General features: G+C 41.2%; 5 protein-coding genes, 1 long non-coding RNA gene and 1 pseudogene across 13 annotated transcripts; 4 read left to right on the plus strand and 3 right to left on the minus strand.

The window, feature by feature from the left end:
* Positions 1-7,503: 7,503 nt before the first annotated feature.
* Positions 7,504-150,341, minus strand: WDR27 (WD repeat domain 27). Its single transcript, XM_061624421.1, has 25 exons — positions 150,026-150,341; positions 141,944-142,142; positions 141,329-141,470; positions 140,354-140,478; positions 140,001-140,114; positions 138,791-138,842; positions 136,757-136,827; positions 135,763-135,874; positions 132,710-132,842; positions 124,644-124,747; positions 123,892-123,959; positions 123,034-123,167; positions 121,259-121,323; positions 116,179-116,257; positions 105,979-106,053; positions 105,407-105,513; positions 102,452-102,541; positions 95,281-95,402; positions 91,299-91,432; positions 86,194-86,291; positions 85,536-85,657; positions 62,723-62,820; positions 57,492-57,594; positions 36,351-36,449; positions 7,504-8,081 (listed from the first exon to the last, which is right to left on the minus strand). The coding sequence occupies exons 1-25, from the start codon at positions 150,136-150,138 to the stop codon at positions 7,944-7,946; spliced, it is 2,697 nt and encodes an 898-aa protein (XP_061480405.1). The 5' UTR covers positions 150,139-150,341; the 3' UTR covers positions 7,504-7,943.
* LOC133384444 (uncharacterized) lies at positions 18,094-28,475 on the plus strand. Its single transcript, XR_009762562.1, has 5 exons — positions 18,094-18,179; positions 18,834-18,968; positions 25,089-25,180; positions 26,226-26,313; positions 27,848-28,475. It is a non-coding gene; the product is annotated as an uncharacterized LOC133384444 (long non-coding RNA).
* Positions 150,342-156,675: 6,334 nt separating the features above from the next.
* On the plus strand, positions 156,676-157,400 carry LOC133384190 (putative deoxyribonuclease TATDN3; annotated as a pseudogene).
* Positions 157,253-170,805, plus strand: C4H6orf120 (chromosome 4 C6orf120 homolog). Of its 3 annotated transcripts, none has more exons than XM_061624431.1 (2): positions 157,253-157,340; positions 169,359-170,805. In XM_061624431.1, the coding sequence occupies exon 2, from the start codon at positions 169,364-169,366 to the stop codon at positions 169,919-169,921; it is 558 nt and encodes a 185-aa protein (XP_061480415.1). In that variant the 5' UTR covers positions 157,253-157,340; positions 169,359-169,363; the 3' UTR covers positions 169,922-170,805. The 3 variants fall into 3 exon arrangements, with proteins under 3 accessions (XP_061480415.1, XP_061480413.1, XP_061480414.1); XM_061624429.1 differs by lacking the exon at positions 157,253-157,340 and adding an exon at positions 160,424-160,768; XM_061624430.1 differs by lacking the exon at positions 157,253-157,340 and adding an exon at positions 160,424-160,610.
* On the minus strand, positions 170,776-190,232 carry PHF10 (PHD finger protein 10). Of its 2 annotated transcripts, none has more exons than XM_061624426.1 (12): positions 189,939-190,232; positions 187,823-187,929; positions 187,140-187,270; positions 185,868-185,951; positions 185,154-185,287; positions 184,884-185,033; positions 183,271-183,380; positions 179,731-179,881; positions 179,152-179,304; positions 172,869-172,977; positions 172,445-172,633; positions 170,776-170,992 (listed from the first exon to the last, which is right to left on the minus strand). In XM_061624426.1, exons 1-12 carry the CDS (start codon positions 190,005-190,007, stop codon positions 170,907-170,909), a joined length of 1,473 nt encoding a protein of 490 aa, XP_061480410.1. In that variant the 5' UTR covers positions 190,008-190,232; the 3' UTR covers positions 170,776-170,906. The 2 variants fall into 2 exon arrangements, with proteins under 2 accessions (XP_061480410.1, XP_061480411.1); XM_061624427.1 differs by having other exon boundaries at positions 185,868-185,945; positions 189,939-190,231.
* On the plus strand, positions 190,161-228,378 carry ERMARD (ER membrane associated RNA degradation). Of its 4 annotated transcripts, XM_061624423.1 has the most exons (19): positions 190,161-190,597; positions 191,295-191,362; positions 202,030-202,198; positions 202,524-202,663; positions 209,085-209,186; positions 212,118-212,207; positions 212,884-212,981; positions 213,234-213,370; positions 214,518-214,632; positions 215,576-215,678; positions 216,596-216,625; positions 217,378-217,446; positions 219,234-219,404; positions 220,886-220,969; positions 222,272-222,351; positions 223,611-223,739; positions 224,565-224,774; positions 225,567-225,680; positions 227,888-228,378. In XM_061624423.1, exons 3-19 carry the CDS (start codon positions 202,030-202,032, stop codon positions 228,045-228,047), a joined length of 2,001 nt encoding a protein of 666 aa, XP_061480407.1. In that variant the 5' UTR covers positions 190,161-190,597; positions 191,295-191,362; the 3' UTR covers positions 228,048-228,378. The 4 variants fall into 4 exon arrangements, with proteins under 4 accessions (XP_061480407.1, XP_061480406.1, XP_061480409.1 ...); XM_061624422.1 differs by lacking the exons at positions 190,161-190,597; positions 191,295-191,362 and adding an exon at positions 201,022-201,337; XM_061624425.1 differs by lacking the exons at positions 190,161-190,597; positions 191,295-191,362 and adding an exon at positions 201,022-201,337 and having other exon boundaries at positions 202,030-202,147.
* Positions 190,971-201,394, minus strand: DYNLT2 (dynein light chain Tctex-type 2). 2 transcript variants are annotated; one of them, XM_061624433.1, is made up of 4 exons: positions 201,083-201,394; positions 199,293-199,505; positions 197,172-197,330; positions 190,971-191,181 (listed from the first exon to the last, which is right to left on the minus strand). In XM_061624433.1, exons 1-4 carry the CDS (start codon positions 201,176-201,178, stop codon positions 191,071-191,073), a joined length of 579 nt encoding a protein of 192 aa, XP_061480417.1. In that variant the 5' UTR covers positions 201,179-201,394; the 3' UTR covers positions 190,971-191,070. The 2 variants fall into 2 exon arrangements, with proteins under 2 accessions (XP_061480417.1, XP_061480416.1); XM_061624432.1 differs by lacking the exon at positions 201,083-201,394 and adding an exon at positions 200,719-201,031.
* Positions 228,379-288,358: the final 59,980 nt, after the last annotated feature.

The following is a 288,358-nucleotide window of genomic DNA, read 5'->3' on the forward strand; positions in this document are numbered from 1 at the left end:
TGCACAATCTTCCCCACGTGGGACAAGGAGTTTTTCCAGACACCTTGGCTCTCCTTATGGCTTTTGTCAATCTGTGCAATGTGTGGAGGTGGAGACTGTCTGGGATGAGCCAACTGTTCATGCAATCGCTATGGGGTGGATTAAGACTTTGTTTCCTCTGGAATAACATGGGAGGTGGCACTTGGGCTGTAGGGCGAATGGGAAATCAGCAAAAATCACCTCTCCTTCTCTTGCCACTGATGGAAGCATCCTGAGTGGAACTCTGCTCGGGATACTACCACCTGCGGAAGCAAACTCTAGATCCAACCCTATATCAGCAAGTATGGTCTGTACTCCACAATTGCAAGGGAAAGGGACAACAGTCGTGCATTTTGTGGAATGCCCATTCACACCAGATTGCCTCCATGTGATTAGTAAGCATAAGTAAGGTTCATATTGTCCACAGGGGAGTTCCAAAGCCAAAAATTCACCTTTAGGTGAATGAAAACTTCCCTTCTCGGTGGAATTCAAAGGCGATTTGTGAGCATTTTGAAAGAAAAACTGAATAAGCCTAGTGTAGCAGATTAATGATATCACTGGTAACTGTTCTTTCAACAAAGATAGACTTATGAAATGCAACAAATTATCTGAAGCATAGAACCAGATGTTTGCCTTTGGTTTACATACACAGAGTCAGATTCATTAAATAGGGTGATTCAGAATGAGTCACTGTTACATAGCACCTCAGAGCTTCTGCTACTTGTTTTACATTATCAGTAGTATGATTTTATAATTCTCTTGAGAAAAACCAGCCATGTCTACCCTGTATCTGTACGGCTCTGCTGAGCTACTATAGAGTCCATTGATTTTTCCCAGACAAGGCTACCACTTGACAAAAGAGTTTCCAGTTGCAAGATCAACATTGGTACAGCTTACTGATACAAATCCTACAGCAGTGGTTCCCAAACATTTCCCCCCCACAGACCATTTGAAATTGCTGAAGGTCATGTGGACCCCTTAATTATTTTTCTGCCTGCTGCAGCAATTATAATGTGCTGTGTTAGATGCTGGGTGATTTTAAATTGCATTTTATTGCTTCTTTTATGTGTTACATATTGTATTTTATTGTATGACAATTTGAATTCCATGGAATCAGGATTAAACTCCTTAATTCTAGCTTCCCATGAACTTCACTTCTTGTCCTCTCCACTCCTTTCAAGTGCTTCCTCCCCGCTTCACCTCTGATCCATCCCACCAGATTCGAAGAATGATGGAGCAGCCACTGCTCCCCTGGTTCACAGCTGCTAATTTCACTGTTTTTCAGACATGCCACAGACCACCTGAACAAAGCTAGTGGACCACTGATGGTCCAAAAACTACAGTTTGGGAACCCCTGTCCTAGAGTGAATACCCTATGAAAAGCCCTGGATTGTAAATCATTCTTTTGGATGTAATAAAATGGAGTAACCAAATATTTCTTTGCTCATTATAGAATGGTTCAAACACTGGTACGTAGCACAGATGTGCAAAAACTATCTTTACTTTGGCAAAACGTGCTTTTCCATGTTCTCAGATATTCACAGAAACTTCGGAAGTAAATTTGATATCCTTGCTTTTTGGAACCGTAAGCATAAACTGAATGCCCATTAGAATTGTGCATTCTCAAAACACATGTGCCATCTAGCTACTCCATTATTATCAATGGGATCTTTAGTTTTGTTTCATATTCAGACTCTCACACCTTCCCCCGTTGTTGTTGTTATCTGTCTTCAAGTCAATTATGACTTACGGCAACCCTATGAATCAGTGATCTCCAAGAGCATCTGTCGTGAACCACCCTGTTCAGATCTTGTAAATTCAGGTCTCTGGCTTCCTTTATGGAATCAATCCATCTCTTGTTTGGCCTTCCTCTTTTTCTACTCCCTTCTGTTTTTCCCAGCATTATTGTCTTTTCTAGTGAATCATGTCTTCTCATGATGTGTCCAAAGTAGTTTAGCTTCTAGTGACAGTTCTGGTTTAATTTGTTCTAACACCCAATTATTTGTCTTTTTTGCAGTCCATGGTATGTGCAACTCTCCTCCAACAGCACATCTCAAATGAGTTTAGCATCAAACCACTATTTTCACTTTCTTACAAGCTTCTAAAGAATGTGTGCATTCAGTTACTCATATTCCACCATCATTGGAAAATAAACCATATAGAATTAAACATGCTCTAAAAATTGCTTGCACCAATGGAACAAGAACAACAACAATTATTATTATTATTATTATTATTATTATTATTTACTTGTCCTTCACCCTGAGGTCCCAGGTTGGGTCACAACTGAAAATACAACCTTAAAAATAAATGTAAAACAACTTACAATATCTGGGTAAGAATGGATCCTATTAGATTACTGCAGCATCCCTAGTTTGCATGTAATGTGTTTGTGTGTGTGCATGCATGCACACATACAGAGTGAATAGACTGCTCTTGATAAGTGGGGTCTGAAGTGTGGCTGAAGTTTTTTGCAAGGAATGCAGAAACCATGCATTCATTCCCACTAAAACTGAATACTTTTAAAAGTTCTATTTATTTCAGAAGGATAGTGAAGCACATCCTTAATGATGTCCCAGTGAAATAAAGTGGATTGAAAGGGCTTACCTTTGGGTGGGTTGGGCTTCTTACTGGTATTTACATTCTTATCAGAACTGGGTCTTTCTTTTAGCATGATCTAAATTGGTTTGGGAAACAGTTTTGGGAATGGTAACCAGTGAATTGATTTCAACAGGTCTACTCTGAGTATGACTTTGTCAGATACAACTCAATGAGTGGTATCTAACTTGTTCTATCAGTGCAGGGATTTCCATCTGTGCAATGGAAATTTATTTCCTCTCCTCTCCCTGTTCACGCTTTGTGCCCTCCCCAAATTCGTTCCAGAGAGTTGGGGGTAAATTAAACCTTCATCCTGACTTCTGGGGTACATTCTGACCCCAGCTACACTTTTCATTGTGTAATTTACACAGAAGTAGACCTACAGGATGTACTACTAAGACACTGTCACAAATTTTAACCTGTACAATGTCCCCAAATCTCAGCCTGTTACCACTTACCATTTTGAGTCTGGAAAGAAAAAGCTACTGGGGTCCAAAAGTACCCCAGCAAAAAGTCCTGGGGGCCCATTTCTGCCTTTTATTGTGTAATTTATACATGAGTAGACCTACAGGGTTGTCCTTCTAGGACACTGTCACAAACTGTCACCCATACAACATCCCCAAATTTCAGCCAGTTACCCCTTACTGGTTTCCTTCTGGAAATAAAAATACCCAACTTTACTCAATGTTTACGGAGAAGGAGTCAATGTTTACTCCTCAAAAAAATTCTGAATAATTGCTTTTTTTGCTCAAGGTGTTTTGGTAGTGTCAACCACACTTGTGGTGACCCTCCCAAAAAGGGGGTCTCTGGGGTACAAAATGACCCCATCCTTCAATTGGAAATCTCAGTGGGGTCCAAATATACCCCCAAGTCAGCCAAATGTGATATTTTCTTTTTTACCATCAGGATTAAGGTTTAAGAAAAGATTTAGGGTACATATCGGAGGAGGAGGGAAGGGAGTTCCACTGCAGAAGCGGAAATCCTTGTGCTGATGGAATGAGTTAGTTGGTTTCTACCCAATGTATATAGCTTTATAAAGACCATCCGCAAAATGGTTTCAAAATTAGATTAAAGAATTCCTGTAAAAGACGAGTGTACCACAGTGACATTTTTTGCAACCTGCTGTGAAAGAGTACAAACCACATTTTTTCTAACTGGTTCTTAAAAGGAGAAAGCCAGAAATCCAATTTGATTTGTCTTCTCAATTTCATTTTGGATGACAACGAGAAATGGCACGCATAAAATTCAATCTTGAAATTTGGTTGGTATCATATCCACTGGTTTCTGAACTATGGTAAAAGTTTGCTAGCATGTTCCAATACAGGAAAAATGCTCAGAACCACAGTTTTCTTCAAACTGAAAATCAATAGGCAAGAAAATAAATGCCTAGAATATCAGTTTATTATGGAGGATAAGGTTATACCCAAGAAGTTACAAAGGTTTATTTGTTAAAGGTCTGGCTGTGGAGATAAAAGTCCCAGCCAAGTATAAAAATGTAAATAGTTAGATGTTAGCTTTCTTAAATCTTACATGATGTTCCCAGACAAATTGTACTAGGGCGGCTAGAGCTACAAATAATGGGATATAACCCAACAAAATGTTACACATCTACCTACTTTGCAGCACTTGTGAAGATGTACTGCAAGGTAATGAATGTTATAATGCTCTGCTAGGGCAGTAGCAGAAAGAATTCAGTGCCCACATACTAAATGTATTTCCAGCAGTAGACCATAAAGCAAATCCCAGTGGGTTTACAGAAGGCAGACATAATCTGGAAGACTGTATTTAAAACAGAAATATGCTGTAGCTTTCCCAGTTACCAAATTTCTCCTTTCTTTCAGGGAACTTTATTTTCAAAGTAGCAGAGCCAAGGATGTCAAGGCTGACAATCAGGTAGGAACAATTGCAGTTTGCCATCCAAGGTGGCTGTGGTGAGCTGTAATTCAAAATAGAAAGCATACCATCAGCATAGAATTCTTTGTATTGAATAACAGCTGACAAAAGACATAATTACCTTGTTCAATCTCATTTTATAAAGGTAAATGGTACCTCAAATTTACCCTTAATATATTACGTCAGCTTGAATATTCTATTATTTTTTCAGAGTTTATTTCAGTTGGTTCCTTTGGTGTAAACTTCAAGTATTACTATGAAGATAAAGAACCATAGCGGACCATAGAAAACAGGGTGAAATCCAATGCTGCCATTCTGCTTTCAGAACAGCTTTTGATCCAGCAGAGGTGAACAGTAATGTAAGAGAATGGGAGGCAATTTTCTCCAGCAGACTTCTACACCTTCCACACTGTTCTGAAGGGTCCCCCAACTACAGAGATGAAGGAGAGATCAGTGAAAATGGGGTCCTTTTAATTCAGCTTTCCATTTTTCCTGAGATGAAAGTACAGCTCTGCTTCCAAGTGCTTCACAGTGGTGTGCTGCAAGTCTGAATGTTGCCACCCCCTAACAAACTCCTTGTATTTACTGTACAAAACCAGAATGTCAGGGGAAAGTGTTCCAGCCTAATATTCTCTATCACTATTCTAGTTTTGCCTATGTGTGCCATTTGTTATGGGGCAGCACTCAAAAATGCAACACACACACAACTACATCTGAAGTGGTTAGGTCCATCAGCAAATCATGTTAACTGTGTAGTTTAGCAAAAAGATTAGTGATCCAATTCTTAAACTGCACAGACATCAGATTCACAACTTATGCACAGTTACAGTAAAGCAAATAATAAAAATCGGGCTCTAAAAAAACATGAATCCAGCAGTTGGCAACTTATTTATGTATTTATTTATAGTATTTCTATGCCCCTTTTAAGGATAAAAACTCTCAATTGAAAAAGACTAAAGAAATGACTGAAACAAAAACCACATCAATCATCTTAATGTTATTTTAAGTCACTTTAATGCATGTACTAGATGGAACAATAGCTACTTTTTTTAAAAAAGTCACACCACAAACCTCTCCCCCCCCAATTAGGCTAGAACAATAGTGGGTTATAGGACTGGTGACTGAAGACACTCAATGGCTGGCATTTCAGACAACTGCAGCATTAATCTATGCAGCAAAACACTTCACTTGCAGGGGGGGAAATTCCCATAGTTTGCATCTGCCTTTCAAACAAAGCTATTTTCCAGCTATGCATTCCATTGTCAATGTATATGACAAGCCAATGGCTGAGAATTTAGTCCTAGCCTGTGATGTATGTTAAAAGAATGAGAACAGTTTCAAAATGCCTAGTAAAGCTACATTATGGCACACCCACATGAAAACATAACACTTTTGTATCCAATTTTACACATAATCATCAACCACAAAAATACTATTCAATATGTGTATGTGATATGAACCTCTGGTATGTAAAGTTCATAAACCATGGCTAAAATGCAAGATAATTTATGAAGCTTTTCTGTTAGCAAAGGTGTCACAGAGGAGAGGAGGAATCTCCTTTCACAAATGGGATCAGTTCTGACTATAGTTCCATTTAAGAGAATTAATTATGTTACAATATGGCTCCATATGAACACCATGTTATTTTTGCTCCTGATACCACAGTGTGGTGTAATGGTTAGGGTGCTGGACTATGACATAGGAGACCAGGGCCCATGAAGTTCGGCCAGTGATTGCCTCTCACCCTAACTTACTTCACAGGGTTGTTGAGGATCAAATGGGGGTGGGAGAACCATGTATGCCTCCTTGAGCCCTGTGTTATTCTGAACAATTAATAAATGGGTTTTCCTGGTGGGCAATGAGAGAGCAGTGTGTAGCAAGGCAAAAAGACGGTGGCAGAGGCAAGGTGGTGCTGTGGAAGAGTGTGAGCAGCGTTGCCAGGACTCCAGCACTATGACTCATGAGATTCATAGGCAGGATCTGAAAATGTCACATGGCAACTCTTGAAAGACAGCAAAGTGGTGTTAAAAGGGCAGTGGGAAAGTTTATGCCTTTAAGCTGTTTGTGAACGTTTGCAATGGAGACTCAATGAATGTTTTGCAGGGCTGGCTATAGAGATGTCTGTTTCATTACTCATGTTGCAGTGCAGTTAAGACTCCCACAGCGACTAATGAGGAATGGCGTTATTCCCATGGCATTTAGCTCTCTCTCTCTCTCTCTCAACTGACCTAACCTTATGCTGTATGTGCAGACTCTTTTTTTTGGGGGGGGGGTAGTTGCCATAGATGTAATAAGCTGAGAACTTTCAACATGGAAATAACAGAAATTCAGTTTAAAAGCCTGAACAATTTTTTAATGTGAACAATTATAATACAACAACAGCATAATGAACCAAATTCCCATGCATTTGCAGGGATCACAGAAGTTACTGAGTAGCCAGTTCTGAACCCCTGGTATTTTGTTATTGCACACTTGGCAGCTACCATCATACTTAGGTTAGGTTAAAAAGTAAAGGTGTCACCGCACTTCTAGTGCGAGTCGTTTCTGACTCTTAGGGTGATGTCTTGCGATGTTTACTAGGCAGACCATATATATGGGATGGGATTGCCAGTTCCTTCCCCGGCCTTTCTTTACCCTCCAGCATATGCCGGGTACTCATTTTACCGACCACGGATGGATGGAAGGCTGAATGGACCTCGACCCCTTTTACCGGAGATTCGACTTCCTCCTTCCGTTGGAATTGAACTCCGGCCATGAGCAGAGCTTCGGCTACGTTACCGCCGCTTACCACTCTGCGCCACGGAGGGTCCTTGTTATCTGGTTAGGTTAGGGATGAGAAAATGAGTTCAAGTATATTTTGAATGAACTTACATTTCAAATCAAAGATTTTGGTAAAAAAAGAAAAAAGGGACAAAACTTATTTACACTTATTTATTTACAAAACTTATTTAATACTCTGTGACTATTTTTCACAATTAGAGACAGTAGCAACAAGTATGTGTGTGTAGTATATTAGCAAGTACAATAATCAAAAAGTATTTTTCTTTGTCTCATAAGGATAATGAAAAGCAAAATGTAAGGCACAATGGGAATATTGACCATGGGCCGAACAGCAAGTTGGAGGAATGGTGGTAAATGGTTGGTTGTGATGCAACCAGCTTGTGCTGATGTGGCTCTTCTCATTCCCACCATCAGGTCAGTTTAGGCAGCCAAGCTGTGGCTAGCCTCAGGATTATGTGGGATTCCACATGCCACTCTATTATGCAATATTAGTAAAGGCTAATGCTATTGGTCAGAGCAGTTGTGCAAGCCCTTGGCCAGGAAATGGAAGCTCATTTCTTGCATAAGCTTGGCCAGGAATTGCAAATCTGTGACACACTGTTCCTTCTACAAATTAGCACAGGTCCAGAAGCTGTTGGGACTACTCTAACCAGTCATATCAGCTGTTGCACGGCGATTGGGTTCAGTGTTATTTCTGATCTTAGCTGTATACAGTCACTGGGTGCATAGTAATGAAGAGGGGCTTGTGGATCACACTTGGAAACACCTGATTTTATTGCAGCATCCAATACCTACAAAGAAAAAAGAGTCCTTCTCACACATTTGTATTTTAGGCTAGTGAACAATAGTGAAATTGTTATGAAGTCCCATTATTGGAATGATACATCCTAAACGACAAAATGGGCAGTATTATTTTACAAAAATTTCATCTTTGCAGAGGGCACAATAGTAATGTTTTGAATTTTACTTCAAGAAAAAGTTATTTCTCATATTTCTAGACATTGTTTTACTTTTGAAGGCCTGCATTTCACCCACCAGTGGAAATAGTGGATCACTTAATCACTAGATTGGCCATTATAACTCTACATGATTTTCATTATGGTACAGTGCCCTCTGCTGAAAATCCAGACAGATTAGAGCTGTAAATGAAATGCATACAAACACAGTTGGAAAAATGAGGAAGTGGCAGGGCGGTGTATACAAATTTCTATCTTATTTTATTTATTTATTATTTGATTTATATCCCGCCCTTCCTCCCAGCAGAAGCACAGGGCGGCAGACAGAAGCACTAAAAACACATTAAAACATCATAAAAACAGACTTTAAAATACATTAAAACAAAACATCTAAATTCTTTTTTAAAAGCTTTAAAGACATCTTTTTTAAAAAAAGGTTAAAAACATATTTTTTAAAAAAGGTTTAAAAACATATAAAAAAGCATTTCCAACACAGATGCAGACTGGAATAGGTCTCAATGTAAAAAGCTTGATGAAAGAGGAAGGTCTTCAACAGGCGTCGAAAAGATAACAGAGATGGCGCCTGTCTAACGTTTCAGGGAATTCCAAAGGGTAGGTGCTGCCACACTAAAGGTCCGTTTCTTATGTTGTGCAGAATGGACCTCCTGATAAGACGGTATCTCCAGGAGGCCCTCACCTGCAGAGCTCAGTGATCGACTGGGTATACAAGGGATAAGACGGTCTTCAAGCTGTATAGGGCTTTGTACACCAAAACTAGAACCCTGAACTTGGCCCAGTAGCAAATGGGCAGCCAGTGCAATTCTTTCAGCAGCGGAGTAACATGTTGGTGATACCCTGCCACAGTGAACAGTCTCACCACAGCATTTTGCACCAGCTGTAGCTTCCGGACCAACCTCACGGGCAGCCCCACATAGAGTGCATTATAGTAATCCAACCTGGAGGTTACCAGTGCGTGGACAACAGTCATTGGGCTATCCCGGTCCAGAAATGGCCACAGCTGTCTTACCAGGCACAGCTGGTAAAAGGCACTCCTAGCCACTGAGGTCACCTGGGCCTCTAGTGACAAAGATGGATCTAGGAGCACCCACAGACTACCGACCTGCTCTGTCAGAGGGAGTACGACCCCATCCAAAGCAGGCAAATGACCAATTATCTGAACTCAGGAAGTGCCAACCCAGAGTGCCTCTGTCTTGCTAGGATTCAGACTCAGTTTATTGGTCCTCATCCAGCCCACTACCGAGTCCAGGGCTTGCACAGCCTCTCCCGATTCAGATGTTACAGAGAAATAGATCTGGGTATCGTCAGTGTACTACTGACACCTCACCCTAAATCTCTTGATGTCCGCTCCCAAGGGCTTCATATAGATGTTAAACAGCATGGGGGACAAGATGGTACCCTGCGGCATCCCACAGCACAACTGCCAGGGGGCCAAAAGACAGTCATCCAATGCTATTCTCTGAGAGCGACAGTGCCTCCAATACCCATTACACTGGACACCTCACTGGGGACTACAGTAGATGTGGATGGGGCATCAAGACTGCTACGGAGGCAAGCAACCTCACCCTCAAAGTGCCTTGCAAACAATTCACAGTGGGCCTGGGTTTAGAAGGGTCTAAAACTCAATTTCCTGGAGTTGATGTCAACAGACCTTGACAATATGGAAAAGCTCCACTGGATGGCTTCGCTGCCCTCACCACCACACAGTAGGCATGGTTATGATGTTTTACTTGTGCCCGATCAGCCTCAAGCACATCTTTTGCCACTTGCGCTCTAGCCATTGTCCAGCCTGTTTCATTGCCCTTAGCTCACTGGTGTACCAAGGTGCAAACCAGGCTCCACAATACTGGAGAGGGCGCTCGGGGGAAACCGTGTCAAGAGCCTGATGCACCTCACTGTTCCACAGTGTGACAAGAGCTTCAACAGAGTCACTTGCTCTATCTACTGGGAACTCCCCCAGGGCATTCAGAAATCCAGTGGATTCCATTAGTCTCTGTGGGTGGACCATCTTAATCTGTCCCCTAAAGGGAAGGATCAGGCCATATGTCTAAAGTTCACTAGGAAGTGGTCTGACCGTGACAATGGGGTGACATCCACCCCCCCATCTCCAGACCACCCCTTCTTCCAAAACCAAGTCAAGGGTGTGCCCTGCACTATGTGTCAGGCTGGTGACAACTTGAGACAGCCCCATGGTCATCATGGAGACCATGAAGTCTCAAGCCAGAACACTAGAGGCAGCCTTAGCATGGAGACTGAAATCATCCAGGACTATCGTTCTGGGCTCCTCCAACACCACAGCCGAGATGGCCTCTGACAGCTCAGTCATAGAAGCTGCCGGGCAGCAGGGTGGATGGTACACCAGCAGCGACCTTAGTTTACTCTCCCCATGGCCTGACTCCAGATGCAGGTCCTCACAGTCAGCTCCAAGACAGAATGGTTTCCTGGTGACAGAGATGGAAGTTCTGTAGGCCATAGCAACTCCTCCTCCCCATCCCTGCAGCTTGTGTTGGTGTTGCACTGAGTATACAGGTGGGCAAAGCTGGGTCAGATCAACTCTTCCCAGCTCACCCACCCAGGTCTCGGTAATGCACACCAAATCAGCACCTTCATCCATGATCAAATCATGGATGAGTGTGGTCTTATTTTGTACCAATCTGGCATTAAACAACAACAACACACACAGACCAGTGGACACAGCAGATGAGCAGTGAGGAACCCATCCATAAGAGTGGGAGCAAGGAACAAAGTGTATACAGCCTTGCCCTCGTCACCCCCCATGGCTATACTTCCCTCTACCCATGATCACTGAAATTGGGGTGGCATCACCCATGTCTCTCCTTACTAAGACGTCTCCTAAACACCTGAAAGGGACCCAACAAGAGCCCACCAACAAAATCTATCTGAGCCAATTATCCCAGTAGGCTTCTGCAAGAATTGGGAACAGTCAGACCCACTCAATATTTTTAACACATCTACTCCCCCTTTGTCTCACACCCAGGGAGGGCCAGCCTTCTGCCAGTTACAGACTGTCACTCTGAAGGCATCTGGCAACTTTCTCTTATCATTCAGTTCACTGCACAGGCTCTCACCCTGCACAGGAACTACACACGAGCCATATGCCCTCCCCACTACCAATCTCCAGATTGGTTAGTCACTCTTCTCTCTCTCTCCCCACCCTCCAACTATTGAACAATATTTTTGTTCACTTTTATGTCTCTGCCCAAACAAGAAACCAGAGAGATGAGCGGGGAGTTGGGGGGGGACATATTCCTTTTTGAGGCAGGTGACACACACACACACACACACACATTATTGCTTCTTGTCTCACAATGCTCACCCCTGCTTATGTTGAGAACCTGCTTCTGACCCACTATTCTGTGAATTCTCAGACTAGTTTTATGTCACCTTTTGGGAGTTATTGCATTTTGCCATTGCTGTCCATGTCATGTGAACCAGCAATGCAGCGCAGGATTGCTATTTTGGTGGAAGTGATTTCAGTACTGCACCCAATTTGGCACCCATTTCCCTCCCTTCCTCCCCTGCCCCATCTTAGACCTTACAGTGGATCTGTGGGAAGGAAATGCTATGCTCCATTTTATTCCTATCAACCAAGTGATACTCATTTTTTTGGTGGGGGAAGGGGAACACTACTTTTCAATGTGCACCCGTGCCATGACAAATACAAGTTTTCAATAAATAATTCTGCTATCTGTGTTGTTTCCTTGAATGGATGTGGGGTGCAGGTTGAATTGCTGGCCCTGCTGGGGATAACATAGGAAAGGGGGAACTAGGCGCAAATAAGACAGTAAAGAAGCTGCAAGAGGGGACAGCTGGCAGTGTAACACCAGTGGGAGGATCAGCCATGGCATGGGATGTGTGGCACAGTGCTTGTGAAGGAGACACTGAAAATCTCCAGTAGCTGGCTGAATCTGCCTTTACCCCGACTGACTGACAGACTGACTGACTGACTGACTGACTGACTGACTGACTGACTGACTGACTGACTGACACACACACACACACACACACACACACACACACACACACACACACACACACACACACACCTTCTGATTCTCTAATGGCCATTTCATTTCCATTATGGAAATTATGTTCAGTGAGTAGTTCATGCTGTATACCTTGGCTGTAGTTAAGGATCCCCCTTATGGACCATTGAGCCAGATGCAGGCAAGGTGTTGCTCACTCAAGGACAAACAGTTGGCATTGTGTAAAGCAAATGAGCCCTGCTGGCTAATATTATACAGCTGATACTCAAGCACAGCAAAAAAAAAACAAGCCCCTATGAATGTATGTTTGAAGCTTGGTAGAAGAGAGACACCAGTGGGGAGTGGGCAACCCCCACTGGCTGTGTAAGTGTGTGTATGTGAACTTGGGTTTTTAAAAGAAGACATTTTAAATGTCTGATAGAAGCTCCCGCTTTTTATTGCACTTCCCAATAGCATGTAGCATGGACTGATATATAAAGAAGGGTCTTATAGCACAGCATTCTGTACAACAGGCCTAGGAGCAGCACATAACAGTTGTGAAAAATGGAAGTACATGGGGATGCAATATGAATCTGGCCTTGGTTTCAATGTTAACTTATTAACTGGTCTTTTAGAATTTTTGTTAGTTTCATTTCCTTCAGATTTTGATATTTCTCAAGGTTCCTGCTTCATACATTGTTTCCTTTGGTTCATTTATATATTCTTTTTGTTTACAGTATCACTTTTATGACTGCTAGTGATATTCAGTTGTATTGAAGGATGGAGCTGGTATAAAATGCAGCAGCATGACTGTTCACTGGGGCAGGACATCGCCAACATGTTACCCCCCTGCTGAAAGAATCGCACTGGCTGCCCATTAGCTACCAGGCTAAGTTCAAGGTGTTGGTTTTCGTGTATAAAGCCCTATATAGCTTAGGACCAAGATACCTGAAAGATCACCTTATCCCTTATATACCCAGTCGATCACTGCACTGTGCAGGTGAGGGTCTCTTGCAGATACCATCTCATCAGCTGGTCTGTTCTGAAAAACATAGGAAACAAACCTTTAGTGTGGTGGCACCTACTCTTTGGAATTCCCTCCTCATCAATATTAGACAGGCACAATCTCTGTTATCTTTTTGATGCCTACTGAAGACCTTCCTCTTTCAACAAGCCTTTTAAGTAGAAACTTTATCCTAGTCTGCATCTGTGTTGGAATTATTTTTACGATATTTTAAAATATTTTTTAATTGTAATGTTGTTTTAAAAATGTTTTTTTAAACATGTCTTGTTTTTAAGATGTTTTATAGACTTTTTAGTGTTTTGTTGTTTGTTCGCCATCATGGGCTCCTTCTGGGAAGAAGTGTAGAATATAAACATAACAAAATAAATTTAAAAAATCCAATAATGTAACCAAATTTTATTTTTATCCATTCATAGGGGTGGTGATGGTATTAGAAAATGAAGTTTGGGTATAAAGATTGTGTGTGTTTAAATATTAACATTATGATGTGACGGGGGTGTTTTTGCTTTAACTTTTTTAAAGCCATCTTTATACCACCACCATATGGTGCAGCTTCTCCACCATTCTAGGAAGTAGGGGTAGAAAGAACTGTCAATTTTGGTTCTCTCAGTTTCTCATTTTTCCAATCATAAATTTAGTTCTCTACACTTCTGCAGCAATTTGCGATTTTTTTTTAAAAAAAACTTCACCTATATTCTCCAGTATTTTAGTGCAAGTTTCTCCTAATAAACACATTTTTGTAGGCAGCTTTGACTAATTTACACATTTTTGCAAGCCATTTATCATCATATAATGCATTTTTGCATGTTATTTTCACTCATATATTAATTTTTATGTACACTTTCCCCTAATGGATGCATTTTTGTAAACATTGTTTCGTTGGTGAACTGCATCACAAAAATTTGAACAAGTGCAAATTGCAAAGGATGGCTGTGTTTTGGTTTCAGAAAGCACAAATTTTGGCCTGAAATGTGAACTGAATTGAAATTCTTGGCCATCCCTACATTAAAGGTAAAGGGACTTCCTTTTAACTTAAAAAAAGGTGCACTCCACAGGCAACATAACCCCAAGATTATGCATAATATGTAGAGAACGTGCAACATCCTGTTTAGATATGCACATTTCCTGAAGTCTGTTAAGAGATTATGCATATTGCCTGGAGAGTGCATAAAATGCAATCAAGATATTAACATTCCCCAAGACCTCTAAATATGATGCATATTGCCTGGGGAATGTACAAAACCCTATCAAGATAGCCACATTCCCCAAGGCCTGTTGGAAAATTTTGGGAAATGTGCACAATTTTCTCTTTGAGGGCAGAATATGTATACATTCTTCATGAGGCATGGAGAATGTACACAATGGCTGGTTGTTATGTACTTCTGTTACTCAACTCATTTTACTCCGGACATACAAATGTATCAGTAAACTGAGAGGAACACTTCATGCATCTGACAAAGTGGGTCAGCCATAATAAATCTGTCAGTTTTGATGGTGCCTCAGCATTTCTTGGTCATTTTTGCTACAGCAGTTGTTTAATACAGATATTCATCCGGAATAAGCAATGACAGATTCCAATCAAAGAAACTTTCCCACCCCCTTCTTACCACTGCAGCCATCAGTGATGCCCATGAAAGGTATCTGGCTCCCCTCCTGGCTTTGGGGCCCTCCTGAAAAATGTGATACAGCCTGTGGAAAGAGGATAATGCCCACCCCTCAACCATCCAGTGTTGAGTGGTTCCCCCGTCCCCAGCAGCCTCCCTATCCCAAATTGTTCAGGAGGTCCCTCAACCCTCCAGAAAGTTGTTTTGGGGGACATAGATGACTGCGTAGGGGGCAGCAGGAAACTGTCTTTGAACTTTCCACCATGCCTACTCATAAGTAAATCCTATTGAATTCAGTGGGCTTACTCGCAGATAAATGGGTGTAGGATTGCAGCCTAAGCCATTAGCTATTATAGTATTGCTACCATCATCATCATCAACCTTTATCTCAGCTAACATAAATTAGGCTCCAGAGGTAATAAATGCCATCGTCACAACTGGCTATCTCCTGTTACGATCAGTGAGCTTCTTGTATCGTGCATACAGTCATATTATTGTTACCTAATATATATTTTAAGGTATGTAAATTACATCAGGTATTTTACCCACTCTAATTTTTATCACTAGAGAAATTTGTCGTCCTCTGTACTACACAATAATTGTGGTTCTCTTATTCTATGACTTTATGTAGCCCGCACAGTTTAAAAATATGTAATAGAAACAATGAAAATGTGTAATTTCTACTAAGCTTGCCTTAAACAAGTATAACGGTTTGCCACTCACATTTGTAATAGCCATTTGTAAGTCTATAACATATATTTAAAATTCAAATGGCTGAAAAGTATGGATTCAAATTGTTATTTAAAAAAAAAAGAGTTTACAAGAACTCTGCCCTATACTCTTTTGGTAAGGCAGCATTGGTTTCTCATGCTGTCAGTATGATATCATTCTCATCATAATATTGTCTCCTAAGTAATGAGAAAAACGGGGAAAATTATTTCTAAGAAGAAGGGAGGGAGGCTGCAGAGATGATATATGATTTCAGACTTGCACAGATTCTGTCCTTTAATATCCTGTGCCTGGATGCCAGATAAAGCTGAATCCTATTTAAATGGTGAACTCCTTGCGATCCAACTTTTGTGTCATTCTAAAATTGCTATGACTTAATTGCTTAAACAGTAAGGACTATTATTATTATATGTAATTCCGTAAGTGTGGTTATATTACTTAAGACTACTACACAAATCACATTCTGAGGCAATTTTCATTTAGGAAGAATGTAACATATTAAAGTACTCCTAAATCTTTTTTATTTTGTTTTTGGAATTACAGGGACAAAGCAGCACATGAACTCTTTTGCTCAAATAATACTCTACATTACTTGCTGCCCAATAAGTTAAATGTGTATTTGTTTTTCATTAATAAAGATGGCAGTGCAGCTTTAACAGCTAGCTTGCATGAGCATTGTGCAATGCAATCCCATACATATCTACTCAGAAGTAAGCTCTATTGAAATAAATATGGCTTACTTCCAGGAATATGCGTATAGGAGTGCAGCCTTAAATGCATGTCAACACTATTTCTATTTTAACAGAACTCCATTATATGCACACACAGACACTGATGGATAAGTGCAGAGAAATCATCGGTATGTAACTGAATTTTTATGAAGTAAATGGGGGGGAAGTGATATATACATTTTATTTATTAATTTATTAAATTTGTTAGTTCTTTTCTTCACTAAAGTGAACCCAAAGCAACGTACAATCAATAAATGTTAAAATAAAAAGTTTAAACACACATAAGTATAAAAGGTGGTGGAACACCCCACTTCCTAAAAGAGGCTACAACATCAAGAGCCCTCCAAAGGCCCTTCAAAATTAGGAGCCAAATGCCTGGGAGAAATGTTTTTGCCTGGTGCCTAAAAATCGGTAATAATGGTGTCAGGTATGCCTCCCTGGGGAGAACATTTCATAAGTGGGGGGCCACCACTGAGAAGGCCCACTCTCATGTCACCACCCTCCATACCTCTCTTAGAGGGGGCACACAAAGAAGGGCCTCAGATCCCAAACACAGGGTCCAGGTTGGTTCATATGGGGAGGCAGTCCTTGAAGTATTGGAGTCCTGAGCTATATAAGGCTTTATAGGTCAAAACCAGCACTTTGAATTGAGCCCGGAAACTAATTGGTAGCCATTGTAATTGTGCCAGAATTGGTGTTATGTGCTCAGACCATCTTACCCCATTGAGCAATCTGACTGCTGAATTCTGCACCAGCTTTAGTTTCCGAACTATCTTTAAATACAGCCGCATGTGCAATGCATTGCAGTAATCCAGTTTAAAGGTTACCAGGGCATAGACAACAGAGATCAGGCTATCCCTGTCCACACAGGGTCTTACCTGTGCCCCCAGATGAAGCTGATGGAAGGCACTCCTTGCTACCAAGGCCCCTTGAGCCTCAAGTGACAGTAATGGAGTCAGGAGTACCCCCAAACTATGCACCTGTTCCTTCATAGTGAGTGTAACCTCACCAAGAGCAAGCCACATCCTCTCCATCTGGTCTAGAGAACCACCCACTAACAGTGCCTCAGTCTTATTTGGCTTTAGCTTTGGTTTATTGGCTCTCATTCAGTCCATTACAGTGGCAAGACACTGGTCTAACACATCCACTGCCACACCTGGAGATGTAAAGGGGACATTTGTGTGTTGTCGGTGTATTAGTGACAACATACTCCAAACATCCAGGTAAGTAATAGGATAATTTATATGGAATTAGGAGAAGTCATATTGAATTAGCTTCTCACTTATTCCAAAATCTTATATCTGACACTAGAACTAGCATGCAAACAGGGAGGCAGTGGAAAGAATAGCGTTGGATGTTGTGGCAGCACTCCACTCAGCACTCAGATTTTGTGGATGTGTCTGTTGACAAGAATAGCAAGGTTGGCCCAAGTAAAATGGCCCAGCCTAAAGGGATTTTGGGGAATATTTTGCATAGGTTCCTGGGATGCTCTTAGCTGAGAAAAACCAGGGTGTCTCGCATAGTCCAGCTGCAGCTTGTTAGCCGAAAGAGGAGGCAGCTGAATTTTATCTATAGTGCCTGGTACCAAGGTCAGGAGGCCTGAGTAGCCATAAATTAGTAGGCCTGGCCTTACAGTGAACTTTTGGACTATTCCATCATCAAGAGGTGTCATGATTGGCCAATTGGCCCTCTCACTGTTGCTGGGCAAATTCCCATAAAAGAGGGGCTAGTTATGTCCCATTCCATTCTGACTTACCTATGTGATGACTAGTGGTATATTGAGCCAAAGGAGGACCAGCTCTTATACTTTTCCCAGTTGTGAATATTCTAGCTTAGGCTAGGTAAGCTTTGTTATTTTTGGTTTGTGTTGAACTTTCTTATTGTATTTTGTACATGTGTTGACTATGCCTAGCTCTGATTCAGAGTATTGGGCTTAACAGAATTTGTATGGTGCTCTTTTATATGCACTTTTATCATATTTAATAAACTACCTCATATTACTTGGTGTGTGTTACTTGGGGCTGTGGCTCTGAAACCAGTACCTTGACTACAAAGTTACTGACTACTGGATTGGGTTTTGCTGGAGGCTCCAGAGCAGTGAGTGTAAAGCTTGCTCTTAGGAATCTCTGCCAGTCTAATTGGTGCTCTGAGTTCCCCTTAACTCAGAGTAAGGAACCAAGTTAAGGGGTGATGGCACTCTACCTACCTTACAGTGTTGGTGTTGGAATTAACTCAGCCCTGGTGAGGAGAGGCACAGGGTGTGCCTGGCCTGGGACAACTGCCCTGGAGTTGGTTCCCAGGCAGGTCATCTTAGACATCTGTAACATCATTTGGCATGGAATGAAAAACCTTACAGATATCTCCATAATCACTTATGTAAAAGGGAGAGTTCGTACTATAAAGTCCCAATTTCCAATGTGTCCAAAGGGCAAGTCTTAACCTCTTGGATGACATATTTTCCTGACTGAAAAACAGTATCAATTTCTGACCATCAGGGCCAAGGAATCCCTCAGCTTTCCAGACCAGAAGTGGACAAACAGAAGATCCTCACTACCTGGAACTTAATTGCAACTGTATCCAAGAAACTTCAAACAACTCTGTGGATGCATAAAGGAGAAATGAGAGACCAGGTAATTTCTATGAAGCCCTATAGACTTGTCTGCCATATATGTCTAAGGAAAGGGTGCAGTCCAGGCCAAAATAATATGTTGAGTAAGTTGACTGACCACTAGATATGTTTTGAAGAATGGGAACAACAACTTACTGTAGAAAATATTCCCCTTTTCTCCCTACCATTACTAACAAGGCAGCACCAACATCTGGGATATAGAGCAACACCCTGTTGCACAGGCTTTGCAGAATACAAGCTGTTATTTAAGGAGCTATTCCCAATCCAGGGGAAAAAATTTGACATGCTTGAAGCCTGAAAATAGATGGAACACTGAGAGTTCCTCCACCCTCACCTCCTCCCTGCTGGCTTGAGACTAGCAGGGGATATAAGGTGGTATAACCATCTTCATTTCACCATCACCACTACCATGACCACCACACACACCCTTGGGATTGGAGTCTTAATTTTTTAACCAACTAAGAACCCTAGAAAACACTGATGCTGTGACTGCCCTTATATTGGTGGCCTGGTAGAAGATAAATTAGTAGAGATCATGCCTTCCATAAAGAAAGCTTGAAAACTGATGGTCAGATGTTTTTACCATATAGCATCTCACATATTGGGAAACCAGTATGGAATTGAATCTTCAATTAGTTTTCCATACCAGAACTGGAAAACAGCCATGCTGCTACCTGTATTGTAATCTCAATTGACTAAACTTTCAAGCTTATTTTCAATATTTGACAGCATTCCCATGACCGCTCCCATTCCAAAACTTTGAGACAGCTCCATTTGAAAGAGTTATTCTTACTGAATAGAAACATTTTTATCAGACATCAGACCACTTCTCTGAACACTTTTGGAAATGCTAGTGATATTTAGTGGTTGCCTTTTAGCATCATCTGTTAAAGACACTTCTTCAAAATATGAAGGACAGTTTGGATTTTGAAACTGCTACTTTGTGAAACTATATATTGAGAAGTGCATATAGAGACAGAGTGAGACTGGTACAGCAAACCACAATAATCTGCACTAACATGAAAAAAATATGTTTTATGCTTTTTCTCAGTACTTACATAAGCACAAGAAATGCCATCAGTGTAGCAAAGCATAACTCTGCTAAACAGCAGAATGATGAGATGATGGCTAGACCAAAAGACCTGGGCCTCTGGCTCCTGAAGCTTGATTTGACCTGAATTCTCAAACAAACATGCTAATTTATGTCCTTATCTGCATATCTGTAAAATGGAGAGTTGGAAGGGGCCTATTAGGCCACTGAGTCCAACCCCCTGCTCAATGCAGGAATCCAACTTAAAGCATACCTGACAGGTGGCTATCCATCCACCTCTTGAATGCCTCCAGTGCTGGAGAGTCCACTACCTTCCTAGGTATAGCCTCCCTTGAAAGGATGGGGAAATAGGCATCAAATGAACTTACTGTATGTGTGCACACTGTTTGAAATACTGTAAATGTGCTGAGCCAGTATATAGACTGAAATTATAACTGCTTCCCTTTCAAGGAAGTCAGCTCAACTATTTTGGTTATGGTAACATGGAAAGAAAATATTAAAGATAGCCTTTCTGTCTAAGAATGAGTGATAGTAATTGTTATTATATGGTAAACTATATTTCTTTCAGCAAGAAAATTTTCACAAATATTGTAGTTTGGGTAAATTGCAAATGTATTTTGAATTATTAATCATTGAAAAGGAAGACTATATATCATCTATATTCCTTTGTTTCATTTGACAGTGCTCTAAGACTCACATACAATTAAAACCTTATATTGCACTTGACAGCTTGAACATGAGTAATGTTAAAATAGCACCACTAAATTGTTAAGCAAAATATGTTCCTGTAAGCCACAAAGAATGACTTCATATGTTAGTCAAGGAAGACACAGAGCCTGTTATAAGTACTAGCATTTCTTCTGTCTTACAAAAATAAATGAATACTGTCAAAGAAAGCAGTGTCATCTTCAGCAGTCAAGCAACAAAAAAGGAATTTTGCTGCACTGCTAAAGTAATCAAATTGATTCAGTCCCAAGCTAAGCAAATAACTTAGAATGCACGATCTCTTTAGTATAGCTTAGTGCATGCGGTTTCAGACCTTGATGTCTGAAAAAACTTACAGCGAGCGCCAGATGGGGACAAACATATACAGTTTTACAAGGCTAAAATATGTGGATATCCAATTACAATTAAGGTGTGATCCTACAGTTACTTGGAGGGCATCCCAGCGGCCATAGGATAGTGTGGATCTCCTCCTCAGCCTGTGAAGGGGGAGATTAATCACTGGAGGCCTCCTTGTTGTGGCCACGGAAACTTCTGTTGCCATCCCCCTTCCGCTCTTGGAAAAGCAAGGAAGGAAAAGGGGATATGCTCGGGGATCGAGGGAGATCTTAAATCTGCAGGACCCAAAGTCCCCTCATTATGCCCCCAGAACAGCAAGGAACCTACACCAGCCATGGTGATAGGAGTAGTGAATTTCCCTCCCATAGGAACCAATGGCAGGAAAACTGGGGGGGGGGGGAACAAGGCCACCGTAAATATCTAGGTCAAATATTTTATTCTGGCAGGCTTGGATATGGTGGTGCATGTGCCTTGAACTCTCCCCTTCCCATTACCCATTATTTGCTGTTCCAGAAAGAGATTTGTGTGGTGATTTGCCAGTGTTGTGGTCAACAAGGCTGCACCATGTTTAGAGGTATGAAGGGATGGGGGGAAATGGAAAAATATAAGGAGTTTTTTGCAATGGAAATTTCTTGGAACAATAAAAAAGAAAACCCATAAAAATGAGTGAAATGCTTTATAAAGACAAAAAGTATTATTCACTCAAAATGCATATTTCTATGTAAGAAAAATGGGTAAAATTGAAATATATGCAGCACATTCTTAGTGACCTTTATTCTACTGCTTTAACAACATAAAATGCACCATTGAGGACTTAGCATATAAAATTGTACAACTTGGCGTAACTATGACATTTACAGAGCAACCCTATGCATGTTTACTCAGAAGTAAGATTTACTCAGTTCAGTGGTGCTGATAAAAAGGAATCTGCATATATTTCAAATTTCCCCAAACTTTGTTTCCTCTGGAGGGCGGGATGTGTTTTCCTCCTACTGCTTCCATTTCCAAAAATGCCATAAACAAGAAAGTCCCCAGAAAACAACTGATTTGGTGGAGGTGGAGAGAGAAGTATGCTAGTAACTGCTTTTGCCATTTCAAGATAAGAAGCTCAATCCAGACAAGACAGAGATGATGAAAGGTGATGCAACTTCTTCAGGAGATGGTGGTTCCACCGTTCTGGATGCAGAATCACTAAACTGTTTTGGGGGGGTTGTTTTTTTTTTACTGGATTTGTTACACTACATGAAAAAATGTGAATGTACTGCCTTCAAGTCGATTCTGACTTATGGCGACCCTATGAATAGGGTTTTCATGGTAAGTGGTATTCAGAGGGGGTTTACCATTGCCCCCCTCTGAGGCTGAGAGGCAGGGACTGGCCCAAGGTCACCCAGTGAGCTTCGTGGCTGTGTGGGGAATCAAACCCTGGTCTCCCAGGTTGTAGTCCAGCACATAAACCACTACACCACACTGGCTGTCTACTGGATGAAATGGGTAAGAAATAAATTGAATGAACAATTAACTACGCGACATAGGTTTTTGCAGTTCATATTCCTAATGAGTGAATTGACATAGATGTTAGCGTTGTTCATTCACTTTATTTCTTACCCATTTCATCCAGTAAGAACTCAACTGGATGAGGGAGGAGATCCCGGAAGACTTTAGGGATGCCATAATAATCACTCTTTTCAAGAAGGGTGATAGAACAGATTGTGGGAACTACAGAGGCATCTCTCTTCTAGCTACCACAGGTAAAATCCTTGCAAGGATCCTTGCAAATCGCCTCCTACCTATCTCAGAAGACATCCTTCCTGAATCCCAAAATGGTTTCCGCCCTTCCAGGGGGACAGTGCACATGATCTTCACTGCATGACAGCTTCAAGAAAAATGCAGGGAGCAAAACTGACCTCTGTATATGGCATTTATTGATCTGACTAAGGCCTTTGATACTGTAAATCGAACTGCTCTCTGGACCATCCTTCTGAAAATTGGATGCCCTGATAAATTTGTGAATATTTTGAGACTCCTCCATGACAACATGACAGTGACAATTTTGGATAACAATGGCTCTCAAAGTAATCCATTCAAAGTGGGATCAGGCGTCAAACAGGGATGCATCATTGCTCCGACCTTATTTGCCATTTTCATTGCCATGATTCTACACCTTGTTGAGGGGAAACTTCCCACTGGCATGAAAATCACATATTGAACAGATGGAAAGCTTTTTAATCTCAGTAGGCTGAAAGCAAAAAGTAAGGTAATTACAACCTTTGTTGTACAACTTCAATATGCTGATGATAATGTAGTCTCCGCACATTCAGAGGAAGATCTTCAAACTATCCTAAATGTCTTTGCAGAAGCATATGAAAAGCTTGGCCTCTCGCTTAACATAAAAAAACCCCAAAGTGCTTTATCAGCAGGTGCAAACCAATCCCTCTGTAGCACCATCAATCCAGCTTAATGGTGCAATGCTGGAGAATGTCGATCACTTTTCTTATCTTGGCAGCCATCTCTCTGTAAAAGCTGACATCGACACTGAAATTCAGCATCGTCTGAGCTCTGTGAGTGCCGCATTCTTCCAAATGAAGAGTAGAGTGTTCGAGGATCGGGATATTTGCAGGGAGACCAAAATGCTTATTTACAAAGCCATTGTACTACCGACCTTACTGTATGCCTGTGAAACATGGACCATCTATAAACGCCACTCCCAACTTCTTGAAAGATTCCACCAATGCTGCCTCTGGAAAATTCTGCAAATTATTTGGGAAGATAGGCGGACTAATGTTAGAGTTGAAACAGTGATCCTCCAACATCAACTTTGCTTGACCGGCCATGTTGTTCGAATGCCTGATCACCGTCTTCCAAAGCTGCTACTTTACTCCCAACTTAAGGATGGTAAACGGAATATCGGTGGACAGCAAAAGAGGTTTAAAGATGTTCTTAAAGCTAATCTAAACAAATATAACATGAGCATCGAGAACTGGGAAGCTTTGGCCCATGGGCGTCCCAATTGGAGGTTGGCCATTATCAAAGGTGCTATGGACTTTGAAGAAGCACGAGTACAGGGCGAAAGGGACAAACGAGCTAAGTGGAAGGCATGTCAAGCAAATCCTCATTGTGACCATCTTCCATCTGGAAACCTATGTCCTCACTGTGGGAGGCTGTGTGGATCCAGAATCCAGGCCTCCACAGTCACTTATGGACCCACTGTTAAAAGACCTTACCCTGGACGACAATCTTACTCGGCCACGAGTGATTGCCATGAATGAATGAATGTTGCTCAAGGATATAAATCCTTAGATGTTTATGTCTACCTCATTGTGCCCACATCATAAAACATCATGTTATTACTGAGCCATCAACCTTCCCTACAGAAAAATATTTTGTAAATCATGGCAGAGTCAGCAGCCAAACCATCATCATATACAGCCCACAAAAATACTGAAGTTATGAAGACTATGCTTAATACTACTGACCTATAATTATTCCAAACTGACTTTCGAACAATAGATGCCTTGGAAGGCATAGTTTATCAGAACTGTATGCACTACCCTTAGCCTCTATCAACCGCAGTTGTGTGAAAAAGTTTGTTAGTACAGCTTAAGGCTGTGAAAGGGCTCTTAAAACGTTCATCCAACTAAATTCTAGATCCTTTTCTTGGGTGACAAGCTTGCTAGGGGACAAAGACTGAACTTATTAGAACTGTTAGCATCTCTGTGTGGGCTCAGTTCCCTGAATGATGAGGTCACTACTGAAGAAATCCTCCTCAGATCAATCTGATCCAATTAATTATGGACTAGTGTCAGGATTTTGTTACTAGGATAACATATTGAAGCAGGTAGTATCTGGCCAACTCTGGGGATTCTTGGATGAAGCTGATTATTGAGATTCATTTCAGTGGGGTTTTAGGACTAATCTGGGGAATGAAACTCCCTTGGTTATACTAACAAACAACATTGGCCAACAGATAATCTGAAGAAAGTGTCACTTTTGATATGTCTGTATCTCTAGGTGCCTCCAACACTCCAACACCAACTACCATGCTGTCCTTTCTGGATCACCTGTCAGGATTAGGTGGTATTTGCACCACTCCTACTTGTCAGGTAATTTGGGAAGGTGAAATGGAACACTCCTACACTTCCTCAAGGGATCTAATTGTGCATGCTGTGATGTTCTAATTTGTCTCTCATATTGTTTAACATTTTTATTATGTTTATTTATTAATTGCATTTCTAGATAGCCCTTCCTCCTCTAGGAACCCAGGATGGTTAACAAAATAGTCAGAACAAAAATGCATAACAATTACAAAACAGCTATTAAAAAATATTCTGAGAGTACTTCTGGACCCAGCATAGCTTCTTGATATTCAGGTGGAAGCCATAGTGAAGTATGCCTTTTTTGCCTATGTCTGGACATCAGCTGTGCCATTTCCTGAAAGATAAGCTTCCATGATTTCCATGCCCTGGTAATCTCTAGATTAGATTACTGTGATGCCTTCTGTGTGGTACTGCCTTTGAAGTCTGTCCAGAAACTGCAGCTGGTCCAGAATGAAGTAGGCAGATTGATATCTACTGCTAGCCATAAGACCATATTGCATTGGTCTTCAAGAGGTTGCACTAGTTACTAATTAGCTTGGGGTTGGGGAACTGAAGGAACACTTTCTACCATATGATCCTGCCCCAACTCTGCAGATATAAGCTGAAGCTCTCTACCATGTCCCCTTGCTATCTGAAGATATGCAGGTGGTGACTGGAGAGACGGCCTTTTTTATTGTAGTGCCCCATCTGTGGAATGACCACCCCCAGAAAAGCTTGCCTGGCACCAGCTTTGATGTAATTTCACCACTAGGTAAAGATCTTAATTGCCAGAGTATTTCAGCATGTAATACAAGATGCCCTGACTTAATTATAGCTTTATCTGTTCTGCTAAATGTTATGGTTTTATTTTAGCTGCTGCTTCTGCTTGTGATGTTTTATATATTTACTCTTATATTATTTTATTGTATTATTCATTGAAAGGCAGCAAAGATATCTTCAAAATAAAACAATTAACTAGTTCCCAGGAACAGTTCAAAGTTCTGATCTTGACCTTTAAACCTGATTCTCTGAAGGAATGCCTTCCCTCATATATTCCTTTCATTAAATTTAGGTTATCTGAGGAGGCTCTACAGAAAGAGGATGCCTTGACATGTGAAACTACAGGAATACCCCACATTAACGTATGCAATGGGTCCAGAGTGAGTACGTAAACCGAAAATGTACTTAAAGTGAAGCACTACCTTTTTTCACTTATTGATGCATGTACTGCACTGCAATCATCATATACGGAGATAACTGATGTAAATAACTGATGTAAATAACTGACAGCAGCGAAAACAGTATGTACTGTATGCAAATTTGTAGTTGGAAACTGATTGGGCGGTGGCGTCATGCCGTTAAGTGTCCATTCTTGCAAAGCGAGCGTACGTAAACGGGGAATGGTGCTACTGTAAATATGTCCGTACTCGCGAGTGTCCGTAAAGTGAAGGTCCATATAGTGGGGTATTCCTGTACAATGGGCAGGAACCAGGATGAGGACCTTCTTGGTGATGAAGCCTTATCTCCCTAGTTCCTTCCTAGGGAGCTTTGTTTTGCCAGATGACTGGACCTTTTGAAAGTATGGAAAAGGACTTTTGGCTTCGGAGGGCCTTTACCCTCATAACTCAAGCTGGCCTGAAGCTGAACATCTGGTCTAACAGAGCTGATGATTGCATTGATTCTCTTCTATATATTGGTGCTATTTTGTTTTAATTCTGCATTGTTTTTAGATTAGTGCATTTTTGTAATCCTGCAAGTTGATTTGAGACCATTGCAAGGAACCAGGATTAAAATCTAATACATAAATAATCAAAATATGTTTATAGGATCCAATCAGTGTTAGTGACAGAATATTTTGAAGACTATTGTGTTAATAACAAAAGGATGCCAAACAAGGCTACTGAAGTTTACATGAGTCTTGGTAAATTAATGAGGAAATACCAAGCATGCCTGCCAGACCAGCAGTTTTCTCAAACACAGAGAGTATCATATTCTGCAGTATAAACAAAAGATTTTGATGCTGACATTTATTCACAGGCATTGGGCCAGATCTTCATATATAACATGGATTTAGAACTAAAGATTTCTGAGAGTTTACAATTAATTAGAAGGAGAAAAACCAATTAAGATTGCAATCCTATATACACATACCTGGAAATAAATTCCATGTAACACAGTGGTTAAATGTCTACATAGAAGTAAATAGATATGCATAGGAGTGTGCTGAAAATTGACAGAATTGTTTGCAATACACTAGTTAATGTAAGTTAGGGATGGGAGGAACACAATAAAGAGGAAATAGCCCAACCCATACACTTTATGGGTTTTTAGTGCACGAACAATCCATGAAAAGTGAACTTATTTCGCTATTCTCACTGCTGTGATTGGCATAAAGAGAACAGCATGTATGACTCTAACAACCATTATAGTGATTTCTATAACTGTGTACCTTAAAATAGCAACAGAGAACTCTGGCACGTAACAGACAGAAATCCTGATCTAGATGAATGGACATCACCAATGCATATACTGTACACAGCTTCCCTCCCTGCAAAGGCTGCCCCATTGATTTTAAAGGAGAGAGCATGACCTGCTCCCTTTACTGAAGACAATGCAGCAGTCTGAACATGCAGGAACTACAAGTTTGTTTCAGAGATTCAGGGCATGCAAGCTCAGAACTGTTATTTCTTGCAGGAATTGTGGGAGCTATATTCTTTCTTGGGCAGTGAAGATGGGTCCAACAGAAAGTAAAGGCTTTGAGCATGCTCAGAATGCCACATCAAAATTGGCAACTTGCTTGCCTTTATGTCCAGGACTTGAGAATTCTGCAATGCTGAACACCCTCCAATTCCGCAAGTGTGAATTTCATCTCTTCCCTATCCCGCTCTCTTTTTGCAAAGAAGAAATGGAAGTGATGGGATGTCTACAAACCTTTTTGAGGACATGGCTCTGGACTGGCCCAAAATTAGTTGGAATGTTTTTAGTAGGGTTTTTTTTGCATAATTAGAGTCTCCACTGCATCGCTACTTCAAGAATCATAACAATGTTTCCCATGCCATACTATGACACAATGACCTTTTACAAGAATAAATCCACTATGTTGACTCAAAGGAAAAATGAAGGATTGTAAAGCTGTACAATTTTTGTACAAGTAGGACCTTGACATTTTTGATAAAATGTATTGATTTTGTGATAGGAAAGCATAACTATAATATGATTCCCACCAGTATATTCATGGGTCAGTATCCACTGAGACAGGCTATCTCTAAAATTACTTCAGAATTCCACCTCTTAGTCCAACTCTCAAATGCTTTCTAATAAATGTCAGTGGTATTTTAATGAATGAATTCTTACTTCAGGGTGCTCCTGATGGACCCTTGGTTCCCTGGGGAGTTGGAAGGTACAGCTTTCCCCCAAGCTTCCTCTCCTCTGTTTATTTATTTATTATTACCTTTATATCCTGCCCTTCCTCCCAAAGAGAGCCCAGGGCAGCAAACAAGTGATAAAACATGTGAAAGGTATGAATAGGATCCTTAATGCAAGTGAGCTGAAAGTTTTTCTTAAAAGCATTTTTATAACTATGTCAGCTTATTTATATATCCCACCCTTCCTCCCAGAAGGAGCCCAGGGCGGCAAACAAAGAACAAAACATTTATGAGGACTGAGTGAGTTAAAAAAAAAATTAAATTAAAAGAATTGAAAGCTAAAAGCCTTTCTGGGAATAAACGACACTGAACAAGTGGGAGTTATTTCCAAATAAACATCCACAGGGTTGCACGGCACTTTCTTTTTCTCTCATTTGCTATTATGTTAAAGCTGGCATATACTGTAAAGTTAAAACATCTGGCAGAAAAGAAAACACAACATTTCAATAAGGTTATGAGCCCATTCTCTCCAATCAAAGTACAATCTAACTTGAGAGAAAAACAGCCAACCCAATTGTTTTTGGAAAGATTTAGCAGGGTTTGGCACCAATGCTTTGAATGATTTCATTTTTATAAGACTTGCACAGAAAACTGCTTCCTGATGTTTGTTTTCAAGGTAGGATTATTGCATGCAAAAATTATATGTGTGTTGCCTCACAAGCTGCACATATATAATATATTCCAGAAATGGGAACTTGCTATAAACCCCTCTATTTTCCTATCTACTACATTGTAATTTTGACCAGTTGTTACACCTTAAATTAAGTTCACAGCACATGATGACTGGAGATACCAGTAAAGTTCTTCCAAGTCAAGCTAAGCTATAGATCAATTTCTAGTTCTCCCCCTCCCACACTATCCTTCACCATCCACAAAAGCCCTCCGTGTAGGCTCTCCAAATAACTTTCCTCTTTCTCTTTACCTACCTGTTAAGAGGCTATTGTGGAAGAGGAGATAAGAGATTTTTTCCTTCCCTCTCCATTAATGTGATGCTCTGGGTAGCAACACAAATTCCAGGGGAACATGGGGAGGTAATTCTCCTGAGAGCTATTGCAAATTACTGTAGACCTCAAGGTAACTACATCTCCTATAGTCCCCAAGGCTCTGTGCCATGGTGCACTGCCACCTCGAGGTACACATCCATAGAGGTAGAAGAGATAATGGAAAATGGGTGGGGGCTGGTAAGGAGGGTTTCCAGTAAGGGACATTTTTGAATCTTCAGACTGCCATGGAAAAATTATAAGGGGGAATTGCATGAGCTCCAGTGAGGTAAATCTTGATCATACAATGCCATAAATGCCTTTTTAAAGAAGGAAAAATAGCACTGAAGAATAATGAAGCAGAATACAATCTCTGCAGTCTTCTTCATTTGCATAATATAAACACAGTAATTGATTTTAGTGTGTGTTCAGAAACTGTTTGCTAATAAGAGTGAAAAGGAACAAACTGGACATCCTACAGTATGAAAATGTATCAAGATATACTCAGTACCAATATGGTTGCAAGACTCCAAATGGTACAATGCTACTGATGCCATATTGCCCTTGGTTTTGCCACAATTAAAATAAGTCTGGTCAAGAAAGGTTGCAATCTCCCTGCAAAGGGAAAGATTTTGTGGCAACAAAGATAATGTCATTATTAGTAAGCAGTCATTTCTGAAAGAAAAAAGCAGGTATTTCTGAAAGAAGCTGTATTCAATTTCTACCCCATTTACTTTTCTGATCAGATTTCCTTTAATAAATAAGATGATTCAAATTATTCCATGACAGATGCTGTCTAGTAAAAATATAAATGTTTATTATACTTTAGTTATTGCTTCTGAAGTCTTGGCATGCTTAAAGCCTCTAAGACAAAAATGCCAAGTGGATAAAACCTAAATAAGAATACTGAAGGTAACAAAAATCATTCTTGTGCATCTGCCATCAAATCTCTCCTGTTGTTTTAACACAACAAACTGAAACATCTTGATATATAGTAAGGGTGTACACCAACCACAACATCCAGGTCTGACATTGATTGGCACTTTACAAAACAGTCCAATATAGCTGCTTGATTCAGCTGAGGATCAATTGGAATCCCAATTTAGGAAATCTGAAGCTTCATGTCTTCCCATTCACTATTAAGGAGAAGATAAAAAATGGCTATACCTTCCTCCCACTTTTTAATAGAATTAGGTGGAACTTGCAGGAATAATAGCCCCTTCTAAGTGATAAAGACTGCCACATTCCAGATAAATAGGCTGGGCATATCTATACTAAGTTTTTGTTTGTTTGGGGGGAGGTTGAATTTGATGAAGTTTGCAGGTATGGTAGCCCCTTCTGAGGGGATGAACACTGCCATATTTTGGAAGGATAGCTGCAATGGGTTTCCTGCATGGGCAGTCTTTACAGTTTTGGTGAAGTTCAAAGGATTCACTTATTCTCCTCTACTCTCTTGTGGGCAATTTGTATGAAAATAGCATATGACAGAGAGAGGTTCCTAGGTAAGAAACCTGCCAAACCTCAGAAGGACAGATACAGGGGGTCTTATGCTAGATTATTTGAAAAGGGAGTCATTCACTTCCCCCCCCGTAGTTTTTTGGGCAACAATTTTTGTATGAAAATGGCATACGTTGTAGAGGAGCCCCCAGAAAAGTAATTTGTAAACTTTCTAAAAGAAAGATGCAGGGGAAAGGAATTATGATTTTTTTAGAAAAAGGCTTGTGTTCAGGCTTGTGTTCTGCTCAACTGGCAGCAAATAGAAATTAACTGTAAAACTGATTAGATAGGAGTGGATGTATGGGCATGTGGTAGAGGCAGAAAGACTTTAATGCCCAGCATTTCCCAAGCAATCATTACTAGAAGAACTAGGAAAGAGAACCTGCAGACAAATATAAAGCAATACATTATTTCAACATCCCTCCCCCAAAGCACTGTCAATGGAGAGGTCTGGTAAAATCATTCCATCTGATTAAAATCTAGACCTGTCAATCACATAACTACACTTCCCACTCTCCCACCCCAGGGGATTTCCTTATATGGCAAGCTTAGGGAGAAATTTTAAAATATTAACTGCAGTTTTTGTAAAAAATGTCTGAATCTCCAGATTGCCCTGGATTGCTTTGGAGATCTCTGATTTGGTTTGTGGCAATTTGGAGGGATCCTTCTTCAGGATGGACAGACCCTGAATCTTTCAATTTAGCTCAGGATTCGGAATTTGTCTAAATCCAGTGCACACTCCTAGTATATCTCATACAATTTGGGTTAATCTTTATGCTCTAAAATGTGCCTTGGCTACTTCTGTTATATCAGGAGGATATTTCAAATAATTTCATTTTTGCCACCTCCTTTCTAGTTGTTTGTCATAAACTGCTATGCATCTTTTCACTTCTATCCCCTCTCCTTGCCACATGCACAGCAGTCCTCCATTTTCACTTGCTGCACCAACTTTTTGAAACCCATTTAATCATAAAGGTGCATTTATTTATTTATTTATTATTTGATTTATATCACACCCTTTTCTCCCAGCAGGAGCCCATTTGCGATTCCATATCCCCAAATCCACCAAATTTAAGCCTGCTGTGAAGAGACCACGTGCAGACCTCTGTCTTTAAAAGTTTTCTGCTTCACAACTGATGCATTATTGCAAGCATATTATACTTTTGAGAATCGGGATACTTGTCTGTTAATAAAGAAACCTGCAATCTTTCACATAATGGAAAATACACAGCAGGCACAGGAGGGATAACTTAAGAGTAATTTAATGCCAAGTGAAACCCAAAACTTGGTAAATGATCAAAAGAAAAAAAATAGTTTACTTGTGGAAAATTATGTGCTACTGATGATTAAGTGAACAGGTGGCAGTGAACCAGAGAAGAACAATGTTTTCATATACATCCTTCTTCTAAACTGAGTTCTCCAGATGTTGTCGCTAGGGAAAACAAACTTTCCTAGTAGCCAGTAAAAATTCAATAACTCATATTTTTAGACCCATCCAAAACTACTTACAGCCGATTCTAAATAAATTGTGATGATTTCAGTCCTAAAACTTCTGCTGTCTAGGAGACTTGTATTGTATGCAAATTTCCCTGTTGGCCAGTGGGCAGGTACCTCCAAGTAGCACTGGTCAGCAAAATTCCATATAAAAATTCCTCTGTCTATAGTGTAACTCTAACTGAAAGGGGGATTTCCAAAATCACACTAGCCAAACCTCCCCCACCTAAATGACAATGTAATTCAAATATCCTTTCTCTTGTGACAAATAATATTGTTATTTATTTATTTAAATTCTGCTTAACACCAAAATAGGCTTCCAAGCAGTTCACCAGCTTAAAAACCAATTCTGTAAGTTCATAAAATATATCTCCTCCTCCTCCTATATTATTAACAACAACAACAACATCTCAACGTTCCTCCAAGGAGCTCAAGTTGGCATACAAACATGATTCTTTCCCTCCTGATTTTATCCTCACAACAACCCTGTGAGGTAGGTTAGGCTGAGAGACAGTGACAGGCTCAAGGTCACCCAGTGCATGGCTGAGTAGGGATTTGAACCCTGAGTCTCCCAGGTCTCAGTCTGACACTCTAAACTCTACACCACACTGGCTCTTATGCTGCTTATCTGAATGTTTGCTAATCTGTCAGGATATATTTGATTAAAGCAATTTTATCTGAACTATGGTCACATTTCTTCTGAAATATCAGTTATATTAAATACTGAAAATTTTGAATTTCCAAATGACTTACAAGTCATCTGAAGTGGCTTGCTGGGTGGAGTGGAACTGCTGCAATAGCTTCCGGGCTGATAGGTCACTGTTTGTTATCCAGAGGGAGAGGGATGAGGTGGCAGGGAGGCTGGCATGGTGCAAATGTAGTGGCAGGAGTGCCAGATTGACTCCGTTTGTTCATCTGCACCATGCCAAACCCCCTGTTGCCTTGCCCCCCACCTCAGTAAGTAACAGCAACCCACCTGCCAGGAAGCTCGGGTAGCAGCACTGCCATACCTGGTGAGCCACTTCTGCAGGTCACTAAAAAATTGTGCTGAGCGCAGCTTCAAACATGATTGAAATGTGGGAGGGAGAGGACGAACAACTCCTATCTCTATTTTGTCATCACATTCAAAATAGAACTTAACAGGTAAAAGATGTGAAAGATCTATATTTGGACATGACAGGGAAGCGTGAAGCATGAAGACAAGAAGCTCAAGTCAGATGAGGACAGTTTGGAAGTTGTTTTAAATGTTGCATGTGGTTGCCTGTTTGATTACGGGAGTCAACTTTTCAAGGATTTTACAGCTATATTAAATCAGGTGATTTGGGTCCCAATTTGTTTCAGGGCATAATTTTTAAACAGTTGGTTTTAGCCTTGAAAGACCTAAACAACCTGAACCCACAGAAAAGCTTTCTTCGCATTCACTGAGAACTACAGAGGAGGCTCTGCTCTTCTTCCTTTTCTGGCATAAGGATGATGGAATAGAGTTTCTCAGCAGTAGTTTCTTCACTCAGAACTCCCTCCTTAAAGAAGCCTGCCTGGCCAACACCCTCCCCACTTTCAAGAAACAAGCAAAGATGTTTCTGTACCAGCAAGCATTTGGGAGGTTGAGGAGCAATTATTGTTTTGACCAGAGCTTGGAAAAGTTACTTTTTTAAAACTACAACTCCCATCAGCCCCAGACAAGCATGGCCACTGGATTGGGCTGATGGGAGTTGTAGTTCAAAAAAGTAACTTTTCCAAGCTCTGGTTTTGACCAAATCACTATCTTGTAAAGATCCATTCAGTATTGAACACTTCTAAATGTGTGGTCGCCTGTAAAAATAGTTCCCTAGTTTTGCTGGACGCCTGAAGCAAAGATAGCTATGATGTGAGCGAAAAGCAGTCCTGTCCAAATATGGCACAAGCCAAAAATGTCTTACCTTAGCATACAGCATACAGTATAATAAATATGGAATATCTATCTGATATACAAAGGCAGAAATAGGGAGTCATGGCTAATTTGAATATTTCCCTGTATTCAAATACACTGTATGCACAATTTGAAACTGTGAAGGTATAAAAAGTTGTGATGGCACCAAAGTTCAAAATTGCCAGACTCAGTATACAAATTTTCCCAGTTCATACTGTTTAAGTATATTTCTGATGGAATGTCATCTCCCTTAGAGGTTCTTCCATATCTCAAAGTGAGATTCTGCACCACATGTAAAATATTATTTTAGCTAATGTCTACTTTTTGGGCAATCCTGGACACTAATCACATTCTCCAATAACACTTAATATTGTTGCCCCAGTTTTGAATTTAGCTGTGGAGAGTTCACCCTTTATTAGAAGACCTAGTTAAATACAAAGATCCAAAAGAATGTATTCAAAGATATGGGCAATTTTTATCTGCTTGAACCATCTTGATAAGTCAGTGTGATTAATAACTTCTAAACAGATTCCCTTATAACTTCAAACCCTGGTTTCAAATTCTAGTAACAAGGACAAAGTTGGTTCATGTTATTCATGGTTAGAGAAGATGCATATGTATGTTACACCAGGGGTTGGGAATCTCTTCCAGCCTGAGGGCCAGCCAAATTCAAATGTGGCCAACCTTCCAGGGGCTGCATTCCAATGACGGGTGGGGCCAAATGTGGAAGTGAGTGAAGCAAAATTGGGTGGGAAAAGACAAAGCAAAATAAATAAATAAATAAAGTCCCTCCCATTAAAATAAATTGAATAAATAAAAATAAATAAAATTCCCTCCAATGGAATAATAATAATAATAATAATAATAATAATAATAATAATAATAATAATAAACTGACTAAAACAGAACCAATATTTCACCCTAATAAGTAGTCTCCTGTAGTTGTCATTGGTGTGCTTGCTTACATGCATGGGTTTGTCCCTCTACTGAACTTCCACTGGACTAATATAGGAATCCACAAGATATTCAATTTCACTCAAGTTGCTGGTACTTTCCCCTTAAATGTCCCAAATTTTACACAGTCACATAAATAAAATTCTTTAAAGGAGGGAGGAAAGATTTGTAGTGTGTGTATGCATAAAACACACTTAAATTCCAAACATTTTACAAAAAAGATAGGAAGACACACACTGGCACAGTTTCTGTCTATCTAAAAACAGAATGGGGAAGGGGGGAACCAAACCCAATTGGGACATTGTTTTTAATGGAGTTGTTCAATGCCACTGAAAATTACAGTGCATGATTTTGGATATTCCAAAGCATTGGGACACTTTAATTCTAAAAATCTCAAGAAGTATATAATAAAATTATCTTTGAAATATGCCACCACAGTTTTGAATAACCTCTGACAATTCAACTTTTTCAACCCTGATCAAATAATTTAAATTTTGTTTAAGAACATTTATTTATTTACGAAAGAGATTTCTATATCACCCTTAACCAAAAATGGTCGCAGGCCGTTTACAACAAAATAAGGCAATCTAAAATATATAGTAAGCAAGAACATTAAAAATAATTCTCATAAAAAACATAAATGACATAATTAGCAACATTATAAAATGACTTAACCTGTCAGCCTCTAAACGCCAGGCAAAAAAGGTGAGTTTTACCTGATGTCTACATGTATATAAAGTTGGGTCAAGATGTATTTCAGTGGGAAAATCATTCCACAAACATAAATAGCTAAGGCAATTATAGTTGACATTGAATTATACTATATTAATAACAGGAATTGAGAAGGAATAGGGAAAAGCAATGGGGGAAAATCAGTATCTGATATTGCAAGCAATTAGAAATCAAAGCTTATACATGAGAAATGAAGAGAAAAATACCTGAGGAGATGAAGGATTAAAAGCAACATTGATTACAGATTCTGTGTGTCCTGTCAATTTATGGGAATAAGTGCTTGAATGTATCTCATATATGTAAGCCTGAAAGACATTAAACAAATGTATAGTTAAAACTGTCAAAGCACCTGATGGAATTTGCAATTTGAAAAAAAAAAATAATCTGGGCTAGGTATTTAGATATTTTAGCTAAAATGCGTATTTCTAAAAAACATATCACTTAAGTCACTTAAACAAATCTTTAAGTTAGGTCAGAATGAAAAGATTTACAGACTCTTTTTCATCATCTTGTAGTTATCATATATTTACAATATATAACTAACTATAATGTTAGTAATATGTCAAGTAACTCCAGAAATATTCAACTGCTTTTTCATATATGATTTTTACAGCTAAATGATTTTCACTGAGATATTCTGGGGGATCACTATTAGCAGTTCCCCATGGACCAGAAGCACTACTCACGTCAAACAAGAATCTAACCATTACACAACACTGGTGTACACAATATATACACTATAAAACACAGTTAATAACAGAACGCTAAACTGAAAGCAACAGCAGACACAATCCATAACAGGAAATAATTAGAATTAGGGCTAAGGATGGTTTCCAGGGTGTATACAGGCAGAATGACAAGAAGTTAGAATTATGCAGAGAGCACTGAGGTAGGAAGATAAACTGAGAAGGCAGAAAGGCCTGCTGATTAATCATGCCTTCAGTGTAGTGGGCCCTCCCAGTAGAAATCAGGAAGGGCATACATTTTTAAATAAAATAAACAAACAAATATTACATATTTTAAATCATTCAAATAATCCACTCTATCTGTGAAATTTGTGAGAAAGCCATATTTATTCCCAAAACTGATAAATTAGATCAACAATCTAATGGTATTTTTTCCAGTTGCACATACATGAAATACACACACACACCAAAAATTGGCGGGCAGATGGCAGCAGCACACTATAATATCCTTTAAAGTCTCAACACTTCTGATTCAGATAATTATGAGACAATGGTGTGATTACGGTACTTTGTGGAAAGAAAGAGATTGCCGATTTTCACGAATGACAGAGGCTGCTTTCAGACATGGGGCTAATTGCGTTAGTTTAACAGATTAAAATGATAGCACTTGTCCCAATTTCTAAAATTCCTTGCACAGTGCAGTACCTGCTGCATTAAGGAACAGTAAATACACGAATAGAACCTGTAAATATATGTATAGTGCAATCCTATGCATGTTTACTCAGAAGCAAATCCCAATGTATTCAATGGGGCTTACTCAAACAGGAAAATGTGCACAGAACTGCAACATCAAGTGATAAGGAATTTCATTCACCCAACCCAAAATTCAGAATCATGTCACTGTAAGCTGTTTTGCAACTGCTTTATACTTGTCTTTATGGTTATCGGATTTTAAAAGGGATTTATTTCTTGTTGTGAGCTGCCTTGGTTTCCAGTTGGCAACCTTACCACACAGAGATGTTGGAAAGACTCCACACACACACACACACACACACACACACACACACACACACACACACACACACACACACACACACACACACACACACACACACACACACACACACACACACACACACACACACACACACACACACACACACACACGATGTAAAATACACCCCCCCTATGTAATAGTTTATTGTTAAAACTAGTTGGTCATTGCAGAACATTTTTTTAAAAATCGGTATTAGTTTCCTACCAAATAAAAGCAGTGACACCTAAGTAAGCCCTCCCTAATTACTTTAATAAATAGAATTGTAGGGGGAGAGATTTACCACACAACACAAGCCTTTGCTATGTTTACTCAAAAGTTCCACTGATTTACAGCACAATCCTAACCATGTCTTTTCAAAAGTAAATCTTATTGAATTCAATGGTGTTTACTCCCAGTATGTGCGATTAGCATTGCAGCTTTACCGTCACAAAAGTGAGTATAGGATTAAAGCTTCCTATTGGGAAGGTTTTCAAAACAGTCTATGAATTAGTCAAATAATTTGCCCTCTTCAAACAAAATTTAAACTTGTTTGACTCCTCATAATTAGAAAAGCATAACACATTGTAATGGCATTTAGATCTTCTGCACACATGAGAGAAAGAAACTTTAACTTACTCAGTTTATGAGAACTTCAGACAAGTAGGAAAAAACAACCATTTTCTGGCTTTGAAATGGGTTCTAGCTATTGCCTGGAGGTCAACAAATCCCTTGTAAATCACAACACTGAGTTCACATTAGCTACAAACCTGAAAGGGCGGCGTTACAGCAGACAGCTACAAGCTCATTTAACAGAAGTTACGGGGAGGAGCTGACGTTTTGGTGTATATCTCTTGAACCAGACCGCCTAGAAACTTAATTTTTTAAAAAAATGAAAGCTGGGAGTCCAGAGATTGAGGCAACTCACCCAGAGAGGACCCCAAAAATCCAGAGTCTCCAGGTGAAAATTGGAGACCTGGCAACCCTAGGTATGCTGAAGACATACCTCTTTACCTGGACTTTGACACCCGAGATATACATATATTTAGGACCACACTCCCCCTCTGGGATGCACAACTTAACATGGTGAGGAGGTTTGAGAGTGTCAAAGAAGCTGAGAGCAATGCCATCAGGAGTCTAGACCAAGAGGCTAGACTCCTAGCAGGGGCACCCAAGACAGAATGGTCAAAGCTGAGACACCAGACTAAGATGCATCCAAACTCAGAGAAAGGCAATAATAAACCACCTCTGAATACCTCTTATCATGAAAACCATATGAATAGACTGTCCAAAATGCAGCACGAGATAGTGCTGGAAAATGAGACCCCCAGGTCAGAAGGCACTCAATGAGCTATTGGGGAAGAACAACAGACAAGTACGAGTAGCGCTGTGACTAATGATGCAGCTGGGTCAAAGCCAAACGGAAGTCCAGAGGCTGATGTGCACAGATGCAAAAGGAGAGTCCGGAGTTGAACAATGTACACAATAGGAACATGAAATGTGAGAGGAATGAACCAGGGAAAGTTAGAAATTGTCAAACAAGAAATGGAACATATCAAAAATACAATACTTGGCATGAATGAATTAAAATGGATGAGAATGCGACATTTTCAATCGGGCAACCACAAAATATTTTATGCAGGAAATGAGAAATTAAGAAGAAACAGGGTTGCTTTAATAGTGAGACATGATGTAGCAAAAGCAATTAGGAGTTATAATGCAAGGTCTGAGTGAGTGATATCAATGAGATTTAATGGGAAACCTATTAACATAACCATCATCCAAGTTTAGGCTACAACGGCAAATGCAGAAGAACAGGAACTGGAATATTTTATGCAGAAGTACAGGTAGAAATTGATCATACAACAAAACAAGATATTCTGATAATCATGGGGGGCTGGAATGCAAATGCAGAGAACAGAGAAGAACTAGGGATTGTGGGGAAATGGGGCTTAGGAGATAGAAATGAAGCAGGTTTTTGTTATGTGCCTTCAAGTCAATTATGACTTATGGCAGCCCAATGAATCAGTGACCTCCAACAGCATCTGTCGTGAACCACCCTGTTCAGATCTTGTAAGTTCAGGTCTGTGGCTTCCTTGATGGAATCAATCCATCTCTTGTTTGACCTTCCTCTTTTTCTACTCCTTTCTGTTTTCCCCAGCATTATTGTCTTTTCTAGTGAATCGTGTCTTCTCATGATGTGTCCAAAGTAGGATAACCTCAGTTTCGTCATTTTAGCTTCTAGTGATAGTTCTGGTTTAATTTATTCTAACACCCAATTTGTCTTTTTTGCAGTCCATGGTATCTGCAAAGCTCTCCTCCAACACCATATTTCAAATGAGTTGATTTTTCTCTTATCTGCTTTTTTCACTGTCCAGCTTTCACATCCATACATGGAGATCAGGAACACCATGAGAAAAATCAACTCATTTGAAATGTGGTGTCGGAAGAGAGCTTTGCGCATACCATGGACTGCGAGAAAGACATATAATTGGGTGTTAGAACAAATTAAACCAGAACTATCACTAGAAGCTAAAATGATGAAACTGAGGTTATCTTATTATTATAGGTAGAAACTATAATCTTGAATTTCATTTGCAGGTAAATTGGTAGTCAGTGCAGTTGACTGAAGCACTGGTCTTTATATTTTCTCTGCCACTAAAGTAGCCTTCCAAAAGCTTTGTTTTGGGCTCGTCAGTGTAAAATGCATTACACATATAATTTCTTGATGCTAAAAAGATGGTGCTATGTTATTTTCAGACAGAACAGGTTACAAACGTCTCACATTCTTTAACATTGCTGTCATGTGCACCATATTAGAGCAGGAAATGTATTACTATTTATCTAGTGTATGTGCACTCCGTGTTTTTATCTATCAGAATGAAGAAGGCATTTTATCATCTTGTGCCAGTGCTGAGAAGTGCGAAGCCTGTTCAAAGGCCTTGTGAGGTGCAGTGCTTGGAGGTGCAATGCCTGCATGGTATTGTGCAGGCCACCCCCTGCCTTAGCTGCCTCCAACAGATGCCCACCAGTAAGGATATGGAATCCCCTTCCTTGTGGTCACCACGCAGTGGGGGCAGGCATTTACTGCTTTTTGACCCACCTCTAAATTCATTTTATTAAGACTTCAGTTACATTCAAACAACAGGTCTAGGTTTATTACATTTATGTATCACTTTCCACTAAAACGTCCCACAGTGATTTACAACCAAGTAAAAAATACAATAAAATTGGATGTTGTTCCATAATAATTAATAACTAATAAGAAATTTTGACATACTACATTTTCTGGAAAATACTAAAGAAATAGCAGCTACTCTTAAAATCCATCAGGAGTGTGAATTTAATGGTAGAATTCACACATTTCCTGCAAACTTCAAGTTATAAAGGGAGGAAAGGAGCCATGAAGGAAATGGACAAACAGTGAAAATTCATATATGCATAAAAGTTTGGTTTACACAAAGCAAATTCTCTTTTTCATATTTAACCCTAAACCTAATAATAAAAATTATATTTCCTTTTCATCTTTGCCCCAGTCCAGCTAAATGTAAAAATAGTTTACCTCTACTATTCACATCCACACGACCTTCCTGAGTTCATAACGTCACACCTTCCTTTTATTGGAAAGGTATGTAGCTTCCAGCCCATTTTCAAAGCAATAGGACACAGGTTGCCAATCCATTGTTTGCGGGTGCCATGGCACCCACAAGGCCTTCAATGGTGCCCCCTGCAGGTAGCCCAGAATCTGGACTTCTGCCCCAAGACTTTGCCTTTGGATCACATTTTACTCAGGACTGTTGTCTTGTGCTTGACTTTGCTTTTGGGCTCCCCTTGTTGCTGCTTTGTCCTATTATATTTTGGACCCGAGTCTGAATCCTGTTGTGTGGTCTTGCTCCAGCCAAGCTTAGGGACTGAGGCCTAACACAGCCAGAGGCAGCCTCTTACCCCAGCTGCTTTCCCCACCCTCTGTTTTTATACTTGAAATCACACATACATCCATGATTTACAGTAGTTTGTCAGATATCAATCTTGGGAGACATATGCCGTTCAATGTCAAGGTTTGAAAAGGAATCTCTAAGGTCCTAAATAACTGCTGTCTTGCCCTGCCTTTTAGAGCACTTTTACTGCTTTTACCTTTTTTTCCTAGTTCTTGTAATCTCCAGTTTGCTCTTCCTAGCAACCAGGATGCAACATTCCTGTGCTGGGTTCATGTGAGATCAGATAGTGCCTAGAAATTATTTTCTGCAAATACTACTACACAATAAGTGTGGGTGAATGTTAAAGAATCCCCCTCCCCACAAAAGGTAAATGTGAAAACTTTGAGAAGCTTAATCATGTCTTCTGCTGTGCAAGAACTAAAGACCACAGACATATTAACGATTCACTATATAGTTAACTTACAGTACAATGGTGTAATTGTCTGCTCAGAAGTAAATGTCCTTCTATTTAATGAGGCTTACTTCCAGGTAAGTGTGTATAGGATGGTAGCCTAGGCTTTGGATTAGGGCTGGCATTGGGGGGGGGAAGGGTCTTTGTGTATTTAACTGCTGTATAGCAAGCAGAAATTCAACAGTTCAAGCCTTTCCTAGTATGGAAATACAACTATGAGAAAAGTGTCACCATGACTACTATCTAATTTTGTGTTATTCCACACATCCCATGGCAGCCATTTTTTGTTATGCCATGCCCCCAGGAAGCCATTTTGTGACTGATGCTCCCAGCACTCTCTCAAAATTTGAACTTCGCCCTCTGGTCCAAAAAGATTGCCAACCCCACTATTATCAATATTTATTATCAATATTTCCAATGGTTTACAACTGATGTTCTGCATGCCACAATTTCCATTAACTGAATAATGTTTGCAAGAGAGCATTTTTGAAGAGTTCTGGCAATGGGCATAGTTTTTCCTTGAGACAAAATGCTTAATAGCCGCAAGAAACTTCAGTGTCTTAACTCATCAATATGTAGGAAAGCCAGATCAGGAAGAATTATTGGCAACCTGCAAAGAAATTTCTCTAAAAGGAATTGTGCATTTGATTCCTACATGGTTAAACAACTTAATGGTTACTGCAGAAGTCAATGTACTACAGGAAAAGACCATAACTTTTCATCTCATCCAGTGAGATGGGTCAAAGTGATGAGGGAAGCAAGAAATAGTAATTTTATTTAAAGGTTTTATATCCCATCTTTCTGTTTTGAAACTGACAAGAATAACAGAACAATTTTACCTGCTCAAGTTGGTAAAATAAGTACAAATAACAAGATAGCAGCATCAGCACTCAAGCATTTAAAAAGGCCCAGGTAAATAAAAAGGCATTCGTCCATTGTCTAAAAGCTATTAACTTTGGCAGCAAGTCAGCCTCCATAAGCAAGATACCACTTCTGAAAAGGCTCTTTCCCCAATTGCTATAGTATGGAAGCAACTGTAATTTCATGGCAGAATTAGTGAAAAGAGTGTGTGGTTGGTTTTATTTGATCAGAAACTACCTTTAGATTCATAATTTCCATGGTGTAACTCTACAGTGTGTGGCATATAGTTTTGATGATGTCATCAGGATGGACGCCATCAAAATTCACAAAATCATGAATATCTCTGTAAATAGTGGACAGATTTTAATTTAAAACATCTGTAACTTTAATCCTTACAACTTTAACTCAGAAGTCAATAATTTTTATAGATACTTGTGTATTTATAAGATCAACCCTATCTCTATACTAGTTTTTGGTTTTATACAGGTAATAAAAACAGAACAAAAAAAATCCTATTGGAATTTATTGTTTTTGTGTAGTTAAATTGCGTATGTAATACCTCATAGGTAAGTATTTTAATAGGTAATGTTTAATAGATGACAGTTTTATATTGATAGTAATAGGTAATAAAACTGCAGTGTTATCAGCTGTATAAAGTCATTCAATATTGTTTATTGGAACTGTTAATTGTTAATGTAACACAACGTAACTGTTCACACATTGCATATCCTAAAAGACTTTAGTCAACGTGGTCACCATCATCATCACTATCTTCATTATCAGAATCTGAGAGGTCCGGTCCAATGTGAGAATCATTATCACACAGGTCATCATTTCCTCCACATTCACACATGTCTGTACACGGTAGGTTACTGGGTAAGCATTTACAGGGTGGACTGCATTAACTGCAGAATTGAATCTGGTGTGTGCTGCATGTCACAGAGAATGGGAGATATCTGTCCATCCTCCATGCTACATCCATGTTCAACAGGAGATGTAAGTGTTGGACTTTCTTGGTCATCTTGGTTTCAAATCGTAGCTTGGTAGTTAACCCTCTTCACTGCAGGTATAAAAGCACCTCATGCAGGTGGTAATTTTTCCCAATTTGTCTATTTCCTAGAAAACATGGACCAAAGTAACTCCACAAGAGTGGCTATCCCAGTTCTTGGCTGATAGATCTGACAAATGAATGCTTCCAATTTATCAAATACTGTCTGGGATTGTGTCTTGTGTTCCTAGTGTTTAAAGCAAGAAGGGTGTCTTTGGTCACTGTAGTGAATGCTTTCCAGTATGAAATCTTACCTTTCCTTGACAAAGTACCTGTGCAATCAGAATCAGACAAGATGTGAAACGCAGGCAATGCAGAAGCCTTCAAAGGGCCTAGTGATTGAAATATATTTGCAAGTGTTATAACATTTTTGAAGGAGGAACAAAGTAAGAGGAGGAAGTCTTGGATAACTTCATATAGCAAGAACCAAAATATCAGTTCCTGTGCAACTATACAAGCTTTTTAGATTCTCTTTCCGTGCCACTGATGGCATGTAAAATTATCTTGGTATCTGCTACTTCCTGGGTACTACTAAGAAACCCCAAAGAACAATGTGAGGCAGACATGTCTGTTCACCATACAGCTATGAAGCCCTTTCCAGTCATTTTTGCATGCTGAAGCATCTTTTGAGCTAGGTACGCAGTTAACTCATCTTTGGTGCTAATGTGCAAAAGTAACTTCTTCATAGTAACATTTGCTTGTTCGTCCTGTGCATGATTTTGTTCTGGGTAGGTGATATCCCCTGGAATCTCTTTTGTTATGTCATACTCTTAATAGAATTGTTTTTATATCTGTCAAACACCAGGTGTATTTCACCATGCTCCCAGTACTTGCTCTGAATTTTTTTACTGAATACATCAGCCAGATCTTTACATGTTTCAGTATATTTTTATTTCTCTATAGCTTGTAGCTCTGCTATATCATCAATAACTGCAACAGAAAAAATGCTTTCAGATGTGATGTTAACTGTTTTAGTGTTTTGCTGGTTGTGCTAGTACTTTGTGTTGGTGGTAGAAGTGACATCAAAATTTCAATTAATTTGATTTTTTGCTGACATTGATGCATAGTCCCATCGATATTCAACAGTGATCGCAATACAGCGGAGAATTCATAGTGTCCTGATGTTTCACGTAAATCAACTTGGTGCTGTGATCTAGCTACAATCATTAGTTGGGAAATAGTGATCTGTCTGCACTTAACTCTTTAACAACACCTGCCACATTCATTTTTATTTTCTTCTTGGCAGCTGAACACAAATGTAGTTTGTTCTTCTTGATCAGATCCCATAGATTCATGGTACTAGTTTCTGAAATGAGTTTCTGTGTTTTGAAATCTTCATAGAATCTGGTATCAAGAACACGCAATCACCTAACATCCTTTGTAATTTTTTCACTGAAAACCACCTTGGCTGCAATGTTAATGTGTTCAGGTCTGTCATATGAAAATCGATTTCCAATCTGTTTCAGCTGGATACACTATTTATTGCCATATCTTATTTAGTGACTGCTTCTTTTGACTTCTGATTATGCTTGTGCAATATTGCTGGCCCTAATGGTATCCCTGCCATGCCTGACATCTCTTCTGACTTTTGGTCAAGTATTGGTACTGTTAAAAAATAACAGGCCAGGCCCTGAGGATGCTGTGTAATACCTACCAAGCCTTCTGCAGCTTTCAAAGCTCTATTCTAATGTTCAAGTGCTTCAACTCCAAGAGCACAGAATGGAACCACAGTTTTCCTAATAACCCAGTTACCTTTTTCAAACTCCTTCCATATTTCAGGGTCAGACTCTTTCAAAGCACATGCATCAGCAAGGTAGTATGCCATCATCCCAGAGTAATTGTGTAGATCTAATGCAAAGAAATGCACAATGATTGCTTCTAGAGATGAAATATGTACATACCAGTCACCACTCCTAGTAGACCTAATTATTTGCAACAAACACTCCACCGTTGTCATGTATTCTTGCATCATTTTAAATGTTGGGTTTGATTGTCCTTGGATCTCATCAAATTCCCTTATTTGTCCAGAGAGACTGCATTCCTCTATACTGGTTAACAGATCTTCAACATCACTGCATTTGGTAAAGCCAACCTTCTCACAAATTTATTTGCATGGATGCTTCTTAAATAATATTTCTAGGTAGCAGTCATATACTGCAACAAGTGTATGTGTGTGAGCTTCTACAGCACGTTGAATGTGTTTCCTCATGATAACGTGATGCACAGTATTCTCACTGTACCAAACATCTCACAATTCAGGAAATCTAGATCCATCAATGTAAGTGCCAATTGCATGAACACCTTGCATATGTACACTTCACCTGGCTGCAAAACAAATCAATCAGACAGTGCTGAGACATTATTAGTTGTTGTACAAGCTTATAAAGAACAACATTTAATGTAACAACTCTTTTGATTTTGGTCCACAAATGTGTTCAGTTCAATTTTCCAGTTGTTACAAGAATGTCAAGTGAATTGAATAATCTGCCAGGGTAATGGGTATGATTTGCAGAACACATGAATGTGTTATTTGCTTAGGAACTCCTTGCAATGCTACATTGAAAGCTGTCCAGGTCGGAATGTTTGGTTGAGTACTTTGTTGCTCAGCTTCATCAAGAGCTTCTGTAATCGTTGCATCTTCATCTTCCCTGTCTGTACATTGTTGACTCTCAATATGCAAAATACTAGATTTTTGCTATACTTTCCTTTTTGCATAGACACCAAGACAAGTCTTGTATTTTGAAATATTTTCAAATCCTTTGCTTTCCAATTGACAACAGTTTCTTTAAAAACCGTACTCTTTGGCTTTGGGATTTTTGGACCATGGAAAGGAATGAATTCTGTCATGTTGTAGGGTAGTTCTTGTAATGAACAGCTTATGCATGCCTGCTTTAGAGAGTGCAATGGGTTGTAATTCATCTTCCTCATGACATTCTTGATACCAAGTCATAACAGTTGCATGGAGAGTTCCCTTACCATCTGTTGTTGTTGCTGTGTGCCTTCAAGTCAACTACGACTTATGGCGACCCTATGAATCAATGACCTCCAAGAGCATCTGTCGTGAACCACCCTGTTCAGATCTTGTAAGTTCAGGTAATTATCTGCAGCACAATAGACAAATCTCCCCTTCACAAGCTTTGGTAGGATGTATATTCCTCCATTTTGTTCCATGTGACACAAAATCTCATTAGCTAAAGCTGTCTCAAACCAAAGAACTTTACTATAGTCAGTTGACGATCCTAAACCATGTATAAGCTGCACCAAGAATTTGCTATGAGTTTTTGAGTTTATTGTTATGCCGACAGCAGCCTGAAGTAGACGGTAACATGTATGCCTTACTGGAGTTGTAGTGCAATATGAGGCTTTCCGTCAGGCACTGATACGTAAGACTTTGTGACTATACAGCTGTCCTCTGGTCCAAACGTTTGATCTCACTCTGCATGATATCAAACTTACTTCTCTCACTTATACATCACTTGAAGGAGGATATCTGTTCCTGCAGTACTGCCTGTCTTACTTGGTCCTCAGATATAGAATCTGTACATTTCCACTTCTCTGTCAGTATGGTTTTCTGCAGTATTTTAGAAGCTTTATATTTGAGTTTAAGTTGGCAGCTGCTTCTGCATTTGAAAGTACTGCATCTTTAACTGATTTCAAATGAATACACTGTGATTGGTTTTTGGAAACAAGATCGCTAAATTCTATGTCAATTACAAAAAGTTCATTTTCTGTTAGTGTTTTCAGGTTTTCTGGACATCATGTTTTCCTCTTTAACTCATTTTGAGTAACATATTTCCCTGTAATGTCTTTCAACTTCTTCCATTGAAAGAATCTTACCTTCTAAAAGGGCCTCTACTAGATTGTCAATAAACTCCACCTGACTTTCACATTCTGCCAAATTAGGGGTGTTTGAGCAGGGTTCTGCACACTTCCCAAGACATTTGTTATATTTCTCATGTAACATACTGAATGATAGGATATATCATATGCATGAGCATCTTTCAGATCAATGCACCCACTCAACTTCAGTTTCCATTGGCTATTCTCACTTAATTGAACCACCTCATAGATCTTCTGACCCACATCCATTGTTGAAACAATTTGTAATGGATGCCTTCAAGCTTCTATCACAAAAGAAGCAGGCATTCTTTTGTGCTTGTGCACCTTTTGACCTCATGCAGAAAATCTAGTTCCTGCTTACTGTGCTTTCACCAGCTGAACATTCTGCCACTTTTTTATTATATCAAGCCTGTAATCTTTCCAGATTACATGTGTGCATGCACTGCTTGTAATAGGACAGATGCCACTTGGCTTTGTATAGTATAGTTCTTCTGGTGTTGTATTAACACAAAATTCTGTCAACAGTTTGTAATTTCCATCTTCACATTTATGTCAAGTTTTACAGCATCCAGTAGTTTCTGTGTAGATTTTAAGTTTTCAACCAAAGCCTCCTTTTGTTGTTCTTGACATAACAAACACAATTCAAAGTCTATACCAGTCATGTGTTTGTCTTTGAATGATGAAGGGTGACCAATCTACATAACTATCCATAGTTCAATTATATTTGTTTACCTGAGACAAACAGACAAAATTACAGCACAATCAATATGACACTACAGTATAGGCTTACAAACCAAGAATTGTGTATATAATAACAAAGGTACAGTGAAAATTATTAATTTTTGGTTTACACATTATTTTGTAGCTTTGTGAATTATCTTAAAACTGAGACCTTAAAAATTAAAATCCATCTGCTATTTATGGAGATATTAATGATTTTGTGAATTTTGATGGCAGCATCTTGATGACATCATCAATATTCTGTGCCATATATCAGATACATCTTAGAAATTATTGTTACTCTGTAGCTCTCTGATTTATCTTTAATTGATACATAATAAATTAAAATCTGTCCGCTATTTACAGAGATATTCATGATTTTATGAATTGTGATGCTGGCCATCTTGATGAATGAATGAATGAATATTTATTTTTACCCCGCCCTTTTTCCAAAACTGGAACTCAGGGCGGCTTACAAATAAAAACTACACATAGGTAAAAAACATACAAAAATATACAATTAAAATAGAATTAAACGATTTGTGACATTAAAACCATGAAACTGTTGACCATTGAACCGCACTGTCACTGAGTCTGTTTTCCATCAAGTCTGAAAAACTGTAACTAGGGGGGAGTTATGTCTTTGCCCAGTCTGGGAACAGACTGCCAAGGCCGTTGCTATGGTAACCATCGTGATAGACTGGGAAAAGTTCTAGCAGCTATCTGTGTTAAGCTGTGTCTTCTGTGTATTGCCTCTGAACTGAGAGGTTCTCTTCTGTGTTTACCTTTGGAGAGAGATGTACCAGAAGGGGGGTGACTGAAGAAACTCTACATGTATTTACTCTTAAGCCTTTGGCCATAATATCTTAATAAAGACTCTTAACATGATCTAATGCTCTGAAGAAGTTTCTTGCTCAACTTAACTCCAACGTAATGTATGCTGTTTCACGCAACAACGCACACACGTCAACAGAAACATATACTTAAGATACTAAGACAATTTAAAACATTAAGAATAGGACGACAGATCAATACAACAGACCTTATGAGGCCCTATCTTAAACATCTTCTAGTCCAAAAGCCTGTCGGAATAAAAAAGTCTTTGCCTGCCAACGGAAGGATAGCAAGGAAGGGGCCATTCGTGCTTCCCTAGGAAGAGAGTTCCAGAACCTGGGGGCAGCCACCGAGAAGGCCCTATCTCGCGTCCCCACCAGTCGCGCTTGCGAAGGTGTTGGAACTGAGAGAAGGGCCTCTCCTGAGGATCTCAATGCCTGGGCAGGCTCATATGGGGAGATACGTCTGACAAATAGCCTGGACCTAGGCCGTATAGAGCTTTATAGGTCAAAACCAGCACTTTGAATTGTGACCGGAAACAAACTGGCAGCCAGTGGAGCTGTCATAACAAGGGGGTTGTATGGTCCCTGTAACCAGCCCCAGTTAGCACTCTGGCTGCAGCTCTTTGTACCAGTTTAAGTTTCTGAACAGTCTTCAAAGGCAGCCCCACGTAGAGCGCGTTACAGTAATCTAAACAGGATGTAACTAAGGCATGCATCACTGTAGTCAAATCAGGCATCTCCAGGAATGGGCGCAGCTGGCGCACCAGTCTTAGCTGGGCAATGCACTCCTGGCCACTGCAGAGACCTGGGCCTCCAAGTTCAAAGCTGAGTCCAGGAGCACACCCAAACTGCGAACCTGTGTCTTCAGGGGGAGTGTAACCCCATCCAGCACAGGCTGAATCCCTATTCCCTGATTTGCCTTTCAACTAACCAGGAGCACCTCTGTCTTCTCTGGATTTAATTTCAGTTTGTTCACCCTCATCCAGTCCATCACTGATGCCAGGCCCCGGTTCAGGACCAGGACAGCTTCCTTGGCTTTAGGTGGAAAGGAGAAATAGAGTTGGGTGTCATCCGCATACTGATGACACCGAACCCCAAACCCCTGGACAACCTCTCCCAGCGGTTTCATGTAGATGTTAAATAACATGGGGGACAAAACTGAGCCCTGAGGGACCCCATATGTCAACGGCCAAGGAGTGGAACAGGAATCCTCCAGCACCATCTTCTGGGTTCGTCCCTCCAGGAAGGAGCCGAGCCACCGCAACACAGTGCCCCCAAGTCCCATCCCGGCAAGGCGGCCCAGAAGGATACCATGGTCGATGGTATCGAAAGCCGCTGAGAGGTCCAGTAGAACTAACAGGGACACACTCCCCCTGTCCAGCTCTCTGCGAAGGTCATCCACCAAGGCGACCAAAGCTGTCTCTGTCCCGTAACCAGGCCTGAAACCAGACTGAAATGGATCCAGATAATCCGTTTCATCCAAGAATCTCTGGAGCTGGGCAGCCACCACACGCTCTATTACCTTACCCAGAAATGGAATGTTGGAGACTGGCCGATAATTACCCATTATAGAGGGATCCAGGGAGGGTTTTTTCAACAAAGGCTGTACAACTGCCTCTTTTAGGCACATTGGAATTCTGCCTTGTTGTAAAGAGGCATTTACCAGTCCCCCTCTGGCACTCTTAATGAGCCAGGAAGGGCAAGGGTCTAGCAAACATGTGGTGGCTCTCGCCTCTCCAAGGATCTTGTCCACATCCTCGGGCTGTACAAACTGAAAAGAATCCATTATTATTGGACAAGCAGGAGCCAAAGTTACATCCCTTGAGACTGTATCAATTTTAGCGTCCAAGTCAGAGCGAATCTGAGCAACTTTATCTGCAAAGTGCCGTGCAAATTCTTGACAGCGGGCTGTTGAGTGGTCTATATTACCCTCTTGGAGGCCTGAATGTAAAAGACCCCTGACCACTCGAAACAGCTCCGCTGGACGGCTCCTGGCAGACACAATGGTGGCAGAAAAGAAAAGTTTCTTCTTTGCCCGTACTGCCACGGAGTAGGCCTTCAAATAGGCTCTAGCCCATGTTTGGTCAGACTCATTCCGAGTCTTCCGCCAACGTTGCTCTAGTCCCCATCTTATTCGTTTCATCGCCGCCAGCTCCCTGGTAAACCAAGGAGCTGGTTTGGCTCCACTCCGTGAGAGGGGATGCTCCAGGGCGATCGTGTCCACTGCCCTGGCCATTTCCCCATTCCAGAGGTCAACCAGGGCTTCGACAGAATCACCTGCCAAGGTGACAGGAAAATCCCCAAGAGCCATCAGGAAACCATCTGGATCCATCAGTCTCCTGGGGCGGACCATCCTAATCGGTCCCCCACCCCTGCAGAGGTTCTGAGTCCCAGTGAGTCTAAACCCAACCAGGTAGTGATCTGTCCATGACAACGGTACTACAGAGAGTTCCTTCACACCAAGGTCACCATCATCCCAATCCACACAGAAAACAAGGTCCAAAGTGTGGCCAGCGGCATGAGTGGGGCCAGATAATACTTGGGACAGACCCATGGTTGTCATGGAGGCCATGAAGTCCTTAGCCACTCCCGACAGAGCGGTCTCGGCATGGATGTTGAAGTCACCCAATACCACAAGCCGTGGGGACTCCAACACCAACCCCGAGACCACACCGGCTAGCTCAGGAAGGGACACTGTTGAGCAGCAGGGTGGGCAGTACACCAACAGAATCTCTATTCTGTCCCGGCCACCCAACTTCAAATATACACATTCAAACCCTGAAGACTGTGGGAGAGGGCACCTGGTCAGGGAGATGGTATCACGATAGATCACTGCAACTCCACCTCCCCATCCCCCAGGTCTCGCCTGCTGTTGCATGGAGAAACCTGGTGGGCAAAGCTGGGAGATATTAACCCCCCCAGCTTCATCCAACCAGGTCTCCGTGATACAAGCCAGGTCGGCGTGCTCATCCAGGATCAAATCCTGAATGGCCGTTGTTTTACCATTCACTGACCTGGCATTCACAAGCAGCATTTTCAACCAAGGGGAACTGTCACCACAGCTGTCCAGACTATTTGAATGGGGAGACAGTTTGGGGGCAACCAACACCCTATTACGCTTCCATCTCCCCCGATGACATAACTGTCTCCCCACTCCATATCTCCCTCTGTCCTCCAAAACATGAATGGCAGCCCCCTGGTTCCCCTCCCCTCCCCACTTATATTGAAAACACATCCTTCCTTAACAGCAGGCAAGACTATACTCTTAAAACCAGCACCCTACAACTGACAGGCAAGTATCAAACAAATTAAAAAAAACCCTCAAAATAAAATGGCTGGATAGCAAGTAAGCAAACCAGCTAATTCAGGTCACGATCCTAATCCTGCAAAAAGCAGGAAAACCCGATGGAAAAGCCAAGTCCAGGCAGCAGCAACAGAGCACCCCAACCTCTTCTTCTTCCTCCTGCAGCCTCCAACAAAGCGTCTATAGTCCTCCTTTTCTACTGATATTGATCCATACCTTGCAGGGATCGTGAGGCACTGGGGGGGGTAATCGTGGTGTCATCAAAACTATGCACCACACACCATAGAGTTACATCGTGGAAATTATGTACCTACAGGTAGTTTCTGATCAAACAAAACCAACTGCGCATTCTTTTCAGTAATTCTGCCGTTGGGCGTGATTTTTCTACATGTGCTGTTGGACTACCATCTGCTTGATCTCTGATTACTTGGAAAAGTACCTCAGATGATCTTAGCAGCCAGGCAGGTTTGTTTAAAAGAAAGCAGTTCTTATTTAAAGAGCAGGATGTAACCTGATCTCTTTGTTAATGTAAATCTAACCAAAGTAGACCTGACTATACCCATTCCAAGAAGCCGCTGAACACCACAGAAGTAGGAGCACTTCCTCTCCAGACAGCTGAGTAGATTACAGTCTGGGGCTTTCTCACATTGCTTCAGTGAACATAATTCCAGATGTGAAGATAGGGAGCACAGAAGCAAGAGAAAAATTCCTTATAATAACTACTATCTATGCTGATTAACCATGTTCATGTGATCACAAGCTTAAAGTTCCTGAAACTATTCAAAGCAACAGAGGAAAAATTAAAACAGAGAGAACATTAGTAGCTGCTAAGTTAATTTGTTGGAATCAGCACCACAGTGTTCTTAAAAAAATCATGTGAATAGCCTGAGCCAACCAGATGCTGTGCCAAGCTATTCTTAGTGAATAGATCTCCAACTTTTTTTTTATAAGGAGAGAACAGGAGGCTAAGCACCTGAAACGTTTGTTTACGATAACATAGCACAGTGAACTGTTTCTGTATCAAGGGGAAATATGGTTTCCATTTTGTTTTTAAGCAATGCTGCCAACATATTTTTTTCCCTATCAAACACTTGTGGAAGGCAGTTTATAATTAATAGCTCTACTTTTATTGTCTCTCTTGGCTTCTTATTCATTACATGTTTCTTTAAAAGAAGAGGTGAAAGCACTACACTTTATAAATGCAACTGCATATGCCATAAATATTAATTATCATTGCAAATTTATTGGAAAGAGCAAACTTGTACAGCAGATTTGTTTCTAGATTCCACTATTTAGAGTCAAGAATAACATCACTGACAGCCAGCAGAGATAGTGGGGAGATGGGAGGGAGACCTTCTTTGCACAGCATCACATACGCTTTTTGCAGCATCGTAGTAAAATCCATGCTGGGTGTACAGGAGGATGTTTCTATTTAAACTGGGTTAGCAAACAGTGATTACAAGATGCAAAACTCAGGATGGCGGTCATGCTACAACCTAAAGGAGATAGAAGGAAATTAGCAGCAAGCCCCACCTTGAGGAGCATCCTCTTTCATATTATTGTTTCACAAATATATGGAGGAAACTGCACAGAACATTCCTCCTCGTTCGAATTCATGTTTACATATACATATATTAACAGATTTTAGCCAGGCGCTTTCCTCATAGGGGTACCCCAACCGCTTCAGAATACATGTTGTTTTTCTTCAGGACAGTCTAATTATTATGAGGGATAAAAAGGTATAAAAAGTTACAACTGCATCTGCTCTTGGAATGTGCTGAATTTTATTTATTTATTAGCTCTATAATCTTGAATGTATGTAAGAAAAAGATTTTGAAACACGTTTTAAACTTTGTCTCCCACTCCCTTTACTGAAACCTGAAATGCCCCTATGTTTCCAAAAGATTCCAACTTCAATTTCCCTCATTCCCCAGTCTTCGTCTTCTTACCTACTCGCCAGATGCATACCTGGATTTACAAGCCATAGTTGTAGATTCACACAAACAAACACAAAACCCATGAAATCATGAAGAAACCCATGAAATCTTGAAGTAACTGATGAAATATGTAAGGTTCCTGTATTCCAAGATCCAAATGAACACAGAGTTATTAATTCAGTCCAGACAACAAGAACAAAAAGAAGACAATTAAGAGGTCAAATTCCTGAAAGTTCAAAATGGTATAACAAGCAGCTGAATAGAAAGTTAGTCCTGTAATCTGTTTGAACATAGCTGACTTTTGATTATTGTCTCAGAACTTCAGTCAAACAACAAATTCTTCACAGGCTGTTCTTACTTCATATTGCACATATCATTGTTCAGACAAGCCTAAAAAATAAAGACTGCACAGTTGATGATCATTGTATCGATATACCAAGACCTAGTATTCTTCTGCCTAATCCCAGATGCCTAGTATTCATTACATCTCATGACAAATAAGGAAAGGAAAGTACTGCACGTGCACGGCCTCTATGCCTGGATGTCCGATATACTGATGAACTCGCAGATGGAGAGGAGTGTGCGAGCACGGTTTTTTGTCTGCATTAAGGGGATGTTGATTTACTGAGGGGAGGGAACAAAGAAACTGATGTGAACTATCTACAAAGGACACATGAACCATATGTACAGATGACACTGATCTAGCAATAGCTTCATCTGTCTGCTCAGTGTGCAGGTATGGAAAGTTGCAAGGCAATGTCTACAAAAATGTTTTTGGAAACTCCAAAACCATTGTGCTTCAAATGCTTAGCATATGTACATAGCCTGCATCTCCATCGTCTATTAGTTCAAAACACATATAATGCAAAACAACTGTTTAACATAGCAAACAGAAGAAGAAAAAAGTGTAAGGGTAACATTTTGAAAATGCTTTCTCAGCTATGGGCAACCTCAAATATTTATACTATTGATTTATGCAATAGCCAGTTTTCTTGCCATATTGTCTTCAAGGATCTAAGAAGATGCCCCATCAAGTATATTAGTATAAAATATTCACCCCTTTAATTGCTAACAACATTTTCCAATAACACAAGCAACCCAATACTAACAATTTTATAAATCATAGTATAAACCATGTTTATTTTATGAAATAATCATCTAAACATTTAAATAACTGAGACAATTTGTCTTTTTTTGAAGACGGAACACAAAGAAATGCTACAAGTGGGATACAGAGGTAAGCAGAAGTTATGACTGGGTGTGTAGAGACAGCAGCTATTGTTCTCTAAAAGTGCACACATCACATTGTGGTCAGAAATATTTGTTTTTTCTGGGCTGAGCTCAGGGAAAATTAATTCTCTGGGCTGCAAGGAGAAGCTAGAGATGCATAGCAATGATTGCAACTGTGATAAAACTGCTGGGGGAGGAGAATCTGCACAAAGTCATTTTTACCTTTATCTGTGCACACTCCTAATGATGAGAATATGAATGGATTCTCATAAACCACAAAGCTTTCCCTTACTTAAAGTGAATAGGTGAAAGATGAGCAACTATGGCAGACTCAGATATTTTCATACATGTGAAGAAACTTCAAATATTGAAAACAAAAGGATGTAGATACTTTCTGAATAGATCATCCCAGAAGAAATAACCCAGAAGTAAGCCATGCATGCATTATTTTATAAGCAACATCACCGATGGTCTGGTAGTTCTTACGATTGGGCAACATGCCATCAAAATACCAATGAGCTACCCTCTTTGGGCAACATGCCATCAGTCAGGTGGAACAAAAAATGTCAGAAGAAACTGGGGCTAGAACCAGCCACTGGGAACTGCTGAGAACAGGTTCCTTCTGGTTTGCCACAAATGCTGTCTGGAGGGCAGTCAGATTCCAGTCTTTGGAGTATAGCTCTCTAAGTGTACAGTATGCTAGTATATACATTTCCAGGTATATGCTCTTCCAAACTTCTCCAGTCTCACTGTCAACTTGCCTTTCCAGACTTGCAAGGTCTGGCATAACATTTCCCTTCAGTCCCATTATACTTCGATGTGTATCTCATGTATCTTGTACTCCTAGCTGCCCACATCTCAGCAATGACACAACCTTTTTTAAGGTAATGTTACAAATTACCTTGTACTAATATCACAATCCTAAATTGCAGCTGAAGACTGGATAATAATAACTGCTATTATCAGAGTATGGAAAGTAAAGGAAAATTTGGTCAAATACACCAGCACCAATGCATATTCTTTTAAAGGTGAAGGGGGTTCCCTCATCAGCAGACAAAGAAGATTCAAATCCAATTTGTGGTATGATAACTGTCGTGGTGTGATAGCTGCCAAAAATGACCACCCCACCTCAGTAACGAATCTCAGGTTTGGTGGTGTCACCCTAATCACACTGTTATGTCTCATGTCAATATCAGCGGCTGGCTGGGGCAGAGAAGTGCTGGTGTGGGAAATAATAACATGATCAGGGCAACCTTACACAATATTCCTTAAGGATACCAAGGCAATGTGGAGCCAGAGTATAGAGGAATCATTTTGGATTTTGCTGATTTGGCAACTGACACACCACTCGCATAACATAAGAGTTAGGCCACAGATTTCCCTTTATTGCCAGAAATATGCAGGCCACAACACTTTCTGTGCTTATAGTAGCATATTTCGCCAAATAGGTTGTTAATACATACACATTTATCTTCAGATCCACAGGCAATGAATTGTCCACAAGGAGAAACAGCAATTCCGCAAGGGTGACAGTGGCTACTATGGCCTTCGTAACGCCGCTCACACCTTCAGAAAAGGTTTAAATAAATAAATACTACAGATACTACATAAAAAAGTACTACTTCTTTTTTTAAACAATTAATAAATCACTTCTAGGTATAATCATTTCAAGAAGGCTCACATCTTCTGTGCTGCCCTGGGCTTCTTTGGGAGGACAGGTACAGTAGAAATTCAATAAATAATAATAATCCCATCTTTTCCCACCCCAATATGCAACCTCCTTGATCTACTACAGCATACATATATTTGATTTCCAGGGGTTGACAACATAGACAATACATGTCAGCTGTACCTTACAGTGAAGAGAACAGGTTAAATGGATGTTAAATATATCAAAGCTACACTGGCTACTTTGAGACAGGTAGTTTCTGGTGCTAATGATCATTGCTGTAAGCTACAAGCAGAATTGCAATTGACTATTGGTGATACTGCACTTTTTCTGTATGTTCATCTCACTACATTGCATCCGTATCAGTGGGCATGTAGCTGCTGGGTGGAAAAGGAGAAGGGACGGACCAATTTACTGGGCAACCATTTGAAGCTCAGCACACATTCATTATTTTATCATCCCATTTATTTTTTCAAATCAGTATTTTAATTAGTCCTAAAACACTTTTCTGGCTATATATTGTATATTTTAATATTCACAAAATATCACTTAAATTAAAGCGTTATAGCACTATTACACCATAATCCTATTTTGAAAACAAATCCAGAAGCCACCATTAATAATATTGGTTGGATCTTATATTCTTTCTACCTGGTCTTGATTTCATTTATAGTCTGCAAAGTAATACAACACACCTGTCTCTTTCACAGCTGGATCTTTTTGACCTTGCTTTGTAATAGTATTTCCACTATCTTTTCTCCTAGCTCCATGGCGGGGGAGAGGTAGAGCTAAGCCAACCCAAGATCCACTAGATCCCAGCATGTCTCACTGCTGTTGGGCAATGACATGGGTTCTGATTCTGACCTAACATACAATCTGGAAAAAATAAACAGTGATGGTTCATGCTAACCAATGTTAAGTGTTATTCTCAGTTGACAGACATACACACATTTTTTAGTATGAAACATCACTCATTTTTTCTAGATTGGACCTTCTTGATGGCCTCCACTGGCAGGAATATGTTTAGTGGACTATGGAAGGCTGGCTCAGGTGGCAGAACTGAACAGAGGGACACCTCTGCTCAGTCCACCCCCACCCCACCCGGCGTAAAGGGTGTGTGGATTGCTATGCCATTTGAGGTATTTGCAGTCTGTCTTTCACCCAAGAGTCCCAGTTAATGTCTGGTAACTGTATAGCAAACCAATTGCCAATTTCTTTCTACATTCTCCACTGTATGCTTTGTAGCAAATAATTTACAAAATATGTAGGATATTTTAATTCTCTAAAAATGTACTGAGGCCATAGTCTTATTTACATGGTTTTCCTCTTGTAAAATTATACTTCTGGAAAACCTTTGGGTGTAGTTTTCATTAATTACAGAATATTAACAGCACACTCCACAAGGTCTTTTCCTCTGTTATTACTGCTATTCCTACACAGGAATCTAAGAAATGAGTATTAACATTATCTACTGCTGTATCTATTTAAAACAATACATGCGTGATAAATATGAATCACTAAGGAGTTCAAAGTTCTTTATGCTATTAAATCTAATAAGATTAGTAGAGTATAGCAGTCATAGTTGTTAATTATTATGGATTACAGTCACCTCGGTTTACAAGAGGATAATTTCTGTTTTTGATCTTTGATATGAAACTCAGTTACTGTCACTACTAGTCATGATGGCTGCATGCCACTTCCAGGATTAGAGGCAGCATGCCTCTGAAAACCAGTTGCTGGGGAACAACAGCAGGAAGGAGCTATAGCTTTCATGTCGTGTGTTCAGGCTTTCCAGGGGCATCTGGCCACTGTGGAAAATAGGATGCTGGGCCAGACAGGCCTTTGGTCTCAACCAGCAGGATTCTTTTTATATGCTTAACATTAAACATTTATTCTTATTCCTCTCCTTACATAAGGGCTTCTAATCTTATAGGCAGCAAGCAAGTACTCTTCCACTGGTGAAAGGTTTTGAGACAGCTCAACTGGTTTGCTCCCTGAACCTTTCATTCAAAAGTTCATGACTTCTAGAATTAGAATTCAGTTTCCAAGGTCTCCAGTAACTCCCTAACCATTCAGCTAAAACTGACGTCACCTGTGATATCAGGCCCATTAAGTCATTGGCAGCTGTGGACGTGACCCACCAACTAATGTGAACCTACTATGACTTCGCATCACATCAGCCAATGGTACTGAAAGAAGCAGAAAGGAAACAGAAATAGAGAACAAAAAAAGCAGGAGGGAGGAAGGAGGACTATCACAAGAAAGGATTGATAACATTAATGACGCATCATACTGCAGGGCCCTTAGGTACACTACAACTAAACTGCTTACCCAGATTTTACTTTTAACTATTTTACCATTCATTTGCTTTCCTTAAATTAATGTTTGAAAAGGAGGCAGCAGATAAGTGACCAGTGAAAAAATTTAAATTTTTTCATTGTTCATACATTGTAGTTAGACCAGATGATTGCAAAAACATTATATCCTTATGTTTTTGCAATCAATTGGTCTCTAACTACAATGTACTAACAATTGAGTCCAACCCACAAAGTATCTCATTTTATTACTTTTGGACATTTGGTAGTGGTAATAAACCTTTACAGTTTGGCAAGTTCTTACAAACTCACTAAAAAAAAGGATTAAATTATAAACCAATAACCAAAAAAATGAAGTAAAGCTGGCCCCTACATTCTTCCAAAGCATTTTTTTCAAAACACTTCACTTGGACAATCTCTACAATTCAATAATTTACAGCAGTCTCCCCATATATGCTCTTTCCTGTTCTGCTGCTCCAGTTTGTAATCCTGGGTATGAAATGCTTTTCAAGTCAGATAAAATGAAATAGGTTTTCAAAGCTAAACGGGTGTGCTTCATTACCTAATTCCAATTTTAAAATCCCATTGCTTTAAAATAGGATTCACCTCCATATACGCTTTTCAAAAAAAATCTTGTGACTTACAGCCATGTCTCTGGTTGAATGTGCCTGAATGTAAAACATGTCTGCATTTCTAGGTTCAAACAACAAAGACTTGTATATCTTAAAGATGGGTAGTGCAATCCTAACTAGGAAGATACACCAGGAGGCAGATTTATTTAATTAATTAATTTATGAACCACCCTTTGCCCAAGTCACAGGGTGGTTTACACCAGGCAAATAGATTTTTTAAAAACAAAATCCATAAAAGCCATAATAACAACATATCTCCTATATAAATTTAGCTGCATTCAGACTGGGGGCAGGGTTATGCGGGGGCAGTGTAAATCTTCATTTTCTGCCCTTCCATTGAATCCCATAGGGTGAATTTTAGTTACAACTGAATTTTTGATAGTATAAATTACACTGAAGTCTGTGGGGAGGACCAATATATGAAGGGAATTAGGACGTAGTGTAACATTCTCTGCCATGACCGCCCATTTCCCACCCTTGAGAACCCTGTTTTTGCCCTTTATACCGGCCTAAGTTTCGCCATCTCCACTTATGCCAGCAAGGCTATCCCTCAGTCAGCGTAAGTGGATCTGTCAGGATAAGTTATTTACAACAGCTTAAGGCCAGTTTTTGCCAGGGGTGCAGGGTAGGAAGATACACCATGTCACCCTCCATGGCAACAGTTGTCACGGGGAATAGAATATTTGAGGGGGCAAGGAAAGGATTAATGACAGAAAAGGGTAATGGAGAGAAAAAGGAGCTGGAGCTGCTGGGAAATAAGGACATCTAAGAAGAAAATCTAGGAAGGATATAGGGAGAGATGATAGGAACGATGCGGGACAGAACAGTTGTAAGGAGCAAGCCATCCGGCAGCCTACATCACACATGTCCAGGAAGCTACGTCTTCATCTAGTTTTATCCATGCAACAGGAAGGGCTCTCCAGAAGCAAAGGGACTGAGCAGCAGGAGAAGAGAACCCAGGATTTGGTTTCTTCTGTGAGATCTTAATGTTTGTGAGGGGTTTCTTCAGTAATAGGAACTTATGAAGCTGAATTATACTGAGTCAAGCCATTGGTCCATCTAGCTCAGTATTGTCTGCATTGAGGAGCTCTCCAGGGTTTCAGAGAGGAGCCTCTTCCAGCCTTACCTGGAGATGCCAGGGATTGAACCTGGGACCTTCTGCATGCAAAGCAGATGCTCTGCTACTGAGCTACAGCCCTTCCTCAAATAAAATAATTGGGGATAATAATTCTCAAATAATAAAATACTTTTTAATTTTTTTAAAAAAGAGCCTGAAGTGCTTGCTTGGATTCAGCATACACCTCCCAGATTTCCTGAGCCTTAGTCACACACCACATTCTAACCCTTCCCAGATGGTGAGGAGCAATTAGAATTCAGCTTAGATTTTTAAGATCTGCCTGTATATCTGCCTTCTGGCATAATTGCCTAGTTGGGATTGCTCTGCCCAGCAGCCTTCCTCAACCTGATGCCCTCCAGATGTTTTGGCCTCCAACTCCCATCAGTTCTAACCAGCATGGTCAATGGTCAGGAAAGATGTGAGTTGTAGTCCAAAACATCTGAAGGATGTTCTATTCTGGTCTAGAATAAAAGTAGAATCTGTAGTATATAGAAAAAGACGTATTTTGTACAGTAAGGCCCCGCTTTACAGTGCTTCACTTTACAGCGCTTTGCTAATGCAGCGGTCTCAGTTAGATGCAATTAGACTAAAGCCCCACTCATACGGTGCTTGTTCCACTTTTATGGCGGTTTTCGGGCATCGCGCGCCATTCTATTCAATCAGTTCCGCTTTTCAGCGGGGGTCTGGAACGTAACCCACCATATGAGTGGGGCCCTACTGTAGTGTGCAAAATCATCAGTATACATTTAGACATGTGCACAAATGGAAGTGTTGAAAGGAATTTGTATAAACATGATGAGAAAAGAGCTATATAAATTTAATGTGATAGAGAGAGAAAAGGGCTTTGCTATTAACAAAAACAAAAGAGATTATCCGAGTTTCCTTGAGTCTAGTAACACTCCAGCTACTTTTGTCACAGTTGGCATTTACACACAGGCTCATACAAATAAACTATTGTTACCTGAGTGTTCTCAAATCCCAGAGCTTGATGCCATCACCAATGGCTGTTGTTAAGAAAAGATTGTAAGCTTCATATTGCTGACTGCTAAAAGCAGATCCCTGCAAAACATTAGTTTAAAATTGCTGAATCCCATACGATAAGAGATTGTCTCCATTTATTAAATTGCACTGAAAATTATGTATGGATCTTGGCAAAGGCTGAAGAATTTCAATTGTTTGCAACAGCTTTCACATACTGTAACAACTGTTTCACATACTGTAACAACAGGCTTATCAATTTCTCTAATTTGCCTGTTGAACTTTGAGAAGGCTAGTCACTTGAACGTCCAAATTATAGGTATTATGTCAGGAGCAAAAACGAATACCTTCACTGACATCAACAGGAGCTAAAACCTAGAAGCTTACTTAACACAGACAATGCTAAAATAATGTGTAGCTAGGAAAATCATTAGGAAGAACTAAGGGGTTATTGTCAATATACCAAGTATGGAAACTACTGGCAGTGAGAGATGAGATGTCTTCCAATATCCAGCACTGACAGAAGGATATTTTCCTTCATGCTAAAAGTCATATAAATATTAGAAGATATGAGATCTAGCATTATCAGTGCTATATTTCCTTACAAAATAGTAATTGTGAGTCCCTGCCATGAAGAATTTACAGCCGCTTCATATTCTACGAATGCTTATTGACAGTGCAATTATAAGTGTGCATACAACTACAGTTGTAGAAACCATAAGATATTGCTTTGACCTGAACTGATTCTCAGAGAGCTTCTTCTCCCGTATGAACAACTTAGGGCTTTAACATGAGCTGGAGGAATTCTGCTCCAGGTACCATCTATTTAAGTTTGGTTTCCATTAGGACCTTTTCAGATGAGACTCGGGATCTGGGAAATACTCTATGAGAGGTTCATTCATATCCCTTTCTGGTCTTTTTTAAAAAAAATTATACTACCAGGCCTTCAGGAATTAGCTGAAATCTACTGGAAGTAGGCAAGCATATGTAACAGTCAGAGAACATCAGACACAAACTGATAAAAATTGACATATACAAGATAATGAGATAACATAATGACAAAACAAGTACACAGAGCAGTCAAAGGAGAGTTTTTCCCCTCTGCTTCCTAAATTGTATTGAAAAGAAACAAACAAAAAAGCTGCCTGTTCCAGTAACATATGAAAAGTCACAATTCAAACAGTAAAACAACCGAATTTCAGTAGTCCTTCTGGATGGAGCTCTGAATAAAGAAGAATCAGCTTCTCTGGACTCCTTATACAAACTGCAGTATAAAAGAATATGAACCACAAATTCTCTCCCTCTAGTTCCACAATGACAAAAGTTTATTAAGTGGAATCTTCTTAACCTGGCCAATCAGCAGAGTAGAACCACTGGAAGTATTTTTTTTGATGGTTGTTGTAGCTGGGTTTAAACTGTTTATATTGTTTTACTTTTTAAAAAACAGCTAAATTAGTTTACTATCATTTGAACTGAATTCAAATTTTTATTTTTATTTTTTGCTAAAAGGCAGCATATAAATACCTGAAATAAACTAAATAAAAATATACACAAACATAAAAATGGTAGAAAAAGAGTTGAATATTAAAACAATTCAAAGCACTTGAAACAGCAAGTGATGAGTTAATTCCTCTAATATAAATGGGCATAATTTTTACTGCCTTGAATCAAAATTTTACTCACTCTTATCAAGCCTGATTTGCCTTGCAGTGCAATCCTGTATCTCTCTACTCAGAAGTAAGTTCCATTGAGTTCAGTGGAGCTTACTTCGAGGTAAGAAGATGTAGAATTGCAACTTTAAATGCCAGGAATCTTCTAGCTTTCACAACTGCTGGTATATAAATGGGAAATGTTCTCTTTTATAGTCAACAGCTATTCAACACCAACATTAAAAGTACCTGCAAAACAGATTATGATAACTCTAAAACCATAATAAACACTTGAAATTTATTTATTTTCATTTATATATCATAATTTTCTGTCAACTAGTGGTACTCACAAAGTGTACAGAATAGCTAAAACTGTATAAATCACAATAAAACAATTTTAAAACCAACAATTAAATATAAAACCCAATCAACCAAGCAGTAAGATAGCCACAAAAGATATCTGTAAAAATCCAAGCAGCAGGGGGAAAAAAACTAGCACCAATCATCATCAACCAGCACAGAATGTATTTTTATAATGCCAGGTCTTAACTAGGTGCCAAAATGCCAGTAGATAGGTGGCTAAGCAAGCTTCTATAGACATAGTTCCACATCACAGGTATATCCTGGAAAAGTCAATGCCAGGAAATCTTTTCTTAGTGAATGGCCAGGGTTAAGATAATTTTCACCATGTGTACTTTTCTGCATTTCATTTCCTCCTGACCTCACTGCTTACAGTTCCACTACCCACCCCCTCCATATGTATATATCTAACTGCAATGTGAGATAACACTTCATGTATCTGATGAAGTGGACTGTAATTCATGAAAGCTTGTGCCATAATTTGTTAATCTTAAAATGCCACAAGACTTTGCTGTTTTATCATAGAGAAGGTACTTTTTTGTTTTATCAGAACTTGTCATAATTTGAACTTACCACACATATTTTGCATTTTATTTTATATGCTTATTAATTAAATATTTAATGAATAAATAAAAGTCACTTAAAAACATGCATGAAAGGTAGCAGGCAAGGCAAGTTGAAGTACCATTTGCCAGTTCCGAGGGCATCATCAACTTTCCTTGCATGCCACATGCCCAGTTACTCTGTTATGCTGTTTTTAATGAACTCAGTCAAAATAAAATTGTAATTTGTCCAAAGGGGTGTTGCTAAATGTTATTGGCCCCAAACTGGACACAGATTTACTAGGCTCCGGCCTCTCCATAAACATTTTCAGTATTGAAAATCATCAGAGGGACTTGCTTTCAGGATCCTCTTCATAAAGGAGAGATGGGTAAACGTGGGTATCTTTTCACTTAGAGAGGTATGCTTTGGTAGTGTACATTCCAGATGGTGATCCCTGTAGTGATAGAAGCTGTTCTCATTCACCATTGTTGCCCTATTAACCAAATGTCTGCAATGTCTAATCAGCACAATGGGTAGTATTCAATGCAGTCCTAGTGGACCCATGGAAGTGAATAGACATGACTAACTTAGGTTCATTAATTTCAGTGGGTCTACTCTGAGTAAGACTTAAGTTAAATACAACCCAATGGTAGCAGGAAATAGCCAAGTGTCAAGTATCTTCAACTGTTTTGAAATTGATGTATTTCTTTGAAAATGGAAGGCCCTTTACTGAATAATGTTCAGTTTCAGCAACAGATTAAGTTATCCCTGCATGAATAATATCCTGCAGTTTTATCATATATCAAGGGAAGAATGGATAAGATAGTATAGCTGTGCATTATTACTACAAGATGGCAAGCTCGTGTCTCAGTTCTTTGGCAAGTATTATATATTATCTGACAGTTCTCTTGCTAAGCAGACAAAACTATTGCTGAATTCCATATTCCAGTCATATGAATTTTGGTGCATAAGATAATGCTTTGCATGAAGGTCACAACTAGGATAATAAAAGTGTTTGTTATTTCTCTGCAAATCATTTCATGCTCAATATGGTTAAGAGCCAAATGCCTTAAATGCATAAACCAACTTTCTAATTAGCACCCCCAATAAATACATGTTCTTTATGCTCTAAGCCACAATCTAACACAGAGTGAATCATGCTTAGGCCCATGGATTTCAACAGGCTGAAGAGCGTGCTTCACTCTGTGTTGGATAGTGATCTTTGTGCCTAAGAACAAAATAATTGTTGATTTTATATGTAATGGTACCATAAAATGGGGGCATCATGTTACATTAAAAATGAACAATTTATTAAAAACAGCTGCTTTAATATTTTTATTATACAGCCACGAGAATGGCTGTATACTATAGCCAGTGTGGATTTTTCACATTCCGCAATGTTAAATTGAAAATATCCCCCATGCCATTCTGATGCTTCCCATAAGCTCAATTCAAAACAAAACCTTACAAAACTTATAGTCCTGAACTCAGAAACGCTTACTTAACAACCCTCTCAATTTTCATGGCAATACACAAAACAGTCAGAGAAAATCAAGAGTTCAAAGTCTAAAAAGAGGGGGGGGAACAGAACCCTTTTGGACTTTTTTCTCAGAGTTCTCATTATCCGCTGAAATTCATTAAAAATCAGCCATGTTCACAGAGTACCTGGAATCCTATTACTGATCTTGCCCCATACTTTGACCTTCATCTTCTGCAGTTTAAAAGTTTAAAAATGCATGGCTGAGTTTTAATTAATTTAATAAATGCTGCATTGAACTGAATGATAATGTCAGGCATGCTCAGTAAGAACCAACTGTCAGTGTTCTAAAAGCAGACTCACAGCTGCTTCACTTGGCTAATCAGGGGGCCACACCTACACCAGTCCTTTATTCCACTGGAGACAGTCAGGGCTTCCCCCAAAGAATCCTGGGAAGTGAAGTTTGTGAAGGGTGCTGAGAGGAGATTCCTATTCCCCTGACAGAGCTCCAGTAGCCAGACTGGTTCAACAGTCAGCCACTCTGATTGAAGCTCTGTGAGGGGAACAGGGCTTCTCCTAGCAACTCTCAGCACCCTTCACTAACTACACTTCCCAGGATTCTTTGAGAGAATCCATGACTGTCCAAAGTGAAATAAAGGCCTGGTGTGGATGTGGCCAGGGACAGCTTTGGTTTAAATTTGGTTGGGAGGCTACATGTGCCTACTGTAGAATAAAAAGGTGGGGGGAAATGCTGAAAAGCAATTATACTGTTCATTTGGAAAGAAAAGGGGGTTCCCTTCTGCCCAGTGCCCACCCATCCAATCTCCTCCCCTCCCCCTCTTCCTATCCTCCCAGCCCCTCCCCCAGGTCAGTGTTGGACTACGACCTGGGAGACCAGGGGTTGAATCCACACAGCCTTGAAGCTCACTGGGTGACCTTGGGCTATTCACTGCCTCTCACCCTCATAGGAAAGTAATGGTAAAACCCCTCTGAATACTGCTTACCTTGAAAACCCTATTCATAGGGTCGACATAATTTGGGATCAACTTGAAGGCAGTCCATTTCCATTTTAAAACATGATTGCACAGAAATAAATCCCATTGAATTCAAAATGTATGCAAATGACCAAACCCACCCTCCCTTCTCCCTTTCTATTCTTTGGGCTGATTGCAGGTGTTGCCACCACTCACCATATGCTCAGAGGCACATGTTACCAAATTCTTGCAAGCTACACAGCAAGTGGATTGGACTGTGAAAGACCAACCCAAATTGTGTTTGCTTTTTGACAAATTTGTAGGGCAGTCCAATATCTCAGAGAGGAGGTCAGGTCTCCTGCTCCCCTGGTGCATTCACTATAGCTGCACAATTTCCCTGCTTTTTAAAGTTTGATAGAAATATCTGTGGGCTATAGGTACGTTCTTAACCCGCAAGGTTTTTTGTCTATTAGTGAATATAAAAGAGGTTGTCTGATATATGCTAGTACGATGTCAACGCCAGCATCTCTCATCTCATCAACATGTATTTGTTATAGACTGTGATCCAGAGAAATATAACTTTTGCATTCAGTGAGATTCCATTTTTTAAAATTCTTCTAACAGCAGCTTTCCAGAGGTTCTCCATCTGAAGGGACTTGCTGGAGTGTGGTCATAGTGTTTTACCATTAAGCATTCTACTTAAAAGTGTTAACGTATGTTACAAAATAGCAAAGGTTGATTTAGGATTGTAATCTTCAGTTTTCCATAAAAACACGCTCAAATTTCTCTCCCCATGTGAATGTGTGTCCACAACTTCAAAATGTGCTCTACTTAAATGACTTGAGGTCGCTTGCTGACAGAGCAAAAAGAAAAGCCAGAAAAAGTCAAAGCATCAATGTATTACAAATAATACTGCAGGAGTTTTGTAAAGTTAAGTGTTATACCAGCCTAGGCTCTCAGAAAGCCACAAAAACCTATGCTAAACTCATTTTAAGGAACTGTTTCGAAACCACAAAAGAAAAGGCATTTAGAACTGAGGATGATTTGCTGTATGCAGCCTAACCAATGAGTTTAAGCATAGCAGGAAGACAAAACTGGGCATGAGGAACAACTACAATAACCAACATGTCTGTAATCCCAAACTTCTGGAATTAGAAAAGTCTGTGAATTTTGTGTCTTCTGCCCAGGACTGAAGTGGAGAAGCAGTCCTCATCTGTTCACAAGTAATTACTGCTATGACTATAAATTACTTCAGGTCCAAGGTTAACTTGGGGCCTGTTGACACAGGAAGCCAATATAAAAAGTTACTATACTCATCACAGTAAATTTACCAAGATAGCTTTGTGTTTGTGAATTATTTGTGGCCTGTGTGTGTTGTTGTTTAACGCCAGATCGGTACACAATAAGACCACTCTCATCCATGATTTGATTGTGGATGAAGGTGCCGATTTGGTGTGCATTACCGAGACTTGGGTGAGTGTGCTTGGAGGAGTTGATCTGACCCAACTTCGCCCACCTGGATACTTGGTGCAACACCAGCACAGGCTGCAAGGACAGGAGTTGCTGTGGTCTACAGAACTTCCACCTCTGTCACCAGGAAACCACTCTGTCTTGGAGCTGGCTGTGAGGGCCTGCGCCTGATGTCTAGCCAAGGAGACAGTAAACTAGGGTTGCTGCTGGTGTTATCCGCCCTCCTGCCTGGCAGCTTCTCTGACCGAACTGGCAGAGACCTTCTCGGCTGTGGTGTTGGAGGAGCCCAGAACGATAGTGCTGAATGATTTCAATGTCCATGCTGAGGCTGCCCCTAGTATTCTAGCTCGGGACTTCATGGCCTCCAGGACAACCATGGGGCTGTTTCAAGTTGTTATTGGCCCGACACATAGTACAGGGCACACCCTTGACTTGGTTTTTGCTCCAGATGGAGGAAGGGGTGGTCTGGAGATAGGGGGAGAGGATGTCACCCCATTGTCATGGTCAGATAACTTCCTGGTGAATTTTAGACTCATGGCTCTGATCCTTCCCTGCAGGGGTGGTGGACAGATTACGATGGTCCACCCTCGGAGACTAATGGAATCCACAGGATTCCTGAATGCCCTGTGGGAGTTCCCAGTAGATAGAGCAGGTGACCCTGTTGAAGCCCTTGTCACACTGTGGAATAGCAAAGTGCGTTGGGCTCTTGACACAGTTGCCCCAAGCATCCTCTTTGGCATTGTAGAGCCTGGCTTGTACCTTGGTACACCAGTGAGCTAAGGGCAATGAAACAGGCTGGACGATGGCTAGAGCGCAAGTGGCGAAAGACGTGCTGTGAGGCTGATTGGGCACGAGTAAAACATCATAACCGTGCCTACTGTGTGGTGGAGAGGGCGCCGAAAAAGGCCCACTTCTCTGCTTCCATTGCATGCTCAAGTAGCAGTCCAGTGGAGCTTTTCTGTATTGTCAGGGATCTGTTGACATCAACTCCAGGAAATGGAGTTTTACACCCTTCGGAGGCCCACTGTGAATTGTTTGCAAGGCACTTTGAGGGTAAAGTTGCTCGCCTCCGTAGCAGTCTTGATGCCCCATCCGCATCTACTGTAGTCCCCAATGAGGTGTCCAGTGCAACGTCTGCTGCAACTTCTTGGGAATGGTTTGAGTTGATGCGGCCTGATAACGTGGACAAGGTGCTTGCGATGATGCGGCCAGCAACGTGTCCTCTCGACCCTTGCCCTTCTTGGCTTATTAAAGCTTGCCAAGGGGGTCTGACAGAATGGATCCAGGGTGCGGTCAATGCATCATTGCGGGAGGGAGTGGTTCCAGGCACCTTGAAAGAGGCAGTGATCCAACCACTCCTGTAGAAGCCCACCCTGGACCCATTGGTTTGTTACAACTACCAACCGGTTGCAAATACCCCCTTTTTAGGGAAGATGATTGAGAGGGTTGTGGTGCAGCAATTGCAAGTACTCTTTGATGAAACAGATTATCTTGACCCATTCCAGTCTGGGTTCAGGCCTGGTTATGGGACTGAATGGGCCTTGGTTGCCCTGATGGATGACCTTTATCAGGAGAAGGACAGGAGGAATGCGACCCTGTTATTCTTACTTGATCTCTCAGCAGCTTTTGATACCATTGGCCATGGTATCCTTCTGGGCCGACTTGGTGAGATGGGTATTGGAGACACTGTTTTACAGTGGTTCCAATCCTATCTCCAGGGTCGCTCTCAGAGAATAGCATTGCGTGATTGTCTTTCGGCCCACTGACAGTTGTGCTGTGGGGTGCCGCGGGGTACCATCTTGCCCCCCATTCTGTTTAACATCTATATGAAGCCCTTGGGAGCAGTCATCAGGAGCTTTGGGGCAAGGTGTCAGCAGTATGCTGATGATACCCAGCTCTATTTCTCCGTAACATCTAAATCAGGAGAGGCCGTGCAAGTCCTGGACCGCTGCCTGGACTCGGTGGTGGGCTGGATGAGGGCCAATAAACTGAGTCCGAATCCCAGCAAGACGGAGGCGCTGTAGGTTGGTGGTTCCCGAGGTCGGATAATTGGTCAGTTGCCTGGTTTGGATGTGGTTGTACTCCCTCTGAAAGAGCAGGTCCGTAGTCTGGAGGTGCTCCTGGATCCATCTTTGTCGCTAGAGGCCCAGATGACCTCCATGGCTAGGAGTGCCTTTTACCAGCTTTACCTGGTAACACAGCTGTAGCTGTTTCTGGACTGGGATAGTCTGACCACTGTTGTCCATGCACTGGTAACCTCCAGGCTGGATTACTGTAATGTGCTCTATGTGGGGCTGCCCTTGAGGTTGGTCCAGAAGCTGCAGCTGGTGCAAAACGCAGCAGCAAGACTCCTCAGTGGGGCAGGGTATCGCCAACATGTCACCCCGCTGCTGAAAGAATTGCACTGGCTGCCCATTTGCTCCTGGGCCAAGTTCAAGGTTCTAGTTTTGGTGTACAAAGCCCTATGGAGCTCGGGACCAGGATACCTGAAAGACCGTCTTACCCCTTGTATACCCAGTTGATCACTGCACTCTGCAGGTGAGGGCCTCCTGCAGATACCATCTTATCAGGAGGTCCATTCTGCACAACATAGGAAACGGACCTTTAGTGTGCCAGTACCTACCCTGTGGAATTCCCTCAAATATTAGGCAGGCGCCATCTCTGCTATCTTTTTGGCGCCTATTGAAGACTTTCCTCTTTCAACAAGCCTTTTAAGTTGAGACCTATCCCAGTCTGCTTCTGTGTTAGAATTGCTTGTTAACATGTTTTTAGTAGTGTTCTTAACCCTTTTTTAATATGTTTTTAAAGCTGCCTAGTAAGCATCGCAAGATGTCACCCTAAGAGTTGGAAATGACTCGCACTACAAGTGCAGGGACACCTTTACCTTTAAAGTGTTTTTAGCGCTTCTGTTTGCCTCTGGGCTCCTGCTGGGAGGAAGGGCAGGATATAAATCAAATAATAAATAAATAATGAAATTAACCAGGCAGTCTTCTTTTGGTTTCTTTAAGCTTTATTATATAGCCACGGGACTGGCTGCATCCCACCGTGTTAAACAGAAAATACCCACGCCATATAATTCTGCTGCTTCCCATAAACTCATTTCAAAACCAAATCTTACTGTCAGTGTTCTAAACACCAGACGAACAACTGTTTGGCTTGGCTAATCAGGGCAGCTTTGGTTTACATTTAGGTGGGAGACTATGTGTGCCTGCTGTAGAATAAAAAAGTAGGGGAAACCCTGAAATATAATAATATTGTTAACAGTGTTTTCCTTTTGAAAAGGAAAGGGGCTTTCCCTCTGCCCAGTGTTCATCCACCCAATCCCCTCCCCTCCCACTGCAACGGCATCTCAGGACCGCATCGTTAAAGATGGAGAATTACATTTTTTCTATGTTTGCTGGTGTTCTTACTCTATTTATTTTCTGTGTTACTACTGTTTCTACAGAGAATCTGACGTAGATTATTATATTTCACTCATTATTCATCCTAGAAATCTGTGTGAAATGTATTTTTATTATTTTTTTACTGGTCAGTGTCACATGATGGTAGCCTTATGCAGAGTTTTGCTATACTTCATATATTCACAGAAACAGAAGTAAAAAAATAATTTACCATAGGAAACTTCACTAAAATGGCAAATATATTTAAAGTGAATATCTGAACTACATCAACTGTCTTGAAAACGTTGCTTCCTCCCTGCTAAAGCAAGATCAGCACAGCCCAGGACATGATTGCAGGTGTTTACACCACTCACCCTATGCTCAGAGGCACATTACTAAGATCTTCCAAGCTACACAGGAAGTGGACTGTGGAAGACCAACCCAAATTGTGTTTGCATTTTTACAGGTTAGTAGGGTAGTACAATATCTGAGAGGAGGTCAGGTCTCCTGCTCCCCTGGTGCATTCACTATAGCTGCCCAATTTCCCTGCTTTTTAAAGATTGATAGAAATATCTGTTGGCTACAGGTACATTCTTAAACTGCAAGGGTTTTTTTGGTTAATAGTGAATAAATACTTAAATCAGTATATCACACTTCACCAGTTCACCAGACTGGTGTATAGGTAATACATACCCATCTCTTTCCTATCAAGTTTTTTCCCCATAAGAGGATTTCTCTGGCTCAGTCTTCCTCAACCTGGCGCTCTCCAGATGTTTTAGCATGCAGCTACCATCATCACTGACCATTGGCCATTCTGTCTAGTGTTGATGAGAGCTGTAGTTCAAAACATCTGGAAAGCACCAGGTTGGGGGAGGCTGCTCAAGATTGTAATATACAAGGCAGCCATGCAGATATTCACTATACTCTCCACTGACTGAGAAAAATTGGTCCTCCAGTTTGAGACCTTTTCTTGTCTCAGGTTGTCTGTCCAAAACAACGTAACAGTAGTGCTGCTTCATAATGTTAAAGGGTATGAAATACTGGGGTGAAATATCCAAAACTTTCATTTTTATTTAGCTGTATTTCTAGTCTCTCCCAAAGATTGAGGAAGGCAATCACACTAAAATAAAAATGCAATAAAACCAATAAATAAAATACCCACTAAACACAAAGCAGTGAAAATAGGCAAGGTGAGACTTCGGGGTCTGTCCAAACGAAAAAGGTTTCAATAGCTATGGAGTATCCACTGACAATGTGCCTTTGCCATACAGATCTCTGGAGAATAGTATAAGCAAGAGATATACTCAACTTTTAAATATTTAAATTAAAGAAGCTGCAAGATTCATGCGCTTTAAGCCATTATTTGTGAAAATTATCACAGTCAACGATGACTAAAGCTCAACATGAAAATAATGTAGAATAGATGTTGGAGTAGTGATGTAATGCATGCCTCTGAACACCAACTTCTGGGGAACATGACAGAGTGCTATTATGCTCATGTCTCCTATTACCCTGACAGAGCTCCAGTGGCCAGAGTGGTTTAACAGCCAGCCACTCTGACTGAAGCGCTGTGAGGGGAACAGGGCGTCTCCTAGCAACTCTCAGCACCCTTCACTAACTATACTTTCCAGGTTTCTTTGAGAGAATCCATGACTGTCCAAAGTGAAATAAAGGCCTGGTGTGGATGTGGCCAGGGACAGCTTTGGTTTAAATTTGGTTGGGAGGCTACATGTGCCTACTGTAGAATAAAAAGGTGGGGGAAATGCTGAAAAGCAATGATACTGTCCACAGTGTTTTCCTTTAGAAGGGAAAGGGGCTTTCCCTCTGCCCATTGCCAGCCCACCCAATCTCCTCCCCTCCCACTCCCCTCCCTGCCCCAGGTCAGTTTCACCTATCCTAAGCATGATTGCACAGGAGTAAATCCCACTGTACTCAAAAAGCATGCAAATGATCAGACCTGCCTTCCCATCCTCCTCCTTCCTATTCCCTCCCTCTTGCCCCTTCCCTCCCCCTTCCTTTGCCCCTCTCTCCCCATCCCCTCCTCCCCTTCCCTTCCCCTTCCTTTGCCCCTCCCTCCCCATCCCCTCCTCCTCGGTCAGTTTTACCTATGCTAATCATGACTGCATGGGAGTAAATCCCTTTGAGCTCAGTAAACATGCAAATGATCGGACCTGCCTTTCCCCTCCTTCCCCTCTCCCCCCCCTTCCTCCTCCCTTCTTCCTCCCCTCCCTTCTTCCTCCCCTCCCTTCTTCCTCCTCTCCTGCCCACTTCAGCTCTCCCTCCCTCCCTCTTCTACTCTTCCCTACCCCCTGCAGGCAGGGGATCTCATGGTCCCCAGCACCTCAGTACACAGTGTGTAATGTTTGGAAATTTTGCAACTACCAATTCTCCCTCCCTTCCATGCGTCATCTTGCTGAGAAGCTTCTATGTTCACAGCATGAAAGGGGACACATAGTGTCATGCCTCTCTTGGATCAGTCCTCAGAGGAGGATGAGGAGCAAGGGATTGGCACAGCAGCCCCACATGAGGGAACAAGTAGACCCACTCCAGAAACAGCTCCAGACCTCCCACCACTTCAAGATATTCAGGATACAGCTGGGCCCCCTCAGTCAGACTCAGGGAGTGAACAGGAGGCCCCTCCACTCCCTTCAGAGCAAAGATGCCTGCGAGTATTGTGGAATAATGCCACTGACTATTCTGCAGAATAGTCTCGAATGGACATGAGGAGTGTCTCAGTTTGCACAAGATAAAGGTGAAATATATTCTAGCAAGTCAAGTTTATTGTTACGATCATAGACCCATACAGCAAATTGCACTGGATACTACAATACATTGTACATAGGTAAAATATAAAATGGATAAAATTCAAGGAAGCTTAATTATAAAACATAAAAGAATAGAACAAAAATTGGAGAACTCTCAGAAGATGTCAGACTAGGTTTAAACGTTTATATTGAACAGCATAGATAAATTTGGCAACCCTCTCCGTTTGAGAACTGTTAGAACCGTTCAGGAGGCGGGGTATCATGCATTCATAAGGTAGATTAGGGCAATTCGTTACAAATGGGGTGATGTATTTAAATCATTCCTGTTGATATATTGGGCAGTCAAAAAGGAGATGGGAAAGTGTTTCCAGTGCCCTCGTTTTGCATAGACAGAAACGTTCATAAGGAATACCCTGATATCTGCCTTCCATTATTGCTGAGGCCAAGCAGTTAAATCTAGCTTTTGTGAAAGCAAATCGAAATTTGGGGATTGTTAAATAGTCGAAATATGTAGCATAGTTGAACAGGTCTAGAGACAGTTTATGATATAGGGGCGAACAAGATTTAGAAGCTGCTGCGATTGAGATTTGTCGGTCTAAGTCTTTGAGTCTGGTTCTAATGGAATAACTAGCCGTCCTAAGGTCTAGTAAGGCTAGATGTTCTAGGGAAAAACCTAAACGGGGAAGTTTGGCATGGAAAGATTTCAGCCATTGGGAATAATAAGAATCTTTCCAGAGGAGTGTTAAGTACCCCGGAGGGCAGTTGTAAGAGAGTTTTAACCAATAGTTAAATGCATATGTCCAGGCTTGGCATTCAATTGATGATACGCATACTTCCAATCTGAGGGCAGCGTTCAGGACACATCTTGGCAACCCTAGAATTTGTCTGAGAAAAATTGAAAGAACCGCCTCTATAGAGGGTTTATAGGCCGAGACCCACAGGGGAGCACCATATAATAATTGAGGTGTAATTTTGGATTTGAAAACTTGTAAAACTGCAGGGATATATTGCCCACCTTTGGTATAGAAGTATCGTAAGATACTCATTGACGTAGTACGGGCAGTCCTCACCGCCGCCCGAATGTGTGGAACCCAAGAAAGGGTAGAGTGAAACAGGATACCTAGATATTTATATGAGGAAACTTGAGCTATTGATTGCCCATTGATTGTCCACTCAGAAAGTTTGTGGCGCTTTGAAAAGGCTACAATTTTGGTTTTGTTAAAGTTGATATTTAAGTGATTTACCTGGCAGTAAGACATGAAAGCTCTCATCAGGCGTTTTAGGCCTACTTTAGAATATGATAGGAGGGCTGCATCGTCTGCGTAAAGCAGAACGGGACATCTGTGATTATTGATTTTGGGTGAATGGAAATCTGGGGAGAGACAGCTAGAATTGAGATCATTCAGGAATAGGTTGAAGAGTAGGGGGGCCAACACACAGCCCTGCCTAACCCCTTGTGTTGTAAGAATGGGGTTGGTCAAGTCCCCCTCGCCACCACATCGGACTTGGAGGGGGGTATTCTGGTGTAGATTATAAATGAGGAGTAGCAGTCTTTTCTCTATTGTGGTATTAGCCAATTTTGTCCATAGTAAATCTCTGGAGATGGAATCAAAGGCGGCTTTCAGATCTACAAAGGCTGTGTATAGTCCGCTACCCACCTGATTCCTATATTTTTCAGCTAAATGATATAACAGAATACAGTGATCTATGACAGAGCGACCACGCCTAAATCCTGATTGTTCCCATCCTAAAATGTTCTCGTCCTCGATCCAGGTGGAGAGTTTATTTTTCAAATAACTGGCGTATAATTTCCCTGTTACTGAAAGGAGACTGATTGGACGGTAGTTATTAGGATCATCTCTAGGGCCTTTTTTATAAATAGGAATGATTATGGCTTCCCGCCAAGCTTGGGGGATTAAGCCTGAGTTGTTAATGAGAGTGAACAAATTAGCCAATATTGGGGCCCACCAGTCGTGATGGTTCTTCAGTAACTCAGGGGGTATATGATCACTGCCTGGAGCCTTTGCAACTTTTAGTTGGAAGATTAGATCTATTATTTCTTCCTGGGATACAGGAGGCCACAATGGTATATTGGAGAAATGAAAAGGAAAAGGGTTATGTGAAGAAGAGTGACAGGTATCTTGTTGGATGGCAGTATAATATTGCTCCCATATGTAAGCTGGAATATTACAAGGGGAAAAGTTTGTAGGCCTCATTGAACCAGAAATAATAGACCAATTTTTTTTTGAGTTTTTGGACTTGGAGGCCAACACTAGAGAGTCCCAGCCTTCTTGTAGTGCTTGTCTTTTTTTGTTGGCTATTACCAACTTGTATTTCTTCTTAGCTATGTAATAATCCGGGGGTAGGATGTTGGTATTAGATTGTCGGTAATGTATGTATACCTGTTTTAGTTCCCTCTTGGCTATTCTGCAAACTTTGTCAAACCAGTTGGGAAGACCTGCTCTCGGTTTAGTCCTGTTATTATTTAAGTTAGGAGCTAGTAACGGATTTAAGATCTCTATCAATGAATCGTATATGCTTAGGGCAATAGTATTATTAGAGATATTTCCTAAGTGCTCCTGTATGAGTTTAGCAGAAGGTAAGTCAAAGAAAGCAGAGATCTTGGAAGCTATTTGTGGGGACCAGTTCGATCTTTTGTATGAGTGTTGGACTGGATTAGTTAACAAGTGGTGTTTCATAGATAGTCTAGTTTTCTCATTTATCTGGATTGAGAGATTTAGCGGGAGGTGATCACTATCTTGTCTCAGACCCAATGAGAAATTAAGTATGTCCTTCAATAGATGATGGGAGACTATTACATAATCGATGACGCTACCTCCTCTGTTGGAAATAAAGGTATATTCGGCACATGGATCCCAAGGTTTTAATCCATTAAGGATGGTAAGGTTCCGGGTTCCGGTTAGACGTGTTAAGCATATACCTGGATAGTTCACCCTTAGATCTTTAGAAGCCCTGTCAAATTGATAAGCAAATTGTTCAGTGTCCTCACCTCCCCACAAGTTCGAGGCCATGAGAGTTTCGTTGTTGGGGCCAATTCTAGCGTTAAAATCCCCCATTATAATTAAAGAGGCTTTAGGGTATTTGGCCTCCAGCTGGGTTATATAGGACTCTAGTTCCTCCCATTTTTTGTCCGTGTCTACCCTGGTGGTTGATGGAGAAATATAAACATTAACAGCAGTTCAGAATTTTGCAGAGTTAACAAAAGAGACACCGCAACATCCTTACATGGTCTAATGTTTTCCTTATGTGCAGTCAGGGAGGTCGATATGGCAAATATGGCAAATATATATGATATTAAATATGGCAAATATGGCAAATAAAAATGGCAAATGCAATTCAATATAAACAAGTGTAAAAATATGCATATTGGAGCAAACAATCTTAATTTCACATATACGCTCATGGGGTCTGAACTGGCGGTGACCGACCAGGAGAGAGACCTCGGGGTTGTAGTGGACAGCACGATGAAAATGTCGACCCAGTGTGCGGCAGCTGTGAAAAAGGCAAATTCCATGCTAGCAATAATTAGGAAAGGTATTGAAAATAAAACAGCCAATATCATAATGCCGCTGTATAAATCTATGGTGCGGCCGCATTTGGAATACTGTGTACAGTTTTGGTCGCCTCATCTCAAAAAGGATATTATAGAGTTGGAAAAGGTTCAGAAGAGGGCAACCAGAATGATCAAGGGGATGGAGCGACTCCCTTACGAGGAAAGGTTGCAGCATTTGGGGCTTTTTAGTTTAGAGAAAAGGCGGGTCAGAGGAGACATGATAGAAGTGTATAAAATTATGCATGGCATTGAGAAAGTGGATAGAGAAAAGTTCTTCTCCCTCTCTCATAATACTAGAACTCGTGGACATTCAAAGAAGCTGAATGTTGGAAGATTCAGGACAGACAAAAGGAAGTACTTCTTTACTCAGCGCATAGTTAAACTATGGAATTTGCTCCCACAAGATGCAGTAATGGCCACCAGCTTGGATGGCTTTAAAAGAAGATTAGACAAATTCATGGAGGACAGGGCTATCAATGGCTACTAGCCATGATGGCTGTGCTCTGCCACCCTAGTCAGAGGCAGCATGCTTCTGAAAACCAGTTGCCGGAAGCCTCAGGAGGGGAGAGTGTTCTTGCACTCGGGTCCTGCTTGCGGGCTTCCCCCAGGCAACTGGTTGGCCACTGTGAGAACAGGATGCTGGACTAGATGGGCCACTGGCCTGATCCAGCAGGCTCTTCTTATGTTCTTATGATATTAAAATTGCCAATCCACCTTTGGCTCTTCCTTTACTATTCCCCTTGGCTGATTCAGCTGGAAGTTCTACAGTATAATAGCCGTCCATAAGTAGATTATGGGTGTACCAAGTCTCCTGAAGAAAAATTATATCGTATTGATGTAAATAAACAGACAGTTCAGAATTATTATGTTTGTTGTTCCACCCTGCTATATTCCATGATATAAACTGCAAAGGGAGCTGTGGCGATGCAGATTTTTGAATGGAACCTGGTTTGGGTGGAATAGGGGCAATTGTAGGGCCATAAGGTGAAGTTGTTTTGAGGGAAAAGTGTCACTGTAATTCCTCTATACGATTTAGGGAGCCAGTGTGGTCTAGAAATATTGCTCCAGTTGAATTAACTGAGGAGGGGATCGGTTTCTTCATTTTAGATAGTTTGCCCTGATTCTGTTCCATTACTCTTAAAGTAGGATTAGTCTGAAATTCCAAAGGGCTCTCGTTAACTTTCATGTCCTTCAGGCGAAGGATTAAGTTGTGTAATTTGTCGATTATCAGCGTGCGCTCTGTAGATGGAAGTTGGGAGTATAAATCCTTGAGTTGCTGCTCCTCCGGATCCAGTTCATTCATTAGGGCTGATATGGATTGAAGCCGGGTGGCAGAAGCAGATATATTTGTTCTCGATTGTGGGCTGAGCTGTAAGGGGAACATTGAATTGTCGTGAGAGATAATAGTCGACGTTGTCGGACAGTGATCATTATAAGGTTGAATATTATAGGTAACTAACGGTGCGGGATACGCAAAATTTATATAGTATCTTTGTAATGTTAATCCAAAGTTCCTGAAGTCCTCTCGTCTAAAATAGATCTCTTTGGCGATTATTGATGAATGAAAAGTGACAATCAAGCGGGAGTAGTTTGTGTCTGAAGATGCATTAGCCAGAGATTTGATGTAGTTTGTACCATGTGATGGGTGCAGCAATCGAGCAAAACATTTGTCACAAAAAGGGATACTTGGAAATGGAGGGCAGCAGACCAGATGCCTCTGATTGAATGACATTACTAATTTGTCCGTCTGTAGAACAGGATTCCAGGGGTTACATCGAGTGTTGATAGAGAAAGTCCTTAAATCCGTTTGCGTCGCTAATGATGAGGTATTGATTTGATTCTCCCTATTTTGTAGGTCTGAGTTGGCACCTTTGCCCCCATGTTTTGGATTGTCTCCGTTCTTTTGTGGTCTGGTGGAACAGATAGGATTGGCCTGGATTTGTTTCCTGTGGTTCAGGTTAGGCATCTGGGGATCCAGAAGTTTGAATAGTGGTTTAAAATTCATTTTGTTGGTAGTGGAAGTTTTACTACCTTTAATATTCTTTGTTTTCTTAGGGTTTATCTTTTGTTTTGATTTACCAACTTTTAAAAATTTCTTTGTTGATTTGTTGCTGGTTATCTTTGCTTCGCATGCGTCTCTTATTTCCGATTCCTGTTGCATCCTGGAGGATAATGGCGTTGGCTGGGGTCTCTGTTCTTCAGGCTCCTGAGAAAGCTGAGCGCCAAATGATTTCACCAGGGTGGTGAGTAAACTGTTTGTTTCTGCAAGGAAACCTTTCACCAAACTAAGTTCTTCAAACAATGCAGCTGGCCATCTGGAATTGGTAGTTTTAGGTGCCGGAATGTTAAGAGGAATTTGAGAGTGTGCTGACAGAGACAGCTCTGAGGCAGATAATTGACTCTGAGAGTCGTGGGCAGAGTCTATAGTTATCATTTCAGAGATTAAACTCTCAAGGTCTGTGTTTGACGTACAATTAAAACCAGCATCTAGAAGCTCCTCTGCCAAGGATTTTGCAGCGACGTTGGCAACGTATGCTTTAACTGAAAAAGGATGTTCTAAGGTCCATTCGTACTGCTGAGGGGGGAGAGGATTAGTTGCTGGATCATTAGAAGAAATTAGTGAGGTAGGCAATGAGTCCTGAGCATGTGGAAAATAGTTCGTAATTTTTGTTTGTTTTATGCTCCTTGAAATATTTCCCTCCATTACCTCCCTCCCTGCTTGTAGGTCACTATTGGCCAAATGCCAGCAGGGTTAACGTATATTGAGAGCCAACGAGACTCCCTGTTTCTGTGGGCTGTTAAAAATTAATAAAGGGTTGGTGGATATAGTCGGTTTCCTCTAATTAAACGTTGTTTTGGCTAAGTGCTGTTTAGGTGTTGCCTTGAATAATGCTTACGTCTGTCATCAGAGAGTAATGGTGTAGTCACTCTTTCAGTTGAAGCCTCCTTAGCAGCTTGACGAGATAAGGTAAACTCCCACAAATGAAAGTATGGCTGCTGTAGAGACTTCGGGTCGAGTTTATATGAGTAATAAATTCTCCCCGACAAGAAAAGTTGTAAATCCTTTAGCCGAAGCTTAAGCAAACAAAGAGTGTGTCTTTCCAGAAGAGAATCACACCGGAAGTCCTATATTCTAGCAAATTTCTAGGTGTGATGTTTTAATTGACCATGCCCACCTTTCCTTAAGTGGAGTGGTTTAAGCATAGGAGGCTGAAAACATGCATCTTGGACAGGCCAAGTTTACTTTTTCAAACAGCTAGAGTCATTGCTTAAGTAGCAAAATAATCAGTCTTATTTTACATCAAACTGCAGTTTCAGATCCAACTGTTAATGTACCCAAAATAGAAATAGAACATTATGTCCAGTTTGAAACACAGAAGGCTGTCTTTGCCATCATATGACATTGACCAATAAAAAGGCTTTGAAATTATTAAAAATAAATTTGGCACAGATTTCTAAGATGAATGAGAGAAATACAATCTTCTAGGTTAGATTCTCTGTCGAAATAGTAGTAACACAGGAAAGAACACCAACAAACATACAAAAATGTAATTCTCCAACTTTGGAGATGGCAGGTGTTGCTGAGAATACGCTCAGAGAATATCCTGAGAATCTGCTCATGTTGCTTAGAATATGCTCAGAGGCACATGTTACCAAATTCTTCCAAGCTACACAGGAAGACCAACCCAAATTGTGTTTGCATTTTTACCAATTTGTAGGGCAGTACAGTATCTCAGAGAGGAAGTCAAGTCTCCTGCTCCCCTGGTGCATTCACTATAGCTGCTGAATTCCCCTGCTTTTCAAAGATTGATAGAAATATTTGTTGGCTAAAGGTACGTTCTTAAACAGCAAGGGGTTTTTTGGCCTATTAGTGAATTTTTCTCACCCCTCAGTACATAGTATGCAACGTTTGGAAATTTTACAGCTACAAGTTCTCTCTCTCCCTTCCATGTGTCATCTTGCTGAGAGGCTTCTAGGTTCATAGCAAGAAAGGAGACACATAGTATCATGCTTTTCTCGGATTAGTCCTCAGAGGAGGATAAGGAGCAAGGGATTCAAGATATTCAGGATACAGCTGGGGCCCCTCAGTCAGACTCAGGGAGTGAACAGGAGGCCCCTCCACTCCCTGCAGAGTGAAGACACCTGCGAGTAGCAGAGCAACACAGGCAGTCTGGGCCATTTAAGGCTACAAGCTCCTGGGAGTCGGAGGGCTGATTGCTAGCACCTGAACCTAGGAGCTTAAAAGGCTGTGAGTGGCTTGGAGCTCTTACTGGAAACAACATCAACCTTTCATGACTCCTTATAGCCAGCCCAGTTTGTGATCAGTGTCTTCAACCCTGCCATTTGTCATTGGATTCCTGGTTCCTTGACTCTGGGCTTCCTCAGGACTCGTTTGTTGTTCACTCTCTCAGTATTCACACTGACTGTAGCTGCGGGCCTCTTTGCCTCAAGCCTGACAGATTTATGGCCTGGCTGCTAGCCGTTATCTGTTAATTACCGTACTGCAGTCATAAACTATTCTCCTTAGTCAGCAGAGACCAACACATATTCACAGAACTCCAAATGTTGGGGAAGCTTGTGTTTCCTTAGCTCCAGAAAAAGTATAACCACTGAAACAACCACATGAGGGAAAGTTAAGAAGGACAACCAGTTCAAATCCATGAGGACAGATACTTGCTAGTAACATTTCACCACAGGTAAACCAGGATGTGGTTCTACAATATGTCCTTGCCAAGCCATATTTTATCAGCCATGTCAAACTGTTCTAAACCTGCATACTCACTTGTATATCACTAATGTGGAAGAAGCTGAAGGCAAGGGGAGGGGTTGGCAGAAAGCTGCTGTTTGGACACATTTTCCTCCGTGTGACAGATTATGTACTTTTTAATGGAGTTTGTTTTGTTAAAATCCTCTCTGTAACAAACATCTAGGAGAATGATCTAGTTTTATGTCATTAAAATAAAAATAAAATAAAATCTAGATTTTAGAACAATTAGCTTTCAAAACTGCATTTAAAATTTTGATTTATGGATTAACAAGAAATAATGAAAACCACAAGAACTGTTTTGTATTACTAGAACTTGGAAGGTGTAATTTATTTAGACTAAATTTGGGGACAATTTCCCCTTCTGACTACTACATGCCAAGCTTTAGCCAAGAATGAATTTTTATAGTAGTAGTATAAATACAAGAAAAAATCAGGATTAAAATGGAATTGCTGACAGATCACTTTTTATAATAGCAGTGTTGTTTTAGATCTAATGATGCCAATCCAACCTTAGAAAAATCTTTTAACCAAGATTGTGATCTAAACTTCTTGGAAGCTTAGTACTTGGAAATAGGCTTAATTGAAATTTACTTTCAAGTAACTATGCTAAAGACCAGGATGCAAGTTAAGGTTTACGAGAGAAGGTAATATGTAACATCTCAAAAGCATGAAGATGGTGGTGTCTTTTTAAAATTGATTTCTTATTGCAAATTTATTAAAGAAAAAAAACCAGAAAAAGGAAAAAACACAAAGAAAAAAGAAAATCAATACTCATCAGCTCACATTGACAGTAGTGAAGATGGTGGTTGGAATCCAAAGAAGTATGTGTGTGCCAGATGCACATACACAGCAGAACATTTTTTTGATCCCACCGCAACACAATAGCCCCACAGTGGCACTCAGGGGCCATTCAAAAGTGGCATACTCAAACAAACCTAACTAGGGCTGCAGAGTGGTGGAGTGGAGTAAAGCAGAGCAGCAGATACACTGCCACATCCCAAGCTTCCCCATCCCAAGCCAGGGCTAAAGATGGAGGGCATTTTTCCCACTATAGCTGGCATAACTGAGAGGCTTTGGATCCAGAGGATCTAAAGCTGCTGTTGTCCTGCCTCCAAACACCTTGTTTCTGGGCCTTCCACTTCCTGCCACTGGCCATCAGCATTGGAGTGAGGGGTTGGGACTGCACTATGCTGAGAAATAAAAGAAAAAAACACCAATGTGCACACGCAATCATGTGAGCATGCATAAACGGGATATCTGGATCACAACCAATATGTACTCAAAAAACGCTTAATTCATAATGTCCCAGAACAAACAGTAAAAACATATATGTAAAATATGCCACAACATTGTTCTCATGCCTCTGGCTTTTGAGTATCTCGGAGTGCAAAATACTTGACAAAGCAGATGTCAAATCATCCAATACAATAACACTGAATCCCTCAGCAAATCAAATTGGATCTCAAATGTCCACAACTATGCTATATGCCTGGCTACCCATATTAAAATATAATATGCAAGGTAGCATCATTTCTCCAACTCACAAAACATTTCCTATGCTGAACCATGGTGCTGCTTCTCTTTTATCATATCATAGTACAGAATAAGTCAGCTGAACTACTCTAGCGACAGACCAGTGACTGATGTGAGTCAGGAAGCAGAGCTTGATGCTTACCTAAATATTTGTCCATTTTAGTTTATCAGGCATGTAAACTTCAAATCTTTCCAAGGAAGACCCATTGTTGATGTGAGTCTTGTTCTTAAGTGTGTCTTTTATGCCCATTGTCATTTGGAGTAAAACATTTAATTAAAATTAATAGAAGATCTTATGCCTACCTTATTTTGGCAAATCTGGTGAACTGCTCGAGAATGAACATCCGTGATCACTGCTGCACTACAGCCCACATTGAGGTCAAATACTTCTAGTGCTCGGTTACTACCAGCTGCCAGTACAATATCTGTTATCTCTGTAAGTTAAAGTTATCTCTGTGTATCACAAGAACAGCAGCAAGCATATTCAAAATTCTTTATAGGTACAGCATGTCTCCTTTAATTTGTAAGGGAAAATAAACTGAACTAGAGGCACCATACCCCTCCCTCACCACTTTGCCATACCATGGTGGCCAGCAATTCTGCCTGGCTTCATTGGCCACTGATGTTCAATACAATGGTAGAAATAGCACTAATAACCACATTGTATTACCATAATGAATGTTCCCAGATTTTCTAATGATTTTACAGCATGCCAATAAGCAGCAGCATAGTAAAGCTGGTGGTATTACTTTTTATTATAATAAAAATAAAACTCTTATAATAGTAAAGAATTATAGTTAGCTAATATCACGGTCCTATGCATGCTTACTTGTGAGTAATTTGCATTGAACTCAATGAAACTTACTTCTTAGTAAACATGTAAAGAGACTAATGCAAATTGTCTTAGATCAAATACGTCCTTTTAAATGCTGAACAGAGGTAATGATTGGCAAAAGGATACAAGAATAGAATTCATTTACTGCTGAAAGGCTGGTAATTTCCACTGTAGATGCCATGGGGAATTTCTGTACTGATTTGCAAATGCTTTTATTTTTGTATCTGCAGAAACAGTATAAATGACACCATATAATAAAAAACAAAGCAATAATGAAAAAGTATTAGCAAGTGTCTCGTAACGTTTTTATTCTTACAAGTTCTTGAAAACAAAGTAAAAGCTATCTATGTAAATATATTTTATATAAATACATTGTTCTAACATTAAGATCTAGCGGTTATCCCAAAGCACTACATCCATTCAATTTTCTTTTGTATTTCTGTTGTTGGGAAAAGGACAAAGAACTGCTTCAGCTCTGTGTCCAATAAGTAAAATCCATAAAAACTATGATCAGAATATATTCATCAAAATTTAAAGGACTTTTCTAAATATGCTTTAACTTATCAGAAAAACATTCCTATCATATCCTTGCAGATCTGTGTTTTCTCACATTCATGCTCGTCCTCAACATGCTGCTTTCAATCTACATAGATTGAAGATCCTGCTGTCCATATAGGTGAGTGTGATTGATGTGTGTTTGATAACCCTCCCCTTGGATTATGCATTTGAAAACCCTCCACTTGCAATCTTGGTATATGCCCACCCACAATGTAATTAAGCAGGTGTGGATACACCCCCCACCTCCATTGCTGGGAGTGCCTACATCTGTTTTCAAATGGACACACTGCAGGGCAATGCAGGATCAATCTGCAATGAGCTTCTATTTTCAGAATGAAACCAGTCAGTCAAGAAGCACTTTTCAGGGGCAAAAAATACACAGCCTGTCTAGATTGTGTGGACTAGGCAGAAAAAAAATATCTTAGGCTGCATACAGTTGACATTTTATTCTAGAACAGGGGTTCCCAAACTGTGGTTCTCATACCTCCAATGATCCACCAGCTTCCTGCTGGTGGTCTGTGGCATGTCTGTGAAGAAGGGAGGAGCAAAGGTTTCTCCATCATTCTACAGCTCTGCACTGTATGTTGTTGCAAAGTGGAACTCTTCTCCCAGCCTCCCTCTTTGGTAGCTGGTGAAGCAATCCACATTCCCTTAGTCTGTCTCTCTCTGTCTCTCTCTGGTCTTTCTAAATCTGCTTTATTTTGAAGGCGTAGAAGATTACTGGTTGTGAAATGTCCTCGCAAGGAGGCAGAAGTAGTAGCACCATCTTCTACCCAGCCCTCCAGCCCTAGCAGTAGCCGCAGAAGGCGGGTGGGCTTGTTCTCTCCATTGCTCCCTCCTCACGACTGACATCCACTCTGGTTGCCCTTCCTGCCCTTTCTCTCTTCCAGTTTGTGTGTGTGCATGCCAAAGGTCTTCCAGTCATGGAGTCAGTCAGAAAAGTGAGGGTTGGACAAGCAATGCTTTTTGTTTCCTACCACAACTGCTGTCATTCCCCTCTTACACTGTCCATACTTCCTTTTCTCCTCCTCCATTTTGTAGTCTCCTTTAATGTACCATGGTACCCCCCACTCACCTTTGAAGTGGAAATCTCCTTTCCTCCTTAACAACCTGAATGTTCTCAGTAGGAATGGTGGTGTTTGCACTGAGAGACACCAGATAAGGAGGGGTAAAATCGAGAAATTTCAGGGCTGTAAACCATGATGCTTACTTTCAAGTAAGCACCATAGAACACAACTTCCTTTTGAGTAAAGGTGCATGGGATCAAGTGTCTACGGCTGCAGTCCTATGCATATCTACCATTGATCTCAGTGGGGCTTACTTCTGAGTAAATAGGCATGGGAACGGCTATATGATGACATTTGGGGAGAAAAAGGACAAAACCATGATTATGTTTAGGAAAGAAAGAATGAAGGGGAAATGACAGGTTTTAAGGGATTTTTGTAGATAACTGAGATCAGATCTGTGGAGTACACTGTTTGGCATTTGGTACTGACTGAAATTGAGAACTAATCTGAAACTAAGCAGAGACGATGAAATCAGTTGATCTGTCAAATATGTGACAGAAAAATGGGGTCCTACTAGTTGCTAAGAGCATGATGCAGCCCAAATAAACATTTTAAACTCCCATTGATTTCAATGGGAGATTAAATAAAGCATCTGATTAAATTGCAGCATCTGAAATCAATGGGGCTTAAATCTGCTTAACTTTAGTTGGTTTATGCTCTAAATGATTAGCATATGAGTGTGTGTATACACACACATACATATAATATAAATACATGGAATATATATATACACACACACACTAAATATTAGACAGGCACCATTTCTGCTACCTTATGAAGACCTCCTTCTTTCAGCAAGCCTTTTAAGTTGAGACCTTATTCTAGTTTGTGTCTGTTTTGCAATTGCTTTTTAAGATGTTTTATTTCAAAAATGTTTTTAAGATGTTTTGTTTTTGAGATGTTTTAAGATGTCCTTTGCTGTCCTGGGCTCCTTCTGGGAGAAAGGGCAGGATAGAACAATAATAATAATAATGTTTGTATCTAACATATTAGATTATAATCAATAATTTCTCACGTCCAACTAGTAACAGGTCTATTTCCTGATGAAAGGTCTTTCATTACTATAATCATTACTGTTTAATCAAACAATTTGATGTGAATAATCATCTGCTTGTAACTAACTGATCAATTAGTTAGCACCACTGGAGCAAATTAACATAGTACCTGACCCTCAGTATAAGCACCTTTTTTAAAAAAAATAATGTTTTTATTGGTTTTGGGTAGAACAGAATGCAAAACAAGAATAACTTATACAACAATGAGAAAAAATAGTGCAGTTGACAATAGGAGTTATTGTACCTATAATGCTCTAGGGAGGTAAGCAGATATTAAATGATTATTGTCCTGAACTGTTTTCCAGATAATTATCCCAAAGTGGACCGCCAAATCTGACCATGCGAGGTTGGAGGTTTGCATGCCCCATCACTTTGACTAACAAAAACAATAAAGCTATACCATTGTTCATAGAACTTGTCTGCATCTGTTCCTTGTCTCATTGCTTTTGAACTATGTTCCATAAGTGCTAATTTCCATATTTCCTGATACCATTTATGAATCATATGTGGGTCAAGTGTTTTCCAGGAAGCAGCTATCACCAGTCGTGCTGCTATAAGAAGAAAGTTTGTCAAGGTTTTGTGTATGATTTTATTGTTGGCTTCATCAGCTATAAGTAGCAGAGCCAGAGATGTGTCTAAATGAAGGGATTGATTGGTAATCTTGTTGATTTCATTAAATACTTCCTCCCAAAAGGGAACAATAAGCACGCAATATGATAAAACGTACCTCGCTCCCCACACCCTCTCCAACACAAGGGGGAGAGCTTGTTATTGATTCTATGTAGGTGTGGGGAGTGAGGTACCATCTGAAAATCAGCTTCAGTGCATTTTCACGGATCCTAGAAGAAACAGATTTGAAAGGGGTTCTAGTCCTTTTTTGAGATATTGAAGGAAATATGAGATAACTTTTGTTTATTAAATTGTAAAAGGTAACTTTTATTGATGAAAGGCAAGGCCATCTTTAATATTTTTGTTTTCATTCCCTGTTATATTAACATACAAACATCAAAAGCAAATTAGCCTCAAAAAACAAACTAGTATTCCCTGAACTCTCAAGCCACACAGATAAAAATTTGTTTTCATTATTAAAGTTGCTCCACATCAAATCATCAACTAAAGCAGGGGTGGGGCACCTCAGGCTGAGGAGCCAAACAGCCCTCCAAGCATCCAGGCCATGCCCCCTCCCCAGCTACAACCTCTTTCTGCAAGTCACACCTCTCACCAGCCTTCTTCCACAGCCTAGCTCCTTTTTTTTGCATGGCTGGAATGTGTCCATGCCTAAATGGAAGATAGAGATGTGAAGAAGCTAGCCTGATGAACAAAGGTAATATTTATATTCATTGCTCCACCCACTTTTTGCCTCTGGCCTCACTCATCACTGGCATGTAGCCCAGAAAGTTGCCCAGAAGAGAATGTAGACCTTGGGCAGAAAAAGGTTCCCTGCCCCTGAATTAAAGCTTTAGTTGATTAATCTACCAGTTAAACTGATTAAGGTTACAATCTTATGCACACTTATCTGGGAGTATGCCCTATTGAACACAGTAGGGTTTACTTCTGAGTAAACATGCACAGGATTTCACTGCACAGCTTGCAGCCCTAGAAATAACATAATACTTTAACAAAGGAAACTGAGAAGGCAATAATGATTTCAAAGTAGTGTGGGTCAGTTTTAGAATTAAATCTGAAATACAACAAGATCAAACACAACAGAATTACATCTGACCACAGGCAATTTTCATACTGGTAACATTCCTGATTTTTATTTTCTGTGCAAGATAAAAGAATCTGTAACCAGGGCAGCAAAATCTGATGCATGTTTATAGGGCCGGTGCTAAAGGGTGTCCAGGTCAGGCCCTGGCCAAGGGCCCCTTCAATAGGGTGGGAGAGGAGTAGCACTTCCCTTCTGCGATCCATGGCAGGACAGCTACTGCAGATCGCAGGGAGGAAGCTTGCAAGCCACATGCACATTTGCTAGCTCCACCCACCTGTCTGTCCTGTCTTTTGTGTCTGCGTGCGCAGGGCTGCCATTAACCAAGATGGTGGCCAAGGTTTCCCCAAGGTGCTGATGCCCCTGCTCCCATCTTGGTTGATGGCAGGGATACATGCACATAGCATGCATGTGTGCCATCAACCAAGATGGCAGCGGAGGCTTCAGCCCCTTAGGGAAACCTCAGCCACCACCATCTTGGTTAATGGCAGCCCAGTGCGCACAGCTGCAAAAGACAGGACAGACAGGTAGGTGGTGCACACATATGCGCATGTGTATGTGTGCGTGTATGTGTGCGTGTATGTGTGCGTGTATGTGTGCGTGTATGTGTGCGTGTATGTGTGCGTGTATGTGTGCGTGCACATGCGGGGCAAGCTGGTGCCCAAAGGTGCCAGCGTGTCCGGCGCCGGCCCTGCAACTTTATTCAGATGCAAGCCCAACTCTATTCCATGGAACTTTCCCTCAAGTAACTATGCAAAGAATTGCAGTCTTATTATTTTCTCATTAGTTATTCTGTTTAGGTGCCTTACAGGATATTTGTAAAAATTATAAGATTTTACCTACCGTTTTATCTCATCCTTGCTGGTGTCAAGGTAGTAGCTTAACAAGTGAAACTCTGCTCCACAAGACAACAATATAAATGTATCTATATAATAAAACTGTGCTGATCGAATGGATTTATGAAACATTTCCTTTCCCTAAAAGTAAAAATATATAATTAACATTATTGTATACCTTTCAGCCAGAAAACATAGATGGTTAGTTGAAAAGAAGATTTCTCTTAATTACAAATCTTGATTCATCTTATGTTGTCCTTCATTGCTGTATAATTACTATTAAAATTAGTCACAGCCAACTATGCCACTCCAAAAATCCAGTCACTAAGAATCTACACCCTGACTTCAGTCCTCTTTTCCACAATAACTGCCCTCACTAAAAGTACAATCTCCTGATTGCCAAATCTAAATTTTTTTACTGTCATCATCCTCTTCATCCATTCCCCCACCTTTGACAGAAATGTTCATCTTTTTCTCCTTGACATTCTCTGCCCTAAATAACTCTGCCCTAGAGCAGCCAGTCATGGAACTGACCAGAGGGGCGGCAACCCTGGATTTAATTTAAAATGGGGCTCAGGACCTAGTGCGCAATGCAAATGCTTTTGAACCAATTGGGAACAGCTATCAAATGCAATATACATGCAAACGGCCAATTGCCAAGAAAATCCAATATGGTCACATTTGACTTCAACAACAACAACAACAACAACAATTTTTATTGCACTCAACCAACCATTAAAGAATATACAATGCACTTCAAAAGAGGAAACTTAGCAAAAATGAGGGGCTTGGCATAAAGGACATTTTAAAGGCAAAGTCAAGAGTCAAGTACCTCCAAAATGTTGGGGAGTTGTCTGAAACCGGAGTGCACCCCACAGATCAGAAAAGGTACCACCAGGGCCAAGAGGATGCCACAGTGGTTAATGACCAGAGTGGAAGAAGATATTAGAGGCAAGAACGCCTCCTTTAGAAAATGGAAGCATTGTCTAAACGAGACTAAAAAGAAACACAAATTTTGGCAAAAGAAATGCAAGCAGACAATAAGATGCTACAAAACACTGTTAAAAACAAAGAAAAATATTTAAATATATTAGCAGCAGAAGACCATCTAGGGAGGCAGTTGTAGCTTTGGATGACTAGTGAGTCAAAGATGTGCTAAAGGAACATAAGGAAATTGCAGAGGAGCTGGACAAATTCTTTGCATCTGTCTTCACAGTGGAAGATATAGGGCACTGAAGTAAATAGTTGTGATAAGAGATGAAGTTCTAGGCCTTATTGACAAAATGAAAACTGACAAATAATTGGGTCCAGACTGCATCCACTAGAGAATACTTTAAAAAAGCTCCAATGTGAAATTGCTGATCTTCTAACAAAAATATGTGACTTTTCTCTAAGATCACTATGACAACAGGAGGCTAGTCTAAATGAGCCACTGGCCTGATCTAGCATGTTATTCTTATGTTCTCATATTAATTTTAGCTTTGTAGGCTTGCTTCCACACACATCTCTCTATCCTCCATTCAGGCAAGCAAAAGGTATTATGGGAGTTCAAGGACACATTTCAGCAAAGCAAAAACACTCAAGACATGCGAAGCAGGCTTGGTGAGAGGCATAGCCTGAGGTGAGAGGATGTGGAAAGAGTCCTGAGGGTCAGAAAGAGAGGTCTGAAGAGCAACATTTGACCTTCAGGCCTGAGGCTCCACACCTCTGCTCTATACCTTACGTATTTTTGACTCTTTTCTCAACAGGTTGTCTTTCATGTCAAACTATTTGTTCAGTGCTTCCACTGGGGGAAGCTCCTCTGCCGTCCTCTCTGTTAAGGTTCCTTCAGACTTTGTGAGTCCCCTGCTATTTTCCCTCTAAATATCTGGTCAGCAATTAGTTTTCTTGGAGGGCCACTTGGAAAATGGCAAAAGGAGTGGAGGGCCACCTCCCTCTCTATGTGGCTACCTGGCAACTTCTCTTGCCACAGACACTATCTTTCCACAACCCTCTTTTACTACTAATTAAGTAACCTGAGGTCCAAGCAGCACTCTTTCAAGCAGCTGAATTTGGCCCAGGTTCCACTGGTTGTTGATCCTTACTTTACATACACCCTGACAGACTTCATCAAATCCCAAATCTTTGAGTATTAACTATATGCTGATAATATCACCTATACTTTTGAAGCCTCTCAAACCTCTTCCTTTCCCTTAGTCCAGCACCAACAACTTAAGAATTCTGCAATATTTAATGTGTCACATTCTACCTTTATGAGTACTCATTCAAATGAGTTCAAATTATTTTGAAATACAAATAAAAAGCTTAGAAAGCAAATTAGATTCAAATTCCTATAGTTGCTCAAATGTAAGTTTTTTGCCCAATATGGTTTTTAAAGAAACAAAACTGAAGAAAGATTGCTAGGTTAATTTTGGAATACATGACCAAGCAAATGAGAGTCTTTACTATTTGTAAGCTCAGTGATTTCAATATTAATATATTATTAGAAGATGCTTGTTCTGATCTTATTTCTAAGAGTACAAATACAGAATAAATACATGAATGAAAACAGAGAACAAAAAAAGTGTGATCCTCACAGTTGATAACTAGCAATAGATAAGCTCCACCCGCCAGAGTTCAACACTAATTAATTATTTTAAACTTGGTCCCATTTTATACTAAGGCTCTGTCATACTCCCAATGATATCATCAGGAACATAAGGAGGCCTTGGTGAAGATTTGGCATGGTGGAAAGGAGACCTCCTTGCATTATACCAAGGCCTGAAACCTCCTCCACTGTCATCAGGAAGTGTAGACAACACTGGCTTGGATTCATTCCAAAAATGCCCAGTATACATAGAAAGGAACTTCCACTTGGACAAGAGGGATCCCAGATTCAACTTTCCTACTACAGTTCCTTGCACCATACCCCTTGCTATTCCAGAAGGTCCCAACCTTCAGGAGTAGTTTGTGGAGAGGGGCACAAATGGGAATGGGGAGAATTCCATCAGCAGAATTCAACTGATGGGAGTTAGCATCTAAGCCATCGGAAACCTTTACATCCCAACTTGATCACTGAGATCATCTGCAGGAGCATTGTTGGTGAGGCTCATTTGACAACAAGAAGAAACTGAGCCTTTAGGGTCATTGGCCCAGTCCTATGAAATGCTCTGCCAAAAGAGATTCAGCAGGCACCTTCTGTTCTGACTTTTAAGTGCTGCCTGCTGAAAACGTTTCTATTTCAACAGGCTTACGCAGGCAACTGAGAAGATATCTTTCTGCAGTAGTTAGTTAACGATTTCTGGTCTAAATTTTTATATGATTTTATCTTGTATTTATAAATGTTGTAAACTGCTTTGATTTTTTAATGAATAGCGGTATATAAGTATTTTTATAAATACATAATCTACATTTCCCATGCTTCCTGGCATCAATGGACAGAATGTCCGCTGCAAACTGGAAGCATGAGAAAAGTAGTTAGAAATACTTTCCCACTTCTGAATGAATAAAAAAGCATTGAGAGCTATACTTTCCATGTTTTCCTGCCGCAACATACAAACATCAAGGCTTTACACTTGAGACCTCCACTGCTCTAGCCAAAATAAGTTTAGGAAAAGAAGACTACCAATGCGGAGGGGCAACAGGAGTATAAGTAATGGTTTTGAATCCCTAGTAAGACTTTCAGTAATCATGGTCCCTGATGGAACTGGAACATGTATGGCAGTTTAGCAACCAGTCTGAGGTGTTGAAGAACTTCAGGAGGGTGGCACTCAGCTCATAAATTGTTCATGCTTTACAAGACATACCCATTTATATATGAACTTGATAATTTCAGAGGCATACCTACTGATAAGTAAAACTGCTGAACTATATTTGAAAATGTTTCACAACTACTAAAATGCTAACAGGAAATATATGCCAAATAGATACAACCAGTTATGATTTTGGGGTGCAGGTGGCATAGGGAACAGTACCCCAAATCTATCTAACTCGCACTAACAATTTATTACCAGACATAAAGCAGGTTCTGCAGTGCTGACTGACCAGATCCTTAATGTTCTATCTTCAGAAGATGAAACAAGCCAGTTGTTGTCATGGCTCCAACCAACTGAGTTAAGAGCACCATCATGCCCTAACAAAAATAAAGGAAGAATATTTTTGGAAAAGAGGTTTGTCACATATTCCCTATAAATCACAATTCATCTTAGTCCAGAAAGATCACTGTTCACTTAAGACAACTTCTATATATAATAATGTATGCATGTATGTAGAGACATAGAAAGGCTTTAAAAACAGATTAAAATTGCTAAATTTCATTGATTTATTTCTTACACACACACAGAGCAAAAGAATGCATTTGCTATTCATTAATAGATATCTATTCTTCTTCTTGCTGAGATGGTCTCAGGGATGACTGAAATCAGTGTGGAGACTATCCCTTAGTTGTCAAAATTCCCAACCTGAATGACTATACTGCTTCAGAACGACCATTTACAGAAACTGTTCACCACAGCAGGAAAGGCAAAGAAGGGTTTCATCAGCCTTACCAATAAATTCCTTTTCTTTTTGCAATTTCACCCATCCAACTTTAATTCCTCCTTACAGGCATTGGTATCCTCCGACCATATACAGGCTGCATGTTTTTTTCCTATAAGCTAAATATTGTAGTGAGATCAGTTGACTTGCTCATTCTTCATTTTACTAACTGTCCTGTCCTAATGCTATCTTCCCTGCAGCAGTTTATTTGGGCCATTGCTCTTTTCCCTGAATACTGAGGGGGTTCTACTGAAATTGTGCTTGTCCAAAAGAGGGGCAAAATCAGAGAATGACCCCAACAGCAACAAAACAAAATGAACTTGCATTTAACCGGATAATTATATAACATTTCCCATTATCTAGGGAAATCAATTTCCAGTGCTGGAATTCAAGCTGTAAACTATGCAATGGCACAACGCTTATTCCCGAATCGGGCATGAAAACTGAATTTTAAAAGCTAGTATCTGGGTGTTTTTTTCTATTTATGCAATTACAATTTGAGCTGACGAAAAGTATTACTGAACATAAACAAGTATTTCTTCATTTGCCATTTATGAAAAATTCTCAAGGAAATTAACACATCCCAGACTTTCCCAGGATTGTCAGTCAGCCCAACCTGACACCTGAAAAACCAAGAGAATGGAACTTCCCATCCTCATTTAGAGCATCTCTAGAGCCTATCATCTGGAGAAATGGACAAGAACAGTCTGGTCTGGCCTCCCTGGAGAAGTGTCAACAGATACTCTGACTATATTTATTTATGTAAAACATTTAGGTCTTGCTTTCACCAGCAAGATCCTTATGGCATCTTATAATCCCAAACAAAATAATATGAATAAATAAAATGCACATAAATGAAAAACACGTAGCAAGTAACAGAATCACCAGCCACAAGATAAGAGTCACAGGTTTGTCTGACAGACATGACTATCTTGTTTCTGTATAGCTTGTATATTTATAGAATGGCAGGAGATAGCACTGTAGAAGAAAAAGCAGGAATAGGGTAACTCATATTGAAGTCTTTGTTACAATCTGAAATGAAACTGGAATTACTTGTGAAATCACCAGCCATGTCTGAAAATTAGGAGATTAGGCTCTTCTCAGTGACAACTGTCTGAAATGCTTTAGTAACCTTTTTATCATACTGTTTTTCATTGCTAAACTAGTATTCTATGCATTTTTTTTCTTATATGTCTGATTTTCATCTTCTCTATTTTCTCTCAATAAACCTTTCCTTTGTTAAATATTACTCATTTTGCCTTTGGTTTTTAACAACTCCTGGTCTAGAATCAAAGAACCCTCTATATATTATACAGCAACGAGAGTGGCTGTATACTATACCAGCGGGGATTTTTCACATTCCGCAATGTTAAATTGAAAATACCCTCATGCCATTCTGATGCTTCCCATAAGCTCATTTCAAAACAAAACCTTACAAAACTTATAGTCCTGAACTCAGAAACGCTTGCTTAACAACCCTCTCAATTTTCATGGTGATACACAAAACAGTCAGAGAGAACAGACAATTCAAAGTGTAAAAAGAGAAAAAACCTCCAGAACTCTTTGAACTTTTTTCTCTGAGAATTCTCATAATCTGTTCAAATTCATTGGAAATCAGCTATGTTCACAGAGTACCTGTAATCCTAATACTGACCTTGCCCCATACTCTGACCTTCATCTTCTGCAGTTTAAAAGTAAAAAAAATGCCTGGCTGATTTTTAATTAATTTAAGAAATTTTGGCTGGAAGCCAATGATAAGGCGGGGCATGCTCAGTAAGAACCAACTGTCAGCGTTCTAAAAGCCTCACAGCTGCTGGGCTTGGCTAATCAAGGGGCCATACCCACACCAGACTTTGCTTTCACTTAAGACAGTCATGGCTTCCCTCAGAGAATCCTGGGAAGTGTAGTTTGTGAAGGGTGTTGAGAGGAGACTCGTGTTCCACTGAGAGAGCTTCAGTGGCCAGACTGGTTTAACAGTCAGCCACTCTGATTGAAGTCTGTGAGGGAAACTGGGTGTCTCCTAGCAACTCTCAGCACCCTTCACTAACTACACTTCCCAGGATTCTTTGAGAGAAGCCATGACTGTCCAAAGTGAAATAAAGGCCTGGTGTAGATGTGACCAGGGACAGCTTTGGTTTAAATTTGTGTGGGAGGATACATGTGCCTGCTTTAGAATAAAAAGGTGGGGGAAAGGCTGAAAAGCAATGATACTGTTCACAATGTATTGCTTTTCAGGGTTTCCCCCATCTTTTTATTCTAAAGCTGGCACATGTAGCCTCCCACCCAAATTTAAACCAAAGGTGCCCCTGGCCACATCCACACCAGGCCTTTATTTCACTTTGGACAGTCATGGCTTCTCTCAAAGAATCCTGGGAAGTGTAATTAGTGAAGGGTGCTGAGAGTTGTTAGAAGATGCCCTGTTCCCTTCACAGACTTCAGTCAGAGCGGCTGACCACTCTGGCCACCGGAGCTCTCTCAGGGGAATAGGAGTCTCCTCTCAGCACTCTTCACAAATGACACTTCCCAGGATTCTCTGAGGGAAGCCATGACTGTCTCACGTGAAATCAAAGTCTGGTGTGGGTGTGGCCTCCTGATTAGGCAAGCCCAGCAGCTATGAGTCTGGCTTTTAGAACACTAACAGTTTGTACTTACTGAGCATGCCCGACATTATCATTCAGTTCAATGCAAAATTTATTGAATTACTTAAAAATCGGGCAGGCATTTTTTTTACTTTTAAATTGCAGAAGATGAAGGTCAGAGTATGGCATAAGGTCAGTAACAGGATTACAGGTGCTCTGTGAACATGGTTGGTTTTTAATGAATTTCAACAGATTATGAGAACTCAAAAAAAAAGTCCAAAAGGGGTCTGGGTCTTTTCTCTCTCTTTAGACTTTGAACTCTCAACTCTTTCTGACTGTTTTGTTTATCGTCATGAAAATTGAGAGGGTTGTTAAGCAAGCATTTCTGAGTTCAGGACTATATGTTTTGTGAGGTATTGTTTTGGAATGAGCTTATGGGAAGCATCAGAATGGCATGGGGGTATTTTCAATCCAACATTGCAGAATGTGAAAAATCTATTCTGGCTACAGTACACAGCCACTCTCGTTGCTGTATAATTAAAAAACCAAAACATGTAAAGAAAGAGAATCACATGCAAATTTGAGTTGTAACTGAACTGAAGGTTTAGTGTGGCTACTTAATTTTTCAATACTATAAATTGCAAACAAATTCACAATGAAAAAAGATCATATCTAACATCTCATTTTCATAACTCAGTGCATATTATTTTCCAAGGTGAAAATTGTTAATGTTAAGCTTTTTAAAACTCCTAGGCTGCCCCCTAGTGAACATCAGTAAAAGTTAGCAATATATTTTATTTGTAAATTGATTCTGTTTTAGTCACCACAATCTCCATTACTAAAGAACAAAGGATTTAAGTTTTACAAGTGTAATGTAGGTCCAGATAATTATCAGGGAAGAATGCAAAAAGACAATACCTCTAGTTAAAAAGAGAGAAAGACCTCAATGGATGACTGAAGCAACTCTTACATTGGTTAAAGAGAGAAGGAAGGCAAAACCAAAAGGAGACAGAAACACGGTCAGTCTCTTAAATGCAACAACACAGTGACTAGTATGTAGGGACAAAGAGAACTATTACAATAGTTATTGTAAAGAAATAGGAGAGGACAACGAAAAGGGTAGAACAAGAGCCCTATTCCAAAAGATTAGAGAAATTAAAGGGAAATTTAAACCACGAGTAGGGATGTTGAATAATCAACAGGGGAACACATTGACTGACCGAGATAAAATAAAAGGAAGATGGAAGCAATGCACAGAAAAACTATATAAAAGAGAGGCAAGGATGACAGATTCATTCACAGAGAAACCGTATAATGAAGAACCAGAAATTTTAGAATGTGAGGTGGAAGCTGTTCTTAAATACTTGGAAGAAACAAATCACCAAGAACAGATGGCATACTAATAGAATCGCTACAAGCTACTGAGACTGAATCTGTCCAAATTTTGACAAAAATTTGTCAACAAATATGGAAAACTAAATGGTCCACAGACTGGAAGAGTTCAATATACATTCCAATTCAAGTACTGGCGAGGGCAACTAAGAGAGAACTAGAAAAGGTCCTCAAATGCAAAGATGTATCACTGAACAGTAAAGTCAGGATCTCAGACCATGGTATTCCCAATCTCTATGTATGGATGTGAAAGCTGGACAGTGAAAAAAGCAGATAAGGGAAAAATCAACATTTGAAATGTAGTGTTGGAGGAGAGTTTTGCACATACCATGGACTGCGAAAAAGACAAATAATTGGGTGTTAGAACAAATTAAACCAGAACTATCACTAGAAGCTAAAATGATGAAACTGAGGTTATCATACTTTGGACACATAATGAGAAGACATGATTCACTAGAAAAGACAATAATGCTGGGGAAAACAGAAGGGAATAGAAAAAGAGGAAGGCCAAACAAGAGATGGGTTGATTTCATAAAGGAAGCCACAGACCTGAACTTACAAGATCTGAACAGGGTGGTTCATGACAAATGCTATTGGAGTTTGCTGATTCATAGGTTTGCTCTGCTCCCTCCATGTTGGTTTTCCAGAGACTTCTGAAAACCATCTTGTTCCGGAGAGCCTTTGGGAAGGACTGAAGATAGAGTCTGACACTGATTTTATGCCTTCTACATTAAATTTTACCTTTGTAATCCCTTTAGTACCGATCCTTGTGTGTGTGTGTGTGTGTTGTATTTTATGTATTTTAATTGTATTTTAATTTATTTAATGTTTTTGTGATTTTATTATGTACATGTTTGATTTTATTTATGTAAGCCACCCTGAGTGCCCTATTATAGGGTAGAAGGGCGGGAGGGAAATATTTTAAATCAATCAATCAATAAAATAAGTCATAACCGACTTGAAGGCATATAACACCAGAAAAAGAGGAACACCAAACGAGATGGATTGATTCGATAAAGGAGGCCACAGACCTGAGCTTACAAGATCTGAACAGGGTGGTCCATGACAAATGCTATTGGAGGTTGCTGATTCATAGGGTCGCCGTAAGTCGTAACTGACTTGAAGGCATATAACAACAACAACTGTAGCTCGAAGATGAAATTCTTCCCTCATTTCTGTGCGTTTTCAAGGGAGGATTTTGAAAACTGGGGGCAATCCTACTACCAGCAGTGTGAGATCATCTTCATGGGAGTATCAGCCAACAGCTGGGCATTATTGCCATTATTGCCACCCTGGGCTCCTAATGGGAGGAGGGGCGGGATATAAATATAATAAACAACAACAACCCAAAAGCCCTGGATGTAATATCATTCCAGGGTATTATTGGTTAAAATGGTGGCCCCCGCTGCCAGCCATTTTTGGAGGTGCAACCACAATTGCCTCCCAGTATACTTTGGACATTGCATTGTTCCAGAGCATTTGGAGGGGGGGGGAATAGCAGTTGCTGGCTGGCTGGGAGGCACTGCGAGGAGCTTTGCTGCCACCACTAGTAAAGAAACAATGAAGCCTCTTCCTCAAGGAAAATTCTGCTGCCACAGCCTTGTAAACCCTCTCTAAACATTTCTTGAATTTACTCTCCCACCAAACTCAACCCTGAAGCCAAAAGGTAGAAAATTCAAACTTTCAGTTCGGCCTTAGTAATTTAAGCAAAAATAATGAATCTGTTGACACACCCATACAATGCACAAAGGTAGGCAGATTAGTGTAAATTAAACAGAGCATGGTGGGCCTCAAGGTTCTAAAAAGCAAATAAAAGCAATAAATAATAGCAGTAATATGCCATCATTACACTTTATTTTAGCCAAAAGGCCAAGAAGCACTAATAAAATACTACCATTAATAACTGGTAGTATAGCTAAAAACTACATTTGCTTTCAAGCGGAAGCTCACAGGCAGAATTAATTCTCAAAACCGAATTTGGGGCATGAGCCATCCCTTCTCATCACACTATTTTGTGCACAGGAGAAGATCTCCTTAAGCTTCCCCGTCGTTCCTTACTAGGACTCATATAATGCTAAGTGCATTTCAATGCATCCAGCCATTATCTAGAATTAGAGGCCCATGCATGATCTTCCAGAGATCCAGCCATCTGACTATAACACAGGATATTTATGCCCTATGGAGAACACATCCCACATGGACAGAAACATTGGATCATGCTCTTTATTTTATTTTTTTTTAAAGTCACAATATTCTGTTTGACTGCTCAATCTATGTTGTGTAGTTATACTTGCTTATCAACATGTGGTATTAATAAAAAAAAAGTTGGATGGGGTATTGAAGCTAAAATAAGAACATAAGAAGAGCCCCTGCTGGATCAGGCCAACGGCTCATCTAGTCCAGCATCCTGCTTTCACAGTGGCCAACCAGTTGCCCATGGGAAGCCCACAAGCAGGACCTGAGTGCAAAGAGCACTCTCCTCTCCGGAAGCATACTCCCTCTGCCTATGGAGGAACAGCACAGCCATCATGCTATTAGAAATTTAAAGGAGATCTAAAAATAATAATTCTGAGGGAGTCAATAACTTAAAATGAAGTGTCTCGCACTAAAAGAACCATTATCCAAAGGAAGTAGAGAGAAAAGGCAAGAATGAAAAAGACTAGAATTCATTTACCTGAATAAACAGTTGGTGTTCCCATAAGATTTGAATTGAATGCCAATAAAGTTTTGTCAGCTAAGCCACAAGCCAACAACTCTCCATCACCTACAAGAATAAGAGTATACGAACTTAATCCAATAATTTTAAATCATATCTGCACCAAAACATTTAAAAAACTGTAGTTATATATACAGCGCATTTAAGCAACATATATAAAATGCGGTAATACTGATTTAAGAAAGAATGAAAGAAACACCTATTAGCTCTTTTCACATGGAACGTTTCTGTATTGGATATTGGTGAAGACTCAACATCTGAAAATATATGTATTACTAAATACAAAAGATGAAAATCCTATTAATAGGGAGAAATGTCCTGCAAAATTCTTTGCAGCTCTATGCAGATGCAATCTTCATTTAGTACGTTCTTAGTTAGACATTAACTCAGGCAAGATGTTTTGTTTTGCCTCCGTAAGACTGTTTTCCCTGCCAAAATCCACTTATTAAGCAATGAGGTGGCATCCAACTGTGTCAGCCAGCTTGTTGAATGGACTTCAGCTCGCACAATGAGACTTACTCTCCTTTCCCCTGAAGCCCCAAAAATATGCTCCAGAGGGCTGCGAGACCCTCAACAGATGATATTGGGTGGCAGGGGGGCTGCAGGGGGGGAAGAGATAACAGGGAAGTCAGCTTGTGCGACACTCATATCTCTCAGAATATACGTTTCAAAATGCAAAGGAAGTTGGGTCTGAAACCGTAAGTGATTTTCGCTGAACCTGTGTTAATTTATTTATTATTTATTTAGTTGCGTTTCTAAACCGCCCTATAGCTAGCAGCTCCCAGGGCGGTGTACAACATGATAAAACCACAATATTTAAAATACAGCAAGTGTGTATTGCGCAAACAATATAAAACATTATATAAACAAAGTAAAAGAAAACTAGAAATAAAATAAGTAAGATTAAAAGCATAAAATACATTAAAATGCCTGGGTGAAGAGGTGGGTTTTTACCTGGCGCCGGAAAGTTGACAGGGAAGGCGCCAGGTGTATCTCATCTGGGAGGGCATTCCATAATTCGGGGGCCACCACCGAAAAGGCCCTAGATCTTGTTACTGTTCTCTGGGCCTCTGTATGGGTTGGGACCCGGAGAAGGGCCTTAGACGTCGAGCGGAGTGAACGGGTAGGAACATAGCGAGAGAGGCGTTCCATCAGATATTGTGGTCCAGTGCCGTTAAGGGCTTTATAGGTAAGGACCAACACTTTGAATCTGGCCCGGAAACATATTGGAAGCCAGTGCAGTTGGGCCAGAATAGGTGTTATGTGGTCGAATTTCTTCGTCCCAGTAAGAACTCTGGCCGCAGCATTCTGCACTAGCTGAAGTTTCCGAATCGTTTTCAAATCTGTAGTTTGTTATTATATCATCTATATTCTAACAGTAAGCTCAGCTATAGAACAATCCAGATTAAAGCAATTAGCGATCTGTGTTCTAACATAAAGACACTATTTGATGGAACAGACCTACCTAAGAAGTGAAGGGGCTGGTTATAACGGGCAGGAGGAAGTGAATGACCTGTAGGCTTGATACTTTTTCTAACATTAACTGTCCTGTGGGAAGGATTCCAGAACAAATATAGAGGCATGCAAGGACCACGTCAAAGCCTGCTCTAATTGGACTTTCCCAAATGTCCCTGCCACGCACACACAGGGCCATCTATCACCAGCTTCCTATGGGAAGGAGCTTGATGACGTTTTATGTTAAAATCATTTATTATGACTTTTTTAAATGGAATTTTGTGTTTCTTGTGAGCCACTTTGGAAGGAATTGTATCCTGAAAGGCAGGATATAAAGAATAGTAATAAAATTGCCCCCCTGGGCTCCTGCTGGGAGGAAGGGCAGGATATAAAACAAATAATAAATAAATAAAAGAAAGAAATAAAAGAAAAGAAAGCAAGCAGAAGAATCAATCAGGGGAGTTCTGGAGCAGACAGAAACAGCCCCCCTGGTAGGGTAAAGCCACAATGTTAGTTTCCCAGCAGGTATGTTACTGCTACTTTCTAGGAGGAAGAAGGGGTAGGGAGATTGGTGTGGTGTAGAAATTTCAATGGAAGTACCAGATTGTCCCTGCCAGTGTCCCCACCACCACATCTATCTCCCACCCCCTCACCCCTCTCCCTCCTGGTAAGCAGTAGTGACACACCTGCTAGGAAGCTAGCACTGAAGCTCTGTCCCATCAGGTGAACCACTTTTGGGAACAATGGAAGTTTGAACAGACAATACCTGTTCTCTCTGAGAGCCATCTTTATGGATCATCTTGAAGATGGCTCACAAAGGAACCTGCCTAGAGTAGTGGAGAAGGAGAAAGAATAGGAAGGGAAGGACACTGTGTGTCTCTATTTGCAGTCTGTTCCACTTGTTACTTATAACATAGGCTCAATTTTATGAATGACATTGGATGTTTAAGGAAAATTTACCATGTGGCATTCCATACAGTTGACGTTCCAGTTAAACTGGGCCATCTGTACTTGTACAGCATTAACACATAATTATGGCATCAATCTACACCACATAACTGGATGCATGCATAATTGTTGTGATACACATTAAACAATTTGCCAGCCGCATGGAACACCACACAGCTAAAATTGTTTTTTAAAAAAGCACACCTGACATTATATTGAAAGTGGACTTCACAAGAAGTGTGAAAGTGCTCAATTAGATCAATACAATCAAGTCTTTGTTCACTTGGGCAGCATTCCTTTACCCATTTACCAGGAACTAAATCCCTCTGAAGTCAATGGATTTACTTCTGAGTAGGCATATATAGAATTGCGCAACCAATGCTCCAAATCGAGGCAAGCTTGCTGCCTGAATGAATCTCAGTCACCCTATGTGCATAAAAATAATTTTTAACATTTGAATGCTGTAGGGCATCTAACTCATAATGCATGAACAAGTAGATTTTTCTATACCTGAATACTGAATACAGCATACAGAAGTTGGCTTATCAGCTACGATAATCTGTCTCTCAGATTTGGTTGGATTAGAGTTTGCAAGAGGATATTCTTCTTTATTTCGTCTTCAACAATAAAGAAATAGGGGAAATTTTTAAAAGACAGAAGTACAAATTGTGGTGAGTACTAAAAATTACAACAATGAAAGAAATTTAAAATATTTCCCTATATTCAAATGCGACAGACAGTGTGGCGTAGTGGTTAAGGTGTTGGACTACGACCTGGGAGACCAGGGTTTGAATCCCCACATAGCCATGAAGCTCATTGGGTGACCTTGGGCCAGTCACTGCCTCTCAGCCTCATGAAAACCTATTCACAGGGTCGCCGTAAGTCGGAATCAACTTGAAGGCAGTACATTTATATTTTTTATATTCAAATGCACATGTAATATAAGTTATATACTGTTGAAGTAAGAGTAAAAGGCGTCTTTTTTGTAGCGTTTTCTTTTAATTCAGTGTAATTACAGGATAATGCTACTGTTACTTAGCTGTCATAATGCCTTCGTTTAGACATATCACTGTATTACTTACCTTTTGGAACTTCTCTTGCACTTCACTGCCGAACTGTTTTCCTTTGCATTGGTCTTTGGACAAAACATGTTCATGCTACAGGGGAAAATAGAATAGCTCTCAGGGTCAAATTAGACCTGACATGCAATGACTTAATGCACAGATTTTTAAATATACAAATTACATCAGCTGGGGTACTCAGAATTAAACATAACCACAAAAGGCATGGCACAGAAACTCAATATATTCCTCCATTGTTGTGATCCTGAGGAAAATCCCTCCTCTGAATGATATCTGGATTGAGAGGAAGTCCCTCAATTTGTGCCACTAGGAGTTCTCCCCTCCTCAAAGCAGCATCAAAGAAGGGATTTTTCTCAGGACCACAGCACAGGAGGAAAGGGTTAAATTTCTTCTCCATGCCTACTCAGAGCCTGTTAATTATCAAGTCTTCTAGCTGGTGCAAATGTGCCTTTTTTAAACCCTGCAGATTAGATACAAAGATGCATTTAACATCACCATTTAGTTTGGTGTTTAGACATGACCACATTGCCTGATTTAATATCTTGACTGCTATTCTTGTCCTAGCAACTACAGACAAGTTAAAATAATGTAAATGTCTTAACAAGAGAGTCGACCACTATGTGTCTGGTCACTTCATTTTTTATGGATTATATCATGACTGTTACATTTTTTTGTTTTACTGCTACAACACTATGCTGCAATCAAAAGATCTCTTCCTCCAAAGGAAGCTTCTTATTTTAAACTGAGGAAGGGAACTGCATGCAACCCACTGAGTACAAGCAACCTTGAGTGTCTGTCTGAAAGGCAGGGTATTTAAATAAGTAATTTGAAGTTACTGTCCCAGTATATAAAAATCTAAATTACACAGAGAAGCAGGCTATCTGTATATATATGGCCATGCTACGATTCTGAAGGGATGCAGAAAGAGTGCAGAATGTAATAATAGGCATAAAATCTCAACTTTTTTTAAAAAAAAAGTTCCTACCCATTATGTCTGCAAAGGTATGCTTACTCACCTGAAGGGTGTTTCTCAGGGGCACAAGGACTCCACCAAGTAGGTAATGTGTTTCTCCTACTGCAAGGCAATAAGTTCATTTTTCCTGCCTCAAGCAATAGCAGGAACACATCACCCACCCAATGCAGAAAGTGTATCGGCAATGCCTACTGAAATCTCAGGAATTAAAGAGATAGATGAATTAAGATCTCCAGTAGTTGAGGGTAGGGCTTCAGTGAACTACATGTTTCCTGGCCCCATCACTGACAAAAGCAAAATATATTATGCAAAAAAGTAAAAACTGCAGACCAAAGGATGCAGATTTTGTTCAATTTGCATAATGTTAGATTATTGGCTCCCTGGTTTACTCCGGAGCTAAGAGTGATGAAGCAAGAAAGGAGACGGCTTGAGTGCAAATGGAGGCGAACTCCCGACGGCTGTAATCATGCACTTGTGAAGCTCTCTACCAAACTCTATGTGAAGGCAGTGAGAGCAGCAAAGAAGCAATACTTTGCTGTCTCTATTCAGTCATCCCTTAACCGCCCAGCGGAACTTTATAAAGTTGTCCGGGGACTTTTACACTCTGGTCCCCAGGACGCAATAACACCATCAATTGCCCGCTGTAATGAGTTTGCGCGACACTTTCGTGATAAGATCATGAACATCCGCCGGGACCTTGACTCCATTATTGTAGCAGTTGATCCTAATGAGGTATCCAGAGCACAGTCTTGTCCTGTTTTATTGGATGAGTTTCAGTTGGTACAGCTCGAGGATGTGGACAAGGTGCTTGGACAGGTGCGGGCGACCACTTCTGCTCTGGATCCTTGCCCCTCATGGCTAATAAAAGCTAGCAGGAATGGAACAGCCGGCTGGGCCAAGGAGGTGATTAATGCCTCTTTACGAGAGGGAGTGGTCCCACTCTGCCTGAAACAGGCGGTGGTGAGACCGCTCCTAAAAAAATCCTCCTTGGACCCTGATAATTTGGACAACTATAGGCCAGTAGCAAATGTCCCATTCCTGGGCAAGGTTCTAGAGCGTGTGGTCGCTCGCCAACTCCAGGCTCTCTTGGATGAAACTGATTATCTAGACCCATTTCAATCGGGCTTTCGGCCGGGGTTTGGTACAGAAACGGCCTTGGTCGCCCTGTATGATGACCTCTGTCGGGAGAAAGACAGAGGGAGTGTAACTCTGTTGGTTCTCCTTGATCTCTCAGCGGCGTTTGATACCATCGACCATGGTATCCTTCTGGAGCGACTTACGGATTTAGGAGTGGGAGGCACTGCTTGGCGGTGGCTCTGCTCCTATCTCGGGAATTGTCTCCAGAAGGTGATGCTGGGGGAACATTACTCGAGTCCCTGGGTACTCCAATATGGGGTCCCGCAGGGTTCAGTTCTGTCCCCCATGCTTTTTAATATCTATATGAAGCCGCTGGGTGAGGTCATCAGGAGTTTTGGAGTGCGTTTCCAGCAATATGCAGCTCTACTACTCCTTTTCATCTTCCTCAGGTGAGGCTGTTGATGTACTAGACCGCTGCCTGGCCGCGATAATGGGCTGGATGAGAGCTAATAAACTGAAACTCAATCCTAACAAGACTGAGATGCTGTTGGTGGGAGGACCCTCTGCCCAGATGGTTGATGTTCGACCTGTCCTAGATGGGGTTACACTCCCCCTAAAGGAACAGGTACGTAGTTTGGGGGTCTTATTAGATCCGCTCCTGTCACTTGAGGCTCAGGTAGCCTCGGTGGCACGGAATGCATTCTACCAGCTCCGGCTGGTAGCCCAACTACGACCCTATTTGAGCAAGGAGCATCTTGCCTCAGTTATCCATGCTATGGTAACCTCTAGATTGGACTACTGTAATGCACTCTACGTGGGGCTACCTATGAAGACGGTTCGGAAACTTCAGCTAGTGCAAAATGCTGCGGCCAGAGTTCTCACTGGGACAAAGAAATTTGACCATATAACACCTGTCCTGGCGCAGCTGCACTGGCTACCGATATGTTTCCGGGCCAGATTCAAAGTGTTGGTTCTTACCTATAAAGCCCTAAACGGCATCGGACCGCAATACCTGATGGAGCGCCTCTCTCGCTATGTACCTACCCGTTCACTACGCTCGACGTCGAAGGCCCTTCTCCGGGTTCCAACCCATAAAGAGGCCCGGAGATCAACAACTAGATCTAGGGCCTTCTCGGTGGTGGCCCCCGAACTATGGAATGCCCTCCTAGACGAGATACGCCTGGCGCCTTCTCTGTTATCTTTTCGGCGCCAGGTAAAAACTTACCTTTTCGCCCAGGCTTTTTAAATTTTGTAAATTTTTAAATATTTTAATTTAACATTTTAAACTTAATATGATCTTAATTTAAATCTCAATGGCAATTTTATTAATGTTTTATAATTGTACTATATATTTTTTTTTTCCACACTTGCTCATATTTTAATTGTGATTTTATTTGTTGTACACCGCCCTGAGAGCTTTCTGCTATAGGGCGGTCTAGAAATGTAATTAAATAAATAAAATAAATAAATTTAGATTTATGAATATTTTATTTTATGTAAACCTCAGAATTTTTTTAATTGTGGCATATAAATCTTGTTAAATAAAATAAATAAAAATAATGTAGCACCATATACAGAGAGACCTGTATATAGCTACTTAAAATTTTGTCAGACAACAATTTATTACTAATTTTTAAAATCTTTTTATTTATGTTTTTATGATAACAAGAAAAACAAAAAACCAGAACATACAGTTAAGTAGGTTGCATATGAAGCACAATACAGATATCAAGTTGTATACCATCCCTTTTCACAATCATGGATTACCAGCAAATAAATATGCATTACTCAAATATCCTCTCCAAAGAGAGGCATCCACAGAGGGGGGTGAGGGATCCCTTTATTTCCATTCATATAAATGAAGAAATGAAACCATATAGTATTAAATCGATCATGCCTCTCAATACCCTATGATGCGGCATAAGGTGTTCAGCTAAAGCCAAGTCCCATACTATAGGCTGCCAATAACCCTTAGAAGAGTCAGCAGGAGATTTCCATCTTTTAGCGACTATCATCCTAGCTGCTGTCAGCAGAAAAGATACGAGTTCTTTTGCACCAGAGAGCAATTCAAATCGCCCTACAACATGAGAAGAGCTGTCCCAGGGTCTGGATATAGAGACTGACCAACAATAGAAATTTCAGCAAAAGCCCATGCACATAAGTGCAATAGTGTTCCACGCTTCCCACATCCATGCCAGGACTGAGAAGATGGAGACTTATTAATTCTAGTCTACTGCCAACGATGAAGAATTTTAAGAGTGTACTCCTGTACTCGAGCAGAGATGGTTTTTAAGAAGGGCTTAGTCCAAACCCCATCCCACCAAGCCTCATCAATTTGGGTGCCCAGATCAGTCTCCCATAGTTCTTGTAAACTGTGTGCATCTTTCATCGAAGCATCTACCAGCATTTTAGACAGTTCGGAAGCCACACCCTACTGCTGCTTAGTCAGGTGAGTACTCAAAGCCTCAAATGCTGTAAGCTATCTCTGACCATCACCACTGCACAGCTGACAAGAAGCAAATGTATAGAAATTAAAACCAATTAACTCTGATTCCCTGAAGCTGTTCCTGTAATACAGGTACCATGACTGGATGATCCTATACAAAAATATCTTTAATACAAAAAACACTCCTCTGGTCCCATATCTTGAATTGTTGATATTTGTCTGGATAGCAGAAAGCCAAGTGATCTAAAATGGGGGTAAGAGGAGAGGCCCCCAGAGCCAGTGATTTACTCCAACCCTTCCACACTAGGAAGGTTGCCTTAAGGAATGGGAAGAGGTCCAAGAGCAACCCAAGAGAGTTGCAAAAAAGGCAGAGCTGATATAGTTGGATGGATGGAACCAAATCAATCTGGACCCAAGGGATCTCAATAGAGCCATTAATTATACTAAGCAATTGTTCAAGTTGGAAGGCTCTGTAGTATAAGTGCAGATTTGGCAAACCTAGCCCTCTCTTTATTTTAGGCACATTATGCCTCAGCCAACTCCACTTTCCATTATGAATGAAATTGTTGAGTAGGTGCTACCATTTATCAAAGTGTTTCCTAGGGATGCAAACTGGGAGAGTCTGGAAGAGATATAGGAATCTTGGGAGAATAGACATCTTCATTGATGCAATCCTACCAAACCAGGTTAAATGAAGGTGTCTCCAACTTCTTAATTTCTCCAACGTGGTTTTGTATATTGTCCCAAAATCCCTATATCATAATTGTTTCAGATCCCTAGGAAGGATAACTCCGGGATGTCTAAACCCACCAAAACAGGGAGAGAAACCAGAGATCTGGAATAGTAAATCCTGTTCCTGGCAGGACATATTTTAACAGCATGACTATAGATTTTGTGTAGTTGACACCTAGCCCTGTCACCTGATGAAATCACACCAGGATTTCCTTCAGGTGCTAAGAGGAACTGTTTGCATTCATAACCATCAATAGCATGTGATCTGTGAACAAGTTAACGTTATGCTCTGTTCCCCAAATCTTGATGCCCTGTATTGCCATGCATTCTCTTACTTGCTTAGCCAAGACTTCTGCCACCAAGATAAAAGGGAGAGCAGGCAGTCTTGTTTTGTGTCCCAGGCAAGTACTACATCAGGAGAATCCACACAATTAACAGCAATTTTTGCTGATGATTCAGAATACAGCTGACCTATTAAATGCAGACACCTTCTTCTGGAGCCCATATTTTCCAAGGTTCCTTGAGAAACCTCCACTCTTTACAGTCAAAGACTTTAAAGGTGTCAAGGGAAATTAGAGCAGGTGGCCCACTTTGACAGACTTCATGCAAAACATTTAAAACTCTTCTGATGGAGTCAGTTTTATATTGCATAGTCCCATTGCTGTCCATCAGGCATTTAACTAAGTTCCTTGATTGCCTTCTACAAAGAATGTGCCAGAAGTTGAAATGCCTTGTTGCCGAACTTGTAGTACTTGCTCTGCAGACGAGCCAGTGCTGCGCTGATTCACTTCATCTCTAACATCTGTAGCTCTGCCCTTTTGCTGTTAGAGCCTTGTAAATCCTAGCAGAACCTGAAGCATAGTAAAAAGAAGTCAAACAGGCTATCTCCTCCAGAAGAACTTTAGAAGCTGTGTCTCTTTCCTTTTTGCATCTGCTTGCTTCACTGATGTAATGCCCCCTGATTACTGGTTTCATTGCATCCCATAACAATTGAATGCTAATTGCAAGTTAATCATTTTCTTTATAGTAACAGTCCATTATTTGTTTCAAGTCGATCTTAGTTACCCCATCTGTGAGCAAACTTGTGTGAAACTTCCAATTATAAAATCTTTGGGATAAATCAGCAGACAATCGATCCAATGTTATCATGCCTATTTCAGCATTCAGCACTTGTGACCATAATTCTTTGTTTATGAAGAAGTAATCTATTCCAGACATAGAATTGTATTTAGCAGATTGGAATGTATATTTTCTTGAAGTTGGGGATCTCTCTCACCAGACATCCAGCAAATCATAGCCACATAAGAGGTCCAATATCTTTTGATTTTCTGCATTCACAACATACCAGGAGCTAGACCAGCCTTCTTAAGGCACATGTTAATATCAACTCCTAGTATTACAGCGCCTTGTTTAAATTGCTGTAGGGCAGCCAAGGTTGAACTTAAGAAGCCATATTGACCTGTATTCTGAGCATATATATAAGCTAAGGTAAGTTATTGAGAGCCTAGAGACCCTTTAGCAAAAAGAAATCTTCCATTCCTGTCTGCAAGGATCTCATCAACTGCAAAGGAACATTTTTTACAAAGTCTATGGCTACTCCTCTGGACTTCAGTGTGCCTGGAGCACAATATTCCTCCCCGAGCCAGAAACTTTTCAGGATATGGAATTTAGTATTCTTCTGCTGATGAGTTTCTTGCAGAAAAAGAATATCTGTGTGCGCCCTTTTCAGGACTGCCTTATTTATTTATTTATTAAATTTATTAGTCGCCCATCTGGCTGGTTGTTCAGCCACTCTGGACAACACACAACATAAAAACATACAGTTCACATTAGAGCCTTAAAATTCCAACAATAACACTAAAATTAACCCACCCCAAAGGCCTGCCTGAAGAGCCAGGTTTTCAGTGTCCGGCGGAAACTCATCATGGAGGGGACATGGCGGAGACCATTTGGGAGGGAATTCCATAGAGTGGGTGCCACAATTGAAAAGGCCCTCTCCCTAGTTCTCACCAATCTAGCTGTTTTAACTGGTGGGACGGAGAGAAGGCCTTTTGAGGCTGATCTTGTTGGGCGGCAACATTGATGATGCTGGAGGCGCTCTTTCAGATAGACTGGGCCAAAACCATGCAGGGTTTTAAAGGTCAAAACCAACACCTTGAATTGGGCTCGGAAAGCAACTGGTAACCAGTGCAACTCCTTCAGCACTGGAGTAATGTGGTCTCGCCGGCAGCTACCACTAATCAGGTGAGCCGCCGCATGCTCTGTACCAGTTGCAGCTTCCGGACCATTTTCAAGGATAACCCCACGTAGAGCACATTACAGTAGTCTAGGCAAGAGGAGACCAGGGCATGTACCACAGATGGGAGCAAATGGTTGGGAAGGTAGGGGCGCAGCCTCCGTATCAGATGGAGTTGATACAATGCTGCCCGGCTCACAGCCGAGACCTGAGCCTCCATGGACAGCTGGGAGTCAAGAATGACCCCCAGGCTGCAGACGTGGTCTTTCAGGGGCTGTTGTACCCCATTAAGCACCAAGTTAACATCCCCCAACCTTCTCTTGTCTTCCACGAACAGTATCTCGGTTTTGTCAGGGTTCAGCTTCAGTTTATTCCTTCCCATCCAGCCACTCACCGACTCCAGGCACTTGGACAGGGTTTCCAGAGCCAACCCCGGTGAAAACTTGAACTGCGTGTCATCCACATAGAGCTGCGTGTCATCCACATACTGATTACATTGCAGCCCACATCTCCTGATGATAGCTCCCAGCGGCTATATATAGATGTTAAACAGCATTGGGGAGAGGATGGAACCCTGTGGTACCCCACAAGTGACAGGCCATGGGTCCGAGACCTCATCCCTCAGTGCCACCCTCTGGTACCTATCAGAGAGGAAGGAACGGAACCACTGCATTACAGTGCCCCCTATGCCCATCCTCTCCCGGTGGTCCAGGAGGATACTGTGGTCAACGGTATCAAAAGCCGCTGAGAGATCCAGGAGGACGAGGAATGTGCATTCGCCCCTATCCAATGCCCTCCGCATATCATCCACCACTGCCTCCACATGAGCTCTTTTGAGTACTGAGCCAAGCCCCCTTACAGTTAGGGAAACTATCTCTAAAGCCTGGGTTGCAATGGTCACATATGTCACTTAAACACATAACACAACTGAGTGCCAAGATACTGACTATGGTTAATACAAATGGACTGTAAAGCATGCCAAACCTTGCAGCCTAACTGTAACTCAAACATAACAAATGTAAACACAAACCAACCTGAGAAAAAGCCCACTGCCCATTTGTAGGGCTTTAGACAATAAAGCAGATCTGCCTCAGATTAATCAGGAAATTGGGAGGCAGCAAGAGTAAATGCTACATCTCCAGGGCCTCTTCATTTCCCCCCCCCCTCAGAATCAATTCCATGATCATATTGCTCAATAGACTAGAAGCATGTCATGCTAATCAGACTGAGTAATAAGGAACTGAAGGCCCCCTAGAGTTCATGATGGCATGAAGAACTTTTCTTTTGTCTTTCTTTGATCTTTGAATGCCCTATGGCGGGTTGGATCCCTGCCTGTGAAGGCTCTCTTCTGCACCCTCTCTTTCGCCAGGAACAGGCAACTCACAAAAGGTTTTCAGCTTGTTGTTTGTCACTTACGATGAGAAATTTGCCCTTATGTTGAACTACTAATTTAAATGGGAAGCCCCATCGATAAGGGACTCCAGCTACCTTTAACAACGCCGTGAAGGGACGGAAAGCCTGGCACAATGGAGGGTTTCAGGGCTAATGTCCTGAAATACTTCTAGCAGATTCTCCATATTTTTCAGCTTCCTCTGATTGTGCAGTGCATGAAAAGCAGAGTTCTTCATCTTGTAATGTTCAAACTGGAGGACAAAATCACAAGGCTGATCGGTATTCCATGATCCTGGGCCTGCTACTCAGTGAGCTCATTCTATATCATTTAAGGTAAGTGTAAATCTCAGATCCAGCCCAGATTCAAGCCAATCTACAAGAAACTGTGAGGGATCCTCCCCTTCCTCCTTTTCAGGGATCCCTCTAAGATGAATGTTCTTCCTGTGATCTCTATCCAATTGTTCCTCCATTTAAGCTCCAAGTCCTCTGTCACCATTTTCAGCAACTGTAGTTCTGATTGATTTTCTAAGCTCAAGTTCAAGGCCTCATTAGCCATTTTAGAAAACCCTGCTAGCTTGTCTGTTAAAGCCTCCAATTTGGTTTCTAGTGGCAGTAAAGCAGGGAACCAGTCCTTAGTTAGAGCTCTCCTTATTTTTTCAATGTAATCATTAGGATCCCTTGCATCCTCTGGAGGATCTCCTGCTTTTGCACCTTTCTGATTTTTTGAGCCACTGCACCATAATGGCTCCCTCAGTTTCATCTGACAGTTCAGATATGCCTTTGTCAATTTCACTGTGAAGGTCTAAAGGCACAATCTTTGTTTTGTGACCTCAGAACACCCATTACATTACCTTGCAGATAATCCAGATTTTAGCAGTTCGTTGTGCAATTTAAGGACACTCTTCACCTTGATTTTCCCAAGGTCTCAAAAGACTTGAATTCAACCTGCCATTCTGCTTGCTAGCAAGCCACACTCCCTATTACTAATTACTTTGACAAACAATTATGTGCAAGTTTCCTGAACAGGCATTTCTTTTAACCTTAGGTTGTAATAGTTTCAATCTAATTTTTTTATTATTCTTTAGCCGAGGGTGGGAGCCCTTTGGCCCTCCAGATGTTGCTGAACTACAGTTCCTATCTTCCCTTGCCATTGGCCATGCTTGCTGGGGCTGAAGGGAGTTATAGTTCAGAAACATCTCGAGGGCCAAAGGTAGCTCATTTTACACTACATTTTCCATATGTCAAATAGGCTGCAATAGTCATGCAGTTTCCCTTTCTAATTTTTTTTAAAACAATCAATATTACAATACTCAAAATTATTATACTGACATAATATGTACTCACCGTGGTGCTGACGTGTAACCTGAGGACTTAATTTTATTATGGAAGACCAATGGTTGGTCTTTTATTGGGCTTTTTATACCTGAATGTAATAATAAATAGTTTAAATGAAAAATGAACATTATAACCAAGTAATAGTAAATGAACGTATTTAAACAAACACATTGCTACAAATACAAATACACTGTAAGTTAATGTGAGCTGGTTTCTGCTTCTTGAGATGTTGCACTTCTGCTATGTAATCCTACCTTTTAAAAGCATGACCTGTTTTTGATATACTGTTTCAAAAATATATTTCCATAGATTATTAGGAACAGCCACAAGTGTGCGATACAAAACTGCAGTCCCTGCTTGTGCAGTTTCCCACTGTTTCAATCAAGGAGGATTTCCCATACACATTCTTTTTCCTACGCTGGAGAGAGTATTAATATTATCTGATTTCTTATACACCACCTTTCCTCTCATGAGAGCTTAGGATGACTAGCAATAAAAATATGCAATTAAAACAAAATTAAAACCACAATACAAAGCATCATATAGTGTATCGTTTAACTTTAGCATTAAATTCTACATATGATGCCACTCCCCTTATGTTCTAGAGCAGCCTTTCCCAACCAATGTGCCTCCAAGATGTTGTTGGACCACAACTCCCATCAGCCTCAACCAGCATTGCCAATGGTCAGGGATTGTGGACCAACAACATCTGGAGGCACATTGGTTGGGAAAGGCTGTTCTAGAGGCTAGCAGGAACAAAAAAGTCTTAAGGTGTTGCCTGAACAAAAATATTGTGGGGGACAGCCTAATCTCAACAGGGGGAGTTTGAGAGCTGGGGTAATGCCACTGACTAGGAAAACCCTTGTACTCAGTGGCGTTCCATATGCATATGACTCTATGTTCAGAAATGACTGGATATGGCAGAAAGCTTTGATCCTACATCAGCTTACTTGGGAATATCATCTGCTAATACATTTATTATACAGCCACGAGAGTGGCTGTGTACTATAGCCAGTGTGGGTTTTTCACATTCCGCAATGTTAAATTGAAAATACCCCCCATGCTTCCCATAAGCTCATTTCAAAACAAAACCTTACAAAACTTATAGTTCTGAACTCAGAAACGCTTAACAACTTGCTCAATTTTCATGGCGATACCCAAAACAGTTGGAGAGAATAGAGAATTCAAAGTCTAAAAGCTGCAGGGATGAGACTGTGCTGGGACCATCAAGGGGCAAGCATTTCCACCTGTCTTGCCCCACCCCTCTGCCTAGGCCTTATCAGGAGGAGCTGCAGGCTAAGTCGTGCTGCTGCAGGGATGAGACTGTGCTGGGACCATCAAGGGGCAAGCATTTCCACCTGTCTTGCCCCACCCCTCTGCCTGGGCCTTATCAGGAGGAGCTGCAGGCTGAGTCGTGCTGCTGCGGGGGTGGGACTGTGCTGGGACCGTCGGGGGGCGGGCATTTCCACCTGTCTTGCCCCACCCCTCTGCCTGGGCCTTGTCAGGGGGAGCTGCGGGCTGGGTCGTGCTGCTGCGGGGGTGGGGCTGTGCTGGGACCATCGGGGGGGCAAGCATTTCCACCTGTCTTGCCCCACCCCTCTGCCTGGGCCTTATCAGGAGGAGCTGCAGGCTGAGTCGTGCTGCTGCAGGGATGGGACTGTGCTGGGACCATCAAGGGGCAAGCATTTCCACCTGCCTTGCCCCCCACCCCTGCTCTTAGTGACATTTTTCTGGGGACTGTCCTTTACCAGGAAGATGAATGCTTTTGGTTTGCTGTTCCTGTTTTTTTTAGCTTTTACGTTATTGTTAGTTTTTATTGTTAGTCTCTTAATGTTTTGATGTTTACATGTTCTGCTTTGTACGTCGCTTAGAGTGGCTGACAATTCAGCCAGATAAGCGACTAATAAGTCGAATAAATAAATAAATAAAAAGAGAAAAAAACCCAGAGACCTTCTGGACCTTTTTCTCTGAGAGTTCTCATTATCTGTTGAAATTCATTAAAAATCAGCCATATTCACAGAGTACCTGTAATCCTGACCTTGCCCCATACTCTGACCTTCATCTTCTGCAGTTTAAAAGTTTAAAAAATGCCTGGCTGATTTTTAATTAATTTAAGAAATTTTGGCTGGCAGCTTATGATAACACGGGGCATGCTCAGTAAGAACCAACTGTCAGAGTTCTAAAAGCCAGACTCACAGCTGCTGGGCTTGCCTAATCAGTAGGCCACACCCACACCAGACTCCGATTTCACTTGAGACAGTCACGGCTTCCCGAAGAGAATCCTGGGAAGTGTCGTTTGTGAAGGGTGCTGAGAGGAGACTCCTGTTCCCCTGAGAGAGCTCCAGCGGCCAGACTGGTTTAACAGTCAGCCACTCTGATTGAAGGTCTCTGAGGGGAACAGGGCATCTCCTAGCAACTCTGAGCACCCTGCACTAACTACACTTCCCAAGTATCTTTGAGAGAAGCCATGACTGTCCAAAGTGAAATAAAGCCCTGGTGTGGGTGTGGCCAGGGAAAGTTTTGGTTTAAATTTGGGTGGGAGGCTACATGTGCCTGCTGCAGAATAAAAAGGTGGGGAAAAGCCTGAAAAAGAATGATACTGTTCACAATGTTTTCCTTTTGGAACGGAAAGGAGCTTCCCTTCCACCCGTGCTCACTCACCCAATCTCCTCCCCTTCCCCTCCCTCCCCCTTTCCTGGGTCAGTGTTGAACTATGACCTAGGAGACCAGGGTTCGAATCCCCACACAGCCACGAAACTGACTGGGTGACCTTGGGCCAGTCACTGCCTCTCAGCCTCAGAGGAAGGCAATGGTGAAACCACCTCTGAATACCGTTTACCATGAAAACCCTATTCAAAGGGTCGCCATAGGTGAGGATCGACTTGAAGGCAGTCCATTTCCATTTTCAAACATGATTGCATAGAAATAAATCCCATTGAACTCAAAAAGTATGCAAATCATCAAACCCTCCCTTTTTTTCTCCTCCCTCCTATCCCCTCCCTCTTGCCCCTTCCCTCCCCCTTCCTTTGCCCCTCCCTCCCCATCCCCTTCCAATCCCCTCCTTCCCCTTCCCCTTCCCCCTCCTCTTCCTCCTCCCCATGGTCAGTTTTACCTATCCTAAGCATGATTGTACGGGAGTAAATCTCACTAAATTCAATAAACATGCAAATTAGCAAACCCTTCTCCACCCATCCGCCTCCTGCCTGCTCCCCTCCCAGTCCTCCCCTCTGTCTTTCCTCCCCTCCCTCCTCCTCCCCTCCCCTCCCCATCCTCTGTGGTCAGTTTCACCTATCCTAAGCATGATTGCAGGGGAGTAAATCCCACTGAACTCAATAAGCATGCAAATGATCAATCCATTCTCAGCAAACTTGCACAGGATCCCATTTCTTACCTCCCGGATTAAAAAGCAGGGAAATTCACTAATAGGCAAAAAACCTTGCGGGTTAAGAATCTACCTATAGCCCACAGCTATTTCTATCAAACTTTAAAAAGCAGGGAAATTGGGCAGCTATAGTGAATGCACCAGGGGAGCAGGAGACCTGACCTCCTCTCTGAGATATTGGACTGCCCTACAAATTGGTCAAAATGCAAACAGAATTTGGGTTGGTCTTTCACAGTCCAATCCACTTCCTGTGTAGATTGGAAGAATTTAGTAACATGTGCCTCTGAGCATATGGTGAGTGATGGCAACACCTGCAACCAGCCCAAATAATAGAAAGAAGACGTGCTGTGCTGATCTTGTTTTAGCAGGGAGGAAGCAACATTATTAAGATAGTTGATATAGTTCAGATGGGTACTTTGAATATGTCTGATTTCCTTTGCAATTTTAGTGAAGTTTCTGATAGGAAATCATTTCCTTTTTTCTATTTCTGTGAATATGTGAAGTACAGCAACACTTTGCAAAATGTACACTAAAAAAACTCCAAACGTAATTATGGAATAATGGCACTGACTTCTGCAGAATAGTCTCCAGTGGACCTCAGGAGTGTCTCAATTGGCACAAAATAAAACAATGGGAGGTGAAATATATTCTAGCAAAATGCTAGGTGTGCTCTATGTTTTTAATTGACTGCGCCCTCCTTGCCTTAAATGAAGTGGTTTAAACATAGCAGGCTGAAAACTGCATCTTGTCTTTTCCAACAGCTAGAGTCATTGCTGAAGTAGCAACATATTGGAATCAGTCTGATTTTACATCAAACTGCAGTTTCAGATTCAACTGTTAATGCACCCAAAATAGAAACAGAACATAACCTCCAATTTGAAACACAAAAAAATGCTGTCTTCACCATCATATGACACTGACCAATAAAAAGGCTTTGAAATTAATAAAAATAAATTTGACACAGATTTCTAGCATGAGTAATGAGGGAAATAAAATTTTCTAGTTTAGATTCTCTGTAGAAATGTTAGTAACACAGGAAAGAAGCAAAGAACACCAACAGTTTTTTTATGTTCACCGCCCATTTTTATGTTCACCGCCCAGAGAGCTATCGCTAGTCGGGCGGTATATCAATCTAATTAATTAATTAATTAATTAATTAAACCGCATGGGTTTTTTTGCCTATTAGTGAATTTATTTAGTGTTGTATCCAACATAGCACTAAGTCAGGACTCCATCAGCGCAAGGATTACTGTTTGCACAACGAGACTCCTCCCTCCCCCTGCGCATTCCCTAAATCTGTTCCAGGGTTTCCTCCAACCCTACGGAGCCAATTTAAGAAAGCCGCATATGGGGGGAGAATAGGGGGGAAATTTCAGTGCTCTAGTAGTAATCCTTGTGCTGATGGAGCACATTAGTAGAATACCGCCCTTATAAATTAATATTTAACCCAATATTTCAGTACAAAGACCTTAAGACAGTAACCTAAATCAGCAATAAAAATAACATAGAAAGAATAACACAGCCAAGCAAAAGACAAATAAAAACAAAACAGATGACTAGATACAGACTCAAAGATCTAGTCATATGGTTCTTGTCTTCCTGGGCAGCACTGGGCCTTAATATATTCCTTTGGGATGCCTCTTCACACCAAACAGAACAGTTGTGTATAAAATACATGCCAAACTGCTTTAAAATTTCCAGACTTACTTTTTTTATTTACAAGTTTGGTTTTTGCCTTCAGGCACAAGGGAGACGCTGGCAGAAGAGAGCATCTAAATCAACAAATCAATAGAAATTAGTAAAAAAAAATCAATGTAATCCCTAAATCATTAACAGAAGAGCAGAACTAGTGACTTCAAGAGCACTTTCTCAAGATAAATGGAGGAGGCACGATGGGCTATGTTAGATCTCTGGGATCATATTCACCTATATTACACCACTTTCCATTACTTGTATATTGCAAAATGTACAAACGTTCAATAGTATAAGGTTGTACTTAACGAAGTCCTGCTCACAGTAGACTCATTGGAAATAAACTTCAGTCATGTCTATTAATGTCAATGGATCTACTCTGAGTAGCATGACTAGCAGTGAATGCCACCCATTATTATTTTTTAAAAACTACACTTTACATCATTTACATTTGCCACGTTTGAGAACCAGCCTAAGTGAGCTATGAACCAGAAAGCCCCTAATTCAAATATTTTCTTTGCCAATAATTCACAAAGGGGCCTTACGGAAGCCACTCTCACCCAGCTTCCTTCTGCAACTAAGTTACAGAGCTGCTATTGAGACATTGTTAAGGAAGTGCACGGAACACTAAAAAATGCTATATAAATGCCACATACGGTTGTTATTCATCAAATTCTGAGAAACTATTCTCACATTAATATACTAAAGGGGTTCTCCGTATTGCATTTTTAAATACAATAATACCTCAGTTAAAGTAGATACATTACTTCTACTTACGTTTTTCTTTAACAAAAACATTGGTACCAGAGGTAGGTATAACATGGAAAGAATAGGGATAGGTTCCTACACCCATTCATAGATGGTAGGGGAGGCTTCAATAGGGGCTTTAAAGGGTGACTCCCCAGCACCCACCCCCTCCCCCAGCCTTGGGAGAAAGCAGATCTCTTTAAGGCAAAGCAAACACACAGGCTTGTCAGTTTCACCCTAGCAAAGCAAAGGCACAGGCTTATCAGTTTATACATAGCAAAGCAAAGACACAGGCTGCTCAGTTTCACCTTAAAGCAAAGGCACAGGCTTGAAAGTTTACCCATAGCAAAGCTGGTCAGTTTCATCTTTAAAAATGCCTTTGTTAAAAGGAGCTAGTTCCTGAAGGATTGGTTAACTGAGGTATTACTATACCGAATACAATATTGTTGCATACATAAAATTCTTATACAGAAAAAAACAAGGGAGGTATATAACTATGCATCCCTCACCCCAAAAAGGGAAAAACTGGGTGAATAAACCTAAAGTCTGGCTTCAGGGTGAACACCCACATCACAGCTGGGAAATAATGACAACACAATTTGCTATAAATGCAAAAATCGTAGTGATATGCGAGAAGTAACAGTGTAGGTGTTTACAATAATCTTCACTTAATTTTTGGCAGAATACTAGAATGCTGTAATTTACTCCATGAAAGTGTTAACATTGACAACTTTTTTTGAAACTCAGTTGGCATGAAAATGCTGGTTTATGTCTACACCAAACACTCTACCCATCCACAGTGGTCCACCAACTGTCTTTCAGGCACTGCTAGCAGCACTGGTTTTGATTTGCAAAGCCACTACCAGCATACCTAAGAGATCAGCTCCTTCTCATATCCTCTCACAAGCTTGAAGATCAACCAATACTGCCTTAAATTATTTCAGTCGGATTTTAAATCTATATTTTAACCTGTTACTGAAGTTAGCTCTGTGATGGAACTAGTAGAAACTCAAATAAAACCAAATAAACTAATGATTCATTACCTGGCAACAACCGAAAGGCCTTTCTCCCTTCCACTTAAACGGAGCTCACTCTGCTGGGACCTCCACAGGGCAGCAACATTAACCTCCAGTAAGGCAATTATATTCTCAAACATTGAAGTTAGCAAACAGAAAACCTGCAGAGATATGCCCATGAACTATTTCTGCTTTCATAGCAAAATAATGCCATCACAGTAAACAATCATCTGTGGCTTGTATCCTAACTTCTGTGAGTAGAGTTCTGTTCATGGAATGGGACTTTCTGAGCCCCCCGAACCCCTTTAAATTCTATTTTTCAGGCTTGGGAGTCCCTTTGGGACAAGGTGGGATGTAGCATGCAGGACTGCAGGAGGATGGGGAAATTGGTGAAAACCAGAGCCTTCATGCAGGACACCTTCAGATGTAAGGCATTAGAAGTAGAAATTCAAGAGTTCTTTCAGTGTCATGCATGTGTGTCTTAAGCCCTGCTTTCATTTATCTTAGACCTTGGACTGCAACACTGGGAAACATTTCTGCCTTAGGCCTGGGATAACTTTAGCTAAAGAGTTAACAAAACTGAACTATAGATATAACTGGTATAAACCAACTCTTTATTTTATTACAATATGGGGGGGTCATCATTCTGTGGAAATTTTTATCACTACCACTACATTGCCCATCACCACCCACTACATTTTCCAAAAATTACTGAGAAGAAACATCATAGCTTATCTAAAAATGTACCATATATGTGAGTTATTAATTTACTTTTCAAATGAAAAATTCCTTCAAGTTTAGTTTCATGCAATAACAAATTGTGTTATGAACCTACAAAAATAAGTGTTTAAATATATTTTAAAATACTGTCAATACTGTACTCACCTTACCATTGACTGCCTTCCTCATTAAAGCACATGATCCAGCAAATTGAATGCTGAGTGCACTGAAATCTTTACACAAAAAACCCAATGTTGTAAAACATTTTCCATTTTTTCAAATAGCAAAGCAGCACATTAGATTAAATACTGGGGACTGTATTCAACTAACTCATCCTGTCAGCACCAGCGCTATTGCTAGTGCAATGGGGCTTTCCCCTAAACAAATTTAGGGGGATGCAAAGGTGAGGGGGGAGTCCCATTGTACTAGTGCTAATCCTTTTGCGGATGGAACAATTACTTAGCACTACTTTAGATACAACCCCATCTGCATGGGAAATCAATGCAATTTCACTGATTTCAGCAAAAGTATTGCCAATTTTTAAAAATTAAAAGAAATGCGTAAATATCCAATGCATCAAGTCAAACTTGCTAACAGACACTTGTGCCATTCTAAAGAGCCAACAGAAACAAGAACAATAAAGTCATGCATGAACAAAGTGAATTTATCTTCAGAAGCCCTGGGTTTTATCCAGTGCTACTCATGCAGATTTCCATTTACACAATGGAACTTCTCCATCCTCTCCCCTGCAGCAGCACCCCCCCCCCCCCCGCACCCTCCGGAGCAGTTTTTTGGGTTGTGCAGGGAGATAAGAGAAATTCCATTACACAAGTCATAATTTGCTTGCATAGTGCTGCATACAACCCCCTAATTTTCCATATATAAATCACACCAAACTGTAACAACAATTATCATACCTCTATAATGTAAAACAGCTTCCAACTCAAAATTTGCCATGTTAATTACAAACAAACCAGTAGAGCTTCCTATCCACAAGCATCGGGCATTCACAGCAGGTAAACTAAGTGAAAATAAAAACAGAAAAGAGGTAACTATTTCAAAATAGATAAATAAATGAGGGTTCCCTTCATTATAGATACAATGAGGTACTTCTAAGTTTCGATATAGGGAACTCTAACAATGTGAAGTGGAAGTTGTACACATGCACACATGCAATTTTCCTTACATTTAGGAACATAGTCTTCAAGATTTCAGATAGAGGTGTCTCCCAGTCCTACCCAGAGATGCTGGGGATTGAAGCTGGGACCTTCTGCATACAGAGCAGATGCTGTATTACTCCTGAACTATGGCCCTCATTTTAAACTACTTTGTGTTGAAAGAGAAAGGTTCAGTGTCAAGAGTGATGAGAGAAGAAGCTTAGGAAAGAAACAGAGTGATTGTATGAGGCTCACCAGTTGCCTAGTTATATATTAAAACTGTGATATGAAGCTAAAAATTCAAGGTTAGGAATATGCTGTTTGGTTTGATTTTGTAATTTGCTTACTACAAATGCAAGTATTTGATGCTACACATGATGCTACACTCCCCCTGAAGGAGCAGGTTCGTAGTCTGGGAGTTCTTTTAGATCCTTCATTGTCACTTGAGGCCCAGGTAGCCTCGGTGGCACGAAGTGCGTTCTACCAACTTCGGTTGGTAGCTCAGCTACGTCCCTATCTGGGCAGCAACGACCTCGCTTCAGTTATCCACGCTCTGGTAACCTCAAGACTGGACTACTGCAATGCGCTCTACGTGGGGCTACCTTTGAAGACGGTTCGGAAATGTACCATTGGTCTCACCTGAAAGGTGATTTTCATAGGAGTGGGCCATCACTGTGGGAAATAGTTCCACCTATCGTGCGAAGGCAAGAATGTTTTTGAAGTCAAGACTAGGGACGTCATGCCCCTCCCACTCTCCAGTTCATTCGTAGCGAGTCTAAAAAGAGATATCTAAAAATACAAGAACAAGGCCAACAGGCCCGCCAGGAAAATAACATAATAGTTACATGCATAACAACATGACTCTAACATAACTACATAACATAACAGACTAAAAGTCTTGACTTCACTCTTACATTTAAATATAATAGCGTAACAATAACATGTAACCCATTGATAAAATCTCTAGTCATCCTCCAACTGGGAGGGTCGTGATGGCCCACTCCTATGAAAATCACCTTTCAGGTGAGACCAATGGTACATTTTCCATAGGAGGTGGGCCATCACTGTGGGATGTACCAAAGCAACCCATATAGGGAGGGACCACCCACATGTTAATCCTCATTAAGAACCTGTTGCAACACTCGTCTGCCAAAAGATGCGTCAGCAGAGGCATAGCGATCAATTTTATAATGCCTTATAAACGAGTGAGGGGTAGACCAGACTGCAGCCCTACAAATATCGGCAACAGGAGCATTAGTGGCAAAAGCAGCCGAAGTGGCCGCTGACCTGGTAGAATGAGCCGTTATACTAGCTGGAACTGACAGCTTCAGAGACTCATATGCTAAAGTAATACATGCCCTTAACCAACGGGATAAAGTAGGATTGGAAACTTTATGCCCCATAGACCTTGGATGAAAGGATACAAACAGAGACTCCGTTCGTCGAATCTCTTGGGTCCTAGACAGGTAGGTCTTGAGAGCCCTCCGGACATCCAACGAATGCCAAGCCTTTTCAAGAGGATGGGTAGGATTCGGGCAAAAGGAAGGCAAAACAATGTCCTGGTTGCAATGAAAAACTGAATCGACCTTGGGACGAAAGGAAGGGTCAGTCTTCAGCACAACAGAGTCCTTATGGAAGACGCAGAGGTGTCGGGCAGAAGACAGTGCACCCAACTCCGAAACGCGTCTGGCAGATGTGATTGCGATCAGAAACAGGACCTTGAAGGACAGTATACGTAGGGGCACAGTCCTGATGGGTTCAAATGGAGGGCGTTGCAAAGCCTGCAGAACTTTAGGCAAACTCCATGAGGGGAACCGATGGACAACAGCCGGAGAGCGCAGGGCGACTCCCCTCAAAAAACGTTTGATGAACGGATGTGAGGAAATATGATCTCCAGGAGAGGACACTGAGAGAATGGATGACAGAGTAGACGCATGTCGACGTAGAGTGTTGGGTCGAAGTCCCATCATAAAGCCACTATGGAGAAATTGGAGCACCTGGTGCACATTGGCCTGGGATGGATCGTGGTGGTGGGACTGACACCACTTGGAGAAAGCCACCCAGGTATGTTGATAAATGCGAGTGGTAGATGGTCTTCTCGAGGCCAAAATAATATCAATCACAGCGTCAGACAGTCCAGCTGACCTCAAATGTCTCAGTTCAAAAGCCACGCTGTTAGATTGAGCCAAGTAGGGTCCTGGCGCAGTACTGGACCCTGGGATAGGAGGTCTGGCGTTACTGGAAGTGTCCAAGGATCTGACATTGCCAGAAGATCTGAAAACCACGGTCGGCGTGGCCAAAATGGTGCTATCAGAACCAGCTGTGCCCTTTCGGTTCGCGCCTTCCTCAAGGTTTTGGCTAACAATGGTATGGGAGGAAAGGCGTACAATAGACCGTCTGGCCACGGTGTTGTCAGAGCATCCACTGCTTCTGCTGTTGAGTCCAGGTATCGGGCAAAGTACCTGGGAAGCTGGCAATTGCGACTGGAAGCAAACAGGTCGACTGAGAGTGTGCCGAACCGACACTGGAGACGATGGAAAATGGCTGGATGAAGTTTCCATTCTCCCGGAAAGACCTGTTGTCTGCTGAGCCAGTCTGCTGTCACATTCCAAATCCCTCTGAGGTGTTCTGCTTTCAGGGATTGTAGATGTTGTTCTGCCCAGACAAAGATGAGGGAGGCTAAGTCCTGCAGAGGACGAGACCTGGTGCCCCCTTGTCTGTTCAAATGTGATTTTACACATGTGTTGTCTGTTCGAATGAGCACATGATGCAAAGGGAACAGAGACTGAAAATGACATAGAGCCAAGTGGACAGCCTTTAGTTCCAGCCAGTTGATGCTTTGAGATTGCTCTGCGTTGGGCCAAACCCCCTGAACGTACTGGGAGTTGCAGTGGGCTCCCCAACCTGTGAGGCTGGCGTCTGTGGTCACGACGGTTCTGCTGGGTTCTCTGAACGACGTGCCCTTGGAGAGGTGTTGAACCTTGGTCCACCAGCGGAAGGAGAGGCGCAGAGCGGGGCTCAAACGAACTTTGCGATGGTTGGAGCTGGCAATGTCTTTTCGAAAAGGCAACAGAGTCCACTGAAGGGGCCGAGTGTGGGCTCGAGCCCAGGGCACAATGTGGATTGTGGAGATAAACATCCCGAGCGCTCTGGCGAGAAGCATGACGTCTGCGGATGTTTGTTGCATCAGGGACCTTGCGATGCTTGTGATGGCAGTGATGCGATCTGGAGCCAGGAAGACCATTGCCTGCAGGGTGTCCAACATTGCCCCAAGATGTAGTAGGCGTTGGGTTGGTTGGAGATGGCTTTTGTCGAAGTTGACAAGCCAGCCGTAGGTCTGCAAAACATTGAGGGTGATCATTAAATGATGAGCCAGCTCTTCAGACTTGGACCGTATTAGCAGATCATCCAAATATGGGTAGATATGAACCCCTTGGGTCCGAAGGTAAGCCACTAGGATGAGTAGCACCTTGGAAAATACTCTTGGAGCAGAGGAGAGGCCAAATGGCATCGCTCTATATTGAAAATGTTGGTGGCCAAAGGCAAACCGAAGAAACTTTCTGTGGGCTATGCAAATGGGCACATGGAGATACGCTTCCTTAAGGTCGATAGAAGCCAGGAAGTCTCCTTCATGCAGACTCTCGGTAATGGAATGGAGAGATTCCATTTTGAACCTGCGGTATGTTACAAAACGGTTGACAAACTTGAGGTCCAATACCGCCCTCCAAGATAAATCTCGTTTTGGCACAGCAAAAAGGAGGGAGTACACCCCTTCCGATCTCTCAGTTGTGGGGACTGGCTCTATCGCCGCTATGTCCAAGAGGTGATGTATAGCTGTCTGCATGATGTTGTGCCTGGCTGGTGCCCTTGGGCAAGGAGACGGATGGAATCTGTCTGATGGGGTTGCCCAGAACTCTATGGTATAGCCATAAGTGAAAAGGTCCCTGATCCAGGAGACCGTAGTAAGGCACAGCCATCGATCTCCAAAATTAAGTAATCTGCCACCTATGGGGAGGGCGTTAATACTACTTGTGTAGGTGAGGACCTCCCCTATATGAGGACGATGAGTTGCCCCTGCGCCCTTGGTACTGACCTCTGCCCTGGAAGCGTCGGTTCCAGGAGCCCCTGAATGCGTTGGAGTCATAGGGTCTGAAGTCGCGGCCTCGTCCTCCTGGCCGCGTTCCTCGAAAGGGCTGGTTAGAACGAAAGGAGGGAAATCGCCTGAAAGGCCTGTGGTCGATGTTCTTGACTGTGGCTAGAACCGGTTTGTGGGCGTCTTTTGGATCAACCAGAACTGCCTTTAGAGCTTCCTCACCGAAGAGTAGAGATCCGGAGTAAGGAGCCTTGGACAGGTTCAGTCTGGCCGCTGAATCAGCTTGCCAGTGGCGAAGCCAGAGGGTGCGACGAGCGACTATTTGAGTCGTCATGGCTCGTGCCCCTAATTGGGTGGCATCCAAAGTGGCATCGGCCACAAAAGCTGCTGTCTTACGTAATTTCAATAGTGCTCTTTTGAAGGCGACAGGATCAGGGTTAGCATCCTCTAGAAGGTCATCCATCCACATCATAGATGCTCTGGAGAAGATGGAGGCTGAAGCGGAGGCACGCATGGCTAGGGCAGTGGCCTCGTGATTCTTGCGGAGGGCGAAGTCTATTCGACGCTCAGTAGTATCTTTTAGGTGGGATTCCCCTTCCCTGGGCAAGAGAGATCGTGAAACGAGGCGAGCGATTGGTTCATCTATGCCAGGGACATGTAACTTGGTGGCGAAGTCTGGGGCTAGGGCGTAAAGTCTGTCAGCCAGGTTCTTGAAGCGTCGAGCTTTGAGTGGGTGGGCCCATTCTTCGGAGGCTAATTTGGCAATTGGGTCCGGCACCGGGATGTAGTGTTCAGTAGGTGCAGGGGATTTGAGGACCTTGGCCCCTTTGATAGCTGGGGCGGACGAAGTTGAAGGCGCAGTCTGGAGACCAAGGGTATGAAGTACCCTACGTGCTAGCGGTTGATAATCTGAGGTATTGAACAAGCGATACGATGTATCCTCCTCATGATCTGAATAGTCGCTCCAGTCGTCTCCTTCAACATGGTCAGTGAAAGTTGACTCCTCCGCATACGAGGCTTCATCCGTACATCTGCCTCTGGCTACATCAAAGGGATCTGGTGAGCAGGAAGGATGAGCAGCATGGAACGCACGTTGGTCCATGTTGAGTGGGGGTATGGCAGGAACTTGTGGTAGTGACTGCATTCGTGTGAAAAAAGCCAGCATGGCTTGGAGTTGGGAGAGGAAATCAGGAGACAGCTGCAGACCAGATGTGGGAGATGTATGTGCCTGGTGAACTATTGGAACAGATGTCTGAGGCAGTAAGCCAGAGGTAGGTTCGTTAGGCGAACAGTGAGGGGGAAAGCCAACAAACTCTTCCTCGTCAGAGGCAGTAGCAGGAGAATGGAAAATATCACTTATGTGTGTCTGTGCTGTGGTGGTGGTTGGCACAGAGACATAACGAGGGCGCTTTGGTTTACTATGGCTGGAAAGATGTTTTGTCTTAGCCAGTGCTTTGGCATGTCTGGTCTTAGACATGTTAGGATGTTGTGGCTTGGCTGATTGTGGCATGTCTGGCTGATCTGGCACCATGTGTGTTGATGGTGACATGCCTGGCTGTTCTGCCATCTTATATAAACCTGGGTGCAGTACACTGCCACGGAGGGGGGAGGATGTAAAGACCCGAACTGGCACAGCGTACTACCACGGAGGGGGTAGGATACACTGGCAGATGGCGAAATGCACTGCCACAGAGGGGGCAGAATGCACTGAGGTATCAGCATTAATATAATATAGGCTGTTTTAGAGTTGGCACACTCAGATTAGTGCTGTAGGCTGGGTTTTTGGCTTGTTCACGGCCCCAGAGGGGGCAGGATATATAATGTAAATCAGATTTGATACAAGTCAGCCACTGATATTAAAGCTCCAGCCTTGATAATGTAATCCAGCCACTAGGATTAAAGCTGCAGCCTTGATAATGTAATCCAGCCACTAGGATTAAAGCTCCAGCCTTGATAATACAATCCAGCCCACTAGGATTGGAGCTCCAGCCTTGATAATATAATTCAGCCACTATGATTACAGCCACAGTAATGTGTGTAAATCAGCCGTGTGTAAATTTGTCAGCAGCACATATACACAAACGTACGGATAGATAGCCTGCAGGGGAGGTATCCGATAATAAGGGGAACAAAAAACGCGGGAAATTCAAAATCAAAAAGAAAAAATGGCGCCCGGAAAAAAAGAGCGGGAAAAAATGGCAGAGAGGGAAGAAGCAATGGCGGCCGTCGGAGGCGAACTGGGGGAAGGGCTGCCCAGCACGGTCTCGCCGAAAACCGCAGTAGCAGCTCTAGAAAATCCCCGGAGAAAACCGGTGGGGGAAAAACGGCAGCCGCCGCAGAGAGAGCCGCCGTCGCGGTCTGTAAAGCCCTTCGCAGTGGGATTTAAGCCACGTAGCGAGGGCGATCTGAGGCAGAGGGTTAACAGCGGGAGCCGCAGCTGCAAGCTCCCGCTGAGATCGGATAAGCCGCAGCCGCGGCAACCGATCGGGGGGGGAGGGAGGTCAAAAGCGATCAGAAGCGATCAAAAAGGGAGAACCGCAGCCGCGGTCACTGAGGGAGCCCCCAGGCTAAGGATACAACAGAGCGGGGGGGGGGGGCTAAAAACTGCCAAAACGAAGAGAGCCGCAGCCGCGGTCTCAGAGGGAGCCCCCAGTCAAGGAAATAAAATAGATTGAATAGCTCTGAGGGAAGGGTGAGAAAGCCGCAGCCGCGGTCTCTGAGGGAACCCTCAGAGGCTAAACACAAAACAGAAAAAAAAGGCTTTAAAGACAAGTACACAAACAAATACGAGACTTAGCTAAATGCTATGTGAAATTCCAATCTTGTTCATACGAAGGCAAGAATGAACTGGAGAGTGGGAGGGGCATGACGTCCCTAGTCTTGACTTCAAAAACATTCTTGCCTTCGCACGATAGGTGGAACTATTTCCCACAGTGATGGCCCACCTCCTATGGAAAACTGCAGCTCGTGCAAAACGCTGCGGCCCGATTGTTGACTAGGACCAAACGATCCGAACATATAACACCTGTTCTGGCCTGTTTGCACTGGCTGCCTATATGTTTCCGGGCCAGATTCAAAGTGTTGGTCTTGACCTATAAAGCCTTACACGGCGCGGGTCCGCAATACCTGATGGAACGCCTCTCCCGATATGAACCTACCCGTACACTGCATGCAACATCGAAAGCCCTCCTCCGGGTCCCGACTCATAGAGAGGCTCGGAGGATGACGACAAGATCTAGGGCCTTCTCAGTGGTGGCCCCTGAACTATGGAACAGTCTCCCTGAGGAGGTGCGCCTGGCGCCAACATTGCTTTCTTTTCGGCGCCGGGTTAAAACGTACCTCTTTTCCCAGGCATTTTAATATATTTTAGTATATTTATAACACTCTGGTATACTAAATTAATTGTGTAATATGTTTTTAGCTTTGAGAATTGTTATTATGTGTGTGGTAATTATGTGATTTTATCTTATTGTATTTTTATATTTATGTTGTTCACCGCCCAGAGAGCCGTTGGCTGTGGGCGGTATAGAAACTGAATAAATAAATAATAATAATAATAATAATAATGATTAAAGTAACATGAACGTCCTCTACAAAATAATGTCTTCAGGTTATCACCTAGTATAGAGTATTACGTACATGAAACACCTCCATATGTTTTGTTTAACTTTGTATTTTTCTCTTCTACATAACACAAAATATCAAACAGACAATACAAATTTATTGCACTTACCTGTGTCCTTCATCACCTACATTTATAGATTTGTCACAGTGTTCAATTCTGAGAACTGGAAAGGTAGTTTCAACTGTTTCTCCTTCTCTTAAGTCATTTGAAGTATACATCTTAGATGCATTCTGAATCTCATCTGGGAAAAACAGGCAGTGGCTATCATAACAGAAACAGGCTGATTAATACATTCAGTGGAAAGTTAAATGAGTTCATAATCAGATTTAATTCCGGAGAGATTTACATGGAGCGACTCCTCTATAAGGAAAGGTTGCAGCATTTGAGGCTTTTTAGTTTAGTGAAAAGGTAAGAGATTACATAATAAAAGTTTATAAAATTATGCATGACATGGGGAGAGTGGATAGAGAGAAGTTTTTCTCTCTCTCATCACTAGAACTTATGGACATCCAATGAAGCTGAATTCTGGAAGATTCAAAACAGATAAAAGAAAGTACTTCTTCACACAGTGCATAGTTAAGCTATGGAACTTGCTCCTAGAGGAGGCAGTGATGGCTTTAAAAGAGGTTTAGACAAATTCATGGAGGATAAAGTTATCAAACGTTACTAGCCACAATGGCTATTCTCTGCCTCCACAGTCAGAGGTACTATGCTTCTGAATACCAGCTGTTGGAAACTAGGGGGGGGGCGGAGAAGAGAGCCCTTGGGCTCAGGTCCTTCTTCCGGGCTTCCCATAGGCATCTGGTGAGAATAGGATGCTGGACTAGATGGCCAGTGGCTTGATCCAGCAGGTATCTTATGTTCTTATGCATGAGAAATTATGCAGTGATTTTTTGTTCTACTGCTTCACAGTGAGATACATCCATGTTTTCTGATTGTAGTCCTGCAACAGCCCAATGTTTAGCTCTGAACCTAGAGTAGTGGGGATGGTGCCAACTCAGCTGCCCACTCCTCTGTCCCTATCCCACCATGCTCTTTCCACTGAACTTATGCACTTATGCTATATAACTAGTCTGGCATAGCTGTCTAGCATAAGAAACCTATGCTAGCAAAACAGATTCTAGTTAGCTGTGCCGTAATGATCATCAATAGGTCTTCTGTGCAGTGCTATCCCACTTACACAGCACACAGTAAGAGATGGGATCATGTGGCTAGTGGAATGAAACACTTTCGGAACTGACAAAGAAAGTTCACATGTCACATTATAAGTAATAGCAAACTTACTTGCCTGATCTTTGACTTTTTTGCATAACAAAATACATTATTTATACCAAGAGTGTGAACTGCAGATGCACTACTGATTTACAGCTGCAGGGCTGACTGGTTGTGACAGCAAGCCTCCCTTGCCAAAGCACAATCAGGAGTGTACTTTAAGGCTTCCAGTTGTACAAGGCAGTCACATCTTCACCTGCCCCTCACTTGACATCACATATGACGTCAGGTATGGGGCAGATGACAATGATTTGGGGGAAATGCACTTATGGGCCAAACTGGGATGCATGCCAGGACTAATTAGGCCTGTTGACCAAAGGTTCGCCTCGGCTTTGCTCTGGTAACTTCACAGCTGGATTATTGCAAAGTTTGATATATATGGGATAGCCTTTGAAGATGGTTCAGACACTGCAGCTGGTGCAGAACGCAGCAGCTAGACTACTAGCATGTTATACCAATTCTGGTCCATCTGAACTTGCAATGTCCAGACCCAATTCAAAGTGCTGGTTTTAACCTAAAAAGCAAGGGTAACCAACATGGTGTCCTCCAGGTGTTACTGGACTCAACATCCCCCTCAGTCCCAGACAGCACTGCCAACAGACAGGGATAATGTGAGCTGTAGTCCAGCAACATCTGGAACACAACACATTGACGATCCTTACTAAAAAGGCTTACATGGTTCAGGATACCAATACTTCACAGAATGTCTTCTCCCATATGATCCTTCCCAGACCCTGAATAATAAGTTAAATAAATAACATACATACATAATTCTGCTTTTCTACATTAACAGCTTACAAGCTTTGTTTTATTTATTTATTTAAAATATTTCTATCCCGCCCTTCTACCCTATAATAGGGTACTCAGGGCGGCTTACAAAAAGAAAATCCAACACATACATAATAAAATTGTAAACAGTAAAATCACAAAAACATCAAAATAAATTAAAATACATAAAATACAATGAAAATACATAAAATACAATACACACACACACACACACATATAGGGAGTGGTACTAAAGGGGTTTTAAAAAAACAGTTTAAATCTGTAATAGTAAAAGCAGTTATAAGGCAAGGCATACTTAGACACCTTACTTTAAGAATGCTAAAATAACACAGTTTTCAGCTTTATCCTAAAAATGGACCACGAAGAAACATGGTGACCTCCTTTGATAGGTATACCACCAGCTGGGTACCACAATTGAAAAGGTCCTCTCTCTTATATTCACCAACCAACCTTTAGATGTGGAGGGATAAAGAAAAAACAATTCCTGAACTACACTGGTCCCAGGCCTTTTAGAACTTTAAATGTTTAAAGCAGCAACTTAAACTTAGTATGCAAACAAATTAGTGAGTGAAACTGAGTGAAGATTGCCATAATATATTTTCTAAAGACCCTGGACAAAACTCTAGTGGCCACATTCTAGATCAATGGAAGTTTTCAGACTGTCTTCAAGGATAGCCCTACATAAAGTAACTAGAGCAGAAGTGACTGTGCCCAGGTCAGATTTGTCTAGCAAAGGGTGTAGCTTGCGTACCAGATGTAGTTAATAGGAGAGGCAGCAGATTAGATAATATTATGCTGATCCTCAATTGACTTCACTAGTTGCTAATGTGTTTCTGATATCAGTTCAAACTTCTGGTTTTAATATTTAAAACCTTAAATGGTGTGATGCCAGGATATCTCACCTCTTTCCATATCAGCCTGTCTGAGAACTCACTAAGGCCTTCTTGATATCTGTGTGCATGTAATATCAATTCCCATGACATTTAGATGTAAAGTTAATCCATACTGACCAACAGGTCTCTAGTACATTTTTTTAACCATATCATCACTGAACTGGTTATATTTTAAAAGGATCTGGAAGTTTTCTGGAAATATATTACCCAATTGTTCAGATTTCCTCATTTTGTTGTAAAACTTCTCTCTTTCTTTCTTTAAATTGATGTGTACCACACAGCGATACTGATGCCCACTACTCAAGCTGAAGATCCAAAGCTAAAAGAGACAAAAAAAAAAAAACACTGAGAGGATAACCAGCTTTTCCACACTTCTCTTTTAATAAGTAAATGTTTCTGGTAATATCCTCTGAGTTCAGTGGTGTGACCAGATACCAAATCCTATTAATACAATAAAGCTCATTTCAAACATAATTTTTCACATTTTCCAACATGCTCAGGAAATGGTGCTTTGGCAACCAACTTTTTCAGGCTATCAGCTCAAACTGACTTTGATTAGTGCTAGATTTACTACAATATGAGAAAGGGAAGCATAGCTGTCTATTTTGATTTGCTAATATAGTATAAAGTAAAACTGCATTTCATTTACACTTCACAATGTGGCAGTTTTTCAATCTATACACAAACATGTTATAAAGTATGTGACTATAAATTAGAAATGTGTTCATTAGTTACTGCAAACCAACAATCGTGAGGCAATAGCATGTACATTGTCCCAAGTTCAGTCCTCTGCATCTCCAGTTAGATATACTCTCAGGCAATAGTAGTGAGATCTTATAGTTAGTCATCGTTGACTTGAACTGGGCTGTATGGCTCTTATAAAACATACATAATTACTACTGCAGTTCTTAGAAATATAGGAAGCTGCCTTATACTAACAGATATTTGGTCCATCTCTATGTACTGACTACATAAAGTCTGACATGCAGTGGCTCTCCACAGTGAGACAAGGATCTTTCACAGCTCTTCCATGAGATGCCAGGGATTGAAGCTGAGACCTTTTGCAAGCAAAGCATGTGCTTTACCACTGAGCTACGTCCTTCCCCCGATTCTGCTCACTAGTAAATCTAAAGGCATAATTTGGCTATATAATTTTATAACATTCAAATACAAATAGTCAAATTCCTTGCACACTTCCTACCTGTCCATCTGCACATCCAGTGATAATCTGTTTATTTTCTTCATCAATGAAGAGACTTAGAAGAGGAAATGCTGTGCAAAATAATTCCACTGTATTATTATTAATATATTACACTGAAAAGTATAGCACCAGTTAAGTTGCCTGCAGGAAAAAAGGTGGAGCAGTATCGGCTTTGCTCATTAAAAGTGTTGTATGAACATTTTTTTAAAATGCTAAGAATAAAATATACAGATGTAATCCTACTGACCACAGTTGGGTAAGGCTAGCACAAATTAATGTTGAATCAATGAGTAGTCTGAAAATTAGCCATTCATAGCTGCAGAGATAATTCTTTCAATAACTGGTGAATGTGAAGAATGTAACAGCATAAACATGTACAATCTGAAATAATTTCTTTGAGCAATGGCACTGCTCTTAAGTGAAGCGTATTGTCTGTTTTATTGCTGACAGAAGGCAGAGAGGATGAAAATTAAACTTAATACAGGAGGTGCTAACGACATATAATGCATGTAACGGCCTTTTTTTAAAAAAAAGAAAAACAGCTTCCCAAGGCCAGAGAAGGGAATTTTAAGCAGAAAGGAGCAGGGAGAAAGCTGCTTAACGCTTTCTCAGCCCACATACTTTCAAGACTCCAAACTGCCCTCCATATGGCATCTCCCACACACTCACACAAAATTCATGTTTTGGAAGGGCAAATACAACTTTTAACCCCATGGGGAAGTCATTTGACAGAAGGCCAATGTGCAGCAGAGAGGCTGCAGGAAGCAAAAGAGTCAAGCAGCTCCTCCATGCCTCTTCGTTTCAAATTTTCCTTCCTGAAGCTGCTGAAAGGAAGGAAGGAAGGAAGGAAGGAAGGAAGGAAGGAAGGAAGGAAGGAAGGAAGGAAGGAAGGAAGGAAGGAAGGAAGGAAGGAAGGAAGGAAGGAAGGAAGGAAGGAAGGAAGGAAGGAAGGAAGGAAGGAAGGGTTAGGGCTCTCACATAATGTGTAGCCAGCCTGTGGGAACAGCTTCTAAGTGACAATGCTGAGAAACGAATAAGGAAACTAACATGGAGAAAAAGAGGCAGGCAAGGAACAAATTATGGGGAGGAAAAAGAAGCAAGGAACTAATGGGTCTAAACAGAAAATCCCCTGTATCAAATCAATACAATGTTAAAACACAGTGACCAATAATAATTAATATTCCAATTCCTCATCCTGATATAATATTTTATGGATATAGAAGCTCCACTGCACACATAGCTGTAACAACTGTCCCATTCATTTCTACTTAGGTAGCAAATTTAATTGAGTATTCTCCTTTGCGATCTGCTGCCTCCACTGAAATGAACAGGATAGCACTTTGGAATGGAGAAACTCCGTATATACATTCAAATGCAGTGCCTTGCAAAAGTATTCGCCCCCCGACTAATGCTCTCATATTACTGAATTACAAATTGTACATTGTAATTTGATTCTGCATGATTTTTTGAAACACTGAAACTCAAAATCCCTCTGACACTGTGTGCAAAGCTGGTACATACCTACCCCAAAAGACTTAAAGCTGTTATTGCAGCACAAGGTGGCTCTACCAAATATTAATGTGGGGGGGTTTAGTACTTATGCAAGCAACATGTTTCAGTTTTTTATGTTTCTTATAAACATTTCCCAACATAAAACCAATGTCACTTTACAATGATTGATTGTGAGTTTCAGTGTTTCAAAATAAAATATCATACACAACGAAATTACAATGTACCATTTGTAATTCAGTAATATGAGAGCATTGGTCAGGGGTCTGATTACCTTTGCAAGGCATTGTATATGCAAGGACTCTGGGTCACAGCAACTATATACTATTACTGCAGTCACTGGGAACAATATGAGAGTAATGATATGGAACTGAATTTATATTCCACTCCATGGTTCTAACAATTTGTGGATTTTGTTATTTCCCTCCAAACAATAATATTGGTATGAATGAAAATGTTTCTCTCTTTTTTCAAGTATTACTTTACATATAAAAAGAGGTTGGCTGGCAATGTTTAAAAGCATACCTGTTATTACTGCTGATTGATATATTAACAGTCCAGTAGAATAGTCCCACACCTTTTGAAAAAATGGTAATATATAAATGTCAGTTTAGATAACAATGAAAACAACCAATGGGATACTCATTTATACTGCATAGTGCAAAGATTTCAGATAGCATATTCACTGTTGTTCTAAGGAACTCAGTGTATAAAAATCTGGGTGGGTTTTGCTTTTCACAGAAAATTACTGGCACCCAGATCTTAAAACACACATTCTTCCAAACTACGTATACTATGCGATATCCAACAGTGTACATCCACCAGCAGAACATATGCTGTTTGAGCAACAGTTTTCCCCCTCTACCTTGCTGCTTCCTAGGTGATCCCAAAATGAGCTCTGGAGCATTGGGTAACTCCCTGGGCAGATTTGAATGTTAGATGGGGGAAGGAGAGGAAGTGGAAGCCTCATTATGCAAGTGGACATCTGCTCATGTAATCCTGGATATTGCCCATTGAATTTAATATAGCTTACTTTGAAGTAAGCACGCTTATGATAGTTGCATGCATCAGAAACCCTTTATTTGAATAGCAATCAAACAAGATCCCAAGGGAAAAATATTATTGCCCTAACATCAGCATATACAATGATAAAATAAGCAATGATGAGAAATGTTGGCTTTTTAAAACAATAAAGGGTAAAATCTAGACCCACAAAAGCCAATTTGATTTTTCTGTTGATTTCACAGGATAGGAACAGAACCCCACAGACCAAGCAATACAAAAAAATGAATTATGACGAAACACTGTTGTTCAAATTTAGTATCTGATCATCAAAAACAGATATAAACATATAGCTTATCCTGTCTTCAATTTTATACCACTACTAATAATACTGCTGCCCTGGACTCCTACTGGGAGGAAGGGTGGAATACAATTTTAATATATAACAAAATATTTTAATATTATTTATTTATTACATTTATACCCCACCTTTCTTTTCATGATAGAAACCCAAGGCAGCTTACATATGGTTCCCAGACAATCTCCCATCCAGGCACTGACCAGACCTAACCCTGCTTAGTTTCAGCAGGATGCTAGCCTCATGTGCCTTCAGACCATAGCCTAATATACCATAGCCATATAACGATAGCCTAATAGACCATAGCCATATAGTAAAACAAAGGCTATTATCACCAAAAGAACTATATATTAAAAAAAGAGGGAATTTCCTTGCCTTAAAACTTCTGTCTTCAGAAACTGATATAAGTATATTTTTCTCCCAAGTACAGAACTCAGCTGCAGTCACTGGAGCCAGGTGACCCTCCAATTCAACAAGTATGGCTTCATACTGAAATTAATCCAGGAGGAAAAACAGATAAAATTTCAACATAAAAATGGTACTGCTTGATCCTTATAAAATGGATGAAATGCAAACAATGTGCTTGGCCATCACTTATGAAAAATACACCAGCCTGATGCACAAGAGTACAATTTCCTTTCACATTATTTCAACTTCTTTTATAGCACAGCTACAAGTATATGAATATCACACAATTATATTGTATGTTTCACCTTATATGCGCTCACCTTTGCATTTAGCATGTATATCCGATGGCCAGCACATACTGCTACTGCCTCATCATCTGGACTAAATCGAACATAAAGCACCATTCCCAAAAGTGTTCCTATAACAGTGCCTTGTGGAATTAACCCTGCAGTATTTGAAACATGACACTAAATTATGAAGACTATTTCATAAAACAAAACTTCAATTTACATACTGATGTCTAAAGTAACTTGGGCTGCAATTCTAACAATGCCTTCTTAGAAGAAAGCCCCATTTAATTCATTGGGGCTTACTTCCAGGTAAGGGGAATTAGGATTAGTTTTACAGTACAAACCTATGCATGTCTACTCACAGGTAAGCCCCACTTACCCCCAATAGGCACAAAATTGAAGCTGAAAACATCCAAAACCCTATACCATTGTTCATTTTTTCCTTCTATAATACAGAATACAAAGCTGATGGAAATTAGAAGTTTAAAACTCAGTAAGACACATCTTTACATGAAAATGAAGGGCCATTTTTATTATGGTGTGTCAATCTCTTGCTCTTTTCAATCATTATACCTGCATTCAGACATCACATTCTCTGATCCCCAGGACTGTAAAAAGACCATGTGCATGCTCTGTGTACTCTGCTTAATAGAACACTTCCTAGTTTGTCATGGGGCCAAAACTGAGAAACAGTGGTTGAAAGATCTTCCCAAACCAGGATTGAAAACCATAGTTTGTTAGAGGGATCATCAAAACACAATTCCTGGTTCAAATATCATGGAAAACTCTGAACTGAAAACAAGGAAGTGGCTTAATTAAACACTTAATTGAGCTGAATTAAAGGAAAGAGGAAAGGAGGGGCAGCACAAACATGCATAGCTTATTTCCTATGGAGAACATGACATCTGAATGCAGCATATGCTATCTTTGCAGTGAACTACACAAACTGAGCAATTTTTGTTCAAATCATATAACATGATATTGAATATATCACAAAGCGTTCACCTTGTAGCACCTTCTTCATGCATTCATCCAGATTCCACACTATTACATAGTCACGTGAAGCAGAGCAAATGAGGAGTGGATTGACTTTGCTCCCAAATGCCAGTGCAGTAATTGAATGATGATGACCTATTAAGTGTAATGGCTAACAAAAGGTATTTTTGGTAATTTGAAATGCATATAAACTACACAGCTAGTCAATCAGTTTCTTCCAAAATATTCATGTTAATTACACAAGCTATCTTTGATCTCAGAGTGATTTACAGAATGTAAATGCAAACATTTTAGACATACTATAAAAATATAAACAAACAACTACAATAAACTGAGTTTAAAACCCAACTAAGCAAATATATGTCCAGTTTAAAGGCTTAGGTTTTTGTCAGTTAAAACTACTCATTGCTGATGGCCAACATGGCTGCTAATTTTACTAGGGTCATAGGCTACCTTGTTTTTTTACCCGATAGTAATGACCACCCCTTCTGGCCCAAAGACTACATAGACTCCTAAGCACTGTTTTTATTAATTTCAAAAGATTTGGACATGAGCACTGCACAGTGGATTGCATTCCTCTGATTTTGAACAAACTGAACCCCCATAAAGAAATAAGTTTTTAACCTGGTTGTCAGGATCATCGGTAGTATTCAAGATACAAAGTTCATTCCCATTCAAAGGAAAAGCACAGTAATGCATGCTACAAGCAAGCTGAACATGTGATTCTGGCACTTTGGATCTAAAAACTTGTTTTTCAAGAACTATGCTACTACTGCATCCTTCTTCGGTAAAACAGAGGTCCACAGGGCTTTCCATTGAACAGCTGAAATAGATAAAATTAGCATATAATTAGAAATATAATTAAAAATGTATAATTCATTAGATATGTATATTTATAACATTTGAAAATATGTATGATGTTTGACAGAAAATATTTATGATATCTACACTATTTATAAAAACTTAAGATATGTATAGCATTGTAAAAACAGGAAGAGAGCCTACAAACTAGGTATTAGAAGTGCGATTTAACTTAAAATATTTTGGATGTGTTTTTAAATGTGTCATGTGTTTAAAGTTGTTGTTTATATAAATTGGCTCCACGAGCTAGAGGGAGCCCCAGCTGACGAAGCATCAAGGCCCCAGCTGACAAAGCATCAAGGCAAGTTAAGCAGCAGAGCGAAAAGAGGGTAAGTAGCTCCCATTTATTCCATTATTTAATTGAAGTAAAACAGCTCAGAGCAATAAGTAATAAGGGCAGCCCAAGGTCACCCTGAGCTAGGAGCCAAATCCTGAAAGAACCTATATCTTAGGAGACAGATCCTAGGAGAAGGAAGCCTATAGAAAGCTCATTTTCAACACCACCCTAGCAGGAAAGCTTCAGGCGACACTGTAAACAAGGCTAAATTCCAGTCGGAGAGAAGGGGGAAAAGGAAACTCCACCGACACATACAGGGAGAGAGTCAGCTCAGTCCTTGCTAAAAAGGGCAGCTTCAGCCTTCCTGAAACACAACCACAAACTCTGTTTCCCTAGGTTAAAGAAAGGTCAGGCTGTTCTAGGTGGGAAAACAACAAACACAAAAGACTTGCCTGGAAGGCGCAGCCCCTTGATTAGATTAAAAGCAGCCAAAAGCTTAAACAGCCCTGCCCCTCGCTCAGGAAGGAAGGAAGCCTGCCTTCCTGCCTTCAAAGGAAGGAAGCCTGAGAGAATACTAGAGTTAAGCCCCAGCTGATAGCCATCAGCCTCAAGTAACACATCATTGGCTGGCAGCAGTAGCTGGGAGGAACCAGCCACACATATAAAGTCAGAGCGCCCTAGCGAGGGAGCCTGCTACACGAGCTAGAGGGAGCCCCAGCTAATGAAGCATCAAGGCGAGTTAAGCAGCAGAGCGAGTTCGGCAGCAGGGCGAGGAGGCCAGGGCCCCCCACTCTGCCCATCTGTTCCCTGACCTCAACTAAACTGCAGTCTCCAACCCATTGACATAATAAACCTTAAACAAAACTATGCAGGTAAGAAGCCAGCAGGGGTGTGGGGGCTTTCCAGTGTTTTGCACCACCTGCAGCATGTACGACTATCTGCCTGTTGGACAGAAGTCGTGGGTGTGTTCTCGGTGCAATGAGCTCCTGGCTCTGCGGGAACGACTTCATTTCCTTGAGGCCAAGGTGGCGGACCTGGAAAAGCTGAGAGAGGCAGAGAGGTGTGTGGAGGAGGCCTTCAGGGACGTTATAGCTGTGTCCCACTCCAACGATGATAGCTCTCCTGCTATCATGGAGAACGATGGTCTCGGGGAAGGAGAGCATCCAGCTGAGGAAGAGGGAAACGATCCCTTAGAAGGGTCACATTCCTTGGGGGATGAGCAGCTATCCTCTCGTGCCGAGGATATATCTCCAGGGGGCGGAGGGATCCTTGTAGTGGGTGATTCGATCATTAGGAACATAGACAGTGGGGTGTGTGATGGGCGTGTAGACCGCAAGGTGTTTTGCCTGCCTGGTGCGAAGGTTGCGGATATCGCCATCGTTTAGATAGTTTGGTAGACAGTGCTGGGAAGGAGTCAGTGGTCGTGGTGCACGTTGGCACCAATGACATGGGGAAATGCATCCGTGAGGTCCTGGAAGCAAAATTTAGGTTGCTAGGTAGGATGCTGAAAGCCAGGACCTCCAAGGTGGCTTTCTCTGAAATGCTACTGGTTCCACGTGCAGGACCAGCCAGACAGGCCCAGCTTCGCAGTCTCAATGCGTGGATGAGACGATGGTGTCGGGTGGAAGGGTTCGGATTTGTTAGGCACTGGGGAACATTTTGGGACAAGCCGGGCCTGTACAAAAGGGACGGGCTCCACTTGAACCAGAATGGAACCAGACTGCTGGCACTTAAAATTAAAAAGGTAGCAGAGCAGCTTTTAAACTGACTGAGGGGGGAAACCCGACAGGAGCTGAGAAAGGTCCGGTTCGGAATAAACCTCCCCCCTGGGATAAAAGCCAAAGAAATGATGAAATTTTAAAAGGGGTAGGCCTAGAAGTAGGCATTGTGAGAGCAGGGGCACAGGATATAAATTCAGAAGAGCAAAATTACCACAGGCCTAACCACAAGTGCCAAAGACACTTGAAGAGAGACACTGCTTACCTGCTCCTGCTCCTTCCACCCTTTCCACTCCTTTGTTCTCCGGATGTCCAGGAGAGAGGAGACATCCCTTTGTCTCTGCTCTCTCCAAGCATGAGGCTAACTCCCGCACCTGGGCGTTACGCCTCCAACTTAGCTAGTTAATTAGAACTAGGTATGCCTTTCTATCTACTATGTATTTCTATAAATAAAGTACGCTAATGCTAGGAGCCTCCGAACCAAGATGGGAGAACTGGAGTGCTTGGTCTTAGAGGAGAGCATTGATACAGTGAGCATAACGGAGACCTGGTGGAATGGAGAAAACCAGTGGGATACGGTTATCCCTGGATATAAACTATATCGGAAGGACAGGGAAGGACATATTGGTGGCGGAGTCGCTCTATACGTGAAAGAAGGCATTGAATCCAGCAAGCTCGAAACCCCAAAAGAGGCAGACTCCTCCACAGAATCGTTGTGGGTGGTGATACCGTGCCCCAGGAGGGACTTAATACTGGGAACGATCTATCGTCCCCCTGATCAAAATGCTCAGGGAGACCTTGAGATGAGATATGAAATTGAGGAAGCATCCAAACTAGGAAATGTGGTAGTAATGGGTGACTTCAACTACCCGGACATAGACTGGCCGCATATGTGTTCCAGTCATGACAAAGAAGCAAAGTTTCTAGATATTCTAAATGACTATTCCCTAGACCAGTTGGTCATGGAACCGACCAGAGGGACGGCAACCCTGGACTTAATCCTCAGTGGGGACCGGGACCTGATGCGAGATGTAAGTGTTGTTGAACCGATTGGGAGCAGTGACCACAGTGCTATTAAATTAAACATACATGTAAATGGCCAATTGCCAAGAAAATCCAACACGGTCACATTTGACTTCAAAAGACGAAACTTCACAAAAATGAGGGGATTGGTAAAAAGAAAGCTGAAAAACAAAGTCCAGAGGGTCACATCACTTGAAAATGCTTGGAAGTTGTTTAAAAACACTATATTAGAAGCTCAACTGGAGTGCATACCGCAGATCAGAAAAGGTACCGCCAGGGCCAAGAAGATGCCAGCATGGTTAACGAGCAAAGTCAAGGAAGCTCTTAGAGGCAAAAAGTCTTCCTTCAGAAAATGGAAGTCTTGTCCGAATGAAGAAAATAAAAAAGAACACAAACTCTGGCAAAAGAAATGCAAGAAGACAATAAGGGATGCTAAAAAAGAATTTGAGGAGCACATTGCTAAGAACATAAAAACCAACAACAAAAAATTCTATAAATACATTCAAAGCAGGAGACCATCTAGGGAGACAATTGGACCCTTGGATGATAAGGGAGTCAAAGGTGTACTAAAGAACGATAAGGGATTGCAGAGAAGCTAAATGAATTCTTTGCATCTGTCTTCACAGTGGAAGATATAGGGCAGATCCCTGAACCTGAACTAACATTTACAGGAAGGGATTCTGAGGAACTGAGACAAATAGTGGTAACGAGAGAGGAAGTTCTAAGCTTAATGGACAATATAAAAACTGACAAATCACCGGGCCCGGATGGCATCCACCCGAGAGTTCTCAAAGAACTCAAAGGTGAAATTGCTGATCTGCTAACTAAAATATGTAACTTGTCCCTTGGGTCCTCCTCCGTGCCTGAGGACTGGAAAGTGGCAAATGTAACGCCAATCTTCAAAAAGGGATCCAGAGGGGATCCTGGAAATTACAGGCCAGTTAGCTTAACTTCTGTCCCTGGAAAACTGGTAGAAAGTATTATTAAAGCTAGATTAACTAAGCACATAGAAGAACAAGCCTTGCTGAAGCAGAGCCAGCATGGCTTCTGCAAGGGAAAGTCCTGTCTCAGTAACCTATTAGAATTCTTTGAGAGTGTCAACAAGCATATAGATAGAGGTGATCCAGTGGACATAGTGTACTTAGACTTTCAAAAAGCGTTTGACAAGGTACCTCACCAAAGGCTTCTGAGGAAGCTTAGCAGTCATGGGTCCTCTTGTGGATAAGGAATTGGTTAAGAAGCAGAAAGCAGAGAGTAGGAATAAACGGACAGTTCTCCCAATGGAGGGCTGTAGAAAGTGGAGTCCCTCAAGGATCGGTATTGGGACCTGTACTTTTCAACTTGTTCATTAATGACCTAGAATTAGGAGTGAGCAGTGAAGTGGCCAAGTTTGCTGACGACACTAAATTGTTCAGGGTTGTTAAAAAAGGGATTGCGAAGAGCTCCAACAAGACCTCTCCAAACTGAGTGAATGGGCGGAAAAATGGCAAATGCAATTCAATATAAACAAGTGTAAAATTATGCATATTGGAGCAAAAAATCTTAATTTCACATATACGCTCATGGGGTCTGAAGTGGCGGTGACCGACCAGGAGAGAGACCTCGGGGTTGTAGTGGACAGCACAATGAAAATGTCGACCCAGTGTGCGGCAGCTGTGAAAAAGGCAAATTCCATGCTAGCAATAATTAGGAAAGGTATTGAAAATAAAACAGCCGATATCATAATGCCGTTGTACAAATCTATGGTGTGGCCGCATTTGGAATACTGTGTACAGTTCTGGTCGCCTCATCTCAAAAAGGATATTCTAGAGTTGGAAAAGGTTCAGAAGAGGGCAACCAGAATGATCAAGGGGATGGAGCGACTCCCTTACGAGGAAAGGTTGCAGCATTTGGGGCTTTTTAGTTTAGAGAAAAGGCGGGTCAGAGGAGACATGATAGAAGTGTATAAAATTATGCATGGCATTGAGAAAGTGGATAGAGAAAAGTTCTTCTCCCTCTCTCATAATACTAGAACTCGTGGACATTCAAAGAAGCTGAATGTTGGAAGATTCAGGACAGACAAAAGTACTTCTTTACTCAGCGCATTGTTAAACTATGGAATTTGCTCCCACAAGATGCAGTAATGGCCACCAGCTTGGATGGCTTTAAAAGAAGATTAGACAAATTCATGGACGACAGGGCTATCAATGGCTACTAGCCATGATGGCTGTGCTGTGCCACCCTAGTCAGAGGCAGCATGCTTCTGAAAACCAGTTGCCGGAAGCCTCAGGAGGGGAGAGTGTTCTTGCACTCGGGTCCTGCTTGCGGGCTTCCCCCAGGCACCTGGTTGGCCACTGTGAGAACAGGATGCTGGACTAGATGGGCCACTGGCCTGATCCAGCAGGCTCTTCTTATGTTCTTATGTTCTTAAATAAGCACAATAAAATATTTACTACTACTACAACAAAAATGCATCATTCATTAGGATTAATTTTGGAGCTATTCTGCCTCCCTATGAATCACTCTGCATATTTTGTGCTTCACTTGCCCTGAAGTGTCTTTCATTCCCATTTCACCCTTCCAAGATTTTAAAAAGTACTTTACTAATCTGTTATTTGGGATCAAATAGACCCTATTTAGTCAAATTTTTATAGGAACTTTAATGAAAAAATACGGAATATTAAGAAAAAATTATAGTACAGGATATAACTAAACCAGGCACATATCTAGAGTCTGTAAGGACCTTGTTTTAATTCTTATGGGTTCAAACAGACTCCTGATACCTTACTCATGCAATTTTTCATTTAGCTCAAACATTTCCTAGATATATTAACAAAAAGTACTGCATTATTCACATTTCCATCTTATCTGCTGCATCAATACACAGTAGCAATTATTGTTAGATGAGAGTCTTCACCACATAGGGTTATTTAAAAACATTTGTGCTTAATTTTCCCAAGTTTAGTGAGTAGCTGACCACCAATGTCCTTTAAACCCTCAAATTAAAAGAAAGAAAGAAAGAAAGAAAGAAAGAAAGAAAGAAAGAAAGAAAGAAAGAAAGAAAGAAAGAAAGAAAGAAAGAGCATTGTTGAAGCATCACAAAATCACTGACCACTATAGTAAAGCTAATAAATATATAAAACAAGGGCAGAGCCCCACAGAACACATTGGCTTGAATTTGGGCAGAGCAATCCAAACCTATCATCTGCAGTGCTAGAGGTTTGCAAGAGATGGAGGGAACCCTTCACCCTGTCCTGCCAGCAAAAGAGCTCCATTATCAGCAAGGGAAGTCCAGCAGAGAGGAGTGCCCCAATGCAACCACCCAATTCAAGCCAGTCTGCAAAGAAAAAATGTTCTTTTGCCTATGTGATTTGATTTCAAACCATGTTTCCTTTATACTTCCTTTACCCACACAGTTTGAAATCAAACCACACGGGCAAAGGAAACAGGGTTTGTAGATGCTAACGATCAGATACCATTTACAGTGTAAATCTTTACACCAAACACATGCTCCAGTTCCAGCAAGGACTGAGATATATCAAAAGACAATCAAACTTTATCCATTTTTCAGAGCAGCATTCAGGACTGCCACATCACCACGGCTTACTCCTTGTTTTGTTTTTCCTTTAAGAAAATATATCAATTACACAGAGCTGGATGAACATAAAAAGCTGGTATTTCAGTTGTGTATTCTGTTCTTGCCATTTTTTTATTCTGAAACCAAACACGGGCAAGCTGAGCTTTGTGGCCAAAGATGTGTAACTGTGAAAAGAGAACTGCTGATGATTAAACTTCTAATAAGCAAAGAGGATTACACAGCTTCAATCCCCCTGTAGATCTGTTCAAAACAGCATAGCAAAAGCTGACAACAAAGGATTTCTATCAGTCTTGCCAAACATGCAACAATTCTCGTATGTACTAAAATTCAGAACTTTGTTGTGCCTTTTTAAAATTTTATCTACAGGGCCAGTGTCTTACAAGAGTTCAAGCTTGCTCACTACAATATTAAATTATTTTGGTACCAGTTGTGTTTTGAAGGACACAACAACAGTAGCCCCTTCCATGAGTACTGGGTGAGTCTCAAGCAGAACAGCCTGTGGGAAAGGGAGCAGGATTTTCTGCTGAAGTGTTGGTAAGGCAGCAGTGGGTTGCCATGCGACAAGGAATTTTAGCACTTATTGCAGAAGCAGAAATGTGGGAGAGGGCCTTCTTTCATCTGTCTATGTCAGGAGTAGCCAGCACGGTGCCTTTCAGATAACATTGGGCTACAACTCCAGTTAGGCCCAGCTGGCATGGCCAGTGATCAGGGATGATGAGAGTTGGAGGACACCACATTAGCTAATGCCACATTAGCTAATCCAGGTCTAGGTCAGCATTTTTCAACCCTGGCTTCCGTAAGCATCTCCTCTCGTCCAGAGGTCCTCCACCACAACCCCACCACACCACAACCCCAAAAATACCTTTGAATTTTGTAATAGTGAAATAAACTACTTATTATAGTTTTCACTTTGCTTTTGTTTTACTTTACATGGGGGTGGGGGGCAGCAAACGGAGGTTGGTATTCCACAATGTATTAGGACATTACAAGGGTTCTGGTCTAATCGCTGAATTGTGGGCTGCTTCCCTCTATCAACACTGGTGGTCAAGAAGAGCTGAAAAGCCTGGAGCAAAGAACGAAGGGGGGGGCGCCTGCAACCTTTTAAAGCATGTTGTTGTTATTGTTATTATTAAATAAATAAATATATATCCCGCCCATGCTCCCCGTAGTTGACCAGGGCAGCAAACAAAAACACTAAAAACACTTTAAAACATCATAAAAACAGACATTAAAATATATTAAAACAAAACACCTTTTTTTTAAAAAAAGCTTTAAAAACATCTTTAAAAGCCATTCCAACACAGACACAGGGATTGCCGAGGTGGCTCACCCCGCCGCCCGTGTTGAGGGCTGAAGGGGACATCGCAGAGGACGTGGCAGAGCAGCGGTCCTCTTCCAGACCCTTTTCTTGAGGTGAAGCTACTCATGGTATGCTGTGAGGAAAACAGGAGAGGCGGCTCCTTAGGAGAGCCTTGGATATAAATTGTGCATTCCGAGGCTCTGGCACGAAGATTCCACATAAGCAATCGGGCAGTGCTGGATTCAACTAGAAGACTACCGAGGGGCGTGACCTTCCATACTTACGTCAGGTAACGTTCAACAGGAGGAGCACGAAACGCTTCTTGCGGCTGAAGCAGGGGGCGGGACTTGCCCCTTCCTGCCACAGGGGAACAGGCGCTCAACGGAGAAGCGGCGAAACAGCCCAAGATTCAAGTCAGCTCTCCCCTCCCGGTACAGTGGAAGAGTTCGTCTGTCTGTCCTTACTGTTCGTGGCTGCTGTAGGCTGGTGACAGCCGTCTGCCCGGAGGAAGGAGGTGGTTCTAATCCTTCCCCGGTGAACGGTCGAATACTAGGACCATCCTGTTTCCTAGGTAGCAACGACACTTACGGCAAGGCCGCGAGGCCAATTCCAGCCATCTCCTTCGCTTTGTTCTATTCTGAAGGTGTGAAATTAACTGGCCGGCTCCTGCGGAAGCGGGTATTAGGTTGCCAAACTCACACACCCGCCCGCTTGTAGCAGTGTTCCTATGGCTTGAGCATCTCCATATCGGAAATTTAAGAGATCAACTTTTGACATTCATTTTCTTTACGGGGTAGAGCCGTGCCTGCTGATTTTCTGCCTGATGTGGCCGCTGAAGAGTACATTTGAACGAGTTCAGTTTGACTATTTTATTTGAATGGGTCTGTGACGGTATATTAATAATAAACATAAACATTCTAAACATTCGGTTTGACTGTATAGAAAGGGCGCAGCTGATTTGTATACCATATCTTCCACAATACACCAACTCTCATTCTGGGGATTTTGCAGAAAGGTAAGGGCGACTGCAGTCATGTTGCCGTGAGCCACTGTGGGAAACAATTTTGGAATGAAAAGCAGGATAAAAATAAGTTTCAATTAAAACAGAAAATTATTCTTAATTGATTCTTCCTCAGGGAAGTTTAGAACAGTTCTAAAATTTGGGGGCAAGCTGCACCAAGTGTGCATACAGTGGCACAGGTAATGGGAATAGCGATCATACGTCTTGACAGAAGCAGGAGAGTTTGGAAATGGCATAGGGGCAGCCCTATTCTTTTGCCCACCTCTTTCCTGAGCTGCAGGACAGGCAGCAGTAGTGCTACTCTACCATGGGCAAAGCACCCCCTGGGCTCCTTCTGGGAGGACGGGTGGGATATAAATTAAATAAATAAATGGAGGAATTGCACATATCATATAGAACACAGTACAGTGGCAATATCTCATACTTGAACCTTGAGTTTTATCACACAGGCAACAACTGCCTTTTTTCAAAGGATTCCGCAGAAGAATAATTTCTCAAAGGATTCCTAAATGAATCATTTCACAAGTTGCACAAAATAGCAGGTCATAATCCTTCAAATGCATAAAGTCATCAACTTTTATTCTAAAAATATGTTGGAGTTTTAATATTTAATTTTTACCATTTACGTTATAGCTCATATGTCATTACATTTGACCAATGTTATCTGGAAGGCACCATGCTGGTCAAATGTCTCTCCAAAAATGTTTCTTTTGTTCTCCACTAACAGCTAGCTTGCTCTCTTCTTGCTGGAGAGGATGAACAAGGATGAGTAATCTCCAGTCATCTCCCAGCCTTCTTGGCCCACTTTCTTGTTATTTTCCTATCAAAGGGCGTCCCTAGTTAATTTGCCACTGACTATTAAGGGGTGTATGCAATCATTCTGGCCCCATTAACTCCATTATTACAATTATTACAGATATTTATATCCTGCCTTTCAGGATAAAAATCCTTCCGAGCTGGATTACAAGCATCATCAACATGATGATGATGATAAAGTTCATCAGGATCTGTCTCACAGAGCAGTTGATGATATAAGGCCTTGTTAGGGAGTTCAGCTGGAGCAGGTCCCAATGTCTTTTTCACCTGCCCCCTCTCTCTTGAAAATCCTGGCTTCATATTTTTAACATTTCTGAAGCAGTGCAGGGATAAATTGAAGATTTCAGCAAATATGGGAAACATTGTTCTGTTGTCTGTGGAAAGGGCATTCAGTTTTTTGTACATTTTGTGCATTTTACTATATGTACGTCGCCTAGAGTGGCCATCGGCCAGATAGGCGACACATAAATTAAATTTTATTTATTTATTTATTTATTTACATCTTCATGTCTGATCCTCAGAATAAAGGACATTCCAATGAGTACTCTCATGTTGAAACATCCAATCCTGTAACACCATGTCAGGCATTGTGGTTCTTAGTGTCTTTCATTTCTGCCCTCTACTTCTCATAGTACAGCTGCTTTCCTAAATGGCTTCACAGATTCACACAAAGGTTGTAGCATAATCCTAGGGAAAGGATTTGCAGTAAGGCTGTGATGTTGCTGGACCAGATGAATGTAACATAAATTTATCCATAGTTTTGCTGTATTCAGAAAGTGTACAGTATGCTTGAACAGCTGATCACCTAGCACTGTGGTGGGGAACCTCTGGCTCGTGGGCCTAATTAGGCCCACCAGGCCTTGAAGGTTGGCCTGCCATGTTGTTTGGGGCAAACCATGCCCACCTTTCAAACTTCAAGCCACCATTAAAAAAAAGAAGAATTGGGAATGCACTCAGATTGTTCCTTTGCATCCCCAGCTTGATTTCAAGCCGCACCCACAAAGGAAGATTTTTTTCATTTGCATCCCAGGTTTGAATTCAAGCTGCATCAAAGGAAAAAAGTTCTAATGTCATGCCCACCTGTCAAAGTGATTCATGGAAGGTGAGGAAGTTCAGGATCCAGCCCATTGTCCAACTTCAATTCCCCACCGCTTCTCTAGTACTATATTTAGGAGAAGCGCCATAATTCAGTGGTAGGATAACTACTTTGCCTGCAGGAGGTCCCATATTAAATCCCTGGCCATCTCAATGTAGGGGCGGGCAAGACTCCTGTCTGAACCCCTGGAGGGCTACTGCCAGTCAGTGTAGAGAATACTGAGCTTGGTGGACCAATGATCAGAAGTAAGGCAGTTTCCTATGTGCCTATTTCTCCACGACAAAAGAAATCGCATATGTTGATTTTGCATTGTGTGTCTGAGAATAAAAGGCATGTGAGACCAAGTGATGGACCTGAACTGAAAAAAGGAAATATACTGCTTGTGAATTGCTAAAAAGATAGTGACTTGAATATTATATGATCTACTTTTTTAAAAAAAAAACTAGGCTCCTGTGGTCTACTGATCTTTAAAATTTGCAAAGGAAGAGTGTTTGATTAATCTGTGTTAAGTGATCTTAAGTATGCACCTTTGCTTAAGAACATAAGAAATTCTTTGCAGAATGTTATGGAAAACAGGCCACCAGAAAAAAAACTCCATGGCACAAGGAGAAATCCTTGTCCTAATGAAATGCTCACCTTACCACTACTCTGAGTACAAACCATAGTCTCCTCCTGTAATACCAACATTGCATGAGAATTTACTGCATTTATTTATTTATTTATTGCACTTGTATACGGCCCCATAGCCGAAGCTCTCTGGGCGGTTTACAGCAATCAAAAACATTAAAACAAATACACAATTTAAAACATATCTTAAAAACAATTTAAAACACAATTTTAAAATTCAAAACAATATAAAAACAATTTAAAAACATGCTAAAATGCCTGGGAGAAGAGGAAAGTCTTGACCTGGCGCCGAGAAGATAACAGTGTTGGCGCCAGGCGCACCTCGTTAGAGACATCATTCCATAATTTGGGGGCCACCACTGAGAAGGCCGTCTCCCTTGTGGCCACCCTCCGAGCTTCCCTTGGAGTAGGCACCCAGAGGAGGGCCTTTGATCTTGAACGTAGTGTACGGGTGGGTTCGTATCGGGAGAGGCGTTCCATCAGGTATCGTGGTCCCAAGCCGTGTAAGGCTTTATAGGTCAAAACCAGCACCTTGAATCGAGCTCGGAAACATACAGGCAGCCAATGCAAGCATTAATTGCATTAATTGCATTGTTGCATTAGCTCATGTCACTCACAGGTCATTGTTTTAAATCTTAAAATGACAACTTACATATTATGCTGTTATTTGGGCAATGCATGTGTTAAGAAAACAAACATGAAAAAGAAGAAACAAAATACACTAGCAAAGTGATCTAATATATTCCCTAAGATGACTGTAAATAAATCCCTGCAGATTGTTTAAATATTCCTGCTTCTCTTATCTTGCTATAATTTGAAAAAAAAACCTGCAACAATTTTAAATGTACTTTTAAGATATGAATAATAATATTTAGATGATGTTTCTCAATACTTAGAAGATCATTTGTATATTTTGACAACAAATATATTTGCAGGAGCTGAGGGATTCATGCTCTCATTCAGAAATTGTTTCCATATCCATCAAAGTGAACATTTGTTACTCCATGCAGATGGATAAGTCATACAAAGAACTGGTGGGGAGAGGAAACAGCTGTAGAAGCAGCTGTGGCTGCCTTGTTTCTCACTTGAGATCAGCTAGGCGCCTGATCTCCAGGTTGCAGCCTTGCAGTGCTAGACTCACTGGGATGAGGGCATGATATAAATCAAGTCCCATTGAAATCTGTAGTTCTGTTCTGTGCAGTGACCCTGATCTAGAGAGCCACAGGAGGCAGCAGAAAGCTGTGTGCTAAGTTTTGAGTGAATGGATAAACAGTGCCAATTAATTCTATAGTACACAGCTTTCTACTGCCGCCTATGGCTGCCTATATGTAGGCTGCCACGTAGAGAAGTAGACCTTTCTGTAATAACTCACAACGTGTTTATAGGATTGATGGAGGTGGGGTGCCCCCACTCCAAATAAGCAAATGATTTTTATGTACTGGGTGTAGCAGATCATACATGTGAAACCTGTTTATGCACGCAGGACAACTATGTTTAGGACTGGAGTATGTGTTCTATATATTTCAGTTGACTTGCATCCCTTTAGTAATTGGGTACAGGACTGCATTTGAAGACATTGAATCTAATATGAAACAGCTAGAATGTTGTGTTTTTCATGTCTCAATTAATCTTCCAAATTTAGCTATAAAAACTGCAATAACAAAGGACAAATCTTTTCTAACAGAAACCACATATGCCAAGGCAAAAATATCCAAGCCTAATATTGTGGCTATTTATATACCATGAAATTGGAACAACGTGTGCCTTATAGACTTCCAGGAATACCTACTTATATTAAATTTATGGAAAGAACCCATTCTAAATTAGTTCACATCTAGCAATACGTACATATTTGCAATTGCCTGCATTTGCATCCACTATAATGGGGGGAAACTTGGGCACTGCAACTGCCAGCATATATAAGGAAATTGATATACTGTTTCTTCACTGGACTGGCCATGTTATTTGAATGCCTGATCACCGTCTTCCAAAGCAGCTACTTTACTCCCAACTTAAGGATGGAAAATGGAGTATCGGTGGACAGCAAAAGAGGTTTAAAGATGTTCTTAAAGCAAATTAAAAAAAATGTAACATGAACATCGAGAACTGGGAAGTCTTGGCCCATGAACGTCCCAAATGGAGGTCGGCTATTATCAATTTTAGAATGTAAGGTAAAACCTGCCATTAAAATACTTGGAAGAAACAAATCACCAGGAACAGATGGCATACCAATAGAGTTGCTACAAGCTACTGAGACTGAATCTGTCCAAATTTTGACAAAAATGTGTCAAGAAATATGGAAAACTAAACAATGGCACACAGACTGGAAGCGTTCAATATATATCCCAATCCCAAAGAAAGGGGATCCCAGAGAATGCAGGAATTTGAACGATTGCCTTAATAACCCATGCAAGTAAGGTAATGCTCAAGCTTCTACAACAAAGGCTCTTACTATATATGGAGCAAGAAATGCCAGACGTCCGAGCTGGATTTAGAAAGGGAAGAGGCACCAGAGATCATATCGCAAACATGCATTGGATAATGGAACAGACCAAGGGCTTTCAGAAGGAAATCACCCTGTGATTTATAGATTACAGCAAAGCCTTTGACTGTGTACATCATGAAAAACTATGGAATGCTTTAAAAGAAATGGGGGTGCCACAGCATCTGATAGTCCTGATGTGCAACCTATACTCTGCACAAGAGGCTACTGTAAGGACAGAATATGGAGAAACCGATTGGTTCCCAATAGGAAAGGGTGTGAGACAGGGGTATATTTTATCACCCTGTTCGTTTAATCTGTTCGTAGAACATATCATACGGAAAGAGGAATTGGACCAAGATGAAGGAGGTGTGAAAATTGGAGGGAGAAATATCAATAATTTAAGATATGCAGACGATACCATACTACTAGCAGAAACCAGTAATGATTTGAAACGAATGATGATGAAAGTTAAAGAGGAAAGCACAAAAGCAGGACTACAGCTGAACATCAAGAAGACTAAAGAACTGCTTTTCGGCGGCAGTTCCACGTTTGAGGATGGGGATGGTAGATTGTCACTGTCATCTCACGGCGCCCGAGTTCCAAAGGGACATTGAAGGTGTGTTGAAAGATGCAAAAAATCTAATGTTTTGGCTCTGGTGGTAGTTGCTGAACACTCAGGAGATTTTGAAAAAATTATTCAACTTTCAGAAAGGTACCCAGGATTTGTCTTTTCATGTCTGGGAATCCATCCAGTTCAAAGCATTCCAATGGGACATGAGCGCAGCATTGCTTGAAAGGATCTGGATGAAGCATTGCCACTCATAGAACTCTATAAGGACCATTTGTTGGCAATTGGAGAAGTTGGTCTGGATTTCACTCCCAGATTTGCCAGCAATGAGGAGCAGAAAGAAGGGCAAAGACAAGTCTTGATCAAACAGATTCAGCTGGCCAAACAACTTGATTTGCCTGTAAATGTTCACTCCCGCTCAGCTGGAAGGCCAACCATTAACCTCTTAAAGGAACAAGGTGCTGAAAGGGTGCTGTTCCATGCATTTGATGGCAAACCATCAGTGGGAATGGAAGGGGTTAATGCTGGGTATTTTTTCTCCATCCCTCCATCTGTTGTAAGGAGTGAACAGAAGCAGAAACTTGTGAAACAGCTGCCTCTAGAAAACATTTGCTTAGAAACTGACTCTCCTGCGCTAGGTCCTGAGAAACAGGTAAGAGACTGTGATACTTATCAAGATCAGCAATGTATACATGTATATACAAGTATTTAAAGTAACACTTGCTCAATAATTTGCTTTTAATAATGTTATTTTTTATTTCATTTTGAGAATTGTTATTTAATTTTGAGAATTGTATCATTTTATTGATGTATTATGTTCTATTGATGTATTGTTATGTTTGTGTTTTTTGTAAGCCGCCTTGAGGGTCTTTTGGCCATAAGGCAGAGTATAAATTTAATAAATAAATAAATAAAGTAATGACAACAGAAGATTTATGTAACTTTAAAGTTGACAATGAGGACATTGAACTTGTCAAGGATCATCAATACCTTGGCACAGTCATTAACCAAAATGGAGACAATAGTCAAGAAATCAGAAGAAGGTAAGACTGGGGAAGGCAGCTATGAGAGAACTAGAAAAGGTCCTCAAATGCAAAGATGTATCACTGAACACCAAAGTCAGGATCTCAGACCATGGTATTCCCAATCTCTATGTATGGATGTGAAAGTTGGACAGTGAAAAAAGCGGATAAGAGAAAAATAAACTCATTTGAAGTGTGGTGTTGGAGGAGAGCTTTGTGCATACCATGGACTGCAAAAAAGACAAATAATTGGGTGTCAGAACAAATTAAACCAGAACTGTCACTAGAAGCTAAAATGATGAAACTGAGGTTATCATACTTTGGACACATCATGAGAAGACATGATTCACTAGAAAAGACAATAATGCTGGGGAAAACAGCAGGGAGTAGAAAAAGAGGAAGGCCAAACAAGAGATGGATCGATTCCATAAAGAAAGCCACAGACCTGAACTTACAAAATCTGAACAGAGCAGTTACGACAGATGCTCTTGGAGGTCACTGATTCATAGGGTCGCCATAAGTCGTAATCGACTTGAAGGCACATAACAACAACAACAACAAAGACTTGCTCAAGAGGAAATGTGTTACTATAGGAACAACTGGCTGCATCCTGGGGCCAGGAGGTAGTCTGTGTGCCAGTGAGTCTAATATAGAGCTGGGAAGCTGGAAAACAGAGAGAGCCTTAACTGCTCTATGTGCTCAATCTCAAGCCATGGTATCCCCAGAAACTTAATGGGGAAGCAAGATCTGTTAGAGTGTTAATGCTGTGAGCCCCTTCCATCTTATGCTCAGGTTGTATGTATAAATAAAACAATATATCACAAAGACACCATAGTCTCCAGTCCCCTTCATTCCAAAGAAACTGAACCCTGGGTAAGCACAGAAACCACTGGGAGTCTCTCACAACTTAGAGATTGGGGTATGTGCAACAATAGCCCCAGAATCTTGGTATTCATCAACAGATCACTCCCCCTTTCTACTGCTCTCAAATACCAGACATCCTCACTTGGACGTCACAAACACTATAGTGCAGGGTTTCCCCCAAGTGAGCTTCAGTCATTTAGGTGGTCTGCAGCCTGTCTGTAAAAATACAATTAAAAATCATATAGCATCTAGCACAGTGCATTACAATTGCTGAAACAGACAAAAAAAATTATGTGGCCTGCCAAGACTCTGCGATTTTCAAGTGGACCCTGGAGAAAAAGTTTGGGATGTGTTCCTCTTGTGTTTTAGATGCTCTTATATAGACAGCAGATATATAGAAGGCAGATTGCACCATACTGTCTAGCATAGTGGTTCCCAAACTCTCCCTGGACCTCATGAAAATTGCTGAGGGTCTTGGAGGACCACTTAATGATCTTTCTGCCTGTTGTAGTAATTGTAATGCTCTGTACTTGACGCTGTGTGGTTTTTAATTGTATTTTATTGCTTTTATTTCTTACGTTGTATTTTGTTGTGTTACAATCTGAATTTCATAGAATAAAATAGTGTCAAATAAAAGCATCAATAAAAATAAAATTAAAATCAATATGAATACTGTATTGCTGACATGCTGCAGATCACATGAATGAAGCTTGTAGTAGAACACAGTTTGGGAACACCTGCTCTAGCAGAATTTATCTCTAGATGTAAGCCTTACTGAGAGCTTATCCACATGGAAGCATTTCTTCATAGCAAATACCATTGTAATAGCTTTTACCATTGTAATAGATTTGCAAGATCCACACTTCATGCCCAATGGTAGCTTAAATCTGTTGTTTTCCATTCACAGAGGTAGGTGTTCCTCTGGGAAGGATTAGTGTTGCTGTTTCCGTGTGGCCTCGCCCTCTAATTTTACATTTTTACTCCCTCCAGTTTCTCAGTTACTGGGCATGTGCAAATATTTTTGACCTGCGCAGTATTTCTACTCCCTCCTGCCCCCACCGCTTCCTGAAGTTTGGTGGTTGAAAAGAAGTGGAGTTATCTGCCTCCCTTTCTCTGCTGCCCCTTGCTTTTTCTGAGTTATTTTCCCGCTGGAAAAACAAATATACTGATATTTTAAAGAAAATATCAATATTTTGAGAAAATATCAATACTTTCTTGAAATATCAATACCAATATCACAGTGCAAATAAAAATATGCCCATCATTGGGGCATACGAAATCCAGCGCTCATTTGGAACAAAGAGAGCAGCCAGCTAACCGCAGACAGTGCCAAGCATATTACAAACAGGTTAAATCTCTCTAAAACGGGTTACATAAAACAACCCAGAAATAAAATAGCAAAGCAAAAACCTATTCGCTAGTACCATGCAGGTCTCCAAGACAAAATAGTTGTTACCAATGCTGGAGATAAATCATACTAGAAAATCAGTTCAACTCGGTATTTTTAAAAAATGCCTTTTTAGTCTGCGTTTAAAGGTTTATTTGTGGTAACAGGTGTTCTTTTAAATGGATGTCTAAGCCTATTTTAGCTGAAACACCGGATTAAATAAATTTTCTCAAGCTTGTGAATGTAGTTGCAGAATAACGAGCACTTATGTGTTCCAAAATGTTTAAATAAAATGTTATGTATTTTTAAAAGTTCCGCGCAGCCATTGGCTGAGTCCACACTTCGGACAGAGCGCAGGTTCTGTTTCTTTGGTGTCCCGTTGCCATGGAGACACAAAAAGAAAGCAACTTCGCTTGACTAGTCCGCCATACCTGCCACCCATCAATTGCCCCGCCTCTTTTTTCCCCACCTCGGCCTTGGCGGAACAAATCTATCAACAGAAAAGACCAGGAATTTCTAGCTCGAATCTCGCGATGCTACAGATTACTCTCGCTGTCGCGGGCTTGAAGAACTGCGTTTGGCTCTCCCTCTGTCAGAGGTTCTGGCGGCCTCTTCGATGGTGACTGGAGCGGAGTAGTTTGGCGCTAGGGTGAGCGCGGGCTTCGAGGGGGCGGCGGTCAGTGGCAGGACGTTTCAGGGGCCTTGCACGGTGCAGGGAAACTGGGAGTGGGGTGCTCCGTTTCTCAGCTGGCACTCCACAGGACCGCATGCGAGTTCAGAGGCAGCCGCTCCAGAGAGCTCTATGGGGTAAATATTTTTCCTTTCTCTCGTACCCCTCCCCCTGCCTTTGTGGCAGTGCTTAAAAGGCTGGGGAAGACATATCCCCCCCTCCCGGCTCTTAGCTGCAAAACAACAATGGGAGAAGCAGATTGCAAATGAAGGACTCAAAGCCTTCCCCGTAAAAGTGTGTTCCATATTCTCTCCGCCTCTTTAGGTATTCTACCCACAATTCCTTCTCCCTCCGTCCTTCTCTCTCTCTCTCTCTCTCTCTCTCTCTCACACACACACACACACACACTCACACTCACTCACTCACTCACACACACGCACCCCTCCTCCACCACCGCCCCTTTCCCCAAATTCCGTCTTTAAAAGTTCAAACAGATTTGTGTTAAAAGAGTTCCACAGGTGGGTCTAAATATCAATGAAAATTTCTCTGTCTGGACTAGATGCAACTCCCTCAAGTAAAAGAGGTTGCTGGTAGGTTGGTTCTGTCCAGACACATAACTACACTGTCTGGAAAGATCTGCCCTGGCTGTCAAGCTGGTACTAAATCCAATTTAAGGTGCTAACACTGCCCTATAAAGTCCAGTAGTGGCAGGTGGATTGGGGCAGAGCTACCCTACTGACACCGTCACTGATGCTTATTTGACAGGGCAGGGTATGATCGAGGTGCAGGATTGGTCCCACTGATGCAGCCCCTCCCTCACCTCCTTCCAGATAAGCAGCAGCCAGCTCCTACCCACCGCATGTCGCTACTGAAAAGCCTTAACAACTTGAGGTCTAAATATCTGAAGGAGCACCCCCTTCCACATCAGTCTGGCCAGGTGTAAAAAAAGTGTGGGCCCCAGGTTATGGAATGGCCTCACCATCAAGGTGTGTCTTGTATCATCATTATGTTTTTTGATGATTGGGGAAGATGCACCTATTTATCCAAGCCTTTGGCTGAGTGGATGTCTTCCCTCCTGCGAGGTTGCTGTTCTGTGCTGTTGTTTTGATAACTTTGTTATTGGTTAGTTTTGTAGTTTTATTGTATGTTTTTAAGATAATTTCTACTTGTGTTAATTGTGGTTTTTTATTTATAATTTTTATGCAATATCAAGCAACACTTCTATGGAACAAAAAAAGAGACACTCAAATAGACCATGCATACACACACATACACACACAGACATAAGCAGTATAGTAGAGAAAGGGGGAAATCAGGGGTTATTGCTCTAGTCTCCATAATCAGCAGATCACCTTAGATAGTGAAGCTCAGGCATGTTGCTCAATTCCACTTCATGAAAATAAATCTGTGCATGCAGACCAAATGTCAGAACTTCTTGCCCTGCTGCTGCCTGTGAAAAGATGCCTGCTTGTACACTGCCACTGTTAACAGATCCTTTGTCCACTGCATAATAGAGGGTGAAAGATCCTCTTTCCAATATTGCACAGTTTGCAACTGTTGCAACTTTGCCACCTCTGGCACCTGCAGGATCTAGTTTCATTGCCCCTCAGTGAGGTCCCATAGTACCAGAATGTAGTTCAGCATTACATTAATATCTGCAAATGTCAAATATTTCTCTAGAACTAGATTAATGTGTGTGAAGGCCTCTAAACCAGAATGAGGTTAACACTAGGCAGGAATATGTACTAAAGATGCTAGAAATGTTTGTTGTGATATTTTTGTAAACTGCCCTGAGACCATCTGGTGAAGGACAGATATACGTACAACAAATCAATAAATTTTGGCCTGTGCCATCTTTCCCAATTTCTGTGCTTTTCTAACAGTGAGTGTTTTGTTTTTGCTAGTCAGAATTTAATGTGGTTCAGCCTTTATGTGCTACCAGCCTATCCACAACATAGATGCAGATCTGATTCTTGTGTTGTATTCTTTGAACTCAGGGTAAATTGTTGCTCTAAGTTACTGCAGAGGCTGGAGCATCTTTGTGGCCTGTTCCCATGAAAACATGGTAGTTTTCCTGCACAAACCTGTGCATGTTAATTCAGAAGTAAGGCTGCAGTCCACCCCCCCTCCCATGTGGGGGATGGAGGTGGCAGCCAGCCCCAAACAATAACTCCTCTGGAGCAGAGCATTGGATCCTGAGCCAGGCCCGCCACCATCACATGATAGTATCAGGTCTGGTCACACACACACACACCGGTCTTCCAAGAGTGGCAGAGCTGTGCATGCAATGGCAGTCTGCTGCAGCCCACTCGGCTGGCTGGCTGGAGTTAAGATTGTTCTGCAAGTCTCACTGGGTTGTATCCAGTGCTCCGCAAGTGGAGTTCCCCTCCTACACTGGGAGTTCCCTGTGTCTTCAATGGTCCCCCAGTCTTCTGGAGCAGATGTTGAGGCTGTGGTGGTGGAGCTGGAGAGGAGGGGGAAGTTCCATTGTGCAAGTGGAAGTCTACTGCACAAGCACAATGGCAGTATTAGATATTCACTAATAGGCAAAAAACCTTGCGGTTTAAGAATGTACCTGTAGCCCACAGATATTTCTATCCAATTTTAAAAAGCAGGGACATTGGGCAGGGGAGCAGGAGACCTGACCTCCTCTCTGAGATATTGGACTGCCCTACAAATTGGTCAGAATGCAAACACAATTTGGGTTGGGCTTTCACAGTCCAATCCACTTCCTGTGTAGCTTGCAAGAATTTGCTAACGTGTCTCTGAGCCTATGGTGAGTGGTGGCAACACCTGCCATCTCCAAAGATAGAGAATTATATTTGTGTATGTTTGTTGTTCTTCTTACTTTGCTTCATTCATGTGTTACTGTTTCTACAGAGAATCTAAACTAGAAAATTTTATTTCCCTCATTATTCATCCTAGAAATCTGTGTCAAATTTATTTTATTAATTTCAAAGCCTTTTTATTGGTCAATGTCATATGATGGTGAAGACAGCCTTTTGTGTTTCAAATTGGAGGTTATGTTTTATTTCTATTTTGGGTGCATTAACAGTTGAATCTGAAACTGCAGTTTGATGTAAAATCAGACTAATTACAATATGTTGCTACTTCAGCAATGACTCTTAGCTGTGGGAAAAAAGAGGTGGCATGTTTTCAGCCTGCTATGTTTAAACCACTTCATTTAAGGCAAGGTGGGCACGGTCAATTAAAAACATAGAGCACACCTAGCATTTTGCTAGAATATATTTCATCTCCCACTGTTTTATCTTGTGCAAATTGAGACACTCCTGAGGTCCACCGGAGACTATTCTGCAGAAGTCAGTGCCATTATTCCACAATTATGTTTGGAGTTTTTTTAGTGCAAATTTTGCTCTACGTCACATATTCACAGAAATAGAAACAAAAGAAAATGATTTCTTATAGGAAACTTCACTAAAATTGCAAAGGAAATCAGACATATTCAAAGTGACCATCTGAACTATATCAACTGTCTTAATAATGTTGCTTCCTCCCTGCTAAAACATGATCAGCACAGTACATGTCTTCTTTCCATTCTTTGGGCTGATTGCAGGTGTTGCCACCACTCACCATATGCTCAGAGGCACATGTTACCAAATTCTTGCAAGCTACATAGGAAGTGGACTTGTGGACATTCAAAGAAGCAGAATGTTGGAAGATTCAGGACAGACAAAAGGATGTACTTCTTTACTCAGCGCATAGTTAAACTATGGCATTTGCTCTACCAAGACACAGTAATGGCCACCAGCTTGGATGGCTTTAAAAGAAGATTAGACAAATTCATGGAGGACAGGGCTATCAGTGGCTACTAGCCATGATGGCTGTGCTCTGCCACCCTAGTCAGAGGCAGTATGTTTCTGAAAACCAGTTGCCGGAAGCCTCAGGAGGGGAGAGTGTTCTTGCACTCAGGACCCGCTTGCGGGCTTCCCCCAGGCACCTGGTTGGCCACTGTGAGAACAGGATGCTGGACTAGATGGGCCACTGGCCTGATCCAGCAGGCTCTTCTTATGTTCTTAAGTGGATTGGACTGCGAAAGACCAACCCAAATTGTGTTTGCGTTCTGACAAATTTGTAGGGCAGTCCAATATCTCAGAGAGGAGGTCAGGTCTCCTGCTTCCCTGGTGCATTCACTATAGCTGCCCAATTTCCCTGCTTTTTAGAGTTGGATAGAAATATCTGTGGGCTACAGGTACATTCTTAAACCGCAAGGTTTTTTGCCTATTAGTGAATTTCCCTGTTTTAATCCAGGAGGTAAGAAACGGGATCCTGTGCAAGTTTGCTGAGAATGGATTGATCATTTGCATGCTTATTGAGTTCAGTGGGATTTACTCCCCTGCAATCATGCTTAGGATAGGTGAAACTGACCACAGGGGATGAGGGGAGGAAACACAGAGGGGAGGACTGGGATGGGAGCAGGCAGGACGGGGAGGGGAGAAGGACAGGTTTGATCATTTGCATGTTTATTGAATTCAGTGTGATTTACTCCTGTACAATCATGCTTAGGATAGGTAAAACTGACTGGGGGGGGAGTGAGGGAGAGCTGGAGTGGGCAGGGGAGGAGGAAGAAGGAAGAGGGGAGGGGAAGGAGGGGAAAAAGCAGGTCTGATCATTTGCAGGCTTATTGAGTTTAATAGGATTTACTCCTATGCAATCATGGTTAGGATAGGAAAAACTGACCGAGGGGGGAGGACAGGTTTGATCATTTGCAGTCTTATAGAGTTCAATGGTATTTACTTCCGTGCAATCATGCTTAAGATAGGTAAAACTGACCATGGGGAAGGGGAAGGAGGGGATTGGAAGGGGTTGGGGAGGGAGGGGCAAAGGAATGGGGAGGGAAGAGGCAAGAAGGAGGGAGGAGAAGGGTGGGTGGGTTTGATTGTTTGCATAATTTTTGAGTTCAGTGGGATTTATTTCTGTGCAGTCATGTTTGAAAATGGAAATGGACTGCCTTCACGTCAATCCTGACTTATGTTGACCCTATGAAAAGGGTTTTCATGGTAAACGGTATTCAGAGATGGTTTTAGCATTGCCTTCCTCTGAGCTGAGAGGCAGTGACTGGCCCAAGGTCGCCCAGTGAGCTTCATGGCTGTGGAAGGATTTGACCCCTGGTTTCCCAGGTTGTAGTCCATCACTGATCTGGGGGAGGGGCAGGGAGGGGGAGGAGATTGGGTGGGTGGGTACTGGGCAGAAGGGAAGCCCCTTTCCTTTATTTATTTATTATTTGATTTATATACCTCCCTTCCTCCCAGCAGTAGCCCAGGGCGGCAAACAGAAACGATGAAAACACTTTAAAACATCATAAAAAGACCTTAAAATACATTAAAACAAAACAATGTTAAAAACATTTTTTAAAAAGCTTTAAAAACATTTTAAAAAAAGGTTAAAAACATTATTAAAGAAAACATATTAAAAGCAATTCTAACACAGACGCAGACTGGGATTGGTCTCAATTTAAAAGGCTTGTTAAAAGAGGAAAAGTCTTCAAAAGGCGCCAAAAAGATAGCAGAGTGCAAAAGGAAAACATTGTGAACGGTATCATTGCTTTTCAGCGTTTCCCCCACCTTTTTATTCTACAGCAGGAACATGTAGCCTCCCACCCAGATTTAAACCAAAGCTGTCCCTGGCCACATCCACACCAGGCCTTTATTTTACTTTGGACAGTCATGGCTTCTCTCAAAGAATCCTGGGAAGTGTGGTTAGTGAAGGGTGCTGAGAGTTGCTAAGAACATAAGAACATAAGAAGAGCCTGCTGGATCAGGCCAGTGGCCCATCTAGTCCAGCATCCTGTTCTCACAGTGGCCAACCAGGTGCCTGGGGGAAGCCCGCAAGCAGGACCCGAGTGCAAGAACACTCTCCCCTCCTGAGGCTTCCGGCAACTGGTTTTCAGAAGCATGCTGCCTCTGACTAGGGTGGCACAGCACAGCCATCATGGCTAGTAGCCATTGATAGCCCTGTCCTCCATGAATTTCTCTAATCTTCTTTTAAAGCCATCCAAGCTGGTGGCCATTACTGCATCTTGTGGGAGCAAATTCCATAGTTTAACTATGCGCTGAGTAAAGAAGTACTTCCTTTTGTCTGTCCTGAATCTTCCAACATTCAGCTTCTTTGAATGTCCACGAGTTCTAGTATTATGAGAGAGGGAGAAGAACTTTTCTCTATCCACTTTCTCAATGCTATGCATAATTTTATACACTTCTATCATGTCTCCTCTGACCCGCCTTTTCTCTAAACTAAAAAGCCCCAAATGCTGCAACCTTTCCTCGTAAGGGAGTCGCTCCATCCCCTTGATCATTCTGGTTGCCCTCTTCTGAACCTTTTCCAACTCTAGAATATCCTTTTTGAGATGAGGCGACCAGAACTGTACACAGTATTCCAAATGCGGCCGCACCATAGATTTATACAACGGCATTATGATATCAGCTGTTTTATTTTCAATACCTTTCCTAATTATTGCTAGCATGGAATTTGCCTTTTTCACAGCTGCCGCACACTGGGTCGACATTTTCATCGTGCTGTCCACTACAACCCCGAGGTCTCTCTCCTGGTCGGTCACCGCCACTTCAGACCCCATGAGCGTATATGTGAAATTCAGATTTTTTGCTCCAATATGCATAATTTTACACTTGTTTATGTTGAATTGCATTTGCCATTTTTCCGCCCATTCACTCAGTTTGGAGAGGTCTTTTTGGAGCTCTTTGCAATCCCTTTTTGTTTTAACAACCCTGAACAATTTAGTGTCGTCAGCAAACTTGGCCACTTCACTGCTCACTCCTAATTCTAGGTCATTAATGAACAAATTGAAAAGTACAGGTCCCAATACCGATCCTTGAGGGACTCCACTTTCTACAGCCCTCCATTGGGAGAACTGTCCGTTTATTCCTACTCTCTGCTTTCTGCTTCTTAACCAATTCCTTATCCACAAGAGGACCTCTCCTCTTATTCCATGACTGCTAAGCTTCCTCAGAAGCCTTTGGTGAGGTACCTTGTCAAACGCTTTTTGAAAGTCTAAGTACACTATGTCCACTGGATCACCTCTATCTATATGCTTGTTGACACTCTCAAAGAATTCTAATAGGTTACTGAGACAGGACTTTCCCTTGCAGAAGCCATGCTGGCTCTGCTTCAGCAAGGCTTGTTCTTCTATGTGCTTAGTTAATCTAGCTTTAATAATACTTTCTAGGAGACGCCTTGTTCCCCTCACAGACCTTCAATCAGAGTGGCTGACTGTTAAACCAGTCTGGCCACTGGAGCTCTCTCAGTGAAACGGGAGTCACCTCTCAGCACCCTTCACAAACTACATTTCCCAGGATTCTCTGAGGGAAGCCATGACTGTCTCAAGTGAAATCAAAGTCTGGTGTGGGTGTGGCCCCGATTAGCCAAGCCCAGCAGCTGTGAGGCTTTTAGAACACTGACAGTTGGTTCTTACTGAGCATGACCATGTTATAGGCTTCTAGCCAAACTTTCTTAAATTAATTAAAAATCTGGCAGGCATTTTTTAAACTTTTAAACTGCAGAAGATGAAGGTCAGAGTATGGGGCAAGGTCAGTATTAGGATTACAGGTACTCTGTGAACATGGCTGATTTTTAATGAATTTCAACAGATTATGAGAACTCTTGAGAAAAAAGTCCAAAAGGGCTCAGAGGTTTTTTCTCTCTTTAGACTTTGAACTCTCGATTCTCTCTGTCTGTTTTGTGTATCGCCATGAAAATTGAGCGGGTTGTTAAGTGTTTCTGAGTTCATGACTATAAGTTTTGTAAGGTTTTGTTTTGAAATGAGCTTATGGGAAGCATCAGAATGGCATGAGGGTATTTTCAATTTAACATTGCGGAATGTGAAAAAGCTGCATTGGTTATAGTATACAGCCACTCTTGTGGCTGTATAATAATCCACTGTGTTCACTGCCAGGTAAATATGCACAGGAGTGCAAGTCTGAGGAAATGGTGTATGGACAAGGGTTATGGACATGCCCCTTCTATGATGAGCTTCCACCGGGCCTTGAAGACCTGGCTCTTCAGGCAGGCTTTTGGGGTGGGTTAGGTTTTTACTGTTATGGTTTTACATTTTAACATTTTAATGTATTGTTTTTTATCTTGTACGTCGCCCAAAGTGGCTGGACAACCAGCCAGATGGGCGACTAATAAATTTAATAAATAAAAATAAATAAATAAGGCTTCATATATGTGGAAGTATATGTTCATGGGGGGAAATGCAATTTGGTAATTTAAAAAAAGTTATCTATGTAGGATCTGTTTCTTTTCACATTACACAAAGAAGTAGGTCCATATGTTGCTATTGGAAATAATTCCTAACTGATTGTGTATTGCAACTTTTTGTAGGAGTGCACTTACATTTTGTATGCACGTCCTTAATGCTAAAGTGTTGCTGTTTTCATTTTTTACAAAAGCTGTAATTAACAAAAGCTCACAGACCACAATTTAGGATCAAACTATAGGATACATATCTCCTGCATTGTGTAGTTTGGTTCTTCATGCCATTTGGATTGGCTTGTTAACTTTGCTGAATATCTCCTATATGTTTCCATATTGGTGTAGCTTTGCAAACTGTTGTGAGTGTAGTAACAATTGCTAAGAGTGCAACTTAGTGTAGCTACTTAAATGAGAGCAACTTTCTATAAATTTTCAAAGCCCCTCTTGGAGAAATAGATTGTTATTTGACAGCACAATATTTTTCTGTATCTAACACAGGTGTTATGGCAGCTTACTGCAAGAGGGTCCTACTACTACTACTTGCTTTTCAAGGACTCCTAAGAGCAAGTGCTTATGAGGAAGAAGCTGTACCTGACGAATGGATTCTGCTTCGTATGTTTCATGGTCACATTGGTGGTGGAAACTACAGCTACCTAAGGCTAACTCATGAAGGGAAGATAGTGCTTCAGATGCAGAGTTTAAAAGGTGATGCAGACTTGTATGTTTCTGATGCGACCCTTCACCCCAGTTTTGACGATTATGAACTGCAGTCTGTAACTTGCGGCCAAGATGTGGTTTATGTGCCAGCACAATTCCGCCGCCCAGTGGGAATAGGGATTTATGGCCATCCTTATCACCTGGAAAGTAAATTTGAAATGAAAATATACCATGACCCAACAGTTGTACAATCTCCATTTGGTGGCGGCTCCTACAATCCAGAGGATATGGATTTGAACCAGAAGCAGTTCCCTGCAACAGAAGATGAGTCTCAGGATGAAGAATCAGTCTTCTGGACTATTCTAATTGGAATACTAAAATTAATACTTGAAATTCTCTTTTAGATTTAAAGCTTAGATGTCTTCAAGTGTGAACAATGTAGACAATTGAATGAATGCTATTCTGTGAACATTAGTACTAACTGGTACTTTCTTTGCCAGGGAGGGGGAAATAAAGCCATAACTAATTTTGTATTATAAACTTTTCCAAGAGGTACACTGTAAAGGGCACAGTATTTGTACAGTTTTCCCTTAACTGATCAGGGTCAAATATAAGTGATTATTACAGCTCACTGTGATTTTGAAAAAAAAACTGTTTTTTATACAAAATTTAAAAATAGTAGAAAGACAAATTTCCATGCAGTGTTTCAACACATTTCAATTATAAATACCATGAAACTCTTCCATATAAAAGAGCAAGTACCATTTTTAAATACCAGCAGCATTTGGAATATGAAAGCCATTTAAATAAGGCTGCTTTCATACAATGTCCTAAAATGGAAACTATGGGTTGTACTCCTTTTCTTGCAGTTAGAATGGAGCAGCTTTGTATATCTTGGCCTGACCAAAGTAAGCTCTACATCTTTTGCTGTAAACGTTAATTGCGTCATAAGAGATTTGTACCACTTGAGAGAATTGTTTCTTGGAAAGTGTTGGGAGTTGCTGTTAAGTAAAGAAGTACTGTCAGAAAATAGTAATTGCCAACCACTGATCCAATCCTTTTCTTTGAGCAGGACAGAGAGCACAAGTGATTGCTATGCAATAAATATGTATGTGATGCAGTGACTGCTGTGTAGCAGCACTGTATCTATGAGACAAATGATACATTTACAGAATTGACACAATCACATTTCTTCTGCGTGGGATTGTCAAGCAAAGCTACTGGAATAGAATATATCCAATAATCTTCCCCATCCTACTAAAATTAAAAACTTTATTTGGTGAAAAAATGTTTTTAGTGGTATTTTTCCTTATACAGAGTGGTGGGTAAAATAGCACCAAGTTTAGCACTTGCTTTGTGCATGTTTATGTAAGAGTGTACATATTGATTTTAGCCTTCTTTGCTGTTCTTCCCTCTTCGCCCTCTACCTCTGGGTATTGGAGGTTGTCTTTCACAGCAGTCACAAATCCAGCGGCCTACAAAATCAGAGGTGTCAGTTAACAGAAGATCAAACATCTACTAGTGTAAAAAGGCTGCTGCAAGTGCTTTTGGAGTGCCGAGTAGAAAGGACACAAATGTAAATAACATTTCAATTCTATGACCACTTTCGTGGGACTAAGTCCCACTGAATAATGTGGGACTTGCTTTTTAAGCGAGCCTATTTTGGATTGGGCTGTTTTTCAATTTATGCATCTTAAATGTCAGGAACATTATTTGAGGGGTTTTCCTCCTTCGTCACAGGAGCGTGAACATATACACAAAATGATGGGAAGAAATCTCCCTTCTCAATTCTTCATATAATATACTGAAAGCTATTCAAGGGGAGCTATAGCACTCTGCCATGTAGTATGTACTATGCCTCTTCAGTTTATTACTAAAGAGAAATGGTAGTACTTCACTTCATTCCCCAAAGGACCCAATATTCACACTCTAGCCCTGAGAATGATTCCCATTGAGACTGAAGCAGTATGCTACTGTTCATTGCCTTAGGTAAGCCTGAGAGTAAGGGCAGCTGTACATTGCCTGATTGCATGTTTTCAGGACCCACCATATTCCTGTGGCTGTAATTTGTTTCTACTGTTTTTAATATTGAATTTTAAACTGTTGTAACCCACCCTTGGACCTGCTGGTGAAAGGCAGGTTATTATATTTTTATTTATTACATTTATACCCCGCCTTTCTTTCATCATAGAACCCAAGGCAGCATATATGTGGTTCCCAGATGTTCTGTCTAGGCACTGACTAGACCAAGACCTGCTTATCTTGAGCAAGGTGGTGGCCTCCTCTGCCTTCAGACCGTAGCCTGGGGGCAGGGTATTATTATTACTATTATTTTATACTTCTAGGTATATGTATGCAGGGACTCATTCAATGTATTGCAGAAAAAATAGTAAATAAGGCCCATTGGGATTGGGTTCACTGTACTGCCCTTTTCTAATGAAAAAACTGTCGTGTAATTACATGCCCGAATGAGTGTAGCAGTAACTGTTTAATGAAGAGCCACCTACATTTTTTACCAGCTTCAAATGACTTGTTTTGTTCACTAGATTTTTCTTACCTTCAAAAAGCTTACAATGGTTCACATGGGTTTTAAATAGTCACACTGCTACAAACTGTTTGCAAGATCTTATTTTTCCTCTAACTTGCACAGCGAATCCTATCAAGATTTGGTATGAAAATAATCTTATTTCTTCCAGTGATTTTATAATCATACTGCTAAATCCTAAATTCTAAACACCTTTTATGAACAAGAATTAAGAGAGTAAATGAAGTGTGTAAGAAAACAGCTGCACCCAAGATTTCACTAAAATAGATAAAAGTGACACACAAAATTTTCAGGTGTGAACTTCTTTGTGGAAGGAGTGAAGCAAGATTATGCTTCATTAATCTTGGTTCAATCTCTGAACAAGAGTAGCATATATAATTACCTGAAGGAATAGCACCAAGCCCCACACAAAACGTATGATAGCCACGGTCACAAACATCACAGAACATCATTTCTTCCTCATGATGAGGTTGCCCACATATAATGCATGTTTTACACTCCATACATTGCCAAGGGTAGGTCTTAATTATTGCAACAAGCTCTGCAGACATATCCAGACAGGATGGGTGGCCTAGATCAAAACCAGTATCATTACTAGAATGGTCAAAAGAAGCATAATTAGAATAATTAAAATGTTGTATTTACAGAACATTGCGTTCATTTCAGCATGTCAGATATGCTACAGTGGCTTTTTAAAAAACTGCAAAAGCATTAGTTTGATTCTGCATTTCAGGATGTAGCTTTTTCCCTATTGGGTCATCACTTTAAAAATTTAGAGATATATTTAAAGCAATTATATTACTTACCACTGTTTTCACACTGGGAGCAGTGTATAAGTGCTTCAGCCTTCCCTTTCTTGTTGGACTCCTTACCCTTCAGACAAATTCCACATATAGCATTTGGAATGGCCTTTGGCTGGAAGGGTAGAAGAGGGCTATAAATTCATTCCAGAAGAACTGATAACAGGTTTTTGTTTTTTGTTTTAAAAAAAGTACTTCCATATTTCAACTTTTATAAACTAATGAACCTTTTGGGCGATGTGGATCAAAGGGAATGATTAAAAATTGACAAACGTTGATTAAACTGGGAACAGAAATGAACAGACTACTTAAAGTATATGCAAAACAAAGTACATGTATAATTTACAAAACATATTCCAGCCAAAGAAAACATTTGTAATTAAACTCACTATCATTTAAAAATCACAATCAAATTGCACAATGAATCTGAATTTGATTCAGATTTCATGGAAAATGTAGACTCTTTCTAATACTCTTATACTTTGTCTATAGCCTGCACATCATGCATAAAAATTAGTGATAGTTATACGTATCTTCAAATATAACTCATTTAAATTATAAACGTACAAAAAAGATGCTAAGTAACATATGCATTTTGCATATATTTATTTCTACAGAGAAATTTGGCAGAATGTTCTGAACTGAATTAAGTAGCAGTTTATAGAGTTGTGTGTTGCATTACACTATAGCCTTGCAAAGATTCACTGGCAGCAATGTTATTAAAACCAGTGAGATTATTCACAATGTAGAATATTCCATGATGGTATAAAGGTGCTGTCTTATATCAGCTCAAACAAATGACCCATCCAGCCTAGTATTGTCAGTCCTGAAAGGCAGATCTTGAATCTCTGCCAAGCCATGGGTAGAAATGTTTCCCAGCACTGCTGAGTATTTGCTGATTGAAGCTTACTAGTTTATTTCAGATACTTCAGGTGAAACTAGTGCTTTATGTTGGAGAAAGGAAGCAAGCTGCAACTGGGCACTTAGCTGTAGGGTTGGGAATCAAAATCTGTCCCCCCATTGCTGCCAATTCCAATATCTGAAATGGAGAACATATAATGCCAACTGAATCCCACAGACTGCAGCTGGTTTGTGTTGTCCCAACAACTGAGCCTGCATCTCCAATCTGCATAATACTTCCCCTTTTATTATTCTTTGACCTAGTGTGACAAAGAGGTGGAACTCTGGTTCATATTACACTTGAACAGATTGATAACAATTTTATCCCTTATGCAAGTCAGGGATAGTCTGCATATTTATTTTTGTTCTTGCTTCTTATGTACAAGGGCATAAAAAAGGACCTCCAACAGACCTGGATGTGTTCCTCCATAAAATGAAATAAAAAGAAACACCTTCTGCTGGCCTTGAGATACTGATCTGTACCTTGAGCTCCGTCTCATTTTATGACAGCATCATAGGAGCCTCTAAGTGTGTGGCTGCTTATTTGGTACCAGAATGGGTTTCACATTACAGGGTAGAGAGCCAGTGTGGTGTAGTGGTTAAGGTGTTGGACTACAACCTGGGAGGCCAGGGGTCGAATCCCCACACAGCCATGAAGCTCACTGGGTGACCTTGGGCCAGTCACTGCATCTCAGCCTCAGAGGGAGGCAATGGTAAACCCCCTCTGAATACCGCTTACCATGAAAACCCTATTGATAGGGTCGCCCATAAGTCGGAATCGACTTGAAGGCGGTCCATTTCCATTTTTCATTCACTGTAATACCTAGAGGTTTTCACTTGGCAGAAGACCATTGTTTATCAAAACAAGCACCAAAACATCTGAACATATCTTCAGTTTTGAAAGTATGAGAAGTGTGAGCAGGCAGAACAGGCTAATGAGGAGAGAGGAGCAGGTTTAAACAAATAAATGTGGAATGGTCTCATGCTGGCTTTCCAAACACCCAGACAATGAAATGTTAACAGTTACCCTTGCCAAATACACATCCCTGTCAATAATGTTTCTGTTATGCTGAGAGAAGCCACATAGATTTAAATTGTTCTGGTTGCTATTAAATAATCAAAAGTACTGGTTTATAAAACCTCACTTATCAAATGGAAAAAAACCCTTTTTAATAATTGTAATGAGTAAAACAAAAGTAAAAAACCAGCCATTAACACCAATTTATATATTATTAACCTGACATTTCCTAATAATTTCAAAGAACTAAAATGTTGAGCAAAAAAAGTTCCCAGAATTTTATATAAATGCATTAAATTAGGGCTTCAGGGCACTTTAATTTGCCTGGCCTCCAGAGTTTTGCTTAAATACCCACAAGGCATTTATAAACAGCTCTTTTTCAAAAGATGACAGAAGCATTCATAAATAATTTTTTGCTTATTTATTTTTTTAAAAAGCATAGTCCACCTGTTTTATACATAAATATAATTGAATGATAAAAGGAGACTAACATTCACAAATGTCTCTACAAAATAATAAATACCACGGAAGAGAAAACATACATATAAAAAATTTCTATCAGCTATTCTACTCCTACTTGTATACCTTTTTAATACCCTGCTGCTCCCAACAAAAGGATTAACCCTCATTCCTGCAGTGTTCTCCCTCTTGTATTGCTACATTCTACTAGTAAGGTGTGTGTTTTAAGTAATATCAATATAAAACAAAACAGCAAGTGCACTTCTCTATTTCTCTTACCATATGTATATCCTACTGATGTAGTATACAGTAGCAAACTCTCTCTCAAATCACCCAAAGCAAAACAACCTTTGAGTCACTATATCTCTGCTATGGTATGTGCAGTTAATACTCTTGTTTCTTAAATGTGAAACACTGGTGAAGGTGCATATATTAATAATGCTTTCCCCCTTTTCCTAGTTCTACAAAACTAGGAGTGAAATAGTCACAGCATACTAATTTAAAAAAGAACCTCCAAAAGACTTGGATGTGCTCCCTCATAAAATGAAATGAAAAGGAAAGCTTGTTCACATTTCAAATGAATTCAAGTGAAAATAGAAAAATAAAAATGGCTTTGCAGGAACATTGGGAAACAATGACATACTGCTATCCTAGTCATCTTCAACTTCTCAAAAGAGGGTGAAGAACAAGATTTCCTGTCCTGCTACTTTGAAAATTGGTTTTAAGACAAAGGCTGCAATCCAGTAGACTGATTAAATACCACTGAAGACACTGCCCAGTTTATATGTAACATTCCTGGGCCAGCAAACGATGGGATTGTATCTGACCAGGTCATACCCAGAATAGACCCACTGAAATCAATTTATGTCAATGAGTCTACTCTTAAGTATGCCTTAGCCAGATACAACTCCATAGTTTGTTGAAGCAAGAACACGTTTAAGCTTCAGTGGAGACTTCCTAGTTTGTTAAACCATAGTTTCCTGGTGTGGCAGAGGAGGGAAGGGGAAGATGGAGTGCTCAAGCTTGTTGCTTGTTCCCACTCCAAAACCATGGTTTCTTGGACCAGGAATGTTACATTTGAACCCGACCAACCAAATTTAAGCAGCTAAACTGTAGCTAACCTCCAAATAGCTAAGAAACATACCATGTTTCTGGAAATAATGTTGCTAGAAAATAAGGTCTTCCTATTTTCATAGCAAAAAGTATGAATCAGAAAATTCTGGGATGGGGAAAAAGGGCAAGTCAGTTTCTTGCTGCATGTTCAGCTTACATATGTGCAAATCTCCCTTACTATGAAAAGGAATACTGCATGTGCAATTATAACTGTCAGTCCTTCATCAGTAACAGCAAATATTAATGGTTACATATGAACAGTATATGGGGAACCATTTCCCCATGAGGAGAGAAAAATGTTTCAAATGCTTAATAATAGTAAAAGTTGCCTGTTTAAAAACAGGTTACTATAAGTAACCCACTATAATACTTGCTTTCCATGGCATAACAGTATGCTTGCATATTGTATTGTAAATCATATACTTGAATTTTAGTTTTAGACTAGTATAGGATGATATATGGGTAGTGAATATTGCATAATAAAATCATAAATATTTTTTCTGGGGACAACAGTTAAAGTCCCATTTACAGGCTTATTTAGGTACATGATGTATCAATACCTGTTATGTCTTAATTCTATAAAACCTATCATGTGTTTAAAAACATTTTGGCCTGACAAAAAGTAAGGTGTTCCGAAGTGAAAATGATGGTGAAATGAGAATAGCCATAAATGGGGGTGTTGGCATCTTATATTCTCAAAGTAGCTTGTGCTATCTGCTTGTGGCCCAAAGCACTAGGAAAGACTCAGGACCAGCCCTGTTGAAATGAATGGCAGCTGCACAAGAGCACAACAAACATTCACAACAGGGGATCTTGCATAGACTTTCCTGCAATTCATCCACAGATACTAAAATATGGTTTTGAACCAGTGGCCAGCAATCGCTTGGATTCATTTTTAAATCCAATTACTGAAAGGAAAAAAGGTAGGGTTGTATTCAACTAAGCCCTACTCAGAGTAGACCCACTGAAATTAATGAACTGAGTTAACCATGCCTATTTACTTCAGTGTGTCTACTCTAAGTAGGACTAGATTTAATACTACCCATAGTTCTATCTTTAGCAGACAAAAGCCTCACCAAACAGTTCTTTATGCTATGATGCCTCACAATGACAGACTAGCCAAACATTTGCTAAATCTTATGGACTTTGTTCACATAATATCTATAGTTTAAAAATGCTACTAATCCTTGTCAAGCCTCATCTTTGGAATTCATAAATTACATATATTACTGGCATGAGTTTAAGTTTGAATAAAGTAAACATTTCACAATGCAAATACATAAAAATAGACGTGTTTTGCAAGTTTAAATCTCTTATTTGTATCACGTAAAAATTATTCCTGAAAGGAAATATAGCTGACATTTAGCATTTCTGTAATATAGTCTGAAAGCATTTATCCAGTTAAAACAGTATACCTGGAAGTCTTTCCCAATGAAAGCTTCACAATCAAACTGGAAGGGGACTAGACTGAAGTATTTTTAAAAAGCATTTAAATACAAATGATGCAGTTTCGTAACAGTTTGCAGAACTTTAAAATTACTTGTGATACAGAACTTCTCGGGCTAGATATCGTTCAATCCCCATTTTGGCAACTCAGTATTACTGTCCTTAACTTTCTTTCTGTAACCTTTCCTATACACATGCCTTACGTTGTTCTGACTGTAGTATAGAGCAAATCTTCTACTGGTTTCAACAGAAACCAAATAGCTTATTGCTTCTTATTTTTCTTAACACTAAACATGAAATCCCACTGAAATACAGAAGCATGTTTAATCCTAAATTGAAATTCATCATTAATATTGATGATTGCAAAACTGGATGTAATAATCACCATTTAAAACAACAAGTTTAAGACAAATTCTTGGGCCTGTTCAGATAGTAACTTCTTTCCCACTCAATTCTCTGTGCAACAAAATCAGGAGCAATCTCAGGATCACATCCTCTCTGCCCCTTTATCGTGCTCACAAACAATGTAAACCCCACAAGGAGATCCCATTTTTAGTCCAAGATCTCCCCTACCCTGTGATACAGAGCCACTTTCTAAACTGCAGGGTTTCAGATCTATATTATGGGATCTTCAGGTTCAGGCATTCTTCACACAATTAGAGGAAGTGGTTGGAAGAACCACACAAGTTCTCCTGATCGGCTCCTGATCCTAACTGCACATAAAGTGAGGGTGACAAAGTATTGTCTAAACACGTTCTTAGGCTAACTGAATATTTTCTCCAAAAAAACAACACTGCAGTGCTGCTCTGATCAAATTTAGATTTCCAACATCCTACATATTAGGGAAGTTTAGTTAAGGTTACTATTACTGACTCGCATTCAAAACAGTTAACATGTTTTTTACCTGGAAAGAGTTAAGAAAATAATGTGCAACGTTACTGCAACATTTTACAGTCCAGTCCACAGATGAGCAAGCTATTTAAAACTAAATCCCAATGTTATATTTGGTATGTAGCCGTCTACCTTCTGATGACAGTAAAAGAACAAAACACCCTCAACTCGGCAACACGAGGCGGGGCTCTTTTATAATGGGGTTTCATGCTGCAACTGCTTCGGAACCAATTTAGGTATAGAAAATAGAAGCCACTCCACAGCCAGGATAACAAAACAGTAAGGCCCAAAGTAAAATAAAGCAACAGGAAGTAAGGAAGCAAACAGCAATGCACAACAGGAGAGCAGCTAGTCAAGTATAGTAAGCAGAAGTTCCATATTTTTGAAAGAAAAAAAAGTTAAATATTTCAGGGAGAGAGGCTGGTCAGTAAAGAAGCTGAGTCAGGGGCTTTTTTCTTCTACCTTGTACCCAGGAACTGATTTGGATACAGATCGTTTGGAACCCTCTTTTCTTGGTGTAGAATTTTTCTCTCTTGTTTTTTGTCTTCCCTGAAAAGGTTCCTCCTGGTTTTCAGGGGCGCATTCACCTTCAGACACATTGCCAGACGAGTTGTCCTGTAACAAAAACACCATAATTTTGTTTGTTTACTTGGAGTTGACAAAGGAAAAAAGAGCTCTTTCTAAACGTCACAGCCAAATGGAGTAAAGAGGAGAACCATACCTTCGTTACGTTCAAGATTAGGGATAGGACACTTGTTCACCACAGAGGTCCCCAATGAAATAACTAATAGCCTGATCCTAAAATTCAGTGCTCTGTGCTAAGAGTACTGACGCTTACATTTAACAAGTCATGAGAATGGCACAAGGTTAACTAGAGCTCCTCCAAAAGTAACAACAGGCATACAGATAATAATACAAAAATATCTCTAGTGCTTTATCCTTACAAAACACTTTGGCAGCAACAGGGTATTTATCCTCTGTAATTAGCAATCTTCTGTTAATCAAAGACTGAATACACACATGCATACCAGTTTAGCTCACCGAATTGCCTTTCATTTTCCGCTTTTCATCACCACGCTCTTCTGCATCATCTGAATCCCCATCACTATCCAGAGCAGGCAGTTCTGGATCTAAAGGGGGCTCATAAAGAGCTGTATTTAGCGGCAAATATCGAAGTTCATCTGGAGAGTATCTGAAATGAAGACATAATTCTTTTCAGTACCATTTTTCATTTATACTGATATTTTGATAAACACTGTGTAGTGACAAACAGTGATACAAACAGGCTGGACTTCAAAAAATTCTTTACAGCGACTCATCTCTGATGAATACATTTGTATCTAATAGGTCACAAAAGCTGTAAAGAATACATACACACATGGATATATCTATTTATTTATAAAAAAATATCTATACACCACTATTCATAAAAAGTCACAGTGGTTTACAACATATATACACACACTATAAAACCATATAAAAACTTAAAGTCGGAAATCATTAACTATTGCAGAAAGATATCTTCTCAATTGCCTCATAATCGAGGTGACACAGAAAAATTTTCAGCAGCCTTTTAAGTCAGACAGAAGGTGTCTACTGATTCTCTGTTGGTGGAGCATTCTACAATACTGGGCCAATGACACCAAAAGCACAATTTCTTGTTGTCACATAGACTCGCCAACTTGGGGGATGACAAATGATGCTCCTGCAGAAGATCTCAGTGATCGAACTGGGATATAAAGGTTCAGGCAGTCCCTAAGGTACCTGGACCTAAGTTGTTCAGTTCTTTGTAAATTACTACAAGGACTTTGAACTTGGCTTGGTAGTAGATGGGTAGCCAGTGCAGATATTTTAACAATGGTGTCTCATTTCGTCAGCCACGTGCTCCCAACAGCAGTCTGGCTGCCACATTCTGCACCATGTGGAGCTTCTGAACCAGGCCCAAGGGCATACATATATATGTTTACCATACAAACGTCTGCACACCATTGCTATGCTATTTACACAAATATTTGACTGTACTGTAGAGAGATGTTTACAGTGTAATCCTATACAAGTCAATTCAGAGGTAAGTTCAATGGGACTTATTCCCCAGGTAAATGTGTGTAAAATTACAGCCTTTTTTCACTAACATTCCAATTTTATATTGAATTGGCATAGCTTTGTGAGCTTTCACTTTTATACATATAAAAGCCTAAGGATCCAAGAACTTTTGACGATTCTGTAGAGTGAACCAGGAGTAGTGTTCTCTCATGTGTTAAGAGCCTGATCCTCTGAAATCAAACTACCTCTATACAGCACACAATGAAATAAGATGGGAGTAAAGGCAAAGCCCCAATCTGATTCAGTTGATCAAAAGCAGGAAATTAGAACTAAGGAAACTTCACTGAACCTGAAAAATCAGCTTTAGATGTTATAAAAAAACCCAACAGACACCACTTTTTGCCCTTCCACTCTTATTTTTCAAAGGATAACTTATACAGGAGAGACACAGAAGCTTTAGAGGTACATAAACGTTCACCATTCTCTCACCACAAGCACTTTCCCAAGCTGACCATTATACTAATCCTGATGTTGCAAGCAGAAAAAAAAATCCTATAGAGCTTAGTCCTGGCCCATGTAGACAAAACTGCCCACACATGGAGGGGAGCGGTTCCATCAGAAGGCATGAGTTCCTGCCTTGCTTTGTGCTCATACACATGGACACTCCAGACCACTGCAACAAATGAAGGGAACAAGTCCACCTCCCATTTCCCTGTACAACCCGCCTCACAAACATTTCTTCAATAAGCAGAAGGCTGAAAAGGGATATGACAGGAATGCAGAGGCCTCTTATTTCTCACATCAGCCTACTGGTGGCTGGTGCCCATTGGGATTTATATGATGGAAGGCAGAGAGACCAACAGTAGGTGGCACCACAGCCGATGACAGGTGGAGCCAACTAATTCTAGTTTTGTCTCCATCTCCCTCCCTGTTCCACAGGGATTGTGAGAAAGAAGCTGACAGACAGGGCCAGCCCCTAGATTGGTTGCAAACAAGAAGATAGGCAGATGGGGGCTGGCTAAGGGCAGAATGAAGTTAGTGGGATAACACCGCATTCACCCTAATAGAGCAACCTCCACTGCATCAGCGTGATGTAGCATCTGCATGCACCTCTATGTATACACACTGGGTGATGGGACTGTGATGTCCATGGTCTTCATCTGTACTGGAGATGGGCTGCTTCTGGGAGGAAGGGTAGGATATGCATTTATTTAATAATACAGTAGGGCCCCACTCATATGGCAGGTTACGTTCCAGGCCCGTACCAAAAAGCAAAAACCGCCGGAAAGTCAGGGCTGTGGAGACAGTACGCCAGTCCTTCGACTCCAACTCCTCTATTTTTCTACTGTCCGACTCCAACTCCTTCATAAATGGCAAATGTAACTAGTAATAACACATTTACTGTAGTAAAATGGTAGCACAAAGCATTTCATCACCACCACGTGAACCCAGAGCTTGGAAAAGTTACTTTTTTGAACTACAACTCCCACGAGCCCAATCCCTGGGGCTGATGGGAGTTGTAGTTTAAAAAAGTAACTTTTCCAAGCTCTGGATTCACCTGGTGGTGATGAAATGCCTTGTGCTACCATTTTACTACAGTAAATTTGTTATTACTAGTTAATATACATTTGCCATTTATGAAGGAGTCGGAGTCGGTACATTTCTACCGACTCTGACTCCACCCAAAATTGCTCCCAACTCCGACTCCACAGCCCTGCAGAAAGTGGGGCCCTACTGTATTCCAGCCGCTGCGCTCCAGCTGACAGAGATCAGCTGTAGCGTGTGAGCTTCCCACACTGTCAGCTGGAGTGCAGCCGCTGAAGCTCCCCACGCTACAACTGATTGTCCTGCTGGCACCGCCGTATTAGCGGAACACCGAGAAGTGGGGCGCCAACAAGCAGGACCCTCCTGTAAACAAATAAATAAATGTTTTTAAGATGTTTCGTTTTCATTGTTTTATTGCTTGTTGTTTGCTGCCCTGGGCTCCTTTGGGAGAAAGGACAGGATATGCACTTAAATAATAATGATGATGTTGATGATGTACCCAGAGGGGATCGGAGCACGTTCATAGTTTCCAAGAGCATTTCTCATGCTTATGCTGTAAACTGGGGGCAAAGAGAAGGTAGCTTGGGCTCAAGTATTAAATCATTGGGCAATCTGCAGAAGATCTGAGGATTGTTTAAAAACAAGCAAAAAGACTTCTTCCTGCCTGTTAAGTTAGACTGCTGAAATTAAGAACCCTAAGCCTAGATTTGTGTGCGTGAAAGTCTTGTGAGATCCCTTCTGGCCTAAGCATGCATTCAGAGGCATTCTGTTCCTTAATTCTAAGGAATACTCTTGAGCCACCATTTTGCATCTGGCTCTGATTGGTGGATCTCTAAGAATTGTAGTAAAAATGAAGTAGGTCCTGAAAGTGTGAAGTTTGCCCACTCCTTCTGTAAACAAGCTGCACCTAGAAATAAAACTTATTCTAAACCATGAAGTACAACATTTACAGTGCTGATGCAGAGCCAGTGTATTTCATTATTTTTACTATACCTTTTATAGTACTCCTGAAACTGGCCTGGTATGAGAGCCACTGGAAAAGGACTAACCTTTGTCCTTTCTGTAGGTAAGATTTTATATTTTCCTTGAGGCACCTGGATAATCTGGATTGTTAATACAAAAAATAAGGAGCTCATGTTTCACATTTTGTGAAATGATTTGTTTTCCCATATGATCATCATCTATTTAAAACCATTAATTTGTCAGTAGCACCCCACCCTCATATAAAACATACCGTATCAGAATGAATGGATCCAATTCCCACATCTTCTATACAACAAGCAATGGATCATACACTTCCTGCCAACTACTGATTAAAAAATTCTGTAAAGATGTATTAGGATTGTGTGTCCCCATGCACATGCAAAATAATGTAACCCGGGTTTTATCTTTATACAGATGTATGCATGTGTTTCCTAGATCACAATGGTATGGAATATGCACAACTGGTAAGAGTATCTGAAGTATGACACTCCATTCATCATGCAAAAAATTTTGGCTGGCAATTATGTGTATCAGCCTAAGGAGAGAGGGGATTATGGGAAATAACATCCAGGGAGGTATCCAATGCACTTGTTCTATTAGTGCAAGGTTTTATGCTTGCTCAATGGAACTTTCCCCCTCTCCTCACACCTCACCCTCCCCAGATCTTCTCTGAAGGGTAGGAGGAAACGCTAGAATGGATTTAGGGATGCACAGGGGGAGGAGAGGAGGGTAGGTTCTGTTCGACAAGAGTGAGTCCTTTCCCCAATGGAACAAATTACTACACTGGATACAAGCTCCATACTCCTAACCCATTTTACATTGTATGTGTGGCTGGGAGAGCAGAGGGAGGCGAAAGAGAATGGCCCCAGTACCCCACCTAATTAAGGCCTAAGAATCACACCTTGAGTAGCTGTTTTCCTATGTGCTCCTATGCTTTAAATAAGTTAAATTTTCTTTATCTTTTCAATCAGAACTGAACACAAAAATAAAATGTAAAGAATGCATGTATAGTTAAAATGCATTAGTTGTATATTAGTTGTATAATTGTATATTTTTGTATGTTTTTTTTACCTATGTGTAGTTTTTATTTGTAAGCCGCCCTGAGTTCCAGTTTTGGAAAAAGGGTGGGGTAAAAATAAAGATTCATTCATTCATTCATTAGTTGTCTGGATGCAAGTGTAAAAACAATACTGATGATTCAACTTTCATATTGTTTTGGTAAAGAAAAGGGGAGAAATTGTTCTGGGAGTAGAGCAATATGGGGATAAGAAAAGTTAGCTGTGCATCTCAGAACATCTGGGCAACAGAGGGTGAGCTCAGTGATTTCTGTCTGAATGACCCCATACCCAATCAGAATAACCCTTCAGTGTCTGAAACCAATAGTGACTATTGAGCTAGTCTAGAGGCCAGTGTGCATTATCTGAGAAAACTGAATTCAGTTCCCTGGTCAACCAAGAACAAACTGGGCAACTGACTCCCAGCTGTATCGCCAATGTCCGGCTTAATTTTAAAACAGAATGGTACGTTTTGCGAGGGGGGGTGGGGAAACAGATCTGACATAAATTTACTGTAAACAAGAAGCTACCAACAGTCATTTAAGCAAGAAAGTTAAGCCATCCTACATGTGTCTGTAAATCAAAATAGGCCCTTCTTTCTTCCATTCGTTCACGGTTTAAGTTGCTGTTGAACTCAGCGGCTTTCTTGGCAGCTTTCTTAATGTATTCTGGAACTTTACTTGCTTCAACTTTTTGTGTGTTCTGCTGTTGCAATTGCTGAAACAATTTGTTTTCATTAGTTGACAAGTGGCAGAAGTTACATCTCCCAAAAGGCATTCAATATCATGCTTTAAGTCTGTAAAGAACTTAGCAAATAAAATGTGAGAGATTACTTACAGAATACTCTTTATAGTGATCAGTTATTCGTTGACGTTCTTTCTCCTGAAGTATGACAGAGTACTCAGCATGTTTGGCAGGGTATTCTTTAATCATCAAATCAATTACTTCATCACTGCGTAAGGCTGTTAGACCTAGATTACATCAAAAAGTTACTTGTATGTTTTTGTAAGAATTATTTTAGTAAAGAGACAAAAATAAGGCCTTTGGTTTTTTGGTCTTTTTTAAAGATTAATAACCATCATAGTTTTAGAGCATCAGTACAATGGAAATTGTGTGTGGCAATTGCACATTGATCCACTCCATGGAACTTCAGAATTAAGTTTTGAAGTCTCCTATTTTTAATTGCTTTTTAAAAAAGATATTGTTTTATTGCATATTTTAAATATGGATTTTTATATATTAATGTTGTAACTGATTTTTATACTTTGTAAACAGCTCAGAAACCTACTTTGGCATTAAGCAGTTATATAAATTAATAAATAACAATATAAGCATAAGGCTGAGGTAAGCATACTACATATTTGTTTGTAGTTTATTCCCAATCTAATTTAAGCAGAGTAGTAATCTTTTGAAGAACAGTTTTCACATCTTCACAAGTTTGCCACTTAAAAAAACAAGGTTACCATTTAAAAGTTTATCTACATTTACTCTCCTGTAAATGTTTAAATACTTCATAAAAAACAGGAACAATAAGTCTTTTTTTGTCCTTACCTAAAGTACACTGTGTTTCTGTAATGACATTTAATTCTCTGAGGTAGAGTTTCTCTTTGTGAGAGAGATCTCGTCTTTCTAACTCTCCAGAAAAAGGGAGGAAAAGTAGTAAAAAAGAAAGTGTAAAGGATTTTTGCAACTTCTCCAAATGTATAAAACAAACATAGCTTTACTAAAGTTAAACTTCACTTAAAAAGTTACTGTTGCTGTCATGGGAAACAATACTAAAATAACCCATGCGTTATACTTTTGCCTCTACAAATTCAAGATGCATGTTTGTGTGGAAAAGCAAGTCAGTACTGCTTACCCTACCCACCTTCCAACCAACTCAAGAACAGGGGCAAGTCCACTTATATACACAAAAATGGGAACATGCTACAGAAAGTCTCCAGCTCAAATGAAAAGCAGCTAGACATTCAACAGGTAGCAGTGGAGGAGATGCAAGTGACTTGCTCATTCACCTGTTGGGCTTATTTTGCAATGTATAATGCATGGATTCATACATCATCTGTGGCACAAACCACATGTGCAGCTCCCACATCTGACCATAAAGAAGATGTGCGATTACACAATTGTACAGGAAGCACAAGCCATTTATGATTCCTCTGTTGCTCGGCTATAAGCCACCTCAGAGGATTTCCCCACACTGTATTTTCTCTGAAGCAGTCAGAACAGCACTGAAATAGTTCAGATCTATTCTTTCTTTTTTTTGCCAAGGATATTGTCATTTCTACAGACCTCTTTTAGTTGTGCAATGTTCTTTCCAATTTTGGGTCATTCATGCTCACAGTCATACTGAGAGAAAGCTCCTTATTGTTCCCTTATTAACACAGGGGGAACCTGAGATTGAGTGAAAGTGACTAGCTCAAGAGCATCAGTTACCCGAGAAAACCAAACAACTGCACTGTTCGTTACTGCAACAAACAAACAGAAGATTTAAAAATGAATAAAATTGCTGAAAACTCTCATCTATTCAAATCCCAAGTCAGACACCCAAGACAGCAGACAAACACTACAAAAACAACCCTTTTAAATGTAAATCATGTTTTCATAAATCTCAATGAAAAAAAGAGACAAAACTGCGTGAAAAACAAAGGGGAGCCCCAAGAGCCCCTGTATGAAGACACATTCATATATCACGGATACGAACATCGTGTATACATACATACATGCATCTCAGTCATTAGGATCCTGTGAATGTGCCCTCTGGTTTCACTGTTTGTTTATTTTTTAAAGTCCATATTTTAATTTGTAACATTTGTAACAGAATACCTGGATATTTTCGCTTAAAAGAGGTCACTCCCAAGTATTCACTGACTTGCTCTTGAAGCATATAATATTCTCCCGTTTCATCAGGTGGCCATTTGTACTCTATCAAGTTTTCAGCTGGAAAGTAGCTAAAGCTAAACACAGAAAGATGAAGCATGAAAAAAGTGGTGAACTCCACAGTCCTTCATTGCAACCCACATGCAGTTACCTGTTCTGTAGCAGCAAGTATTTTGTATTTATATTGTTAACTATTTGCGTACCCTCGGGTGAAACGGCAAGATGATTTTTTAAATATAAAGTTGTCCTTTATTTGAGAATATAAATAAATAAATTTGCCCTTCATTATGAGATAAACTTCATGGACTACATTTCAACTGTTAGATGTTACAATGTCCCATTTTCAGGTTTATTGTGATTTATGCTATACTTCTTTTTTTCCTTTTTCCTATTTAACCATAGTTTAAGTTTCTAGGTAGAGTGAGAATAACTTAATTATTCTGAGGTACACTTTCAGTACCCAATTATGAGGGGGAAAGAACTGATGTTCTATATTTAAATTCTTCCAGTGGCCATAATTTGACTACATGAGTACAAAATTTCAGATCTCTAGTTCATGGGGCGTTAATAAGCTTCTGCGTAAGCACGACAGTGAAGATCAAGCGCATGTGTTAAAATGCTGATAATACCTAAGATCCTGACTTGAAGTTTCACAACTTCGCGAGCTGTCCCCTGAGCCCATTCGTCGCCTTTTAGATGGTTGGCTGCCATCATTTGAATTCTCTTCTGTATCATCCTGAGATGAGAGCAAAGTGTCAAATGTTGAAAAGCAAAGCTCCTAGCACTCAAAATGCATACTCATCAAAGACCTGGAGTATAAGTCTTAAAGCCCTAAATCAGGAGTAAGGAACCTCTAGTGCATGGCACACATCCCCATTCAGCCTCTCCTTGGCCTCACGCCCTTCTTCCTAGCCCCCTGTCACCTGGCATCTCTCGATGCTTCCCCTCCCCTTTTCTAACACTGGGAACTGCCACATCAAGGCACATTTTAAGTCGTATATCCCGAAGCTTCTCCACTGAGGCCAGAGAATCTAGGTGGTGAATGGTCTTGGGAAACAGGAAAATTGATTTGAGTATGATCTCAGGGTAGGATACTAATTTGGGGGAAATAAATTAATTGGCTAGAAAATCTGGATATCAAGGCAGGGGAGAGAGAGAGGCAGGGTGGCCTCATCTACTTCCAGTATGTGGCCCTCAACAGATTACCACCCCCCCAAAAAAAGTGTTCGACAAAAAAAAGGTTATCTGCCCCAATCTGAAATAGTATGGGATCTAGCTGTTTCTTTTATTTATTTACTGCATTTGGAAAGTATCCACCCCTTACCAGAAGTTCTTTGGCTGGCTCACAAAGCAAAACCAAACATTAAAGTACAGTATAAAACAATTAAAATAATAGCAAATTAAAACATGATTAAAACACAGTTTATAACTCAATTGTAAAATGATCTCCAATTCCAATGGATTCAGATCTCCAACTCCAATTGATTCAGACATCAGGTGCTGTTAGGGACATTCACTGTTGCTTCCCCATCCTATAAGAACAACCCACAGAGTCACTTGGGGCAGCTATACTTTCAAGGATGCAAATGAATCAACATGCAATCCAAGAAGAGTAGATTTTCTCCAGAATCTAATATAATATAACAAAGGATGCTGGAGTGGGATACACTTCTTGAATTAAACTCCTTAAACTAATGGAATCAGATTATCCCAGGGCATATATTGCTGAGATGTGTTGTAATTGCTGAAGGAAGCACAAAGTATCTGCTGGCCTTCAATAAAATGATACAGCTGCAGGAGGTTTCAGCAACTATATTCCTAAATATACAAACTGAAAAAAGAATCCCACTGAAAATCAGCGGGCCTTACTTCCCAGTAAACAAGTTTGTAGGGGGAAGTAACCATAACAGGAATCTCACAGCAGGATACAATGGTGGAAGTTGCACTCTATACTACTGCTCCAAATCTTTGCATCATACACGTCCATTTTCCTCACACACACTTCTGAAATGGGGGCATCTTGCTGTGAAATGTAAATGTTGTATTACTGATAGACTAAGGAATGAGTCTGTATATCATCAAGACCGACCTGCTGGGGAACCTGTAGTCCTCAGATGTTGTTAGACTCCAGTGCCCATCAGCCCCAGCCAGCCTGGCCAATGGCCAGAGATGATGGGAGTCCAACAGTACCTGGAGGACCACAAGTTCTCCATCCCTACTATATATTTATATGCACTGCATCAAACCCTAGTCCCACGGTACAGTCTGAAGGAACACGATAACTTAGCAGCCCCAGTTCTGATCTGTGCCTGGATACCGAGATTCATTGGGCCAGCCCCTTTCCCTCCCACCCTTTTGAACTCCATGATGACGGAAGACCAGTAGGATAGAAATGAAATGAAACCAAGAAATAACCGAGGGAGGAAGCGAGGAAACCGAAAGGTCAGGGCAAGCGCTCCAACCCATAACTCCAGAAGGAGGAGCGGGACGACTCAAGCAAGGCTTTGGGGAGACTCGACAGACCTCTAAGGCATTCGCTGGGCTTTCGTTTCTTCAGTGATGAGCCCGGGGACCGGGAGGCGGCCGAGGAAAGGGGACAGTGGCTGCCTCCTCGGGAGCTGCTCAATTCGTGGTCGCGAGTCCGGCATTATTTATTCGCCCATTTCTCTCCTTCCCACCCCAGCAGGCCGAGCCGTCAGAGGGAGATCCCGGGCCCCTCCCACCCAGCGCCGCGGTTCTCCTCACCTTTAAAGACTGGGCTCCAGGCGTGGCCGGGTCGCTGTCACATACCCGCGGAGACAGAACAGCCGCCATGTCCTCCACCACTACCGGCCACAGTTGGGCGTGGCTAGAGCGGCCGCTTCTCTTCGCTCCACCCAGCCTCTCCAAGTCTCACCGCGTCGAAGAATAGCGCCACCTGCTAAACTGGATATGGCAGCGCAGCCGCTGTAGCGCCTCCCGTTCCTTCGCTGGGTTCTGGGGAGCCAGTAGACGCGCTCCGTATTGCCGTCTGTAACTTGCGGTAGAAGTAAAAGAGTCTGATCGGGTTGCCTTAAAGGTCCAGACTCCAGAGTAGTTTTGGAAATATAGGCAATATATAGCGAGCATCCCCCTTTAAGTGTTTGAAGTTAGTGATATGTCAGGGCTTCGTTACAACGTGCAGCCCTTTTTTCCAGACCCATTTTAAAATCTGATTTCATGATTTGGATCCAGAGAAACGCACCCGCAACCAGGCAGATCTCGGTCCGATTTGGGGGGGGAGCCCCTCCTTCCCTCTCAACCCCTCCCCCACGCGGCACTGCCCCCAACTCTCGGGAGGTCCGCGATGGGAAACTAGGGGCTGCCCTCTCTCCAGCATATCACAGAGCTGCTGTTCAAGAAACACAAATCTATGGTGCCCTTGGGTATGTGAAACTAGTTGTATTTGGATCCTTGCTTGTTTGAAAGAAGATATATGAATGTATAGAACTCATGATTAGTTTAATATGTGGTTTCTCACCAGTTCAAACTCCTTGTCTACTTATATTGTAAGGTGTCTGGGATAGTCACAGCCATTTCCCACTACAAAGTGCACATTTAACCAAATGAAGAAATAGTTTTTAAAAATTGAAAGTGTGTAAACCATGCAAAAGAGAAAGCATCAGCAGAAAAAATGCAGGACTAGAACCAAGTGTTATTACTCATCTCTGAAAGGGTTCAGCAAGCAGCAAAGAATGCCATTAGTGCCCAGGTTATTGTAACATCCTATTGCAAATTAATGTCACTCAAATAGCATGGTTGGAAAAAATAACTGAAGACATTTATTTGAGCAAATAGGGTATATCACTGTGGAGACTCACAAGTGTCTCCTGTTATTAGAATGGTTGTTTGCAAGATGTTACTCATAATAACAAGCAACTATCAGAGCCACTATAACAGATTCCTCAGTTTCATGTTGCGCTTGAACCCAGGTGTCCCTTGCAACATCCCAGACCCATCTGCTGGTAATCTGAAGGAGAGAAAAGAGCAACGAATTGAACAATTCATTTGATCAAGAATTGATTAGCTTAACAAAACTTAAAAACCAATAGCATGTCATCACATTACACTTTCTTGCAATAGGAGATCCTGCATGAAGGCTGCAGGATCACCTCCAGGACATTACTTCGCATCTCCAGAGTCAAGCCAAGGTAACTTTAATTGTACAAACAATCTTAAATCCTGATCATTGGTTCACAGAATAATTTAACAAAGTGCTCAAAATTCTTACATGAATTTCTTGCCTTCCATATACAATCATTCACCATAATGGGCTTCACATTTAACTGGAAGAACTGATCGACATGTTTAATATGCAATGTATTCCTGACTCTTACCTTCTGCTTTAAACAATTAGCTACAAGGAAGGGCAGTTAACACACTTACTTACTTACTTATACTTACTTTTTTAGGCTTTTTAGCTTAGAAAAATGCAAGGGGGAGACATATGATAGAGGTTTACAGGATGATTAACAGTATAGAGAGGATGGACATGGGTCACATCCACACCATGCATTTAAGGCACATTTAAAACCCAAGGCTTCCCCCAAAGAATCCTGAAAACTGTGATCTATCCCTCAGAGAGCTACAATTAACCATGACTCTTAACTACAGTGCCCAGGATTCTCTGAGGGAAAGCAGTGTGCTTTAAATGTATGGTGTGGATGTGAACATGGAGAAGTGTTTTTTCTACATAGCATCTATGTGGTGGCCCCCAAATTATGAAATGATATCCCTGACGAGGTGTGCCTGGCAGCAACACTGTTATCTTTTTGGCGCCAGGTCAAGACTTTCCTCTTCTCCCAGGCATTTCAACATGTGTTTTTAAATTGTTTTTTTAAAATGTGTTTTTAAATTTGTTTTTAATGTTTTTAATTATTGTAAACTGCCCAGAGAGCTTCGGCTATGGGGCAGTATACAAATGTAATTAATAATAATGGAATTAATGGAATTTATATATAGAGTCACTACCACAAGATGTAGGAATGGCTTTTAAAAAAAGAATAGGAGAAACTCAAGGAGGATACCTGAATAGAGATAATATACAGTGTGTTGCAAAAGTAATCAGGCCCCTGACCAATGCTCTCATATTACTGAATTACAAATGGTACATTGTAATTTCGTTCTGTGTATTTTATTTTGAAACACTGAAACTGTTGGCGAGTGCGTGAATAGGTCATACGTGGTTTGAATTCAAGTGCCGTATAGAACAGGAATAAGACAGGCCAGGCAAGTTTCTTGTAAGAGTCTTTACTAGGCAAAGACATTAGACACAGCTCTCTCCATTGACATTTCTTCCCCCACACTGAGTTCCTGCAAGTTTCCCACCTTATCACACTTCCAGCCAGCCACTGACCTTGATTGTCTGGCACTCTGTTCTCACAGCTTAACCCTTCTGCTTCAGGTTTCTCTCTCTCTGCTAAAAACCTTGTCTGTGAGTCTCACAGCCTGCGTCACTGACCAACAGCCCCCACCTGAGACTTACAGACTACAAAACTTCATGTTACAATTATTACATTTCTACAACATTAACTTTTCATTACAATACGTTTCAGTACATGGTTTGTTTTCTTTTCTTACAGTTTACATTTACATTTTCAGTTCAGTTCAGTTTCTTTATTCTTTATTTACACAAGTTTCACAGATTCATGTTTGTTTGATGATACATTTATATTTCATTCCACAATACAAAACTTCCACATTAGATCCATTGTTTCTTTATCTATTGGTCCTTCTTTTTCCCATTCTACTGGATATTCATCTGTTTCATTATTCTGTTGTGTAACATTAAATGCAAATCTCTGAGGAGGTTGACCTTTCGTTTTTCTCTCTGATTTCCTGACATTATCTATTTCCATTTCTTCCTCACTTTCAATTTTACTTGGACCTGCACCACTGGTACTTGGCATTTCTGTATCTTGTGTTGCCATGTCTTCTCAGTCTTTTAACAGTACGTTTGCCACCGTGTATTAAATCTGTTAATGCAGTTTTTAATGGAATTTGCTGTCCGAAAGGAACATCTGCAGCTTCCTGCTTGCTTTCACTATCTAGGATCACTGTTTGACTGTCTCTCCAAGGTTTATCTATCACCTTTATGCTTTTGCTTAACACTACTTGTTGTTTCTCAGGCAACCAAACTCTATAATATGAATTCTGAAATCCCAAAATGCGTCCTGCCTGAGCTCTTGACTGTTTTGCAACATGTACCCAGCATTTTGCCCCAAAACGTTCTGTGTGTTTCACCCTGGGTTTTCTTCCAGTCAGTTTCTCATAGGGAGACGTGCCTATTGTTCTGTGCATAAGGCGGTTCTGAATATAAACAGTGTACAGAATACATTCACCCCAATAAGATTGATTCATATCAGCATCTGCTAGCATTGCTCTCAATGAATCCTGCAATGACCGGTTCCTCCTCTCTGCCGTTCCGTTGGAGGATGGGCTGAAGGGAGCAGTGAGACTCTGTATTATTCCCTTCTTTTCCAAATATGTTTTAAATGAATTACTGGTAAATTCACCACCTCTATCTGATCTGATATTCTTGATAACAACCCCATGTTGTGTTTCTGTTCTCTGTATGAATGCCTTTAATTTCTCTTCTGCATCACTTTTCTTTTTCAATAACAACACATGTGTAAATCTCGAGGAATCATCCACAATCACTAAATAAAACCTTGCTCCACCTTTTGAGCACTGAAAAGGTCCAGCCAAATCCACATGTATGAGCTGATAGGGTTCAGTAGTCGTGCTTTCACAGCTCTTATTTACTGGATTTACTGTCATTTTTGTTTTATAGCATACCTCACACTCATCCACATGCTCACAGTGTGTTAATTTCAAATCTTGACTATGCTTTGGGGTGTTTTGTATCTTTTGAAAATGTGCGTGTGCTAGTTTTCTGTGCCATTCATGGAAACAATTATCATGTTTATCTTTATTAATACTTATCCATGCACAGGTGGGTTTATCAAGATTGCACTCAACCATAAACATTTGATTCTGTAATTTCCCTTGCATGCATATTTCACCATCTTTTCTCACAAAACATCTATCCCCTTCAAATGTAACTTTGCAACCTATTTGAGCCAATTTTCTCACTGATAGAATGTTATATTTTAAACCAGAAATCAATAATACATCTGTTAAAATAGTTCCCATATTACCCAACTTGAGCGTTCCTCTCGCAGTCGCGTCCTGAGTCGATCCGTCAGCCAGATAAATCTTCTCCTGCGTCGGCTTTGAAGTGTAAAATAAACTAGAGTCTGTGATTAGGCAATTAGACGCTCCACTGTCAAGAAGCCATTTAGAGTTAATTAGTTTATTGTCCTTAGTAACAAAGTTCACGCTTGCTCTCTGACTTTCAAAGTTTCTGTTATTCCTCTTCTTTAAATAATGTCTCTGTATATGACCACGTGATCCACAAAAATAACATATTTTAGTCTCTTCCCTGCTTCTTTGATGTTGTTTCACAGCCACAGTCTCTTTTAATTCTGTTTTCTTATTCTCTTGTCTCCTATTCCACTCTTGTTGAAGTTTCTGTTCCACAAAGTCCAAATTCAGATTCCCATCAGGTTGAGTTTCCAGACTAGATACCAGCACGTCCCATTTTTGATCCAATGAAGATAACAGGAGATAAACCATCTGTAGGTCATTATGATGCACGCCTCTATCTTGCAGCTCAGCATTTAATCTACGAAATTCAGCCAAATGCTCTTCCATAGTCACATCATCTGTAAAACGCATCTGATAAAGTTTCCGTGCTAAACACAGCCTGCTCCCCGCAGTTTGCTGTACATGAGCGGCTTTTAACTTTTCCCACATCTGATTAGCTGTCGGCTCATTACTCACCAGCAACAGTTGTGAATCTGATAGCCCCAGAGTAATAAAAGCCTTCGCTTTCTCGTCTTTCTTCAGCCACGCTGCTGAAGGAGCTGCCGGAGGGGGGTTTTCAACGACATCATTTAAATCCTCTTTAATCAGAACTGCTCTCATCCTCCATTTCCAGCTGGAGTAGTTTACAGCATTCAGTCTCTCCATCGGCATCCCGGAAGATAGATTTACAGCCATGTTGCCCACTCTTACTTGCCTCTTTCTTGCGCTTTGTTTCTCTCTGCACCAACGCCACTTCACCGGCTCTCGAACCCGCTACCACGTATGATAAGCTGGGCCCATAACCCCTGTTGGCGAGTGCGTGAATAGGTCATACGTGGTTTGAATTCAAGTGCCGTATAGAACAGGAATAAGACAGGCCAGGCAAGTTTCTTGTAAGAGTCTTTACTAGGCAAAGACATTAGACACAGCTCTCTCCATTGACATTTCTTCCCCCACACTGAGTTCCTGCAAGTTTCCCACCTTATCACACTTCCAGCCAGCCACTGACCTTGATTGTCTGGCACTCTGTTCTCACAGCTTAACCCTTCTGCTTCAGGTTTCTCTCTCTATGCTAAAAACCTTGTCTGTGAGTCTCACAGCCTGCGTCACTGACCAACAGAAACTCAAACTCAATTATTGTAAGGTGACAATGATTTTATTATGGGAAATGTTTGTAAGAAACATAAAAAACTGAAACATGTTGCTTGCATAAGTATTCAACCCCTGTGCTGTGGAAGCTCCCAGTTTACACAGATGAATGAAATTGCCCCGTGGAGGACACAATTACCTTACCATTGGCCTCCACCTGTGAACCATTAAAGATGCTGTCACATTGTCAGAATAAAAACCCCACTGTTGGAGGATCATTGATCAGGCTGTGGATCTGAAGGAAAATGAAGACCAAAGAGCATTCTACAGAAGTGAGAAATAATGTAAAACAAATGCATAGATTAGGAAAAGGGTACAAAATAATATCCAAGCGTTTGCCAGAAAGCATGAGAGTGCCCCACCTGCAATGTGGGAAAAGGTTTTGTGTCAGATGAGACCAAGATAGAGCTTTCTGGCCAAAACTCAAAGCACTATGCATGGCACAAACCTAACACTTCCCATGCCTCAAGACACACCATCCCTACAGTGAAGTACGATGGTGGCAGCATCATGCTGTGGGGATGCTTCTCATCAGCAGGAACTGGGCATCTTGTTAAAATTGAAGGAAGAATGGATGGAGCAAAATACAGGGAAATACTGCAAGAGAACCTGCTTCAATCTACTAAAAAACTGAAGCTTGGGAGGAAATTCACTTTTCAGCAAGACAATGATCCCAAGCACAAGGCCAAAGCAACACTGGAGTGGCTCAGGAACAAAAAGGTGAATGTCCTACAGTGGCCCAGTCAAAGTCTTGATCTCAATCCCATTGAGAATCTGTGGCACTCTTTGAAAATTGCTGTCCACAAGCGACGTCCAACCATCCTGAACAACCTGGAGTGAATCTGCCAAGAAGAATGGGCCAAAATCCCTCCAACACTGTGTGCAAAGCTGGTACATACCTACCCCAAAAGACTTAACACTTGTTATTGCAGTGAAAGGTGGCTCTACCAAATATTAATGTGTGTGGGTTGAATACTTATGCAAGCAACATGTTTCAGTTTTCTATGTTTCTTACCAACATTTCCCAACATAAAACCAATGTCCCCTTACAATAATTGATTTTGAGTTTCAGTACTTCAAAATAAAGTATCATACAGAATGAAATTACAATGTACCATTTGTAATTCAGTAATATGAGAGTATTGGTCAAGGGTCTGATTACTTTTGCAAGGCACTGTATGTAAACAGACAATGTGTCTCTTATCAAATGGTAAGAACAAGCAGTAGGGACTGGCCACCATTGGCATGTTCAGCTATCAGATGTATCTCTCAGCTCCTGTTAGAAACAAAATGCTTGGCTGGGTGAACTTAGTTTGAACCTGTTATGCTATAGTTGCACGGTGGGCTCTCATTTGAGAAGCACTATTCTACACAACTACAATGGAAGGGAATGAAGGATTTCTTAAGCAGTTTTTTTTGCAAACAGAGTATTTGTTTACTCACATGTATTGACTGACCAGTCTTTTCCACAAGAAATACTTGGACTATATATTTGTAACGATCATAGGCCAGATCCTTGACAGCTGCTAATACATCTTCTGTGAGGCCTGCACATATCATGGAGCCATTCGTACCATTATACTTAAAATCTTGAAGTTTGTTCTAACAAGAATTAAACAGAGTTGCCAATAAACATATAAAATACATCTCTGTCGAAGTTTGACACTCGTTTTAATATTTAAGAATGGTTTTATAATGATAGTCCTACTGTTAATGAATCCTCTGTCAATTATGTAATATTCATTAATGGAACATCAAAGATTATATCCTCCCACTCCACTAAGCAAAGTCTATTGCCCAATTTGGGGCTTCGTTCATTGGAAAACTTCTACATTTTTGCAACCACAGTCTTGAATACTTTTCATTTTGTTCAGTCAGTGAACTTATCTCAAGCAGAGTGTTTTTGCTAGAAGCTACTGACCTTTATTTTAAGGGGTAAAGCCCAGTGCAATGAAAATGCTTAGCAAACATAGTTTTGTGGGATTTTCTTATTGGCACTACAAATAAAAATTGGTTTTATACCACTTTAGTTTTGGAGATGATATGCCTCCCAAAATTCTGGGAATTGTAGTTTGTTGAAAGTGCTGAGAATTATCTTTAAAGACCTCTAGGTCTTCCACACAGAACTTACAACTCCTATTATTTCTAGGAAGAAAAATGATTATTAAACTCATACTAGCGGGATCTGCAACAAAATGTTGCCATGTAGAGTGCTCCTGTTCAAGGCCATTAGCCACGACCTCCATCCTCCACAATGCTCCATTCCATCCCCCTCCCAAACAAAAATAAGTCAGGTAGTATTCCATCGTCACTGAGCATGCTTAATGGTTTTCCCCCAATTTTTTTTTCAAACTGATACCTCCCTTTTGGGGTGGATGGTGCTATTTCAGCTACTTAAGGAGTGGCATGCAGAGAATTGTGATATGGTAAGGGTTAGGGATGGAAATATCTGTCCATTTTGGTTCTCTGTTTCTCATTGTTCCAATCTTAAATTCAGTTTTCCACATTTCTGCAGCAATTTGTTTTTTTTAAAAATCCTCATGAAAATTCTCCCCCATTTTAGTGCATATTTCTGCCAATAAACACACTTTTGTAGGCCATTTTGATTAATGTACGTATTTTTGCAAGCCATTTCTCATCATATAATGCATTTTTGCATATTATTTTCACTCATGTATTTATTTTTATGCACGCTTTCCTGTAGCATATGCATTTTTGAAAACATTATTTGGTGAACTGCATTGCGAACTTCGAATAAGTGTGAATTTCAAAGGATGGCTGTAATTAGTTCTCATATTGTTCTGGAAAGTGCAAATTTTATAGATTCAGCTTGTAATGCTAATTGAATTGAAATTCTCGCTCATCCCTAGTGAGGATAACCTATAATTGGTGAATGATTATAACACGCACACACATAAACCTATTTCTGATGTTCCCCTTTGGAAGGGTGGGCATGATTTGGTTAAAACTAGAGTGAGTCCAGAAGTGGTGTTTGTGAATTTAATTAAGGATACGCTACCTTTCCCCTTATAACTTGAGCACTGGCTGCAATCTTATGTAAACTTACCTAGAAGTGAGCCCCACTAAACAGAACGGAACTTAGTTTTGAGTAAAAAAATAAAAAATCATAAACTCATCTGTAGTGCAATCTTAACAAGGGTATGGAACTTTTGGCCCTCCAGATGTTGCTGAACTACACTTCATATCATGTCTGACCATTCCAACATCATTAGGAGGCCCAGGTCCTCCCTCCTTGATTTATAATATAAAAATGCATTTCATGATGAAAGTAATGCAAATATTCTCAGTATGATTCTCAGTATGAGGGTTGTACATAAGTCAAAAGACAATTTGAATTGCCTCTTAAAATCATAACACATATTATCTTATAAATAAAATATGAGAATTATCCTTTTATTATAGTAAACAATAATCTATCAAACTAGAGTTTATATGAATTACATACTACATTTTTAGGTCCTGGGCAGCTACTACTAGTAGTGAGTTTTTATGTTGCATATAAAGTTTAGAGATTTGGCGGATCAATAACAATTCTTACTCTACCTTTAAGACCTCTTCAGCTCTCTTCCTTACTTCATGAGCCTCACATTTTCTATAGGGTTCCATTCTGTATGTGTTGGCATACTTTGGTCTTGCAAAACTAGTCTTGAATGCCAAGAGCTCATTTCTTGTAAAATCTGTGATAGACTCCTCATCTCCTGGTTCATACCCTGGAAGATCATGGCTTGAAACTCTGTGTCTACCAGTCTGTGAAGGCTGGAAACCCCAATCATTTTAGGATTCTTTTATCACATTTTCATGTTTCATAATTGCAAAAAAATTATAAACACTTTCAAATAATAATGCAAGATGACAAAATTTTCCATTTGGCAATGATTATCAACCCTTAACTTCTTGGCAAAAGTTTATCTTGAAGCTACTTATCCTTAGCTTTTATGGGATGCTTTGTTTGTAGTGTGCAGAGGTGAACTTAGACCTAAGAGATGCAGGTTCAAATCGCCATCCTGGCGTGACATCCACTGGGTAGCCTTGGGCACTATCTCTCACCATAACCTACAGTACCTCACAGAATTGCTGTGAGAATAAAATAGAGGAATAGAATTTTTCTACCCTAAACTCCTTGGAGGAGGGTGAAAATGAAATTAATGACCTCTATTCCAAGCTTTTAGTCTTTTCTGGAAGTTTGGCTCAGACTGGAGACAGTTGTTAACAGAGTTGATAGGATTACTGTGAAGTCACTATTGCAGAAGTTCTCTCTCTCTCTCTCTCTCTCTCTCACACACACTCACTCACTCATTCACTTATGTCCTTAATGGCTATGGCCAAAAAGGTTTTTCTTGTAGAGCTCCAAAAACCTGCAAAATCTCCTTGACCAGCAAAGTCAACAACAACAAAACAAGAAAAAAATACATGACTGGCAGCAATGACTATCACATGCCCTTCACCTTTCTTTACACTTTCTCTGGCCTGTTAACATGAGAAGAGCCTGCACGACCAGGCCAAAGATCCATCAGGTCCAGCATCCCATGGTACTTCTGAAAAGCTTACAAGCAGATACAAAGACAATAACCCTCTGCCATTATTGCTCCCCAGCAACTGGTGTTCTAGCGGCATACTGCTTCTTTACTTGGAGGTTCAGATTGGCTCCAATCAGAGGGAAAGGGCACTGAAGACGTGGGACGCTGGTTCCCAAAAAATAAGGGTCCGAAGACCTGCTGGGACCCTGGACGACTACACCCCTGCCTACCAGATCATATCGCGTTTTCAGGGTGCATACACATTTCGGAATAAACGCACACTTTTGAGTTTTTTCTTATGCCAAGTGTGTGGTCTTCTACTTCTCTCTGCCCCCTCCCCACGAGACGACTAAGAGAATACGTTTTCCCTGTTCCTGCGCTCCGTTGCATGCAAAAGGGCTACGACGACCCGGAAAGCCCCGCAAAAAGAACTACTCGCAGCTTCTCATTACCACGTTCTGGGCTCGACATGCTGCAGCACTCGTCACGCTGAAGCACGCTCCGGACGAGGGATTAAGTTTGCAAAAGGGGAGCATTTTTGTGTTTGCACTTTTTATGTATCGCATCCCTTTCCAGATTAAATAGGGGGGGTCATATTGGCTGACATTTTGATGCCAATGAGGTCGTGTAGAAGTTGCAAAATAAAGAAAATGCAAGCAATGAGAAGCACCGACTTCCTAATAATAATCCCTCCGAAACGCCTCAGACAGTACAGGAAAAATCAAGGATGAAGAAATGAAGTATAGTCCCGCCCTCAAGCTCATGGGGGAGCGGCGCGCAGGCGCATATGTGACCGCCGTGCTAGCATCCACTTACCCGACCCATCAGGTCCTTGTCAAAAAAGCTGTGTTTCCTGGATCCCCCCGAGTGGTGAGAAGGGGTTCCACTCAGCCTTTTCTTGCCTTTCTCCATGGCGGACTCTCTTGACTAGGCAGCCGTTGCTACTTCGGGAGCAATCGACCAACCGCCTTGACAAGACGAGCGTTTATCAAAGGATTTCGCTTCCTGGGACAACGTCATCAACCGCGATAGAAGCCATCTGGGGATTGAAGGGGGCTGAAAGGAGTGGAGGTAAATGTGTATAGGGGCAGAAAGTTGAAGAGAGTCATCCCCCCCCCCCGCGTGCTTGGCTGTTGACTCGACTTGGCATTCTCATTTTTTTTCCTTGAGGGTGGGGCGAAGGCGCAACGTGATCGCACGCTGAGCGCTGGGGTTTTTTGGGGGGGCGGTAATTTAACTAGCGTTACCTTCGCTGCAACCTGTAGTGTTTTATGTGAGAAGGCGGAGTCTGGAAACACAAAATAACTATTGACAGAAAGTAACGGAGATAGGTGCTCCAGCAGCATTTTACATAATTATTGCATAACCCTGATCGTTGTTCGAAAGTGCAAGTATATCCATGATCTCGATAATTAACTGTTAGGGTCACGCAAATAATTTCACAGATAAGGATTGCAATTGTAAAAAAATACAAATTGTGTATTTTGTCCATCATGTTGGATGGAACTATACCTTAGAAATGTACTGACACTGCAACCTTGCTTGAAAAAATCATTATTGGTTTTGAATCAGTAGTTATTGCTTCTCTTATTCTTTTGGCTCTTTGTACTGTGATTACATTGTGTGTTAGCCACTCTGCAGGGAGCATTTTTAACATATATTTTTAACACTAATGTTATGCAATGCATAGTAATTAGGGGTCTGTTTAAGTGAGTGCTATAGTAGTTACATTATTTTATACTGTTCATTATATTTCATTTCAGATGTTGCTAAGTGACCCTGTCTCTACATGCCTTTCCTCTCCAGTGCACTACATGGTTTGTGAAGCTGGATTTGAGATAAAGGCAAACCATGCTCCTAGTAGCATTGTATCTGAGAATGGTGAGATATATTGGAAAACAATTGCAGAACATGTACAATATGGAGAACCAGGTTTGTGTTTGTTAAAATGGTATGTGCATTGGTTGGCTAAAATTGCAATTCTTAAGTGTGTCCAGAGGATTGCGCTGCAGATCATATCTTATCTACATCTTTTCAGGCAGTCATCTTTGTCTAATTTAATAAAATTAATTGTAAATATATGGAAATATTATATGTCCTTCTTTTACACAGATGCTGCTTTAGAAAGAGTGATGTGTTTACAATCCTTCACTGTTTTAGCGGGAAATACTTCTTTTGGGGCATGATGTCTATACTTTATAAGAACATGAGCTTATTGATTTTTTGTTTGAGTAAGCACTGCTTTCTTCTTTTTAAGATCAAACCGTGGATTATGTAGAAAGTGTGAGATCTTTAGGACCATTATGTGAATCTGTTCACATGCATTTGCAATCCCTTACCATGGAGCAATTTGAAGACCAGTTTGGGATGTGGTTTCAGTGGACAAACTCTTCTGAGGTATGAAAATAATTTGGTCTGAACAGAAAGTGGCAGTGGTAAAGAACTGGATCCATGTTCAGAATATTGTAACATTCTCATTGTACAATGTACGTGGTGTTTTGCAGAGTAACAAGTAACAACAACAAAAGCCTTTAGAAAGCACCCGCAAATCCTCTCAAGTGGTTTTATTTATTTATTTATTTATTTGGTTGCATTTATATACCGCCCTTAGCAAATAGCTCTCAGGGCGATAAACAGCATAGGGTAAAATACATATATGGCAATAATAAAATCACAAAAACATATATGACATAAAAACAAATACAGTTAAACAGAAAATAAAAATAAAGACTTAGTATACAAGATTAAAAAGCTAAAAAGATTAGAGTGATTAAAATGCCTGGGAGCATAAAAAGGTCTTTACCTGGCGCCGAAAAGATAATAGTGTAGGCGCCAGGCGTACCTCTTCGGGGAGGCTATTCCACAACTTGGGGGCCACCACAGAAAAGGCCCTAGATCTAGTAACCACCCTCCGGGCTTCACAATGAGTTGGTACCCGGAGGAGGGCCTTCGATGACGAACAAAGCGAACGGGTAGGTTCATAGTGGGAGAGGCGTTCCACCAGGTATTGCGGTCCCACGCCATGTAAGGCTTTATAGGTCATAACCAACACCTTGAATCTCGCCCGGAAGCAAATAGGTAGCCAGTGCAGGCGAACCAGAACAGGAGTTATATGCGAAGACCGACTGGTCCTCGTCAATAATCTAGCTGCCGCATTCTGCACTAGCTGAAGCTTCCGAACTGTCTTCAAGGGCAGCCCAATGTAGAGTGCATTACAGTAATCCAATCTCAAAGTTACCAGAGCATGGACAACTGAGGCGAGGTCGTCGCCGTCCAGATAGGGGCATAGTTGGGCTACCAAACGGAGATGGTAAAACGCATTCCATGCCACCGAGGCCACTTGAGCCTCAAGAGACAAGGAAGGGTCAAAAAGAACCCCCAGACTACGGACCTGTTCTTTCAGGGGGAGTGTAACCCCATCCAGAACAGGATGCACATCCACCATCTGAGCGGGGAAGGCGTTCACCAACAGTGTCTCAGTCTTGTCTGGATTGAGTCTCAGTTTATTAGCTCTCATCCAGTCCATTATCGCGGTCAGGCAACGGTTCAGCACATCAACAGCCTCACCTGAAGAAGATGAAAAGGAGAAATAGAGTTGCGTGTCATCAGCATACTGATGACAATGCACTCCAAAACTCCTGATGACCGCACCCAGAGGCTGCATGTAGATGTTAAAAAGCATGGGGGACAAAAACCATGAGGGACTCCACAATGGAGAGTCCAGGGTGTCGAGTAATGTTCCCCAAGCACTACCTTCTGGCGACGATCTGCGAAGTAGGAGTGGAACCACTGCCAAGCAGTACCCCCAACTCCCAACTCCGTGAGTCTCCCCAGAAGAATACCATGGTGGATGGTATCAAACGCCGCTGAGAGATCAAGGAGAATCAACAAAGTCACACTCCCCCTGTTCCTCTCCCGACAAAGGTCATCATACAGGGCGACCAAGGCTGTTGCAGTGCCAAAACCGGGCCTAAAACCGGATTGGAACGGATCCAGATAAACGGTTTCATCCAAGAGCACCTGGAGTTGGCTAGCAACCACCCGCTCCAAAACCTTGCCCAAAAAGGGGACATTCGCCATCGGTCTGTAGTTGTTCAAATTATCCGGGTCCAGGGAAGGTTTCTTTAATAGAGGTCTCACTATTGCCTTCTTGAGGCTACTTGGGACTACTCCCTCTCTCAAGGAGGCATTAACCACTTCCCTGGCCCAGCCGGTGGTTCTAGCCCTGCTAGCTTTCACTAGCCAAAATGGGCAAGGATCCAGAACAGACGTGGTTGCCCGGACCATTCCAAGCACCTTGTCCACTTCCTCGAGCTGCACCAACTGAAACTCATCCTATAATAAAGAACAAGGCCGTGTTCCGGACAATTCACTGGATTCATCTGTCACAACATCAGAGTCTAAGTCCCTACGAATGCAAGCAATCTTGCTTTGAAAGTGCCCAGCAATTTCGTTGCAGCGGGCTTCAGATGTTTCCATAGTATCGGGCGGGCCAGAATGTAAAAGCCCCCGCACAACTTTAAAAAGCTCCGCTGGGCGGCATAAAGATGACCTAATAGAGGCAGCGAAGTAAAGTTTTTTCGCTGTCCTTACCGCTTTCATGTACAACTTATTGGTGGCACTTACCAAAGCATGGTTACAATCGTTGGGAGTTCGCCTCCATCTGCACTCCAGCCTCCTCCTCTCTTGTTTCATCACTCTCAGCTCCGGGGTATACCACGGAGCTGTATGAGCTCTACATCGGAGGGGGCGCGCAGGAGCGATCGTGTCAACAGCCCGAGTCATCTCCATATTCCACAGTGCGACCAGGGCCTCGACAGGAGCACCAGTCTTATCAGCCGGAAAATCTCCCAGAGCCCTCTGAAAACCAAGAGGATCCATCAGACTGCGGGAGCGGACCAACCTAATAGGTCCTCCACCTTTGCAGAGGGGAAGAGCTACTGTAAGCCTAAATCTCAACAAGCGGTGATCTGTCCATGACAATGGGGTAGATGAAAAACATCCCACCTCCAGATCACCATCTCCGTGACCAGTGGCGAAGATCAAATCAAGAGTATGTCCCAACACATGCGTTGGGCCAGTAGAAAATTGAGACAGCCCCATTGTTGTCATGGAGGCAATGAAGTCCTGAGCTGCACCAGATAAGACAGCCTCGGCATGGACATTGAAATCCCCCAGTACCAAAAGTCTAGGGGACTGTTGTTATTCACACAGTGTTCAGGGGTGGGGAATCTCAGACCTGAGGACCAAATGCAGCCCTCTGGGCCACTCTAGTCCTCAAGACTTTATATAGGCCATGCCCCTCACTGGACCTGCTCCACGCTCTCCTTGAGTACTTCTGCCTAGCTGGAAGTGTCCTTGAACTACGATAATGCCTCTTGCCTGAATGGAGAGAGGGGTGTGTGGGCTGGTCCCACCCACTATTGGCATGCAGCCCATGAAAAGTTGCTCCAAAGGGAATGAAGTTCTTAGGCTGAAAATGGTTCCCCACCCCTGATGTAGTTTAACCCTAAATTTCAGCAATGGGGAAGACAACCAAGAGAGGGGGGAAGAAAGGTAGAGGTATTGGTAATGAAGGTTGGATTTTGAATCTATTGTCTTATCTGGACAGCTTGAATGCGAGTCAACATATTGGGCACTTCAAGACTGTGACTATTTTTTGAGTGGGATTCAATCATGTACTAAAAAAATTCAGGTTGCTTAATTATAGTTGATTTGGGTGGTCTTGTACACCAAACCAGCTTTCCTCAAAGACTGGACTTTTTGCAATAAAGGAAAGTGACAGGAAACTGCACTGAAAAGTGTGGAACAACACTTGCGTTGATTCAGTGTCCTCTAACCTCCCTGCAAACAAATTGGAATGAATGCTGATTAACTAATCCACATTGTCTAATCTTCCTGCTAACAGATCATGATGAATGCTTGATAAACAGATAATCTGGAAGCAGGGCCGGTTCTAAAGGGCGGCCAGGTGGGACACTGGCCCGAGGGCCCCTGGAGCTACAGAGGGCCCTGCGCTCTCCTTCCACGATCAGCAGAAGCATCCACGGATCGCCATCCCCTGCTGTCCCCCCTATCTTGGCTGATGGCACGCATGCGTGCGTTGCTGCCATCAACAAAGATGGCGGCAGAGGCTTCAGCCCCTTAGGGAAACCTCGGCCGCCATCTTGATTGATGGCAAACCTGTGCGCGTCGCAAAAAACAACGGAAAGGTAGGTGAAGCGGGGGGATGATGGGCAGCGTGGAAGCTCCTGTCTTGCAGTCCATGGATGCTTAAGTTCCACGGATCGTGGTGGGGGAGTGGAGGGGCCCAGGGCTGGCTGGTACCCAAGGGCTTCAGCATGCCTGGAGCCGGCCCTGTCTGGAAGCATCCCATTGTAGATGTGCAATGCACAGGGGTCATTGAAGACTCTTGGTTGGCTACACTTTGGGGAAGGAAAGCATGGGTGCGCCATTAAAACATGAGTACTTCCTACACAAACATTCTGTACTTGAGACAGCCATTTTTGAGAATACAGTGGTACATATCTGCCTTAACAATGCTGTGATGTTTCCCAAACTTCTCAGAGCTCAGGCATACAGAGAAAGGTTTGCTTTTAGAGTACATTATATCATTACTTGATAAAACCCACTTTGTGTGTGGGGGGGTGTAGTTCAATTACATCTCTGCATTGGGAGTGATTGCTTGTATTGTTCAGTTGACCCTTTTGTCACTGATGTAGCAGAGGGAGAACATGGGAGTGCATGTTCTGGGGCTTTTTTTAGAGTAGGAGCAATAATGTCATCTGCTGGAGCACCACGGTAATGGATAGACCCTCCTTGCTGTGACAAGTGAATGAGGTGATAACAAGGCTTTCAAGTTTGTTTGTGACAGATGAGCATAGAGGAAGTCAGAGATTGAGGGAAGTAATCAAGCAGAGGCTGGATGCTTCTTTCCTTTTCTCTGATGAGGTTCCCTTTTACATTGGCAGGTTAAACGTTAACACGTTCCTTCAAGATTGTTTGCATTTCTGTTTAAAGCTAGAGGTTACATTTCATCTAGCTGAAGATCTTTTGTTAAAGCTTAGTGTGTCTTACAAGGTGAACATACACTGTCAGAAATAAGCACCACTGAGTTCAATACAGCTTACTCCTAGGAAACTGCATAGGATTGCAGTCATGCTTGATCCTAATAAGTTGGTTATTATGCTGTGTACTGCTCCTCTTTGTGTGTGTGTATGTGTGGGGGAAATGGTTCAACCCAGCTGCCTGCATTTTTGGACTCTCTTTTAGTGCATCACCATAGTGGCTGACCTACAAAGCTCCTGCACTTCAACATTTACCGCTACTCTGCTTGTTGTGGAGATATTTTAGAATTATCCATCCTGGTGGAACTGATTAGGAGGCAAGACCAGCAATTTGTGCACAGAGATGGCAGTTGTCCTGCTCTGTGTGTGCACAAGTTTGGAAAATACTTGTATAGTGTGTGGTTTGACTTGCTTGCTTGAGCCATCAGTTGCAATTTGATCTGCAGACACCTCTCTGCAGCACTCACATTCTCTGGTTGCTGCACATTTTTGCCTGGATTGTGTAGGTTGATTTTACGGAAAGAGCTGTACCTAGTGGTAAACTGTTGGACTAGATGACCTTTTGGTCCATTCCAGCTCCGTGGCTTACTGGTTTTTTTATTTATTATTTATTTATTTATTTGATTTATTATTTGATTTATATCCTGCCCTTCCTCCCAGCAGGAGCCCAGAGCGGCAATTTATAAGGCACTAGGTATAAGTACTGAGATACTTGGGTATCAAAACACTTTTACCAACCTGCCAGAGCATAATTACATTCAGTGCCTCGGGTCACATCCTGACTGTCAGTAGTTTGCTGGAAGGATTCAAACAAAATACCAAGCAGAAATTTACATTTGTGCAATTGACGTGGATTAAGAGGATTAAAGCGCTCTGCCACCTCGGCACTAAATCCATTCTCTTTTCTTTTTCAATGGCCTTTTTGTAATTCAGATAGTCATAGGGAAAGACTCTGAAAAGTATGGGATGAGTGAATGATGAACAGGAAGGCATATAATTTATTTGTTTATTAAATTTTCATCATGCCCCCCCTCAAAGGAGTCCGGGGTGGCATAGCAAACATCGAAAAGTATAAATAATTTTAAATAAAATACAAACATATGTAAAAACAATTTTAAAACTAGCAAAAACAATTTTAAAAATAATCTAAAAACATCTAAAAGCAATCATGTAACTGTTATAGTTACAGTTACAGTTCACAAGCTAATTAGGATAAACACTCATCTCACCATAAACAAATCAGAACAAATGCTCAATAAAGGCCAGGTGTAGGCTAACCTCTCTGTAAGCTTTGTGCAAACAAATTTGAATGAATGCTGATTAAACAGGTCACCTGGAGGGGTCGTCAGTAAGAACAAAGTACAGGGATTCTGCTGGCTACAGCAAGTGTAAAAGGAGTGCAGGTGAGATGACTGATGGGGTGGGGGGGACAGACAGGAGAAGTCAAGCAGCCACTGCATTGACTCCTGCAGCCATCTCACTTCTGTAGAGAAACACAACCTCTGCAGGTTGCAGCCTGGTAGTCCAACTCATGAACTGTATAGATTAAACAAGGATGTAATAAATATGTCTTCACGGAGAGGGAAGAGTCTTTCATAATACATGAAACGGTAATAAAGGAATGCTTGTGAATCTTTGTTAACCAAAATTGCATTTGTATGTTTATTCAGCTGTTCTGTTCTCTCACTATAAATGCATTGGGGAAAGTGGCACATGGCTACCCTTGATTTTTCCTGTCTCTCAACCTGCAGGTATTTCTTGAAATGTTTGATGCTATAAAGAGTCTGCATGCTGCAGCGATTTCATTCAGCTTAATGAAGCTTACGGCATGTTTGGAACGAGCCTTGGGTGATGTAAGTGCTGGAATCTTGGACTCTGCCAAGCTTTAGGTTAATAAGGAAGCAGCCGAAAAAAGCAGTGTTTCAATTCCCCTTCTTCTCAGGAGGTTGCAGGTTGACTAAAATTATCATCTGGTTTCCATATTTAGAGGTTGTGAGCGATTTGGTTACAAAAGTTTACTATGGCGTCCTTTGCGTTGTCCCTAAACCATAGTTAAACTAAACAATAGTTAAATGTGAATGTTGCTGTTCCGGTGTACGCTGCTGAAATCGCAGGTGCTTTGTTCCTCCCCTGCTCCTGCCATTCTGCTGGGAGCCAAGTCATGGTCTGGCTTAGCATTGTATCTAAACCTGGGCTTATGCTTTGTTTCTTTCCAAACAAACCACGAGCTGTAAACCAAGAACAGTCAGCTCACAGCAGGAGTGAGGGAGGAGCAAAGCAGCTGCAATTTCATGCACCTTCACATTTCAATCCATAGTTTAGTTTAACTATGGCTTTTAAGTGACATGCAGACCAGAACTATAGGAATGCATGTAGTAAGAACCAAGGGTGAGGAGGGCTGTGACGTCCTCCCCCAGCACCACCTGTGAAGCTCTCACTTGTGGCTACCAGCAGGCAGGAACATCAGGTTTTCTTCTTACCCTTTACAGCTCTAGCACAGATTTCAACAAATCCCACTGCTAGGCAGCACCACCAGTCACTTTCTGTAACCAAAACTCCCAGAGACTTTGCCTAAGTCTCTCTATAGCTTGTTACTTTGTGACTGTGTGCCTGTGCTGTTCCCAATCCCCTTGTATCTATATTTAAAGCATACAACTCTGGGTTGCTCTGGATACTTGACTTGTTACAATATCTCCCTTCACTGCTGCCACCATTAGATACAGTTTCTGTTCAGCCTTGGTAATTACCTTGCCCTCCCTTCTGGTCTGTATATTCCCCAGCCAAGGATCAGGCCTTTGGTAAACCAAATAAGTATTTATTTAATATAAGAAATAACAAGATTACTTAAGGAATGTTTCACAAGCGTATGGTTTCATCTATATTCTGTTAGGTACTTGACTTCTTACTAATTGCCTCAAAACTCCGACTCACTCTCAATAACCCCACCTCCAAACACCTTCTAAACACCACCTCAACCTCCACCCCTCAATTCACCACCTCCCCGATTTAACTGTCATTCTTCCATTTATACTCCCAGCCATTCAAACACTCAGCCAATCATCCAGCATTCTACTGCTCATGTACTCCCCCCTCCTCTTTCACTCCACTTACCATATGTCTTCTATATAAACAGCGCTTACCATATTTACAATATAAGCAGGAACATCACAAGGGCCTCCCACCAAGTTGCATGCGCAGCGCTGTGCCTGTCAGTAGGACAGTAACTGAGGCCCTTTCCTTCTCCCGCTGGTGCATACAGATTGCACTGTGTCTTCCAGGAGGAAGAATTTGTGAGCCCTGAGCAGTAGTGCCATAAGGAGAAGGAAGAGCAATTGGGAAGCTGGATCCTCAGTCAGCAGCATGGGAGGAGGGAATATGCCAGGTCAGCCTTTTCTTCCCTGTCCCTCTTTTGCCACACTGAAGTAGAAGCTATTACTGCTGCGTGGGAAGAAAGGAAATGAGGTTGAGCAAAGGGAGGAGATGGCTTAGCCTTTCACTTCTCTTCCTCCCCATGCCCTTTGCTCACCCATGTGCGGAGCCTCAATGAACAGAAGAGAACAGATTGCGTCCCAAATATTCTGATAATTAAAAACCAACTCACCTAAAGCAGCCCTTCTCATACATTTTAGTGTTAGAATAATCTTGCTGCACTAAAAGTTGTCTCTTCTTACGTTCCTGTACTTCCAAAGCAGCTAGATGTTTCTTCCTGTGCAGATACATTATTCTCTCCTATGTTTAGGAAAATGACTCTTTTGGTTCAGTATTTTCCCTCGTAGTGTCCTCTAAGCAGAAGTGGCCATTGTTGTTTTTGTGTTGACCCTGAAAATTTGATGGAATAAAATGATGTTGTGCTGCGTTGTTAAACTTATTCACCAATAGTAAAGGGTTTGGACATTTGTGTGAAATAGGATTCAGAAAAAAGCCAGCTCTTTAATGCTTATAGAAAATCCCTGGGTGCAAAATTTCAATTTCAGCAGGACATGGGAAACTAAAGGCGGTGATCACTGGTTTGCAGAGTTCGTTTTTAATTATTCTGCTGGGGAACTACATAACCCATCTGTGGAAAATCCCTAACCAAACACTATTTAGCAGACCATTGTGGTTTTGTATGACTAATTGTTGCTCCTTATTCATTTCTGCTCCACACAGATTGTGAGCTGAGCAATTGCCACCTAGCATCACAATTGTATGCGTGCTTACTTAGGAGTAAGTTCCACCCATTTTAATAGGATTTACTCCACAATAAGTTGGATTGCATTGTATGCTTCTTTGGCAGGAGCATCAAATATACTTTCTTCATTCTTTGATGCCTAAAAATCTTGGACTGGTGCTAAAGACTCTTAAGTTGGATGTGTAGCTTCTTTCCTGGAGATAAGATTAAATTCAGAGCTTGGAAAAGTTACTTTTTAAAACTACAACTCCCATCAGCCCCAGCCAGCATGTCCACTGGATTGGGCTGATGGGAGTTGTAGTTCAAAAAAGTCACCTTTCCAAGCTCTGATTAAATTTTACATAGGAATCTGTCTTTATATCAAACCAGGCCCTTGAGCCATCTAGCTCAGTACTGTGTGGCCTTCCTGGCAGTGGCTCTTCCACATTTCAGGCAGGGAACATCCTCAGCGCTACCTGGAAATGCCAGGGTCTGACTGTTTTCCTTTATTTCCTTTAGTTTGAAATGTCTTTTTTGTTCAAAACAGTAAAGTTTTTGTATGCTGCTTTTCACAAGTAAATTGGTTTTGTGGAAAGTTATGAGAGGGGGGAAATTACCTTGTTTTGATTTGTAGGTATTCTTATTAATTGGCAAAGACTGTCCTTTTCTTCTGCGAGACTTGCTGGCGTCTCAGGAACTTGCCACAATCTTTGGGCAGTCAGTGGTGAGTGTCTGGGTTTTGACATTGGTATGGCATTTATTTTATTTATAAACCTTTTGTTTCTACCCAGTTGAGTTTTCAAAACAGCAGTGTCACTGGGGTTTAAATTACTATTAAATGCACAGGGGACCAAACGTGTTGTGAATGGGCTTGGTAGCTAACCGTTGTTTCTAGCAGCCTGTGAAGCTTGGCTTTTGTGCCTTATGCCCAGCGAGGAGGTTTTAGAGGGCAGGAGCTGTTGGCTGTAATGAGCTGCAAGCCCAGCAAGTAGTGGTGGTTACCTAGCAGCAGAGCAGTGCTATGATGGGCCAGGAGTCCAGTTCATTACAGGCCTGTCACTGCCATATAAGCCCAGAGACAAGAGGAGGATCAGGGGCTCCCCCACCCCATCATGCTGGTAAGCAGAAGGGAGCAAATGCAGGGGGGCGGGAAGCCTGGCAGCTGCAGCAGTGCCACCACTTGGAGGCCAAAGTGATGGCACCCAGTGGGTCCATTTGACACAGTTGGCACTGTGGTGGGAAGTGTACCAAGGGTAGCCTGCCCAAGCCCCCCCCCCAAATCTGGAGCCTGCCCTGTTTGTGTGTTCAGAGAAGCCCCTTTCATCCAATTCATGGCAATAATGCAATGTGAGAAGTTTAAAGAAATGTTTTCTGAAGTAATTGTCCTTTGTACAAATTAGATGGATGTTCTGAGAGTGTTCATTGGATCTCCAGATGGTCTAAATCTTCGCAATATTTTGTGGCATGGATTTGCATCCCCTCAAGAAATTCCTGTGAAGTAAGGTTGCAAGTTACATTTAGTTGTGTCTTTTTGGGTTGTCTTTTTCTTGCCAGGCGCAGCAGGGATAGGAACACAATTGCACAAGGGATTAGGCTGCTCATATCCCATTGCAAGATATCAGCAGCTTAACTATGAACAGAATTGTAGCCTTGCTCTTTAACTCTGTTTCCCAAATACTATCATTTCAAAATCTTTTAACAGTGTTTTTCTATATATTTCCCATTTTATTGTATGTCCTATTTTCCCTAGATATTCCTCTATGGTGCTTTGTTTGACAGCAGGATTGGGGCACCTGCTGAGGAATTACCTCCTGCAAACTCAGTCTACTTTAGTTCATCGACCTTATGTGTCTTTCACCAACCTGCAAGAGCTGCATATTTTTCCAGGTATGTATGTTATTACAGCCAACCATTTGTAAAGGTTTAATATGATGTATTATGCTTCTCGAACATTTTCTGTTTGTCACAACAATTTCCTCCAGATCCGAAGACTGTATTCTTCATGGAAAACCAGGTTTCTGTGTGCAAATCGTGCGTACTCAGTGTTCAGAAATCTATTGTAAGGAAAAGGCCAGCATGTGTCTGGCACAGCTGTCCAGATTTAAGAAAATGTTTGGCTGTTATCTCTGATCTTAAAAATTTATCCTGTTCTATTCTGCATTTTTAAGGTCTAGTCAAGTAACCATTTAAACTTGGGAACAATCTAAAGCCAGGAATGGACTCATCTGTCAATTTCAGTTTCTTTCAATTTCTTGCTATTCCAGTCTGGAGTTCAGCACTCCACATTTCTGTTTCAGTTTTGCAACTTTTAAAAAAAGTTGTCCTGAAAATTCATCAGCATTTTAATGCGTACTTTTCCTAATACACACTTTTTTGCAGGCTGTTTCCCCTAATATAATGCTTTTTCGTATGACATTTTCACTAATGCATAGGGCTGAAGTATCTATATGACTGGGACATTGGTTGTATCCAGCTCAGAGTAGACCCATTGGAATTAATAGTCCTAAATTAGTCATATCCATTCATTTCAAGGGATGTACTCTGATTATAACTAGTAGTGGATACAACTCGGTAATTTTGCAGCCCTTATGTAACAGAAAAAGCTGCCTAATACTGAGTCAGCCCATTGGTCCATCTAGCTCAGTGTTGTCTGCACTGACTGGCAGCGGCTCTCCAGGGTTTCAGGCAGGGAATCTTTCCCAGCCCTACCTTGAAATGCCAGGGATTGAACCTGGGACTTTCTGCATGCAAAGCAGGTGTTCTATCACTGAGCTAGTGCCATTCCCCAAAGGGCAAACTTAATTTGGGACAAAGTCTCATTGAATTCACAAGGACTAAATAACATGCATAGAATTAGACTGTTAAAGGGGTGGTGGAAATAGTATTTCTGACTGATAATCTGGAAAGGAAGTTTATGAGCTCTCTACCCTACCCCACCCCACTTACCAATAATACACGTGCTTGGAATAATTCTTCTCCACCAGAGGTGACAAAGCTTTACACTCCACCATGCGTTCTTTTCTGTGTTTTGTAGATCTTAATCATGAATTGTTGGCATTGGCTGAAGAATTGGCAATCAAATCAAATATTGTACTAAGACCCATGTTGCCTTTTTGGATGACTGCACTATTATCATTTAGACAATTCAGGTAGCAAAATTTTTCTAGTCTTATTTTAATATATAAAACCAGTTACAACTTTGATTTAATTAGGATCAGCAGCAGCATCTGTTAAATTTGCATAGTTCATTTGCCTGGTTGTTATAGGTTGTCACATTCAAGTAGCCCAGGCAATCAACTGTGACATATAAGAGTTATAACTACTCTACTATAGGAACGTAAGAAGTTGCCTTATACTAATCCGATCACTGGTCCACCTAGTTCAGTATTTTTGACACTGACTAGCAGCGGCTCTCTAGGATTGCAGACAGGAAGCCTTTCTCAGCCCCACCTGGCGATGTCAGAGATTGAACCTGGGACCTTCTGCATGCAAAGCAAGTGCTCTGCTACTGAGCTACAGCTCTGTCATGAAAGCAGCTTCCTCTTTCCACAAGAAGGTCAGCAGAAAGTGCTCTGCACCATCAAGAGATCATTGGGAATGACTTGGTGTAAATACAGTCCCTCAATCTTTTAGTCTGGAGTTGTCCATGGACTTTGGAGAACAAAGTCAAAGGGTTTCCCCATTGCCTCAAGCAGCCATTTGGATGCCCCAAGGTTGCTAAGGCTCTCAAACACCAGAGGCTATAACTGGGGTTCCAAATCTTTTTGCAGCACTGGGCACATTTGGAATCTTTTCAAGCAAAAGTGTCAAGGGTGCTCTCGCGAAATAGCTGCTATGGGGATATGTATCCATTCATAACATAGCTGTAGAAATGAGTAAACATTGCTGTTTGCTCCTTCCCTGCCCCCACCCACCACCTCCCCAGTTGTATATTTTTCCACTCCTAACATTTTTATTTCAAATATATGAGACAACAATATCCATCACAAGTGAGCCTCATTAGTTTAATATATGTGTAGACAGTAAACCAGTTTTTAATGAAAGAGGCAAAATGCACAGCAGAAATCAATCCCACTGTAATATTTCTTTCAGGTATGCAGACTGTGTTATATTGTTACTACCTCAGCTGGAAAGTGGACTTAGATTGCTTTTCACAACAGTTAATAAATGTCCAAGCAGACTAATGACAGCTGAGGTAATTTTTTCCCCTTGTTGGTCACCTTTTTTAATCTCTATATCTCATTTACATTGACTCTGCTCTGTTATTAACTGGTACTACATAATGAATCAGTTTGTACATACATTTCCTGGCTTGCTGAACCATAGCCTAGCAGCCAGGAATGAATAATGGGACCATGTATTCTCCACAACCCTCACCTATTCCCTTCCTCACTGCATCTGTCCTGGTTAGCTTAAATTACAGTTTTCTGTTAATGTAAAAATTGGGGAACCCTGGTTTAGTGTCTGCTAATCAGGCTCTTAAACCACCATATGGATACCAGTATGTTTTCCCCTGTGGGGCAAAGATCAGCTTGATGCAGGGATGGTGGATAATTTTATTTTGGTTCATCAGCTTTGCTGAAAACAAAATGCTTGGAGGCGAGTGGAAATTGTCTGGAAAATCCCCATTGCTCAGATTTTGGGGTGTTGTTTTTTGTTTGTCTTTAGTTGTGACCAGTTGACCATAAACGTGAGATCCTCCTGCATCCTATCTCTAAGGGAGAAAGTAATAACCCGATCAGATACACTTTACCCCCAAAATATTGGGGTTTAAAACATACAGCATAACATGATCACGTCACTGTAGTTGTATGGCTAGAAGCTTGGGGTTTTTTTAGTTGAAAGCAGAATCCCAGCATTAGAGTGCATGGCCACTTCATGTTTTATGTAGTAAATATAATTTATGTATATATGTATAGTATATACCACTGTTAACCATACTCAGAATAGACCCACTGAAATGAATGTATTTGTCCACTGATTTCATTGGATCTATTCTGAATATGGTTTAGTTGGATTGCCACCCTGGGCTGCTTTGGGAGGAAGGGCAGGATATGAATTTCACAAATAAATAATAAAGTAAAGTAGTAATGGGTTTTTTCTGTTTTCTAGTCATCTTCTCTTTACACCACTTTTGATGAAGTAAGTTGATCAAGTGATTCTTTGGAGTATGTAATATATTATAGTTTCTTGGTTTTTTTAAAAAAAATTGACATGCGAATTATAGAACTGAAATTTATAAAAATAAAATGAAGGATGATTTCGTTCAAAAATATAAAAATGTCTCATTTATAAAGCTTTAAATTAATAAAATAGTCTGAGAATCTTCTGAGGGGGATTAGTGGAAAAGCATTTCATACTAGAGTTTATACTGCCATTAAAATAAAATAAAAATTGTGCCAGCCCAGAATTATTTTCTAAATAATGATTTCCAGTTCAATGGGAATAACTGTGTTCTGAATTAATACTACTTCTGATCCTAAAATGCACTATGTCAGTCTATGCTAATTTTGACTTATTGGATCAGCTGAGAGGGTATAGTGGGTAACAGGCATTGTTAATGCCTTAACAGAAGAGGAATCTATTTCTTTGGCATTGAAAAAGTCTGTGGTTGGACCAGTATTAAAAACATATTTGCATCCTGCAAATTTGAACAATTAACTGGCTAATCTCCACTTTACCAATCTTAGACAAGGCCCTTGAATGGGTAGTAGTGGTTCAGATCCAGGTATTTCTGGATGGAGCTGATTAGCTAGATTCTTTCCAGCTTGGATTTTTACCTGGTTTTAGGATGGAATATACCCCTTTACCTTTGAGCGTATCCCTTTATCTCTGACTTATCATGTGCTTCAGTGCTTTGGGTTATTTTTCATTTGTATCTCTTTACTGTTTAGATGCTAGCAAAACAGTTGAACAATGAGAAAGCCAATCAGCTTCCTTTAGTTCTTGGTGAAAACACAATGGTAAGATTACAGATTTTGGCTCATTGAATTTGAACTGAAAATGCTATAGCCTTCTAGGGCTCATTTACATAAGAGTAAGTCTTAGTGTGGCTTACTTCTGAGTAGACATGAAAAGGATTGCATTTGTAGGCATTTTATAATAAGGCCAATCATTCTTATAACATTGCTGGGCTGTCTTGTGCGGGCATAATGTTAATTTTATAATAATTCAGCAATATTTTATTAATGCAGAACTAAGGTATAAGTAATTCTTCAGATAGTGTATCAATAAAGTACTTTAACTTTTTGTTATATCCTGAGCTCCTTTTTGAGAGGAAGGACAGGGTATAAAATTGATAAAATAAATAACATAGTCTGTTTGAAGTAAGCAGTTCAGTGTTGAATATGTGCAGCATCGACAAATAACGGATAAAATTAAACATAACTTTAGAATGCTTTAGCATGGAAAGACTTCAAATGGTGAGTTCAGTAATGAGTTTTGGAGCAAATTTTGCATTATCTAATATCAGAAAATGTAACTCCTAGTAGGAGCTTCTTCTGATAGAGAAGAAGCAAATAAATGTATTCTCTAGCTTTAGTTTCCGTCTCTGAGGGCACAATCCAACTCACATTTATGGTGGGCTAAAGGGAATTAGATGCAGCGGATCTCCAGCTGAGCCGACTGGGTCCCAGCTCAGTCGGGCTACCCCAGCGTAAGTCGCTCAGTTGGCTCAGCCAAGACTGGCCTAAGTGAAGGCGGGGTAAACCTTGAAAAAGGGGCGTGTTGGGTGTGTGTTGGAATGGCCAAGGTGAGGGGACTTAGGCCACATCCAACCCATGTTCGAAGCACTCCTGCAGGTCCCAATTCAGGCAAAAGTTACCCCTGGGAAAAAGGTCAGTCTAAGAAAATAAGTACAATAGAAGTCAATGGAGAAGACCTACTCTCCAGTAAGGGTATTTTGGAGAACTGGCTTTTACTTTTTGGTCCCTGCGTGCAGCTCTCATCTGAGCTGGCATTCAGCCAACCCAGAAATTCCTGAATGGCAATTGGATGCAGTGGAACTTTACACCAGCTTCCCTTGCGCCAGCACCACTTACGCCGACTTCTCCTGAGTTGGATTGCTCTTACTTTGGATTGGATCCAAAGGCACTATTCATTCTGTTTTATACCTCCCACTTCAGAGAAAAATGGAATTAAATCCAAATATGATGATCTGCTTATGCAAGAAAGAGCATGACGTAATGGTAGTGCCTTAACGCCTGCACAAGTTTTTACAGAACAATGCTAGCAGCTCTTTGCCTTCTGCTTCCAGTTCTGTAGATCTACCCCTACATTTATTTTACCATGAGAATATTATTTTGTAAAATCCTGGATCATGATTCTCTTTTGAATATTGTCCAATTCTCTGGGAAAAACAACCCCTTCTCCTTAGAAATAACAGAGCAACAGAGGTTCCTATATCCACATGGGGCACCAAGGCTTGCTTGTTATTCTAGGCTGCAATTTTTTTAAAAAAAGGAGGGGGGACAAGCATATGAAACACAGAACCCAAATACAACCAGAATTTTGCTTGCTGTTTTCACCACAGTAGTTTTCATTACCAAAACAGCCAGCTACTATTCAATTTAAAAAGGAGTTTATCTTTTCTGCTGTAGCAAAAAGAGCACGCCAGGCTCTAGGTTGGGCTTCTCTCCCAATAAGTGTACTTCAGAGAATCATGACCATAAATATCTAGAATCTTCACAATAAATGAAATCTAATGGTCTTTAGGAAATATATTACTTGTCTTGTTCACACATTTTTGTAGGAATTTCTTTGGGATTTCTTGAACCACCAAGAAGGTCCACGTGTTAGAGATCATCTGAGCCACGGAGAGAGCAGCTTAAAAGACTTCCCAAGAGAAATAGCAAATTCGATTCTTGCATTTTCTATTACCCTCCTGTGCAGATTTTTCAAAGGTGACGTTGCAGCAATCAAGGTAAGGACCAGTTTTGGTTCAGTAAGACCAACTTACATGAAAACAATGCTTCTTTATCCTTCAAATTCAGAGGGCACATCTTGTTCCTCTCGATCTTATATAGTACCTATAAGATTTATGGGATTTATGAGCGCAGTGAACAGGATCTAAAGGGTCAAGGTTCTGCTTTTCTAACCACAGTCTGTCGCATCCTTTGAAAAGCTACTTCTGAAGGTCAGGAGACCTGAGTAGAGTCTCTAAAGAAAAGAAACTTTACAATCCTTTTTTGTCCTTGAAGAAATGCCTTTGGTACATGCATGTGTCTCCTTGAATTGTGGGCGGTGTACTGCAGCTACAGCATAGACCATCCTGGTGCCATCCAGGTATTTTGGACTACAGCTGCTATCACTCCTGACCATTGGCTATGCTGGCTAGGGCTTACTGGAATTGTAATTCAAAACATCTGGAGAGCACCAGGTTGCTGAAGGCTAGCATAGACCATACTGTAGATGACTCACATGATGTCCTGTGCTTATTGTTTGAAAGACAGCCAATATCCCTCTTCTGGTTTCCTAATATTTCTGTTGACTGGTTTTTATTTCTTAGGAGTTTTCATGCAGTGTGTTTCAGTTAACTCTTCATCCATTGATTCTGGCTTGTATTACTAGATCTGTAAAGACCAAAACAGATCTATGATCAAAATAGCACTGGGAAAGGGGGTGTTTAGCCCTTTTGATCCATGCTGTTTTCCTAGTATAAATCCCCCCTCCATGTAACCCCCCCCCCAGCTATTAGCCTTCTGGAGTAATAAAAAAAAGCAACAGGATTATTTAGATTGGGGGGGGAGAAAGGGTTAAACACCCCTGCAGCATTGCTCTGACCAACCCTTACCTACTTGAAAAGTTATTTAAAAAGCAGATATGGAAATCCAATCACAGATCTATTGCATGATGTCTGTTTTGGTGCAAAGAATTGTTAATCTACAGGAAGTAGGGTTCTCAAGGTGCAAACCACTAAGTTTTATTAGAATCAGTGGCAGTACGTGATCGTTTATACATTTATTTTCTTACATATTTTTCTATAATAATAATGGATGGATTGAGGTTTACCCCTCTGTGAAAGGAAAGGCTTCTTTATTTATCGAGGGAACTGGGATCCAGCAGAGGCTCCCCATTAGGGGAAGGGGGCCAGTTTTCACTGAATCTCAGTGTCACCTCCCATGCTGTTCTGAGGGTCTCCCAGCCCTCTGGCTCAGCTTTTCAGGGGATACAGGGGCCTGCAGGGGGAAGGAGGAATCAACAAAGATCACTTCTCACCCTCTTTCTCCAGTAAAAGCAAAACTGCAGTTGAGTACAAGTCTGGATCCAATACCATGTGTAACCTAATCCCTTAACATCGTTTAGTACAGTTAACCTCAAAAGAATGATTTGCAGAACTGTTTGCAGAAGAAGAATTCAAATATATTAGATTTTAATCATATTTTTCATTCATTTTAAAATTAGGAACACTCTGTTCTGAAGCCACTAATAAGCTGTGCAAATAGCTATTGTTCCAAATTTCATCCAATAGCCCAACTTAAGAAACAGGTATGTTGCTTTTTTTGACATTGTTGTTAAGTAGTGAGTTTCTTCCACAAAACTTTTATACAGGCTGCGAAATAGGCATAAGTCACATCCATACTATACATTTAAAGCACATGGCTTCCCCACAACCAGTCCTGGGAACTGTAGTTTTCTAAGGTTCAGCATCCTGTTCCCACAGTGGCCAACCTGATGCCCATGGGAAGCCCGCAAGCAGGATCTGAGCACAATAGCACTCTCCCCTTCTGCGGCTTCTTGCAACTGGTTTTCAGAAGCATACTGCCTCTGACTATGAAGGCAATGCACAGCCATCATGGCTAGTAGCCATTGATAGCCTTATTCTCCATGAATTTCTCTAATCTTTTAAAGCCATCCAAGTTGGTGGCCATCACTACATCTTGTGGGAGCGAAATCCACAGTTTAACTATGGGTTGCAGATGGGGGGCAGTAAAAATTGTAGCCCTCCCTTTGTGCAAGCATATGTGCTGGGGTGTGTATCAGATTCAGGTAAATCACGAGTCGCAAACTAAAGTGTGGTTCCTCAGTGGGATTTTGGTCTTGTTGGCAGTGAAGTAGGATCTGTATGAGGTTGCACAAGTTGAAGCAGGGACCTCCAAAGTGCTTCACGGTGCCTCAGTGATGAAGAAAAAAATGTTTCACACAAGTTTCTGCTAGAAGCAAAAGTAATGTTGCTAAGCTGTCCCTAAGTTTAACATAACACCGTAATGCCAGATTGGGGTGTTGGAGGAAGGGAGGAAAAACACCAGAGTGGGGAGAGGGTGGAGGGAAGCATTTGTTATGACTTACAAATCAAGCTTGCAATCGGAGGGAATGATTTTATTCAAAAAGCAAATCCCTTTTAGTTCTTTTCTGCCCCTCCCCCAATTTGTAAAGGTGCCCAGCACAAAAGCACCATAACCTATTTGTCTATAATTTGGCAGGCTTTGTCCATTCTAGAGGGGCTAATGTAACTGCCAATTTCATCCACTTCTCTCAAAAGGGGAAAGATGTTATAGCCACTTTTTATTCTCCAATAGTGAAGGGGGGGGGACAAACGCATTTGGACAGACCCCAAGTTGAATCAGGCAGCCTATGAAGCACCTCATACCAAAGTGGGCTGCTTTCTGAAGTGTCAAATCAGAGTCCAAACAAATTTTCTGATCAGTACACATCCTGAAAAGTGTCTGTCTACTTGCACTAGACACTTTTATATCCGAGCCATTGTATGCCAAGACTCTTCAGTAATGTCATTAATGAAAGTAAAAATGTTAATCTGATTTCTGTATAAATCTACTTTTCATTTTCTAGGTACTGAAGTGTATGAAAAGCATCAGTTTGTGGTCTGATCTTCCTATAGTGGCTGAAGAACAAATACAAGAAATTGCAGGGTAATACCTTTCCTCCCCTGTTGCTTTTTGTGGCTATAGGTGGGGGTTGAATGAGGAATTCAGTAAGTCTAATCTTCCTTGCAAAGCCTTCTTGATATTTTACCTAATTCTAGACTTTCACCAACTGCTGTACTGTAGAGTTTCCTATAAGAGGATTGAAATATGGAGATAATTGATGACCGAGACAATTTGTTAATTTATATGTATATGTGTTTATATGCTCTATCCCATCTTATCTTGAAGACTCATGGCAGGTCACACTGAAACCAAGTGATCATGTAAACAATGTGTTGCAACATTTAGCACCTTTGGGGCTCCAACCTTACAAAATATTCAAGGTCTCATTCTAGAAAACCCAAATGGCAACTGAAAATTCTTACTTCTCAAAGTCCATCTTTTATCACCTTCATAGATTACATAATGCTGAGGATGAGATCCAATATAGCATCAGTAGGCATCTGCTCATACAATGAGGCTTTTCCTTCCTCTCTCCCCCCTCATACGCCCCATGCCACCCCCAAAATCTGCTCCAAAGAGTCAAAGGACCATCCAGAGAAGATTTTGGGGGTACGTGGGAAGCTGGAGGGAGAGAAGAGAAATTGGAAGTCCCATTGCTCAAGTGGACAGTCATGATTGGATGTTGCCCTGAGGCAACTTTATGGGTTTTTTTATCCTGTTTCATTATGTCTTTTTTAAAAAGTAAAGTATATTACAAAATATACAGATGGTAACCATTTTTAGGATTCATCTTGCAGTTCTCTGACTAGTGGACCGGACTCATTGGAAAGAGTTAATTAATTGCCATAAGGCATTTGTTTTTTATGGTACCATAGTAACAGATGAATTTGCAAAGTTTTTGTAGATGAGCTGGAAAAAGAAGAGAGCCTATCGTGTGTTTTTTAAGAGACACCTACCTGTGACTATGGCAGACAAATATTGAGGGAGTTAAAGCAGCAAGACTGCATAATCTTTAAAAAACAATAAAATGTCAACCACCTCATCATCCTGTTCTAGGATTTCATCATCTTGGAAATTGGAAGATAACTCTACCAAGGGTAACATCCAAAAATGAATTGGCTAATTTAAAAATACCATAAGGCATGTTGCAAAATTAGTACTCTAGGATTACTATTTATCCGATAACTTTTTGTTTTAAGTAATATTTATTTGATAACTTTTTATTTTAAGTAATACATATTTTAAGGAAACTTGAATAAATTTCTGAAATCAGTTTTTACTATATTTGTTTTGTTTTAAAGGTCAGGGAAAGAGATAGTTGAAGTTCCTTGTACTCTTGTGACTGCTGATATTTTCTCTCAGCTACAACCCTACTTGTCTCAGAATATCAGACTTTTAGGTGATCCTGTGAACGATCTTATAACAGAGAAGTAAGTTCTGTAACACTTCCACTGCCCTTTGTCAAATCTGAAAATACAGATCCTAGGACTTAATTTTTTGTGATCCTTTTTGTCAGCTCTGGAGTTCCATTTCTATTAAACATGGGGACTGACTCATGAGATGGGTTTGAGTAATAATGGCTGTGTTCAGACGTCATGTTCTCCAGTCCTTCAAACAATGAAGTGATTTGGGAGCAAGACGTGTGCTGCTTCCTCCCCACACTTCCCCCACATGCATAGCTTAATAGAACACTTCTTGATTTGTCAAAGCCTGACATGACATCTGAACCAGTAAACTGGTTTGAATGATCTCTCCAAACTAGGATTGCAAACTATAGTTTTGGAGGATTGTGATGTCTAATTGCAGCAAATGACTGCACTATTATATGATGCTAAGCCACCATTTAGCATTACAAGAACAAACCTAGCTTTCCCTGGACTTGTGTGCTCCCCCTTCTCCAGTACTGCCACGAGGAGGATGAGATTGGACATTTCCATGCCCATTAACCACAGTTTACTGTGTCATCCAAGTCATAAAGAGGTTCATCCTAATTTCACTGGAATTAGCTTGCATTTATGAAAACAATACCTGTTTACTATAAAAAGTGGAAAATGTGATAGTTTCTTCCAATTTTTAAAAGTAATTACCTCAAAATAATTTGGAAGAGATAATCAGTTTGCCTGTTTTTGTAGTAAATTGATGTAGTTTGCCATAAATGCAAGCTAATTCCAATGCAATCAGGTTAAGTGTCTTTAGCTGTATTTTACTGCAGTTAAAATAACACTGAAGAAATAATAGATATTTTGTGCCTTTAGGTTACTGACTGATCTCTTCAGGAAGCATATCCGTATTCTCTTCTGCCCACGGCCTGTCCTGGAAATAGTTGTGGTGCTTCGTCAAATAAGCACTCAGTGCCATCAAGTGTCATGTCAAGTCATTTCTACTTGCGAAACCAGGTATAAGCAGTGGATAAACAAGTCACTGCGATCGCGCCAAAGGCAAAACTATCTGCGCATGAGAAGGAGGTGGGGATTATTTTATTTTTAAAGAAATGAGAATTAACTTTAATTGAAAGTGTTTTTAAAATAATTTATTAAATAGATCTCAAATATTACTATACGTATATATATGTAGAGAGAGTAAAATACTTGAGATCTGTATACATATATGCATACACACACACACATACACAAAAGGAGTGGATCCAGACTAAGTTAATTCCATTGAAAATGAAACAAGTGGGACTTGTCATGACCAACCTGTCCCATTGATTTTAATGGGATTCATACCCACTGGTCTTCTAGCACTACCAGTTGCCTCAATATTCTGTTGATGATGCAAGGCAGATAGACAGGCACAAATGTTTAGGATCAGAGGGCGCACTTAATGAAAGTAGCTGAAGGGATAAAAGAAGGCAGAGATCTGAGGGGAGAGAATTTCAGATAGTAAATAGTGAAAATCTCTCCAGGTGTTACAGACTAGTGTAACTTTCGCTTTATCCATTTAACATCTTTAAGATTAACATCCTTTCAGCATCCAGATGAAAATGCCTGTCTTCTCGCAAGCATTTGACAGATTATGATGATTTGCTGTTAACTGATGTTTTTGCGGCTGTTTTGTGGAGTATTTTATGGTTTTATTGAAATGTATTGGGGGGGTTTATTTTATGTTATGCTTTATGGTCGTAAAAAAAATAAATTGCATGGAGGCCTTATATGGCAAGCAACCAATAAATTGAATTAATAACATTCATAGTAATAATACATTTTCTCTTTGGCTTGTTATTTCTAAGATTGTTCTTTTTACATTTCTTTTAGTGTTACATTTCTCTCTCCAGTCTTACAACTAATTTTAATCTTGATTACTCTGGAGCTAATCCATATTCATACTGCTTGTGAAAAGACTGCTTCTGGATATCAGCAGTACCTAAAGTGAGTGCATTCTAGCCATAGTAAAGTAACACATGAAGCTCAATTCATCCACTGATGTTTGCCCATCTGTTTCTCCCCTGTGATTTGTAATCCTTTCCATTCCTTCATAAGCTGCGATATGATGAATGCACCAATGGCAAGTTTCAGTATACCTCCTAGCATTTGGGTGTTGGAAGAAAGTGCCGCCACATCCCAGTATTTCCTCTCTTAATTGTTGTTTCGGTTTCCCAAAGGTCCTCGGATAAAGGAGATGATATATTAAATGTGTGATTGCATTGAAAATGGATGGGGTTTATTCCTTTAAAAATAACATCCATTGGAGGGGAGGGGCTGACAGGGAATTTTGTAGTTCGTTGGACTGGGGGTCCTTGAAGGAATTGAAGACACAGGCTTGCAGCAAAAAAAGTAGGCCTTTATTGGATGACAAGTGTACGCTTAGTTAGTCAGTCTCTCTCTTAGTGAGTGGAGAACTGCAACATGGCACTGGTTGCCTAGGGTTTTTATACATTTCAGGACAAAGACTTTAGCATCTACCAATCAGGAGGTTACACATCGGTATGACATAGGCATTGCTCAGGTATTGCATAGCCATTGTATAGGTACTGTACTTTCTGCATCATGTTCTGGTGAATTTGGCAATGTTCAGTACTTCACATAAAAGTACATTTTCGCCATGAGCTGAGTACTCCAGCTAATGAGCTAAGCAATTTAGGTAAGCATTTTAGCTACTGCAATTTTTCCTATGTTTTGGAGAGTTCAGTGTCTATTCAGTGTTATCTTGTTTAGAGTACAAGCTGTTCCAAACAAACCAGCACAGTCAGGGAAGACAACTCCAAGAAGAAAAAGGGTTCTGGCTCGCTACTAAACTTATTAAATGTTAAACTAAACTATTAAAATGTTATAAACCTTTATAGCTTTATAAAAGAATATATTTTGCTTATTACTTGTATATTTAAAATTTCCCCAACAGGGCAAGGTGGATCAGGATTAGAAGAATGGCACATAGGGTGTTTTTTTAGCCCTTTCCCTTCATCTTGCAGCCCTGATGAAATTCACTCCCCCACTAAATTACTATTCCCCCCAGGAAGGAAGCTGTCATTGGCACCCTTCATGGGGGTAGGGGTCCATTATGGAGGCTGGAACTGGAAACAATGTAGTTGGAGCATGAGTGAAGATTCTGGAGCATTAATAACCTCTGAAGGGTACCTCCGTAGTAGAATACCTGTGTTATATGCAGAATGTCCCAAGTTCAGTCCCTGGCGTTTGGCACTGCTAGGAAAGACTCCAGCCTGAAATCCTGGAGAGCCACTGTCAGTCAGTGTAGACAATACTGAGCTAGATGGACCAACGGTCTGATTCAGTATAAGACAGCGTCCTGTGTTTCTCAACATCCAACAGAGACTGGGGGACTAATATTGTCACTGTCTCTAGCTTGTCTCTAGCTTCTAGCTGGGTGATGGCTTGCAGCTGGGTCTTCTCCCTCCACCTGAGTAGTCTCTTCCTCCCAAGTAGTTTGGCAGCCACATGAGCATTTGTCTTGCCACTTGGGGCTTCCCATCTAGTCCGCTGTCATCTTACTCAGATCAGTGGAAGAGAACTGGAAATCAAGGCGGGTCTTGGGAAGGGGTTATGAGGAGTGGGTCAGATAAGGCTTCACTGCGGTGGGGCTCTTCAGGCTGCCTTTGAACCAGTGTGGATTTATCCAGGAGGAGCAGAGTACTACATGGGGGCCCAAGTCTTTTCCTTTGAAGATATCCCACCAGGGTCTGTGACACCTGGGATTTTGACAATAAGAACAGAAAGCTTTTGGGGGGGTGATCATTAGGAACATGGGGAGATTAAACCTTCCATGGTCCTGATGTGCTCCCATGCACATCCTCCCATGCTACCACTATCTTTAAAGATATAAACCACCACTACCATTCTTCTGCAGTGGCTATTTTTAAAGCAATAAAACCAAACAAATTCCATTACATACACTCCTCTCACCGTTACTAATAATTAAGCCCCATAGAATGCAGTATGACTTATTTCCGAGTAAACATGCAGAGGATTCTATTGTTGTCTTTCTCCAGCTGCAAAAGTGATGGAGCGATTGCTCTTCTGGGAAAAGCAGCTGTTTAAAAGACCTTGTCAATGACTGATTGCTTTTGATAACACTTTTTTGACCAGTGATAGTCTCAGAATTGTTTTCTTCTTCCACACAGGTTTCTAAAGTTGATCCTGCAGTACACTGAGAACTTGGTAACCTACACAAGCCTGGAAAAGAATAAATGGAATGAAACTGTGGAGCTTACACATAACACTTTGCTAAAAATCAGAACTTTCTTAGGAAAGCGCCTGATGCTTGTGCAGTTAGCTAATTAGGAAAGGATGTAATCCTCATCACACTTTTTCATCTTTAAGTTCAATGGACAATTCTGTCCAGTCGTGTCCCCCCCCCAAAAAATATGCACATTAACTGAAATTGACAGGAAGCATGAGAATCAACAACAGTTAGCAGTATGCGTCTTTTTTCCATTGGGATGAATAATCACATTTTCTGGACAAAGAATATGCAACACAACCAGAACTAAGCATCAGCTTGACTCCTTTTTTTACAAGGAACTGTTTGTTTGCTCTACAATGTATTTAATAATTTTAATGTATTCTTCTTAGAGGAGTGTAATTTTTTAAAAAAAATCTTTGTTAAATCAAATTCATTTTGTTTTTTCATCTTGTCTTTTTGATGGATCACTTGAGAGAAGTGAGGTACCATCAGAGGCTAAAGATGACATGCGTTGTCCCTCAGAACCCAGTAGCAGTGGGTGGGGTGGGCCCACGCAGCTTCCTAAACCTGGGATCACTGCAGGTTACAACGAGGGCATGGGAAGAGGCTACGCAGCAAGAAGTTCAGCAAGGTGTGGACGCAGAAGTGGGAGCATCAGATTGGTCATGAAGCTGAGTAAGCGATGAAACCTGACCTGCTCCGCAACTGCTGCTGTCAAAACCCACCTTGCAGATGTTCCCTAGGCTGTGATCGAAAGTACAGTCGAGTACAGTTCTATTCAAATTGGCAAGTCTTACCTCTAATCCTAAATGCATTTACGTGGAGGTACATCAACTGATAATCCATTAAACTGGTACCTAATAAAGGTACAACTATTATTGAGGTCTCCACTGATTTCAGTGATAGTTGTTCACACTCTTTAATTTATCCAGTTTAGTTTCTGCAGATATTTAGAAAATGAATATTTAGAAAAGCATTATTCTATATCTCAATTAAGTACATTTTAGTGTATTGGTATATAAAGCCCTTAACAGCTTGGGACTAGTTTACTTACGGGACCACCTTATCTCATATGGGCCCACTCGAGGACGTCACTCTGTGGAACAGGCACTGTTGCAGGTGCCGCATAATATTCATTCTGCACTTGTAAGAAATCGATCTTTTAGTGTGGCAAAACCAACTCTCTGGAATTCCCTGCCTATTGACATCAGACCTTTGCTGTATTGTTTTTGGCACCTGCTTAAACCTTTTTTGTTTAAGCAAGCCTATGCAGATGTATAGATGCTGACATGGGACTCCTTTCTGTTGCTGTTTTTGTTTTAAAGATGTTTTTAATTATGTTTTTAACTGTTTTATCGATCATTTTAATGTTTTTGTAAACCACATAGAGATTTTTTTTTTCAATCAAGCGGTATATAAATTTTAATAAATAAAAAATTCTAGTAAGATATACCAAGATACAGACCAGAATGTGGGTGATTAAATATTTTATATAGCAGATCCAATCATTCTGGGTACAGTGTTGATGGAGCAAAATATTAGAGTCCATATTGAATCCATTGTTCTAAAGCTAAGTGAGAAGCCATTTTGTTTAAAGTTGCGCTAAAACTTCATTTTTACAAAGCTGACAGCTCACGTATACAGCATGCAATGGGAAATGGAATGGTTTGTGGCTAAGCAAATTCTAAATTCTAAACAGTTGAGAGGCCCACCTGCTGTTGCTATGCTGTGGTTATGCTGTGGTTAAAAGTGTATGCTTGTGTATGATCAAAACTGCTAAAGGAGGCTTGAATCTGCTAGAAGTGGTGGGGTCTATAAGGGGAGGATTTTTTAACTGATGTAAGCTTCTTTCCCCACATCCTGTTATGCATGCCTGTAACTTGGTGACTTCTCGCTAGGGATGGGGGAGAATATTCCACAAAATCAAACCTGGTACTGGATCCCAACTTAATTTGCTAATTCACTATCCCTTAGGAGCAGCACCGATCTTTTGCGGCAGGCCGCAACTGTAATCGGCATGGATTTTGCAGCCCCAACTGCAGTCGGCAGGATTTTTTAAAAAAATCCTCCCCCTATTTTACTTATTTTTTCAGAATTACTTTTCACAATGTTTTTCCCCTCCACCCAAAAACCATGTGGAACACTGATAGTTCACATAAGTGACCTAAAAATTACGCAATGTTTTTCTCTGCCGCCAAAAAACTATGTGGAATATTGTCATTTACATAGGTATCTACGAAAATAATTATGTAATTTTTGCAACCTGAAAAAAAACCTGCTGATCAAATCACCCAAAAACACACAGCAGATCGGATCAGCAAGCGACAGAGAAAGCAGAAACAATAAAAAGACGGACCAGTAAAGAAATGACGGACTATTGAAATGCGTGTGGATCAGCACCATGCAGTGAACCCCATCCCTACCCCTCACTGTAAGTACTGGCACTGGCACCCTGCTCAAGAAGAGCAGAGAGCTCAATTTTTTTCCTTCTTTGCATCATATTTTTTTTGTAAGATCTCTCTTGTTGCAGCAAAAAAATAAACTCACTAAACCCAATTCTGAAGTCTTACACCTTTCCACCACACTGTGCTTACATGTTAAGTTTGTGTGTCATGCCTACATTATTAACCATCTGGAGCCGTGGCCTAATCAGTCTTTCCACACAAGCATACCACCTAAAATGTATTGATAGTATTCAGTGCCATCAGTCCACAAGTGACACAATGATTGCACAACAGAAATCCCATGAATGCTGGTGCCCAGGAAGCTGCTTTATACAGACTCGGACCATTGGTCCACCTAGCTCAGTATTGTCAACATTGACTGGCAGCTGCTCTCTAGGGTTTCAGACATGAAGTCTCTCCCAGCCCCACCTGGAGGTGGCCGGGACTTGAACACGGGACCTTTTGCAGGCAAAGCGGATGCTCTACCACTGAGCTAGGGCCCTTCCTCATTTCCCCCTCATTCATTGGCAGAGCTGTTGCACAAGAGCTTGCACCAGCGGAAATATACAGATTTTATATACAAATATAAGCTGTCCACTTGTGGAAGCTCTTGTCCAAGAAGATCTGCTTGTGCAAGATGACTCGCTAGCGGGACTATTTCAGTGCTCTCTTTAACTTAGTGCTACATTGGATACAACCCACTGCATTTCTTTATTTACATTATATGCCACTTTATAACAAGTTCTCTGCATGGCTCACAACATAAAAATGATGACATTCCAACAGTACAATAAAAGGAATAAATAAAAGCACAACAATAAAATCAAAACAGTCAATTAGAACAGAGAGCAAAGAAAATCATTGGGCCAGATTCATTTAAATCAGAAAGCAGGGGGAAAAAATCTTGAGAGCTAAACAATTTTACAAACTACAACATAGTTCAAAAGCAAGGGACATATAATATCTTTTCCAGATGCCAAAAAGACACTGGCACGTGGGCCTCCCTGCCTAGGGTGTTCCACAATCAGGGGGACCTCCTTAAAAGGCACATCTGCCTTTTAAGACGTGCCGTATACTTCACCAGACTCTTGAGTTGAGTTTTAGATACTCATCTCGAGGTTCAAATTGGTGCTTGTGCTAAGAGGCAATTCTGCAGATACTGAGATCCCAACCTGTGAAGGGCTTTAAAGGTGAAAAACAGCACTTTCATTTGGACCTGCAAGTGGACTGGGTACCAGTGAAGATGACAAAATGCTATGTAATATTTCATAATACCCAGTCTCTGTTAACAGTCTTGAAGCCATAGGATGTACTAACTGATGTTTCTAGACCATTTTCAAAGGCAGTCCCACATATGGAGCATTACCTAATCCAAACAAGAGTTTCCCACAGTGTGAACCACTTAATCCAGGCTACCTCCATTCAGGTGTGATCATAGTTGGCAAGTTAGCCTAAGCTGGTAAGAAGTGGAAAGAGCTCAGGGCCACAGAAGCTTGATGCCTCTAGTGAAAGGATCAACAAGCACCCCCAAACTACAAACCTACAAACCCACTCCAGAACAGATTAAGTACCACTCACCTAAACAGATGAACCACCCAGCAGTACTTCCATCTTGTCTGGATTGAGCCTCTATTTATTGGCCCTTGTCCAATCCTAGCCAGGCATGGATTTAGCACTTCTGCTGCCTCATGTAAATTTGCTGAAAAACAGAGGTAGAGTTTGGTGTCATTTATATGCTGGTAGGAGCAGGTCCATAGCTTGTAGGTACTCCTGGATCTAGCATTGCCACTGCAGGCTCAAGTGGCCTCAATGGCTAGGAGTGCTACTTTCAGTTCTGGCTGGTTCACCAGCCACTTGGGCAGAGATGACTTAGCAGCTGAATTCCAAGTTACGGTAGCTGCCAGGTCAGATTATTGCGATGTGCTCTTGAAGATGACTTGGAAACTTCAACTGGTCCAAAATGCCATAACCAGATTACTGGCTAGGTTTCTGTTTAGAACCTGCATAAACCTGTTTTAAAACAACTGCACAGGTTGCCAGTTCATTTCCAGGTTCAATTCAAGGCATTTGCATTAGTATTTGAAGCCCTAAACGACTGAGGCCACAAATATCTCAAAGACTGTTTCCTTCCCCAGAGATCCTCTCAGTTATTCAGACAGGAGAAGGGATCCCTTTGGAAGTTCTGCCACTCTCAGAAGCTGGACAGGGGGCAGCCCCTAAGTTGTGGGATTGCCTTCCAACAGAGGCATGTCTGGCACCTTCAAGATGTGTGTTTTGTGGAATGCTGAAGACAGACTTTTATCCTGGCCCCTGAGAGAGAGATCTATTTTAGCCCACCCTATTCTGTTGACTTGTGTGTTTTGATTTTAAATTGTTGCAACCTGCCCTTCTTATGGTGAAGGATGGGTAAGAAATCCAATAAATAACTGCTTACATTATATTGTGAGTGGTGTTTCATCAAGTACCCGAGACCCTAAATTGTTGTTGTTGTTGTTATCAATTTGCCTCTTCCCCTTTTTTGCGCCTCCCACTCTTAGCTTAGTTTAGTATATGAACACAAACAACCAAAGGCTTTTCTATTTTTAATAATTCAGTAATAATTAGGTCAATTCATGGTTGACCAAAGAAAAAGGTTCACTCTTTCAGAGTATTTATTGATAGCCAGTCTCACAAATTCTACTTTTTATTATGGTATCCTGCCAATTAAGGTAAATCTGCAATTCACAGAAATAAACACAAGAAGGCAATGTTGCCTAATTTAAATAATATTTCCATTACTTGCCTTTACTTCTGTTCCTGTCTAAATGGTGACAGATTGTTTACATTCTATAAACCTTCCTCACAAGGTTCCTCCCCTGCCTCCCCCAGCAAATGTAAAATGGAATACAACTATGTTCAGTTTCTCATTTTCTTGCCCTGGAAGAAATACAATGGTGGCTGCAAATGTAACAGCCATGTTCCTCTCTCAAGCACATCCCCCCCCCAAATTTATGTTTTACTAGATAGGACAGCTTGACTTTTGAGAGCAAGTGTGGTCCAGTGGTTAGCGTGCTGGACTAGGAACTGAGAACCAGGGTTCAAATCCCCATTCAGCCATGAAGCTTGCTGGATTACCTGACTTTCTCTCAGCCAAAGCTACCTGAAATGGGGGAGCAGGGAGAATTGTGTCAGCCACCTTGAGCTCCTCAGAGGAAAGGTGGGACATACTGTAAATAAACCTAATGTAATTGTTTTAAGAAGTTACAACATAAAGTATCAAAATGTATACCCCTCCCCAACAGGAGTTTGCAATACATATCTTTAAAACTCTGCTTTTCTTTATTTGAGCATATATTATCATGATAACCATATCTTTTAGCTATGCTTGGCAGTTGGTCATACATGTCCAACAGTATATTGTATAAATTTCCACCAGGTGGTGCTAAAGGACTGCAGATTAGTTCTTCCATTTAGGAGACGTAAATGATACGTGATTTTTCCCCTCAGACTGCCATATTTCAAATATTTTTAAACCAGGCTGAGGTATCTAGCCCATCCAAGTTCTTCCACCGCTGTGTTATTGTTTGTCTTGCTGCCATTAATAACACCCAAATTAATTATTCAAATCTTAAATCCAATTTAGGCCCCTTGTATGACAATAAAAATAAATCTGTGTTAATTGCACATTCTCTCAAGTAATATTAATATATTGATGTATGTCTTTCCAAAATCTGTTTACTTTCGGACATAACCACCAGAGGTGAAGGTACATCCCTATGTCCGTACAGCTTCGCCAACACGTAGGTGCATTTATTCATCTTAATTAAGATGAACTCATTTTATAACAAAGTACTAATCAAGTGTTCCTCAGACTTTATGAAGCAGTTTCTCGCCCTGTCTTAAAAGTGCTAGATTTCTCATGCCTCCTCCCAAATGTACAAACCTAACTGGGAGCACTTCCAAACTCATGCTATTTTCTGGTGGAGATTCAATCATATATCACTAAATTCAGGTTGTACAATTATAGCTGATTAGGAGGTCTTGCACCACAAACCTCTTCCCCAAGAGATCTGACTTTTTTTTTCTTTTTTACAATAAGCAAATTGATAGAGGTAGGGAATACACTGGAAAGTGTGGGATAACACACCTGCTTTGATGCAACATTGTCTAGCCTCACTGCCAACAAATCAGTGAATGCTCATTCCCTAGCCAATGTCATCTAATCTCCCTGCAGACAAATCATGATGAATGTGCTAATAAACAGGTCTCTTTGAAGCACTCTGGACTTACATTTTTAGCTCCTGACCCCTTTTGGTTGGACTCCTCTACAAATACACAGCCATGCTGTTCCTCCCCCTAACTCCAGCACACACCCTGCTCCTGCTACATCTCTATTGTGTAGGAACCTTCAGCATCCAGGGGTTTGTGGCAAATATTACATTCCTCCTTTCAGCAATCCCACTGGCGTTGTTGCAACCCACACTTTTTCTGAAAACCTTTTGAAGCCTTTGAAGGTGTGCAAAATGATCCCAAGTCTTTCTCCACTGCTGATGTCCTGTGTTCTCTTCTAGGGATTTGTCCTTCCCTCCAATGGAAGAAGCAACAACATGCTAGTGCCCAAGTTAGAAAGTAGTAAGAAAGTAATCATTTGTTTGATGTCTTCGATGAAGAATCTTTTTCCAGAGGCAAAATCTATGGTGGTAAATAACAAATTGAAGATGACAGAGAAACTCACACATATGAGTATGAAGACACATTATTTTATTTACTTATTAAATTTATATCCCACCCTTACTCCCACGTGAGCACTGTTGGCAAGAGCTGTCCCCAAAACGTGAGACAATCCTTTTTTGTTTGAGCGGTTGAGGGCAACACTGTCTTGAAAAATCACAGGGTGTGGGGAAAAAATGTGTCTGAAATTTTTGGGGTTGCCACTTAATGTTTGAAAGCAGCCGAGGGTTGCTCTCTTCCCCCCCCTTGCTTTTATTTTTGAAACAGCCCTGTACCACTCTGAGGAGAAAGGCTCCCCCCACAGCTTCTCACCAGCCACCACATCACATTGCTCATCACATGAGAAGCAGTGAAAGGTTCTCTCTATTGCTTCCCACCAGCCGAACTTTCTGGATGAGGCCCAGTCAGGTAAGCAGCAGAGTCTCCCAAAAATTCTAGAGAAATCTCCCCCCCCTCTCTATGTCCCCCCCTCCTAAAAAAGCAGCAGAAAATCGGCCCTTGTTTCAACAAGGGGAGAATATTTTCAGGAAACTGTTTGGCTGTATATTCAGTGTAGTGCAAAGAAAATCCCTGGTTTCATGCTGCTGTACTTCAGTACAGAAATTGTGCTACACAGCACTCCTGGATCCTAAGAAAAGTTTGATGTGATTGTTGCACAGTAATGGGTCTAGCTTTAGGAGCAGTATTTGTGCTGGACTGTCCTGCCTCATATCATCCCTGGTTTTCAGGACATGTTGTACCTCTTGACCCTTAAGTCTGTTCCTTATTGTCTTAGCAGATGAAGGTAACTGCCATCTTCACTACCACTGTGGGTTTGGGTGGCAGATCTGCACAATTTGATTTACTATTCCCAGCTTCTCAAGTATATGAACAAGGCTCCTTTTCTAAACGGTATAGCTATTAAATAAATAACCCTTTTTCTTATTTTACTTGTCAAGAACTCATCTTTAGGTTTCAGGCCTTCTGCCTGGCAGTTCTGTTTCTGAAGAGATGGCATTTTGTATTTAAAAACATTCATCAATATGAATATCTCAATACAAGCTTAATTCACCTTTCATAAGGACTGTCTCCAAAAAAGTTATAACTTTGATAAAGTTATGACACTGACCTCCATTAGCTATGCTGGCCTTTCTTAAAGCTTCAAAATAAAAGACTAGTTGCCCATCAATGAATGAACTAAAAATAAAGAAAAAATCATGCAAAATGTCACTGTGACATTCTCCTGTGCTGCCAGCAGTGAATGACAGTGAATGGGAATTGCCCAAGAGCACAGTAGTGCTGTTTTGGGAGTGATAAATCTGTGACTGGTCCAGTGGCAGAGATCCTGGGCATCTTCCACCACTACCACTACACCATTCCCAGCAGAGGCATGCAACAATTTTACTACAACAAAACATGGAAGAACCTGCTAACATCAGGTGAGGGAGTCAGTCCCCACGTTGTTGTTGTTGTTGTTGTTGTTAACAACAACAACAACAACAACATCAATAATAATAACAATACTGGCTCTAGGTATCAGCCAAGCATTAATTGTTTACCCAACCACCACCCTTGTCACACCACTGGAAATTGGCACTGATTATTTATGTACACGGAGAGTGGTTTTGAGCAGCATACACCAGCACACTGTTTGTTCACATTAAACCATAGTTTTAAAAACTGGTTAAAAAAGAAGTTGAAATGATGGTTTAACCTGACATGTGAACACAGCCAGACAGTTGTTACAAGTCACTTTCAAGGAACTTGCAGGAATCGTGCACTACTGCAAGGCCATGCATAAGATCAAATGAAATCAAAAGCAGAAACAAATTGATAGAACATTTCAGGAACTGTATTTTTTTTAAGGACTTCTGTATCCTGATGTGGTGATGCTGATGATGGGTGTATGTATGTGTGTTCTGTTTTGCTGCACTTGAATCTTATATTTGAAAACTACTGAAATGTAAAATAAAGTGGGAATTGAAGATGAATTATCAACAACTCCTATGAGGATGATGAGGACAAGTCATGCTGGACTTGGGTTGGACTTGAACCACTCGGAGCTGTGAGTCAAAAAGCAGTTACACTGTGAATGTTTAGGCTTTAGAACCAGCTTTATCTATGACCTCTCGCCCCACCACCACCCTTGTAATACTTTGCTTGAGGGAGTATTAAAAAGACACCACCCTGCCACCCTCCTTTAATGGATATGGGTTCTTGAGAGGGTGGCCAGCAAGCAGAAACAATAAATGTCCTTGGAGTTGCCAGCCCATGGCTCTGCATTTGGTGTATTATGTATGGTATTATAATATGGCATCAAGGTGTCACCAATGGGTGAACAAATGTTCAGACTTGACCATTTATTTGTCTAAAAAAATGAATTGTATGGTAAACACATCTCTGGGGAGGCAGCTGAGGGACAATTACCGAAGTGATAGCCATTAAATTGATGGCATGTCTGTGGCCTCTGGAGTTGTATGCCATAAAAAAATGGATGCGGTATTTTTCATGTGATTATTAATGGCTTGTGTGAGGGGAATAAGTAATGGTTACAATGTGCAGATGTGGCTCAGCACCCACCTCTTCAGATCCAAGATCTAGTGAGGTGCACGCACTGTCCTCTTCCCATCTGAGGTTAACTTGAAATCAGACTTATCACTGACTCCTTGAAATGAAGAATCCTAGCCAGGACAGGGAACTGAAGCTTTGATCTTCACTTTTTTATCTGGTTATTTTTAGCAAAGGCTGGTATATGGACCTTCATTTCTAAGCTTCTCTTCTTTTAGGGTCATGAGTAGAGATGTAAAATTTCTGGAAATTTTGAATCCATGGGGAAAAATGAACTGTAAGGAACCTCTTCTGTTTTGCCAGTTTATGAGGAGCAGGCAAAAAACAATTTAAAAAAGAAGAAACCATCAACATTAATAACAAAGAAAATGATTTATGTCTCCGCTAGTCCTCCACAGTGTCAAGCAGATATAAAGCATCCATTCCCATAAAAAGAAGTGAGAAAGGGGGGGGGGAAGATTCAATGAAACATTTTATTCATTATCCTTAAATAAAATATTCCACAATCCATTTTTTCTTCATTTTTTTCAATTTTTCCAATTTTTCAGAAAAAAAACAAAAACGGCTTTGGGAAAAAATGGAAAAAAACAAGTTTTTTCCTGATTTTTTTCTGGGTTTTTTCCAGGCCTTCACATCTCTAGACATGAGATCCATCCATCCACTGACTTATTTGTGTATCACCTTTCTATGAGAAAAATTGCACACAAGGTGGTTTACAGTAAACGGAATAATAGCATTAGTCAAACTGCAATACAGAACGAAGACAATGTAAGCATTTCAATATGCTCAAGGCAGCCACCAAAACAGCAAAGAAGAGGTGAAAGGCTATAGATATGGTTAGCATATTTACTCTCTGGTGATATAACTGGGTTTTTTTGCACATTTTACTGTTTTATTGATTACAAGCTGCCTCAGGCAAATTGGAGGAGGTGGGTTATAAATGTAAAAACAAATAAAAGCATTGATAAAATGTATCCATCTCTGAAATAGCTTTCTGAGTTAGGTCACCAGGAAAAATATTAGACATTGTGGTAAATTAAAAGGTAGATGGAAGCTTTTGCGTGGGCAATGTTTTCCACATGGACTGTGACCTATTCACACTAGAGATGTAGGGGGAAATTTTGTGGTCTGCATCTTGAAGTGAACCAACCTCATTCACCAGGCCCAGACTTATATGCAAATTGAAAGACAGCTAGCAATTAGATTCTGCATTTCTCCAAATCTTGCGATGCGGTTTTGATTCAAAAGAAGTACACACGAATGTATTGAAAAGCAAAAAAAACAAAGAAGCAGCAACAGCAGCATATTCTAGAGGAAGAATGTGTAAAAATGCATACAATTTAAATGCATTTTTAATGTATGTGGGGGGTTATCTGTAAAACACAGCAGAAAGGACATATGAGTGAATGCATGTGTTTTTTGTAAACCACTTAGAGGTTTCTTACAATGCAGTGGTATATAAATTTTGTTAAATAAAATAAATGAATTAGCTGGCACAGAATGGAAATAGGCTGACCCATCTATCCCTAATTCACAAACCACTCTAAATAGGAATATAGAGGGGGAGGGACTCTTTCACCACAAAAGTGAGCACTCTCTGTCCTGGAATCCTCACCCTTGTCAAGTGGTAGTAGGGATTGTTTGGTTCCTCAGCAGTTGTGTCCAGCGCTTCCTTTCTCATTCAAAATAAAAGTCCAACAGTCCCTTCCAAGCACTACTTCATATTTTTAAAATACTTTCCATCTCTTCAGAACAGGCAAAAGGCAACTCTGCATCCTAAGACTGCTGTAGGAAACAACAGTCTTTCCCATTGCTGTTTCTTGCAGCATTAAACATGTAAAGTGTGGACAACATACATGCATCTTTAAATATCCATGTGTACGTGTCTTTGAATGGGGGGGTGTTCCTAGATGATTCTAGGACAGCCACACACTGTCCTTTGAACACAGAGACTGGGATCCAAAGAACAGCACACTTAGTTATGTTTGTTCAAGGGGGCTTTGGGCAGCTACCCCCTCCCCATGCCTTGGAAAGTGGAAACAATTTGTGATATGACAGCTGCTCAAGAAGAGGAAACCATAACTCAGTGGCAGGGAACATGCTTTGCATGCAGAAAGTCCCAGGTTTAATCCCTGGCATCTATTGTTAAGGCTGGAAAAGACTCCTCGTCTGAAACACTAGAGAGCCGTTTCTAGTAAGGATGGGGTTCGTTGCCTAGTTCCAATCTGCTTGTATTCCAATAGTCCATTGTACCATCCTGATCCATCCTTTTGTTGTTGTTCTGCTTGCTTTGGCACTTGCCAGTTCGATCTGCTGTGTAGTGTTTTTTGTTGTTGCAAACAAAATTGTGTGGTTTTTAATGTAAATGCCTATATAAATGATCACGGTGTTCCACGTGGTTAATTTTTTTCCTATTTATCACACCTACACACTGTTACAAAGGCATCAACTTAAATGATAATTACCTAAAATTGGGGGAAAGGTTTTTTAACAAATCCTTGTTAATTACAACCACAGCTCGCTGCAAGAAATCAGTGCCAGTCCAAAAAATAGCAGACTGTCAAATTCAGTCAGAATCCGGTACTAAATCCGATTTAGCAGATTTTCTCCTCCATCCCTAATTTCTAGTCAGCATAATTAGTAGTACTGTGCTAGATGGACCAATGGTTTGATTTTGTATAAGGCTGCTCCTTATGTTCCCACCATTGCTGCCCCAGGCTCCCTTTGGAAGGAAGGGCTGGATAATAATAACAATAATAGTAATAATAATAATTTTATTATTATTACCAAAATAATAAATAAAGAATGATGATGTGTCTGGTGGAAAGCACTTTATTATTGAAATCCTGGAGAGAACAGTCAACACTGGTCTAGACTGACAAGTAACGTGAACAAACGTGGGGCAAGGCAGCTTCCTATGAATCAGGGGGTGGTGGGGAGTCAAAAATCACATTGGCAAATGGGCATACCTTAGTAGCTAAAGTAGGTCTCTTTCCTGGTCTTAGGAACTCTTCTGTTTTGCTATTTAGTAGGACTAAATAATTCACTCCCTAGCATTATTATTTAATTTATTACCTTTTGGAGTACCAGAATAATATTGTTTCCTTTTTGGCATATGTAGTATACTGCATTTTTCATACTCTTGTTCTTGGTCTGTTGTTATTGGACTATCCTTTTTTGTGGGTTCCTTGTCCTTTGGAGAGATGCCTTTCTTCTCACTTCTTTAACTCAGGGTCTTTGACTCAGAGTCAAACATAATGTGGTTCATCACAAGGCTGGGTGATAGTTTGCCATCTGCTTCTAGAAGTGACCTATATGGATGCCATCCTTGTATACAACTCAAGATGTACAACTGTTGTCTCACAGGAATTCAGTAAATGTAAAGTCAGGCCCACAAAACCCATGGTATCCACATTTCAGACATTATCTGGGCATGTGTTGAACCTTTCACAAGACCAGGAGACATGGATAAAAGATCTCTCTACATCTGATTTAGCTGAGTCTATGAAAGTGTGAGGCTATGAAATTGGTATTTAGGATCAGTAATGGACTAGGTAAGAACTGAAGGGCAGTCCTGATAACACAAAAGTACTGTAAGTGGGGTGGTTCATCTGTCCAAGAAGGTGGTGTTCAGCCTGTTCTAGATCAGTTGCATTCAGCGTCATAGGTTGGAGACGCTCAGATTTAGCTTTGTCACTAGAGACCTGACATGAAACCTGGTTAAAGACTCAGTTCTTGAAAATTTTCAAGTTACACTATTGCAGTGCATTGTATGTGGAGTTGCTTTGAAGTCTGGGAACTACAATTAATATAAAATAGCTGTTAAGTTGCTAACTGGGACCAAGCAAACAGCATGTATGATTACACCAATGCTTAAAAGAATTACACTGACTCTGTCTCAGAGTACAGTTCTACCCCCTTACCTTTAAAACCCCACATGACCTGGGATCTGGATACCTACAGAAATGTCTTACATATAACAGCTTTACAATCTGCTTTAGAACCTCTCCCCAAGATGCCTCCACTGGATGAGGTAAGGTGTGCAACAACAAGAATGGGTTGTTAGGAATGGTTGTAGCTCAGTAGTAGAGCATCTGCTTTGCATGCATTAGATCCCGGGTTCAGTCACCAGCATCTCCGGGTAAGACTGCAAAAAGAACTCTGTCTGAAATCTTGGAGAGCAGCTGCCAGACAATGCAGACCAGGAGTGGGGGACCTTTTTCAGCCTGAAGGGCCCATTCCCATTTGGGGGCCACATACCAGTGGGCAGAGCAATACACACACACACACACACACTATCCAGGCAAGCAAGAGGCATTATTAGAGTTCAAGGACACATTCCAGCCAGGTAAAGACATGGAGAGTGTGAAGCAAAGCCAGTGAGGGGTGTGGCCTGCGGAGAGTCCCAAGAGACAGAGAGAGAGGGGCCTGGAGGGCTGCATATGGCCCCTGGACCTGAGTTTCTCCTCCCCTGCTGTAGAACATACTGAGCCAGATGGATCAACGCCCTGACCAACCTGTGGTGGTGCATGCTCATCTATGGAACTCTCTTCCCTGGGTTCCTTAGCCACTGTCTTTTTGGTGAGGGCCTTTACGTTGGTTTTGAGTTTAATGCCAGTTTGGGGGTTCTGTTTTTGTCCTGCTTCCCTTTCCCCTGCTCTTTTAACTGACAATAGCTTTATGGAGTGTGTGTGTCATGGTTATAACTGACCTGATAAGTTCAGTCAACTGGCAGTAAATCATTAAATAAATAAAAATGATAGTTAAATTTAAAACAATCTTGCCATGGGAAAAATGGGCAGCCTCAGTGCGATGCACACTCTGCATCTCAGTGTGATGCACACTGTTAAATGCTCTCTTGGCTGTTCCATTTCCCTTCTTACTTTCTTCTCCCATGAAAATACAACTAACAATACAGTGCCAACCATGCTACTCAGATGCAAGTCCTATTAAGTTTAATAGGGCTTACTCCTGGGTAAGTGGACTTAGGATTTCAGCCTAGCCTATAAACAAACAGTGGAGCATGTCGACTTCATCCTTACTTCATCTTAAACTTAATTGGAATGTTTAAACAAGGAACAACAATACATTCTGTGATGGTATGAGTACAGTTTTACAAACGAGAGCAGGTGTGCCTGCTTGGCAGATAACCTATTCCCCCATCTGCCGATAAGATAAATGATCCAAATCTTGCAATTTAGTTAATGTTTCTCTCTTTGGCCTGCTGTGTACACAGAGGCCTGCTGGATAAGCTGTCTAGAACGGTGCGCCACTGTGTGTACAGTACCATAATTTGTGGCATTATCATCCTCTCACCTGGTGCCCCTTCTGAACATCCTTTTAATTATTGCTCAAAATTTATCTGCACATTTGGGTTCTACCTTTCTTATTGTTAAAAAAATAATTTTTTAAGCAAGGACAAATCAATAAATCACACGAGTAGCTGAAAAATGTGGGGTTTGCTCTGGTTGTCATTTTTCCCTGGTCCTGGTTTCCATTTTATGCCTATATTTAGGCAAAGGTATTGTTTTGACTTGAGGAAGAAAGTTAATCCCATCCTCACACACAAAAAGCACGTTAAAAGAAGCATCTTGTTCTGGCATGGGCTGTTTTATTGATTATTTCTCCTGCTATTGGCAAAGGAATTATTGATGCTTTTGAATGGGTCAGGAAACAGCTGATCCTTTTATCTCCTGAAAAAACTGAGATTTATATATCAGTATTTAACATAGAAAGATATTTCACCTAAAGCTATTAACCTACTTTAGAAAGAAGACTTCACTTTACCCCCATTTTTATATTGATATTATTATCCTCATTCCTTTAAGCTACTTGAGAAATAAGAAGAGGCCTGCTGGATCAGAACAAAGACCTATCTAATCCAGAATCCTGTTTCCCACCATGGCCAACCACCATGCTCATGGGAAGCCCACCAGCAGGACATGACCCCAATATTCCTCTACCACCTGTGTTCCCCAGGAACTGGTATTCAGAGGCATGCTGCTCTGACATTGGTGGTAACATCCTTCCATCATGGCTAGCAGCAAGTGTTGGCTTCGTGCTCCATGAATCTGTCTAATCTCCTTTTCAAGCCATCTAGATAGTGGCCACCACCACATCTTGTGGAAGCAAGTTCCATAGTTGAACTATGCTCTGTACAAACCAGTGTTTCCTTTTGTCTGTCCTGAATCCCACCCACCCCCACATTCAGCTTCACTGGATTACCCCATGTTTCAGTGTTAGAAAGAAAGCATAACTTCTCTCTATCCCAGCAGTGTCCAGTGTGGTGGGGTGCAGCCACCCTCCTGAGCCCATCATCACTGTGGTTTACCTGGATAGCACTGGGGTAGGACAAGATGGCTGCACCAATATACCAGGGCATCCACACAGCCCCAGCCCTGCCCAAGCACCATCCAGATAAGCTGCAGCTATGCTGGTGTCAAGAAGGCTGCTTTGCCCCATCACACCGGTCGCTGCTGCTCTATCCACTTTCCTCCACACCATGCATAATTGTTATACATCTCTATCATATTTCCACTTTCTGCCTTTTTATAAACTAGAAAGTTCCAAACATTGCAATTTTTCTTCATAGGGGAGTTGTTCCAGTTCCTTTCATTAGCAAAGGGATCAAAAATAAAACTGGTTGCTGCATCTCAAAAAGCCATTTCCCACATTTCCCCAGCCCTAGAATATGCTTTTCAAGATGCAGTTTTATTCTTGATCCCTTTCCTAATAATGCCTAACATGGAATTTGCTGCTTTCACACCTTCCACAGATTGAGGTTGATGTTTTCATTGGATTATGCGCCAAACCCACAAAATCTCTTTCCTAGTCAGTCACCATTGGCTCAGACTCAATTGGTGAATATGTGAAGTCAGGATGGATCTAATTTTTTGCCCAAATGTGCATCACTTATATGAGCCACGTTTGCCATTCTATTGCCCATTCACTCAGTTTGGAAAGATCCTTTCAGAGATCTGGGAGACTTGTGGTTCTAAATACTGGCTTGTCTCAAGTCAGGACCAGAGGACAACCAATAGGATGGGCTGAGGGTGAGCCAGAAGTCAACACTCAAGAACAACCAAGGATACAGGAATATGCAAGAGCTCAGGAAGGCCTTACTGCTCAAGCAAGGTTCAACTGGACAAGAAGAGGCCTCTTATAATCTTCCCTGCCCAGGGGGACCCAACAGTCAGTCCAGAGCCAGAGGATTCTTCATTGAGGGCCACTCCAGACATCCTTTTTCTCAGGCATTCATGATTATTTGTGCTTATGATGGTATTAGGACATGATCTCGCTTTCAATGTTGTTTGTGCCTGCAAAGGTTTTAGGGCAGTCCCACTGCTTCATTTCTAATCAGTGCACATAACAAAAGTTTCTCCTAAAATCCCTTAAGTTTTTATACCACAAATGTTCTGGTTTATTTTGTCCCACTTTTGTTGTGCTAACAGTACTAATGCGTTAGCATTGGGGAAGCATCACAGAACAAACTGCAGCTGAATAGATCCACCACTAATGCACTATTACTGGGTCAAGAACATGTTGCAGAATACACCCGCAATAAAACACCAGTCTGGAGGGGGCTTGAGAAGCCGCTAGCTGCAGTTCAGTGACTCACCACGTGGTGCAGCTGCCCACAGTTCTCATTCTTTTATGGAAGTCCCTGTTTCTTTAGCGGCAGTACTGCAGTATGTTCGGCTGACGTATCTAGGATGTTCCACCAGACTATTTGTCGTGGAGATGGTTTATCTAGCATTCCAGTTCTGCAGTGGTGCTTTCGCCAACCCAATAGCCCCTTAGCCACTAGTTCTCATGTTACCTATTGCAATCTACTATAGTGGAATGACTTTTAAAAAACAGAATGACATCCCAAACAATATATCCATGTGGGATCATGGCACTAGTTATGACAAAGGGAAATAACTAGTGACTTTAAAGTTACCCTTTCCTTTAATGCATAAGCTAATAGTGAAAATGCAAGGACATCAGTGAGAGAGAGAGAGAGAGAGAGAGTTTTCTTGAAATGCTGGAAACTGACAGATCAGGCACGCTTTTCTCCTTCTAAAATAATAAATGCATCAGGAATGTGAGTTGCATTTATAATGTGCCTCCTCTGAGGGGATCTCTCTCCTAAGTATACTATAAATGGAAGCTTGTTATGAATGTAAATATTAATTATACATTGAGAACCAGGAACTGTTTTTACTAGGAGCTCGTTAGCTTGTTAATTATCATAATTATCATACAAGAGAAAGGGGAAGAAAGCAAAAGCAAGAGACTGTGATTAGCGTTGGTAATTTGCCTTGTCTTTTCTCTTTGGTTGCCGTTTTCATTGGGGAAAATTAATTCTGTGGAATCATCACTAGGCTCTTTATGTCCCCATACACATCTGCATTGGGCAGCTTTGTTCCAGCCAAAGGCAAGCTGAATGCAGACTTGGCACCTTCCCCATTTTTCTGCATCCTGACATGTTTTGCAACTGATGGGCTGTGGTGAGCTGGGTGTCTTTCAATCCTCATAAACTAGATGAAAATAACTGAAGGCCCTTTTCTGTCAATGGCCATTTGAACAGGTAGTGGGATGCACAAGCCTGGTCCAGCTGTTGCCGGGGACCCAAATGTCTCTCCTCCAGTTTGAGCATGTGGTACAGGGTCATGCAAACAGCTTGCACATTCACTGTGGGGAAATCACATTTTTCCAGTGCTCCAAACTACAAATTGGGGAGGGGGGGAGTGGCAAAGTGTGATTTCCCCAAGTAGGATGTGCAAACTGAGGGAAAGAGTTTGAGCTCAAGTTGAGGAAAAACAAAAATGAGCACTTCCATGAAAAGCCCCCTTTAGCACTTGATAACTGGTAAGTTTTCAGCTAGCAGGTAGCTATGAAATGGTGCCCATGACATCAGTAGTAATCAGGGCCAGCACCAAAGGGCGCCCAAGTCGGCCCTTGCCAAGGGCCCTTGAAGGGCCCCTCCTTAGAGTGGGAGAGTAGCACTCCCGTAATCTGCGGCAGGGTCCCTGCTGCGGATCATAGGAGGGAGCTTCCAGGCCGCCTGCCCATTCACTCGCTCCACCTACCTCTCTCCTGTCTTCTGCTTCTGTGTGTGGCGCATGCAGGGCTGCCATCAACCAAGATGGCGGCAGAAGCTTCATTAAGGGACTGATGCCCTTACCACCATCTTGGTTGTTGGCAGGCTTGTGCACGCACATAGCCTACCGCACATGCATGCCATCAACCAAGATGGTGGCGGGGGCATCAGCCCCTTAGAGAAGCCTCCACTGCCATCTTGGTTGATGGTAACCCTGTGCACGCAACGCGTGCAGCAGCAGAAGACAGAAGAGAAGTAGGTGGAACAGGCAGGAGCCGCGTGTCCGGGGCAGGTTGGTGCCCAAGGGCCCAGTCATGCTTGGCACCAGCCCTGCTAGTAATTTATTTATTATTTATTTAAAATATTTCTATCCTGCCCTTCTACCCTATAATAGGGCACTCAGGGTGGCTTACAAAAATAAAATCAAACACGTACATAATAATAATGTAAACAATAACATCACAAAAACATTAAATTAAAATACATAAAATACAATATATATATACACACACATATATATGTATAGGGAGTGGTACTAAAGGGGACTACAAGGGTAAAATTTAATGTAGAGGGCATAATGTTGAGCCTCAGCTCTCCCAGAAGGGACAGGAAGGGGGGAGGCATGAGTTTCAGGCGCCTCCGCTGCCAGAAGACACAGAAGGCTTGGGGGTTGTTGCGTCTGAGCGGGACCTTGGGGGGGGGAAAGCGAGCATGAATTCCAGCCAGTTCCCACAGATGGCGCAATCTCCGAGGAGGAGAGCGCACCGCCCCCAGTTGCTGCTGAGGACTTGTTGGAGGAAGCTCCAGCGAAAGTGCCAACTCCTCCCTCACCAAGCAGTTCCCAGGATGCCACCAGCGTGATGCAGCCCCCTGACCTCGAGCCCATTACTCAGGAGCAGGTGTCTTTCGATGCGCCATTAAAGACACGCCCCTCCGTCACCTCGCTCCCAATGCCGCGAGAAACCGACAGGGCAGAGACAGGACTTGCGAAGGAGTCAGAGATTACAATTGGAAAAGTTCCCTACTTAAGCTTGCCGCTCACAGTGGGGAGCTGCTGGGTCAACTTCCTTCATACGCCGCAGAGCATGTCTAGGGTGTAGTTAGGGATTTTAGTGAGTTAGTGCAGGTTTTTCTATGAAGTGCAATGCCTTTGATGTATCCATTACTTTAATAAAACGAGATTTAATTGCACCCGCGTCTCAGCCTCGTAGTTCCGGCTCTGGACGGGACACATAAAATCATAAAATCAGTGTCAGGCTCTACCTTCAGTCCCTCCCAAACAGTCTCCGGAACAAGATCGTTTTCAGAAGTCTCCAGAAAACCATCAGGGAGGGAGCAGAGCGGACTTCTTGGGGTAAGGTGTTCCAAAGCTTGGGGGCCACCACTGAAAAAGGTCTCTCCCACGTGCCTGTCAGTCTAACATCTTTCACTCCAGGCACGCAGAGGAGACAAGAGGCATATGATCTGAAATCCCGGGCAGGTACATATGGGCGTAAGAGGTCCCTCAGGTACATTGGTCCAAGGCCGTTTAGGGCTTTAAAGGTCAGAACCAGCACTTTGAATTGGGCCCGGAAGCAAATTGGGAGCCAGTGGAGTCAATAAAGCACAGGGGTGATATGCTCCCTGTAATGAGGAACAGAGGCCTCCTCCCCTATTCCCATTTCATCATTCTGTATGCCATATTTTTTGTCATATCACATGTTCAAAATATTCTGAGATATCAGGGATTAAGTCAGGGGTGGGGAACCTGAAGACCAGAGGCCAAATGTGACCTTCCAGGCATCTCTATCTGGCCCTCTGTACTTTCTTCCAGACCATGCCTCTCAGTGGCCCTGCTCCACACCCTTCCTTGGGTGATCTTGCCTGGCTGGAATATGTCCTTGAACTGTGACGATGGCACTTGCTTTCTTGCTTGAATGGAGGATGGAGAGATTGTGTGTGTCTGTGTCTCTGACTTTTGCATGGCTGGAATATTGCCTCCTGTTCAAAGATGAGAATCGATTCTGTTGCTCTCTCCACTTTTACCTCTGGCCCCACAAAGCACTGCCAAGTGGCCCCCCAGAAGTTGGGTTGCCATATGGCCCGGTTAGCTGGATTTTACCCGGATCATAGCCATGCTACCCAGTGCCTGCTTAGCGCATTAGGTGGCCCAGATTCCCACCTTTCATTTTTTTAAAAAAGCAAGACTCTAGGCCTTGTGGATCCAGAGATACAAGGCAAAATGTGGAGGCAGTTTTCTGCCCGTTTTGTGAGAAATCAGCCTACTCCTGCTTTCTATTGTTCTTGACCAATGCAGGACACTGCAGCTGCCCTGGGAAAATCAAGAATTTTAGCCTGCCCGTCTGCTGCATATGTAGAATCTAGGTAGTTTAGAAAACTGCACATGCTCACTTGATCAACACATACAGCTCTGCCCCTTTTCCAGATACTTTCTGGTTGAGTCAGCAAGGAGAATCAGCCTTCATCTCATTTCCCTCTGTGTCTCAGGGTGTGTGTTAAGTGATGAATGCAATGGGAGTGTCTGCAATAGGAGGATGGAATAAAGGGGTTTGAATCCACCAAACGCTTCCTCCCCTGAACAAATACAAAATATAAAACCAAACCTCCCTGTAGAAAAGGCTGAGGTATTAGTATTTGAATTTTTGGCCCTGCCCCCACCCTGTTAAATGGTGCTTACTCCCATGTAGAGTTGCATTGGAATGCAGCCTCACTCATCCTGTTGCCTGGCAGAGCCCCTGTTCAGCAATTCAAAAAAGGCTAAAAAGTATTTTATATTCTTCAAAATGACTGGCAGACATCTTTCTGCCAAAGATCACCTTGCTTCATTTCCTTCCCAGGGATGGATGTGTGTGTGTGTGTATACACACACACACATATATACATATACACAGAAAGAATCTATCTATTCAATGCAGGGGGGGTGCAACCTTTCTCTCCCCTTAAGACCAATAGGAATAGAACAGCTGCCCTGTCTAATACTAGCACAGCTTGCCAGGTCTCTAGAATTCACTGCATTTATTTATTTATTTAAAAAAGGGGTGTCAACACTCAAATCTCCATCAAGTTCCAGCCTTTATGACAGAAGGCTGTGTTTCCCCTTTCCCTGATCTGGTATGTGAGAATCAGTGTACTAAAGACGTTTCTTACATGCTCAGACACTACTCTCTTTAGATAAAATGATTGACTAAATTGATAATACTGAAATCTTGATTTCTCTGTGTGGCAAGTTGTAGTGGTTTTAATTGATTTTTGCTAGTTTTTTGTTTTATGCTGGATTTTTATACCACTGCACTGGCTTGTTTTGTTTGTTCCTATTTTGTGTTTTTATATTGATTGTGTATTTTTATTGTTTTTATTAAGTTTGTAAGCTGCCCTGGAAAGGCAGGATATAAATCCACTTAATAAATAAATAAATAAATAAATATTTCATAATGTTAGAAACTAGAGTCTAGGCATTTAAGGCTGAAAATGTAAGTTTTTAAAAAAAGTTTCCTCACATCCTCCCTCACTTTTTGGTGGTAATTACTAGACACAAAAACTAAACAACTTGACAATGCAACAATTAACATTTCTAATTTGCATAATATGCAAATTGGTTGCCCAGATTTGTGGAACTGGGATATGGCAACCCTACCCAGAAGGTGGCCCACAAGAGAATGTGGCCCTTGGACTGAAAAATGTTCCCCACCCTCCAATTTAAGCCATAATTCTGTATTTCTTGCTTTAAAAATGCAATTAAACATGGATTAAACTCCCTTCCCTGAGCTAGACTCCTCCTGCCTTCCCCTGTAGGATTACATGACTACTGTTTAATCCCTGTGGGATTTAACAGACAAGACACAATATATTTCTCCATCTACTTTGTTATTTAAAATAAATGTTTTAAATTATTTATATTTAGTTTGGATTAAAACCTGGAATGGATTCTACTGCCCCACTTATATGGAGCCACCAGACGCCACTGGATATATCAGCAGTAGTGTACTGGCAAATCCAGAAGTGCAGGGTCCCTTCATGATAGTTATGCTCCTCACAGCCATGCCTCCCACTCAGTTGCTTGCTCTCCGTCATCTCCACATTCCTCCGTCCTTTCTGCATGTGCCTTCTCCCACAACAACAGAGCCAAGCAGCATGAAAGGGGAGTACATTAGCTACTGAGAAGAGTCTTCTTTCTTTTCACTCTGATTCTTCAATCAACAGGAAAGAACAAGGAAGCATGTCAGAAGGTTCTTCTCAGTGGCTAACACACTCTTTTTTCATGCTGATTTGCTAGTAGGATGCTGGAAACACATGGACCCTGCTGCCAAAAAAGGAAGGGGTCTAAAAACCCTGAGACCCTGGACGATTATACATCTATATATCAATAATTGTATCACCACCATTAACACAGAAGGGGAGGGATAGCTCCCCAAAGAGATTGGCACATTTTCTTCTCCTCTTAGGAGCTCTTTTATTTTCAGCCTATGTATCTACATCTTCACCACTGAAGTGTGCAATCTGTGATGGTTTTAAAAAAAACATGCAAACAGTTCATGGGATTAAACTGTTTATCAAATGGCAAGCAGCTGTACTGTCAGCTGTGGGGAAAGGCCACTTGGCCATTGGAGAATGGTCCTTAGGACAGTGCCGCAACAACATCAATCTGCCCTGACCTACCTGCCTTCTTACTTACAGACAGCCCAAGGGGTGGCACTGCCTCCTCAGTCTCAGTGTGGCCCCCGTAGAACTCAGGAGGGAAGTGGATGGGCTCTGCCTGTCATTAGCTCTGGCTCTGACTGTTCGTCTCTCTGCCTTTCACCCTACCAGTCCCAAAGGGCACCAGTCCCCACTGCACTTGACACAATAATACCCAGTAGCAGCTATTATAGGGAGAAGAAAGGGAATTAAACAGGGCATCGCTCTGGACAGCAAGAGTAGCAACTGAAGGCTTAAATCCACCAGATCAACTCTGGGCATATGATGAATTCCACAGCCCAGTAGTTGCCAGATTATTCCATTATGTGGCCAGAATTATGTATTTATTTATTAACTTGTTAAATTTATATCTCACCCATCATTACCAAAGATACTCTTTAAAGGGCACAAGTTGTGAAAATTGAATTGTATAAAACTTACATTGCATAAAATTATTGTTGTAGTAGGCACAGGTTTTAGTGATAAACTAGATCAGGTAATAGCATTACCTAGGGGGAAGTTTCTGTTGCAAGAATGGACAAACATTTGGATTACATAATACTCTTGATTAGGCAGAAAGCTGATCTGTTCTGTGTAAATCAAACCCCTACACACCTGACACTACAGCGAGGAGTTTGAAGTAGATGCTTCATTGCAATTTTTATCTTAGAAAATACACTTCTTTATGGCCTGTACAGGTGGGAAAGATATAGAAAGGAAGAAAAATAATAGTGAATTGCTTTGCTGTTTATCATGCATTCTTATATTTCTCTGCAAAAAAACAAAAACAAAAAAACCCCAAACAAAAATCCTTTGGAAACTGTACCATGCAGGCAGCAGTATGACATCTGGAAGATGCACCAGCCTCAAAAGAAAAGTAGCTCTGCTATAATTAATCATGTTTGATAATTAACCAGGATGTAATTAGATATAATCACCCTGACAACAATGTGCACCTATTTCAACAGACAAGTATAAGGCTTGTCATCCACCTGTGTCTGATCAAAAGGGACAACAGAAGAGCTAACTATTACTGGGGACATGGTAACGGAGCTGGGGCAGCACTCCTATTGATGTTCTGGTAATTGATACAGCCAAGCATGGCAGAAAATAACTAATTCATGATTTTAAAAAAACAACCAACAAAAACAGCCCTGCCCTTGCCATCTTGAGCTCAGCTTTCAGAAATTGACCTGTTTGAATGTAACCATGAAAATGGAACAACAGGAAAGCAGGGGAAGGGGAAGAGGGAGAGACTTGTTTTTCCATTACAGATGGACTCGGTGATCCTTGTACTTCAGGTACTTGCAGGATCCTGCTGGCAATGCTGTGAAACAAGCCATTGGAAAGGATAGGAGTAAATGGAAAGCAGCAACTGCTATAACATTTAACATTCATTTTATCTGAAAGCTAACCAAAATCTGACCAGGTAGATTTGCTTTGAAGCTTGATGTGAGCTAGGCTTAGCCTGTCAACTTCAGACAGAAGAGAGTGTCTCTGAGCTTCTGCAAAAAGATACTTTCCCTGCAGCATCTTCCTAATGGTAAATGTTGTAATGATGCATTTAAGAGAAACTTCCTAACGATGAGAGCTGACAATGGAGCAGGCTGTCCTGGGAGGTGATGGGATCCCCTTCGCTGGAGGGATTTAAGCAGAGGATGGATGGAGCCATCAGTTAGGGATGCTGTAGTTGCATCCTGCATTGTAGATCTGGAATTGAGAAAGGGATATAAGATGACCCCCAAATTTCCTTCCAGTTTTATGATTCTGTGATACTGGCTTCACCTGTCTGGAAGTCTACGGTTTCCAAGCAGACCTGAGCAGTAAATCCTCTTCCTCCTTTAAAAAACTACATCACTGACATGGCTTGCATACAAAGGTTTGCAGATGCACAGGCTTGCTTGCACATCTCTTCCTCCTCCTGCCCTCCTTGCCTATGAATTCACAACCTCTCTCTTCCCATGGTTTGCTTTAGCACATTGGCATCAGCACAGACATAAGAAGAAAGCTAGCCAGGATTTTCCTTTGTAGCTATGGTTTGAAAACTCACAGAAGGAGGAGGAGGAGGAGGTGGTGGAGGAGGAGGAGGTGGAGGTGGAGGAGGAGGAGGTGGTCGAGGTGGTGGTGGTGGTGGTGGTCCAAGCCAGATACAGTGCTTAGAACATCACTTGCAGTAGTCCTTGTTTTTATCTTGGGATAAAAGGTTTAAAACACCCTCTTTCTGTGCACTGCAGTCCCAATCAGAGACCCCCTAGTCTGCTATTAACAATATCAAATAAACTCTGTTTGCTTTTGTATCAGTTCTATCTCTAATGTACAGCGGGCAGAAAAAGCCTTCAGCAATGTGAAACACAGCCTTCACCACCGTGGGGCCCTCCAGATGTTTTGGACTACCGCTCCCACCAGCTCCAGACAGCATAGACAGCTATGCTGGTTGGAGCTGATGAAAGTTACAGTCCAAAACATCTGGAGGGCACCAGGTTGGTGAAGGGTACTGTAAAGGGATGGAGAGGAACTCAAGCAGAAATCCTTGCTGTGAGAATATGGTTATTAAATAAACAAGAAGATCCTTACTTTCATCTGAAAAATCTGCCTCATAGTAGTATCTAGGGAAAAAAGCAGATGAAGGCCTGAGAGATGGGTTTGAATTGACATAGTCATAGTTATATTTTCATAGAATAGAATCATGAAAGTGTCCTTAAAGGTCATGTGATCCAACCCCATGCCTATGCAGGGAAACCACTCCTATAATATCCCCGGTAGATGTCCATCACCTGATAGATGACCATCACCATTGTTTAATTAACAGGAATAAAACCACTGCTGTTCTTATCTGGCGAAACCTTTTCTTGAGAATCCAGAGGGCACCCCTAGAAATACAGCCCCCTCCAGTGCACCTACCACAAAATAAGGAGAGTGTGGGTTGAGTCGCAAGCTGGACAATTGATGAAGCAACTGCATGTCTCCTTCGGCACATATTAGACTTGGATCTTCTTAGGCACCAGCATTTTCTTTCTGACTGGGTCCTGTACATATACCTTGAATAACAATGAAATACTATCTCTGCTATGCACAAAAAAGTCTGGTTTGTGATGATCAAATTCCCATGAACAGAACACTATCAGACCAGGCTTTTTTCTCTGGTCAGTAGTAGAGATTTTATTTATTTATTAATTTTGTTAGTCACTTTTCTTCACAAAAGTGAACCCAAAGAGACTTATAATCAATAAAAAAGTTAAAACCAGTGTAAAAACTAAAACAATATGATGGCCCAGGAAAAAAACTGAAAAATTTTCCCACATTTTCCCCCAGGCCTTCATATTTCTAGTCAGTAGGCAGCCCCCAAAACTGCTTGATCCAATTTTCAATACGATGCCATAGTTTGATCATATAACTTGATTAACAAAGCAGCATTATGTAAATTACATACTATTTATCCAACCCTCTGATTACTGAATTATTGTTTTGGCTAGTCCACCTCCCTCATTTATTTCAGCCCCCCTCTCCCCATTCAGAACAAATGCAGTTGTGCTACATGACATATACTATAGGTTGGTAGGTGATGGGTAGGCAGATTGTCTAAGGGGCTAATTTGGGATGGGAATCTCTTAATTCTGTCCACCTGATTTCCACTGTTTTACCAAGTCACTCTTCCAAGGCCCACTTTTCCCTTTGAAAGCATGACAAGGAACCTTTGTCATTCCCCCTAGACTCTGCCATCAGGGCACTTAAAGTATAATTTCTACATTTATATGTTTCACAGACTGGAAATGGACGCAGGGGAAAGAATAAAATTTGAAACTACATTAGAGACAGGTCATCATACTGTAAGAGATTTTTTTTCCACTGACCGTTGCATCTTCTTTCCTAGGCAGGGCACATATGTCTGAAATGTGCTGCACAAAGGCGGCTGGTGCCTGACTGAATTAAAAATACTTCTTTGAGACTCGTTTCCATTCTCTCTCACTCACTTTCTTTTCCAGAATGTGAAATGCACGGTGGGGTGTATGTGTAAATATGGACAGATGGCAACACTCAGTTCCAGCTCAGGCAGATTAGTAAGAGAACTTGGTGTTCAAGGGACCAATTACCACTCTGTCCCCTAAGGGAAGAGCATATCAGATGTTTACTGGGGGGTTAATAATAAATGAACTGCAAAAAAAAATTGCTTTCCAAACTCCATATTTGGTGTATTCATGTCAGCAGGTTGTAATTAGCTAATTAAATGCCTGGACTGACAGAATGACCCCTATGGGGGTTGCAGCATTCAAGGCTGCTCCTGAAATATAGGCAGGAAACATCTTGGAATATGTGGTCAGGAGAGCAGTGAACACCTACCATTTAATGGGATGCTTTTTCCTGTAAAGGTTACTGGGAGAGCTGGGAGGAGAACTTGGACAAAGCCTATGTCTGCAGAACTAGCAGCCAGTTAAGCCAAAGACAAGGGACCATGCAGCCGCAGCAGGAGTGTTCGTAGAGGAAATGGCAACTTCCCAGCAAGTACTGAAAAAATTCTGAAGATTTTAAAAATGAGCACGCTGTAGAAGCTCATCAACAAAATTATCTTTAAAACACTTCAAAGGGCAAATAAACAACTGAAAGAGTGAATCAACAGAGAAGTTCCACAGTTCTGAAAGATTACTCTTGTAAGGTTCATTCCAAAGTTCATAAATAATATAAACCTCCTCAAAAAGGAACATAAAAAGTTTCCTATTCACTCACTGAAACAACAGGAAATAAGAGGTGATAACAATCCAACCATTTCACTTCTGTGGTTAGCTGATGCTTCTTTCTTTCTTTCTTTCTTTCTTTCTTTCTTTCTTTCTTTCTTTCTTTCTTTCTGCCGCCCTGGGCTCCTGCTAGGAGGAAGGGCGGGATATAAATCAAATAACAACAACAACAACAACTCCAGATGTGTGCTTCAATTTCTTTTATGGAACTTCCTGTTTCTTTAGGGTTATGCTTTGAATCAATCTCTAGGAGTGAACACTAAAGGCTAGCTTCAGCTACCCCTGTTCCCTGGGTAAGCACAAACATATATCTTTGAGTGATGGTCAAAATGCTATGGAACTGTGCTTACCTCATTTTGGTGAGATGTACAATAATCCATGCAGGATTCAGTTTAGGGGAGAACTGGTTGTGTTCATTTGCAACAGTAGGGAACTGTGCACAGTCCTGATTGGCTAATAATTGTGACATCCTAAGTCATTCCCTGAACAATTTTTCAACTTTTTATTTAAAAACTGTAGCTTTTTAACTATTACTAATAAGTTATCAAATACACATTTTAATTGTACAAACTTGCAGGGCATTTGAGGGAAGAGGGAAGGCAAATAGCCTAACTGAAGCATTAGTGGGAGTATCAGTGTTGTATCTAGACAGAGGCATGTACACATGCAATTCAAGGAGTGAAGGTGTAGCAAGGGGAGCCAAGCATACCCTGCAACAGAAAATACACACTTCTGTTTGTACATAAGTCTATAAAACCATGAATTCTATATCCTAAGCAAAAGCTGTAATTTTGCTCATCACTGCAAATATTCTGAATGAATGGGTATAGACTTGTGATGATCAATTCAGATGATGTGTTTGTTACAAGCAGGGAAAGAAAGCAATTGCTACAAGCTAAGCAGTCATACTTGTCAGCCTCAATCAGTTCTAAGCACCTGTATATAAATAGATAAGTTAATGTAAGGTGCCACTTACAAAACCCTTGAAGCATTTGCAGGGCTGGCAATCACTACCCAGAAGTATCAGATATTTTATGGTGCATATGAAATGCAACCTGACCAGCACTAATGTGACATTTTATCAATGAAGTCTGACATGAAAGTGGCTCAAATGGGGATTAGACTTCTCTGAATAAAACAGTCCATACTTATACTTTGTGGCAGCCTGTGTTTCAGGTCATCCACAGCGATACTGCTCCTGGTGTCTTCTGAGGATCTGGCTAATCTTTTTCTGAGCTGAGTTAACACTCTTAACTGGTTCCAAAATATCGTATAAACCTGCAGCAATTATTTCTTAGGATCACTGTATCCTGTGTATTGAAATACTTTAAAACTGGTTTTGTGGCTTTGCAGGGCTCAGCTCTCACATGAGTGCAGCCCTCTGCTTGCAGGATGGAATCAGAAGTAGGAGAAAGCATTCCAGGCAGGAGGAAAAGGAAAGGAAGCAATGAGGAACTCCGTGTTCCCCACAGTTCTGTAACAACAACAACAATAGGATTTCTTACCCGCCATTCACCGTAAGATCCCAGGTCAGTTTACAACAATATAAAAACAAGAGTATTAAAATCAGTTAAAACTATTTACAGCAGAAGAATAGGGTGGGTCTTAAAAAAAATCTCAGGTGTCAAAGGCCAGTGTAAAGAGATGCAACGACGGTGCTAGATGCATCATTGTGGGGAGGGAATCCCACAGTTGAAGGGCCGCCACAGAGTAGTGGTGGCTGGTCCTCTTGGAAGTGGTGAGGCAGAAAGCAGGGAGGCCAACAGTAGGTGGAGCCAGAGGCAATGATAGGCAGAGCCAACTAATTCTAGTTTTGTCCCCATCTCTCCTCCCTGCTGAGTTCTACAAGGGCAAAGCTGAGACTAAAGAGGACACTTGCAGCCAGTGCCATCCCTTGGATAGATTGTAAGTAAGAAGGCAGACAGGTGGGAGCTGGCTGAAGGCAGACTAGATTGGTGGGGCAGGGCCCCATTTGCCCTTATAGATTGGCTTCTGCTGCCACAGAGAAAGCCTCCTCATAGGCCACCATTCCTTATACTTCAAGAGTGGCATAACTACCAAGAGGGACCCATCTGCTGATCTTAACACCCGAGAAGTCTGTAGGGAAGCTGGCAGTCTTATCCAAGACCATTTGTGACCATTTGTAAAGCACCGTGTACAGATCCATCCAATATAGTACTGTCATATTTTCCCTTTCCCACTCCCATATTTTTTTCTGTGCTAAATAGTCCTGATTTTTTTTAGCCTTACTCTTGATAATGTTTGAGCTGGGGTGACCAGAACTGTGCACAATGCAGTAAGTATAAATACATAATTTAAAATGCAATCCTATACATGCCTACTCAGAAATGAGTGCCATTAAATTCAATGGGATTTACTCCCAGGTAATTGTATAAGGCTTTAGTCATAGAAAGACTGTATTATTTTTAATTATATGTTGTCCTGCTACCCAATAATCTCCAATATTCTTGTATGTTGATGTTTTTCAAAGTAGCAATACATTGCTGAGAAATATCAACAGTTTCCAATACATCTTTTTTTTTACTAACGAGCTTATTTAGAATCCAATTAGTTGTAAATAAATTGGGATTATTTTTCCCTCCAGTGTGTGTCATTTTGTAGTTTATCCCTGTTGATAATTTGCTGTTGCATTGCCAACAGTATCTGTTCTTTTGAATCTCTTCCATCTGCTTTGTCATTAACTATTTTGAATCACTGTACATCATTTTCAAATTATGCTAGTTCATAACTTTCACCTGTCCTATTGAATCTGCCAGTTGAATTAGAGGAAGAACAAGCTACTTTCTCTGTGGACTGAGCATTTTTTAGAAGGAAGCTTAAGAAATGGCCTATAGGAGAAGACTGAAATATGCCCTCTGTGATTCTGAACCAGTTCTGAACGATGGAGCATTTGACAGCAACATGATTACTTCTGAAGTTAATTGTTTGTAACTTTTTTTTATTAATGGAGGGCATGATTTATCACCACAACGGTGCAACAACATGCGCAGGAGTGGATTAATACAGGGTTCAACAGAGTCTTTTAATCTTTCCAGAAGGGTCGTGGCTCTGCTTTGCATGCAGAAGGTCCCAGGTTCAATCCTTGGTATCTCCTGGTAGGGCTAGGAATGCCCCTTGTCTGAAACTCTGGAAAGCTGCTGCCAGTCAGTGTAGACAACACTGGGCTAAATGAGCCAACGACCTAACTCAGTATTAGGCAGTTTCCCAAGTTTCTAGCTGGCTCTGGCATGCCAGTCCTAACATGGGTGAGGAGGCCTATGTACATTTCTGGTATCACTCATCCATGCATTGCTCAGAGAGTGAAGGCAGAATTTATTTATTTATTATTTTATTTATATCCCTCCCTTCCTTCCAGCAGGAGCCCAGGGCGGCAAACAGAAACACTAAAAACACTTTAAAACATCATAAAAAGACCTTAAAATACATTAAAACAAAACAACGTTAAAAACATTAAAAAAAAACTTTAAAAACATCTTTAATTAAAAAAGCGTTAAAGACATTAAAAGACAAATTAAAAGTAATTCTAACACAGACGCAGACTGGGATAGGTCTCAACTTAAAAGGCTTGTTGGAAGAGGAAAGTCTTCAAAAGGCGCCGAAAAGATAGCAGAGATGGCGCCTGCCTAATATTTAAGGGGAGGGAATTCCACAGGGTAGGTGTCGCCACACTAAAGGTCTGTTTCCTATATTGCACAGAACGAACCTCCTGATAAGATGGTGTCTGCAGGAGGCCCTCACCTGCAGAGTGCAGTGATAGACTGGGTATATAAGGGGTAAGACGGTCTTTCAGGTATCCTGGTCCCGAGCTGAATGTGTGTATGTGAGGCACAGCCCACCAGGCCTGTGTGAGTACCAAGAGCAGGCCTAAGAACGGGACAAAGGGAAGATGGACCAGCTTTTTTGTAATGTTTTACAACTTCAGAAGTGACTTGTAAGAACAAATTAGCATTCCCTTTCAGAGAAGAATGTCACACAGTGTGGTTAAAGTATGCCCTCTTTGACTCCTCACATTACACAGAGGCACTGACAAGAATACTAGGTCCCAACTCACACATCATACAGAAAGTGCAAACAGATTAATTCAGTAGGTCATCATTTGCACCAGGAGTCCCCAAGATTTAGCCTATGCATCTGTTTCCAATATGAAACCTCAAATGTATGATGAAAAGCATTTCTGAGCATGTGCAGACTGGCTTTACCTCATCACTGTTATGAATATCAGCAGAGTAACTCAGTGGTCTGAGCTGCATGTTCCAGTGTGTGTATTTACCTAAGAAGCAGGCTGTTACCCTGCATTTAAATCACTGAGACTTAAGACTTAGTAAAATAAAATAAGCTACTTTATTTCTAGAAATACATAGTAGATAGGAAAGGCATACCTAGTTCTGACTAACTAAGTTGGAGGTGCAATGCCCAGACTTTGGTACTGCCCTCATGGCTCAGGAGAGAGAGCAAAGACAGAGATGTCTCCTCTCTCCTTGGACAGTCAAAGAAGAAGACAAAGGGCAGATTAGCTTCCCTGAGCATATCAGTTTACAAGGGAAGTTGGGCAGAGAACAGTACAGGTAAAGACAGGCAAGCCTAGGCAATTGGAGGAGCCTAACTCTATCTTCCTTCTGGAATACAAAGAAAAGAACCCAAACAGGAGTTGCTCTTGCCCCACTTCCAACAATCACTAAGTAGTGGCAAGGTGTTGCCATACACTTGGCATGGAATAACTGAGCATCCAGGCCTTCCAAGAAAGAATGAACTCCAGTTTCTTTCTTTAGAAATGAAGCACCACTTACTAAAAACACTATTAAGTCTGGCTCTGATCTTGCATCCTGTTTGTTACCTCTCTTTTAACATACTTCACTCTCTAGCTCACTTCTTGAAAATGAAAACAAATAGACGACAGAGATTGAAATGCATTATGTGTTGGTTCCTCCATGAGAACTGATAGTGTGAAGGAGTCAGGATTTATGATGAGCCTCTTCTGAATTCAGTAGAACAGCCGTGTTACAAAACCACAAACTCCTGTGGTACCTTTAAAGACTAACAAATATATGGAGGCACTGAGCTTTCATAGATTAAAGGTTATACTTTATCAGATATATCCAATGAAGCAAGTTCTAGTCTAGAGGTTGGGAACCTCAAGCTCAGGAACCAAATGATTATGTGACCCTCCAGGTCTATCTCTGGCCTTCAGAACTGTCTTCAGGCAACACCTCTCACTGGCCCAACTTTGCACCCTGAGCCTTTTTGCCTAGTTGGAATGTATATTTGAACTGTAATAATGCCTGTTGCTTGTCTAGAGGATCAAGATGGGTCTGAGAGTGCATGCAGAAACTAGGTTATTGCACATTTTACATTTGTTGCTCCTCCCACTTTTGCCTCTGGACCTGTCCACCACTGGCATGTGGCCCTCAGAAGAGTTTCCAGAAGAGAATGTAGCTCTTGGGCTTTGCCACCCCTATGCCAGTCTATGACATATGAATCCTGCTAGATCACACCAAAGTCCCTCTAGTGCAGCACTGTGTTCCCAGCAACAGCCAGACAGATTATTCTGGGAAACTCAAAAGTTGAAGACCACAAGCCTCCGTTGTGGCTTGTCCCAGGCATCTGTTACTTTGAGGTACACTGCCTCTGAACATGATTGTTCAGTTTAGCTATCATGGAGAGTCCTATCCTGCATGAGTTTTGCCTCATCCCCCTTTAAAGCCTTCTGTAAGAACTAATTATAGCTCACATCATAGTAGGGATGGGATCCACTGGCTGGTGCCGGTTTGAAAGCATTCCTTTGACCTAACAGACTGGCATCAATTCAAGTTCGTTCTTTTTCCGCTAGTCACTGCTTTTACCCATCCGTGTTTTTTTTTTTCACTTGGAAGGAAAATATTTGAAGGAAATATCAATATGTCCTTTTAAAATATTGATATTTTGAAGGAAATATCAATATTTTACAATTAAGTATTGATCAATTATCATTCTAAAAATTGATATTATAGAGGGATTTTTTTTAAAGTCTGCTTTTAAAAATAGCTGTGGAAATTAGCTACATTTAAAATCCAATCCTAAATGATTGAGAAAAAGAGAATTAATGAAAAATTCAATACCAAAGCCAAATTGGTCAGAATTCTAGCACATCCCTACAAGATAGGAAGCAACCTAGCTAGGAAGCTGTCTCATACTGAGTAGAAGACACTGGTCTATCTAATGCAGTACTGTGTACACTAACTGGCAATTGCTCTCCAGAATTTCAAAGAGGAAGTCTTCGCTAGCTCTACACAGAGACATCAGGGACTGAACCTGGAACCATTTGTATGCAAAGTGTTTGCTCTGCTACTGAGCTAATTGGTTAATAGTGTTAAAGGTTTGGGCTGGCTTTGAATTTGACAGCACTAATGCATTACTTTCTGGGAGTAAGCCCCATTGAATTCAGTGAGGACTTTCTTCTGAATAAACTTGCATAGGATCCACTGTTGCTTTATAATATATGCTCCAGTTTGGGGTTCACCATCTAAGGCCTGAGGTTTAGATATTTATATCAAGATACATTCCTGCATAATTGAGATGGCAGAAAATAGCCCATTTTGCCATAATGTATTCAGAGTCCTATTTGTCACCCATTACATGTGGTGATGACATTAGGGAGCACGATGTAGGGATCTAAAAGGAATGGCACACGGGATTATCTGTAAAGACCAGGAGCCTGAGGAAATGAGATCCTTTCCTATTGAAATCTGGCTAAAGATTGCACTTGGAGATAATATTCCAGAGCAGTGCAGCCGCCCAGCGTCAGCTGTGGGCTTGTAATTGCCATATCAGATAACCACCATATTTTTATTATTTACCAGCACATGGTTTACTGATGCTCATTACATGCTGTTAATGAGATGTCTCCTCTGATAACCACAGTGGAGATGACAGGCCTGGTGTGCAAGGATCCTGTCCCTTTGCCAAGGGGTTTATTTTTTCCTGGCATTAGTATAATCATATACATGCTGACCAAAAAAAACCAACCCCACACACATACACATAAAACAAAAAACCAACAGAAACAAAAAAAACCCCACCAGTGTGACTGTTGTACTAGTTGCTGCCTTAAAACACGTTTGCTTTGTGTACACTCTTTGCTGAGAACTGAGAGAAGGGACAGAAAGGTGGCGATGGTGGTTGCTTTTAATAAAGAGGCAGGAGGGTAGGGGACATATACGCTGGACCCTAGGGGAAAATGTTAATCATTTATTTCTTCCTATGAATAGACTGCTGCACTGGAGTTTGCAGGTCATGTACTGATCTAGATTGCTTTGTCGAAACTGCACATGCACATCAGTATTGTGTTGCCTAGTCTTCCCCCTTCTCATCACTCTTTTTGTTGGCTTTCAGCTGCCATGCATTTTGCAGAACCCTTTGACCGCTGCATGTGTCCTTTCTGCCACCTCAGTTTCACAGAGAAGCAAAATCCCCATTTCTCATCATACAGTGCTAGACAAACTATTAAAGCTTTGTCATCTTCAGGGATGCAAAAGAAGCAGTGGCTGTCCCCCTTTGCATGAATGCAGACACAGGTGGCTATGCCTCACTTATTATTATAACAGTTTCTTTCAAACACAGTATACTTTCCTCAGTTATAGAACTGCCACAGAATACATGCTCATCGCAGAAGATTCTGGCACCCATTCTAGGTTTAATGTAGGGGGTTCAGGTTTTAGCCTAACCAACATGAATTGGGAGTGTGCAGTGCAGTTCCATATAATTATTTATGGTGGGTAGCAATGATCTTTTGGAGGATTCTTGTTCATCATTATTGATCATCTCATTGCTGCTATGCTTCTAAGGAATCCAAGTTGGCCACTGTGGGAAATGATGGTCAAATGTGGGAAACAGGATGCTGAATTAGATAGGTTTTTGGTCAAAGCCACATCCATATCATACATTTTAAACACATTTATACCACTTTAACAGTCATGGCTCCCCCTCCCCCGAAACCTGGGAACTGTAGTTTACCCCTCACAGGGCTACAATTCCCAGCACCCTTAACAAACTACAGTTCCCAGGATTCTTTGGGAGCAGGGGAGCCATGACTGTTAAAGTAGTATAAGTGTGCTTTAAATGTATGTTGTGGGTATGACTCTTATACAGTAGGATTCTTCTTAGGTTCTTAAGTTTGGAAATGAGTATTATAGACAATCAAATGGGCTCATGCATTAGATATGCCGCCCTGGGCTCCTGCTGGGAGGAAGGGCAGGATATTATAATAATAATAATAATAATAATAATAATAATAATAATAATAATAATAATAATAATATGTGCACCAAAGATACAAATCTTTTATCTAAAAAAGAGAAACAAAGAATGAATATCATATATCAATGTTGCTGCCATGATACATTCCTAAGGAATATGTATGCTAGTCTGTTATAGAAACACAAGAAAGAGTCTGTTGTGGTAACATAAGGTTTTATGGGCCCAGAAAAGCTGAGGCCACAATACATTTGTTAAACGTGCCATTGGACTCCATGGTAATATTGTTATGATTATTATGAAGTATTAAAGAGAAAATAATCACAAATAACACTCTGAATCAATTTATACTCGTTCTGCATTCAGTTTCAGTTTGAGATTATTTGGAGCTTGACTCACCCTTGCCCCTCCTCAGCAATTTGCAATGGCACCCCTGGCATTCTTGTCTCAACTTCCCAAAGAAACTCATGTTTGTGTCAGCCACTTGGCTTAAGGGCAAGTAAAAGGCCCTTGTGGATCTTCAGCCATTCCATGCTTATGTGTCTATCTCTGCACTGATCTCTCAAGACAATAAAATCAGTGCCAAGATTGCTTTGTCTAATAAAACATTAGTTGGAAGAACAGACATGGGTCCTAAACTATAATCTAGAAACCTGTGGAATGGGTGTGATGCAGAACTAACACACAGTGCTGTCTTTGATGTAGAATGCAGCTACCCAGAACAAGTGAAGACTTTTTGACAGAAGTGGGAAACATTTTGATATGATTAGCACCATTATAGGAGATGGGGGCTCTAAATCCTTGATTTATACCTTTATGTTTCAGTTTGAGAATCATGAATTAATCAATGGCTCCAAATAAAGTTTTCATCTCTGTTTTATTTACATTGCCTTTGGGCAGATGGACTTCATTAATCAGAGTCAGGGTACAGGATTGCCAAATGGCCAAGGTAATATCAACCTGGTTTGCTCTTGTGCCCCTGATAGCAGTAATATGCAGAAATCACCAGGTAAAGCTTTACAACTCATGGAGGTAAACATCAATGCCTGCTAATGCCTGCACTTCAAGGCACAGCTGAAGAGCCCAGATGAAAAAGTTGGCAACATTTTATTGGCTCCTGTCCCAAATACCACTGTTCTGTTCTTCTGTTCTGTTCTGTTCTTTCTTTCTTTGAGTGACTAGAAGCACTATGCTTAGGAGAGAGTGTTTACAGGATTGTTTGTTTTTTATCGGTGATGATGCAGATCTGTTCCATGGAAAGAGCTGGCATCCCTTGCAAAGATGCATCTCCCCCCCTGCTTCCCCCCTTCTCCTTCTTTTGCACAGCTTGAATGCCCGGACTCTTTGTGAGAGATAGTGCGACAGATGCAAAGCAGGGAGCAAAAGTGGAGGCTCCAATTATTATGGCCTTGGGGCTCATTACAGGCACTGGCCTTCTTCATCAGAGTCACCCGGTGTTTGGCCAGCTCCCCGATGGCTTTGCGCATTCCTTTTCTTTCACTGAATGAATGCTCTAATCTGGCTGCAGGGCATCACCAGCCCCAATGGCCCGTTTGCTGCACCTGCTCATCAAGGATTGCAAACACCTGCCAGGGTTGGAGCTTAGCATTTAAGTGCTGCTATTTGAAGACAAATCTTAGGTTGTTGGTTGGTTTTTTTGGGGGGGGGGATCTCTGCCTGTTCTCTCACTCCCCTCTCCTTTTCCTCTTACACTTCAGTGCTGGGGATATTTAGGACAGGGGTCGTTTTCCTTTCATTTTCTCCTTTGCATATACTGATGTGAAAGATCAATGTGCGAGACAAGGCAGGAAGGAACGACATTAAACATAGCCTGTAGCTCTCTTAAAGGCCTATTAGAGTTGTGTTCTCTCTCACACCCCTCTCCACCAGCTGCTGTCTCTGGGGTCAGGGAGTGTGCTACCTGTCTTGAAGCCCTCTCTTCATCCTTAACGTAACCAGAGGTAGAAGAAGACAGAGTTCCTGTGCCTTTTGTAGTTGTGCAGAAGAATAGGATTATGTGCAGGGACACCTTGCTATGTTGTCTAAAAATTGCTGTATAATTTCACTTGGCACTAACATGATTTTCACTGTTGGAAGCAGCATGCCTTGAAAAACCAGGTATGAGGAATTGCAGGTGGAAGGAACCCTGTTTTCAGTTCCTGCTTGCAGGCTTCCCAGAGGCATCTGGCTGGCCACTGTGAGAACAGGATGCTGGACAATATGGGCCATCCTGCAGGCTCTTCTTATATTCTTATGTTGTTCTTCATAGTTAGGGTTCCTACGTCTCACTGCGTAGGGGAAGACTAGCTTGTGTATGTTGGATTGGCACTGTATGTTGGTAGGGAGAGTGCTCTTGAGCTCATCTTCTGCCTGTGGGCTTCCCATGGGCATCTGGTTGGCCACTTTAAGAATAGTCCTGGATAGGCCTTTAGCCTGACCCAGCAGAGCTCATCTTATATTCTTTCTATAGTCCAGAACTTTCCGTATCTTATCTAACACTATAGCTAATTCACTTCCAGAAATTCTTCTCAAAATTCTCTTTTGGAATCTTACACGTCCCTGTATTCTCCAGGATTTTTCCTGGATCACATATATTGTCTGAATATTTGACATATGTGAGTTGTTGTTGCTTTTAAATGCAATGATATTTGACTTCTAACATTTGATTTGACAATTACAGTCTTTTAAAAAGTTTGAATGCAATGATATTAGCATTTAACATTATTGATATCTCATATTCAATGGCACAGCACAATGTTTTTCAAACTTTCTCAGAGCATGTTTTCCAAATGAACATCAGGCAATGAACCTGGTGTGTCTCCCACAGAACCCCTGTGCACTGGAAAGGATTCTAAGGCATTTTTGAGAGTGCATAGTTGGTTCACATGGGGCAGTGTTAGACTTCCTCATTGGCCATGGTGTCACAGAAAATGTCCAACATTCACAGTGACTGCACCTTAAGAGGAAGATGACTAGCGGGTGGAAAGCTATCTTTCAGCTGTCTTTCTTACGGAGGAACTCCTGATATGCTTCTAAATAACCTAGGAAGATAGTTTGAAATTTGACAACATTTGATACTTGGCATGCAACCACTTTTTAAATAGGAGCTAGCATTTGAGAGATCACATATAATTTTTATTTAAACAGAAGGGAGTAGAAAAAGAGGAAGACCAAACAAGAGATGGATTGATTCCATAAAGGAAGCCACAGACCTGAACTTACAAGATCTGAACAGGGTGGTTCGTGACAGATGCTCTTGGAGGTCACTGATTCATAGGGTTGCCATAAGTCGTAATCAGCTTGAAGGTACATAACAACAACAACAACAGATAAGTTGCAAAATATTGTCAGTTTTAAGATATAGCAACTTACAAGATTTCATATTAAAATAATCAAGAGATACTAACAATCATATCCTAAAACATTCACATTTCAAGGGGGGACAGGTCAAATAAAAAAAGATCTCAAACTTTCAAAATGCAGTCTTCATAGAATCATAGAGTTGGAAGGGGCCTATAAGGCCATCGAGTCCAACCCCCTGCTCAATGCAGGAATTCAAATCAAAGCATTCCCGACAGATGGCTGTCCAGCTGCCTCTTGAATGCCTTCAGTGTCGGAGAGCCCACTACCTCTCTAGGTAATTGGTTCCATTGTCGTATGGCTCTAACAGTTAGGAAGTTTTTCCTGATGTCCAGTCAAAATCTGGCTTCCTGCAACTTGAGCCCATTATTCCATGTCCTGCACTCTGGGACGATCGAGAAGAGATCCTGGCCCTCCTCTGTGTGACAATCTTTCAAGTTCATGAAGAGTGCTATCAGTCTTCTCTTCTCCAGGCTAAACATGCCCAGTTCTTTCAGTCTCTTCTCATAGGGCTTGGTTTCCAATCCCCTGATCATCCTTGTTGCCCTCCTCTGAACCTGTTCCAGTTTGTCTGCATCCTTCTTGAAGTGCGGAGACCAGAACTGGATGCAGTATTCAAGATGACGCTTAACCAGTGTTGAATAGAATCTTGAATTTTGTTTCAAATGTTCTCATTTAAATAGAATGGGAAACTGGATTCTCTTCAAATATTTCTTTTGGCTCTGCCTGAAAGTGAAATGCTATCATTTATCCATGTTGTGTGTGATAAAGAGATGTGTTGGGTTATGGAGAGAGGAGGACAGGAATATACAGATAAACAGTGGCATGTAGGCCTGAACTTGCTTTCGTTAGGTTGGGTGAAATTGGCTTGAATAAATGTCACTTTCTGTTCATTGAAATAAAATAATGAGGAGTGGGGACACTCTCCCGATACCTGAGAGTTAAATCTAAATTGTTGATTCACTAAGCTGAGTCACATGGGTGCCTTCCTCCACACTTGACTTGGAGTAGAGACAGGCTGATGGCAACATCAACAGTGTGGGGAGTCCCTGGTTATTCCCCTTGCCCCTTAACACCTAGACGTAGTAGAGTGAGCCTGCCCTTAAATGGGCATAGCAAAGCAGGGAGAGAGGAGGAAGGCCTGTGAACTGTGCATTTTTGTTAGTCAGAGGTTGCCAATATGATGTTCCTCTAGATGTTGGAATACAGCTCCTATCAGCACCAGCTAGTGCAACCAATGATTAAGAATGATGGGAACTGTAGTCCAGCAACATCTGGAGGGCACCATATTGGCTATCCATGTTCTGGGAGAAAAGGCCTTCCTCTGTCCCATCCCCTGAATTCAGGCCAAAGTAGCAACACCAAAGTACCACCACAATAGGCTAAGTGAAGGAGAGAAAGAAATATACTTAGCAAATACTTACAGATCTTAGCAAGTCAGTAAATTTACCTCAATTCCCAATTGATATGAAGTGTTTTTAAAGAGTGGGTAATTGAAATGAATTGGTCGACTTTGGTGTATTTCCATTCTGTGGAAATGGTTGATGGTGAAAGAGGAGAAGAAAGAGAATAATTAACAAAGACCCCGAGAGAAAGATTAAAAAGACAGAAATGAAATCAAGCAAAGACAGATCCCTGAAAGCCCAGGCTATGAATAGAAGAATAGAGGATTATGTCGTGAGCTGTGTCAAGAGGTGGAAGAAAGATCAAGAAGCAGGAGAACAGAATACGGGCCTTTGAATTTAGCAAGGAGGTCATTATATATTTTTGTCAGAGCAATCTTGGTTGAACAAAAAGGGCAAAATCCACAATGGAATATTTCAAAAAGAGAATTTTCAGAAAGAAAAAACTAAAACACTGAGGGCAGAACTATGTGTACAAATACATATTCCCATTTGCTGTCACAGTGCAAATACTAGAAAACAGTTGACACGTTTGGAGATAAGAATTGGCAGGGGAAAACTTTACCCCACCTACAGCAATCAATTTCCCTCCCTTTTACCTCAAGTAGAAGGAAAGGGAAGCTGGTGTTATTCCTCATAATGTGTGAAGTGTACCTTAAGCACTTGGGAGCTTTTAAAGAAAGGAAAGAGGAGAAAAAAGATAGTAGCTACTTGAAAGTGAGTCCAGTAATAAGGTTAAAATTAAAATAAAATAAAAGCTGTATGGAACAGTAGCTTGCTTAAGTTTGAAAAAAGGGTATGGGAGGATACTGCTAAATTTAAAATGTGAACAAAAGAACAGGATAGAATGAACAAAAGGGAAAAGTAGATGAGACAGAGGTATATGACTGACAGAACTGGACTTAGCAGTTCAAGATAAGGAGAAGAACTGTAAAAGGCAAAAAGGAGGAAATGGGTATAGATGAAGGGAGCATTGAAAGGGCTTGGGGAAGGAGGAAAGGAAGGAGCACACAGGAAAAGGAGAGATGAAGATTCATCAGCAAAAGAAAGTCTGTGAAAGACTGAGGAGAAATAGCCCTTGGAGCTGTTGGAAGAAGAAGCATGGACAAGAGCACCATGAACAGATAAACAACAGTGAGGGTAGGAAGTAGAAGACTGTGTCAAATACAGCTTTTTTTTTATAAGAAAGGGCAGCAGAAGAAAATAATGGAAATATAAGCCTACAGTGGGAGAACTTGGCAGTAGGAATGTACCCACTGCTGGAGCCTCTCAGCTGCACGAATAGTAAACAAATCCAACTTATCTAAAAAGCTTTTGGGACATCCAAAACAATTTGAAATTTGGGTAAATGAGACACTTCCATAAAGCTGTACTGACATGGTCCATGCAGAGAATTCGCAGTGAATCCAAATAAGCCATACTTCTTTGTTGCCCTTCTGCAAGTACAAGACAAGAATAAGTGGCATGGAGCAAGACCATTTAACCACAGTGATTTTTCTCCTCTGTAGTATGCATAGGAAAACCACAGCTGCCAGTGGTTTTGCAGCAAACACCACACTTACCAAAGAGGGAGGAGATTATCACCTCTTGCTATGTGCTTGTGGTGTGTTCCTCCCTTGAATCCAGACCTCGGTACTTATTATCAGACTCTCTTAAATGCGGTTTGCCATCTATTTTTGTACATCCCTTTGCTGCCTCTGTAATTATTGTGGGAGTTTCTATAGTTACTTGGTGTAGGGTTGGCTTCTTCATTACAGCGGTGGTCTGTAGTTCAGTATGAGTAAGGGAATTTTGACTGTTATTCAGCACACATAGGAGCCACCAAGGCACCAGCACTAAGACACAGGTTCTAAAACAAATAATAAGACAAGACCAGTGTTTGCATGTGGGTACCAAGTGATGGTTTGAAGTTGAGCTAGAAAAAGATCCAACTCTAGATACAGTAGCTAGGTAGCTTGAGGCCCCAATGAAATTTGCCCTAGTGTGAACTCTGACTCTGTTTTGTGGTTGTATGTTGTATAAACCATATTTACCACAGTGTAAGGTGGGAAGCATAAGCTACTTTTTAAAGCACAGGGGACAAGAAATAAAATTTATATATTGGTTCTGTTCCAGCCAGATAAAATATAATGTGATCTGAGGCAGGTCAGAAAGCCAACAGAAATAGATGGCTACAAGAGTTCTGATGACAATGTCCTTCAACAAGTCAATCTCTTCCTTATTCAAACTTTTGTCACAAACTAGACTATATTTGTGACCATGATGGAATGAGAAAGATCAAAGGTAAGCAAATACACTACCTCAGAAACTATTCTAGGGCAAGGGAGATCATTAGTATCTAAATGTTGCAGTGTCTCCCCATTCATTGGAGATCACTCATGACCGAGTAAGATTGTCTTTCAAGATAAAGTCTTTAATGGCGGGTCCTTAAGTGACTGTGGAGGTCAATCCTAGATCCACACAGCCTCCCACAGTGAGGACAAAGGTTTCCAGATGGAAGACAGTCACAATGAGGATTTGCTTGATGTGCCTTCTGCTTAGCTCATTTGTCCCTTTTGCCCTGTACTTGTGCTTCTTCAGAGTCCATAGCACCTTTGAGCTGACCTCCAATTGGGATTCTCATGGGCCAAAACTTCCCAGTTCTCAATGCTCATGTTACATTTTTTTAGATTATCTTTAAGAACATCTTTAAACCTCTTTTGCTGTCCACCGATATTCCATTTTTCATCCTTAAATTGGGAGTAAAGTAGCTGATTTGGAAGACGGTAATCAAGCATTCAAACAACATGGCCGGTCCAGCAAAGTTGATGTTGAAGGATCATTGTTTCAACACTGGTGGTCTTTGCTTCTTCCAAAATGCTAACATTGGAAATGGAAATGGACTGCCTTCAAGTTGATCCCGACTTATGGCAACCTTATGAATAGGGATTTTATGGTAAGCGGTATTCAGAGGGGGTTTACCATTGCCTCCCTCTGAAGCTAGTCCTCCCCAGTTGGCTAGGGCCTGCTCAGCTTGCCACAGCTGCACAAGCCAGCCCCTTCCTTGTCTGCAACTGCCAGCTGGGGGGCAACTGGACTCCTTGGGACTATGCAGCTTGCCCACGGCTGCACAGGTGGCAGGGCACGTAACCCCTGAGCCACTCACTGTGGGGGTGATCTTTAGCTGGCCCTTGATACCCAGGAGACACGAGCAGGGATTTGAACTCACAGACTCTGAACTCCCAGCTCTTCCCAAGTAATTTGCAGAATTTTCCGGAGGCAGTGTTGGTGGACTCTTTCAAGAAGTTGGGAGAAGTTTATAAATGGTCCATGTTTCCCAGGCATACAGTAAGGTTGGTAATACAATGGCTTTGTAAATAAGAATTTTGGTCTCTCTGTGAATATCCTGATCCTCGAACACTCTATCCTTCATTTGGGAGAATGCAGCACTCGCAGAGCTCAGACAATCTTGAATTCAATTGTCTTTTGCAACCACTAAGTGGTGACCGCACTGGATTTGGTAATCCAGTCAGGGAGAGATGAGGTAGACTATGTTTAGGGCACCTTTTCTAGCCCCCTCCCCATATGGGGTGAGCAGAGTGGATCCTGAACAGGACTGCTTAGTCGTGGATATAGCTGCTGAACTATTCAGCTGCCTCGGTCCTTGAGCCAGGATGACTGAATCTGTATCCACGGCCCATGTGCCGGTCTATGACTAGGGGCTTCTAGATTTCATGGTCCTGCCCCCATCACCATTCGCCGATCACCAAGGGACTTTTATTTTGGTTGGAAGACACCTGTGCCTGAATTTGTTTTATGCTGGGAGATCGGCGCACAATGATCAACACACAGTCTTGATAGAAAAAGGCTTTGATCCAATGGTATGGATACCACGACGATTAGAAGTCTTTTATCTGCTGCAGCCTTCATCCGCCTTCACAGCTGTTGTAACATACACATTGTTATCCTCCACCTGTTCTGCCGTTGAGGACTTTCTTGGTTCATTCTTTGGTTCCTCTCCCTTGACCTTACCGCCATGGGTGACCCTGCTGGGAGTACATGACTCCTGATGGCATCGCTCACAGGGTTCATTGGAACACTTAAGCCCACTCACCACTACAAGGTAATGATCCAGCAAGCAGGAGTGTCTCCCCACCCCACAAGAAGACTGTTCCTGTTCAGGGCTCCAGCTAGTCTGGAACAGGAGCCTTGCAGAGTTGTTTGGGCCTCTTCAAGAAAGGGAGGAGTTTCAGGGGGCAGGGAAGAATAAGGGACATCTTTGTTGCCCTCCCCTCGCCCTAGTGTTCCCCTTCTAGGTTACATAGTTCTAGAGGGCTCTGTTTTGAGGCATGATGCCAACTCTGAACTTGGGTAAATGATTACTGTATGGTGGGGTAGGGGGTTGTTTCTTGAGAGTGAGAAAGGTAACAGATGTTCTTTTTCTCTTTCCTTTTTCCTGAGACATCCCTCTAATGCAGGAAGGGTTAAGAGCAAAAGCAACCCTTTTCCTATTAAGGTCTGCATTACATCAGGGATAATCTGTGGAGGAGCATGCCATTGGTGCATGGGACCACAGCCCAAAGTGGACAGGGCACCCTCTTCTCTCTCTCTTTCTGCTACCACTTTCTCTCTTTCTCTCCTTACCCCACTGCCCTCCTTGGCACCAACAAGTAATTAATCTGAGGGCTGCAGGTTGCCCAACTCTTGTCTGGAGAATGGATAATCTGTAAAGAGTAAGTAAAGAAGGAGGAGGAGGCTTCAGGAAAAGGGCAGAGGAAGCAGAGTTCAGTCAAGAAAGAACTGATGAGTAATGGAGCTCTGAAGAAATCTCACAGTATTTTAAGTTCAGAGCCTGTATGTGTATGATCAAGGGAAAACAGAAGAACTATGGAGGCTGGCCAGGCAATAGGGTGGCTATGGCAATATCCATCTTCTAGGAAAGGGCACAATTGGCAAACCATATTAATTCATGGCCACAGCTGCCCCCTGAGCACTGATGAGCAGGGCCGGATCGAGGTGTACCCCATACTGCAAACTTGCTCCATCAGGGAGAGTATCAGCGCATCTTGGATATGTGCACATGTCCCTAAATCAAGCAGACCTCTCACCATCTTAATTCTTCACCTTCTTCACCTTAATCTCTAATTTACTGGGATTCAGACTCAGTTTGTTAGGCTTCATCCCGCGCATCTTAACATTCCAGCTCCTGGATTGGAAGAACGGGATGTCTGCAGAATACTGATGAAACATACTGAGCTTCTAGGTGATCTCACACAAACATTTAATAATACTGGAGACAAATCTTGAGGCAATCCATAAAATGATTTCCAGGGGATGGAACTGTAGCCACTCAATCCTAATCTCTGCAACTATCCCCTTAGATGAGCAGTATGAAGCCCCAGTAGCAGCCAGTGTGGAGGGCAGAGCTGCCCTCCTGACACTGGTGTCATTACAGCTTACCTGGACAGAACAGGGGCAGGGTGGTGTGGTGGTGAGGCCATGGCTGTGTGGACATGCTGGCAATAGCACCAGATTGTTTCTACTGGTGTCTGTACAGCCCTACCCTTGCTGCCACTATGTCCCACCCCAGCCTCCTTCAGCTAAGTACTAGCAATGCAAGTGTTCTTTGGTGACTCCATAGTTCTGCACACCACACCAGCCATTACTGTGAAACCCAGAACTCCAGACACTCCCAGATGGCACGGAAGGATGTGATGTTTGAAAGCTTTGCACATTCAAAGAGAATCACTATGAACACACATTGGGTGACCCCAGGTCTAGAATTATGTGAGGAGAAAAACATTTCCCTGTCCACTTTCTCTACACCATTCACAATTTTATACACCTCTATCATGTCCCCTGCCCTTTAGTTTTTTCTAAAGGAAAAGGCCCCAAATGTTGTAACCTTTCCTCATAGGAAAGTTCCAACCCTTCAATCGTTTTGTTTGTCCCTTTCTGAACCTTTTCCAGCTCTAAAATATCCTTCTTGAGGCGAGGCAGCCAGAACTTTACACAGTATAGTTTTACCATAGATTTGTATAACTGTGTCATGATATTGGCAGAGGGCCACTTTCCAGTCCTCAGGAACAGAAGCCAGTTTTAGGGACAAGTTACATACTTTTGTCAGATCAGCCACCTTGCATTTCAGTTCTTAAAGAACGCTCTGGTGAATGCCATGTGGACTCTGTGATTTGTTCTTGTTTAATTTGCCAATAAGGGCTTCATGTCTTGTAACCACTGTCGCTCAGGATGTCTATAGGGTATTGGGGTAGAATGTTTTTTAGGAGTTCTTTTTGGGGTCAAGTTTTAATTTTAGAGATGCATTTTTGCTGTTGTTGGAACTATGGCTTTGTATTTTTATTATTAGACATTACTATAAAGTATGTGGAGGACTACTTAATTTTATTGTATATTTATTATGTTTTCATTAATTTATTGCTTAAGACTATTGTTTGACTATTTCTATTTTGTTTTACTTTTGTGACTTTAGGAGGAATTATGTAATTTTTTGATGTCGTAAGTCACCTTGAGCGTGGCTTAGCTATGGAAAGACGGCATACAAATAGATGATGATGACAATGCCAGTTGTCATTGGGATTAGATCTACACAGCAAAGGGATTAGATCTACAGGAATTAGATCTACACAGGGATTAGATCAAACAGGGATTAGATCTACACAGCAAAAATGGATTTGGGAGGGAATAATCCCATTGCCTCAGTTTTGAAAGGGTTTGTTATCTCCCTTTCCCCTGTGCTTTCTTTTTAATTATATCTCTGGCAGCTGTTCTAATTACTGGAATGACAGAATTAAAGACAAGAACAATGTCCAAAGGTGTTCTATTAGAATTCCAGTACAAATGAAACATCTCTAATGGGAATAAAACAGTATCACCCACTTGCTATTATCAGAATATTGCTCTGGTGGTAATATGCTGATGTGTGAGAAATATTTAAGTTCCCCTCTCAATAGCCAATCTACCCATTTCTTCTGAAGTGATGAAATAATCATGGGAAGATTTCAGACATGAAGAGCCATGTGTGCAAAACAGCTTCCACATATAAGCAAATAAAAGTTACTACATCAGAAAGTATGCTTGAAAACAAGTGTTTTTGTCTGACCTAATTGCTTTTGAGTTTTTTCCCACAGACATACCTCCTCATCTGAAAATAAGATGCTGAAAATCATGTGCAGCCTTTACCACAACAGAATCAGCTGTTAAGAGTGCTTTCAAATATCATTTTGGTAATTATTAGGGATGGTTGAATCTGTCAGTTTTGGTTTCTCCCTGTTTTCTCATTTTTCCAATCTTAAATTCAGTTCTTCACATTTAAAAAAAATGAAATTCATCAGTATTTTAATGGAATTTCCTACATTTTTGTATGCAATTTTGCCATAATATACACATTTTTGCACAAGCAATTTCATCTAATATAATGCATTGTTTAATGTTGTTTTCAGTAATATATGCATTTTCAGGCACACTTTACCCTAGTACAGTATATGCATTGCTGTGACACATTACCTGGCTGGAGAACTACTTAGCAACATTTGGAGAGATGCGAATTTTGAAGGATGCTTCTGTTTTGGTTCACATATGTTTCAGAAAGTGCAAATTAGGAAAGTTTGCCTTTAAATGTGAACTGAATTGAATTTTTCCCATCCCTAGTATTTATTCATTAGACTGCAAACTAATATCATGAGCCCCTCTGGCATTTTTGGTAGCACCTGTAATATATTCACGGCAGCCATTTACCACCACCTTGACATGATAGCCCCCTTGTCAACCAGTGGCACTGCTTAATAGCAGCAGCCTCACCACCAGAAGCCATCGATTTTATCGATCCATTCCCCATTCTTTTAATCTGGTGGCAATGGCATGGATGAGTTCTGTCCTGACAAATGAACAGCTGTGAGTAACACAGAGGCATGAGATATAATTATTTTAATTTGATTGCATCTTACGTCTCCAAGCCCAGATGGCATGACAAAGCCTTGGTGCCATCCTGCTGGGTTGGCACACTGGGGCTGTCACACACTGGTTTCAACCAACTAGCACACACAAAAAAGCAGCATCTTCATTGAAGAGGGAAGGAACCCTGCCAGCTCTCCAGGAAAGAAAGATGGCCAAGGCAGCATAATTCCCTTAGCCTTGGTTGGGAAGGTGTCTCTGTAAAGCTAAGTGAAACTTACTTCCTTTCTGTTTTCCCTCACTCTCCTGCACTGCCCCCCTGCCATTTCCCTCTTGGCCTAAATGGCCTGGAATTGAAATCACAGCATCTCCTAGGCAGTGGTGCTTTAATGGGGCAGCAGGTGAAGGAGTCACGCACATGTTTCTTTTGCCGTTTTCATCATCCTACACCACAGAGCCAGAGACTGATTGATGGAATTTCTTTAAAAAAAAAACATAGCTTTCTTGAGGCCCCAAGCCTGACTCTGTCAGCCACACTGAACATATGTCTACATATTCCCTTGGGCAGTATTTAAATGTGCGCATCCATGTGGCTGTATTTGTTTAGTGTGTGCTCTCACTGATCTAATGGGACCTTTCCCATGACCCATTGCTTCCTTAAGTTTGCCACTTGCTGCTGTCAAGCGAGAGGGGCCTTTACTCAGAAGACTAGTACTGCAAATGAATGAGATCTCTCCCACCTTCTTTTTGAGACTGAACTCTAGCTGATGGATCATTGAATGCAGTTTAGCTGCGAACCTTCCATCTAGATGTTAATAATAATAATTTTAAAAAGCTAAACAGACCCCCATCTGTTACTATCCTGTGCTATCTCTGCAAATGTAAAATTTGCAGATTTGCTCTCTGACAAAAGAAGTAAAGGCTCGTATCAAATATCAGACCCAATCAACATCCACAGCCACAATTGTAAAAACTGTAAGGAAAGAAGAGATGATTGGGGAAAGAGCGCATAATGTTAATAGTAACCCTGGAAAATGCCTTCCATGTGACCCTAGAGAAATTTGCTGTTCTGTTTAACTGTTCTGGAATAAACAATTAACATCTTAAGCCTATGGCTTACTGCATGGGAAATGTGCATATATAAGGTTAGGATCTGGCTATTACAAGAAAGTGTGTGTGTGTGTGTGTGTTTAAAAGATAAAATCTGTCAATTTTTTTCTACTGCCCTGAATGTAAGATCAGTCCATAAATTCCAGATACTGCTTTTGTTTGGAGACTATGGTTAAAGACACATTCACTGTTCTGCCAGTTCCAGTGCATCTCCACCTCTCATTTCTGAAAACAGGAGTACATGACACTAATCAAACCCCACCCTTTTTTACTGTAAAACCTGGTGGGATCAGCTTGAGTGCATTTTTTAAAAAAGAACACATCAAAGAGATTTTGCAACTGATCAGCAGATCAACCCATTCTCCCTCTGGATGTGGCCAATAGAAATGCTTGCTGTAGGCGACTAACGTGTTCGCAGCCTAGAAATGATATTGATTATTTTGTTCTGGCCTTTACCATATCTTAAATAGATCTTCATGAGCAAAGCCTTGTTAATCCCCCCTCCCCCTGCATATGGGTTATAGATTTTTAAAAGATTGTTCAGTAAACTCATGTGGTGCAAATGAAAACAAAGACAGCTGCCACATTATTGCCTGTTTTAAAAGGAATGCCCTGTTTTTCAGATCATAGAACATAATTCACTATTGCTAGCAACACAGGCACTGTGTGATGTTATACTGTTCCTTACAGATGAAATTTTGAACTGACAGGTGTGAAGATGAATGCCTGCAGAGAGATCGTTCAGAACAATATGCATGAAAACAAAGCAGCTGGTAAAGCCCTTTCACCCAAGGATGAGGGTAGGTGGAGCTGACTCCAGGGATGAGAGGGCCCTAGGCAATGTGCCCCTTGGTCAGCCCACCGATGTAGCTGATGGCAGGAGCGCTCAAACAGGGAAGGGCCATACTTAGTGACAGAGCATCAGATTTACATGCAGAAGGTTCCAAGTGCAATTCCTGACATGTCCAGATAAGAGAGAACCTTGTCTGCAGTTCTGGAGAGCCACTGCCAGCCAGTGCGGACAATCCTGAGATAGATGGATTAATGGTCTGACCCAGTATATAACAGCTTCTTATGTTACTATGTTCTAAGGAGCACCAGCTGATCTGGGAAAGCTGCCATTTTAATTCCCACAATGCCCCCCACATTGCATCACTTGGGGGAGCAGCAGGAATTAAAATGTTGTCTCTGCCAGTCCTAACTTGGTACTTCTCACTTTGGAACAACAGAAAATAGATAGGTAGGTTTGGGGGGGTATTTAAAGAGGGGCCAAGACAAGTAGGCAGGCATCAGGAGTCCCCAGCAACTGCCTGAGGATATCAAACGCTGACTGTGGATCCTAGGGTAGGCTTGTGGAAGACAGAGTAAATAGCATGCTTTGCCCACAGGTGAGCACTGCTATGTTATTTCTGGGTTTCCAGCTATATATGGTTTTGGAATGCAGTAAGTTGAAACGAGGAAATTTGCCCTGCCCTAAACAGCTAAATTTTCAGTGTAACTATACTATAATAGAGGAAGGCAATGGTAAACCACCTCTGAATACCTCTTACCGTGAAAACCCTATGAATATATCCAAAAAAGGTCCATAGGGTCGCCATAATTTGTAATCGGCTTGAAGGCATATAACAACAACATGCTACATTACACTAGCTATACCGGTTCCAGTAGTTCCCAGATTTTTGTCAATTCAAATGCTAGTTATTGTGGATATTATATCGATGCCTCAAGTCAGCTCTGACCCATGGTAAGCTAGTACTTTGGATGATTCTTTCCTTCTCTAAGTTATTCTCAAAGAAGATGAAGTAAGAAATTCAAAGTACCTAAGGAGTTACCACAAAGATGTCTAGTTATTATTATATTCATTCTTACTGCAACCTTGTCAAGTGGCTTGTTCACACCTGCCTATGCAGCACTTGATGTTATATCATATGTTGAAGTTTCATCTCTCGAACACTTGAAAAAGACAGAGGTGTTATATGTCCCAAGTTCTTGTGTCTGAGAGGAAGGAGACAGCCTGTTCTGAAAGGGCAAGGTCTGCAGCTTTGTGGTGCTTCTGGATTCAGCACTGTCACTGGAAGCTCAGTGGCTCTTGGTGGCTAGGAGTGTCTTTTTTCTAACTATGGCTGATTTGCCAGCTATGGCCCCTTTCAGACAGAAATGACTTGGTCACTTTACTACATGCTCTGGTAACTTACAGATTGGATTATTCCAATGTGCTCACACAGGACTGCCCTTGAAGATGACTTGGAAACTTCCACTGGTTCAGAATGAAGCGGCCAGATTACTAGCTGGGGTTCCATTTAGAACTAATGTAACTCCTGTTGTAAAACAGCTACATTGGTTGCCAGTTCATTTCTGGGCCCAATTTAAGGTGCTCACATTAGTGTTTAAAGCTCTAGACAACATAGGTCCCAATTTTCCCTACAGACCCTCTCGGGTGATCAACAAAGGGGGACCCTTTTGGTAATTCCACCAACCTCAGAAGCCTGCAGTGGTGGTGGCCCAGGAGAGGGCATTCTCTGTGGCAAGCCCAAAGTTGTGGAACTCCCTCCCGACAGAGGTGAGTCTGGCAACTTCACTATACTGTTTTTGATGAATGTTGAAGGTGCACCTCTTAGCTCTGGCCTTTGACACCAGAGATGTGTTTGTTTAGGATCCAGCCTATTTTTTATGTTTGTGATTTTAAGTTGTTTTAAATTGTTTTAAGGATATATTTTAAACTGTTTTATCCCTCCCTGGGACCTTAGGATGAAGGGCTGATAATAAATTAAAATAATCTTCATCATCTGTCTCCATTGACAAGTGTATGGGCTATGATGACTGTTTTTCTTTATCTCATATGTAATTGACCCTAAGAGGCCAGCTCTGGAGTACCTATGATAATATTAGTGCAAGAGCACATTTGCCACCGTATGAAGGGGCTGGAACTGAAGCAGAGAGGAGCAGGGAAACCTTTTCAGTAAGAGAATGACGGGTAAGTTACGACATAGCAACTTGCTATCAGATATGGCCATATAAACTTTTATTCACATCTGCATGTCATATATAAATATAGATATACACACACCCATACATATATACATGGACCTTTGAAATAGAAATGGGTGGCTGAATATCCATGTGATAGCCATTCAGGGTTTGTAATGCCATGGTTGATGGCTGAGCCTCATGTTGGGGGTAGGATGCTTTACACATACAACTTGCTATGTCCAATGTCCCCACATAGTTGAATTTCCGAAGGTCGCCCATGGAGCCAGGCAATTGTATGAATCAAACCTCAGAGACAGCTGAGCTCTAATGAAGTTCTGTTCTCTTGTCACAGCCCAGGCATTGAAAAGTCTTTTAGTGTATTAGTGTATTACAAGATCATCAGCTTTGCTGACCTGTGATAAAAATAATCCAACCACACATACTGAAGATTGCTTCTTGAGGAATAGCAGGGTAATTCAGTAAGGACATAACATTGGTCTTAAGTGACACCCCTAACTAAAATCTTGGAGAGCCATTGCCAGTCGGTGTAGAGACAACACTGAGGTAGGTGGATGAATGGGCTGACTATAGTCCTATGTAAGTTTGTTTCAGTTTTTTTTTGAAGTGCATTCACAAGCCAGATATATTCTGTAGCATGGACAACTCTCAGCTAACACCTTCACCTTTAACTGCAGTGTGCTCCAACCAGCATAATTTACAAAAAGAGAGCACAGAGGAAAGCAGGATATGAATGATGACAATCAAATCAGCTGAGGATTGTTTGGACAATTTGCATCCGCTGCTCTTCTTAAGCTGGATAGTTGAGTACACAGTATAATGTATACACACAAGCTTGGTTACCAAAAGTGATGTAAAATATTTATATCCCAGACAAACAGTGCCAAGTATTTCCCCAACAAATGTACTAATTTAATAAACACCATATTGCACTATAGCATTTATTATTAGGTCCACAAAGCTACATTTGGTTGGGAAGACATGAAGAAAATGGTTATGTGAACAAAGAAAAGTTTACTAGACTGAAGACTGGCTGTTGGGACACCAAGTGGGTTGACTTAAGATGGCTCTGCACTATGGCAACTACTTAAAACCTCACTGGATGATGACTGCAGCAGCTGTGTGAAAAGTTGGCATTACAGCATTTGATTTTCTTTACAGTGTTTCTCTGAACCAGCCTTCCCCAACCTGGTGCCCTCCAGATGTTTTGGACTACAATTCCTTGACCATTTGCCATGCTGGGGCTGGTGGGAGTTGGGGATCAAACAACATTTGGGAGGCACCAGGTTGGGGAAGATTGCCCTAAGCAATGATACTGACAAGTTCGATAAGCAAAATAACTTTTATATGAGCTGAGATGTGAAATCAAAACAGAGTTAGGTTCTTCATGCAATAACCTGTACTTGAAAGACCCTTATAAGCTGGACAGCCATCTGTTGGGAATGCTTTGATTTGGATTCCTGCATTGAGTAGGGTGTTGGACTCGATGGCCTTATAGGCCCCTTCCAACTCTACTATGATTCTATGATTATACATCCAGTCAATCACTGCTCTCTGCAGGTGAGGGCCTCCTGCAGGTACCATTTTATCAGGAGCTCCATTCTGCACAATATAGGAAGCGGACCTTTAGTGTAGTAGCACCTATCCTTTGGAATTCCCTCCCCTTAAATATTAGACAGGCATCATCGTTGTTATCTTTTCAGTGCCCACTGAAGACTTTCTCTTTCAATAAACCTTTTAAATAGAGATCTTATCCCAGTCTGTGTCTGTTTTGGAATTGCTTTTTAAGATGTTTTAAAAGGTTTTTTAAAAAGACATTTTGTTTTTGAGATATTTTAAGATGTTTTTAGTCTTTGTTTGCCACCCTGGGCTCTTTCTGGGAGGAAGGGAGGGACAGAAGTGTTATTGTTATTGTTATTATTCTTAACAACAACAACAACAATAATAATGGTGAATACCAATTATTTTGCAGGCATTTTAGACAAAACAGCCTAAAAGCAAACCTTCAAACACTTTCTCAACATTTAACAAAATACCTTAGGACATTTTCAGATATGATGCTTAAATGGGCTTTTCATTTCATACACTATAATTTGAATGTTACACCTATACTGGTTGCAGAGTTTTGCACTTCAGTCAGAGAAGCACCGAGGACTTTTTTATTGCATTTTGCTCTCAGATACAGATTCTTGTCCAACTTTTCTTTTAGCAGCTGTCCTCAAATAGCATATGACTTTGTCATGTTCAGAGTACACCCATTGAAATCAATGGACTTCAGTTAGTCACTGATGTAAGTCCATTGATTTCAGTGGGTCTACTCTTAGCATGACTTAGTGTTGGATAGAACCCATTATCTGTAGAATATCTTTATTTGCTGTTGTGGCAGTACAAAGATCTGAATCAAACTTGTTAAATACATTGCAGCTCCTTGTTCTGGGGACTGTTTAATATAAGATCTCTACAAACAGCTAATTTCCAAATTTCAGCTTTTATATTTAGATTAATCAGGTCTAGTTGATAATTCCTGAACAGTGTATTTCACTGGCTATGTCACCTTTGGGCTCCTTTGCCTTTATTTTGTTGCATTGCTCTGAGAGTTGATTTTGTGATAACCAATGGTTACCACTGAATAAAAGAGCCATATGACTACTTGATTTCTCATTCATAGTCTTTATTGCATGATCATTGCTCACACCTAGAGGAAACCTCCTAGCAAGGGTGGCTAATCTGTGGCCCTCCCCATATTGTTGGACTACAGTTCCCATCATCCCTGACCATTGACCACACAGGCTGTGGCTGACGGAGTCCATCAACAACTGGAGGGTCACAAGTTAGGCACCTCTGTCCTAGAGACTCAAACATACTTTTACACTTTTCATGTGAAAATGTTTCCAATTTTTATCAATGTAATTTGAATTAATTCAAGCATTATAATGCCTGATGCAGGGTTTCTTTAGATCAGTGGTTCCTACACCTTTTCTCCCCACGGACCACCTGAAAATTGCTGGGGGTCTTGGTGGTGCTAGGTATCTTTAGTCATATTTGTATTGCTTCTTTTATTTACAATATGAATTCCATACAATTCAAATTGTTTGTTCTTCACAGACACCACAGACCACCTGACTGACCACCAGACCACAGTTTGGAAACCCCTGATCTAGATGATCCTGCAAAGTGATTTCTCAATTAAAAGAACTCATCATTTATTACCCCTTCATTTATTTTACTTATTGCTGAATATTCTGCAAAGTACATAATCTAGTCTTAAGTCTCATAAGGAAAGTCTGGAGACACCACATAATAATTAGCTGAATGTTCTGAATCATATTTGATTTGAATGGGGAAGCTAGTGAAGACCACAAGTATCCTGACCCAACAACATATGTGTTATCCTGCTAATTCCAGTTAGGATAAAAACAATTTGATCACAGCCCATTTAAAACTTTAGGGGTTTTCTTTTTAGCCCTAGAAATTTAGGAATGAAATAAATATTCTGTTAGATGTGATCTGATCACATGTAGATTTAAGACCCCCTCTTTTAAAGATGTCTTTATAGGTTAGATTTCTAAACAACTTTTTTTTCTTTTTTAAAGGATGCATTTAGGAAGTTAAACTATCCTTTTTCATGAATGATCTTTTTTACAGGGCTTAAAGATACGTCAAGCTTTGCTGCAGTAAATCCTTCTCTTGCCATAATGGAGTAATGTAAGCAACCTTAGGCTGCCGTTTAAACAATTCCCAGTGTGTGGCATAGCCGGTGCAGTTTGAAATGCCTCTGTCTATCTAAACAGAAACAGATGTTCAAACAGCAGAGCTGTGCAGAAGTCATTCTTCAAACAGTAGATTAAAACATCTGCCAGGAGCATCGGATGAGGCCTGACAAGCAGCAGCAACATCAGCTGGGCCTGCCAGTCACTTCCACTTATGAAGTGGAATGCATGAGGAGAGGGGGATCCTTTGGCTAACCAATTCTGATACAGTCATTCTTGTTTATTTCACATCTCTCCTTTCATTTAGAAGGGTTTGGAGTGTACCTACCACAGTCATCCCCTAAAGCACTGTTCTTCAACCTTGGGTCCCCAAATGTTGTTGGACTACAACTGCCATCATCCTTGGCCATTGGATAAGCTGGCTAGGGTTGATGACAGTTGTAGTCCAACAACTCAAGTTTGAACATCTGGGGACCCAAGGTTGAAGAACATTGCCGTAAGTGCAAGGAATTTCTCCTGTGCAACAGGTCTCCTGCTTCCCCTCCTCTCTCCCTGTGCCCCCCAAATCTGTACTGGGGTTTTTCTCCAACTCCCCAGAGCAGATGCGGGGTTCATACAAGAAGAGAAGAGCAGATATATAATTTACTTATTTATTTATTTATTTATTTGATTTATATCCCACCACTCCTCCCAGTAGAAGCCCAGGGTGGCAAACAAAAGCACTAAAACATCATAAAAACATATTTTAAAATATATTAAAACAAGACATGCTTAAAAACATATTAAAACAAAACATCTTTAAAACATTTTTAAAAGCTTTAAAAACATTTTAAAAAAAAGCTTTGAAAACATATCAAACACAGAAGCAGACTGGCATAAGGTCTCTATTTAAAAGGCTTGTTGAAAGAAGAAGGTCTTCAGTAGGCATCAAAAAGATAACAGAGATGGTGCCTGTCTAATAAGGGGAGGAAATTCCACAGGGTAGGTGCCACTACACTAAAGGTCTGCTTCCTATATTATAAGGAATGGGCCTCCTGATAATGTGGTACTTGCAGGAGGCCCTCACATGCAGAGCGCAATGATCGACTAGATATATAATGGATAAGACCGTATTTCACGTAGCCTGGTCCCAAACTGCATAGGGCTTTGTACTCCAAAACTAGAACCTTGAACTTAGCTCAGTAGCTAATAAGTAGCCAGTGCGATTCTTTCAGCAGTGGGGTGACATGCTGGCCAAACCCTGCCCCAGTGAGCAGTTTCAGCACCGCATTTTGCACCAGCTGCAGCTTCTGGGCCAAGCTCAAGGGCAGCCCCATATAGAGTGCATTACAGTAATCCAGCCTGGAGGTTAGCAGTGCCTGGACAACAATGGTCAGGCTATCCTGGTCCAGAAACGGCTACAGCTGTCTTACCAGCCAAGGCTGGTAAAAGGCACTCCTAGCCACTGAGGTCACCTGAGCCTCTAGTGACAAAGATGGATCCAGGAGCACCCCCAGACAATGGACCTGCTCTTTCAGAGGGAGTATGACCCCATCCAAAGCAGACAACTGATCAACTATCCAAACTCGGGAACCACCAAACCAGAGCGTCTCTGTCTTGCTAGGATTCAGACTCAGTTTATTGGTCCTCATACAGCCCACCACTGAGTCTAGGCAGCAGTCCAGGGCTTGCATGGCCTCTCCTGATTCAGATGTTACAGAGAAATAGAGATGGGTATCATCAGCGTACTTCTGACACCTTGCCCCAAATCTCCTGATGACCGCTCCCAAGGGCTTCATATAGATGTTAAACAGCATTGGGAACAAGATGGTACAAGAGCCAGGGGGCCAAAAGACAATCACCCAATGCTATTCTGTGAAAACAACTCTGGAGATAGGATCGGAACCACTGTAAAACAGTGCCTTCGATACCCATCTCATCAAGTCAGCCAAGAAGGATACCATGGTCAATGGTATCAAAAACCGCTGAGAGTTCAAGTAAGAATTATAAGGTTGCACTCCCCCTCTCCTTCTCCTGATAAGGGAGATCAGGGTGACCAAGGCCAATTCAGTCCCATAACCAGGGCTGAACCCAGACTGGAATTTATCAAGATAATCTGTTTCATTCAAGAGTACTTGCAATTGCTGCGCCACAACCCTCTCAATCAGCTTCCCTAAAAAGGGGGTATTTGTGACCTGGCATTAGTTGTCACAAACCAATGGGTCCAGAGTGGGCTTTTTCCGGAGCAGTCAGATCACTACCTCTTTCAGGGTGGCTGGAACCACTCCCTCCCACAACCTCCCACAATGACATGTCGACCAGACACTGGATCCACTCGGTGAACCCCCCTCGGCAAACTTTAATAAGCCAAGAAGAGCAAGGGTCGAGAGGACACGTTGCTGGCCACATTGTTGTAAGCACCTTGTCTACGTCATCAGGCCACATCAACTGAAACTGTTCCCAAGAAGTTGCAGCAGACATTGCATTGGACACCTCACTGGGAACTACAATAGATGTTGATGGGGCAGCAAGATTGCTACAGAGGCAACTTTACCCTCAAAGTGTCTTGCAAACAATTCACAGTGGGCCTCTGAAGGGTCTAAAACTCCATTTCCTGGAGTTGATGTCAACAGACCCCTGACAATATGGAAAAGCTCCACTGGACAGCTACTTCAGGATGCGATGGTGGCAGAGAAGTGGGCCTTCTTCGCTGCCCTCACCACTGCACAGTAGGCACATTTATGATGCTTTTTTCATATCCTGAGCTGAAGACATTAATGAATTGGCATTATCAGACCTCCATGGGAACACAGGCAGGAGAGAGATTTCCTAACTGTATGTGTTAATCTGCAGTCCTAATTGCACTTAATTGGGAGGAAGGCCTGTGGAAATCAGGGGCCCATCTAGAGACAGAATCAGAACAAGCCTAGAATAAAAGCTAATATGCAAAGACACGTTGCCAGATGGGCAACTAGGCAGTTGCCAGGCTCCAAATTAAAGCCAATGGCTGACTGGAGGGGGGGGGATGACTAAACATTAAAGAAATGGAACAAGTTTGTAGGAAGTGACGATAAGGACTGCAGCAGGCAAGCAGGAGTGCTACTAGGTCTGAATACAGGTGCAGGCAGGCAGGAGAAAAAAACAAGGTGACACACATATGCTGCAATCCTATGCACATTTAACTGGGAGAAAGTCCCACAGAATGCAGTAGGAAGTACTACTGAGAAGACATGCATAGGATTCTATTGTACTGTTTCCCTGCCTCTTCAATTGGTCTATGCCACTAAAGATGATGCAGACCTGCAAGGTAATGGAGTTAGAATTAAGTGACTAAGAAGACACTGATCTACACCTTGATTAATAAATTCTCACTCCCTTGGCTCTGTTAAAACTATTCATTTCTGTGGTTTTTTAGCTGGAATTTTAATCATGAACTCAGGAAGGGCGGGATATAAATCAAATAATAAATAAATAATAAATAAGTAATAAATGGTTTAGATGAATCAATTAAAACTGTGGACTGTGCTGG

This window comes from Rhineura floridana, chromosome 4, assembly GCF_030035675.1.
Source record: "Rhineura floridana isolate rRhiFlo1 chromosome 4, rRhiFlo1.hap2, whole genome shotgun sequence".
NCBI classification, from domain to species: Eukaryota; Metazoa; Chordata; class Lepidosauria; order Squamata; family Rhineuridae; genus Rhineura; species Rhineura floridana.

What these genes read in the sequence shown, in the direction of transcription:
- WDR27 (XM_061624421.1), bottom strand. Translation starts at nt 150,138, where the DNA reads ATGTCCCCTTCAGCCCTCAACACGGGCGGCGGGGTGAGCCACCTCGGC. An exon ending in CAGAACCTGCTTTATGTCTG is followed by an intron (nt 91,433 to 95,280) that starts GTAATAAATTGT and finishes TTTTACTTTTAG; the next exon opens with GGAAAGGAAATGTTTCATAA. An exon ending in TGGGATTTGAGAACACTCAG is followed by an intron (nt 57,595 to 62,722) that starts GTAACAATAGTT and finishes CCTTTTCTGAAG; the next exon opens with GTGTGAGCGGCGTTACGAAG.
- C4H6orf120 (XM_061624429.1), top strand. Translation starts at nt 160,729, where the DNA reads ATGCGAGTTCAGAGGCAGCCGCTCCAGAGAGCTCTATGGG. An exon ending in GCTCCAGAGAGCTCTATGGG is followed by an intron (nt 160,769 to 169,358) that starts GTAAATATTTTT and finishes TATCTAACACAG; the next exon opens with GTGTTATGGCAGCTTACTGC.
- PHF10 (XM_061624426.1), bottom strand. Translation starts at nt 190,007, where the DNA reads ATGGCGGCTGTTCTGTCTCCGCGGGTATGTGACAGCGACCCGGCCACG. An exon ending in ATTTTGATTTACAGACACAT is followed by an intron (nt 183,381 to 184,883) that starts GTAGGATGGCTT and finishes TTAACAATCCAG; the next exon opens with ATTATCCAGGTGCCTCAAGG. An exon ending in GCTTGGTGCTATTCCTTCAG is followed by an intron (nt 170,993 to 172,444) that starts GTAATTATATAT and finishes CTGATTTTGTAG; the next exon opens with GCCGCTGGATTTGTGACTGC.
- DYNLT2 (XM_061624432.1), bottom strand. Translation starts at nt 200,832, where the DNA reads ATGCGATACATAAAAAGTGCAAACACAAAAATGCTCCCCTTTTGCAAA. An exon ending in CATGTCGAGCCCAGAACGTG is followed by an intron (nt 199,506 to 200,718) that starts GTAATGAGAAGC and finishes TGGGGTTTCCAG; the next exon opens with CCTTCACAGACTGGTAGACA. An exon ending in GAGCTGAAGAGGTCTTAAAG is followed by an intron (nt 197,331 to 199,292) that starts GTAGAGTAAGAA and finishes AATTCTTGTTAG; the next exon opens with AACAAACTTCAAGATTTTAA.
- ERMARD (XM_061624423.1), top strand. Translation starts at nt 202,030, where the DNA reads ATGTTGCTAAGTGACCCTGTCTCTACATGCCTTTCCTCTCCAGTGCAC. An exon ending in TAGCCCAACTTAAGAAACAG is followed by an intron (nt 220,970 to 222,271) that starts GTATGTTGCTTT and finishes TTCATTTTCTAG; the next exon opens with GTACTGAAGTGTATGAAAAG. An exon ending in TATCTGCGCATGAGAAGGAG is followed by an intron (nt 224,775 to 225,566) that starts GTGGGGATTATT and finishes CATTTCTTTTAG; the next exon opens with TGTTACATTTCTCTCTCCAG.